The following is a 288,358-nucleotide window of genomic DNA, read 5'->3' as shown; positions in this document are numbered from 1 at the left end:
TTATAGTATGATTTTTCTTAATCTGAAATTTATAGCATGGTTAATTCATAAATCAATTAGTTTATCAGTATATGCGTAGACACATAATTAGTTATTATTTGAAATTGTAGAATATAAAATATAATTACAGAATATAATATGCATTATCCATGAAGTATTGAAGTTCAAAAAATAAAAAATTGATGTCTATAATTATATTTGGTAGGCCTCGATAAGACAATTCAAGCCCCCAACCTAACTTCAAAGGCTTAGCCAATGTGGCCCAAAACTTAACCATCCACGAACCCATACCAAGTTCCAAGAATTGGACTTCAGCCGGGTACACCTGTCCTTGGTTTTTCCTTTCTCGGACTAAAATCCCATTATATTTAGAAAATGATTTTTTTAAAAAAATATTTGTTTATATATCCATTTGAATTCAATAAATATTAAAAATTAAAAATATTGATCCCTAAAATATTAAAATATTTCAATTTTTACTCCCTTAAAATTTGAAAATTTAGCTTTAGTGAAATCATCTTTTTTTTTCTTTTTTGTAATGAGTTTAATTCTACGACTATAAGTGAAAATTCTAAATGAATATTTCAATGTCTTTTTTTGTTATTTTAAATTTAATTGTCAATCAAACAGATATATTTATCAAAACACTTTTGCTTTTAATTGTTACTTAGCTAAAAGCTAACAACAGCTACTAAAACAGTTAACAACTATTAATATTGAGGTAAGAAGACTTATATTACATTTGCGTAACCGTAATGAAAATGTAGCATAATGGTTAACTTATCAAAGAATTTAGAGGCAAAGAAAGACTTGCATAAGTCTTGGGATAGTGACCGAATTTGACACAACACTTAATCAAGTCGTTCTCAGGCTTAACTATTCACTTGTTGATTGACTTTTTAATTAGAGGGTTATAAGCGAAACGCAAATAAATTTCATCCTTTGCCCAAAGATAAAGATCGATACTCTAATAATATCTCTACATGGTATGTACTGCAGGGAAAAATTTACTTAGACCCTGTTCATGTTTTCGCCTATAAACTAAACTAATGAAATTTAGTATTCTTATTGAAATGAAAGTATAGTGTAATCTAATTTACACCTTAGTCTAATCTACACGTCACGTGTTAGACAAAGATTCTATCTATGAATTTCTCAATTAGTAGACCTTAACGATAGTTGAAGGAAATTTGGATCGTGAAAAATGAGGCAGGAAGACTTGTATAAGTTATTGGCTGGACTTTAAGATTAAAATTGCTTAATTGGAATGCAAACATAGCATAATGGATAACTTATCAAAGAATTGTGGAGCAAGTAAAGACTTGCATAAGTCTTCAAAGAGTGACTGATTTTGACATAATGTTTCAATTTAGTATTCTGATTTTGATTGTCTTTTTTTTTCCTTTATAGAGAAGAAGAGGAAACTTCATTAATGAATAGAATGAGAAATAAAAAGAGATTCAACATGAGAAGAGCATCGACATGAGAAGAAATCTCAAACCAAATATGGAAACCAACATAAAAACAAGATACTATTGCTAAAGCATGAGCAGCTTTATTCACTGATCTCCTAACCTAATCAATAGTAACATGCCCACTGTTGTTGCATAACTCAAACACAATCTCTACAACAAGATTTGATCGTCTTTTAATCAGAGAGTTACAGTGATTTGCAAAATAAACCTTTGCATGTAATAAGCATATGAAATCCTTATCAATATAATTCTCAATAAAGTACTAATACTAATAAATATAAATGGTTTAACAAATAACAAAAACTTAATAATTTAATAAATAATACTTTTGTCCATTGAATTATTTTCCTGATATATTCTTATATAATAATTATTGAGATAACTATAAGAGAATGATGACCAAATATATATATATATATATTTACTTATAATGTGTGCACTTAGTTTTTAATTTATGTTAGTTTTGTTCACGAAATTTAAGATTAAACTTAAACTCACATAATGTTTAAGATATATAATGTTAAAAGAAATTGAGGAAATATGATCCGTGAATATTGAGGTAGGAAGACTTATATTACATTTGCGTAACCATAACGAAAACGTAGCATAATGGTTAACTGATCAAAGAATTTAGAGGCAAAAAAAGACTTGCATAAGTCTTCGAATAGTGACTTAATTTGACACAACACTTTAATCTAGTCGTTCTCAGGCTTAACTATTCACTTGTTGATTGACTTTTTTAATTAGAGGGTTATAAGTGGTAAGCAAATAAATTTCATCCTTTGCCCAAAGGTAAGGATCGATGCTCTAATAATATCCCTATGTGGTATATGGTGCAGGGAAAAACTTACTTAGACACTGTTATGTTCCTACCTATAAACTAAACTAATGAAATTTAATATTTTTATTGAAATGAGAATATTTCTTATCATACATTTGGAAAAAAAAAAAAGTCAAAACACTTTTTAAAAAATCTCTAATTTCATTTAATTGGTCTACAAATGAGGTCATGCACCGAATCTAGACAAATTTTTTTCATATTGTGCATGCATGCAAGAATTGAAAAGTTCTTGCCTTCTTGGATGTACATTTATTTTATTTTGGTTTTAATTATGAGGTGTTCAAAAATACGAAAAATATCAGTCTAGCTTATTATTTTAAATTCCATTTTTTTTTTTGAAAACCTTGAGGATTCTTCAAAAAGAAAAATGAAAAACCTTGAGAAAAAGATTGATAGTGCAGAAACAGAAACCAATGTAATTTCTAAAAGATAAAATTTAAATTTCTTAATTATTCATCATGATTATAAAATTTAAATTTCTTAATTATTCATCATTAATCATGAGATTTCAACTCCACCTATCTATATAATCCACTTTTATTAAAAATAATTAGAGTAAATTATTCTAATTATTAAAAGAAATTATGAAACAAAGTATAGTGTAATTTATAATAACAAAAAAAAAAAGAATAAAATTATAGTGGCTCTTGACTAAGTGGTAGAAAGTAAAGAGCGAATGTTTTAAAATAATTAAAAAAAAAAAGGAGAGAGAACATTATCATGATTCAAACAAATAGGGAATCATGTGGTCTATAAATAGGGAGTGATATATGCTGAAATTGATCATAATTAAATTTGGCAAACACAAAAAATGGGTTTTGGTTGCTTACTGTGGCATTTTCAATTTCTCTGCCTCCTTCTATTTCACTTCCATTTTCAATCTCTTTCTTCAAACATTACAAATTCCCCTTTCCCAAATGTAGTTTGCCAGCTTGATCAAAGCAATGCCTTGCTCCAATTCAAAAACTCCTTCACCATTAGGAGGAGTTTTCCTTCTTTTATTAAATCTTATCCCAAGACAGATTCATGGAAAGAGGGCACAGATTGTTGCTTCTTTTGGGATGGTGTCAGATGTGACTTTAATATTGGCTATGTGATTGGGCTTAACCTTTCTTACAGTATGCTTTACGGTAACTTCCATTCTAATAATTCTCTTTCCGCTCTTCATCATCTTCAAAAACTAGATCTCTCTTACAATAATTTCAGAGGCTCCATAATTCCATCTCAAATCGGTCAGCTATCCAATTTGGTTTCTCTTGATCTTTCCTGGAACTTTTGTTTGACATTAGAAACAACTGCTAGTTTTGACAAGCTTATTCGAAACTTAACCAAGTTGCAAGAATTGGACCTGAGCGGTGCAGACTTGTCTTTGGTTTCTCTTGATTCCTTTATCAATTTATCTACTTCTTTGTCATCCCTCAGACTCTCATCTTCTGGATTGAGAGGGAAATTTCCAAACAGTATAATTCAGCTTCCGCATCTCAAAGTCTTAGACTTGGCGTACAATGAAGGCCTCAATGGCTCTTTTCCAACGTCAAATTGGAGTCTTTCACTCTACCATTTGTCTCTTTCTGGGATTGAAATTCCAGTATATTTAGAAAATGAATTTTTCAAAAATCTAAATTTGTTGGAATCACTGAAACTCGCAAGTTGCAATTTCGTTGGGTCTAATCTTGCATTGTTTGGTAATTTATCAAAACTCACTGAGTTGGACCTATCGTTTAATAATTTCGTTGGTCAAATTCCATTAGAAATCGGTCAACTATCTAATTTGATTTCTCTTGATCTTTTTAGGAACAGTCTTTTAATACAAACAACTACTAGCTTTAACAAGCTTGTTCGAAACTTTACCAAGTTGCAAGAGTTGAACTTGGGGGGTACAAACCTCTCTTTGGTTTCACCCAATTCATTTATCAATTTATCTTCTTCTTTGTCATCTCTCAAACTTTCATTTTCTGGATTAAGAGGAAAATTTCCAAATAATATAATTCAGCTTCCAAACCTTAAAATCCTTGATTTATCAGGGAATGAAGGTCTCACTAGCTTCACTATTATATCAAATTGGAGTATCTCACTCAGCCACTTGTCACTTTCTTTGACTAAAATTCTGATTTATTTAGAAAATGAATTCTTCAAGAATCTGAAGTTGTTGCAAATATTGAGACTCAATAGTTGCAATTTTATTGGGTCTAATCTTGAAGTGTTTGGTAATTTATCCAAACTTATTGTATTGGAACTTGGATATAATAATTTCACTGGTCAAATTCCATCCTCAATTGGAAACTGTAACCAACTCCAACAGTTGTCCCTTTCATACAATAATTTTAGTGGCCCAATTCCTCCCTCATTTGCAAACCTTAGCCAGCTCTTCTATTTATATATGGAAAGCAACAATATCAAGGGTCCAATTCCATCTTTCATTCGAAACTGTAACCAACTCCAAGATTTGGACCTTTCATACAATAATTTTAGTGGCCCAATTCCTCCCTCATTTGCAAACCTTAGCCAGCTCTCCTATTTACATATGGGAAGCAACAATATCAATGGTCCAATTCCATCTTTCATTGGAAACTGTAACCAACTCCAAGATTTGGACCTTTCACACAATAATTTTAGTGGCCCAATTCCTCCCTCATTTGCAAAGCTTAGCCAGCTCTCATATTTAGGTATGAAAAGCAACAATATCAATGGTCCAATTCCTTCAGATATTTTCAGGCTCTCTAGCCTAGAGCACTTGATTTTGTCTAACAACTTGCTCACTGGTCAAGTATGTCAATTCAAATATAATAATACATTAAAATATGTTGATCTGAGCCATAACAAGTTGTCTGGCACAGTTCCAAGCTCAATTTTCAATCAGGTGGAGTTGACGGTTCTCATTCTTTCATCAAATGAGAAATTGACAGGAGAAATTCCTTCTGCAGTTTGTGAGTTAAAATCACTCCAAATCCTTGACCTGTCGAGTAACAATTTCAGTGGTCCCATTCCACAATGTTTGGGAAACTTCAGCAGTAGCCTTTCAGTATTACATCTGGGTATGAACAACTTTAATGGAGTTCTCCCTCAAGTATTTTCAGAAGGCAGTAACGTGAGATATTTGAATTTCAATGGCAACCAACTGCAAGGGAAAATCCCAACGTCCATTTCCAATTGCAAAGATTTGGAAATTTTAGACATGGGCAATAATGAGATAGAGGACACATTCCCTTCTTTTCTACAAACTCTTCAAAAGTTGCAGATTCTACAGCTACGATCCAATAGACTTCATGGTTTAGTAAAAAGCCACTCCATTGCCAACTATCTATTTCCCAAGCTACAGATTTTGGACCTCTCCAACAACAATTTCAGCGGACCTTTGCCTTCATATTATTTCAATAATTTCGATGCGATGATCAATGTTGATCAGAATATGACATACATGGGAGCACCAAGCCTCTCCTATTATGATTATTCTGTGAGCTTGACATTGAAAGGATTGGAAATTGAGTTGGTGAAAATCCAAACTCTTTTAACAACCATCAATTTGTCAGGTAATAACTTCACAGGAAAAATTCCCAAGTCAGTTGGAAAGCTTAAAGTACTTAAGCAGCTCAACATGTCTCATAATCATCTCACAGGCAATATTGAACCATCAATAGGAAATTTGACCAATCTGGAAACTTTAGACCTCTCTTCAAATAATCTTACTAGAAGGATTCCGATCCAATTGGCAACTTTGACATCCCTCGAAGTATTTCGTGTTTCGCATAATCAACTTGAAGGACCCATACCTACAGGCCCTCAGTTCAACACATTTGATAATAGCTCGTATGAAGGAAACACAAGACTCTGTGGATTTCCACTGCAAAAGGCTTGTAATTTTGGTGAAAGGCAACAAGTCACGACCCCATCAGGCGACGAAGATTCAAACTCTGATGAAAATGGATTTGGATGGAAATCTGTTTTCACGGGATATGCATTTGGAGCAGTGTTTGGTCTCACAATGGGATACCTTGTGTTCAGAACAAGAAAACCTGCTTGGTTGGTGAAGCTGATTGAAGGTGAAGGACATCCAAGGCTGAAAAGAAGTGTCAACAACACCTGCATATCTTACCAAAGAAGAAGAAGAAGAAATTAGTGAATGGAATTTCTTTCTGAAGGTAAGTTTTAACATCTATCTTCAGATCTAATTAACAATATTTTTATTTCATGAAGAACTTTGGAATTTGTTAGGTAAATCAAATGATGAATAAGCAGATGGTGCATTTGCATGCGAAGTAGAAAGAAGAGATCTCTTCTGTTGCACCAGAATCAAATGCGCTACTTGGAACATCTACAACAAAGCTCTTTTCAATTTTTTAAGCTATAATTTCCTCTCTTTTCTTTTTCTTTTTTTTTTTTTTTGTTGTTTTTCTCTTCTTTTTTCTGTGTGTGTCTATATATGTAAAATAATTTTAAAGTCAGACTTGATTTGTCATTTGAAATAAAATTCAAATTAACTAACTGATACCTACGTATGTTTAGCTTTATATAATTGTAAAATTGTAACAAAAGTGAAAAACTAACATTTTCCTCTTTTTTTTTTTTTTTTTTTTTTTTTTTGAAATTCTAACAAAACAAATGTTGACTCAGTAACTTAACTAGTTGCTTCTATGATGCTACTAATTATGCTATTCAAAGAAATTGCAATGCACGAAATTAAATTGTTCCATTTATAGCAAAGACACAATTTAAGAATTAGATTTAACTATATATATAATTTATATTATATATAAACATGGGAATGAGGGGGGGAATAATGCGATTATCTATATCACCCTTAATAAAATTTAAAATGTTTTAAAATATTCTTAATGATGGCCAATTAAAAAATTACAGTTTATTAGTTGATTGGATATAATTTATTTTTTAATAAATATATATGATAAATAAGACATTTGAAATTTTTATATTTTATTTTTTGAATTTATTATTTATTTGATTTCATTTTGAATATAATTTAAAGTATTTTCTTTAGGAGAGAGATAAACATAGAAAAAATGTATTTTTTTTATTGATACTCTTTTTTCTTTATGTTTGTATGATTTGATTTGATATATTTTTTAAAAATAAATTTTCAAGTAGAATAAGTTTTTCAATATAAATTTTTGAAATTATATTAACATATAAATATTCTGTTATTTAATTTTTTTTAGTTCTTTCTATGGAAAAAATAATAAATGATAAAGTGGTGTATATGAGAATATTTAATTAATATTTTCCTTCACTTTCTTTTTCTTATAGATGATTATCTAAGATATAAAATAGTTACCTAATATTTTTTATTATATAAAAGAATATGTGATATTTTTCTTTTATAATACTCTTAGAAATAATTGGATTATGGCAATAAAGGTAAAAAAATCTTATACAATAATAAGAATAATAAATATTTAATTGATTTAATTGTTTATGTGAAATTTGATATTCCTTTTAATCGTCCCTTGAATATATTTGTGTGAAATATATATACACGTCTAAACCATTTATCTCATATCGGATAACTAAGAATAGAGAGAGAACGAGAATGGTAAGTAGAAAAGAATTCTACAATATACTTTGTCAATTTTGCACTTAGTTGGAGTTATTCAATATGTTCAAAAATATTATTATTACATTAATTAATTAAATATTATATTAATTAATGGTCTAAGATTTCTTCAACAAAAGAGAACTTATATCCCTTTGTAATTTTAGGGATTATTTCTAATTTTAAGGATATTAAAATATCCGGTAAAACTGATTTAGGTTGATTTTTAGTTTGCACAGATAAATAATTTTTTTTATTCAATTTTTATTTTTAGTGAAAGGTTTAAATTGACCAACCTAAAAGTGCATGTAAAACCAATTGAACTAATTAGATTTTGAGCTATATTTAATTTGAGGCTATTTTCACTTTGAAAATTCACTTTAATTTTGATTTAATTCGGTGTAGTTTTAAATTAAAGTGATCGTGTATTCTCACCTACCTAAAATTAGTTTCAAAAGTTATAACTTATTTTATTAAGTAAAGCCACTTGATTAAAGATTGTGAAGCAAAATTTCTTTATAATGATTTTCTTATTTGGCCAAACATGTAAAAAATTAAAATTTTTGTGATTATTCATAGGTCCTATGAAATATTAACGATTTTATATGAATCTTATTTGGTCTAAATGAATTCTATATAATTTAAATATAAATTTATATTTTTCTATATTTAGTATAAGCGAAAATTCTCTGGGGCGTCTAGATTTTTTTATTTATTAAATTGATTATATTTGAATTAATTTTTTTAAATTGATAAATTATTGGTTAAAAAATAAAGCTAATTTAATTATTAAGGATATATATTTTCTATTTAAATATAAATTCTATTGGATAAAATTATATATTATATAAGATATACATGGTAAGAACATAAAACTTTAAGAATTTTAATTTTATTGGTTAAAAAATAAAGATAACTTACTTTTGAATAAATAAATTCATTAGTTTGAAAAAAAATAAGAATAAACTCATTGACTTTTTGTGAATATAGTTTGTATTAGTTAATTGAAATTTGTATTCTCTTGACAATTAATACATGCAAAATGTTAGTTAATTTACTTTAGCAACGGATAAAAATTCTGTTGCTAATCTGTATAAAAATACGAATGGAAAACATTGAGTTCCTAAAATGCCCCTATGAACTTTTGATTTAATTGGTTAACTAAAAATATCATCAAGGATAATTTAGTCATATTCTAATGATGAAAATTTAATTTTGTTAGTTGAAAAATAAAAGTAGTTTAACTTTGATTAGTTATGTTAATTTTCTATTTGAATCTAAATTCTATTATGAAATTTAATCTAATTCTAAATAGAAAATTATCCAATTAATACTTTAATTTTATTGGCTGATTAGGAATTTAATATCATTAATGTTAAATTATCCAATTTAATATTATAAATTCAATTTTATTCTAATTAGAAATTTGTCCTTTAATATCATTCTAATTTGGATTTCGTTATATCATAACACTATTTATATATGTTTAGTTTTAATTATTTTTGACTATTAAGAATTTATTGCTTTTGACTATTAAGAATTATTATATAAAGCTTTTATCAATTTAAAATTATTGAGTTTGCAATCATATCTTCTTCTTGTGGTACGCACACTTACATATTTTTAATTTTAATAATTGATTAAAAATATTATTAAGGATAATTTAGTCTTATTTTAATTAGAAAATTGTTAATTTTATTGATATTTTATTGGTTGATTAAAAATATCATTACAAATAATTTAATCCTTTCTAATTAGAAAAATTTTAATTTTAATTCATGGGTTTCTACAAACAAGTTAGAAACAGAATACTTTTCCGTTTGTAAAGTTATAACCTGAATTGATTTTTATTAATTAACAGAATTTCCTTCTGCTTCCGTTGCTAAGAGTTAGGAAATGGATATACAAATAGTTTAGCAATGGAATTTTTACCTGTTGCTAAAGTTATAACCATAAATTGATTAACTGTTTTGTATCTTTTTCTCTTTTCTTCCTCCTTTTATTTTATATTTTATTAGGATTATAAGATTAATATTTGTTAAAATAATATCTTTTATTTTTTATTTTTTAATTTCAAGTATTTCGATAGAAGTAAGATAATCATAGAAATTCCAATATTTAAAATATAATATAATAGTAAATCATAATTTTTTATATGTATAAGAATTCTAAATTTTATTTGCGTTTTATTGATTGATTAACAATATCATTAATGTAATCTAGTCTAATCCTAATTAGAAAACTTTTAATTTCATTGGTTGATTAAAATTATATAATAATTTTTAATTAGATTGGTTACTAATATTCAATTAAACATATAAAATTAGGAAATATAAAAATAGAAAACCGAAAATTTTTTTTATAACCTGACCTTAAATAAAAATCAATTATCAAATAAAGTTGAAGATTTAGTTAAGAAGCACGAAGTATATGTCAAAATATTTTAACTCAATTGATAGAAAACTATATAAATTTATTTTATATTAATTTAAATTAGTCAAAAATTTAAAATAATTCAAATAAAACTATTAATAAAATAATTATTCTAAAAAATAATAAAAAATAATTTGATTAAAAGAATTAAAAATCAGTACTTATTACTTAAATTTATTATTGTACTTCAAATAGTTGAAGATAAGACATATGAGTAACATTTTAATTATGAATAATTTATGAACGATAATATAACTCAATTAGGAATCTTATTAAAATACCAATTTACTATAGACTACCAATATAAATGTTTAATACTTATAGAAAAAATCACCATAATAATTTTATTTTTCTTGGCTATAGAGTTTATTATTATATGTCAAAAATTTTTCTTTTATCATTTTACTTTTTAATTTTAAAGATATTACTTTACTTGAGTTATGATTATTTTTACTTTTCATATCGTTTCAATCGTAAAGTTTTATTTTGTCATTCAATTTTGATTTTTTTTTTCAATATTCATTCATTTTGTCTACATATATATTATAATATTTACAATAAAATATTGACTAAAAATACCTAATTAATATACTTATTTTTTATTCAATAATTTATTATCATTTTTATTATATTATAGAAAAATCAATAAACTATATTTAGAAAAAATAAAAAAACGAGTAGGAACAATGAGTTTTAACGTGCAAATTCTTAATACTGGTGTTACTAAAGTTACAAAATTGATAATTGTTTGACTCCCAATAATTTAACTTATGATCCACGTGGAAACTAAAATGTGGCTAGGGGTGTAAAAATAGGTTGCCGTGTCGGGTTGGACACGAACCCTCCTAATACGTGATACGATTAGAGTCAATATAAATACGACATGCTTAATAATCGTATCAAATATTTAAATATAAGTACGACACAAAAATTAAACGAGTAACATGAACACAATTCGTGTAACCCGTTTAATTAAATAGCTCATATATGAGTCAAAAAAGTCAATCAAATTTAATTAAATGGATCATATACGGATCAAAACACGACAATTATAATAAGTATAGCCCACATAACCCTCTCTCTCTCTCTCTGTCTATATATATATATAAATTACATTTTTATCTTAAAATAAATAGTTAGACGGATTAGATGAGTCAATTTGTAGCACGATCCGCTTAAAACTTGTGTCATATGTGGATCACTCGTTTATGACACGAACTTATTTAAATTCAACCTTAATCCATTTAATTTTGATATTAAATAAATTGTATTATCGTGTCATAGACCATGTCACACCCTGACGAGAGCATTTCACATCTGAGAAATGGAAAATTTTGAAGGCTTGAAATATCAATATTCGTTAATATTTATGATTGGAGAAAATATGAGCCGTCAAAAAAGCCTGTGATAGACTTGTGCAAGTCTTTTTGTTTGGACTCTAATGGCTAACTTTATCAAGGAGTTTAGGATTGGGGGCAAACAAAGACTTGAACAAGTCTTCAATCAAGCCATTCTCACCTGCAGGTTCTAAATACTTTTAAAAGTCTCAAAGGGTCTATGCAAATTGCACGTAATTTACAACTCTTTAGCAAAATTTTTGAAGACAAAAATGAAAAATTGATGTTAACTTCACTTCTTTGCTGGTCTTGCAATAGATTACAAACAAAAAGATATCCGATGTTGATTTCACTTCAATTAAATCATACTTGAAAAACAAAAAAAGTGATCTCAAAACTGTAACAAACAAAAGCGATGGACATAGTCAATGGCGGAGCCAGGATTGAAGACAAAGGGGGACAAAAAATTTTTTTTTTTTCAAAAGTTAGGAAGCGCTAAATTAAAAGGTATTATATTTTAAGGAATAAAATTGAAAATTTTTAGAAATTTAGAGTTGAATTATTAAAAAAAAAAAAATTACTGGGGGTCACCCTTGACATCCTATCCCTCCTACACTGAATATAATCAAACTTTAATCCAAATCAATTGAGTCTAAACCTGAGCAACCTGCGAAAATGAGGATTAAACACAAAAGATTGTTAGATATCTTTTCTTTTCTTTTTTTTTTTTTCAAAGACTTTCTTCTTTCTTTCTTCTCTTTGCTTCAATTAAGGATTGTTCTTCTTCCTCAACAAGTACTTTCATGGAACTAGGCCTTTGCTAAAGCAAGTGAAATCCAAAACAAATGAGGGCAACTGAACTGCAATTTTTTAACAACTTAATTGCAATAGTTCTTCCTTCTGATTTGCTAAATTCATTTTGGGTCATGCCCACCCTGCAAAGCCTCATATTTTTTTATTTGGTTTCACCAATTCCTCTGCATTTTATCATCTATTAAACTGCAAATAAAAGCATGTTTAATTCAAACAATATGATTTTCTGTGATTGTAATGTCATCTTGAATAACTTTCTGAATGTTCTATCTCGTGTGTTAACTGAAGTGTGTTAGACGATCAACGAATAGTGTTACACATTTGCTTGCAACTTAGGCTTAATCTATGAGAGTGGGGTTATGTCCCTCTCGAATTTTGATATACAAGGTTCCCTTCTTCCTAAACATTACAATATAATTTGTCAACAATATATATGATTGTATTTTGAACAAACCCTAAAAGTTTGTTTGAATGAGGGATAAACAATTTGAGTTTAGGGTTTTAACTCTAATCTCTGTTTACAAACGAGATGAAAGAAAATATTGAGAGAAGGAAAATAACAATGGATTATCAATTTTGTTTCAATGGTTATTTGTCATTCGGTGTTTTGTTTGAAAATGAGAAAGTTTTAGAGAAAAAAAATATTTATATTAAAAATCGCCAATTTTATTCTCATTTAATTAGTAGGTTATTTAAGAAGGTTAAAGTTAGTTAATTGATTTGAGGTATTTGGATAATTTAATAAAAATAAGTGAGGTTTTCACTTTTCTCTATTATTTTCTCTTCAAATTGGAGAAATTTAAAACATGTGGATCTGAGTGAAAAATATGTGAAATCAATATTTTCCTCCACTTTTCTAAATAAGGAAAAATACCTTTAACTAGATAATTTACATTGTTATTTTCCTACTTCAAAAAAGAACACACACATCCAAACAAAGGGCAAGTTAATAAGGTTGTATAATTCAAAAATTAGAATACTGTTTTAATATTAAGGAGTATTTAACTTAAAAACATTAAAAATTGAAATTTATTAATTATAATTATTGCATGAGCCTTTTTACAGATAGCCACTAATTAGTAGCTACCAAATGTTGACTATATAATCAAAGGCGGAGTTCAATAGGGACGGACCTAAGGTGCGCGGTATTTAAACAAAATTATATTTTGATCCTTAAAAATATAAAAAACTATATTTAATCCCTCTAAAAGTTTAAAAAATTTTATTTGAGTCCTTCAAAAGAAATTGTCCTAAGTATAATCATGGAACCAAATAGACACTAAATAACCTCATTATCATAGTTGATTTATCACATGATTAACTAATTTTAAAATTTTAGTTTTATGAATGGCAAAGAAAAATATAAACATGTGTGATGCTTATTCTAAATGTAAGATATATTTTGTATGATTGTTCATTATATACATATTTTCAGTTAGTATTTGAAATTAATGTATGTCCCTGAAAATGGGAGATAAGAAAAAGGTAAAAGTTGGAACATTTATTAGGGACAATGAGCATGACCCAACAATGGTACCAAGCCCCATTTCTCGGGCGGGTTGGGGTTGCTTCATCAATTAAGAACAAAATTTTTTGGACAAATGAAGGAAACGAGTCAGACTCGTTTGCAGCCGAGTTACGACCTGATTAAAAAGCTGAAGCTAATCTCTCTCCCCGATAAAACGTGCGAGATTTTAACTATTCTCGCGAAATTTTCCTCCTCTTCTGTCTAATATCCTCAATCTCTCTCGTCCTTTATACCGCCTTCTTCTCCCCAAAACCACTGGCGCTCCGTTTCCCCACTCCAAAACGGAACAAATCGGCGTGCCGCTGCTTTAGAGCGCGGGTTCCACCAGGTACGTGTGTAGGTTATTTGTACAGTTGGCTTCGTTTGGAGTTTTTCTTTTTTTACACGTGGCAGATAGGTTTGTAAAAGAGTTTGCCTCTCACCTGACCGTGTTTGACGGTTATGTTGGTCGTGGCGTGTAACGTTACACTATTTGGTAAAGACAAAAAATTTAGAAAATTAATAAATTTCCTTATTTAGGAAATTATAAAATTTAATATCATTGGATTCCTGAATAATTAAGAAAGATAAAAATTGACAGAATGTCGGGATTATATTTAATATTATTGGATTTTTAAAAAAATCATTTCTTTAAGTTAGTTTAAGACTTAATTAATTTTTGCAGGACTGCTCTTAATAAAGAAGTTCACTTAAAAAAATCTGCAGCACTTAAAAGCTATGCACTATGTATTTCAAGATGCAATAAAATTAATCAATGTGGTGAATTTTTTTTTTGTTGAAACTGTTTATGCAATTGTTTATTTTCCATCAAAAATAATCTTTATTTTAAATTTTGATGTTCATATAACTAACGCACTTCTATCTGTGTATTGATAAACTTATTATAATTTGAAAGTAATATCTTGTTCTATGATAAATATGAAACTATAAGGTGAATGTTAGATTTAGATCTTATTATTGTCAGTTTCTTAGCATTTATATATGTAATACTATAATTTCTGATGACTCTTAGTGAATAAAATAACTTAGAATCACTGTTCTCCTTCTTAAAGATTCAGATGAGTTGATGTCAGTACATGTAGAAATAGTTTTAAAATTCTTTGATCTGTCTTAGGCCGTAGTTAAAAATTAACCTGCCTTCTTTCAAATTTATGAAGCTCAGTGACATACAATTCTCTTCTTACAATTAAATGAAAATCAATATGAAATTAACTTGTAAGTACAATATAAATGTTGAAGAAAGAGAAATGCAAGTGGAGATGCACTTAATTAACAGTCTCTCTTTTTCCAGTCATCCTTGGAATAAGATACCCTATATTAGCTTATTTGTTTTTTAAAGGGAAGATAATGTACCTACACACATACATACATTTAACTTTTGTGACCATGTGTCTTGTCTTTTGCACCACAGGAAATATATAAGTTGGCCTCTATGTGGGTCCGGAAAATTTCTATTTCAATTTTTTATTAATTTACAACTAAATTTTGATAAATCTAAAGATAATTATGGGTTGGCTCGGCAAAATTAGTTGTTTTGATAGCTATTAGTTTTTTTTGTAACGCTTAACTATTAGCTGTTTAAATAGCTTTTCATATACAAAATGTTAAAAGCTAAACATTATACGGGTTATCTTTTTATAAAACGTTATCTTAATCTCTAAAAGTTAATTCGAATGCTATTGGCAAACACAACTTATATTTACAATTTTAATAACGATTTAAAAGAAAAGATTCTATAATCCACGGTAAAGGTTTGCAACTATTTATTTATTTTTTTTTTTTTTGTGAATAACAAAAACGGAGCGTGAAATACACATTGCATAAAATACAAACTATATAAACATATAATTTTTAATCTAATTAAGAAGTATATATGTTTTGAATTTAATTAATTTGTCTTGAGACAACTTGGAATATAGGATTCCTTTCTTCCAATTGCTTAAAATCCCAAAATTCCAAAACATATTTGTTTGTTTATTATAGCTTAATTAAGTCAAGATTGGTTATATTAATAATTGGAAAGACCTAATCAAATAATAGAAGCAACAGTGCATTATCAAAATCATTGACTAGACAAGACTATTCCTTCATTAAAAATACAAGTAGGGTTATCTTCATGCATTCATTGATTCTTGCTGCAATCAACTCGTGGAAGAAGCAATTTAAATAAATTAAACATTATGCCTTGATTGCAAACGAACAAAAAGATGGCTTAAATATATTTCTTTTTTAACAAAATTTTTTTTTTAAAAAAAAACATGACTATTATAAATCCATAATTGTGCCGACTGAGAGGAAGAAGGGGATTGAATAATATAATTTATTATTGAATTATTTGTATTTCTTTAAAAATTTGTAAAAATTTTCTGCTAATTATATATCTGATTAATTTATAGTATGATTTTTCGTAATCTGAAATTTATACTATGGTTAATTCATAAATCAATTAATTTATCAGTATATTAAAATAATAGATAGAAATATCATAAATAGAGCTATTGCAACACCCACCAAGGGAGTGGTTCCTCTAGAATTTTACTTTTTCAATTAAATGAAAAATAAATTTATTTTCTTTATTTCATTATATCCAAACATAATTATAGAAAAAAAAAAATTAACAATTTCTCATTATTTTAACTAGCAGGTAGCAGCTAAAGATGTTAATTTTTTTTTTAATTCCTTAGTATTTATTTGATTGATTTATTTTATGGACCTCTAAGTTTTTAATTATCTATTCATTTCATGGACAATAAAAAATGTAATTGTAATTGTCAATTGACAATAAGAAATGTACCTCTAAGTTATAGTAATTAAATCATCGTTTTTCTTAATGTAATTGTCAATTCGATCGTAATCATTGTCAAAACCAACATTTTTCTCTGCTTTTGTTTTTCTTTTTTTTAATCTACTTCGAAAGTCACATCCGGACATTGTCCAAACCAACGAATTTCTTAATTTATAGATTTTAAATATCATATTCATTAAAAAACTGTAGTTTGGAGGAAATATGATCTACGAATATTTAAGTAGGAAGGCTTATATTACATATGCATAACCGTAACCGTAACGAAAACGTAGCATAATCGTTAACTTATCAAAAAATTTAGAGGCAAAGAAAGACTTGCATAAGTCTTCGGATAGTGATTGAATTTGACACAACACTTTAATATCTAGTCGTTCTCAGGCTCACCTATTCACTTGTTGATTGACTTTTTTAATTAGAGGGTTATAAGTGAAATACTTTTTAAAAAATTCCTAATTTTATTTGTTTGGTCTATAAATGAGGTCATGCACCGGATCTAGATATGGTGCATGCATGCAAGCATCGAAAAGTTATTGCCTTCTTGGATGTACTTTCATTTTATTTTGGTTTTAATTATGAGGTGTAAAAAAATACGAAAAACATCAGTCTAGCTTATTATTCTAAATTCTTTTTTTTTTTTAAAAAACCTTGAGGATTCTTCAAAAAGAAAAATGAAAAACCTTGAGAAAAAGATCGATAGCGTAGAAATAGAAACCACCGTATAATTTCTAAAAGATAAAATTTAAATTTCTTAATTATTCATCATCAATCATGAGATTTCAACTCCACCGATCTATATAATCCACTTTTGTTAAAAATAATTAGAGTAAAGTATTCTAATTATTAAAAGAAATTATAAAACAAAGTATAGTGTAAATTATAATAACAATAAAAATAGAATAGAATTACAGTGGTAGAAATTAAAGAGCGAATGTTTTAAAATAATTAAAAAAAAGGAGAGAGAACATTATCATGATTCAAACAAATAGGGAATCATGTGGTTTATAAATAGGGAGTGATATATGCTGAAATTGATCATAATTAAATTTGGCAAACACAGAACATGGGTTTTGGTTGCTTACTGTGGCATTTTCAATTTCTCTGCCTCCTTCTATTTCACTTCCATTTTCAATCTCTTTCTTCAAATATTACAAATTCCCCTTTCTCAAATGTAGTTTGCCGGCTTGATCAAAGCAATGCCTTGCTCCAATTCAAAAACTCCTTCTCCATTAACGGGAGTTATCATCCTTTTATTAATTCTTATCCCAAGACAGATTCATGGAAAGAGGGCACGGATAGTTGCTTCTTTTGGGATGGTGTCAGCTGTGACTTTAATACTAGCTATGTGATTGGGCTTAACCTTTCTAGCAGTATGCTTTACGGTAACTTTCATTCTAATAATTCTCTTTTTGCTCTTCATCATCTTCAAAGACTAGATCTCTCTAGCAATAATTTCAGAGGCTCCATAATTCCGTCTCAAATTGGCCATTTGTTGAGCTTGACACACCTTAATCTAAATTATTCAAACTTTGATAGCCAAATTCCATTAGAAATCGGTCAGGTATCCAATTTGGTTTCTCTTGATCTTTCCCTTAACTTTGGTTTGACATTAGAAACAACTGCTACTTTTGACAAGCTTATTCGAAACTTAACCAAATTGCAAGAATTGGACCTAAGCTATACAGACCTGTCTTTCGTTTCTCCTAATTCCTTTAGCAATTTATCTACTTCTTTGTTATCCCTCAGACTCTCATCTTCTGGGTTGAGAGGGAAATTTCCAGACAGTTTAGTTCAGCTTTCACATCTCGAAGTCTTAGACTTAGCGTACAATGAAGGCCTCAATGGCTCTTTTCCAACATCAAATTGGAGTCTTTCACTCTACCATTTGTCTCTTTCTGGGACTAAAATTCCAGTATATTTAGAAAATGAATTTTTCAAAAATCTAAATTTTTTGGAATCACTGCAATTTGAAAATTGCAATTTCATAGGGTCTAATCTTGCATTGTTTGGTAATTTATCAAAACTCACTGAGTTAGACCTATCGTCTAATAATTTCGTTGGTCAAATTCCATTAGAAATCGGTAAACTGTCTAATTTGATTTCTCTTGATCTTTCCGAGAACAGTCTTTCAATACAAACAACTACTAGCTTTAATAAGCTTGTTGGAAACTCTACCAAGTTGCAAGATTTGGACTTGAGGAGTACAAACCTCTCTTTGGCTTCACCTAATTCATTTATCAATTTATCTTCTTCTTTGTCATCTCTCACACTTTCATATTCTGGATTAAGAGGAAAATTTCCAAATAATATAATTCAGCTTCCAAATCTTGAAGTCCTTGATTTATCATCGAATGAAGGTCTCACTAGCTCCACTTTTATATCAAATTGGAGTATCTCACTCAGCTACTTGTCACTTTCTTCGACTAAAATTCCGGTTTATTTAAAAAATGAATTCTTCAAGAATCTGAAGTTGTTGCAAGTACTGCAACTCAATAGTTGCAATTTTATAGGGTCTAATCTTGAATTGTTTGGTAATCTATCCAAACTCGTTGTATTGGAACTTAGAGGTAATAATTTCACTGGTCAAATTCCATCCTCAATTGGAAAACTTGAGAAACTCTATTCCTTGGACCTTTCATACAATAATTTTAGTGGCCCAATTCCTCCCTCATTTGGAAACCTTAGCCAGCTGTCCTATTTACTTATGGAAAGCAACAATATCAATGGTCCAATTCCATCCTTCATTGGAAAATGTAACCAACTCCGATTTTTGTACCTTTCATACAATAATTTTAGTGGTCCAATTCCTTCAGATATTTGCAGGCTCTCCAGCCTTGTGTACTTAAGTTTGTCTAATAACTTGCTCACTGGTCAAGTATGTCAATTCAAACATAATAATACATTAGAACTTGTTGATCTGAGTCATAACAAGTTGTCTGGCACAGTTCCAAGCTCAATTTTCAATCAGGTGGACTTGATGGTTCTCATTCTTTCATTAAATGAGAAATTAACAGGAGAAATTCCTTCTGCAGTTTGTGAGTTAAAATCACTCGGAATCCTCGACCTGTCGAGTAACAATTTCAGTGGTCCCATTCCACAATGTTTGGGAAACTTCAGCAGTAGCCTTTCAGTATTACATCTGGGTGTGAACAACTTTAATGGAGTTCTCCCTCAAGTATTTTCAGAAGGCAGTAACGTGAAATATTTGAATTTCAAGGGCAACCAACTGCAAGGGAAAATCCCAACGTCTATTTCCAATTGTAAAGAATTGGAAATTTTAGATTTGGGCAACAATGAGATAGAGGACACATTCCCTTATTTTCTACAAACTCTTCAAAAGTTGCAGATTCTACAGCTACGATCCAATAGACTCCATGGTTTGGTGAAAAGCCACTCCATTGCCAACTATCTGTTTCCCAAGCTACGGATTTTGGACCTCTCCAACAACAATTTCAGCGGACCTTTGCCTTCATATTATTTCAATAATTTCGATGCAATGATCAATGTTGATCAGAATATGACATACATGGGATCACAAAACTACTCCTCTTATGATTATTCTGTGAGCTTGATATTGAAAGGATTGGAAATTGAGTTGGTGAAAATCCAAACTCTTTTAACAACCATTAATTTGTCAGGTAATAACTTCACAGGAAAAATTCCCAAGTCAATTGGAAAGCTTAAAGCACTTAAGCAGCTCAACATGTCCCATAATCATCTCACAGGCAATATTGAACCATCAATAGGAAATTTGACCAATCTGGAAACTTTAGACCTCTCTTCAAATAATCTTACTGGAAGGATTCCGATCCAATTGGCAACTTTGACATCCCTCGAAGTATTTCGTGTTTCGCATAATCAACTTGAAGGATCCATACCTACAGGCCCTCAGTTCAACACATTTGATAATAGCTCGTATGAAGGAAACACAAGACTGTGTGGATTTCCACTGCAAAAGGCTTGTAATTCTGGTGAAAGGCAACGAGTCACGACCCCATCAGGCGAAGAAGATTCAAACTCTGATGAAAATGGATTTGGATGGAAATCTGTTTTCACGGGATATGCATTTGGAGCAGTGTTTGGTCTCGCAATGGGATACCTTGTGTTCAGAACAAGAAAACCTGCTTGGTTGGTGAAGCTGATTGAAGGTGAAGGACATCCAAGGCTGAAAAGAAGTATCAACAACACCTGCATATCTTACCAAAGAAGAAGAAGAAGAAATTAGTGAATGGAATTGCTTTCTGAAGGTAAGTTTTAATATCTATCTTCAGATCTAATTAACAAGATTTTTATTTCATGATGAACTTTGGAATTTGTTAGGTAAATAAAATGATGAATAAGCAGATGGTGCATTTGCATGCGAAGTGGAAAGAAGAGATCTCTTCTGTTGCGCCAGAATCAAATGCGCTACTTGGAACATCTACAACAAAGCTCTTTTCAATTTTTTAAGCTATAATTTCCTCTCTTTTCTTTTCTTTTTTTTTTTTTTTGCTGTTTTTCTCTTCTTTTTTCTGTGTGTCTATATATGTAATTTTAAAGTCAGACTTGATTTGTCACTTGAAATAAAATTCAAATTAACTAACTGATATAATTGTAAATTTGTAACAAAAAGTCAAAAACTAACATTTTTCTCTCTTTTTTTTTATTTTTTGAAATTCTAACAAAACAAATGTTGACTTATTAACTTAACTAGTTGCTTCTATGATGCTACTAATTATGCTATCCAAAGAAATTGCAATGGACGAAATTAAATTGTTCCATTTATAGCAAAGACACAATTTAATAATTAGATTTAACTATATATATAATTTATATTATATATAAAAGTGGGAATGAGGAGGAATAATGCGATTACTTATATCACCCTTAATAAAATTTAAAATGTTCTAAAATACTCTTAATGATGGCTAATTAAAAAATTACAGTTGATTGGATATAATTTATTTTTTAATAAATATATATGATAAATAAGACATTTGAAATTTTTATATTTTATTTTTTGAATTTATTATTTATTTGATTTCATTTTAAATATAATTTAAAGTATTTTATTTAGGAGAGAGATAAACATAGAAAAAATGTATTTTTTTATTGATACTCTTTTTTCTTTATGTTTGTATGATTTGATTTGATATATTTTTTAAAAATAAATTTTCAAGTAGAATAAGTTTTATAATATAAATTTTTGAAATTATATTACATATAAATATTCTGTTATTTAATTTTTTTAGTTCTTTCTATGGAAAAAATAATAAATGATAAAGTGGTGTATATGAGAATATTTAATTAATATTTTCCTTCACTTTCTTTTTCTTATAGACGATTCTCCAAGATATAAAATAGTTACCTAATATTTTTTTATTATAAAAAAGAATATGTGATATTTTTCCTTTATAATACTCTTAGAAATAATTGGATTATGGCAATAAAGGTAAAAAAATCTTATACAATAATAAGAATAATAAATATTTAATTGATTTAATAGTTTATGTGAAATTTGATATTGCTTTTAATCTTTCCTTGAATATATTTGTGTGAAATATATATACACGTTTAAACCATTTATCTCATATCAGATAACTAAGAATAGAGAGAGAAAGAGAATGGTAAGTAGAAAATAATTCTACAATATACTTTGTCAATTTTGCACTTAGTTGGAGTTATTCAATATGTTCAAAAATATTATTATTACATTAATTAATTAAATATTATATTAATTAATGGTCTAAGATTTCTTCAACAAAAGAGAATTTATAGCCCTTTGTAATTTTAGGGATTTTTTCTAATTTTAAGGATATTAAAATATCGGGTAAAACTGATTTCGGTTGATTTTTAGTTTGCACAGATAAATTGAATTTTTTTTTATTCAGTTTTTATTTTTAGTGAAAGGTTTAAATTGACCAACCTAAAAGTGCATGTAAAACCAATTGAACTAATTATATTTTGAGTTATATTTAATTGGAGGCTATTTTCACTTTGAAAATTCACTTTAATTTTGATTTAATTCGGTGTAATTTTAAATTAAAGTGATCGTGTATTCTCAACTACCTAAAATTAGTTTCAAAAGTTATAACTTATTTTATTAAGTAAAGCCACTTGATTAAAGATGTGAAGCAAAATTTCTTTATAATATCATATAATGATTTTCTTATTTGGCCAAACATGTAAAAATTAAAATTTTTGTGATTATTCATAGGTCCTATGAAATATTAACGATTTTATATGAATCTTATTTGGTCTAAATGAATTCTATATAATTTAAATATAAATTTATATTTTTCTATATTTAGTATAAGCGAAAATTCTCTGGAGTTTAGATTTTTTTTATTTATTAAATTGATTATATTTGAATTAATTTTTTTTAAATTGATAAATTATAGGTTAAAAAATAAAGCTAATTTAATTATTAAGGATATATATTTTCTATTTAAATATAAATTCTATTGGATAAAATTATATATTATATAAGATATATATGGTAAGAACATAAAACTTTAAGAATTTTAATTTATTGGTTGAAAAAATAAAGATAACTTACTTTTGAATAAATAAATTCATTAATTTGAAAAACATTAGAATAAACTCATTGACTTTTGTGAATATGGTTTGTATTAGTTAATTGAAATTTGTATTCTCTTGACAATTAATATATGCAAAATGTTAGTTAATTTACTTTAGCAATGGATAAAAATTCTGTTGCTAATCTGTATAAAAATACGAATGGATAACATTGAGTTCCTAAAATGCCCCTATGAACTTTTGATTTAATTGGTTAATTAAAAATATCATCAAGGATAATTTAGTCATATTCTAATGATGAAAATTTTATTTTGTTTGTTGAAAAATAAAAGTAGTTTAACTTTGATTAGTTATGTTAATTTTCTATTTGAATCTAAATTCTATTATGAAGTTTAATCTAATTCTAAATAGAAAATTATCCAATTAATACTTTAATTTTATTGGCTGATTAGGAATTTAATATCATTAATGTTAAATTATCCAATTTAATATTATAAATTCAATCTTATTCTAATTAGGAATTTGTCCATTAATATCATTCTAATTAAGATTTCGTTATATCATAATACTATATATATATGTTTAGTTTTAATTACTTTTGACTATCAAGAATTTATTACTTTTGTATTAAGAATTATTATATAAAGCTTTTATCAATTTAAAATTATTGAGTTTGCAATCATATCTTCTTTTTGTGGTACGTACACTTACATATTTTTAATTTTAATAATTGATTAAAAACATTATTAAGGATAATTTAGTCTTATTCTAATTAGAAAATTGTTAATTTTATTGATATTTTATTGGTTGATTAAAAATATCATTAAAAATAATTTAATCCTTTCTAATTAGAAAAAATTTAATTTTATTGATTGATTAAAATTATATAATAATTTTTAATTGGATTACTTATATTAGTTTCTGTAATACCCTGAATTTTTATTTTCAAAACTTTTAAATTTTTAATAAATTAAAAATCTGAATTTGGGAACGTATGGACTATAAGTACTGAGCAATTACAATCTGGGCCTAATCTGCAAGTTGGACTCAAGCCCAAAACACATTATCGGAATTATCGGGTTGAGAACCTGTAGAAATTTTCAAGAACGAATTTGGAGCCCTAACTATTAATGTATTTTAAATATATAAATATGAGTGTGGTTACCACGTGAATTAATTATCTTAAACATCTACTATTATGATTATTAATCTTAAAATTAAGTAAATTGAAGAAATGTTATAGGACCTAAATAAAACAATAAAAAATAAACTAAACTGGATGTGTAAACCCCGTAAATCAAGCAAAATCGGGCCAAATGATTGATTTGGACCAAACCGATTCGAATCGAACCGGAATGGCCCAAACTTCTCTAGAACCGTCTTTCTCTTTCTTTTTCTTTTCCTCTCTTCTTCTTCTTCTTCTTCGCGCACACAAGGAGCAGCGACGCCGCTCCTCCCTCTCCTCATTTCCGACCACCATCCGATGTAGAGGAGGCGGCGATCGACTCCCCTGGCGACGCTGATCCACTTTGTGGAGTTCCCACGCTTCGATCGGACCTCGACTGGCGTGAACGTTGTCTCCTTTCCCTCTTAGCGACGCAGCTACGATTCCGGCGAAGCCCACGCCGTTTACGACGGCTTCACGTGTAACTGATGGACTCAATTGACTCCGCCTTACTTGCTTGACGTTTTCCCTGCATCAATTCCGGCGATGAAACTTGGATGACAGAACTGCCATGAATGGCAGTGGCTTCGCCACTGCCGAAGCAACTTTCGGCCAAATAAGGCACATTCAGTTCAATTTGAACACAGATCCGGAGTCCCTATGAGATTTCGAACATTTTGGTGTATACGTTGCAAATTTCTGGGCTGTTTGGCATTTGCCGGCCACCGTGCACGGCGACGACGGCGGCGGTCCGGCGACCGGCGGCGAGACTCCGGCGAGGACTTCAAAGGCAGAATGTTCTCCTCTTCGCGCGGATGATGGAAATCAAATCCGATTTTCAATCGGTACACTCTAAAGCTTAATTCGCAATTTTTGAATAAATCCCGAATTAATTAATTAAAGAATTTAATTAAGTATTTAAATAGATTAAATTAGATATTGTTAGATATATTTCATGAATATTAATTATTAACTATAAGGTTGGTACTGAAAGATAAATTCCTAGCTAATAATAAATTTTAGGAATTTTATTAACAAATAAATAGTTGTAGAACAATTAATTATAATGGACTGTGTAAATTGAATTAACGGATGAATGATGGTTATGGCGGATGAGATCAGTTGTTATGAATCTGCCCGATGGATGGGCTGTGTGTGAATTTGTGAAATATATGATAATTTGGATAGTCCCGTTTATAGAGGAAATGCTGCCGAATTTTCAATAAAAGAGGAATTCAATGAGTTATATTCTTAATAAGTAGTAACGACTAAAACTTTAGGTATTATTATTATTATTAGTAGTAGGAATATTATTATTATTATCATTGTTATTATTACTATAAAAATATTACTTACTAAATAATTAGAATGCTTTATTATCAGTTATAAATTAGAATAATAAAATAAGTAAAAGAACGATACATATAAATATATATGTATAGAATTAAGTTATAGAGCCTCAAAAAGTAATAAATGAATGCAAAGTATATTTATGGAGTTAGGATTCTTACACAGAATTTTCTTTCTAGATGTTTATGAGTTCCAGGATGGTGAGACAAAAGCTGGAAGGATGCAGTACTAGAGATAGTCCTTTAGAGGACAATAAAGAACTGTGAGTAGTGTTAGATAATTCGCCTCATCCGCCTGCATTCATGCATTCACGGCTAAATATTATCATGCATTATTGCCATATTGTGATGCACTATGTGTTGACATTAAATATTGCTTGATTATTTGTGATGTGATATTGCTGTTCCTTGTTTGTGTGGAATTGGGATGAAGTGGGTCACCATGGGTTTGTGAGACTGTATCTGTTATACGGATCCTGATTCTGATTTCTGTTATATTCTGTTACTGCTATATGGATCTTGATTCTGATTTCTGTTAGCCGGGTAAATGGGAGATCGGCGCCCCCGTGTGCACCTACTGTTCTGTTCTGTTCTGTATGATATGGAAACCGCAGAGTAGCCTCTTTGGGCGCACCTGATGATCTAGATTTGATCGCTGCCCGCAGGGTGGCCTCCTGTTGTGTGTGCCTGATGATCTAGATTTGAGGGAGACGACCGGGATGCCGCCTATCGGTATAAAAAAGAGAGAGAGAGAGAGAAAAGAGAATGGAAAAATAATAAGAGGACCGGTCGTGTGAGGATTATACCGGTCAGCCAGAATGGAGGATTGGCTCCCTGGTGCACATGTGAGTGGATGGGCCATGTGTGAGGACGGCTCATCGGGTTTCGGTGACTCCACTGACTAATTTCCACGTGATGTGATTATATGAAGGTGATAATAACTGTGATTGCTGTTGTATTGCCATTTGTGTGCCAAACTGCATGATCATATAACTAAACGGGTGACCACATAAAAAAAAAAAAAAATATATATATATATATATATATATATATATATATATTTTAGCATTTGTATGAGTGTGTGGGGTGAGAGGGTTATCTAATCCTGCTCACTGAGTCTAGTACTCACCCCCCCCTCCAACCTCCCCAGGTAATAGATGGAAAGAAGAATCCTGGAGTTTAAACAAATGAACGGGATACGGATCGGTAGGAGTAATAATTATTGAATGTGTAAATGCAAAGGATAGCGAATTATGGAGTAGAGTTCCGCAATTGTATTCCAACTGGGTTGTAAATGAATAAATAGAGTATAGACATTTAATATATGAATTGTACTTGGATATGTTTGTAAGATAAATTATTGGGCCTGAATCCACAATTGTGAATAGAATGTGAGTTTAAGTAATACAGGCTTACTACGGGCTTCGGGGGCCTTAGGCCCACCCAGGTCCTAGTGCCGGTCCGGTCCATGAAAATGGGTCGTGACAAAGTTGGTATCAGAGCATAAGTTGGGCCGTAGGAATCAATTGCGGAACATAGGAAATTAAACATAGAGCTCCTATGTTGGGATCGGCCGTAACCAACAAAGGAGGTGTAATCTGGATTGAATTCCATTTTAGTGCCGGTGGACGCATCGTGCACAAGGATGGAAGGAAATCTATATGAAACTTAGTATGAGAATAAAAGGTGCATAAATAATAGTGAGTTGTAAAAGGGTCTGGGTAACTGATGTTTATACAATAAATATTTTGAGTTTTGCTAAATCCCCTCCATCCATTTTGAAGCAGAAGATCAGTTGGAAATTGGTGTAATGGCCTGATCACCCAGTACACCATGATTCGACAAGAGACACTGCTTCAAAAATTATTTAAATGGGTTTATTTGAACTTTGGTTTGAGAAAAAAGTTTTATTATTTGCTTATTGGAAATTGTTTTGAAATTGCAATTACTTGTTTGGTTTGATTGTTCTGTCGGCATGTCAAAAATTTATTTGATTTTAGAATTTTAAATTATTCACAATGATTGCATGATTGATTTATTTTATAATATTGTCTATCCCGAGGACTAAATTAGGCTTACAGAAATCAATAATGATCAATTAATAATGAATGGTATGGAATATGAATTTGAATGATAATGTCAATTAATATAGAAATCAAATTCTAAAATGTTACTGTTAGGAAAAAAAAAAGTGGAAATTATAATTAAAATTAAATTAAGTGTTAGAAAAGTAGGATCTAGGACAAATAATCATACTAGATAAGAAATCCTAAATTTACCAAGGTGAAACTCATGAATGTTAATGTAAAAAAGCGAACATTTGTAAATTGCTCAAGTATAATATTAAGGAGAATAGAGATTTATTGGAATAATAAAATACAGTAAGACGTAGAAATGATAAATTGTGTCGAAGTACAATAAAAGTATGGATTGAAATGAATCTCAACATATAGAATTTAAATAGCGTAATTAAAGTAAAATAAAAGACAAAGGTAAATTAATTATGTAATTAAATAAGAAGAAATCATTTTTAACTGGATAGGTCATATTGAGGTGAGGCAGAATAACTGAATATAATAAAGAAGTGGGTAAAAATTTCTTTGCACAATTAGTATGAAGGGTAAGATTTTGGGTGTTTTAATATAGAATCAAAAGTGGTTAGAGAATAATTGGGTAAAAGTTGTGAAGTTAAAATTTGATTAATCTGGAAAAGATTGACTAATAGTTAATAGAAGAAATGATAAACCATGAAATAATTATGAATCTATGATAATAAAATGAGCAATTAGATTGAATCGATAATAGACTTATGGAACTAATGTGTAATTAAGGGATAGTTGGTATAATCAAAAAAATTAATAAGGTGAAAGTCTAGTTTGTAATAAATTTATTAGACATTATATAATTAAGTTCCTAGCACATGTAAGATACTTAAAGGGCTAATACTGTTTATGAATCTAAGTAAATAAAAAAAAAAAATTGTATAAAATCTGCGTTAAAGAATTAAGTACAAAGTTAGATCGAGGTGCTAAATAGAATGAAATAAAGATTTAATAACACTTGAAAAAGGATAAAGGTCAAACACAATTTATAATAATTAAGTAGAGATTGAAAAATCAGAATAAGATAGAATGATGGTTTTACGTCATAAATTCATGTGCCCATCATTAAACTCTTTTACGGATAAGACTTAAATGAGATTGGGTACACTAAAAAGATATGGAAGATAAAAGAAAGAAAAAAAAAAAAACTAGGGGATGTTAAATAGTAAATATATATATATATATATATATATATATATATATATATATATATATATATATATATATAAAGGTTGATGATGATAATACGGTCAGTTAATTTATCTACTGTGAAATACTAGAATAAATAATCAGAAACAAATCGGGAAAGAAGTAAAGTTCAGCTGTAAGAAACATGTATACAAAACAATAATAATAATAATAATAATAATAATAAAATCATAATATAAATATAAATAATAAATAATAAATAATAAATCAATAAAAAAAATAAATAATAATAATAAAATAATAATAAAGGTAAATTTTGGAACAAATTTTAAAGTGTGGATCAATTTACTTGATAGACTAGTAACAGCAAAAGGAACAGTAATGATGGAGGTTAGAATGTTCTTGGGATGAAATATGAAATAGTAGACTTTGAACTAGATGACTTAGATTGTCCTCGTGGAGATAGTCAATTCATTTTTATTAAATAGCAAAAGGTTTTAGAAAGTACAATGAGTATTGATTTTCAAACTTCATGAAAATATTTTTATACCACGATTGAGATTGGGTTTGAAATGAAATAAAAGTAAATGCAAATTTCTATTAAAAGAAATTTCAAGGTTTTGTGTGAGTGACATGCCGATGTTTTTAAAAGTGGAAAGGAAAAACTATTTTGAAAGTTTTTAAATAGCCAGTTACCCATAAGATGGTCAATCTAAGCTATAGTTGTTAACTCATTAGTTAAATTTCTAAATAAACGATTAATCTAATAATTTATATCGGTGAAACAATGTATAGTGGATATATTAGTAAATGAGGACTTTTAAATTGCTCAAAAGTCCTTAGTTAGTAGACACATTCGATGAAATTCACATGTGATAGCTAGTATTGTAGACTATTAGTACAAATGAATCTAATGAGGTAGAAATTTTCTCAAGAATAAGAAACACAAATCAATAAAACTTAGAGATAGATACGGTAAGAACTGAAATTTTTAGTACTATGCCTTTTAAACTATAATGACTTGTGACAAATTAGAACTAGAGAGACGTGATATTTAAATTTAAACTTTTGGGTAGTTGCTAGATCATAAGAGAAACAGTCAACTCTAGGGGATGTTTTGAAGTTAAAGATATATTAATAAAATACAATTTAAACATGTGGCAATTAATTTTTCTGGGGTCTTCGATAAATATTAAAAATTAATAAAATGTAAATCCGTACAGAAAAGAGAACAAAAGAATTTAGTGAAGCGAATGGTTAGGTAATTGATAAAAATTTATGCCAGCGAAGGGATGAAAGATATGAACTAAGTCGACGTGTAGATAATAACACCAGGGGGCAATGTGCTAACCTGAGAAACTAGAAATGATAAGATGAAATGGATAAATTTAAGGAAGTCATAAATACCTTGCTAGACTAAAGAATAAAAGAGAAGATAGATAAATTGATACTATATTTTAAAACTTGAATGGAAAATTAAATAATTAGCTTATGTATTAAAAATATGAATTAGGGCCTTGCTATTATTTCACCATTAGGGTATAAATTAAAATTTCATAAGGAAACGAATAAATTATTTACACAGAGTTGGGCGAAAGAAAGTAAGTTATTGATGTCTACTTAAGTGGTGTGATGTCGAAATTGTAAGACAGTGTTAGGTTAGAACTTGAGAACTGTTACTGAACTAATAAATATTAGGTGAAACGATAGTGATCGGATGAGCCATGAAAAATCATGATTCGTAGTATAAAGAAACTGAGTGGAAGGAATATTTAATAAGTATGCTTCAATATCCTTCGGATGAATCAATAAGCAACCTAAGTGAAATTAGAGGTCATTATAAAAGTCAACTTCTAATGATAAATGTTAAGATAATTTAAGAAATAAGCATTAGACGGAGGGACGGTCGGTTAAATAGGAAGTGTGAAGATCCATATAGAGTAAGATAACTAATAGTGCAGGGATGTTCTTAGTAAATGAGCTAATTGAAATCATTGCACTAATGGACGATAGAAATATTATAAGAAAAATAGAACTTGTATAAACAGAACGACTAGGGTGAGCTCGAATCGTCTTGCGATACTAGAAAACAACGAAAATTACAAGAGAATTTCCTTAAAAATTTTGGATTAAAATAACAATTTTTCAACCTTGATTAGCAAATGATTCGATCATAACATATGAAAATTAAATGAATCAATTCTTCTTATAAATAAATTGAATTTCACAGTGTTTTGCTTTTGTAAATATGATATTTGGTTTTCATAAACGAATGTGTAATAAAAGTTAATTTTCAAATGAAATTATTAATACTATTACGCATTTATTGCTAGACTCGGTTAATTGAAAGATATTTAAAGAACGATTTTCTAAAGATTTCAGTAACTGCTCGATAATAGTATTGGAGATTTCGGTAATAAAGTTTCTTATAAGCTTCAGCTAGGTGGTACTATATAGATTGAATGAAATTTTATTCGAAATATGATAATTGGCGGTAGAAGTACAATCAGAATACCCCACTCGCTGCCTTTCCTCGATTTGTATTTTCGCTTTTGAGCTGTCTCCTTGGTATTGGAAGCAATTTCTTGTGACTTTAAATTTCCCCCTGCGTCCATTCTTATTCTTTCCCACTATATTCAATTCGAGGACGAACTTTTAAATTTTTAATAAATCAAAAATCTGAATTTGGGAACGTATGGGCTATAAATACTGAGCAATTACAATCTGGGCCTAATCTGCAAGTTGGGCTCAAGCCCAAAACACATTATCGGAATTATCGGGTTGAGAACCTGTAGAAATTTTCAAGAACGAATTTAGAGCCCTAACTATTAATGTATTTTAAATATATAAATATGAGTGTGGTTACCACGTGAATTAATTATCTTAAACATCTACTATTATGATTATTAATCTTCTTCGCGCACACAAGGAGCAGTGACGCCGCTCCTCCCTCTCCTCATTTCCGACCACCATCCGATGTAGAGGAGGCAGCGATCGACTCCCCTGGCGACGCTGATCCACTTTGTGGAGTTCCCACGCTTCGATCGGACCTCGACTAGCGTGAACGTTGTCTCCTTTCCCTCTTAGCGACGCAGCTACGATTCCGGCGAAGCCCACGCCGTTTACGACGGCTTCACGTGTAATTGAGGGACTCAATTGACTCCGCCTCACTTGCTTGACGTTTTCCCTGCATCAATTCCGGCGATGAAACTTGGATGACAGAACTGCCGAAGCCACTGCCGAAGCAACTTTCGGCCAAATAAGGCACATTCAGTTCAATTTGAACACAGATCCAGAGTCCCTATGAGATTTCGAACATTTTGGTGTATACGTTGCAAATTTCTAGGCTGTTTGGCATTTGCCGGGCACCGTGCACGGCGGCGACGGCGGCGGACCGGCCGGCGAGGACTTCAAAGGCAGAATGTTCTCCTCTTCGCGCGGATCACGGAAATCAAATCCGATTTTCAATCGGTACACTCTAAAGCTTAATTCGCAATTTTTGAATAAATCCCGAATTAATTAATTAAAGAATTTAATTAAGTATTTAAATAGATTAAATTAGATATTGTTAGATATATTTCATGAATATTAATTATTAACTATAAGGTTGGTACTGAAAGATAAATTCCTAGCTAATAATAAATTTTAGGAATTTTATTAACAAATAAATAGTTGTAGAACAATTAATTATAATGAACTGTGTAAATTGAATTAACGGATGAATGATGGTTATGGCGGATGGGATCAGTTGTTATGAATCTGCCCGATGGATGGGCTGTGTGTGAATTTGTGAAATATATGATAATTTGGATAGTCCCGTTTATAGAGGAAATGCTGCCGAATTTTCAATAAAAGAGGAATTCAATGAGTTATATTCTTAATAAGTAGTAACGACTAAAACTTTAGGTATTATTATTATTATTAGTAGTAGGAATATTATTATTATTATCATTGTTATTATTACTATAAAAATATTACTTACTAAATAATTAGAATGCTTTATTATCAATTATAAATTAGAATAATAAAATAAGTAAAAGAACGATACATATAAATATATATGTATAGAATTAAGTTATAGAGCCTCAAAAAGTAATAAATGAATGCAAAGTATATTTATGGAGTTAGGATTCTTACACAGAATTTTCTTTCTAGATGTTTATGAGTTCCAGGATGGTGAGACAAAAGCTGGAAGGATGCAGTACTAGAGATAGTCCTTTAGAGGACAATAAAGAACTGTGAGTAGTGTTAGATAATTCGCCTCATCCGCCTGCATTCATGCATTCACGGCTAAATATTATCATGCATTATTGCCATATTGTGATGCACTATGTGTTGACATTAAATATTGCTTGATTACTTGTGATGTGATATTGCTGTTCCTTGTTTGTGTGGAATTGGGATGAAGTGCGTCACCATGGGTTTGTGAGACTGTATCTGTTATACGGATCCTGATTCTGATTTCTGTTATATTCTGTTACTGCTATATGGATCTTGATTCTGATTTCTGTTAGCCGGGTAAATGGGAGATCGGCGCCCCCGTGTGCACCTACTGTTCTGTTCTGTTTTGTATGATATGGAAACCGCAGAGTAGCCTCTTTGGGCGCACCTGATGATCTAGATTTGATCTCTGCCCGCAGGGTGGCCTCCTGTTGTGTGCGCCTGATGATCTAGATTTGAGGGAGACGACCGGGATGCTGCCTGTCGGTATAAAAAAAAGAGAGAGAAAAGAGAATGGAAAAATAATGAGAGGACCGGTCGTGTGAGGATTATACCGGTCAGCCAGAATGGGGGATTGGCTCCCTGGTGCACATGTGAGTGGATGGGCCATGTGTGAGGACGGCTCATCGGGTTTCGGTGACTCCACTGACTAATTTCCACGTGATGTGATTAAATGAAGGTGATAATAACTGTGATTGCTGTTGTATTGCCATTTGTGTGCCAAACTGCATGATCATATAACTAAACGGGTGACCACATAAAAAAATATATATATATATATATATATATATATATATATATATATATATATATATTTTAGCATTTGTATGATTGTGTGGGGTGAGAGGATTATCTAATCCTGCTCACTGAGTCTAGTACTCACCCCCTCCCCCCCTCCAACCTCCCTAGGTAATAGATGGAAAGAAGAATCCTGGAGTCCAAACAAATGAACGAGATACGGATCGGTAAGAGTAATAATTATTGAATGTGTAAATGCAAAGGATAGCGAATTATGGAGTAGAGTTTCGCAATTGTATTCCAACTGGGTTGTAAATGAATAAATAAGAGTATAGACATTTAATATATGAATTGTACTTGGATATGTTTGTAAGATAAATTATTGGGCCTGAATCCACAATTGTGAATAGAATGCGAGTTTAAGTAATACAGGCTTACTACGGGCTTCGAGGGCCTTAGGCCCACCCAGGTCCTAGTGCCGGTCCGATCCATGAAAATGGGTCGTGACAGTTTCCTTAATCAAATTATTTTAATTAATTAACAAATCTTGTTTGTTTCATGGGTTTCTACAAACAAGTTAGAAACAGAATACTTTTCCGTTTGTGAAGTTATAACCTGAATTGATTTTTATTAATTAACAGAATTTCCTTCTTCTTCCGTTGCTAAGAGTTGGGAAATGGATACACAAATAGTTTAGCAATGGAATTTTTACCTGTCGCTAAAGTTATAACCATAAATTGATTATCTGTTTTGTATCTTTTTCCCTTTTCTTCCTCCTTTTATTTTATATTTTATTAGGATTATAAGATTAATATTTGTTAAAATAATATCTTTTATTTTTTATTTTTTTAATTTCAAGTATTTCGATAGAAGAAAGGTAATCATAGAAATTTCAATATTCAAAATATAATATAATAGTAAATCATAATTTTTTATATGTAAAGGAATTGTAAATTTTATTTGCGTTTTATTGATTGATTAACAATATCATTAATGTAATCTAGTCCAATTCTAATTAGAGAACTTTTAATTTCATTGGTTGATTAAAATTATATAATAATTTTTAATTAGATTGGTTACTAATATTCAATTAAACATATAAAACTAGGAAATATAAAATAGAAAACCGAAAATTTTTTTTATAACCTGACCTTAAATAAAAATCAATTATCAAATAAAGTTGAAGATTCAGTTAAGAAGCACGAAGTATATGTCAAAATATTTTAACTCAATTGATAGAAAACTATATAAATTTATTTTATATTAATTTAAATTACTCAATAATTTAAAATAGTTCAAATAAAACTATTAATAAAATAATTATTCTAAAAAATAATAAAAATAATTTGACTAAAACAATTAAAAATCAGTACTTATTATTTAAATTTATTATTGTACTTCAAATAGTTGAAGATAAGATGTATGAGTAATATCTTAATTATGAATAATTTATGAATGATAATATAACTCAATTAGGAATTTTATTAAAATACTAATTTACTATAGACTACCAATATAAATGTTTAATACTTATAGAAAAAATCACCATAATAATTGTATTTTTCTTGGCTATAGAGTTTATTATTATATGTCAAAAACTTTTCTTCTATCATTTTACTTTTTAATTTTAAAGATATTACTTTACTTGAGTTATGATTATTTTTACTTTCCATATCGTTTCAATCATAAAGTTTTATTTTGTCATTCAATTTTGATTTTTTTTTTCAATATTCATTCATTTTGTCTACATATATATTATAATATTTACAATAAAATATTGACTAAAAACACCTAATTAATATACTTATTTTTTTATTCAATAATTTATTATCATTTTTATTATATTATAGAAAAATCAATAAACTATGTTTAGAAAAAATAAAAAACGAGTAGGAACAATGAGTTTTAACGTGCAAATTCTTAATACTGGTATTACTAAAGTTACAAAATTGATAATTGTTTGACTCCCAATAATTTAGCTTATGATCCACGTGGAAACTAAAATGTGGCTAGGGGGTGTGAAAATAGGTTGGCATGTCGGGTTGGACACGAACCCTCCTAACACGTGATACGATTAGGGTCAATATAAATACGACCTGCTTAATAATCGTGTCAAATATTTAAACATAAGTACGACACAAAAATTAAACAAGTAACATGAACACAATACGTGTAACCCGTTTAATTAAATAGCTCATATATGAGTCAAAAAAGTCAATCAAATTTAATTAAATGGATCATATACGGATCAAAACACGACAATTATAATACGTATAGCCCACATAACCCTCTCTCTATATATAAATATAAATTACATTTTTATCTTAAAATAAATAGTTAGACAGATTAGATAAGTCAATTTGTAGCACGATCTGCTTAAAACTTGTGTCATATGTGGATCACTCGTTTATCACACGAACTTATTTAAACTCAACCTTAATCCGTTTAATTTTGATATTAAACAAACTATATTCTCGTGTCATAGACCATGTCACACCTTGACGAGAGCGTTTCACATTTCAGAAATGGAAAATTTTGAAGGCTTGAAATATCAACATTCATTAATATTTATGATTGGAGAAAATATGAGCCGTCAAAAAAGCCTGCCATAGACTTGTGCAAGTCTTTTTGTTGGGACTCTAATGGCTAACTTATCAAGGAGTTTAGGATTGGGGGCAAACAAAGACTTGAACAAGTCTTCAATCAAGCCATTCTCACCTGCAGAGTCTTAATACTTTTAAAAGTCTCTGAGGGTCTATGCAAATTGCACGTAATTTACAACTCTTTAGCAAAATTTTTGAAGATAAAAATGAAAAATTGATGTTAACTTCACTTCTTTGCTGGTTTTGCAATAGATTACAAACAAAAAGATATCCAATGTTGATTTCCCTTCAATTAAATCATACTTGAAGAACAAAAAAGCGATCTCAAAACTGTAACAAACAAAAGCGATGGATATAGTCAGTGGTGGAGCCAGGATTGAAGACAAAGGGGACAAAAATTTTTTTTTTTTCAAAAGTTAGGAAGCGCTAAATTAAAAAGTATTATATTTTAAGGAATAAAATTGAAAATTTTTAGAAATTTAGAGTTGAATTATTAAAAAAAAAATTACTGAGGAGTCACCCTTGATGTTCGGTCCTTCCGTCACTGAATATAATCATACTTTAATCCAAATCAATTGAGTCTAAACCTGAGCAACCAGCGAAAATGAGGATTAAACACAAAAGATTGTTAGATATCTTTTCTTTTTTTTTTTTTTCAAAGACTTTCTTCTTTTTTTCTTCTCTTTGCTTCAATTAAGGATTGTTCTTCTTCCTCAACAAGTACTTTCATGGAACTAGGCCTTTGCTAGAGCAAGTGAAATCCAAAACTAATATATATATATATATATATAATCTTGAAGCAAAAAATATTTTAAAAATGTTGACGTGGCGCTCTATTTTTTAAACATTCAATTTTTCCTGCTTTTAGAAAATTTTGGATTTTTTCATTATTGTCTTCATTTTTCTATATTTTAATTGAGATATATATCTTTTTAAAAATTATTTTCTCTAAACAGATAAATACAACTTTGAAATTTTTGAATATTTTCCTTCTACAAAATACTAATATCTATTTATATATATCTATACTGAACCTAAAACATATAAAGTATTGAACTCTCTGATTTCTATTTTTATTTTGCTTTCCAGTTGGATTGATTTATGGTTGCCTCCATTCTACATCATAGGAACCACCCACTCAATGGAATGAATTAAATTTTATTAATGAGAATCATCTCTAGGTGGCCTCACTATAAAGCTATTGTTGAAACGACCATGGTTTTGGATTAGATCACAAACCCAAAAGAACCCAAATCAAGCAAATTGTTCACTTAGATCGAATTTTCGTCCGAAACACACAAAGTTTATCAAAGATTCTCTCTTTTTAATAAGGAGCCACAATTTTTTCTAAGATCAAATTGGATCTTGATGGGTGAAAACCCAGGAAACGCAACACTATGTTATAGTTTATTATCTATACAAGCAACAAAACAATGAAAAATTGGAGAGGAAGTTTCTTGTTCTAGGGATATAAATAAGAAGAATAAGAACAAGAGTTATTATATACGCAAATTTATAAAGATATTTCCTTTTGACTTTAGGAACAAACACAGAAAGAGAAGTGAACTTGAGAGAATTTATAGAAATTAACCCTAAAATTGAAAGCAAATAAGAGTCAAAGAAGGTTGGATTGGAGAGAGAGAGGCTGAATTTTGCCTTATTAGCTAGTTCCATTTGAATCTTCACATCATTGTTAATATTATTATTAATATTATTATTATTTGTTGGACAGTTACGAAGTGAGAGAATTGCAGAGAGAGTGAAAGCTCTGCGAGAACTGGTTCCTAATGCCAACAAGGTAATATTAATTTCTTTATCTTTTTATTTTTATTTTTTAAAATTTCACTTCTTTATCGTCATCTCCGATTTGTAAGTGAAAAAGGAACCCGGTTTATAATTGAAATAGGACCGTTTTACATTGACAGTGGCAGACAAATAGTGCATGATATGTCGACATAGAGTAGCTTTCGAAAGTTTACGGAGTGTTTTAAAACGTTATCTTATTTAATGTTCATCTTCATCAATTTTAATTGAATTTAATATATCTTCATGTTGTTTGTCAGTGAGATAATAATCCCACCAGCCTTTAAGTTGTCCTGTAAAGCCAGCAATGAGAATTTCTGCTATAGCTTTATCAGAAATAATTGACTGTGTTTTATAAGCATTTGCAGCCATTGTCATTTGTTGCAAAAGACTTAATATATTATATTCACTTAGACCATCTATGTTCCATTCATAAATAGTGGAAGCATTATATTTAACTTTGTTTTAGATTTATCTTCTTATCTGTCTTTACTTTTGATTTTGATAACGGATGTAATGCTGTCTCCATCATTACTATCACTGGTAGAATAGTTGGAAGATGAGGAAGATGCAATGGAGGCCCAAGTCTTCTTTTAATGTTTTGATTTTATTTTGTATTTCTCCAGTTTCTAAAGATAGTTTAATTCTGTTTAAATGGGCATTATTTGTTTTATCTCTTACATCTTCTTCTTTAGATTTTATCAAAGAGTTAATTTCTAGTATTTTAATTGAATGAGCTTTTAGTAAATTTAATTATTTCTTTTTAGGTTTTTCTGTGAATTCTAAATAGATTTTATGATTTCTTATTTTAAATTTAATACAATCTTCTTTAACTGAGTATGGTGTTATTAGGTTTATAAAAGGAGTTCCTAATATTACCATATAATTTATTTGGGGTGATAGCAAGAAGACTGTGTTAATTTCCAAACCTTGATTTATTATTTGTGCATCTGTTTTGCCTATAATTTCAAGTTTAGATTTATTTGCAGCACTTAACTTTTCATTTGTTTTAGACCAATATCTTTTAGGTACAATGTCAGATTTTATACAATTTAAATCTGCACCGGTGTCAAACAGTGCAATTGCATCTATAACAAAATCATTTATTTGAAGATTTATTTTTACTAAATACTTCCTAGAAGTTATCTCTTGCAATAAATTGAGGAAATTACCATCAATGTCTTCATTTAATTGATTTATGTCTGCTTTTATAATAGGGTCTTGTTCTTCTTCAGAAGAACTAGACACTAATTGGGATTCTAATAATTTTAATAATTTATCATGCAATTGAAATCCCTTTTTTAATTCTTTAACTTCATTTTTTAATGTCTTAATTTCTTTGTATAAATCTTTATTGACATCTTCTACATCTATCTTTTTCTGTTTATTTTTATTTAGGATAGTTGTTAAATCATAAGTATTAGTTTGAATTTTAGGAGTGATGTCCTCTTTTATTGGTTTTTCTTCAAAACTTTTAATTAGTTGTCTAAGTATTTGAGCTTTTAATTCTTGATCTTCTAGCTTACTTACTGAGTCTAAAAGAGTATATTGTTCTTTAGTTAATACATTTAAAGATTTCTCAGATGAACTAGTTGTTGTTCCTAATTCATCAATTTGATTGTCACTTTCTATACTTTCCGATTCTGAAGTATCAGAATCAATATAGAGTTCATAAATTTTATTAATTACTTCTTCATCTAAATTTAATTCATTTAATTTTTTATTAAATTTGCAAAATTTAGATTATGTCCTTTTTTACCACAATTATAACAAGTTAAATCTTTATAAGAAGTTTTATTTGAAGATTTAAATGGTTGCTTCCTTTTAGATTGTTTATGAGGTTTAGATGTTCCTTTGTGATAAAATTTGTCTTTACTGGGTGTAGACCTATAGTTTCTTTTATAATGTTTATTATACTTATGTGTATAGTGTTTTTTAGGTTTATGTGTCCTGGAACACTGGCCATCACATCTTTGAGAAGATGTTATGCTATAATCAAACTGTTTACAAAAATATCCTAATTCTTTTTTGGTTTTAAGCATTTCATTTTTGATTGTTCTTTGCAGTTTTAAGTCATGACATATTTGTAATCCTTCTTTTTGAATTATACTAACTAATTGTCCATACGTTAATTTACTATAAGGAATTGGATTACCAAATTGTTGTTTTATAGAATTCCTAATTTTTTCACTCAAAAAATAAGGTAGTCCTGCCAAAAACTTTTCTTTCCAAAAAGCTTAGTTTGAATCTTCCCTTATCATTAATCTAGTGAGAAAAGTAGTTTTATAATTTTGGAAATCACTTAAATATTTACATTTTAGATTACTAAGTAATTCTGCAGTTTTATCTTTTATATGAGATGGATCTCCTATAAAATGTAATGAAATAGTGAGGATTAAAGATGACACTGCATCTTGGATGACATCACCATTTTCATCATATATAGGTTGTTCATCTTCATCAATTTTAATTGCATTTAATATATCTTCATGTTGTTTGTCAGTGAGATGATAATCCCACCAGCCTTTAAGTTGTCTTGTAAAGCCAGCAATGAGAATTTCTGCTATAGCTTTATCAGAAATAATTGACTGTGTTTTATAAGCATTTGCAGCCATTGTCATTTGTTGCAAAAGACTTAATATATTATATTCACTTAGACCATCTATGTTCCATTCATAAATAGTGGAAGCATTATATTTAAATTGGTTTATAGTATTGGGTTTATCAATTATACCTAAATCTGGTGCTCTATTTATTATTTCTCTATGATGATTTATAGGATTTAATTCAAATTGTTTTATATCTTCTGACTCAGGTTCACTAATGTCAGAATTAGAAGCTTCTTCTAAATTATTTATATTTCTTGATGCTTGAGAAGTATCCTGAGCTACTTGTGGAGTAGTTGCTGAATGGACCTCAAGTTTACTTAATTGGTCTTTTAATTTGTTTACAAATTCATTTTTACTAGACTAAGAAATTTGATAAGGTTTAAACATGTGACTTTTTACAGTTTCTTTACCGTTGATGTTTTCTGTAACCAAAGGTTTATCTTCTAGTAAATGTTCTATACGTTTTAATTTGGAATTTAAACAAATTAAACTTGCATTACTAAAGTTATTTTGTTCAATTATTTTACTATTCACATCATTTTCTCTAGCAACTTTATAAGGTGCACATATAATCTCATTATCTTGATGTTTTAATTTACTAATGGTTTTAGGTGGAAAATCACTTTTTATTGTTTGATTATTTACAATGAATTCTGGTCTTTTATCTCTAATTGTAATAGGATTTAAACTTTTATCAGATTGTTCTTTAATCAATGCATACCAATCAAAGAATTTAATATCAGTTTGTTCATTTAGTTTATATTCTAAATATTCATGTTTTAATTCTTCAAAAGTATAATTTTTTAATATCTTTTTCATTTTTATTAAATTTTTAATTTTAGATATTTTTTTTATTAAATCTTTTTCAATTTCTTCTTTATTAAGAACATTCAATTCTCTATTTATATCACTAATATTTTCAGTTATAGCCGAAGCTGTTGGTGATTCAGGTGATGAATTTACTAAATTAGATTGTTGATTAACATAGTTATCTACAGGGTTATAAACTGCCTGTGGAATGTGAGAACTATAATCAACACCTTTCATTTTACTAGGAATATCCGAGGTAGAATACCTAGGTTTTACTAAAGTCTGAATAATTGGTTTAGATTCAGGTTCCTTAAGAATACCAACAAAAGCACAAAGTTTTATGTTGTAAAAAAGGTTGTAAAAAATCGTATATAAATACTAATCGTATTTATATGGAGTGAACTCAGATTAAATACTAATCGTATTTAAGATATATATATATATATATATATATATATATATATATATATATATATATATATATATATATATATATATATATAATCTTGAAGCAAAAAATATTTTAAAAATGTTGACGTGGCGCTCTATTTTTTCAACATTCAATTTTTCCTGCTTTTAGAAAATTTTGGATTTTTTCATTATTGTCTTCATTTTTCTATATTTTAATTGAGATATATATCTTTTTAAAAATTATTTTCTCTAAACAGATAAATACAACTTTGAAATTCTTGAATATTTTCCTTCTACAAAATACTAATATCTATTTATATATATCTATACTGAACCTAAAACATATAAAGTATTGAACTCTCTGATTTCTATTTTTATTTTGCTTTCCAGTTGGATTGATTTATGGTTGCCTCCATTCTACATCATAGGAACCACCCACTCAATGGAATGAATTAAATTTTATTAACAACTTAATTGCAATTGTTCTTCCTTCTGATTTGCTAAATTCATTTTGGGTCATGCCCACCCTACAAAGCCTCATATTTTTTTATTTGGTTTCACCAATTCCTCTGCATTTTATCATCTCTTAAACTGCAAATAAAAGCATGTTTAATTTAAACAATGTGATTTTCTGTGATTGTAATGTCATCTTGAATAACTTTTTAAATGTTCTATCTCGTGTGTTAGCTGAAGTGTGTTAGATGATCAACGAATAGTGTTACGCATTTGCTTGCAACTCAGGCCTATATTCGATCTACGAGAGTGGGGTCATGTCCCTCTCGATTTTATTTTTAATGTTATAAGAGTTGATACAGTCTAATTTAAATTTCCATTTTATCTTTCAAAACAAAAAAAAAAAAAAAATTAAACAATGTGAAATATTATTATATTAAATCAGCAACTAATTTATTAACTTCAAAAACTTTGGAAGAATTTGATTTTATAATTAAAAGACATGGCCAATATATACGAGCTCAAAAATAAGTGAGTTTAATTATAAGTCGTAGGCATGGCCGGTTCGGTGAACTGCCGGTTCCGGTTCGCTGAACCGCCGGTTCGAGATGTTTAAAATTTTGAATCGGAACCAACCCTTGAACCTACGGTTCCGGCACTGTTCCAACGAACCGACGGTTCAAATTACGGTTCCGATTCGGTTCTGGCATTACGCAAATTTTTTAAAAAAATAATAAAATTTTGATTCTGAATTCATAAATAAATAATAATTTTAAAAGTTTAAATTTTATTAACTAAATAAAATATTATAAATTTTTTTTAAAAAAAAACTTCTATTAACTAACTTAGAACTGTTATTACATTAAATTTACAAATTTTGCTAATTCACTAATATAGAAAACTATAAATGGAATATAAAATTAATGAAATGAGTTGGAAATTATTATTTTCAAATACTAAGAAAATTATTAAAAAAATCAAATGAAGTAAATTTATGAATGGAAAAAAATGAATGGAAAAAATTGAGATGGAAAAAATTGAGATTAGAAAAAGAATTTGGAATTGGATGTAAGAAAATAAAAAATAAACAATAGATAATTCCAATATTAAGGAAAATAAAGCAATAGAAAAAATAATGAACTATGGAAATTTGAGAGAATATTGATTGAGAATAAGAGAAGAGTTATGATATAATTGGTTGCGAAATAAAAAATCATCAACTCATCATATTTATACATGTTTCTTATTTATTAGTTTATCAAATTATCCCTTATAACAAAAAAATAACAACTATATTTTTGGATAATTTAGTAAATTACAGTAAATAAATAAATAAATGATTAAAAAAAGAATAAAATTTATTTACCAAAAAAAAAAATAACACCTATCATATCAAAAACTATCCGTTACACTCTTTTTTTTTTTATACACTTGAAAGTATTTTTTTTTTAATATAAATCAACTATTAATGTACCATTTTTTGTATAAATTAAGTAAAAAAATGTGTATTTTTTTCACCACTTTTTATAACTTATGTACCATTGTACTTCTCTTCACCATAAATCAAATCAACCACAATTAAATCAAGTGATATAAATTTTTTTATAAAAATTTTAAGCTACAATTTTTTTGTGCATCCAGTTCGAACCGGACCGGAACCGCTGGTTAACTACCGATTCCGGTTCATACTTTAACATTCACATGAACCTTAACCGGCCCTTGAACCGTCGGTTCCGGTTCAAAATTATGAACCGCCGATTCCGGTCCGGTTCCGGTTCGTCTACAGTACGGTTCGGTTCCAGTTAGGTTCCGATTAGAACCGAACCGGTGGCCATGCCTAATAAGTCGTTTAATTTTTCAATATGAGATTCACTTCTTAACCATTGATTTGGTTTGTTTACCTTTTTTTCAATTTTAAGTATGATAAAAAATAACTTTATACAAATATTACTTTATAATATTTAAAATGTAAATTGAAGTAAAATTCAAATATTTTACAAATTCTTATAATATGTGAAAAGAAAACACACAGTAAATAAATAATTGTTGGCCTTTCGCTAAACTGGTTTCTGTCTCCCATCCCTATGAATTGTGAACTTCTTCTCTAAGGGTCCATGAGATGTAAGTTGTTGAGATTTCTTGTCTCATAGCAAAATTACAAAGGGACAGAGTTAGGTGCCCTAATTTATTTCCCAAGAACCAAATAGATTTGCCGACATGGACATAGTTTTGACCTTTGTCCATCAATCAGTGATCAGAAATCACCATAACCTTTCAAGATTTTTATATTCAACAACAAAGAATAGTACAAATTTTGGAAATTGATATTGCATTTTCTATAATTTTCCTGTCACTAGAAGGAATCGAAAATACTTTTTATCTTCATATTGTTTGTAATTTGCATGGTGATGGGGCCAAAATGATAGCATTATTTTGTCCATTACTAAAAAATTTTAGTTAAAAAAAGTTGGATAAAGATTATATTCATACAAAAATATATAAAAGTCTGGTTTTCCAAATCCAATCCTATAAGCTGGTTTGATTTTGGGTTTTATTTTATACTTTTAATTGATTATCTTTTAATTTGTTGTTGAGGTTTGATTTTAATATTAATTATTTATTATTTAAATATTCATAGAATTGGAATTAAATTAAAATAAAATAAATGATATCATAAATATGATTATTTTTATTCATATGGATCCATATGAGAATTTATAATACTTAATATTATTATTATTAATGAATTATATTTAAAAAAAAAATACAATAATAGTAGCAAATGGTTCTTTTTTATTCTCTAGAGTATAATTTAAATTATTAAACCAAATAATAGGTAATTAATCACTTCTAATTTCAATTTATCAATTCTTTAAATGCAATAAATTTCATTTTATGCCTTAATTATCTGAGTAATTTCATTACTTATAATTTTATCATAAATCTTTCTACATTGTTAATTAATTAAATCAATTAATTATTCAATCTTGTAAATACAAATTAAGCAACTGTCCAATAACTCTAAACACAAAAGATCAAAAAAATTATGACTTTTAAGATCATATCTGTTAAATTAATTGAATTAGTAGTTGAATCATCCACACCAAAGCTATGGTATATATTAGTGGAATTTTATTTTTTTATATAGAAAGATAATTAATATTGATAAATATTTCTTTAAACTTATGTTTTCCTTTTTTTTTTTTTTTTATTTCTCCAAATAATCTTGAAGCTTAGTTTGGTATTGAGTTGTTAATCATTCTTAAACTGTTTTTTATATTTTCTCTCAAAAAAATTGACTTTTCTTTTAACTTCTCGCATGGTAAGTTCTCTTCATCCTAACACTACAAAATAATTTGTCAACAATATATATAATTTTATTTTGAACAAACCCTATAATTATGTTTGAATGAGGGATAAACAATTTGAGTTTAGGGTTTTAACTCTAATCTCTGTTTACAAACGAAATGAAAGAAAATATTGAAAGAAAGAAAATAACGATGGATTATCAATTTTGTTTCGATGGTTATTTTTCGGTGTTTTGTTTGAAAATGAGAAAGATTTGCTGCACTCGTACGATATGGCTTTTGGCAGTGGAGGATTTGCGATCAGTTATCCACTGGCGGAGAAATTAGTCACATATTAGACGGTTGTCTTGATCGGTACTATTATTTCTACGGTTCTGATCAAAGGATCTGGGCGTGTATAAGTGAAATCGGCGTGCCGCTTACTTTAGAGCGCGGGTTCCACCAGGTACGTGTGTAGGTTATTATAGCTTAATTAAGTCAAGATTGGTTATATTAATAATTGGAAAGACCTATCCAAACTCCTATCCAAAGGGGGTAAAGAGGTACTAATAAAGGCTGTAGCACAAGCTATTCCCTCATTCTGTATGAGTTCTTTCCTTATTCCAGTATCTATTTTAACGGAGCTTCAGCGGCTCATGAATTCCTATTGGTGGGGAGGAAAGATGAGATGGTTGAGTTGGGAAAGGATGTGTGTAGCAAAGGAAGAAGGAGGTTTGGATTTTAGATATTTGCGAAGTTTCAATCTGGCCTTATTAGGAAAGCACTGCTGGAGGCTTTTACATAATACAAACTCTCTCTTTTATAGCTCTTTCAAATCTAAATATTTCCCTAGTGGGGATTTTCTTGGTGCAGGCGTTGGCCGTAATCCAAGTTTTGTATGGAGAGGGATTTGTGCAGCCAAGGATGCTATATGTTCAGGTTTTAGGTGGAGAATCGGAGATGGTCAATCGGTTAATGTCTGGACCGAACCGTGGCTATTGCGGGATAATCAGTTTCGGGTTCACTTGCCTATTCTTCCTGGTTTTGATCTTATTTTGGCAAATGGGGCGCGTGCTTGGAATTTGCCACTGATACATGGTCTTTTCAATCCTTCCATTGCTGAAATTATTACTTCTATCCCTTTAGCTACAATTGTTCAGGACGACATCCTTATATGGCATTGGACAGACTCTGGGATATACTCTGTGAAATCTGGATACAGATTAGTAGCATCTCAATATGTGGATCCTGAAGATGTTTGGCGATCGAGTTTTTGGAAAATTCTTTGGTCACTGAAAATTCCGCCGAAAGTGAGACATTTTCTCTGGAGGTGTTGTCGAGACATTTTGCCAGTTAAAGCAACTTTGGCAAGACGGGGACTGGAGCTTGATACAAGATGTGATTACTGTGGTAACACTGAAACGTTAGTCCATGCTCTTGTTGAGTGTCCACGAGTGAGATTTTGTTGGCAGTTTTTTGGTATTCAGCTTACTACTGGGAATTTTCCAACTTTCTTACAATTGTTGGAACATTTACACAAGGTGTGGGAGAATGAATTTTTTGACAGTTTTGTTATGGGACTATGGAGTGTTTGGTCAAGCCGTAATGAGTTGAAATGGAATCACGTGGACGAAGGACCTTATCATGTGGTTACTCGAGCAAGAAGTATGCTCGCATCTTGGAAGAAAGCCCAGCTGAAGCTGCCAAGTTCAGGTACAGGTACAGATGCTCCTGCAGGTAGTCAATGGTTTCCACCACCTGTTGGTACTTTTAAAATCAATTTTGATGCAACTCTTTTCCCCTCTGTTGGCCATGGAGCCGTTGGCGCTGTCATTTCAAATTGCAACAGCGGGTTTGTATCAGCAGCAACGTCTTCATTGCACGGTTGTTCTTCTCCAGCAGTCGCAGAAGCTCAGGCGCTAAGAACGGTGTTGTCTTGGTTGATATCGAGCTACTCCAACCTAAAGATTCAGATTGAGACCGATTGTCTGCAGGTTTACTGTGCTATGAGGAATTCTGTCCAAGATTGGTCTGAGTTTGGAGTAGTTATTTCTGAATGTAAGCTACTTTTAGTCCAATTGCCAAATGTCACCTTGGCTTGGATAAGAAGACAAACAAATGATATAGCTCATGTATTGGCTAAATCAGTTCCTCATGGGGCTTGTTTTCGAACTTGGGATATTGTTCCCACTTGTATTGCTCGTTTTTTCTCTTAATAATAAATGCCCAATATTAAATGTCAAAAAAAAAAAAAATTGGAAAGACCTAATCAAATAGTAGAAGCAACGGCGCATTATCAAAATCATTGACTAGACAAGACTATTCCTTCATTAAAAATACAAGTAGGGTTATCTTCATGCATTCATGGATTCTTGCTGCAATTAACTTGTGGAAGAAGCAATTTAAATAAATTAAACATTATGCCTTGATTGCAAACGAACAAAGAGATGGCTTAAATAGATTTCTTTTTTAACAAAAAATTAAAAAAAAAAAAACATGACTATTATAAATCCATAATTGTGCCGACTGAGAGGAAGAAGGGGATTGAATAATATAATTTATTATTGAATTATTTGTATTTTTTTAAAATTTGTAAAAATTTCTGCTAATTATATATCTGATTAATTTATAGTATGATTTTTCTTGATCTGAAATTTATAGCATGGTTAATTCATAAATCAATTAATTTATCAGTATATGCGTAGACACATAATTAGTTATTATTTGAAACTGTAGAATATAAAATATAATTACAGAATATGCATTAACCATGAAGTATTGAAGTTCAAAAATAAAAAGCAAATATAATTGTATTTGATAGGCCTCGATCAGACAATTCAAGCCCCCAGTCTAACTTCAAAGGCTTAGCCAATGTAGCCCAAAACTTAACCATCCACAAACCCATACCAAGTTGCAAGAATTGGACTTTAGCCGGATAGACTTGTCCTTCGTTTTTCCTAATTCCTCTATCAATTTATCTACTTCTTTCTCGGACTAAAATTCCATTATATTTAAAAAATGAATTTTTTAAAATTTTTTTTTTAATTTTTAAAAAATATTTGTTTATATATCCATTTGAATTAAAGAAATATTAAAAATTAAAAACATTCATCGCTAAAATATTAAAAATTTTAAATTTTATTTATAAAACAGTGAACTTTTCAATTTTATTGAACCTCTTCTCTCCAAATGGTCTTTGGTACTGATACTCAATAAAAAAAGAGAAATGAGAACAAATGGGTACAATTAATTAACAAAAATAAAGATAAACCCAGAAAGAGAAGTATAAAAATGCAGCAAGCCAGCACCAAATACCAATGCATGAGATATGAGAGAGAGGAAGTCTTAGTTTCTGAAACAACCAAAAGGTAAATGTGAATAAAATACTAAAAGAGGTGGTCAATCAAAAGATAGAAACATAGATATTATAGGTATATGGATACCAAAAGCGGTGTGAATAATGAGAAAACAACCTTGTTATCAATGACGGTCTTTACAAAGCGCGTCTCACTTTCTTCCCCCTTCTCTATTCTCTGTGTGAACTCTTCTTTTTACGGGAAAAAGAAAAGAGAAAATAAACGGTCTGTCTTTAGAGTCTTTGTGATCTGTCATAGTCTAAGAAAAAAGAGAACAAATAATTTTTTTTTCCTCTCAAATCAAAAAGAAGAAACGAATCTGACAAAAACCCATCAATGAGATTATACCAACAATCAAAATCAAACTTAAAATCAAAGAAAAACCAGAGAAAAATTAGTTCAATCCTTCCCTCCGGCTGCCCACTGCCCACTGCTCTTTTATATATTCATTTGAATTCAAGAACTATTAAAAATTAAAAACATTAATCTCTGAAATATTAAAAATTTTCAATTTTATTTATAAAACAGTGAACTTTTCAATTTTTACTTCCTTAAATTTTGAAAATTTAGGTTTAATGAAATCATCTTTTTTTTTGTTTTTCCTTTTTTGTAATGAGTTTAATTCTATGATTATAAATGAAAATTCTAAATGAATATTTCAACATCCTTTTTTATTATTTTAAATTTAATTGTCAATCATACAGTTAATTGTTTTCATCGAAATACTTTTGCTTATAATTGCTACTTAGTTAAAAGCTAACAAATAACATTTAACAACTACTAAACCAGTTAACAATCATTAAAATAGTGAATAGCTGCTGAAATAGCTAAATTTGCCGAACAAGATTCTTAATCTAATATACACGTCACGTGCTAAATAGAGATTCTATCTATGAATTTCTCAATCATTGGACCTTAACGATGGTTGAAAGAAATTTGATTTGTGAATAATGAGGTAGGAAGACTTGTATAAGTCATTCGCTGGACTTTAAGATTAGAATTGCTTAACCGGAATGAAAACATTGCATAATGGTTAACTTATCAAAGAATTTAGAGGCAAAGAAAGACTTGCATAAGTCTTCGGATAATGACTAAATTTGACACAACACTTCAGTCTAGTCGTTCTCAAGCTGAATTTGACACAACACTTCAGTCTAGTCGTTCTCAAGCTTAACAATTCACTTGTTAATTGACTTTTTTAATTAGAGGGTTATAAGTGAAAGGCAAATAAATTTCATCCTTTGCCCAAAGATAAGGATTGATACTCTAATGATTAATTATTCATCATTATTCATGATTTCTAAAAGATAAAATTTAAATTTCTTAATTATTCATCATTAATCATGAAATTTCAACTCCACCGATCTATCTAATCCACTTTTATTAAAAATAATTAGAGTAAATTATTCTAATTATTAAAAGAAATTATGAAACAAAGTATAGTGTAATTTATAATAACAATAAAAATAGAATAGAATTACAGTGGCTCTTGCTCTAAGTGGTAGAAATTAAAGGAGAGAGAACATTATCATGATTCAAACAAAAAGGGAATCATGTGGTCTATAAATAGGGAGTGATATATGCTGAAATTGATCATAATTAAATTTCGCAAACACAAAACATGGGTTTTGGTTGCTTACTGTGGCATTTTCAATTTCTCTGCCTCCTTCTATTTCACTTCCATTTTCAATCTCTTTCTTCAAATATTACAAATTCCCCTTTCTCAAATGTAGTTTGCCAGCTTGATCAAAGCAATGCCTTGCTCCAATTCAAAAACTCCTTCTCTATTAGCGGGAGTTATCATCCTTTTATTAATTCTTATCCCAAGACAGATTCATGGAAAGAGGGCACGAATTGTTGCTTCTTTTGGGATGGTGTCAGCTGTGACTTTAATACTGGCTATGTGATTGGGCTTAACCTTTCTAGCAGTATGCTTTACGGTAACTTCCATTCTAATAATTCTCTTTTCGCTCTTCATCATCTTCAAAAACTAGATCTCTCTTACAATAATTTTAGACGCTCCATAATTCCATCTCAAATTGGCCATTTGTTGAGCTTGACACACCTTAATCTAAGTCATTCATACTTTGATAGCCAAATTCCATTAGAAATTGGTCAGCTATCCAATTTGGTTTCTCTTGATCTTTCCTTTAACTCTTTGACATTAGAAACAACTGCTAGTTTTGACAAGCTTATTCGAAACTTAACCAAATTGCAAGAATTAGACATGAGCGGTGCAGACTTGTCTTTGATTTCTCCTAATTCCTTTATCAATTTATCTACTTCTTTGTCATCCCTCAGACTCTCATCTTCTGGGTTGAGAGGGAAATTTCCAGACAGTATAATTCAGCTTCCGCATCTCAAAGTCTTAGACTTAGCGTACAATGAAGGCCTCAATGGCTCTTTTCCAACATCAAATTGGAGTATTTCACTCTATCATTTGTCTCTTTCTTGGACTGAAATTCCAGTATATTTAGAAAATGAATTTTTCAAAAATCTAAATTTGTTGGAATCGCTGCAGCTTGAAAGTTGCAATTTCATAGGGTCTAATCTTGCATTGTTTGGTAATTTATCAAAACTCACTGAGTTGGATCTATCGTCTAATAATTTCGTTGGTCAAATTCCATTAGAAATCGGTGAACTATCTAATTTGATTTCTCTTCATCTTTCCGGGAACAATCTTTTAATACAAACAACTACTAGCATTAACAAGCTTGTTCGAAACTTGACCAAGTTGCAAGAGTTGGACTTGGGGAGTACAAACCTCTCTTTGGTTTCACCTAATTCATTTATCAATTTATCTTCTTCTTTGTCATCTCTCAAACTTTCATCTTCTGGATTAAGAGGAAAATTTCCAAATAATATAATTCAGCTTCCAAACCTTGAAGTCCTTGATTTATCAGAGAATGAAGGTCTCACTAGCTCCACTCTTATATCAAATTGGAGTATCTCACTCGGCCACTTGTCACTTTCTTGGACTAAAATTCCGATTTATTTAGAAAACGAATTCTTCAAGAATCTGAAGTTGTTACAAGTACTCAAACTCAATTGTTGCAATTTTATAGGGTGGTCTAATCTTGAATTGTTTGGTAATTTATCCAAACTCGCTGTATTGGAGCTTAGAGGTAATAATTTCACTGGTCAAATTCCATCCTCAATTGGAAAACTTGACAAACTCTTTTACTTGGACCTTGCATACAATAATTTTAGTGGCCCAATTCCTCCCTCATTTGCAAACCTTAGCCAGCTCTCCTATTTACTTATGGAAAGCAACAATATCAATGGTCCAATTCCATCTTTCATTGGAAAATGTAACCAACTCCGATTTTTGTACCTTTCATACAATAATTTTAGTGGTCCAATTCCTTCAGATATTTGCAGGCTCTCCAGCCTTGTGTACTTGATGTTGTCTAATAACTTGCTCACTGGTCAAGTATGTCAATTCAAATATAATAATACATTAAAATATGTTGATCTGAGACATAACAAGTTGTCTGGCACAGTTCCAAGCTCAATTTTCAATGAGGTGGACTTGGTGGTTCTCATTCTTTCATCAAATGAGAAATTGACAGGAGAAATTCCTTCTACAGTTTGTGAGTTAAAATCACTTCAAATCCTTGACCTGTCGAGTAACAATTTCAGTGGTCCCATTCCACAATGTTTGGGAAACTTCAGCAGTAGCCTTTCAGTATTACATCTGGGTATGAACAATTTTAATGGAGTTCTCCCTCAAGTATTTTCAGAAGGCAGTAACGTGAGATATTTGAATTTCAATGGCAACCAACTGCAAGGGAAAATCCCAACGTCTATTACCAATTGTAAAGATTTGGAAATTTTAGATGTGGGCAACAATGAGATAGAGGACACATTCCCTTCCTTTCTACAAACTCTTCCAAAGTTGCAGATTCTACAGCTACGATCCAATAGACTCCATGGTTTAGTGAAAAGCCACTCCATTGCCAACTATCTGTTTCCCAAGCTACGGATTTTGGACCTCTCCAACAACAATTTCAGCGGACCTTTGCCTTCATATTATTTCAATAATTTCGATGCAATGATCAATGTTGATCAGAATATGACATACATGGGATCACCAAACTACCCCTATTATGATTATTCTGTGAGCTTGACATTGAAAGGATTGGAAATTGAGTTGGTGGAAATCCAAACTCTTTTAACAACCATTAATTTGTCAGGTAATAACTTCACAGGGAAAATTCCCAAGTCAGTTGGAAAGCTTAAAGCACTTAAGCAACTCAACATGTCTCATAATCATCTCACAGGCAATATTGAACCATCAATAGGAAATTTGACCAATCTGGAAACTTTGGACCTCTCTTCAAATAATCTTACTGGAAGGATTCCGATCCAATTGGCAACTTTGACATCCCTCGAAGTATTTCGAGTTTCGCATAATCAACTTGAAGGACCCATACCTACAGGCCCTCAGTTCAACACATTTGATAATAGCTCGTATGAAGGAAACACAAGACTGTGTGGATTTCCACTGCAAAAGGCTTGTAATTCTGGTGAAAGGCAACAAGTCACGACACCATCAGGCGAAGAAGATTCAAACTCTGATGAAAATGGATTTGGATGGAAATCTGTTTTCACGGGATATGCATTTGGAGCAGTGTTTGGTCTCGCAATGGGATACCTTGTGTTCAGAACAAGAAAACCTGACTGGTTAGTGAAGCTGATTGAAGGTGAAGGACATCCAAGGCTGAAAAGAAGTATCAACAACACCTGCATATCTTATCAGAGAAGAAGAAGAAGAAATTAGTGAATGGAATTGCTTTCTGAAGGTAAGTTTTATTATCTGTCTTCATATCAAATTAACAAGATCTTTATTTCATGATGAACTTTGGACTTTGTTAGGTAAATCAAATGATGAATAAGCAGATGGTGCATTTGCATGCCAAGTGGAAAGAAGAGATCTCTTCTGTTGCTCCAGAATCAAATGCGCTACCTGGAACATCTACAACAAAGCTCTTTTAAATTTTTTTAAGCTATAATTTCCTCTCTTTTTTTTTTTTGTTGTTTTTCTCTTCTTTTTTTCTGTGTGTCTATATATGTAAAATAATTTTAAAGTCAGACTTGATTTGTCACTTGAAATAAAATTCAAATCATGTGAAAAAGAAAATCCACAATAAAGAAATAGTTATTTCTTGCCAGAGGAGACTAAAGCCACCTTGCTCTAAGGTTCCATGATTATGAAAGTTGTTGGGTTTGCTTGTCTCTTTCCAAAATTGCAGAAGGGACAGAGTTAGGTGTCCTAATTTAGTTCCCGAGAACCAAACAAATTTGCTAGCATAAACTTAGTATTTCCCTCTGTGCGATAAGAATCACTATATAACGACAAATGATATAGTACAAATTGGAAATTGATATTGCGTTTTTTCAAAAAATTTTCAGTCACTAGAAGATACTACGTGAAAACTAAAAAATATTTTAGTATTTTTTTCATTCATTTAATAAAATTCTCTAGTTATTTTGAACAAAGCGATTTTTTTTTTTTTGTTGACGGATGAACATAATTAACTATTTAATATTTTCTTTTTAAAAAAAAAAAGAGGAATGAACTCATTAATTAGAAAAAAATCTCAGGAATTAAATAATAATTTATCCTATTTAATTAAATAATCCTATTAACTCATTTTCATGTCTCTAAGTATAAAATTCATGATGATGAACTACATATTGACTGTAAATTTCCTTTTTACATAGACTAATACGAAAATGAGTCATAGCATATGATGTGTTTATGTTTATAATGCAATTGATTAATTAACTAAATAATACCTACGTATGTTTAGCTTGATATAATTGTAAATTTGCAACAAAAGTCAAAAACTCACATTTTTCTCTTTTTTTTTTTTATTTTTTGAAATTCTAATAAAACAAATGTTGACTCATTAACTTAATAGTTGCTTCTATGATGCTACTAATTATGCTATTCAAAGAAATTTAAAATGTTTTAAAATACTCTTAAAGATGACTAATAAAAAATTACAGTTTATTAATTGATTGGATATAATTTATTTTTTAATAAATATATATGATAAATAAGACATTTAAAATTTTTATATTTTATTTTTCAAAGTTATTATTTATTTGAAATTTTTGCATATTCATGGTGTAATTAATATATTATTACGGTGAGTGTCCGGTTGGTCCCAAAAGGCAGAATCATCTTCCCCTCGCGTGGATGGTGGAATTGTCATTCAATTTTCTATCAGTTCGCTTTAAGACCCGGTTCATAATTTTTGGTAATAAATTCCAAAGTTGAAAATTTTAGTTAAATAAGTTGATTTCGAATAAATAGTTAATTAAAAAGCAATCATAGGATCTTGGAATGCAAATATATAATTTCCTTAATTAATAGATATGATTGATCCATATATAAATTGAAATGGTATTGAGGAAGATGGGGATTGGCAGAATACTTCAAGAATAATTAAAATTACTTGCAACGGTGCTTAAAGAATATTATTTCAAAGAAAAATTATTGAACGATAATATAGTTAAACTATAAATCAAATGAAGTGGTGAATTAAATTCTCGGTGTAGTAAACATAGTATATAAGTTTAAGCAAGGGAGAACCTAGTATTTGATGGACAGTAGCTATTGCAGATAATTGATACCATTTTATATAGGGTAAATTATTATTTAGTCCCTCAGGTTTTACATAATTAACCAACTAATCACAGGTTTTGAGAAAATATCTAGCTAGTCCCTCAGGTTTAACTCCGTCTAATTAAAAGGTTCTTCCGTCTAAAAAGTTGGTTTTTTTCCGTTAATTATAGAGTAAAAGACTAAAATACCCCTCCCCAGCTGACGTGGACCATAAGGGAAAATTATTATCTAGTCCCTCAGGTTTTACATAATTATCTAACTAATCCCAAGTTTTGCTCAAATATCTAACTAGTCCCTCAGGTTTAACTCCGTCTAATTGAAAGGTCCTTCCGTCCGAAAAGTTAATTTTTTTCCGTTAATTGAAGACTAAAAGACTAAAACACCTCTCCCTAACTGACGTGGACCAGTATGAAGCGATAAGGGAGGGGATTGTATAAACTAAAAGACTAAATAATTTAATAAATCTATTTCATACTATAGCTAGAATCATGAATTGAGACTATTGGTATAATGTCATTTGCATCATATGAAAATCTTGAAGCATAAGAGATAAGCTACTCACATTTGAAAAAAAAAAAAAAGATTTTAAATTACTCTTAAATATTATAATTAAGTGATTGGATAAGAACTTAGCTATAAAATCCCAACAGGAAGCACATGTTCACGGGTTGGCATCAAATTTTTTATAACCCTACTTCCTTATAGCTAGACATGGAGGTGACATGATATATACACGAATTTTTTTTTTTTTTTTTTTTTTTTAGATCTTGATAGGCTTTTTTTATAGGGGGATGATTTTCAGATAAAGAATTATTTTAATAGTAGCTGCTTTAGGTATGAAAAATTTAACTCTGTGTAAATATATAATGAAAGGATATGTTTCATTTCTACAAATCCCAACTGCTCGAAAATTTTCTATTTCAAATTTTTACCAATTTACAACTAAATTTTGATAAATCTAAAGATAATCATGAATTTATTCAGCAAAATTAGCTATTTTATTATTTGTTAATTATTTTGGTAGCACTTAACTTTTAGCTGTTTAAATAACTTTTTATATACAAAAAGTTAAAACTAAATATTACACGGATTAAGTTTTTATAAAACGCTATCTTAAGATTTAAAAGTTAGTTCAAATGCTATTGGCAAATGCAACCTATATTTATAATTTTAATAACGATTTAAAAAAAAAAGATTCCACGGAAAAGGTTTGCAACTCTTTTTTTTTTTTTTTTTTTGAATAACAAAAAAGGCGCGTGAAATACACATAGCATAAAATACAAACTATATAAACATATAATTTTTAATCTAATCAAGAAGTATATATGTTTTGGATTTAATTAATTTGTCTTGGGACAACTTGGAATATGGGATTCCTTTCTTCCAATTGCTTAAAATCCCAAAATTCCAAAACATATTTGTTTGTTTATTATAGCTTAATTAAGTCAAGATTGGTTATATTAATAATTGGAAAGACCTAATCAAATAGTAGAAGCAACTGTGCATTATCAAAATCATTGACCAGTGTCACGACCCGTTTTCATGGGCCGAATCGACACTAGAGCCCAAATAAGTTTAAGGCCCCCTAAGCCCGTAGTAAGCCTAACCAAAAACAAATTCAATTATATCAATGTAAATTCTAAGTACTTAGCCCATATTGCCATGCGAAAATAAACCTCATATTAGTATTATAATTCAGCCCCAAATTATAACATCTTAAACATTTACAAATGGGGCTCAGCTTAAAATACACCACATTTATAATATGGGCTCACAGAATTATTTCATCTATATTAATACACAGCTAAAGGTATATAATTCCTACAACTGCGGAGTCACTAACTGTTATATACAGATAAGTTTTCGCACATTTATCTATTTCATGAATTAATACTAAAATTAGAGAATTCTTTTCTAACAGTGAAGGAAGCAGAGTTTTAGCTGGGATTTAGGAAAAGCTACTTCCTGAAAGATTAAACAAAAGAGATGTGAGTTTATTAATGAATAAGAATTATTGCACAACACATGCATTCACACGAATGTGTAAATAATTAAATCTAGTCATCCGACTAGTTATATGATCACGCGGGCAGTCACACACATGGCACAACAACAGCACTTGCAATTATTAACATCTTCAAATAATCACATCACGTGGAAATTAGTCAGTGGTGTCACCGAAACCCCAACGAGCCGCCCTCACACATGGCTCGCCCTTTCATACGTGTGCACCAGGGAGTCGATCCCCCATACATGGCCGACCGGTCTAATCCTCACTTGACCTGCCCTCTCATTATTTTTCCATTCTCTCTTTTCTTTTCCATACCAACAGGAGGCCACCCTGTGAATTATCCATATTATCCATATCATATCATCAGATACATACAGGGTGTCGATCTCCCATATGGCCAACGGTCTTGTGGACCGCCCTCACAAACCCATGGTGACCCACTTCATCCCAACTCCACACATACAAGACATAACATTATCACAACACAATTAATCAAGTATTGCAATTAAATGCAAGCACATTAATCAATTAAACATCATAATGCAATGCACAATTAGACATCTCCATTCAAATGCAAATAAACAAATAAATAGTATTAACAATAAACAACAATAATAAAATAAATAATAACAATAATAAACAATAATGATGAAAATATATAGATAATTAAATACATAAATGAATACTAATGATAATAATAATATAATTAGAGATAAGGAATTAATCTAATTAAACCTATTAATTATATTATTAATTAAGACTAGCCTAGGTTCTATCAAAATTTCGACAGAACCTCCTCTAAAATTTGACTTTCTACCGGTTTAGACAATATCAATAACACTAAATACTTTTCAATCAATACACACACAGCCCATCTATCTATCGCGCAATCAAACAAATTTATTTCCTTTCCTCCATCCAAAGCAATCACATTAATATTTAATCGTCAATGCCAAACTTTAACTTACTATATAATGTTAAGAAAATAAATAAAAAAGCAAATTAGTGAAAATAGCTATTTGCTTAACATCAATTCTACTAGTTAAAACTATCCAACTGTATACTATTAACAATCATATACATCTATAACTTATATATTCCTTGTCATAATTAACTGGGGTCTCATGATTCAGTTTATTGACCTGTAAATCATTATCCTCATCAAACAAAACCATATGTACTAACTCATTTAACGGTGTATCAATTATAATTAAAAATTTTTACACATCAAAATAGTAAGAAAATCTTAAAAGTACACTCGTTATATATATTTGTCCTTCTAAAACAACACAAGATCTCAAGGTAGTTGCTGCCGACATACAAAAATTCAGAGTTCTCCTATGCTGAAATCATAGATTACCCACCAATTAACCAATCCCTTGCAAAAATTAAACTTACGACCCCATATGTACTATATCCAGCAATACTTTATAGGAATAATTAAAAATAGTTGCTGCCATTTCAAGAAAATTTTCATTTTTGTTCTATCTCGATCATTAAACCTTTACATTAACAACAAGTTATGAAAGACATAGTTCTACCACCAAATATGGACTTAACTCAACAAAAACTATAATCTTCTTTAGCTAGAGGCTGCCACTTTAAATTCAATACTCAATTCTAATCTAAAGCTACATGAATCACTTCAAAACATTTACTAGAATGTGTTTTAATTATAGTTAGTAAATAAAATCAAACCTTTTCCTAAAATTTGCATAAATAGAATATATAGGGATTTAATCCTTACTCTAGCTTGACTAATACATGAAATTCCATATCCTAGCACAAAGAATTCACAAAATATGCAAAAAGGAAGTTAGAGATGAACTTACCTAGCTGTAAAACGAGTTGAAAATTGGAATTTTTCCGTTAAAATGACCGAAATTTGCTCTACTACCCAAGATCTGATTCTGCTGGCATTAGCTTGGCTAGAGCTGGAGAGGATCGTGGTCGGTGAGGTCGCTAGAGGGAATGGAAGAGCTCAACCGGCCAATCCTTGGCTGGTTTCGCTGGAGGAGCAGAGAAACGATGAGTCGACTGTCCCAAGCGCAGCAAATCGCGATCGTAGCTCATCGTTTTGCTGCGCCAACCGGAAACAGAAGAGAGAATGCGAGAAAGGAAGAGACCGAAGCTTCATCGTTGATCGCTGGTATTGTAGTCGCTAGAAAATCGAGTGAGCTGCGACGTGATTTTCCGATCGGACGAAATCGCAGGTTCCCTGCGATAGCTGCGCTCGCCAAAGACGAAAGGAGAGAGAGAGGAAGAGAGGCTGGAGCTGCGGTGAGGCGGCGGCGTCGCAAGGAGGTGTGGCGAGGAGGCGCTGGTTCTGGTGGTCGGAAAAACGAGACCAAGGGGAGGGGAAACTACTGGGGTCGGCGTTCCAGAAGGAAGGAGAAAGAAGAAAGAAAAAAAATGAGAAAGAAAATATGAGTTTCTACACTATTTCGGTTCGATTCAAATCGGTTTGGTCCAAATCAGTAATTTAGCTCCATTTTTGTTTGGTTTACGGATTTTCACCTGGTTTTCAAAAAATTCAAATTGATTTTCGGATTCGGTTTGATTTATTTTTAATTATTTTACTTAAGTTTCAGAACATTTCCTTATTTTACTCAATAATAATTAAAACAATAATAATAATGATATTTGATTTTAGGACAATTAATTTATATGGTAGTTACATCCACATATATTTATAACAGATCAGTAGCTGGAGTTCCGTATTATATCTCGAAAATTTTAAGTGTTCTCAAATCGAAATTTTCGATAATATATTTTTGGGTTTGGGCTCAATTGGTAAATTTGAACTCGAATCAAGACTGTATTATATTCGCATCCCACACAGTTAAAATTATTTATTTTTAATTTAATAAAAAATTTAAAAGTTTCAAAAATAAAAATTCGGGCATTTCAACTAGAGAACACTATTCCTTCATTAAAAATACAAGTAGGGTTGTCTTCATGCATTCATGGATTCTCGCTGCAATCAAATTGTGGAAGAAGCAATTTGAATAAATTAAACATTATGCCTTGATTGCAAACGAACAAAGAGATGGCTCAAATAGATTTCTTTTTTAACAAAAAATTAAAAAAAAAAAAAACATGACTATTATAAATCTATAATTGTGCCGACTGAGAGGAAGAAGGGGATTGAATAATATAATTTATTATTGAATTATTTGTATTTCTTTAAAATTTGTAATAATTTCTGCTAATTATATATCTGATTAATTTAGAGTATGATTTTTCTTACTCTGAAATTTATAGTATGGTTAATTCATAAATCAATTAATTTATCAGTATATTAAAATAATAGATGGACATATCATAAATAGAGCTATTGCAACACCCACCAAGGGAGTGGTTCCTCTAGAATTTTACTTTTTCAAATAAATTTATTTTCTTTATTTCATTATATCCAAACATAAGAGTGGAAAATAATTATGGAAAAAAATTAACAATTTCTCATTATTTTTCACTATTATTTTCGTTCCTTATTAGTTATGACTAGCAGGTTTATTTTTTTTTAATTCCTTAGTATTTATTATTGATTTATCTATTCATTAAAAGCACATTTTACACAATAAAAAATAAAACTAAAATTATACATTTCGTGTAATGAGTAGACACATAATTAGTTATTATTTGAAATTGTAGAATATAAAATATTATTGATTTATCCAATCTAACTTCAATCTAACTTCAAAGGCTTAGCCAATGTAGCCCAAAACTTAACCATCCACAAACCTATACCAAGTTCCAAGAATTGGACTTCGGCCAGGTAGACCTGTCTTTGGTTTTTCCTTTCTCGGACTAAAATTCCATTATATTTAGAAAATGAATTTTTTAACATTTTTTTAATTTTTTAAAAACATTTGTTTATATATCCATTTGAATTCAAGAAATATTAAAAATTCAAAATATTGATCCGTAAAATATCAAAAATTTTTAATTTTATTTATAAAACAATGAACTTTTCAATTTTTACTTCCTTAAATTTTGAAAATTTAGGTTTAGTGAAGTCATCTTTTTTTTTTTCTTTTTTGTAATGAGTTTAATACTATAACTATAAGTAAATATTTCAATGTCCTTTTTTATTATTTTAAATTTAATTGTCTATCAAACAATTATTTTTATCGAAGCACTTTGGTTTTCAATTGCTACTTAGCTAAAAAGCTAACAACTAACATTTAACAGCTACTAAAACAACTAACATTTAACAGCTACTTAAACACCTAACAACAATTAAAATAACTAATAACTGGTAAAATAGCTAAATTTACCGAGCAAATCCTTAGTCTAATCTACGCGTCACGCTATCTATGAATTTTTCGATTAATAGACCTTAATGATGGTTGAAGGAAATTTGATTCGTGAATAATGAGGCAGGAAGACTTGTATAAGTCATTGGCTGGACTTCAAGATTAAAATTGCTTATTAAAGAATTGTGGAGCAAATAAAGACTTGCATAAGTCTTCAATGAACGACTGATTTTGACACAATGCTTCAATTTCGTCCTTCTCAATTCTAACAATTCGCTTGTTGATTGTCTTCTTCTTCTTCTTCTTCTTCTTTTTTTTTTTTTTTTTTTTTTTTTTTTTTTTTTTTTTTTTTTTTTTTTTTTTTTAGAGAAAAAGAGGAATCTTCATTAATGAATACAACCAAAAATAAAAAGAGATTCATCATAAGAAATCTCAAATTACATATGAAAACCAGTATAGAAACGTGATAATATTGCTAAAGCATGAGAAGCTTTATTTATCGATCCCCTAACCTAATCAATAGTAACATGATCACTGTTGTTACACAACTCAAACACAATCTCTAGAACAAGATCTGATTGTATTTTAATCAGGAGATTATAGTGATTTGCAAAATAAACCTTTGCATGTAATAAGCATATGAAATCCTTATCAACGTAATTCTCAATAAAGTACTAATACTAATAAATATAAATAGCTTAAAAAATAACAAAAACTTAATAATTTAATAAATAATAAAAATTAATCAGAATACTTTTGTCCATTGAATTATTTTCCTGATATATCCTTATATAATAATTATTGAGACAACTATAAGAGAACGATGACCAAATATAATTTTTTTTCTTTACTTATAATGTGTGCACTTATTTTTTAATTTATATTTGTTTTGTTCATGAAATTTAAGATTAAACTTAAACTAACATAATATTTAAGATATATAATGTTAAAAGAAATTTGAACTCACCTTCAAAATCATCGTTTTACCTTATTATATATATACACGATGTAACAGTTTACCATTAAACTAAAAAAAGAATTATTATTTGGCAGTTATAGTAATTAAATCATCGTTTTTCTTAATGTAATTGTCAATTCGATCGTAACTATTGTCAAAACCAACATTTTTCTCTCCCTTTGTTTTTCTTTTTCCATCTACTTCACAAGTGACATCCAGACATAGTTTAGCTATGAATTTCTTAGTTTGTAGATTTTAAATATCATATTCGTTAAAAAATTATGGTTTGGAGGAAAACGTAGCATAATGGTTAACTTATGAAAGAATTTAGAGGCAAAGAAAGACTTGCATAAGTCTTCAGACAGTGATTGAAATTGACACAACACTTCAATCTAGTCGTTTTCAGGCTTAACTATTCACTTGTTGATTGACTTTTTTAATTAGAGGGTTATAAGTGAAAGGCAAATAAATTTCATCCTTTGCCCAAAGATAAGGATCGATACTCTAATAATATCCCTACGTGGTATATGGCGCAGGGAAAAACTTATTTAGACTCTGTTTATGTCCCATCTATAAATCAAATTAATAAAATTTAGTATTTTTATTGAAATAAGAGTATTTCTGATTATATATTTGGAAAAAAAAAAGTCGAAATAACTTTTAAAAACTCCATAATTTCATTTGCTTGGTCTATAAATAAGTTCATACTCGATTGTAGACAAGTTTTTTCCATATGGTGCATGCATGCAAGACTAGAAAAGTTCTTGCCTTCTTGGATGTACTTTTATTTTATTTTGGTTTTAATAATGAGGTGTTCAAAAATATGAAAAATATCAATCTAGCTTATTAATCTAATTTTTTTTTTTTTTGTTTGAAAACCTCGAGGATTCTTCTAAAAGAAAAAAGAAAAACCTTGAGAAAAAGATCGATAGTGTAGAAACAGAAACCAACGTAATTTCTAAAAGATAAAATTTAAATTTCTTAATTATTCTTCATTAATCATGAGATTTCAACTCCACCAATCTATATAATCCGCTTTTGTTAAAAATAATTAGAGTAAATTATTCTAATTATTAAAAGAAATTATGAAACAAAGTATAGTGTAATTTATAATAATAATAAAAATAGAATAGAATTACAGTGGCTCTTGCACTACGTGGTAGAAATTAAAGAGCGAATGTTTTAAAATAATAAAAAAAAAAAGGAGTTGAAATAGGGAATCATGTGGTCTATAAATAGGGAGTGATATATGCTGAAATTGATCATAATTAAATTTGGCAAACACAAAACATGGGTTTTGGTTGCTTACTGTGGCATTTTCAATTTCTCTGCCTCCTTCTATTTCACTTCCATTTTCAATCTCTTTCTTCAAATATTACAAATTCCCCTTTCTCAAATGTAGTTTGCCAGCTTGATCAAAGCAATGCCTTGCTCCAATTCAAAAACTCCTTCTCCATTAGGAGTTATTATCCTTTTATTAATTCTTATCCCAAGACAGATTCATGGAAAGAGGGCACGGATTGTTGCTTCTTTTGGGATGGTGTCAGCTGTGACTTTAATACTGGCTATGTGATTGGGCTTAACCTTTCTAGCAGTATGCTTTACGGTAACTTCCATTCTAATAATTCTCTTTTCGCTCTTCATCATATTCAAAAACTAGATCTCTCTTCCAATAATTTCAGAGGCTCCATAATTCCATCTCAAACTGGCCATTTGTTGAGCTTGACACACCTCAATCTAAATCATTCAAAGTTTCATAGCCAAATTCCATTAGAAATCGGTCAGCTATCCAATTTGGTTTCTCTTGATCTTTCCCTTAACTTTGGTTTGACATTAGAAACAACTGCTAGTTTTGACAAGCTTATTCGAAACTTAACCAAGTTGCAAGAATTGGACCTGAGCTTTACAGACCTATCTTTAGTTTCTCCTAATTCCTTTATCAATTTATCTACTTCTTTGTCATCCCTCAGACTCTCATCTTCTGGGTTGAGAGGGAAATTTCCAGACAGTATAATTCAGCTTCCACATCTCGAAGTCTTAGACTTAGCGTACAATGACGGCCTCAATGGCTCTTTTCCAACGTCAAACTGGAGTCTTTCACTCTACTATTTGTCTCTTTCTGGGACTGAAACTCCAGTATATTTAGAAAATGAATTTTTCAAGAATCTAAATTTGTTGGAATCACTGCAACTCGGAAGTTGCAATCTCATAGGGTCTAATCTTGCATTGTTTGGTAATTTATCAAAACTCACTCAGTTGGACCTATCGAATAATAATTTCGTTGGTCAAATTCCATTAGAAATCGGTCAATTATCTAATTTGATTTCTCTTGAGCTTTCCTGGAACAGTCTTTCGATACAAACAACTACTAGCTTTAACAAGCTTGTTCGAAACTTTACCAAGTTACAAGAGTTGGGCTTGGGGGGTACAAACCTCTCTTTGGTTTCACCTAATTCATTTATCAATTTATCTTCTTCTTTGTCATATCTCATACTTTCATCTTCTGGATTAAGAGGAAAATTTCCAAATAATATAATGCAGCTTCCAAACCTTGAAGTCCTTGATTTATCAGGGAATGAAGGTCTCACTAGCTCCACTTTTATATCAAATTGGAGTATCTCACTCAGCTTCTTGTCACTTTCTTCGACTAAAATTCCGATTTATTTAGAAAATGAATTCTTCAAGAATCTAAAGTTGTTGCAAGTACTGGAACTCAATAGTTGCAATTTTAGAGGGTCTAATCTTGAATTGTTCGGTAATTTATCCATGCTCACTGTATTGGAACTTAGAGATAATAATTTCACTGGTCAAATTCCAGCCTCAATTGGAAAACTTGACAAACTCTATAAGTTGGACCTTTCATACAATAATTTTAGTGGTCCAATTCCTTCAGATATTTGCAGGCTCTCCAGCCTTATGTACTTGAGTTTGTCTAATAACTTGCTCACTAGTCAAGTATGTCAATTCAAATATAATAATACATTAAAATATGTTGATCTGAGCCATAACAAGTTGTCTGGCACAGTTCCAAGCTCAATTTTCAATCAGGTGGACTTGAAGGTTCTCATTCTTTCATCAAATGAGAAATTGACTGGAGAAATTCCTTCTGCAGTTTGTGTGTTAAAATCACTCCGAATCCTTGACCTGTCAAGTAACAATTTCAGTGGTCCCATTCCACAATGTTCGAGAAACTTTAGCAGTAGCCTTTCAGTATTACATCTGGGTATGAACAACTTTAATGGAGTTCTCCCTCAAGTATTTTCAGAAGGCAGTAACGTGAGATATTTGAATTTCAATGGCAACCAACTGCAAGGGAAAATCCCAACGTCTATTTCCAATTGTAAAGATTTGGAAATTTTAGATATGGGCAACAATGAGATAGAGGACACATTCCCTTCTTTTCTACAAACTCTTCAAAAGTTGCAGATTCTACAGCTACGCTCCAATAGACTCCATGGTTTGGTGAAAAGCCACTCCATTGCCAACTATCCGTTTCCCAAGCTACGGATTGTGGACCTCTCCAACAACAATTTCAGCGGACCTTTGCCTTCATATTATTTCAATAATTTCGATGCAATGATCAATGTTGATCAGAATATAACATACATGGGAGCACTAAGCTACTATTTCTATCATTATGATTATTCTGTGAGCTTGACATTGAAAGGATTGGAAATTGAGTTGGTGAAAATCCAAACTCTTTTAACAACCATTAATCTGTCAGGTAATAACTTCACAGGAAAAATTCCCAAGTCAGTTGGAAAGCTTAAAGCACTTAAGCAGCTCAACTTGTCACATAATCATCTCACAGGCGATATTGAACCATCAATAGGAAATTTGACCAATCTGGAAACTTTAGACCTCTCTTCAAATAATCTTACTGGAAGGATTCCGATCCAATTGGCAACTGTGACATCCCTCGAAGTATTTCGTGTTTCGCATAATCAACTTGAAGGACCCATACCTACAGGCCCTCAGTTCAACACATTTGATAATAGCTCGTATGAAGGAAACACAAGACTGTGTGGATTTCCACTGCAAAAGGCTTGTAATTCTGGTGAAAGGCAACAAGTCACGACACCATCAGGCGAAGAAGATTCAAACTCTGATGAAAATGGATTTGGATGGAAATCTGTTTTCACGGGATATGCATTTGGAGCAATGTTTGGTCTCGCAATGGGATACCTTGTGTTCAGAACAAGAAAACCTGCTTGGTTGGTGAAGCTGATTGAAGGTGAAGGACATCCAAGGCTGAAAAGAAGTATCAACAACACCTGCATATCTTATCAGAGAAAAAGAAGAAGAAGAAGAAATTAGTGAATGGAATTGCTTTCTGAAGGTAAAGTTTTATTATCTGTCTTCATATCAAATTAACAAGATTTTTATTTCATGATGAACTTTGGACTTTGTTAGGTAAATCAAATGATGAATAAGCCGATGGTGCATTTGCATGCCAAGTAGAAAGAAGAGATCTCTTCTGTTGCTCCAGAATCAAATGCGCTACTTGGAACATCTACAACAAAGCTCTTTTAAATTTTTTTAAGCTATAATTTCCTCTCTTTTTTATGTTGTTTTTCTCTTCTTTTTTTCTGTGTGTCTATATATGTAAAATAATTTTAAAGTCAGACTTGATTTGTCACTTGAAATAAAATTCAAATCATGTGAAAAAGAAAATCCACAATAAAGAAATAGTTATTTCTTGCCAGAGGAGACTAAAGCCACCTTGCTCTAAGGTTCCATGATTATGAAAGTTGTTGGGTTTGCTTGTCTCTTTCCAAAATTGCAGAAGGGACAGAGTTGGGTGTCCTAATTTAGTTCCCGAGAACCAAACAAATTTGCCAGCATAAACTTAGTATTTCCCTCTGTGTGATAAGAATAACTATATAACCCTGTCATAAATTTTATATGCAACGACAAATGATATAGTACAAATTGGAAATTGATATTGCGTTTTTTCAAAAAATTTTCAGTCACTAGAAGATACTAAGTGAAAACTATAAAATATTTTAGTATTTTTTTCATTAATTTAATAAAATTCTCTAGTTATTTTGAACAAAGCGATTTTTTTTTTTTTTTTGTTGACGGATGAACATAATTAACTATTTAATTTTTTTTTTTTTTTAAAAAAAAAGAGGAATGAACTCCTTAATTAGAAAAAATCTCAGGAATTAAATAATAATTTATCCTATTTAATTAAATAATCGTATTAACTCATTTTCATGTCTTTGAGTATAAAATTCATGATGATGAACTACATATTGACTGTAACTTTCCTTTTTACATAGACTAATACGAAAATGACTCATAGCATATGATGTGTTTATGTTTATAATGCGATTGATTAATTAACTAACTAATACCTACGTATGTTTAGCTCGATATAATTGTAAATTTGTAACAAAAGTCAAAAACTCACATTTTTCTCTTTTTTTTTTTATTTTTTGAAATTCTAACAAAACAAATGTTGACTCATTAACTTAATAGTTGCTTCTATGATGCTACTAATTATGCTATTCAAAGAAATTTAAAATGTTTTAAAATACTCTTAAAGATGACCAGTAAAAAATTACAGTTTATTAATTGATCGGATATAATTTATTTTTTAATAAATATATATAATAAATAAGACATTTAAATTTTTTATATTTTATTTTTCAAAGTTATTATTTATTTGAAATTTTTGCATAATCATGGTGTAAATAATATATTATTAGGCATGACTGAAACGATCCGAAAAATTATTTTCAAAGATTTTTCATTTAAAAAATTAATTATAAACTCTAACCAGTGAAATTGAGCGGAAAATATTTAATTAGTCCTAAGACTAATCTATAAATCAGTCTGAATTTTTCAAAAACCAAGTGAAAAACCGTAAACCAAGCAAAACCCGAGTCAAATCAATGAGTTCCTAGATTTTTTTTCTTCTTTTCTTTCTTTCTTTCTTTCTTTCCTCTTCTTCCCCCTCCTTTTCTTCTGGCTGGGTGCAGCCACAGGCCCGTCGCCGACCACCTCATCTCCCCCTTTCTCTTGTTTTTTTTCTTTTCCGGTCCCCAGAGATGAATTCGACGGAGTTCGTTGCGCCGCCTTCTCCTTGCCGTCGCGCCTCAACTCCTCTCTCCCTCTGTTTTCTTTGGAGCGAACCGCAGCAGGGCCACCAGCCTCCAGCCGCTGCTTCATGTTGAGTTCTCTCTTCACTGCGACTCAGGCGAGCATGGCAACTCAAGCAATCATAGGATCTTGGAATGCAAATATATAATTTCCTTAATTAATAGATATGATTGATCCATATATAAATTGAAATGGTATTGAGGATGATGGGGATTGGCAGAATACTTCAAGAATAATTAAAATTACTTACAAAGGTGCTTAAAGAATATTATTTCAAAGAAAAATTATTGAACGATAATATAGTTAAACTATAAATCAAATGAAGTGGTGAATTAAATTCTCGGTGTAGTAAACATAGTATATAAGTTTAAGCAAGGGAGAACCTAGTATTTGATGGACAGTAGCTATTGCAGATAATTGATACCATTTTATATATAAACTAATGTAATAATGGACATACATATATTTTCAATGTTTTTATATGATTAGTGTCGGTTATATCTAGAAAGGGAATTTTTATGTCAAGACGGAGAAGAGTACATGAAGCTTTGATTGATACATAGTTAAAGTTGTAAATTGGGTTACGTAGAAGATGCTTTTCTTAAATTATAATTTAATTGAACCATCGATTCTTAATAGCTAGTCTAGAATTTAATAAATGTTTAAGGACGTTGTTGATATCCTAAGTAAAGAATGATTGAGAATATTATTGGAAGCGGTTGAAACTTACTTTAATTCGTAAATTTATAGTTGAGATAGTTGGGTGATAATGCTGATGTTTAAGGAGGATGGGTAGCCCGATAGATAGACTGTGTGAATTGAGTAAATGTTTCGATGAATAAAAATGGTTATGGCAGTTGGGATAGTTGTTGTCAATTGCCCAGTGGATGGGCTTTGAGAATTTATTACTAAATTATAGTTTTAAGCAGGTAGTTTAGTTCAATTTCTAAGCAAAGTTCCGCCAAAATTTCGATAAAATTTAGGCTAATCATATTTAATAATTATGTTAATAGGTTTAGTTAGATTAATTCTTTAACTTGATATATTTAAAATAAACTCTTTATTTATTATTATTATTATTATTATTATTATTATTATTATTTATTTTTCAAGAATCAATTATTATATTATATTGTTAATTAATACTCCTGTATTTATTTGAATTGATTTATGAATAGTTATTTACGCTCTTGCATGACAGTGTTTAATTACTTAATATGCTTGCATTTAATTGCATTGTTTGATTATTTGTATTGTGATATTGCTATACCTTGTTTGTGTGGAATTGGAATGAAGTGGGTCACCATAGATTTGTGAGAGTGGTTTTCGATATCGTTGGCCAGGTATGGAGAGATCAAAACCCCCATGTGCATATCTGATGATATGATATAGATGATATGGAAAACCACAAGGTGGCCTCCTGTTGGTATGGAAAAGAAAAGAGGGTATAAAAAAAGGAGAGGGCTGGTCAAGTAAGGATTAGACTGGTCGGCTAGATATGGGAGATCGGCTCCCTAGTACACACGTCATGAGAGAATGGGCCATATGGGAGGACAGCTCATCGGGGGTTTCGGTGAGGCCACTGACTAATTTTCATGTGCTGTAATTATGTGAAGGTGATAATATTTTTGATTGTTGTTGTTATGTCATTTGTGTGATCGCTTTCTTGATTATATAACTAGTCGGATGACTAGATGGATATATTTACACATTCATGTGAATGCATGTGTTGTGCAATAATTATTATTCTTTATAAAACTTACATGTCGTTGTTTAACTTTTTCAGGAAGTAGATTCTTCTTGTCCTGGTAAAGCTCTGTTTCCTTCATCGCAAAGCTAAAAAAGAATTTTCTAATTTCATTAATTAATTAAATAATTATATGTATGAGAACTTATTTATATTTATATTTATATTTATTTGTCAGTGAATTCTATAGTTGTAGAATTTATGCACCTCTAGTCATGTATTAAAATAGATATAATAATTTATGAAACCATAAATGTTTTAATTATTTTTCTAAGTGTATGTATTAATCAGTAGCCCATATGATGAATGATAAGTATTATTATTAGGCTCAAACTACGTTTTATTCGAGATATTGAAATTGGGCCAGGAATGTGTGAATATATATATATATATACACACACACGAATTTATATGGGCTTATTACTCTTAGGATTTTGCGTGGCGTGTATGAGTTTGGTAGTTTAGGGTTACTACAGGCCTCAAGAGCCTTAAATTTACTTGGGTCCTATTGCCATTCCGGCTCATGATATTGGGTTGTGACAGTAACAGGGATGCATTTAGTTATATTAGTATATTATTTACGTCTAACATAAACGTGTTTCATTAATTAGACACTTCTTGTATAAGTCTAATTAAATATATTTGGAATTATATATAAATAATCAACCTACTCGTATAATCATGTAAGATTTTCTCTTCACATTATTATAATATTCTAATAGAAACTTCCATGATGAATGATTTGGATTAGGGTTTCTTTAACTAATCAAACTATTGTCTACGCAAAAATGGGACCTTATTCTAAATTATGGGAATTAATGCACAATTGCTGGATGATTAGGGTTCTTGGAGTCAAATTGTGAGATCACATTAGCAACTATTAGTATATATATGACGGAATTTCAGCAATCTATCAATATCATAAACATTTTTTAACATAATTTTTGCTGAAAATTTGTTTGAATTGTGCTATTTAACGGGTTGAATAAATCTATTTCATACTATAGCTAGAATCATGAATTGAGACTATTGGTATAATGTCATTTGGCATCATATGAAAATCTTGAAGCATAAGAGATAAGATTTTAAGGTACTCACATTTGAAAAAAAAAAGATTTTAAATTACTCTTAAATATTATAATTAAGTGATTGGATAAGAACTTAGCTATAAAATCCCAACAGGAAGCACATGTTCACGGGTTGGCATCAAATTTTTTATAACCCTACTTCCTTATAGCTAGACATGGAGGTGACATGATATATACACGAATTTTTTTTTTTTTTTTTTTAGATCTTGATAGGCTTTTTTTATAGGGGGATGATTTTCAGATAAAGAATTATTTTAATAGTAGCTGCTTTAGGTATGAAAAATTTAACTGTGTGTAAATATATAATGAAAGGATATGTTTCATTTCTACAAATCCCAACTGCTCGAAAATTTTCTATTTCAAATTTTTACCAATTTACAACTAAATTTTGATAAATCTAAAGATAATTATGAATTTATTCGGCAAAATTAGCTATTTTATTATTTGTTAATTGTTTTGATAGCGCTTAACTTTTAGCTGTTTAAATAACTTTTTATATACAAAAAGCTAAAAGCTAAATATTACACGAATTAAGTTTTTATAAAAGCTATCTTAACCTTTAAAAGCTAGTTCAAATGTTATTGACAAACGCAACCTATATTTATAATATTAATAACGATTTAAAAAAAAGGATTCTATATTCCACGGTAAAGGTTTGCAACTGTTTTTGTTTTTTTTTTTTTTTTTTTTTTTTGGGTTTTGGAATAACAAAAAAGGCGCATGAAATACACATAGCATAAAATACAAACTATATAAACATATAATTTTTAATCTAATCAAGAAGTATATATGTTTTGGATTTAATTAATTTGTCTCGGGACAACTTGGAATATGGGATTCCTTTCTTCCAATAGCTTAAAATCCCAAAATTCCAAAACATATTTGTTTGTTTATTATAGCTTAATTAAGTCAAGATTGGTTATATTAATAATTGGAAAGACCTAATCAAATAGTAGAAGCAACTGTGCATTATCAAAATCATTGACTAGTGTCACGACCCGTTTTCATGGGCTGGATCGACACTAGGGCCCAAATAAGCTTAAGGCCTCTGAGGCCCGTAGTAAGCCTAACCAAAAACAAATTCAATTATATTAATGTAAATTCTAAGTACTTAGCCCATATTGCCATGTGAAAATAAACCTCATATTTGTATTATAATTCAGCCCCAAATTATAACATCTTAAACATTTACAAATGGGGCTCAGCTTAAAATACACCACATTTATAATATGGGCTCACAGAATTATTTCATCAATATTAATACACAGCTAAAGGTATATAATTCCTATAATTCCTACAACTGCGGAGTCACTAACTGTTAGATACAGATAAGTTTTCGCACATTTATCTATTTCATGAATTAATACTAAAATTAGAGAATTCTTTTCTAACAGTAAAGGAAGCAGAGTTTTAGCTGGGATTTAGGAAAAGCTACTTCCTGAAAGATTAAACAAAAGAGATGTGAGTTTATTAATGACTAAGAATTATTGCACAACACATGCATTCACACGAATGTGTAAATAATTAAATCTAGTCATCCGACTAGTTATATGATCACGCCGACAGTCACACAAATAGCACAACAACAGCACTTGCAATTATTAACATCTTCACATAATCACATCACATGGAAATTAGTCAGTGGTGTCACCGAAACCCAAACGAGCTGTCCTCATACATGGCTCGCCCTCTCATACGTATGCACCAGGGAGTCGATCCCCCATATATGGCCGACTGGTCTAATCCTCACTTGACCAATCCTCACTTGACCAAGCCTCTCATTGTTTTTCCATTCTCTCTTTTCTTTTTCATACCAACAGGAGGCCACCCTGTGGTTTATCGATATTATCCATATTATATCATCAGATGCATATAGGGTGTCGATCTCCCATATGGCCAACGGTCTCGTGGATCGCCCTCACAAACCCATAGTGACCCACTTCATCCCAACTCCACACATACAAGGCATAACATTATCACAACACAATTAATCAAGTATTGCAATTAAATGCAAGCATATTAATCAATTAAACATCGTAATGCAATGCACAATTAGACATCTCCATTCAAATGCAAATAAACAAATAAATAGTATTAACAATAAACAAAAATAATAAAATAAAAAATAACAATAATAAACAATAATGATGAAAATAGATAGATAATTAAATACATAAATGAATACTAATGATAATAATAATATAAGTAGAGATAAAGAATTAATCTAATTAAACCTATTAATTATATTATTAATTAAACCTCCCCTAAAATTTGACTTTCTACCTGTTTAGACAATATCAAATAACACTAAATACTTTTCAATCAATACACACACAGCCCATCTATCGCGCAATCAAACAAATTTATTTCCCTTCCTCCATCCAAAGCAATCACATTAATATTTAATTGTCAATGCCAAACTTTAACTTACTATATAATGTTAAGAAAATAAATAAAAAAGCAAATTAGTGAAAATAGCTATTTGCTTAACATCAATTCTACTAGTTAAAACTATCCAACTGTATACTATTAACAATCATATACATCTATAACTTATATAATCCTTGTCATAATTAACTGGGGTCTCATGATTCAGTTTATTGACCTGTAAATCATTATCCTCATCAAACAAAACCATATGTACTAACTCATTTAACGGTGTATCAATTATAATTAAAAATTTTTACACATCAAAATAGTAAGAAAATCTTAAAAGTACACTCGTTATATATATTTGTCCTTCTAAAACAACACAAGATCTCAAGGTAGTTGCTGCCGATATACAAAAATTCAGAGTTCTCCTATGCTGAAATCATAGATTACCCACCAATTAACCAATCCCTTGCAAAAATTAAACTTACAACCCCATATGTACTATATCCAGCAATACTTTATAGGAATAATTAAAAATAGTTGCTGCCATTTCAAGAAAATTCTCATTTTTGTTCTATCTCGATCATTAAACCTTTACATTAACAACAAATTATGAAAGACATAGTTCTACCACCAAATATGGACTTAACTCAACAAAAACTATAATCTTCTTTAGCTAGAGGCTGCCACTTTAAATTCAATACTCCATTCTAATCTAAAGCTACATTAATCACTTCAAAACACTCACTAGAATGTGTTTTAATTATAGTTAGTAAATAAAATCAAACCTTTTCCTAAAATTTGCATATATAGAATATATAGGGATTTAATCCTTACTCTAGCTTGACTAATACATGAAATTTCATATCCTAGCACAAAGAATTCACAAAATATGCAAAAAGGAAGTTAGAGATGAACTTACCTAGCTGTAAAACGCGCTGAAAATTGGAATTTTTCGGTTAAAATGACCGAAATTTGCTCTACTACCCAATATCTGATTCTGCCGGCATTAGCTTGGCCAGAGCTGGAGAGGATCGTGGCCGGTGAGGTAGTTAGAGGGAATGGAAGAGCTCAACCGGTCGATCCTTAGCTGGTTTCGCTGGAGGAGCAGAGAAACGATGAGTCGACTGTCCCAAACGCAGCAAATCGCGATCGTAGCTCCTCGTTTTGTTGCGCCGACAGGAAACAGAAGAGAGAATGCGAGAAAGGAAGAGACCAAAGCTTCATCGCTGATCGCTGGTATTGGAGTCGCTAGAAAATCGAGTGAGCTGCGACGCGATTTTCCGATCGAACGAAATCGCAGGTTCCCTTCGATAGCTGCGCTCGCCAAAGACGAAAGGAGAGAGAGAGGAAGAGAGGCTGGAGCTGCGTGAGGCGGCGGCGTGGCAAGGAGGCTGGTTCTGGTGGTCCGAAAAACGAGACCAAGGGGAGGGGGAGCTACTGAGGTCGGCGTTCCAGAGGGAAGGAAGAAGAAGAAAGAAAAAAAAATGAGAAAGAAAATATGAGTTTCTAGACTGATCCGGTTCAATTCGAACCGATTTGGTCCAAATCAGTAATTTGACTCGATTTTTATTTGGTTTACGGATTTTCACCTGGTTTTTAAAAAACTCATTGGTTTTTGGGTTCGGTTTGATTTATTTTTAATTATTTTACTTAAGTTTCAGAACATTTCCTTATTTTACTCAATAATAATAAAAACAATAATAATAATGATATTTGATTTTAGGATAATTAATTTATATGGTAGTTACACCCACATATATTTATAACAGATCAGTAGCTGGAGTTCCATATTATTTTTTGAAAATTTTAAGTGTTCTCAAATCGAAATTTTGGATAATATATTTTTGGATTTGGGCCCAATTGATAAATTTGGACTCGAATCAAGACTGTATTATATTCGCAGCTCACACAGTTAAAATTTTTTATTTTTAATTTAATAAAAATTCAAAAGTTTCAAAAATAAAAATTCACATTTCAACCAGACAACACTATTCCTTCGTTAAAAATACAAGTAGGGTTGTCTTCATGCATTCATGGATTCTCGCTGCAGTCAACTTGTGGAAGAAGCAATTTAAATAAATTAAACATTATGCCTTGATTGCAAACGAACAAAGAGATGGCTTAAATATATTTCTTTTTTAACAAAGAATTTAAAAAAAAAAACATGACTATTATAAATCTATAATTGAATTATTTGTATTTCTTTAAAATTTGTAAAATTATATATCTGATTAATTTATAGTATGATTTTTCTTACTTTGAAATTTATAGTATGGTTAATTCATAAATCAATTAATTTATCAGTATATTAAAATAATAGATGGACATATCATAAATAGAGCTATTGCAACACCCACCAAGGGAGTGGTTCCTCTAGAATTTTACCTTTTCAAATAAATTTATTTTCTTTATTTCATTATATCCAAACATAAGAGTGGAAAATAATTATGGAAAAAAATTAACAATTTCTCATTATTTTTCACTATTATTTTCGTTCCTTATTAGTTATGACTAGCAGGTTTATTTTTTTTAATTCCTTAGTATTTATTATTGATTTATCTATTCATTAAAAGCACATTTTACACAATAAAAAATAAAACTAAAATTATACATTTCTTGTAATGCGTAGACACATAATTAGTTATTATTTGAAATTGTAGAATATAAAATATTATTGATTTATCCAATCTAACTTCAATCTAACTTCAAAGGCTTAGCCAATGTAGCCCAAAACTTAACCATCCACAAACCTATACCAAGTTCCAAGAATTGGACTTCGGCCAGGTAGACCTGTCTTTGGTTTTTCCTTTCTCGGACTAAAATTCCATTATATTTAGAAAATGAATTTTTTAACATTTTTTTAATTTTTTAAAAATATTTGTTTATATATCCATTTGAATTCAAGAAATATTAAAAATTCAAAATATTGATCCGTAAAATATCAAAAATTTTTAATTTTATTTATAAAACAGTGAACTTTTCAATTTTTACTCTCTTAAATTTTAAAAATTTAGGTTTAGTGAAATCATCTTTTTTTTTTTTTTTTGTAATGAGTTTAATTCTGTAACTATAAGTAAATATTTCAATGCCCTTTTTTATTATTTTAAATTTAGTTGTCAATCAAACAGTTATATTTATCGAAACACTTTTGTTTTCAATTGCTACTTAGCTAAAAGCTAACAACTAATATCTAACAGCTATTAAAACAACTAACAACTATTAAAATAACTAATAGTTGCTAAAATAGTTAAATTTGCAAACAGATCTTTAGTCTAATCTACGCCTCATGCTATCTATGAATTTTTCGATTAATAGACTTTAATGATGGTTGAAGGAAATTTGGTTCGTGAATAATGAGGCCGGAAGACTTGCATGAGTCATTGGCTGGACTTTAAGATTAAAATTGCTTGGCTGGAATGAAAACATAGCATAATGGTTAACTTATTAAAGAATTGTGGAGCAAATAAAGACTTGCATAAGTCTTCAAAGAACGACCGATTGATTTTGACACAATATTTCAATTTCGTCCTTCTCAATTCTAACAATTCCTTTTTTTTTTTTTTTTTTTTTAAGAGAAGAAGAGGAAACTTCATTAATGAATAGAACCAGAAATAAAAAGACATTCAACATGAGAAGAGCGTCGACGTGAGAAGAAATCTCAAACTAAATATGAAAACTAGTACAGAAACAAGATAATATTGCTAAAGCATGAGAAGCTTTATTTACCGATCTCCTAACCTAATCAATAGTAACATGATCACTATTGTCACACAACTCAAACACAATCTCTAGAACAAGATTTGATTGTCTTTTAATCAGAGATTATAGTGATTTGCAAAATAAACCTTTGCATGTAATAAGCATATGAAATCCTTACGAACATAATTCTCAATAAAGTACAAATACTAATAAATATAAATAGTTTAACAAATAACAAAAACTTAATAATTTAATAAATAATAAAAATTAATCAGAATACTTTTGTCCATTGAATTATTTTCCTGATATATCCTTATATAATAATTATTGAGATAACTATAAGAGAATGATGACCAAGTATAATTTTTTTTCTTTACTTATAATGTGTGCACTTATTTTTTAATTTATATTTGTTTTGTTCATGAAATTTAAGATTAAACTTAAACTAACATAATATTTAAGATATATAATGTTAAAAGAAATTTGAACTCACCTTCAAAATCATCGTTTTACCTTATTATTAATTTATACACACACGATGTAACGCTTTACCATTAAGCTAAAAAAAGAATTATTATTAGGCAGTCATAGTAATTAAATCATCATTTTTCTTAATGTAACTGTCAATTCGATCGTAACTATTGTCAAAACCAACATTTTTCTCTCTTTTTGTTTTTCTTTTTCCATCTACTTCACAAGTGACATCTAGACATAGTTTAGCTACAAATTTCTTAGTTTGTAGATTTTAAATATCATATTCATTAAAAAATTATGGTTTGGAGGAAATATGATCGATGAATATTGAGGTAGGAAGGCTTATATTACATTTGCATAACAGTAACCGTAACGAAAACGTAGCATAATGGTTAACTTATCAAAGAATTTAGAGGCAAAGAAAGACTTGCATAAGTCTTCGGATAGTGACTGAATTTGACACAACACTTCAGTCTAGTCGCTCTCAGGCTTAACTATTCACTTGTTGATTGACTTTTTTAATTAGAGGGTTACAAGTGAAAGGCAAATAAATTTCATCCTTTGCCCAAAGATAAGGATCGATACTCTAATGATTAATTATTCATCATTATTCATGATTTCTAAAAGATAAAATTTAAATTTCTTAATTATTCATCATTAATCATGAGATTTCAACTCCACCGATCTATATAATCCACTTTTATTAAAAATAATTAGAGTAAATTATTCTAATTATTAAAGGAAATTATGAAACAAAGTATAGTGTAATTTATAATAACAATAAAAATAGAATAGAATTACAGTGGCTCTTGCACTAAGTGGTAGAAATTAAAGGAGAGAGAACATTATCATCATTCAAACAAAAAGGGAATCATGTGGTCTATAAATAGGGAGTGATATATGCTGAAATTGATCATAATTAAATTTGGCGAACACAAAACATGGGTTTTGGTTGCTTACTGTGGCATTTTCAATTTCTCTGCCTCCTTCTATTTCACTTCCATTTTCAATCTCTTTCTTCAAATATTACAAATTCCCCTTTCTCAAATGTAGTTTGCCCGCTTGATCAAAGCAATGCCTTGCTCCAATTCAAAAACTCCTTCTCCATTAGCGGGAGTTATCATCCTTTCTTTAATTCTTATCCCAAGACAGATTCATGGAAAGAGGGCACGGATTGTTGCTTCTTTTGGGATGGTGTCAGCTGTGACTTTAATACTGGCTATGTGATTGGGCTTAACCTTTCTAGCAGTATGCTTTACGGTAACTTCCATTCTAATAATTCTCTTTTCGCTCTTCATCATCTTCAAAAACTAGATCTCTCTTACAATAATTTCAGAGGCTCCATAATTCCATCTCAAATTGGCCATTTGTTGAGCTTGACACACCTCAATCTAAATCATTCAAACTTTCATAGCCAAATTCCATTAGAAATCGGTCAGCTATCCAATTTGGTTTCTCTTGATCTTTCCTGGAACTTTGGTTTGACATTGGAAACAACTGCTAGTTTTGACAAGCTTATTCGAAACTTAACTAAATTGCAAGAATTAGACCTGAGCGGTGCAGACTTGTCTTTGATTTCTCCTAATTCCTTTATCAATTTATCTACTTCTTTGTCATCCCTCAGACTCTCATCTTCTAGGTTGAGAGGCAAATTTCCAGACAGTATAATTCAGCTTCCACATCTCGAAGTCTTAGACTTAGCGTACAATGAAGGCCTCGGTGGCTCTTTTCCAACGTCAAATTGGAGTCTTTCACTCTACCATTTGTCTCTTTCTTGGACTGAAATTCCAGTATATTTAGAAAATGAATTTTTCAAAAATCTAAATTTGCTGGAATCACTGCGACTTAGCAGTTGCAATTTCATAGGGTCTAATCTTGAATTATTTGGTAATTTATCAAAACTTACTGAGTTGGACCTATCGTTTAATAATTTCATTGGTCAAATTCCATTAGAAATTGGTCAACTATCTAATTTGATTTCTCTTAATCTTTCCGGAAATAGTCTTTTAATACAAACAACTAATAGCATTAACAAGCTTGTTCGAAACTTTACCAAGTTGCAAGAGTTGGAATTGTGGGATACAAACCTCTCTTTGGTTTCACCTAATTCATTTATCAATTTATCTTCTTCTTTGTCATCTCTCAGACTTTCATCTTCTGGATTAAGAGGAAATTTTCCAAATAATATAATTCAGCTTCCAAACCTTGAAGTCCTTGATTTATCAGAGAATGAAGGTCTCACTAGCTCCACTTTTATATCAAATTGGAGTATCTCACTCAGCCGCTTGTCACTTTCTTGGACTAAAATTCCGATTTATTTAGAAAATGAATCCTTCAAGAATCTGAAGTTGTTGCAAATACTGGAACTCAGTAGATGCAATTTTATAGGGTCTAATCTTGAAGTGTTTGGTAATTTATCCAAACTCATTGTATTGGAACTTGGATATAATAATTTGACTGGTCAAATTCCATCCTCAATTGGAAACTGTAAACAACTCCAACTGTTGTCCCTTTCACACAATAATTTTAGTGGCGCAATTCCTCCCTCATTTGCAAACCTTAGCCAGCTCTCCTATTTATATATTGAAAGCAACAATATCAATGGTCCAATTCCATCTTTCATTAGAAAATATAACCAACTCCGATTTTTGTACCTTTCATACAATAATTTTAGTGGTCCAATTCCTTCAGATATTTGCAGGCTTTCCAGCCTTGTGTACTTGAGTTTGTCTAATAACTTGCTCACTGGTCAAGTATGTCAATTCAAATATAATAATACATTAAGGTATGTTGATCTGAGCCATAACAAGTTGTCTGGCACAGTTCCAAGCTCAATTTTCAATGAGGCGGACTTGACGCTTCTCATTCTTTCATCAAATGAGAAATTGAGAGGAGAAATTAGTTCTGCAGTTTGTGAGTCAAAATCACTCCAAATCCTTGACCTGTCGAGTAACAATTTCAGTGGTCCCATTCCACAATGTTTGGGAAACTTCAGCAGTAGCCTTTCAGTATTACATCTGGGTATGAACAACTTTAATGGAGTTCTCCCTCAAGTATTTTCAGAAGGCAGTAACGTGAGATATTTGAATTTCAATGGCAACCAACTGCAAGGGAAAATCCCAACGTCTATTTCCAATTGTAAAGATTTGGAAATTTTAGATATGGGCAACAATGAGATAGAGGACACATTCCCTTCTTTTCTACAAACTCTTCAAAAGTTGCAGATTCTACAGCTACGATCCAATAGACTCCATGGTTTGGTGAAAAGCCACTCCATTGCCAACTATCCGTTTCCCAAGCTACGGATTTTGGACCTCTCCAACAACAATTTCAGCGGACCTTTGCCTTCATATTATTTCATTAATTTCGATGCGATGATCAATGTTGATCAGTATATGACATACATGGGAGCACCAAACTTCTCCTCTTATGATTATTCTGTGAGCTTGACATTGAAAGGATTGGAAATTGAGTTGGTGAAAATCCAAACACTTTTTACAACCATTAATTTGTCAGGTAATAACTTCACAGGAAAAATTCCCAAGTCAGTTGGAGAGCTTAAAGGACTTAAGCAGCTCAACATGTCTCATAATCATCTCACAGGCACTATTGAACCATCAATAGGAAATTTGACCAATCTGGAAACTTTAGACCTCTCTTCAAATAATCTTACTGGAAGGATTCCGATCCAATTGGCAACTTTGACATCCCTCGAAGTATTTCGTGTTTCGCATAATCAACTTGAAGGACCCATACCTACAGGCTCTCAGTTCAACACATTTGATAATAGCTCGTATGAAGGAAACACAAGACTGTGTGGATTTCCACTACAAAAGGCTTGTAATTCTAGTGAAAGGCAACAAGTCACGACCCCATCAGGCGAAGAAGATTCAAACTCTGATGAAAATGGATTTGGATGGAAATATGTTTCCATAGGATATGCATTTGGAGCAGTGTTTGGTCTCGCAATGGGATACCTTGTGTTCAGAACAAGAAAACCTGCTTGGTTGGTGAAGCTGATTGAAGGTGAAGGACATCCAAGGCTGAAAAGAAGTATCAACAACACCTGCATATCTTACCAAAGAAGAAGAAGAAGAAATTAGTGAATGGAATTGCTTTCTAAAGGTAAGTTTTAATATCTATCTTCAGATCTAATTAACAAGATTTTTATTTCATGATGAACTTTGGAATTTGTTAGGTAAATCAAATGATGAATAAGCAGATGGTGCATTTGCATGCGAAGTGGAAAGAAGAGATCTCTTAATTACTTGGAACATCTACAACAAAGCTCCTTTCAATTTTTTAAGCTATAATTTCCTCTCTGTGTTTTGTTGTTTTTCTCTTCTTTTTTCTGTGTGTGTCTATATATGTAAAATAATTTTAAAGTCAGACTTGATTTGTCACTTGAAATAAAATTCAAATTAACTAACTGATACCTACGTATGTTTAGCCTGATATAATTGTAAATTTGTAACAAAAGTCAAAAACTAACATTTTTCTCTTTTTTATTTTTTTATTTTTTGAAATTCTAACAAATCAAATGTTGACTCGTTAACTTAACTAGTTGCTTCTATTACACAATTTAAGAATTAGATTTAACTATATCTATAATCTATACTATATAAAAGTGGGAATGAGGGGAAAAATGAGATTACCTATATCACCCTTAATGAAATTTAAAATGGTCTAAAATATATTTGTGTAAAGTATATATACACACGTTTAAATCATTTATTCCATATTGGATTACTAAGAATAGAGAGAAAGAGAATGGTAAGTAGAAAAGAATTCTACAATATACTTTGTCAATTTTACACTTAGTTGGAGTTATTCAATATTTTTAAAAATTTTATTATTAGATTAATTAATTAAATATTATATTAATTAATGGTCTAAGATTTCTTTAACAAAAGAGGACTTATATCCCTTTGTAATTTTAGGGATGTTTTCTAATTTTAAGGATATTAAAATATCGGATAAAACTGATTTAGGTTGATTTTTAGTTTGCACAGAAAAATTGAATTTTATATTCGATTTTTATTTTTAGTGAAAGGCTTACATTGATAAACCTAAAGTGCATGTAAAACCAATTGAACAAATTAGATTTTGAACTATATTTAATTTGAGACAGTTTTCACTTTGAAAATTCACTTTAATTTTGATTTAATTCGATGTAGTTTTAAATTAAAGTAATCATGTATTCTCACCTACCTAAAATTAGTTTCAAAAGTTATAACTTATTTTATTAAGTAAAACCACTTGATTAAAGACTGTGAAGCAAAATTTCTTTATAATATCATATAAAATGATTTTCTTATTTGGCCAAACATGTAAAAAATTAAAACTTCTGAGATTATTCATAGGTCCTATGAAATATTAATGATTTTATTTGAATCTTATTTGGTCTAAATGAATTCTATATAATTTATATTTATATTTATATTTTTCTATATTTAGTATAAGCGAAAATTCACTGGAGTTTAGATTTTTTTTTTTATTTATTAAATTGATTATATTTGAATTAATTTTTTAAAATTGATAAATTATGGTTAAAAAATAAAGCTAATTTAATTATTAAGGATATATATTTTCCATTTAAATATAAATTCTATTGGATAAAATTATATAAGATATACATGGTAAGAACATAAAACTTTAAGAATTTTAATTTTATTAGTTGAAAAAATAAAGATAACTCACTTTTGAATAAATAAATTCATTATTTTGAATGATGACTTTTGTGAATATAGTTTGTATTAGTTAATTGACATTTGTATTCTCTTAACAGTTAATGCATGCAAAATGTTAGTTAATTTAATTTAGCAATGGATAAAAATTCTGTTGCTAATCTGTATAAAAGTACAAATGGGGGACATTGAGTTCCTAAAACGCCCCTATGAACTTTTGATTTAATTGATTAATCAAAAATATCATCAAGGATAATTTAGTTATATTCTAATTATGAAAATTTAATTTTGTTAGTTGAAAAATAAAAGTAGTTTAACTTTGATTAGTTATGTTAATTTCCTATTTGAATCTAATTTTCTATTGTGAAGTTTAATCTAATTCTAAATAGAAATTATCCAATTAATACTTTAATTTTATTGGTTGATTAGGAATTTAATATCATTAATGTTAAATTATCTGATTTAATATTATAAATTCAATTTTATTCTAATTAGGAATTTGTCCTTTAATATCATTCTAATTAGGATTTCGTTATATCATAACACTATATATATATATATATATATATATATATATATATATATATATATATATATATATATATATAGTTTTAATTACGTTTAACTATCAAGAATTATTATATAAAGCTTTTATCAATTTAAAATTATTGAGTTTGCAATTATATCTTCTTCTTGTGGTAAGTACTCTTACATATTTTTAATTTTAATAATTGATTAAAAATATTATTAAGGATAATTTAGTCTTATTCTAATTAGAAAATTGTTAATTTTATTGATATTTTATTGGTTGATTAAAAATATCATTAAAAATAATTTAATCTCATTCTAATTAGAAAATTTTTAATTTTATTGATTGATTAAAATTATATAATAATTTTTAATTGGATTGCTTATATTAGTTTCCTTAATTAGATTATTTTAATTAATTAACAAATCTTGTTTGTATCATTGGTTTCTACAAACAAGTTAGAAACGGAATACTTTTCCGTTTGTAAAGTTATAACTTGAATTGATTTTTATTAATTAACAGAATTTCCTTCTTCTTCCGTTGCTAAGAGTTGGGAAATGGATACACAAATAGTTTAGCAATGGAATTTTTATCCGTTGCTAAAGTTATAACCATAACTTTATTATCTGTTTTGTATCTTTTTCTCTTTTCTTCCTCCTTTTATTTTATATTTTATTAGGACTGTAAGATTAATATTTATTAAGATAATATTTTTTATTTTTTATTTTTTAATTTAAAGTATTTCGATAGAAGTAAAGTAACCATAGAAATTTCAATATTCAAATTATAATATAATAGTAAATCATAATTTTTATGTGTATAGGAATTCTAAATTTTATTTGTGTTTTATTGGTTGATTAACAATATCATTAATGTAATTTAGTCTAATCCTAATTAGAAAACTTTTAATTTCATTGATTGATTAAAATTATATAATAATTTTTAATTAGATTGGTTACTACTATTCAATTAAACATATAAAACTAAGAAATATAATAATAGAAAACCGAATTTTTTTTTTATAACCTGACCTTAAAATAAAAATCAATTATCAAATAAAGTTGAAGATTCAGTTAATAAGCACGAAGTATATGTCAAAATAATTTAACTCAATTGATAGAAAATTATATAAATTTATTTTATGTTAATTTAAATTACTAAAAAATTAAAATATTTCAAATAAAATTATTAATAAAATAATTATTCTAAAAATATAATAACAATAATTCGATTAAAAGAATTAAAAAATGTTTAATACTTATAGAAAAAATTACCATAATAATTTTATTTTTCTTTGGCTATAGAGTTTATTATTATATGTCAAAAACTTTTCTTCTATCATTTTACTTTTTAATTTTAAAGATATTATTTTACTTGAGTTATGATTATTTTTACTTTCTATATCGTTTCAATCATAAAGTTTTATTTTGTCATTCAATTTTGATTTTTTTTTTAATATTTATTCATTTGTCTACATATATATTATAATATTTACAATAAAATATTGACTAAAAACACCTAATTAATATACTTATTTTTTTATTCAATAATTTATTATCATTTTTATTATATTATAGAAAAATCAATAAACTATATGTAGAAAAAATAAAAAAACGAGTAGGAACATTGAGTTTTAACGTGCAAAGCACGTTCTTAATACTGGTGTTACTAAAGTTACAAAATTGATAATTGTTTGACTCCCAATAATTTAACTTATGATCCACATGGAAACTAAAATGTGGCTAGGGGGTGTGAAGATAGGTTGGCGTGTCGAGCTGGACACGAACTCTCCTAATACGTGATACGACTAGGGTCAATATAAATACGACCTACTTAATAATCGTGTCAAATATTTAAACATAAGTAAGACACAAAAATTAAACGAGTAATATGAACACGATACGTGTAACCCGTTTAATTAAATAGCTCATATATGTAGGGGTGGCCACGGTTTCAGAACCGCCGCCAAATCGAAAATTAACGGTTTTGGTTACGATTTGAAATCGAACGGTTCCAGTTCCAGTTCCAGTTTCAGTTCCTCAATGGTTCTAAATTGACGGTTCTGGCCAGTTCTCTAGCCAATTTTCCCACGGTTCTGGTCGGTTTCGAACCGGTTCTGGCAGGTTTTGGACGGTTCTAGCCGGTTTTAGATGGAACTAGAACCGTCGGTTCCGACTCCGAAAACTGGATTTTGGCCACCCATACATATATGAGTCAAAAAAGTCAATCAAATTTAATTAATGGATCAAATACGGATCAAAATACGACAATTATAATACGTATAGCCCACATAACCCTCTCTCTCTCTCTCTCTCTCTCTCTCTCTCTCTCTCTCTCTCTATATATATATATATATATATATATATATATATATATTACATTTTTATCTTAAAATAAATAGTTAGACGGATTAGATGAGTCAATTCATAGCACGATCCACGATCCGCTTAAAATTTATGTCATATGTGGATCACTCGTTTATGACACGAACTTATTTAAACTCAACCTTAATCCGTTTAATTTTGATATTAAATAAATTGTATTCTGGTGTCATATACCATGTAACACCCTGACAGGAGCATTTCACATTTCAGAAATGGAAAATTTTGAAGGCTTGAAATATCAACATTCATTAATATTTATGATTGGAGAAAATATGAGCCGTCAACAAAGCCTGCCATAGACTTGTGCAAGTCTTTTTGGTGGGACTCTAATGGCTAACTTATCAAGGAGTTTAGGATTGGGGGCAAACAAAGACTTGAACAAGTCTTCAATCAAGCCATTCTCACCTGCAGGGTCTAAATACTTTTAAATACTTTTAAAAGTCTCTGAGGGTCTATACAAATTGCACGTAATTTACAACTCTTTAGCAAATTTTTTGAAGACAAAAATGAAAAATTGATGTTAACTTCACTTCTTTGCTGGTTTTGCAATAGATTACAAACAAAAAGATATCTAATGTTGATTTCACTTCAATTAAATCATATTTGAAGAACAAAAAACTGATCTCAAAACTGTAACAAACAAAAGCGATGGATATAGTCAGTGGCAGAGCCAGGATTGAAGACAAAGGAGGACAAAAATTATTATTTCTTTTCAAAAGTTAGGAAGCGCTAAATTAAAAAGTATTATATTTTAAGGAATAAAATTGAAAATTTTTAGAAATTTAGAGTTGAATTATTAAAAAAAAAAAAATTACTGAGGGGTCACCCTTGACATGCCGTCCCTCCGTCACTAAATATAATCATACTTTAATCCAAATCAATTGAGTCTAAACCTAAGCAACCGGCGAAAATGAGGATTAAACACAAAAGATTGTTAGATATCTTTTCTTTTTCTTTTTTTTTTTTCAAAGACTTTCTTCTTTCTTTCTTCTCTCTTTCTTCTCTTTGCTTCAATTAAGGATTGTTCTTCTTCCTCAACAAGTACTTTCATGGAACTAGGCCTTTGCTAAAGCATGTGAAATCCAAACAAATGAGGGCAACTGAATTGCAATTACACATTTACTTGCAACCCAAGCCTATACCTGATCTACGAGAGTGGGGTCATGTCCCTCTCGATTTTATTTCCAATATTGTAAGAGTTGATTCAGTTTAATTTAAATTTCAGTTTTATCTTTCAAAAAAAAATAATAATAATAAACAATGTGAAATATTATTATATTAAATCGGCAACTAATTTATTAACTTCAAAAACTTTGGAAGAATTTGATTTTATAAGTTAAAAGACATGACCAATATATACGAGCTCAAAAATAAGTGAGTTTAATTATAAGTCATTTAATTTCTATTATTATTTTTCAATCTGAGATTCACTTCTTAACCATTGATTTGGTTTGTTTACCCTTTTTTCAATTTTCAGTATGATCAAAAATAACTTTATACAAATATTACTTTGTAATATTTAAAATGTAAATTGAAGTAAAATTCAAATATTTTACAAATTCTTATAATATGTGAAAAGAAAACACAGTAGATAAATAACTGTTGGCCTTTCACTAAACTGGTTTCTGTCTCCCATCCCTATGAATTGTGAATTTCTTCTCTAAGGGTCCATGAGATGTAAGTTGTTGGGATTTCTTGTCTCATACCAAAATTACAAAGGGACAGAGTTAGGTGCCCTAATTTATTTCCCAAGAACCAAACATTATGCCTTGATTCCAAACGAACAAAGAGATGGCTTAAATAGATTTTTTTAACAAAAAATTAAAAAAAAAAACATGACTATTATAAATCTGTAATTGAATTATTTGTATTTCTTTAAAATTTGTAATAATTTCTGCTAATTATATATCTGATTAATTTATAGTATGATTTTTCTTAATCTGAAATTTCTAGCATGGTTAATTCATAAATCAATTAGTTTATCAGTATATGCGTAGACACATAATTATTTATTATTTGAAATTGTAGAATATAAAATATAATTACAGAATATGCATTAACCATGAAGTATTGAAGTTCAAAAAATAAAAAGCAAATATAATTGTATTTGATAGGCCTCGATAGGACAATTCAAGCCCCTAGTGGCCTGCTAACTTTAAAGGCTTAGCCAATCTAACCCAAAACTTAACCATCCACAAACTCATACCAAGTTGCAAGAATTGGACTTCAGTCGAGTAGACTTGTCCTTAGTTTTTCCTAATTCCATATCAATTTATCTACTTCTTTCTCGGACTAAAATCCCATTATATTTAAAAAATGAATTTTTTTTTATTTTTTTTTTAATTTTTTAAAAATATTTATTTATATATTCATTTGAATTCAAGAAATATTAAAAATTAAAAACATTCATCCCTAAAATGTTAAAAATTTTAAATTTTATTTATAAAATAGTTAACTTTTCAATTTTATTTAACCTCTTCTCTCCAAATGGTCTTTCGTACTGATACTCAATAAAAAAGAGAAATAAGAACAAATGGGTACAATTAATTAACAAAAATAAAGATAAACCCAGAAAGAGAAGTATAAAAATGCAGCAAGCCAGCACCAATGCAAGAGATATAAGAGAGAGGAAGTCTTAGTTTCTGAAACAACCAAAAGGTAAATGTGAATAAAATACTAAAAGAGGTGGTCAATCAAAAGATAGAAACATAGATATTATAGATATATGGATACCAAAAGGTAAATGTGAATAATGAGAAAACAACCTTGTTATCAATGACGGTCTTTACAAAGCACACCTCACGTTCTCCCCCTTCTCTATTCTCTGTGTGAACTCTTCTTTTCGCGGGAAAAAGAAAAGAGAGAATAAACGGTCTGTCTTTAGAGTCTTTGTGATCAGTCTTAGTCTAAGAAAAAAGAGAAAAAAGAATTTTTTTTTCCTCTCAAGTCAAAAACAAGAAACGAATCTGACAAAAACCCATGAATGAGATTATACCAACAATCAAATCAAACTTAAAATCAAAGAAAAACCAGAGAAAAATTAGTTCAATCCTTCCCTCCCGCTGCCCGCTGCCCACTGCTCTTTTATATATTCATTTGAATTCAAGAAATATTAAAAATTAAAAACATTCATCCCTAAAATTTTATTTATTTAATATTAAAAATATTAAAGAAAAACATTCATGAGATTTCAACTCCACTGATCTATATAATCCACTTTTATTAAAATTAATTAGAGTAAATTATTCTAATTATTAAAAGAAATTATGAAACAAAGTATAGTGTTATTTATAATAACAATAAAAATAGAATAGAATTACAGTCTCTCTTGCACTAAGTGGTAGAAATTAAAGGAGAGAGAACATTATCATGATTCAAACAAATAGGGAATCATGTGGCCTATAAATAGGGAGTGATATATGCTGAAATTGAACATAATTAAATTTCGCAAACACAAAACATGGGTTTTGGTTGCTTACTGTTGCATTTTCAATTTCTCTGTCTCCTATTTCACTTCCATTTTCAATCTCTTTCTTCAAACATTACAAATTCCCCTTTCTCAAATGTAGTTTGCCAGCTTGATCAAAGCAATGCCTTGCTCCAATTCAAAAACTCCTTCTCCATTAGGAGGAGTTTTCCTTCTTTTATTAATTCTTATCCCAAGACAGATTCATGGAAAGAGGGCATGGATTGTTGCTTCTTTTGGGATGGTGTCAGCTGTGACTTTAATACTGGCTATGTAATTGGGCTTAACCTTTCTTACAGTATGCTTTACGGTAACTTCCATTCAAATAATTCTATTTTCGCTCTTCATCATCTTCAAAAACTAGATCTCTCTTACAATAATTTCATACGCTCCATAATTCCATCTCAAATTGGCCATTTGTTGAGCTTGACACACCTTAATCTAAACTTTTCAAACTTTGATAGCCAAATTCCATTAGAAATCAGTCAGCTATCCAAATTGGTTTCTCTTGATCTTTCCTTTAACTCTTTGACATTAGAAACAACTGCTAGTTTTGACAAGCTTATTCGAAACTTAACCAAATTGCAAGAATTAGACCTGAGCTTTGCAGACCTGTCTTTGGTTTCTCCTAATTCCTTTATCAATTTATCTACTTCTTTGTCATCCCTCAGACTCTCATCTTCTAGGTTGAGAGGAAAATTTCCAGACAATATAATTCAGCTTCCACATCTCGAAGTCTTAGACTTAGCGTGTAATGAAGGCCTCAATGTCTCTTTTCCAACATCAAATTGGAGTCTTTCACTCTACCATTTGTCTCTTTCTTGGACTAAAATTCCAGTATATTTAGAAAATGAATTTTTCAAAAATCTAAATTTGTTAGAATCACTGCAACTTGAAAGTTGCAATTTCATAGGGTCTAATCTTGCATTGTTTGGTAATTTATCAAAACTCACTGAGTTGGATCTATCGTATAATAATTTCGTTGGTCAAATTCCATTAAAAATCGGTCAACTATCTAATTTGATTTCTCTTGATCTTTCCGGGAACAGTCTTTTAATACAAACAACTACTAGCTTTAACAAGCTTTTTCGAAACTTTACCAAGTTGCAAGAGTTGGACTTGGGGAGTACAAACCTCTCTTTGGTTTCACCTAATTCATTTATCAATTTATCTTCTTCTTTGTCATCTCTCCAACTTTCATCTTGTGGATTAAGAGGGAAATTTCCAAATAATATAATTCAACTTCCAAACCTTAAAGTCCTTGATTTATCATGGAATGAAGGTCTCACTAGCTTCACTTTTATATCAAATTGGAGTATCTCACTCAGTTACTTGTCACTTTCTTGGACTAAAATTCCGATTTATTTAGAAAATGAATTCTTCAAGAATATGAAGTTGTTGCAAGAACTGGAACTCAATAGTTGCAATTTTATAGAGTCTAATCTTGAATTGTTTGGTAATTTATCCAAACTCATCAAATTGGATCTTGCAGAGAATAATTTCAGTGGCCCAATTCCATCCTCAATTGGAAAACTTGAAAAACTCTATTGGTTGGACCTTTCTGGACAATAATTTTAGTGGCCCAATTCCTCCCTCATTTGCAAACCTTAGCCAGCTCTCCTATTTACTTATGGAAAGCGACAATATCAATGGTCCAATTCCATCTTTCATTGGAAACTGTAACCAACTCCAAGTGTTGGACCTTTCATACAATAATTTTATTGGCCCAATTCCTCCCTCATTTGCAAACCTTAGCCAGCTCATCGATTTATATATGGGAAGCAACAATATCAATGGTCCAATTCCATCTTTCATTGGAAACTGTAACCAACTCAAAGGTTTGGACCTTTCATACAATAATTTTAGTGGTCCAATTCCTTCAGATCAATTCAAATATAATAATACATTATACTATGTTGATCTGAGCCATAACAAGTTGTCTGGCATAGTTCCAAGCTCAATTTTCAATCAGGTGGACTTGAGGTTTTTCATTCTTTCATCAAATGAGAAATTGACAGGAGAAATTCCTTCTACAGTTTGTGAGTTAAAATACCTCGAAATCCTTGACCTGTCGAGTAACAATTTCAGTGGTCCCATTCCACAATGTTTGGGAAACTTCAGCAGTAGCCTTTCAGCATTACATCTGGGTATGAACAACTTTAATGGAGTTCTCCCTCAAGTATTTTCAAAATGCAGTAACGTGAGATATTTGAATTTCAATGGCAACCAACTGCAAGGGAAAATCCCAACGTCTATTTCCAATTGTAAAGATTTGGAAGTTTTAGATGTGGGCAACAATGAGATAGAGGACACATTCCCTTCTTTTCTACAAACTCTTCAAAAGTTGCAGATTCTACAGCTCCGATCCAATAGACTCCATAGTTTGGTGAAAAGCCACTCCATTGCCAACTATCCGTTTCCCAAGCTACGGATTTTGGACCTCTCCAACAACAATTTCAGTGGACCTTTGCCTTCATATTATTTCAATAATTTCGATGCGATGATCAATGTTGATCAGAATATGACATACATGGGATCACATAACTACACCTCTTATGATTATTCTGTGAGCTTGACATTGAAAGGATTGGAAATTGAGTTGGTGAAAATCCAAACTCTTTTAACAACCATTAATTTGTCAGGTAATAACTTCACAGGGAAAATTCCCAAGTCAGTTGGAAAGCTTAAAGCACTTAAGCAGCTCAACGTGTCTCATAATCATCTCACAGGCAATATTGAACCATCAATAGGAAATTTGACCAATCTGGAAACTTTGGACCTCTCTTCAAATAATCTTACTGGAAGGATTCCGATCCAATTGGCAACTTTGACATCCCTCGAAGTATTTCGAGTTTCGCATAATCAACTTGAAGGACCCATACCTACAGGCTCTCAATTCAACACATTTGATAATAGCTCGTATAAAGGAAACACAGGACTGTGTGGATTTCCACTGCAAAAGGCTTGTAATTCTGGTGAAAGGCAAAAAGTCACGACACCATCAGGCGAAGAAGATTCAAACTCTGATGAAAATGGATTTGGATGGAAATCTGTTTTCACGGGATATGCATTTGGAGCAGTGTTTGGTCTCGCAATGGGATACCTTGTGTTCAGAACAAGAAAACCTACTTGGTTGGTGAAGCTGATTGAAGGTGAAGGACATCCAAGGCTGAAAAGAAGTATCAACAACACCTGCATATCTTATCAGAGAAGAAGAAGAAGAAGAAATTAGTGAATGGAATTGCTTTCTGAAGGTAAGTTTTATTATCTGTCTTCATATCAAATTAACAAGATTTTTATTTCATGATGAACTTTGGACTTTGTTAGGTAAATCAAATGATGAATAAGCAGATGGTGCATTTGCATGCCAAGTGGAAAGAAGAGATCTCTTCTGTTGCTCCAGAATCAAATGCGCTACTTGGAACATCTACAACAAAGCTCTTTTAAATTTTTTTAAGCTATAATTTCCTCTCTTTTTTTTTTGTTGTTTTTCCCTTCTTTTTTTCTGTGTGTCTATATATGTAAAATAATTTTAAAGTCAGACTTGATTTGTCACTTGAAATAAAATTCAAATCATGTGAAAAAGAAAATCCACAATAAAGAAATAGTTATTTCTTGCCAGAGGAGACTAAAGCCACCTTGCTCTAAGGTTCCATGATTATGAAAGTTGTTGGGTTTGCTTGTCTCTTTCCAAAATTGCAGAAGGGACAGAGTTAGGTGTCCTAATTTAGTTCCCGAGAACCAAACAAATTTGCTAGCATAAACTTAGTATTTCCCTCTGTGCGATAAGAATCACTATATAACGACAAATGATATAGTACAAATTGGAAATTGATATTGCGTTTTTTCAAAAAATTTTCAGTCACTAGAAGATACTAAGTGAAAACTAAAAAATATTTTAGTATTTTTTTCATTAATTTAATAAAATTCTCTAGTAATTTTGAACAAAGCGATTTTTTTTTTTTTTGATGGATGAACATAATTAACTATTTAATATTTTTTTTAAAAAAAAAAAGAGGAATGAACTCATTAATTAGAAAAAATCTCAGGAATTAAATAATAATTTATCCTATTTAATTAAATAATCGTATTAACTCATTTTCATGTCTCTGAGTATAAAATTCATGATGATGAACTACATATTGACTGTAACTTTCCTTTTTACATAGACAAATACGAAAATGACTCATAGCATATGATGTGTTTATGTTTATAATGCGATTGATTAATTTACATATAATTGTAAATTTGTAACAAATGTCAAAAACTCACATTTTTCTCTTTTTTTTTTATTTTTTGAAATTCTAATAAAACAAATGTTGACTCATTAACTTAATAGTTGCTTCTATGATGCTACTAATTATGCTATTCAAAGAAATTTAAAATGTTTTAAAATACTCTTAAAGATGATCAATAAAAGATTACAGTTTATTAATTGATTGGATATAATTTATTTTTTAATAAATATATATGATAAATAAGAAATTTAAAATTTTTATATTTTATTTTTCAAAGTTATTATTTATTTGAAATTTTTGCATATTCATGGCGTAAATAATATATTATTATGCATGACTGAAACGATCCAAAAAATTATTTTCAAAGATTTTTCATTTAAAAAATTAATTATAAACTCTAACCAATGAAATTGAGCGGAAAATATTTAATTAGTCCTAAGACTGATCTATAAATCAGTCTGAATTTTTAAAAAACCAAGTGAAAAACCGTAAACCAAGCAAAACCCGAGTCAAATCACTGAGTTCCTAGATTTTTCCCTTTTCTTTCTTTATTTCTTTCTTTCCTCTTCTTCCTCCTTCTTTTCTTCTGGCTGGGTACAGCGACAGGCCCGTCGCCGACTACCTCTTCTCCCCCGTTCTCTTGTTTTTTTTCTTTTCCGGTCACCAGAGATGAATTCGACGGAGTTCGTTGCGCCGCCTTCTCCTTGCCGTCGCGCCTCAACTCCTCTCTCCCTCTGTTTTCTTTGGAGCGAACCGCAGCAGGGCCACCAGCCTCCAGCCGCTGCTTCATGTTGAATTCTCTCTTCACTGCGAATCAGGCGAGCACGGCAACTCAAGCAATCATAGGATCTTGGAATGCAAATATATAATTTCCTTAATTAATAGATATGATTGATCCATATATAAATTGAAATGGTATTGAGGAAGATGGGGATTGGCAGAATACTTCAAGAATAATTAAAATTACTTGCAACGGTGCTTAAAGAATATTATTTCAAAGAAAAATTATTGAACGATAATATAGTTAAACTATAAATCAAATGAAGTGGTGAATTAAATTCTCGGTGTAGTAAACATAGTATATAAGTTTAAGCAAGGGAGAACCTAGTATTTGATGGACAGTAGCTATTGCAGATAATTGATACCATTTTATATATAAACTAATGTAATAATGGACATACATATATTTTCAATGTTTTTATATGATTAGTGTCGGTTATATCTAGAAAGGGAATTTTTATGTCAAGACGGAGAAGAGTACGTGAAGCTTTGATTGATACATAGTTAAAGTTGTAAATTGGGTTACTTAGAAGATGCTTTTCTTAAATTATAATTTAATTGAACCATCGATTCTTAATAGCTAGTCTAGAATTTAATAAATGTTTAAGGACGATGTTGATATCCTAAGTAAAGAATGATTGAGAATATTATTGGAAGCGGTTGAAACTTACTTTAATTCGTAAATTTATAGTTGAGATAGTTGGGTGATAATGTTGATGTTTAAGGAGGATGGGTAGCCCGACAAATAGGCTGTGTGAATTGAGTAAATGTTTAGATGAATAAAAAATGGTTTCGGTGAGGCCACTGACTAATTTTCATGTGATGTAATTATGTGAAGGTGATAATATTTTTGATTGTTGTTGTTATGTCATTTGTGTGATCGCTTGCTTGATCATATAACTAGTCGAATGACTAGATGGATATATTTACACATTCGTGTGAATGCATGTGTTGTGCAATAATTATTATTCTTTATAAAACTTACATGTCCTTGTTTAACTTTTTCAGGAAGTAGATTCTTCTTGTCCTGGTAAAACTCTGTTTCCTTCATCGCAAAGCTAGAAAAGAATTTTCTAATTTCATTAATTAATTAAATAATTATATGTATGAGAACTTATTTATATTTATATTTATTTGTTAGTGAATCCTACAGTGTAGGATTTATGCACCTCTAGTCATGTATTAAAATAGATATAATAATTTTATGAAACCATAAATGTTTTAATTATTTTTCTAAGTGTATGTATTAATCAGTAGCCCATATTATGAATGATAAGTATTATTATTAAGCTCAAACTATGTTTTATTCGAGATATTGAAATTGGGCCAGGAATGTGTGATTATATATATATATACACGAATTTATATGGGCTTATTACTCCTAGGATTTTGCGTGGCGTGTATGAGTTTGATAGTTTAAACTTACTACGGGCCTTAAGAGCTTTAAACTTACTTGGGTTCTATTGCCATTCCGGCTCATGATATTGGGTTGTGACAGTAACATGGATGCATTTAGTTATGTTAGTATATTATTTACGGTCTAACATAAACGTGTTTCATTAATCAGACACTTCTTGTATAAGTCTAATTAAATATATTTGGAATTATATATAAATAATCAACCTACTCATATAATCATGTAAGATTTTCTCTTCACATTATTATAATATTCTAATAGAAATTTCCATGATGAATGATTTGGATTAGGGTTTCTTTAACAAATCAAACTATTGTCTATGCAAAAATGGGACCTTATTCTAAATTATGGGAATTAATGCACAATTGCTGGATGATTAGGGTTCTTGGAGTCAAATTGTGAGATCACATTAGCCACTATTAGTGTATATATGACGAAATTTCAGCAATCTATCAATATCATAAACATTTTTTAACATAATTTTTGTTGAAAATTTGTTTGAATTATGCTATTTAACATACTATAGCTAGAATCATAAATTGAGACTATTGGTATAATGTCATTTGGCATCATATGAAAATCTTGAAGCATAAGAGATAAGATTTTAAGGTACTCACATATCAAAAAAAGAAAAGAAAAAATTTAAATTACTCTTAAATATTATAATTAAATGATTGGATAAGAACTTAGCTATAAAATCCCAACAGGAAGCACATGTTCATGGGTTGGCATCAAATTTTTTATAACCCTACTTCCTTATCATAGCTAGACATGGAGGTGACATGATTTATGCTCGAATTTTTTTTTTTTCCTTTTAGATCTTGATAGGCCTTTTTTATAAAGCCGATGATATTCAGATGATGAATTATTTCAATAGAAGCTGCTCTAGGTTCGAGACATTTGACTCTCTGTAAATATATAATGAAAGGATATGTTTCATTTCTACAAATCGCAACTATTCGAAAATTTTCTATTTCAAATTTTTACTAATTCACAACTAAATTTTGATATATCTAAAGATAATTATAGATTTGTTCGGTAAAATTAGTTATTTTGATAGTGCTTTACTGTTAACTGTTTAAGTAGCTTTTCATATATAAAACGTTAAAAATTAAACATTACACCGGTTAATTTTTTATAAAACATTATCTTAATCTCTAAAAACTTGTTCAAATGTTATTGGTGAATGCAACCTATATTTATAATTTTAATAACGATTTAAAAAAAAAAAGATTCTGTATTCCACGGTAAAGATTTGCAACTATTTTTCTTTGTGAATAACAAAAACGGAGTGTGAAATACAAATTGCATAAAATACAAACTATATAAACATAATTTTTAATCTAATTAAGAAGTATATATGTTTTGAATTTAATTAATTTGTCTTGAGACAATTTGGAATATAGGATTCCTTTCTTCCAATAGCTTAAAATCCCAAAATTCCAAAACATATTTGTTTGTTTATTATAACTTAATTAAGTCAAGATTGGTTATATTAATAATTGGAAAGACCTAATCAAATAGTAGAACCAACAGCGCATTATCAAAATCATTGACTAGACAAGATTATTCCTTCATTAAAAATACAAGTAGGGTTGTCTTTATGCATTCATGGATTCTTGCTGCAATTAACTTGTGGAAGAAGCAATTTAAATAAATTAAACATTATGCCTTGATTGCAAACGAACAAAGAGATGGCTTAAATAGATTTTTTTTAACAAGAAATTAAAAAAAAAACATGACTATTATAAATCTATAATTGTGCCGACTGAGAGGAAGAAGGGGATTGAATAATATAATTTATTATTGAATTATTTGTATTTCTTTAAAAATTTGTAAAAATTTCTGCTAATTATATATCTGATTAATTTATAGTATGATATTTCTTAATCTCAAATTTATAGCATGGTTAGTTCATAAATCAATTAGTTTATCAGTATATGCGTAGACACATAATTAGTTATTATTTGAAATTGTAGAATATAAAATATAATTACAGAATATGCATTATCCATGAAGTATTGAAGTTCAAACAATAAAAAGCAAATATAATTATATTTGATAGGCCTCGATAAGACAATTCAAGCCCAAAACTTCAAAGGCTTAGCCAATCTAGCCCAAAACTTAACCATCCACAAACCCATACCAAGTTCCAAGAATTGGACGTCAGCCGGATACACCTGTCCTTCGTTTTCTTTTCTCGGACTAAAATCCCATTATATTTAGAAAACGAATTTTTAAAAAATATTTGTTTATATATTCATATGAATTCAATAAATATTAAAAATTAAAAATATTGATCCCTAAAATATTAAAAATTTTTAATTTTATTTATAAAATAGTGAACTTTTCAAATTTTACTCTCTTAAATTTTGAAAATTTAGCTTTACTGAAATCATCTTTTTTTTTTTCTTTTTGGTAATGAGTTTAATTCTATGACTATAAGTGAAAATTCTAAGTGAATATTTCAATATATTTTTTTGTTATTTTAAATTTAATTGTCAATTAAACAGTTATTTTTATCAAAACACTTTTGCTTTTAATTGTTACTTAGCTGAAAGCTAACAACTAACATTTGATAGCTATTAAAACAGCTAACAATTATTAAAATAATTAATAGCTACTAAAATAGCTAAATTTGCCAAACAAATCTTTAGTTTAATCTACACGTCACGTGCCAGACAGATTCTATCTATGAATTTTTCAATTAGCAGACCATAATGATAGTTGAAGGAAATTTGATTCGTGAATAATGAGGCAGGAAGACTTGTCTAGGTCATTGGCTGGACTTTAAGATTAAAATTGCTTAACATAGCATAATGGTTAACTTATTAAGGAATTGTGGAGCAAATAAAGACTTGCATAAGTCTTCAAAGAGCGACTGATTTTGACACAATGTTTCACTTTCGTCCTTCTCAATTCTAATTGTTGATTGTCTTTTTTTTTTTTTTTTTTTTTTTGAGAAGAAGAGGAAACTTCATTAATGAATAGAACCAGAAATAAAAAGAGATTCAATATGAGAAGAGCGTCGACGTGATAAAAAATCTCAAACTAAATATGAAAACCAGTATAGAAACAAGATAATATTGCTAAAGCATGAGAAGCTTTATTTACCGATCTCCTAACCTAATCAATAGTAACATGATCACAGTTGTTACACAACTCAAACACAATCTCTAGAACAAGATCTGATTGTCTTTTAATCAGAGGAGTATAGTGATTTGCAAAATAAACCTTTGCATGTAATAAGCATATGAAATCTTTATCAACATAATTCTCAATAGAGTACTAATACTAATAAATATAAATAGCTTAACAAATAACAAAAACTTAATAATTTAATAACGAATTTCTTAGTTTGTAGATTTTAAATATCATATTCATTAAAAAATTATGGTTTGGAGGAAAACGTAGCTAATTTAGAGGTAGATGGAAAATAAACATCCAGACAATAATGGTTAACTTATGAAAGAATTTAGAGGCAAAGAAAGACTTGCATAAGTCTTTCAAGTCTTCAGACAAAGACTGAAATTGACACAACACTTCAATCTAGTCGTTTTCAGGCTTGACTTTTTCAATTAGAGGGTTATAAGTGAAAGGCAAATAAATTTCATCCATTGCCCAAAGATAAGAATCAATACTCTAATAATATCCCTACGTTGTATATGGCGTAGGGAAAAACTTGTTTAGACTCTGTTTATGTTTTCATTTATAAATTAAACTAATAAAATTTAGCATTTTTATTGCAATGAGAGTATTTCGGATTATATATTTAGAAAAAAAAAGTCGAAATAATTTTTAAAAAATTCATAATTTCATTACTTAGTCTATAAATAAGTTCATGCACGTACGTGACAAGTTTTTTCCATATAGTGCATGCATGCAAGACTTGAAAAGTTCTTGCCTTGGATGTACTTTTATTTTATTTTTGTTTTAATAATGAGGTGTTCAAAAATATGAAAAATACTAGTCTAGCTTATTATGCTAAATTCTTTTTTTTTTTTTTTTTTTTTTTTTTTTTTGTTGAAAACCTTGAGGATTCTTCAAAAAGAAAAATGAAAACCTTGAGAAAAAGATCGATGGTGCAGAACCAGAAACCAACATAATTTCTAAAAGATAAAATTTAAATTTCTTAATTATTCTTCATTAATCATGAGATTTCAACTCCACCAATCTATATAATCCACTTTTGTTAAAAAATAATTAGAGTAAATTATTCTAATTATTAAAAGAAATTATGAAACAAAGTATAGTGTAATTTATAATAACAATAAAAATAGAATAGAATTACAGTGGCTCCTTCTATTTCACTAAGTGGTAGAAATTAAAGAGCGAATGTTTAAAATAATTTAAAAAAAAGGAGAGAGAACATTATCATGATTCAAACAAATAGGGAATCATGTGGTCTATAAATAGGGAGTGATATATGCTGAAATTGATCAGTATTAAATTTGGCGAACACAAAACATGGGTTTTGGTTGCTTACTGTGGCATTTTCAATTTCTCTGCCTCCTATTTCGCTTCCATTTTCAATCTCTTTCTTCAAATATTACAAATTCCCCTTTCTCACATGTAGTTTGCCCGCTTGATCAAAGCAATGCCTTGCTCCAATTCAAAAACTCCTTCTCCATTAGCGGGAGTTATCATCCTTTTATTAATTCTTATCCCAAGATAGATTCATGGAAAGAGGGCACGGATTGTTGCTTCTTTTGGGATGGTGTTAGCTGTGACTTTAATACTGGCTATGTGATTGGGCTTAACCTTTCTTACAGTATGCTTTACGGTAACTTCCATTCTAATAATTCTCTTTTCGCTCTTCATCATCTTCAAAAACTAGATCTCTCTTACAATAATTTTAGAGGCTCCAAAATCCCATCTCAAATTGGCCATTTGTTGAGCTTGACACACCTTAATCTAAATCATTCAAACTTTGATAGCCAAATTCCATCAGAAATCGGTCAGCTATCCAATTTGGTTTCTCTTTATCTTTCCCTTAACTTTGGTTTGACATTAGAAACAACCGGTAGTTTTGACAAGCTTATTCGAAACTTAACCAAGTTGCAAGAATTGGACCTGAGCGGTGTAGACCTCTCTTTCGTTTCTCCTAATTCCTTTATCAATTTATCTATTTCTTTGTCCTCCCTCAGACTGTCATCTTCTGGGTTGAGAGGGAAATTTCCAGACAGTATAATTCAGCTTCCGCATCTCAAAGTCTTAGACTTAGCGTACAATGAAGGCCTCAATAGCTCTTTTCCAATGTCAAATTGGAGTCTTTCACTCTATCATTTGTCTCTTTCTGGACTGAAATTCCAGTATATTTAGAAAATGAATTTTTCAAAAATCTAAATTTGTTGGAATCACTGCAACTTGAAAGTTGCAATTTCATAGGGTCTAATCTTGCATTGTTTGGTAATTTATCAAAACTCACTGAGTTGGACCTATCGGATAATAATTTCGTTGGTCAAATTCCATTAGAAATCGCTCAACTATCTAATTTGATTTCTCTTGATCTTTCCTGGAACGGTCTTTTAATACAAACAACTACTGGCTTTAACAAGCTTGTTCGAAACTTTACCAAGTTGCAAGAGTTGGACTTGGGGTTTACAAACCTCTCTTTGGTTTCACCTAATTCATTTATCAATTTATCTTCTTCTTTGTCATCTCTCAGACTTCCATTTTCTAGATTAAGAGGAAAATTTCCAATTAATATAATTCAGCTTCCAAAACTTGAAGTCCTTGATTTAACATATAATGAAGGACTCACTAGCTCCACTTTTATATCAAATTGGAGTATCTCACTCAGCCGCTTGTCACTTTCTTGGACTAAAATTCCGATTTATTTAGAAAATGAATTCTTCAAGAATTTGAAGTTGTTGCAAGTACTGCAACTCAATAGTTGCAATTTTATAGGGTCTAATCTTGAATTGTTTGGTAATTTATCCAAACTCATTGTATTGGAACTTGGAGATAATAATTTCACTGGTCAAATTCCATCCTCAATTGGAAAACTTGACAAACTCTATGAGTTGGACCTTTCATACAATAATTTTAGTGGCCCAATTCCTCCAGATATTTGCAGGCTCTCCAGCCTTGTGTACTTGATGTTGTCTAATAACTTGCTCACTGGTCAAGTATGTCAATTCAAATATAATAATACATTAGAATATGTTGATTTGAGCCATAACAGTTCCAAACTCAATTTTCAATCAGGTGGACTTGACGGGTCTCATTCTTTCATCAAATGAGAAATTGACAGGAGAAATTCCTTTTGCATTTTGTGAGTTAAAATCACTCCAAATCCTTGACCTGTCGAGTAACAATTTCAGTGGTCCCATTCCACAATGTTTGGGAAACTTCAGCAATAGCCTTTCAGTATTACATCTGGGTATGAACAACTTTAATGGAGTTCTCCCTCAAGTATTTTCAAAAGGCAGTAACGTGAGATATTTGAATTTCAATGGCAACCAACTGCAAGGGAAAATCCCAACATCCATTTCCAATTGTAAAGATTTGGAAATTTTAGATATGGGCAACAATGAGATAGAGGACACATTCCCTTCTTTTCTACAAACTCTTCAAAAGTTGCAGATTCTACAGCTACGATCCAATAGACTCCATGGTTTAGTGAAAAGCCACTCCATTGCCAACTATCCGTTTCCCAAGCTACGGATTTTGGACCTCTCCAACAACAATTTCAGCGGACCTTTGCCTTCATATTATTTTAATAATTTCGATGCAATGATTAATGTTGATCAGAATATGACATACATGGGAGCACCAAATGGCTCTTATGATTATTCTGTGAGCTTGACATTGAAAGGATTGGAAATTGAGTTGGTGAAAATCCAAACTCTTCTTACAAACATTAATTTGTCAGGTAATAACTTCACAGGAAAAATTCCCGAGTCAGTTGGAAAGCTTAAAGGACTTAAGCAGCTTAACATGTCTCATAATCATCTCACAGGCAATATTGAACCATCAATAGGAAATTTGACCAATCTGGAAACTTTAGACCTCTCTTCAAATAATCTTACTGGAAGGATTCCGATCCAATTGGCAACTTTGACATCCCTCGAAGTATTTCGTGTTTCGCATAATCAACTTGAAGGACCCATACCTACAGGCCCTCAGTTCAACACATTTGATAATAGCTCGTATGAAGGAAACACAAGACTGTGTGGATTTCCACTGCAAAAGGCTTGTAATTCTGGTGAAAGGCAACAAGTTACGAGCCCATCAGGCGAAGAAGATTCAAACTCTGATGAAAATGGATTTGGATGGAAATCTGTTTTCACGGGATATGCATTTGGAGTAGTGTTTGGTCTCGCAATGGGATATCTTGTGTTCAGAACAAGAAAACCTGCTTGGTTGGTGAAGCTGATTGAAGGTGAAGGACATCCAAGGCTCAAAAGAAGTATCAACAACACCTGCATATCTTACCAAAGAAAAAGAAGAAGAAATTAGTGAACGGAATTGCTTTCTGAAGGTAAGTTTTAATATCTATCTTCAGATCTAATTAACAAGATTTTTATTTTATGATGAACTTTGGAATTTGTTAGGTAAATCAAATGATTAATAAGCAGATGGTGCATTTGCATGCGAAGTGGAAAGAAGAGATCTCTTCTGTTGCACCAGAATCAAATGCGCTACTTGGAACATCTACAATAAAGCTGTTTTCAATTTTTGAAGCTATAATTTCCTCTCTTTCTTTTTTTTCTTTTTTTTTTATTGTTTTTCTCTTCTTTTTTCTGTGTGTCTGTAAAATAATTTTAAAGTCAGACTTGATTTGTCACTTGAAATAAAATTCAAATTAACTAACTGATACCTACGTATGTTTAGCTTGATATAATTGTAATTTTGTAACAAAAGTCAAAAACTAACATTTTTCTCTTTTTTTTTTTTTTTTTTTTAAATTCTAACAAAACAAATGTTGACTCCTTAACTTAACTAGTTGCTTCTATGATGCTACTAATTATGCAATCCAAAGAAATAGCAATGCACGAAATTAAATTGTTCCATTTATAGCAAAGACACAATTTAAGAATTAGATTTAACTATATATATAATTTATATTATATATAAAAGTGGGAATGAGGAGGAATAATGCGATTACCTATATCACCCTTAATGAAATTTAAAATGTTCTAAAATACTCTTAATGATGGCCAATTAAAAAATTACAGTTTATTAGTTGATTGGATATAATTTATTTTTTAATAAATATATATGATAAATAAGACATTTGAAATTTTTATATTTTATTTTTTGAATTTATTATTTATTTGATTTCATTTTGAATATAATTTAAAGTATTTTATTTAGGAGAGAGATAAACATAGAAAAAATGTATTTTTTATTGATACTCTTTTTTCTTTATGTTTGTATGATTTGATTTGATATATTTTTTAAAAATAAATTTTCAAGTAGAATAAGTTTTTCAATATAAATTTTTGAAATTATATTACATATAAATATTCTGTTATTTAATTTTTTTTTAGTTCTTTCTATGGAAAAAATAATAAATGATAAAGTGGTGTATATGAGAATATTTAATTAATATTTTCCTTCACTTTCTTTTTCTTATAGACGATTCTCTAAGATATAAAATAGTTACCTAATATTTTTTATTATAAAAAAGAATATGTAATATTTTTCTTTTATAATACTCTTAGAAATAATTGGATTATGGCAATAAAGGTAAAAAAATCTTATACAATAATAAGAATAATAAATATTTAATTGATTTAATAGTTTGTGTGAAATCTGATATTTCTTTTAATCTTGTCTTGAATATATTTGTGTGAAATATATATACACGTTTAAACTATTTATCTCATATCGGATAACTAAGAATAGAGAGAGAAAGAGAATGGTAAGTAGAAAAGAATTCTACAATACACTTTGTCAATTTTGCACTTAGTTGGAGTTATTCAATATGTTCAAAAATATTATTATTACATTAATTAAATAAATATTATATTAATTAATGGTCTAAGATTTCTTCAACAAAAGAGAACTTATATCCCTTTGTAATTTTAGGGATTTTTTTCTAATTTTAAGGATATTAAAATATCGGGTAAAACTGATTTAGGTTAATTTTTAGTTTGCACAGATAAATTGAATTTTTTTATTCAGTTTTTATTTTTAGTGAAAGGTTTAAATTGACCAACCTAAAAGTGCATGTAAAACCAATTGAACTAATTAGATTTTGAGCTATATTTAATTTGAGGCTATTTTCACTTTGAAAATTCACTTTAATTTTGATTTAATTCGATGTAATTTTAAATTAAAGTGATCATGTATTTTCACCTACCTAAAATTAGTTTCAAAAGTTATAGCTTATTTCATTAAGTAAAGCCACTTGATGAAAGATTGTGAAGCAAAATTTCTTTATAATATCATATATATAATGATTTTCTTATTTGGCCAAACATGTAAAAATTAAAATTTTTGTGATTATTCATAGGTCCTATGAAATATTAACGATTATATATGAATCTTATTTGGTCTAAATGAATTCTATATAATTTAAATATAAATTTATATTTTTCTATATTTAGTATAAGCGAAAATTCTCTGGAGTTTAAATTTTTTATTTATTAAATCGATTATATTTGAATTAATTTTTTTTAAATTGATAAATTATTGGTTAAAAATAAAGCTAATTTAATTATTAAGGATATATATTTTCTATTTAAATATAAATTCTATTGGATAAAATTATATATTATATAAGATATACATGGTAAGAACATAAAAAACTTTAAGAATTTTAATTTTATTAGTTGAAAAAATAAAGATAACTTACTTTTGAATAATAAATTCATTAGTTTGAAAAAAAATAAGAATAAACTCATTGACTTTTGTGAATATAGTTTATATTAGTTAATTGAAATTTGTATTCTCTTGACAATTAATACATGCAAAATGTTAATTAATTTACTTTAGCAACGGATCAAAATTCTGTTGCTAATCTGTATAAAAATACGAATGGAAAACATTGAATTCCTAAAATGGAAAACATAGTTCCTAAAATGCCCCTATGAACTTTTGATTTAATTGATTAATTAAAAATATCATCAACGATTAATTTAACTTTGATTAATTTTGTTCGTTGAAAAATAAAAGTAGTTTAACTTTGATTAGTTATATTAATTTTCTATTTGAATCTAAATTCTATTATGAAGTTTAATCTAATTATAAATAGAAAATTATCCAATTAATACTTTCATTTTATTGACTGATTAGGAATTTAATATCATTAATGTTAAATTATCCAATTGAATTTGTCCATTAATATCATTCTAATTAAGATTTCGTTATATCATAACACTATATATATATGTTTAGTTTTAATTACTTTAGACTATCAAGAATTTATTGCTTTTGACTATTAAGAATTATTATATAAAGCTTTTGTTAATTTAAAATTATTGAGTTTGCAATCATATCATAACACTTACATATTTTTAATTTTACTAATTGATTAAAAATATTATTAAGGATAATTTAGTCTTATTCTAATGAGAAAATTGATAATTTTATTGATATTTTATTGGTTGATTAAAAATATCATTAAAAATAATTTAATCCTATTCTAATTAGAAAATTTTTAATTTTATTGATTGATTAAAATTATATAATAATTTTTAATTGGATTACTTATATTAGTTTCCTTAATCAAATTATTTTAATTAATTAACAAATCTTGTTTGTTTCATGGGTTTCTACAAACAAGTTAGAAACAGAATACTTTTCCGTTTGTAAAGTTATAACCTGAATTGATTTTTATTAATTAACAGAATTTCCTTCTTCTTCCGTTGCTAAGAGTTAGGAAATGGATACACAAATAGTTTAGCAATGGAATTTTTACCTATTGCTAAAGTTATAACCATAAATTGATTTTCTGTTTTGTATCTTTTTCTCTTTTCTTCCTCCTTTTATTTTATATTTTATTAGGACTATAAGATTAATATTTGTTAAAATAATATCTTTTATTTTTATTTTTTAATTTCAAGTATTTCGATAGAAATAAGGTAACCATAGAAATTTCAATATTTAAAATATAATATAATAGTAAATCATAATTTTTTATATGTATAGGAATTCTAAATTTTATTTGTGTTTTATTGATTGATTAACAATATCATTAATGTAATCTAGTCTAATCCTAATTAGAAAATTTTTAATTTCATTGATTGATTAAAATTATATAATAATTTTTAATTAGATTGGTTACTAATATTCAATTAAACATATAAAACTAGCAAATATAAAAATAGAAAACCGAAAATTTTTTTTATAACCTGACCTTAAATAAAAATCAATTATCAAATAAAGTTGAAGATTCAGTTAAGAAGCACGAAGTATATGTCAAAATATTTTAATTCAATTGATAGAAAACTATATAAATTTATTTTATATTAATTTAAATTACTCAAAAATTTAAAATAGTTCAAATAAAACTATTAATAAAATAATTATTCTAAAAAATAATAAAAATAATTTGATTAAAAGAATTAAAAATCAGTACTTATTATTTAAATTTATTATTGTACTTCAAATAGTTGAAAATAAGACGTATGAGTAATATTTTAATTATGAATAATTTATGAATGATAATATAACTCAATTAGGATCTTATTAAAATACCAATTTACTATATACTACCAATATAAATGTTTAATACTTATAGAAAAAAATCACCATAATAATTTTATTTTTCTTGGCTATAGAGTTTATTATTATATGTCAAAAACTTTTATTTTATCATTTTACTTTTTAATTTTAAAGATATTACTTTACTTGAGTTATGATTGTTTTTACTTTTCATATCGTTTCAATCATAAAGTTTTATTTTGTCATTCAATTTTGATTTTTTTTTTCAATATTCATTCATTTTTGATTTTTTTTTTCAATATTCATTCATTTTGTCTACATATATATTATAATATTTACAATAAAATATTGACTAAAAACACCTAATTAATATACTTATTTTTTTATTCAATAATTTATTATCATTTTTATTATATTATAGAAAAATCAATAAACTATATTTAGAAAAAAATAAAAAAACGAGTAGGAACAATGAGTTTTAACTTGCAAATTCTTAATACTCCTCCTAACGTGATACGATTAGGGTCAATATAAATACAACCTGCTTAATAATCGTGTCAAATATTTAAACATAAGTACGACACAAAAATTAAACGAGTAACATGAACACAATAGGTGTAACCCGTTTAACTAAATAGCTCATATATGAGTCAAAAAAGTCAATCAAATTTAATTAAATGGATCATATACAGATCAAAACACGATAATTATAATACGTATAGCCCACATAATCCTCTCTCTCTCTCTCTTTCTCTCTCTCTCTATATATATATAAATTATATTTTTATCTTAAAATAAATAGTTAGACGGATTAGATGAGTCAATTTGTAGCACGATCCGCTTAAAACTTGTGTCATATGTGGATCACTCGTTTATGACACGAACTTATTTAAACTCAATCTTAATCCGTTTAATTTTGATATTAAACAAATTGTATTCTCGTGTCATAGACCATGTCACACCGTGACGAGAGCGTTTCACATTTCAGAAATGGAAAATTTTGAAGGCTTGAAATATCAACATTCATTAATATATACGATTGGAGAAAATATGAGCCGTCAAAAAAGCCTGCCATAGACTTGTGCAAGTCATTTTGGTGGGACTCTAATGGCTAACTTATCAAGGAGTTTAGGATTGGGGGCAAACAAAGACTTGAACAAGTCTTCAATCAAGCCATTCTCACCTGCAGGTTCTAAATACTTTTAAAAGTCTCTGAGGGTCTATACAAATTGCACGTAATTTACAACTCTTTAGCAAAATTTTTGAAGACAAAAATGAAAAAATGATGTTAACTTCACTTCTTTGCTGGTTTTGCAATAGATTACAAACAAAAAGATATCCAATGTTGATTTCCCTTCAATTAAATCATACTTGAAGAACAAAAAAGTGATCTCAAAACTGTAACAAACAAAAGCGATGGATATAGTCAGTGGCGGAGTCAGGATTGAAGATAAAGGGGACAAAAATTATTTTTTTTTTCAAAAGTTAGGAAGCGCTAAATTAAAAATTATTATATTTTAAGGAATAAAATTGAAAATTTTTAGAAATTTAGAGTTGAATTATTAAAAAAAAAATTACTTAGGAGTCACCCCTGACATCTTGTCCCTCCGTCACTGAATATAATCATATTTTAATCCAATCAATTGAGTCCAAACCTGAGCAACCTGCGAAAATGAGGATTAATTTGGTTTGTTTATCTTTTTTTTCAATAATAGTAGCAAATGGTTCTTTTTTATTCTCTAGAATATAATTTAAATTATTAAACCAAATAATAGGTAATTAATCACTTCCAATTTCAATTTATCAATTCTTTAATTGCAATAAATTTCATTTTATACCTTAATTATCTGAGTAATTTCATTCGTTACAATTTAAAGAACCATTTTTTATCCTAAATCTTTCTACGTTATTAATTAATTAAATCAATTAATTATTCAATCTTGTAAATACAAATTAAGTATCTCTCCAATAACTCTAAACACAAAAGGTCAAAATAATTATGACTTTTAACATCATATCTGTTAAATTAATTGAATTAATAGTTGAATCATCCACAACAAAGCTATGGTATATATTAGTTTGGTATTGAAAGATAATTAAGTTTGGTATTGAGTTGTTAACCATTCTTAAACTTTGTTTTATATTTTCTCTGAAAAAATTGAATTTTCTTTTAACTTCTCGCATGGTAAGTTCCCTTCATCCTAAACATTACAAAATAATTTGTCAACAATATATATAATTTTATTTTGAACAAACACTAAAAGCATGTTTGAATGAGGGATAAATGATTTGAGTTTAGGGTTTTAACTCTAATCCCTGATTACAAATGAGATGAAAGAAAATATTAAAAGAAGGAAAATAACAATGGATTATCAATTTTGTTTCGATGGTTATTTTTCATTCGGTGTTTTGTTTGGAAATGAGAAAGATTTGATGCACGCGTACGATATGGCTTTTGGCGGTGGAGGATTTGCGATCAGTTATCCATTGGCGGAGAAATTAGTCAACATATTAGACGGTTGTCTTGATCGGTACTATTATTTCTACGGTTCTGATCAAAGGATCTGGGCGTGTATAAGTGAAATCGGCGTGCCGCTTACTTTGGAGCGCGGATTCCACCAGGTACGTGTGTAGGTTATTTGTACAGTTGGCTTTGTTTGGAGTTTTCTTTTTTACACGTGGCAGATAGGTTAGTCAACAGAGTTTGCCTCTCACCTGACCGTGTTTGACGGTTATGCGAGTCGTGGCCACGTGTAACGTTACACTATTTGGTAAAGACAAAAAATTTAGAAAATTAATAAATTTCCTTATTTAGGAAATTATAAAATTTAATATCATTGGATTCTGAATAATTAAGAAAGATAAAAATTGACAGAATGTCAGGATTATATTTAATATTATTGGATTCTTAAAAAAATCATTTCTTTAAGTTAGTTTAAGACTTAATTAATTTTGCTGGACTGCTCTTAATAAAGAAGTTCACTTATAAAAATCTGCAGTACTTAAAAGCTGTGCACTATGTATTTCAAGATGCAATAGAATTAATCAATGTGGTGAATTTTTTTTGTTGAAACTGTTTATGCAATGGTTTATTTTCCATCAAAAATAATCTTTATTTTAAAATTTGGTGTTCATATAACTAAAGTATTTCTATCTCTGTATCGATAAACTTATTATAATGTAGAAGTAATGTCTTGTTCTATGATAAATATGAAACTATAAGGTGAATGTTAGATTTAGATTTTACTATTGTCGGTTTCTTAGCATTTATATATGTAATACTATAATTTTTTATGACTCTTAGTGAACAAAATAGCTTAGAATCACTGTTCTCCTTCTTAAAGATTCAGATGAGTCGATGTCAGTAGATGTAGAAATAGTTTTAAAATTCTTTGATCTGTCTTAGGCGGTAGTTAAAAAGTAATCTGCCTTCTTTCAAATTTATGAAAGTGACATACAATTCTCTTCTTACGATTAAATGAAAATCAATATGAAATTAACTTGTAAGTACAATATAAATGTTGAAGAAAGAGAAATGCAAGTGGAGATGCACTTAATTAACAGTCTCTCTTTTTCCAGTCATCCTTGGAATAAGATACCCTATATTAGCTTATTTGTTTTTTAAAGGCAAGATAATGTACCTACACACATACATTTAACTTTTGTTACCATGTGTCTTGTCTTTTGCACCACAGGAAATATATAAGTTGGCCTCTCTGTGGGTCCGGAAAATTTCTATTTCAAATTTTTATTAATTCACAACTAAATTTTGAAAAATCTAAAGATAATTATGGGTTCGCTCGGCAAAATTTGTTGTTTTGATAGCTATTAATTTTTTTGGTAACGCTTAACTATTAGCTGTTTAAATAGTTTTTCATATACAAAACGCTAAAAGTTAAACATTATACGGGTTAACTTTTTATAAAACGTTATCTTAATCTCTAAAAGTTAATTCAAATGCTATTGGTAAAAACAACTTATATTTATAATTTTAATAACCATTTAAAAAAAAAGATTCTATATTCCACGGTAAAGGTTTGCAACTTTTTTTTTTTTTTTTTTTGTGAATAACAAAAACGGAGCGTGAAATACACATTGCATAAAATACAAACTATATAAACATATAATTTTTAATCTAATTAAGAAGTATATATGTTTTGAATTTAATTAATTTGTCTTGAGACAACTTGGAATATAGGATTCCTTTCTTCCAATTGCTTAAAATCCCAAAATTCCAAAACATATTTGTTTGTTTATTATAGCTTAATTAAGTCAAGATTGGTTATATTAATAATTGGAAAGACCTAATCAAATAATAGAAGCAACAGTGCATTATCAAAATCATTGACTAGACAAGACTATTCCTTCATTAAAAATACAAGTAGGGTTATCTTCATGCATTCATTGATTCTTGCTGCAATCAACTTGTGGAAGAAGCAATTTAAATAAATTAAACATTATGCCTTGATTGCAAACGAACAAAGAGATGGCTTAAATATATTTCTTTTTTAACAAAAATTTAAAAAAAAAAAAAAAAACATGACTATTATAAATCCATAATTGTGCCGACTGAGAGGAAGAAGGGGATTGAATAATATAATTTATTATTGAATTATTTGTATTTCTTAAAAAATTTGTAAAAATTTCTGCTAATTATATATCTGATTAATTTATAGTATGATTTTTCGTAATCTGAAATTTATACTATGGTTAATTCATAAATCAGTTAATTTATCAGTATATTAAAATAATAGATAGAAATATCATAAATAGAGCTATTGCAACAACCACCAAGGGAGTGGTTCCTCTAGAATTTTACTTTATCAAATAAATGAAAAATAAATTTATTTTTTTATTTCATTATATCCAAACATAATTATAGAAAAAAAATTAACAATTTCTCATTATTTTAACTAGCAGGTAGCAGCTAAAGATGTTAATTTTTATTTTTTTTTAATTCTTTAGTATTTATTTGATTGATTTATTTTATGGACCTCTAAGTTTTTAATTATCTATTCATTTCATGGACAATAAAAAATGTAATTGTAATTGTCAATTGACAATAAGAAATGTACCTCTAAGTTATAGTAATTAAATCATCGTTTTTCTTAATGTAATTGTCAATTCGATCGTAATCATTGTCAAAACCAACATTTTTCTCTGCTTTTGTTTTTCTTTTTTTTAATCTACATCAAAAGTCACATCCGGACATTGTCAAAACCAACGAATTTCTTAATTTATAGATTAAAAAACTATAGTTTGGAGGAAATATAATCGACGAATATTTAAGTAGGAAGGCTTATATTACATATGCATAACCGTAGCCGTAACGAAAACGTAGCATAATCGTTAACTTATCAAAGAATTTAGAGGCAAAGAAAGACTTGCATAAGTCTTCGGATAGTGATTGAATTTGACACAACACTTTAATATCTAGTCGTTCTCAGGCTCACCTATTCACTTGTTGATTGACTTTTTTAATTAGAGGGTTATAAGTGAAATACTTTTTAAAAAATTCCTAATTTTATTTGTTTGGTCTATAAATGAGGTCATGCACCGGATCTAGATATGGTGCATGCATGCAAGCATCGAAAAGTTATTGTCTTCTTGGATGTACTTTCATTTTATTTTGGTTTTAATTATGAGGTGTAAAAAAATACGAAAAACATCAGTCTAGCTTATTATTCTAAATTCTTTTTTTTTTTTTTTTAAAACCTTGAGGATTCTTCAAAAAGAAAAATGAAAAACCTTGAGAAAAAGATCGATAGCGTAGAAATAGAAACCACCGTATAATTTCTAAAAGATAAAATTTAAATTTCTTAATTATTCATCATCAATCATGAGATTTCAACTCCACCGATCTATATAATCCAGTTTTGTTAAAAATAATTAGAGTAAAGTATTCTAATTATTAAAAGAAATTATAAAACAAAGTATAGTGTAAATTATAATAACAATAAAAATAGAATAGAATTACAGTGGTAGAAATTAAAGAGCGAATGTTTTAAAATAATTAAAAAAAAGGAGAGAGAACATTATCATGATTCAAACAAATAGGGAATCATGTGGTTTATAAATAGGGAGTGATATATGCTGAAATTGATCATAATTAAATTTGGCAAACACAGAACATGGGTTTTGGTTGCTTACTGTGGCATTTTCAATTTCTCTGCCTCCTTCTATTTCACTTCCATTTTCAATCTCTTTCTTCAAATATTACAAATTCCCCTTTCTCAAATGTAGTTTGCCGGCTTGATCAAAGCAATGCCTTGCTCCAATTCAAAAACTCCTTCTCCATTAGCGGGAGTTATCATCCTTTCTTTAATTCTTATCCCAAGACAGATTCATGGAAAGAGGGCACGGATTGTTGCTTCTTTTGGGATGGTGTCAGCTGTGACTTTAATACTGGCTATGTGATTGGGCTTAACCTTTCTAGCAGTATGCTTTACGGTAACTTCCATTCTAATAATTCTCTTTTCGCTCTTCATCATCTTCAAAAACTAGATCTCTCTTACAATAATTTCAGAGGCTCCATAATTCCATCTCAAATTGGCCATTTGTTGAGCTTGACACACCTCAATCTAAATCATTCAAACTTTGATAGCCAAATTCCATTAGAAATCGGTCAGCTATCCAATTTGGTTTCTCTTGATCTTTCCTGGAACTTTGGTTTGACATTGGAAACAACTGCTAGTTTTGACAAGCTTATTCGAAACTTAACTAAATTGCAAGAATTAGACCTGAGCGGTGCAGACTTGTCTTTGATTTCTCCTAATTCCTTTATCAATTTATCTACTTCTTTGTCATCCCTCAGACTCTCATCTTCTAGGTTGAGAGGCAAATTTCCAGACAGTATAATTCAGCTTCCATATCTCGAAGTCTTAGACTTAGCGTACAATGTAGGCCTCAATGGCTCTTTTCCAACGTCAAATTGGAGTCTTTCACTCTATCGTTTGTCTCTTTCTCAGACTAAAATTCCAATATATTTAGAAAATGAATTTTTCAAAAATCTAAATTTGTTGGAATCACTGCAACTCAAAAGTTGCAATTTCATAGGGTCTAATCTTGTATTGTTTGGTAATTTATCAAAACTCACTGAGTTGGACTTATCTTCTAATAATTTCGTTGGTCAAATTCCATTAGAAATCGGTCAACTATCTCATTTGATTTCGCTTGATCTTTCCTGGAACAATCTTTCAACACAAACAACTACTAGCTTTAACAAGCTTGTTCGAAACTTTACCAAGTTGCAAGAGTTGGACTTGAGGGGTACAAGCCTCTTTTTGGTTTCACCTAATTCATTTATGAATTTATCTTCTTCTTTGTCATCTCTCACACTTTCATCTTCTGGATTAAGAGGAAAATTTCCAAATAATATAAGTCAGCTTCCAAACCTTGAAGTCCTTGATTTATCAAAGAATGAAGGTCTCACTAGCTCCACTTTTATATCAAATTGGAGTATCTCACTCAGCTACTTGTCACTTTCTTGGACTAAAATTCCGATTTATTTAGAAAATGAATTCTTCAAGAATATGAAGTTGTTGCAAGTACTGGAACTCAATAGTTGCAATTTTATAGGGTGGTCTAATCTTGAATTGTTTGGTAATTTATCCAAACTCGCTGTATTGGAGCTTAGAGGTAATGATTTGGCTGGTCAAATTCCATCCTCAATTGGAAAACTTGACAAACTCTATCTGTTGGACCTTTCAGAGAATAATTTTAGTGGCCCAATTCCTCCCTCATTTGCAAACCTTAGCCAGCTCTGCTATTTAAATATGAAAAGCAACAATATCAATGGTCGAATTCCATCCTCAATTGGAAAACTTGACAAACTCAATGAGTTGGACCTTTTACACAATAATTTTAATGGCCCAATTCCTCCCTCATTTGCAAACCTTAGCCAGCTCTTCTATTTATATATGAAAAGCAACAATATCAATGGTCGAATTCCATCCTCAATTGGAAAACTTGACAAACTCAATGAGTTGGACCTTTCACACAATAATTTTAATGGCCCAATTCCTCCCTCATTTGCAAACCTTAGCCAGCTCTTCTATTTATATATGAAAAGCAACAATATCAATGGTCCAATTCCTTTAGATATTTGCAGGCTCTCTAGCCTACTGCACTTGAGTTTGTCTAATAACTCGCTCACTGGTCAAGTATGTCAATTCAAATATACATTAGAATATGTTGATCTGAGCCATAACAAGTTGTCTGGCACAGTTCCAAGCTCAATTTTCAATGAGGTGGACTTGACTGTTCTCATTCTTTCATCAAATGAGAAATTGACAGGAGAAATTCCTTCTGCAGTTTGTGAGTTAAAATCACTCCAAATCCTTGACCTGTCGAGTAACAATTTCAGTGGTCCCATTCCACAATGTTTGGGAAACTTCAGCAGTAGTCTTTCAGTATTACATCTGGGTATGAACAACTTTAATGGAGTTCTCCCTCAAGTATTTTCAGAAGGCAGTAATGTGAGATATTTGAATTTCAATGGCAACCAACTGCAAGGGAAAATCCCAACGTCTATTTCCAATTGTAAAGATTTGGAAATTTTAGATCTGGGCAACAATGAGATAGAGGACACATTCCCTTCTTTTCTACAAACTCTTCAAAAGTTGCAGATTCTACAGCTACGATCCAATAGACTCCATGGTTTGGTGAAAAGTCACTCCATTGCCAACTATCCGTTTCCCAAGCTACGGATTTTTGACCTCTCCAACAACAATTTCAGCGGACCTTTGCCTTCATATTATTTCAATAATTTCGATGCAATGATCAATGTTGATCAGGAAATGACGTACATGGGAGCAAGAAGCGACGGCTCCTCTTATGATTATTCTGTGCACTTGACATTGAAAGGATTGGAAATTGAGTTGGTGAGAATCCAAACTCTTTTAACAGCCATTAATTTGTCAGGTAATAACTTCACAGGAAAAATTCCCAAGTCAGTTGGAAAGCTTAAAGCACTTAAGCAGCTCGACATGTCACATAATCATCTCACAGGCAATATTGAACCATCAATAGGAAATTTGACCAATCTAGAAACTTTAGACCTCTCTTCAAATAATCTTACTGGAAGGATTCCGATCCAATTGGCAACTTTGACATTCCTCGAAGTATTTCGAGTTTCGCATAATCAACTTGAAGGACCCATACCTACAGGCCGTCAGTTCAACACATTTGATAATAGCTCGTATGAAGGAAACACAAGACTGTGTGGATTTCCACTGCAAAAGGCTTGTAATTCTGGTGAAAGGCAACAAGTCACGACCCTATCAGGCGAAGAAGATTCAAACTCTGATGAAAATGGATTTGGATGGAAATCTGTTTTCACGGGATATGCATTAGGAGCAGTGTTTGGTCTCGCAATGGGATACCTTGTGTTCAGAACAAGAAAACCTGCTTGGTTGTTGAAACTGATTGAAGGTGAAGGACATCCAAGGCTGAAAAGAAGAATCAACAACACCTGCATATCTTACCAAAGAAGAAGAAGAAATTAATGAATGGAATTGCTTTCTGAAGGTAAGTTTTAATATCTATCTTCAGATCTAATTAACAAGATTTTTATTTCATGATGAACTTTGGAATTTGTTAGGTAAATCAAATGATGAATAAGCAGATGGTGCATTTACATGCGAAGTGGAAAGAAGAGATCTCTTCTGTTGCACCAGAATCAAATGCGCTACTTGGAACATCTACAACAAAGCTCTTTTCAATTTTTTAAGCTATAATTTCCTCTCTCTCTTTTTTTTTTTTTTTTTGTTGTTTTTCTCTTCTTTTTTCTGTGTGTGTCTATATATGTAAAATAATTTTAAAGTCAAACTTGATTTGTCAGTTGAAATAAAATTCAAATTAACTAACTGATACCTACTTATGTTTAGTTTGATATAATTGTAAATTTGTAACAAAAGTCAAAAACTAACATTTTTCTCCTTTTTTTTTTTGTGAAATTCTGACAAAACAAATGTTGACTCATTAACTTAACTAGTTGCTTCTATGATGCTACTAATTATGCTATCCAAAGAAATTGCAATGCACGAAATTAAATTGTTCCATTTATAGCAAACACACAATTTAAGAATTAGATTTAACTATATATATAATTTATATTATATATAAAAGTGGGAATGACAGGAGTATAATGCGGTTACCTATATCACCCTTAATGAAATTTAAAATATTCTAAAAATACTCTTCATGATGGCCAATTAAAAAATTACAGTTTATTAGTTGATTGGATATAATTTATTTTTAAATTTATTTTTTAATAAATATATATGATAAATAAGACATTTGAAGTTTTTATATTTTATTTTTTGAATTTATTATTTATTTGATTTCATTTTGAATATAATTTAAAGTATTTTATTTAGGAGAGAGATAAATATAGAAAAAATGTATTTTTTATTAATACTCTTTTTTCTTTATGTTCGTATGATTTGATTTGATATATTTTTTAAAAATAAATTTTCAAGTAGAATAAGTTTTTCAATATAAATTTTTGAAATTATATTACATATAAATATTCTGTTATTTAATTTTTTTTTTAATTCCTTCTATGGAAAAAATAATAAATGATAAACTGGTATATATGAGAATATTTAATTAATTTTTTCCTTCACTTTCTTTTTCTTATAGAAGATTATCTAAGATATAAAATAGTTACCTAATATTTTTTATTATAAAAAAGAATATGTGATATTTTTCTTTTATAATAGTCTTAGAAATAATTGGAGGATGGCAATAAAGGTAAAAAAAATCTTATACAATAATAAGAATAATAAATATTTAATTGATTTAATAGTTTATGTGAAATTTGATATTTCTTTTAATCTTCTCTTGAATATATTTGTGTGAAATATATATACACGTTTAAACCATTTGTCTCATATCGGATAACTAAGAATAGAGAGAGAAAGTGAATGGTAAGTAGAAAAGAATTCTACAATATACTTTGTCAATTTTGCACTTAGTTGGATTTATTCAATATGTTCAAAAATATTATTATTACATTAATTAATTAAATATTGTATTAATTAATGGTCTAAGATTTCTTCAACAAAAGAGAACTCATATCCCTTTGTAATTTTAGGGATGTTTTCTAATTTTATGGATATCAAAATATCGGGTAAAACTGATTTAGGTTGATTTTTAGTTTGCACAGATAAATTGAATTTTTTTTATTCAGTTTTTATTTTTAGTGAAAAGCTTAAATTGACCAACCTAAAAGTGCATGTAAAACCAATTGAACTAATTAGATTTTGAACTGTATTTAATTTGAGGCTGTTTTCACTTTGAAAGTTCACTTTAATTTTGATTTAATTCGGTGTAGTTTAAAATTAAAGTGACCGTATATTTTCACCTACCTAAAATTAGTTTCAAAAGTTATAACTTATTTTATTAAGTAAAACCACTTTATTAAAGATTGTAAAACAAAATTTCTTTATAATATATGGATACGTGTAACATAAGTACAACACAAAAATTAAATGAGTAACATAAACACGATGCGTGTAACCCATTTAATTAAATAGCTCATATATGAGTAAAAAAAGTCAATCAAATTTAATTAAATGGATCATATACGGATCAAAACACGACAATTATAATACGTATAGCCCACATAACCCTCTCTATATATATATATAAATTACATTTTTATCTTAAAATAAATAGTTAGACGGATTAGATGAGTCAATTCGTAGCACGATCCGTTTAAAACTTGTGTCATATGTGGATCACTCGTTTATAACACGAATTTACTTAAACTCAACTTTAATCGGTTTAATTTTAATATTAAACAAATTGTATTCTTGTGTCATAGACCATGTCACACCCTCAAGAGAGCATTTCACACTTCAGAAATGGAAAATTTTGAAGGCTTGAAATATCAACATTCATTAATATTTATGATTGGAGAAAATATGAGCCGTCAAAAAAGCCTGCCATAGACTTGTGCAAGTCTTTTTGGTGGGACTCTAATGGCTAACTTATCAAGGAGTTTAGGATTGGGGGCAAACAAAGACTTGAACAAGTCTTCAATCAAGCCATTCTCACCTGCAGGGTCTAAATACTTTTAAAAGTCTCTGAGGGTCTATGCAAATTGCACGTAATTTACAACTTTTTAGAAAAATTTTTGAAGACAAAAATGAAAAAATGATGTTAACTTCACTTCTTTGCTGGTTTTGCAATAGATTACAAACAAAAAGATATCCAATGTTGATTTCACTTCAATTAAATCATACTTGAAGAACAAAAAAGTGATCTCAAAACTGTAACAAACAAAAGCGATGGATATAGTTAGTGGTGGAGCCAGGATTGAAGACAAAGGGGACAAAAATTATTTTTTTTTCAAAAGTTAGGAAGCGCTAAATTAAAAAGTATTATATTTTAAGGAATAAAATTGAAAATTTTTAGAAATTTAGAGTTGAATTATTAAAAAAAAAAATTACTGAGGGGTCACCCCTGATATTTCGTCCTTCCGTCACTGAATATAATCATACTTTAATCCAAATCAATTAAGTCTAAACCTGAGCAATCAGCGAAAATAAGGATTAAACACAAAAGATTGTTAGATATCTTTTCTTCTTTTTTTTTTTTTTTTCAAAGCCTTTCTTCTTTCTTTCTTCTCTTTGCTTCAATTAAGGATTGTTCTTCTTCCTCAACAAGTACTTTCATGGAACTAGGCCTTTAGCAAGTGAAATCCAAAACAAATGAGGGCAACTGAATTGCAATTTTTAACAACTTAATTGCAATTGTTCTTCCTTCTGATTTGCTAAATTCATTTTGGGTCATGCCCACCCTACAAAGCCTCATATTTTTATATTTGGTTTCACCAATTCCTCTGCATTTTATCATCTCTTAAACTGCTAATAAAAGCATGTTTAATTTAAACAATGTGATTTTCAGTGATTGTAATGTCATCTTGAATAACTTTTTGAATGTTCCATCTGATGTGTTAGCTGAAGTGTGTTAGACAATCATCGGATTGTGTTACACATTTGCTTGCAACTCAGGCATATATTTGATTTACGAGAGTGGGTCATGTCCCTCTCGATTTGATTTTTAAGTTATAAGAGTCTAATTTAAATTTCCATTTTATCTTTCAAAACAAAAAAAATTAAACAATGTGAAATATACGAGCTCAAAAATAAGTGAGTTTAATTATAAGTCCTTTAATTTTTCAATATGAGATTCACTTCTTAACCATTGATTTGGTTTGTTTACCTTTTCTTTTTCAATTTTCACTATGATAAAAATGACTTTATACAAATATTACTTTATAATATTTAAAATGTAAATTGAAGTAAAATTCAAATATTTTACAAATTCTTATAATATGTGGAAAGAAAACACACAGTAAATAAACAATTGTTGGCCTTTCACTAAACTGGTTTCTGTCTCCCATCCCTATGAATTGTGAATTTCTCTAAGGGTCCATGAGATGTAAGTTGTTGGGATTGCTTGTCTCATACCAAAATTACAAAGGGACAGAGTTAGGTGCCCTAATTTATTTTCCAAGAACCAAACAGATTTGTCGGCATGGACTTAGACCTTTGTCGATCAATCAGTGATCAGAAATCCATAACCTTTCAAGATTTCTATATTCAACAACAAAGAATAGTACAAATTTTGGAAATTGATATTGCATTTTCTATAATTTTCCTGCCACTAGAAGGAATCGAAAATACTTTTTATCTTCATATTGTTTGTAATTTGCATGGTGATGGGGCCAAAATGATAGCATTATTTTGTCCATTACTAAAAAATTTTAGTTAAAAAAAGTTGGATAAAGATTATATTCATACAAAAATATATAAAAGACAATAAATAATTTTCCAAATCCAATCCTATAACCTGGTTTGATTTTGGGTTTTATTTTATATTTTTAATTGATTAATCTTTTAATTTGTTGTTGAGGTTTGATTTTAATAGTAATTATTTATTATTTAAATATTCATAGAATTGGAATTAAATTAAAATAAAATTAATGATATCATAAATATGATTATTTTTATTCATATGGATCCATATGAGAATTTATAATACTTAATATTATTATTAATGAATTATATTTTTTTTAAAAAAAATACAATAGTAGTAGCAAATGATTCTTTTATTCTCTAGAATATAATTTAAATTATCAAACCAAATAATAGGTAATTAATCACTTCCAATTTCAATTTATCAATTCTTTAATTGCAATAAATTTCATTTTATACCTTAATTATCTTAGTAATTTCATTAGTTACAATTTAAAAAACCATTTTTTATCATAAATCTTTCTACATTGTTAATTAATTAAATCATTAATTATTCAATCATCTAAATACAAATTAAGCATCTCTACAATAACTCTAAACACAAAAGATCAAAAAAATTATGACTTTTAAGATCATATCTGTTAAATTAATTGAATTAATAGTTGAATCATCCACACCAAAGCTATGGTATATATTAGTGGAATTTTATTTATTTTTATATAGAAAGATAATTAATATTGATAAATATTTCTTTAAACATAGGTTTTCAACAATATAAAAGTATGTTTGAATGAGGGATAAACAATTAGAGTTTAGGGTTTTAACTCTAATCTTTGTTTACAAACGAGATGAAAGAAAATATTGAAAGAAGGAAAATAACGATAGATTATCAATTTTATTTCAATGGTTATTTTCTATTCCATGTTTGGATAGAATAAAGGAAAGACAATAAATTTATTTTCTTTTGCTTGGAAATGAGAAAGTTTTAGAAAAAAAATATTTATATTAAAAATTGCTAATTTTATTCTCATTTAAATAGTAGGGCATTTAAGAAGATTTAAAGTTAGTTAATTGATTTGAGGTTTTTCGATAATTTAATAAAAATAAGTGAGATTTTCATTTTTCTCTATTATTTTCTCTTCAAATTGAAAAAATTTAAAACATGTGGATCTGAGTGAAAAATAAGTGAAATTATATTTTCCTCCTCTTTTCTAAATAAGGGAAAATACCTTTAACTAAATAATTTACATAGTCATTTTCCTCCTTCAAAAAAACACTCTCATCCAAACAAAGGGTAAGTTAATAAGGTTGTATAATTCAAAAATTAGAGTTAACATTAAGGAGTATTTAACTTAAAAACATATTATAAAAAAAAAAAAAACTTAAAAACATTAAAAATTGAAATTTATAATTATAATTAATGCATGAGCCTTTTGACAGATAGCCACTAATTAGTAGCTACCAATGTTGACTATAATCGAAGGCGGAGTTCCATAAGGACGGACCTAAGGTGCGTGGTATTTAAACAAAATTATATTTTGATCCTTAAAAATATAAAAAACTATATTTAACCCCTCTAAAATTTTAAAAAATTTTATTTGACTCCTAAAAAAACGATCGTCTTAACTATAATCATGGAACTAAATAGACACTAAATAACCTCATTATCATAGTTGATTTATCACATGATTAAATAATTTTAAAATTTTAGTTTTATGAATGGCAAAAAAAAATATAAACATGTGCGATGCTTATTCTAAATGTAAGATATATTTTGTATGATTGTTCATTATATACATATTTTCAGTTATTATTTGAAATTAATGTATGTCCCTGGAAATGGGAGATAAGAAAAAGGCAAAAGCTGGAACATTTATTAGGGAAAATGAGAATGACCCAACAATGGTACCGAGTCCCATTTCATCCCCCACATCTCCAATTATATGGAAGTTCAGGCCACAATCCACATGGTTGAACCTCCACCTATAAATTCTTATTTCTCTTCATTTGTAACTCATCGTCATCATTAAGCTCTTTTCATTCTTTTACCATTGTTTTTTAGCTCACAAAAAATTCTCTCTCGAGTCTCTATCCGTCTCTCTCCTTGTTTCAACCGAAAAAGCTGAGAAACAACCCACAGAGTTAGAACAGCTTTTTTTCTTAATATACAGGAAACAGAATTTATCGCCGAGAGAGAAAATTACTATTTGGGTTTCAATTTGAATATTTCCTGGTAAGCTTCACCAATTCAAATTCTACAAATTTTTTATGGGTTGATCATCTTCGCCACCTTAGGCCTTCCTCTGAGTTTGGGCTCCGATGAGAAGATTTCCTGCAATAATGGGTACTTTAAAAAAAATAGAGCTTTTCAGGTGTTCTCTATTTTTTGAGCTCCTGAACTTAAATGAATGCTCTTTTTCCGGTGACCGCTCATAGTTTCAGAATTTTACATTTCAACCAGTCTGGGTGTAATTGAATTCGTAATTAAGAATTTTGCAGAGGTACTGAAATTTGTTTTTCTGCGTTGGGTTGCTTCATCAATTAAGAACAAAATTTTTGGACAAATGAAGGAAACGAGTCAGACTCGTTTGCACCCAAGTTACAACCTGATTAAAAAGCTGAAGCTAATCTCTCTCCCCGATAAAACGTGCGAGATTTTAACTGTTCTTGCGAAAATTTTCCTCCTCTTCTGTCTCATATCCTCAATCTCTCTCGTCCTCTATACTGCCTTCTTCTCCCCAAAACCTCTTGCGCTCCGTTTCCCCACTCCAAAACGGAACAACCCACAACCCGAAACCAGACTCGATACCGGACCCACTAACATCTCCCACATCCTTTTCGGAATAGGCGGATCAGCCGCCACATGGAACGATCGCGTCCGATACAGCTCTCTCTGGTGGGACACAAAGAAAACGCGAGGCTTCGTTTGGCTAGACAAAATGCCGAAAAACAAGAACAACAGAAAATCCGAAATATCGGAACCACCGTACAGGCTTTCGTCTCGAGACTGGATCCGGTTCAGATTCTCCAGCTCGAGATCAGCGGTCAGGATCGCTAGAATAATAAGCGATAGCTTTAAATTGAGGCTGCCAAATGTGAGGTGGTTCGTGATGGGAGATGATGATACAGTGTATTTCACTGATAACTTAGTTTCGGTGTTAGCGAAATATGATCATAATCAGATGTGGTATATCGGAGGGAATTCTGAGAGTGTAGAGCAAGATTTGATGCACGCGTACGATATGGCTTTTGGCGGTGGAGGATTTGCGATCAGTTATCCATTGGCGGAGAAATTGGTCAACATATTAGACGGTTGTCTTGATCGGTACTATTATTTCTACGGTTCTGATCAAAGGATCTGGGCGTGTATAAGTGAAATCGGCGTGCCGCTTACTTTAGAGCGCGGGTTCCACCAGGTATGTGTGTAGGTTATTTATACAGTTGGCTTTGTTCGGAGTTTTCTTTTTTACACGTGGCAGATAGATTTGTCAACAGAGTTTGCCTCTCACCTGACCGTGTTTGACGGTTATGTGGATCGTGGCCACGTGTAACGTTACACTATTTGGTAAGGACAAAAAATTTAGAAAATTAATAAATTTCCTTATTTAGGAAATTATAAAATTTAATATCATTGGATTCTGAATAATTAAGAAAGATAAAAATTGACAGAATGTCGGGATTATATTTAATATTATTGGATTCTTAAAAATCATTTCTTTAAGTTAGTTTAACACTTAATTAATTTTTGCAGGACTGCTCTTAATAAAGAAGTTCACTTAAAAAAATCTGCAGCACTTAAAAGCTGTGCACTATGTATTTCAAGATGCAATAAAATTAATCAAAGTGGTGAATTTTTTTGTTGAAACTGTTTATGCAATTTTTTATTTTCCATCAAAAATAATCTTTATTTTAAATTTTGATGTTCATATAACTAAAGCACTTCTATTTGTGTATTGATAAACCTATTATAATGTGGAAGTAATATCTTGTTCTATGATAAATATGAAATTATAAGGGGAATGTTAGATTTAGATCTTACTATTGTCAATTTCTTAGCATTTATATATGTAATACTATAATATCTGATGACTCTTAGTGAACAAAATAGCTTAAAATCACTGTTCTCATTCTTAAAGATTCAGATGAGTCGATGTCAGTAGATGTAGAAATAGTTTTAAAATTTTTTTATCCGTCTTAGGCCGTAGTTAAAAATTAAACTGCCTTCTTTCAAATTTATGAAGCTCAGTGACATAAAATTCTCTTCTTACAATTAAATGAAAATCAAAATGAAATTAACTTGTAAGTACAATATAAATGTTGAAGAAAGAGAAATGCAAGTGGAGATGCACTTAATTAACAGTCTCTCTTTTTCCAGTCATCCTTGGAATAAGATACCCTATATTAGCTTATTTGTTTTTTAAAGGGAAGATAATGTACCTACACACATACATACATTTAACTTTTGTGACCATGTGTCTTGTCTTTTGCACCACAGGAAATATATAAGTTGGCCTCTCTGTGGGTCTGGAAAATTAAAGTCTGCTATGTCCTTTTTTCCTTAGTACTGCTTTACTATACAAACTTTTAGTAAAAGATGGTTCCCATGCTCTTGACAACTAAAGTAAAGTTTCTTTGAGTGCTTCACCCAATAACATTATTCCTTGTTAAATCTATGGTAGCCACGTAGCATTTGGATCCATTGCTTCTTTTCATTCTATAATAGGGAAAGAGTAAAAAATAATTAGCAGCTCTCCATTAGAGTATGACAAAAAGTACTTCTTTTTAAGATTTCTTCACATGAGTGTGCCTTGATATGGACACATAGCCAATATGGTCTTTACATACAATTGTGGGTCCATTGATGAGTCTATGTTTTCTGTTAATGTTTGAAATTTGTGTAGTTTGATGTGTTAGTTGAAATGAATTATTTACAATTACTATTGATTCTCATCTTAGAAGTTTGTTTTATATTAAAACTTGGCAAAGTTTCATTTTTTTTTTTTTTTAACAAAAAGATTTGATTAGGTAGAATTCTTACTCAATAATTCACTTCATTTTCAATTAGGTCTTACTCTTGTTTATTTTGATTTGCTAGACACATTAAACTAATTATAGTTACAAAATCACATAAATAATTTAATGGTCTCTATCATGCCTTCATTTATATTTCCTGAAACTTTATGTGCTTTTCTTTTCTTCTTCTTTTTTCTTTTTGTACCTTCAACACTGGACTTTATAGCAATTGGCTATTAGGTTCATGATGACACTTCTTCTTGCAAAATGAATTTGAATTTTAAAGCTTGGGATCCATACTAGCGCAATGAGTGGAAGAAGTATTTTACTTATGACTATTGCTAAATTTTTATGGTGTTTTACTTTTGACAGTTTGATATTAGAGGGAATGCATATGGTCTCCTGGCAGCACACCCAGTAACCCCACTTGTATCCCTCCACCACCTTGATCAAGTGGATTCATTATTTCCATTCCAGAACCAGATGGACTCTCTTGAGTCCATTAACCGTGCATACCGGTTAGATCCACCCCGAATCCTTCAACAATCCTTTTGCCATGACTACAACCGAAAATGGTCAGTATCAATATCATGGGGCTACACCATTCAGATATACCCTACGCTATTGCCAGCCAAGGACTTGCAAACACCATTGCAGACATTCAAAACTTGGAGGAGTTCGAGTGATGGACCATTCACATTCAATACCCAACCCATGAGGTCCAACCCATGTGAACTTCCTGTCGTTTTTATGCTGGAACGAGCTGAGGAAGTGGGCCACAGTGGGTCCCTGACTAGTTATCTGAGGCTTGACAGCAGGCCAGAGAAGACATGTAATAGAACAGATTATGCAGAAGCAATGTCATTAAAGAGAATCCTTGTATCGGCTTTGAAATTAGACCCAGAATACTGGACGAAGGTCAGTCTCTATATGTTTCTCCATCTTAAGTCTTTAAAATTTATTTCTTCATTGTTTATATGTTTATCTGTGTGCCATTGTGGAAAATTTGCAACCAATGCATGGCATTTTAGTTCACAGGAATATATGCTTGAGAATCCTTATACAGTGATATGAAATCTACAGAATAAGGTTTCTGTGACATTGTTTTGTGAGTTGTTATTAAGAAATATATTATATTGGACATGTTGATTAGAGATCATTAATAATAAGTTCCAGGATAAAATTCGTATACTTTAGTTGTAAAAATTTCATGATAGCTAAACAGTGCTCTTAAATTGCTTTTCTAAAAGCATTCAAAATATTGCTTTTGTTCTAAAAAGAAGGAAAAGTTTTAAACTTAATGCCATAGTTTAAATTTTCATTACCATTTTTATATTCACATATGAATAGTGGGGCTAAAAATTTTGGTATGAATGTAGGATCATGCAAGGCGAAGACAATGTTGTGAGCTTAGTAATGGAGGAAGCATAAAGAAGAGCAGCATGCAGATTAGGATTAGAAAATGCAGGCCTTGGGAAACTGTTACTGCTAAGAGGTAGGTCAATCTTTCACATTTTAATTGTAAATAGCCATCTTATGATAATAAGGACATTGGATAAACATATGAAATCAAGAACAGGATTTGCTTTTTTACATTTTTATGCTGAGGAATTACCTCTTTTTTTTTTTTTGGGGGGGTGCGGGTTGGGTTTATATTTTTCATTTCCTACTATTTGCTTCCTCAGATTATTGCAGCCCTTTATTTTGTTCATTTTGTTTTGTGTTGCAAATCAAGAAAGAGTGGCAGGAAATAAAAGATAGAAATAACGGAAATTCTGTTTGAAATTCTGCAGATAATGTCTCTATTTAGTGGGCTGCTTAAAATAGGATAGAGCAACTCGACTGCACAAAATATAGTGGAAAAGTGTGAGCCCCACCCAACAAGAAAGTGCAGCATTTCTGCACCACCAGGGAGAAACTATGATATATAGAGCACCTAACAATAAAATTGGTGGTCAGCTGAAACCCCTTTTCTGGGATTTGACCATGCAAAATGCTTGATGCAGATTGGTATAGTAGAATCACTTGAGATGAAGCAGAAAAAAGGGTAAATACAAATTTTCCAGCACTTGAAGCCTAATTGGAATAATTTTGACTATTCTTGAATATATGAACCACCCAAAAGAAAGAAAAGTGATTGATCATATTGGTGATTAGGAAAATAGTATATATAAGAAAAAGGTGAAAAGAAAAGGCATGTATTACTTGCTTTGTAATGATAAATATAGTTGAATTAGTACAATTAACTTAGATTAATATATAAAATTAGCAGATTTTCGAGGCATTCTAAACTTTGTGGACCTTCTTACATGTTGAATCATTTGCTATGACTGTGTCTAGTGGTTCTGATGCCATATTTTATGCCATAAATATGGCAGAATCATTTACTTTTGACTATTCTTTGGCATGGTTAAATCTGATTCTCCTTTATCGAAAGGTGGAAATGGAACCTATGTATTGATTATATATTTCTTTCTTACAAGATATAGTAATTTAAAAACCTCAGCTCACATGATGAAAATTGCATCTGCTACAGATGTAGTAAAGCAGATGTATTTTCTTTATGGTTCAATACAAAGAATGCTAAAAACATAAAATTAGCTGCAAAGCAATGTATCACGTGTAGCATTTCCAGTTGTTGTATTCACCCTGACAAGAAATGGATATGTTTTTGTAATTATATTAAAAATAAAAGGACAACCTGTTAAAAATATGCAAATATATACAGATATTTACCCATCTGCAACTTTGCAAAGGTAGTCTCTTTGATCGTCTCGCAACGGCACATCTGTGAAATCTGATCAGATAAAAATGTCGATCAACTATGAAGTAACGTTATTAAGATTGGGTTTATTTGAACACCAACAAACAATGTTAAAAATGACTAATTTCTGAATACTTCTCACCTCTGCAACCAAAATGGGGGAAAAAAATCAAAGAATACAAGAACAAGTAATTGCATTACCACTCCAGCTGATAGAAATTCTTGGTGTTTAAAACCCTAAAGTAACTCGTATGCGTACCTGCTCCAGTTATCTTTGAACCCTTAAAAGATGTGTTTCCAGTAGCAAGTGCACCTTCCATATTAGCATTACTCAAATTTGCCTGCAGAAAGAGGTAAATTCATGCGTTAGGACACCATGGCAACTACCATTAGATACTAGATTTAGAAGTGGTTCAGACTACAAGATAACAATTGTCTAAGCTGCACTAAACCATATTTTAAGGCAACAATTACATTAATATTTGCAGATGTAATAAATAACATATGCATGCTAAAAATATAGTACACTCGTATCTGAGGTCACATGCAACAAGATGCTAAAAGCATTCAATCTCTAAGACGCCGGTCAAGTGAAATGATAACTGCGAATTAGCTCTTTTTCTTTAGTTTATTGTCCTACATTCAATCCTAATATTGGTAATCCGTGTTAGGGAGCAATATAAAAAGATCACCTTTGTCAAATTTGCCAATGAAAAATCTGCACCTCTAAGGTCAGCATCTGAAAGATCAGCCCCTGTATTACCCCAAAATAGCAGAAGGGGAAGAGAAGGAAAGGCATTAACCAACTGATATAACACGAAAACCATCAGCTAAAAGTTGTAATATCTCAGAAAGCAACAATTTTAACAAGAACTTACAAGAAGCATAACTGCTTCAAAGCAATCGCTATCACTCGTATCCCACTGACATTATATATATTAAGGTCAGGGGTAAAATCATGCTCAACTGCCTTAATTTGCTACCATTCTAACTAGAAAAAGTGTATGTCAACCTCTTGCCCCTCCATCACCTCTATGACTCTGTTGCTCTAACAGTTATTCCGGTAATGATTCTAACGTAAATGTAATGAAGAAGTTTTCTTAAATCTTAGCTCTTCATTTAAGAACACTGCATGTAAAAGAACCCAATTCAATTACTTCTATAAAAATAAAATAGTGGCATTCAGTAATGATACAGATTCACATTATAAATGATATGTATCATAAATGAACTCGGGTAGGAATTTGAGTTCCGGAAAACACATCAAGAATATTGGCCCAAGGAGCTGCATCAGAAGCACCATCCCACACCAGACAATAGCAACTTTTTTCGAGTAAATCAAATTAATTTGGCAGTTCGCTAACAAAAGATTCGGCCATTTGGCCTCACAACTCAAACCTTTTTCCCCCAAATGCAGCCTCCTGCCTAGCTTAAAGACACCAAAGTAAGGGATTAACAAGCCAAACCAGTTACATAGCTTGATTTTTGTCGCTTCAGAAGTGAAATAAATGTGCTTGAAAAGTGACCACTTCAAGCTTCTTTCTCTATTCCAAAAACCAGGGTATCGCTACAAGTAAACTCTTATGCTTTTTGTTTAGTAAGCTGTTTACATTTCATTACTTGCACATGCAACATCCAAAATCAAAGAACTAAACTTTATGTACACTGCTCTATATGGGTATAGCATAGGGATGGAAGTTTCAGTCAATGGATATCCATTACCCGTGGACACCCTATCTGATTATCCATAATAATAATAATAATATATTTATTATATAAATGTTGGTTTAGAAATTTGAACCTTTGATCTTTTTAAACAAGAGAATAATATTTACTACTAAACTATATTAGTATATTTATTAACTTAAACGATATAACCCTATACTTACATATTAATTAGCCAGAATGCGTGAATTTTTATTAATTATAATTTCTTATTTTATTTTTTTAGGATGGTATTTTTTTAAATTGATTTCTCAAAGAATATATTTTGCTTTTAATACTAAGTAATACAATTTATCAATATATTATAATAAATCAATTTTCTATTTTAACTTTTCAATAAAAATATATACCTAATAGTGATTGAATCCATTAAAAAACTAAATAATATTTGAGCTTTATATATCAATTACATAAATTCCCATGACTTAATATTTTTATTCCTAAATTTATTTATAATTTACCTATGTATCTTTATATTGCAAATACTATCCTTTAAAATATGAATTTAAATCTTTATTTTGGTTCTATCAAGCATTTATAGGAAAAGTAACATGAAAAGTCTTAATTTTGATGTTGTGATGTTAATGTATTTTAATTTATTTTTTTCATCCATAGTAATTTATATTTTTGGCCATTAATAAGTTGTAACTAATTTGATGCATAAATAAATACTTATTAATCTTTAAAATAATAACAAAAAATATTAATTTCAAAAATATTAATTTAAATGATGTTTAAACGGATTGGGGTTCGGATGATTAAAATTTTGCAAGTAACCCATCCGATTTAAACGGATATGAATAATAAAATAATTAAATATTTAAATAGATTTTTAACAAATATGATTAGTATAATTTTAAACAGATACAGACTCAGATAGTTTAAAATTTGCGGGTATCCGCACTGCTACCATCCTAGTATAGCAAAACCTCTCATTTCAATGTCATTAGAAATATATAAAAAAAACTACTCCCAACCATACATTCCTAAAATAGAAGGATAAGGGGAAGGTCCAAAAACCTGTTAAATCAGCATCAAAGAAACTAGCTCCCAACAACTTTGCCCCTTTGAAATTGGCTTGTCTTAGTATAGACTGAAATAAAAAATCAGACTCAATGACACCGTAACATAACGAAAAACAGATTCCAATTGACACATACCGTCTTAAAATCCTGTTTAATTAAAGTCTTGCCACTAAAATCCTTGCCAGTGAGATCTTGGCCCCTCGTCACTTCAGAGCCATACGGCCCTCCTCCCTTTCCAAAAAAAACCCACATTGCAAACTCAAACAGCTAATTAATTATGCAACGAAAGTAAAAGGCAGAAGTTCAAATTTTCTTTTTCAACAGTTCTCAGAAAAAAATACAGAGGAAAATCACACAAAAATAAACTAAAGATTCAAGAGAACTTCAATTCTCTACCTTAAATGCAAGAGCGGGATCAACTAAGAAAAGAGAAGCAGAGAGAGCAGCAAGCAAGCTTGTTTTAGCCAAACCTTCAACTAATTGCTTGCTTATAACCACCTGTTAGAAAGATGGAAATGACATGAGCGAATTTGGACAGAGATAGTGATAAATGAAAACAGACATTGGTGGGTAGCATTACTTGGGATTTGAGAGAAGAGCGAGGGAGAGGAAGGAAATGAGGAATTGGGAAGTGGGATTTGATAGGAGAAAAGCAAAGAGGGGTTTTCTGTGGAATTTCAGTGCAGAAAGAGACGTTGAGAAGAGCCATTGCAAGTGCTAGCTGTTCTGTTTTGTGAGTAATGGATAAAGAGAGTGATCTAACTTCTCATAGGATAATCATTTCTGTACTTGATGACAAATATTAGTCCACGTGGTGCTTTCATTGTTTCCAATTAAGAGCTCTGCAAAAATAATTTTAAAATATAATGAATTTATTTAATATAAAAAATAAAGCGTAAATAAGTTTCATATACTTTTAAACTAAAGAATTGGTCTCGCTGACTAAAACGCTGAAAGCCAGCGCTCTGTTTCTTTTCTCAGTAGTTTTTTAAACCATAATTTTATTTCTCTCTTTTTTTCTAAATTTTTATTTTAATTTTAGACTATCGCTGTTTATCAGCATCAACTCCTATCTCTTAATTTCTATTATTTTTTTCCGTTCACTTTAGATTTATTTTTCTATAATAGATTTATCTTTTTTATTTTGTTATTATTAATTGTTTCTGTATTTAGAGTTTTTTAGTCATTTTTTGTGAGGGTTTAGTACTAAACAAAACTATAATATTTGATTTTATTTAGTTGAAAACTTTAGATATTGATTTTGCAGTGTAATCTTCGATCAATGGAGCTTGATAATACGACATATTCCTCCATTGATGCTATTGACGCATAGCGACGAAAACTCATCCGTATTTGTCATATGTTGCAAATTATTAAAAAAATAATCTGATTATAGAAAATCAAGAGGAGTTATTATGTTGACATCTAAATCAATGAAAGGACTAGTTGTTTTTACGAAGATTTATATCTTTTGTCAAAATTAACTTCAAGTGAAAAAATATAATATTATATATTTTTTAATTTTAGTTTCACTCGAAATGATAGAAATTCATCTGTTTCGTTAAAAGATCAGCGAACTAATAATAAAGTTCTATGTAAGCTTATTTGTAATTCTTGATATTATTATTAATGAATTATATTTTGAAAAAATACTTTTAAATTAAAGAAATATTATATAGTTTTAAAAATAATTGAAATATGTCAGTATTCATCTCACATAAAAATTTTTTACAAATCAATGAAAAGTCAAAACCAATTAGACCACACAAGTTGAAATCCAAATTTTTATAAAATTAATATATTTTTTACTGAATTTAATTAATATATAAAATTAAAGAGAGAAAACCAATAGAGGATTAAGCCATCAAAATAAACTGAATTTCTTGAAAATTTTTATTTAGAATTGAAGGATTTAAAATATAGAGTCACAATTACTAGAAGATATTTATTTTCACCATTATTAAAATTAAGGAAAAAGAATATCGAGAAATAACAACTAGCTCTGATGGGCTGCCCTCCTTAGGCTGGGTCTTACAATTTTGGGCTCACTCTATTAACACAGTCTCGCGCTTGTGCTGTACCACAAGACCTGAAAGATAGTTACAAATTTATTGACAAAACTTTATTATTATTATTATTTTTATAATTAAGCTAGTAAAAATTATCTGATTGTGATTATAATAGAAATAATTACAAGATTAATGCATAAATTAAATTATATTTTAGAATTAATGTGTCAATTTATATTTTACCCACCGATTACTTAAGCCAATAGAAAGATAAATTGATGGTGAAGTTAAAGTGACAGGTTCCTCATCTTTTTAAGTGACAAGCAACAGAATACAGCTAATAGATTGAACGAACTTCCGTCACAGTCCAAAACTTTGAGTCAATAACGAGCCAACAAATTCTAAATAACAAAAAGGAATTGATATTCGATAAATTCTACTCAAAAAAGTTATTTATTTACCCTAAATCTCTAAATGTGTTTTTTATTTGTTTGTGCGTTAAATCTATAAATGTTTCGATCATATTATGCTTACTGGTTTTATTGCGGCTTAATATATAAATTCATTTTTTATAATTTTTAGAAAAGCCAATCATTTAGTTTTATTCGTTGAAGTAATCGAGTTATAAAATTAGATATACTAAATATTTTATTTGTCTATTAAACATCTCAATTCGTAAAATTAAAATAATTAAATTTATATCAAATAGTTAAAAAAATATTTCTTTCAAAAATTGAATGGACCGCGAAATTAATTTATCTTTTGATATAAAAATTAAAAATCTTAAGAAATATTATTTTTAGTGTGAGTAAACGTTGTAATAAAAAAATGAAATTTAAGGTGCTTTAATATCAATTTTAAAGTTTTTGTCTCAATTTCAATTTTAAAATTTAAAGTGTGGCAAAATTTCTTTTTATTAAATATTGGGCCATTTTATTAATTAGTGATAAAATTGCTTAGATTTTTTATAGAATAAATCTCAATCTAAGTCTTCAACTTGTAACCTTGGAAAAAAAAAAGGTCATAATTTTAACATTTTGAACCAAAAAACGCCTAAACTAATACCAAATGGATCAATTTAGCTTGATTTATAAGAAATCATATGCATGTAGTTAACACAGCCAACAGATTTAGAAAAAATAAAGAAAAAGACTAGTATTCTATTACAAAGGTAACTTAAATTGAAAAATTATACCTTTTAAAATCCTAATTAAAGTAATCTTTTTGAAACCTAAAACCCAAATACTGAAGTCATCCTTCCATAGCCTCCCTCTCGAGTTGATAGGTCTTATATGCACATAATCCTCAACGGAGTTTTAGTTTGCCGAAATATGATTACAATGATTCACTAAAATTTTATTTTTGTTGGCTCAAAACTCCAAGATGAGTGTCGTGAAGCCCTGAAAATTGAGGAACAAGATTCCACAGCTGTAGATATATTAAAGTAAATTCTAAATTGTTTATTAAAAATTGAAAAAAAAATTCTGTAAATATTTTTTTGGCAATACTGAATAAATATTGGTAAAAATTGCAGCTGAAGAGATGTGAGTATTTCCAATGGTATGATTCTAAGATGGAGCAAAAGATTGTTCATGTTATTAATGAGTTGCAAAATAAGTTAACTACAAAGGAACCAAGGAATAGAAGTAAAAAATTTGCAGATTGCTGTTTACGCTGCTTATGGATGAACAAAGGTAGAGTTAGAGTTGAAATATTTGGAGTTTGGGCTGAGGTCATAGGTTAGCATTTTTGTTTTCCATCCCCGGTATTAACCAAACCCAATAATTCTTATTTTCACAATCCAATCGCTCTTAACTTTTATTTAAGTTGACACGCTTTGATCTCCTCTAAACCAGGTTGAAATTGAATCATTTGATATAAGTTCGGGTGTTATTTGGCTCAAAAGGTCAAATATGACATTTATTTTCTAAGATCACAAGTTTATAAATTGAAATTTATTTTCGAATTTTTATTAATAAATTTAAATCAGTCTAATTTAGAGTCCAAAAATAATTGGAATAATGGGTGTGAATTGAGTTGGAGTATTATAAATTTGAAAACAAAAATTTAAATTGTTAAAATCCCAAGTGTAAAGTAAAGTAGTATTTGATTGAGGACGGCAAAGAGTCATCAGATTAAGGAGGAGGTGGCGTTTTACCGCTTTGACAACCCCAAAAAAATTGTCGTAAAAGTTTTGACAGAGACCGATACGATGATGTGTAAATGTGCATCCACCGCAAATGCTCAGCTAAGAAAGGGCGGCAAGCACAGATTGGCTTCCTCATACGGCGGCTACGGCCCAATTTTTTAAAATTTTTTATATATTTTTAATATCCATTTTACCATTAATTCGGTGTTGGAGCAGGTTAGAATTATTGATTGCATCGAGTTAAATTAATAAAAATTAGTAAAAAAAATGTTGATTAGGTTAAGTTGGTATTTATTTTTACCCTCTCTACGAATTTTTTTCCTGCTTTGTTCAAATCGGATTCGGTAGATACCAAATTCAGGGCATAATCTAGAGATGGTGAAATGCTCTGATGCATAGGATCAAATGAGTTGGGTGCTACATGATTGTAAACGAATCAAAACAAACTAAATTTTAGAAAATTTAGTTTTATTTATTTATTTTTTAAATAAATCATAACAAGTCGAATTTTCTTTAAGCTCAAATTTAAATGATTTAATACTAGTTAATTGTATAATTTTAAATATTATATAATAATTCATAGAAAATTTGTCAATAAAATTAGTGTAAATGAATTTGTAAACGAACAAGTTTATAAATTTTGTATCCTGTTGAATAAATGAACGTAAAATTAAGTTTAAAAATTTTAATTCGATTAGAAAACAAACTCAAACTGAACCGGTTGAAGTATAAATTATATATAATCACCTATTATATTGTATGAATTTGATTGGCGATATCATGAATATTCTACTAGGTACGCTTTATTAAACGTATTTAGTTGCAATTTTATTCATGTAATTTCGCATATACAATACTTTTTATTAATAAAAAATGTAAAGGAATAAAATAAAAGTAAATAATAAAATTTTAAACGAATTTGAAGGTAGATATTTAAATGAATTTATTACATATTAAAATAATAATCTGAAGAAATTCATCCCGATTAGTTCAAAATTCGCCATCTCTAAACGGGACTAGAGATTTCTGAGTGTGAAGAACGGGATGGACATAAACCACCGGCAACTTGCCCCATTGCCAGTCCAAGAGGCAACAAGGAAGATAATCCATGATAACGGAATATAAGAGTCAATACAGAGTCTGATTTTGATGTCACGTCGAGCGAAGGAGAAGATGGCGGACGAATTTCACATCAGACAGATAAGAAAATGGGTGTGAAGTTTATAAGCGTGGGAGCTTTTTACGTTCTGGTAGACTAATAATCTTTTGAAAAGAAGGAGATGTTAGGTAGGTGCTCGGTTTTCGGTGGCCTTTGTAATAGTGTAACTGTGTATTAGAGGCAAAGACGTTGGCTTTCGATCGGCTGTCGGGCCATGTAAACACTGACGTATTCCCACTCTCTATCTCTCTGCACTTTTAACCCCACACAGAATGGAAAGTCATCTTTGAAAGAAATTCTATGAGCACTATAAATGGAACCAAAACCAATTTGGCTTTTTTTTCTATGCTCTTCCTTATCATTACCATCGAAGACCTCCAACACTACCCAACAAAAATAATTCAACTTGCTAAAATTCATGGTTTATCAAAATAAAATTTTTAATCTCCATTTATTTTTAAAAAATTTTTCAGATCGTTTATGTTTATAGTGTTTAAGAAAATATTTTTTATAATCAAAGGAAAGATTATGTTTTTTAAAAGAAAACTACTTTTTCTTTTTAAAAGATAAAATATTTTTTAAATATTGACCAACTTAATTATATATCATAATTATATAAATACATATTTATTATATATTATTAATTATTAATAATATTTTATTACAAAAAAATTATTAGTAATAGTTACTACTCCCTTCGGTTTGGATACTTTAAAGCGTACTAAATGCTATTTTTTCAATATTGTCCTTATTTATATTAAATGCGATAAATATTTTTACGAGTAATTATTAATTTTAAGATAAAAGATAATTTAGTCAATTTATGATTTATTTTGTTATAAAGAGAATTAATTACTTATTTAATCGTTGTGCAAAAACTTTAAATAATTTGCCAATCAGATGATGGTCTGGTTGATATTTTCACTTATGTGAGGAGTACGAAGTCTTGAGTTCGAGTCCTCTCGACCACAGTTGAATAGTCTTTAGTGTTATTTCGGCCCTTAAAAGCGTATAATGAATTAAAAAACTTTAAACAATTTATATTTTGGCTCTATCATCATTACATTTTATCTCATATTTAATTCATTAAATTAAAAATATTAATATTTTTAATTATATTTATTTGAAAATATTTTAATAATAAATTATTTTTGAAAACTATTAAGATTTAATGTTGAAATGCATATATTAATGAAGATTGATTTACTTAGATATTATATTGGTTTATCAACAGACAAAATTAATAAAAAAAATAAAATTTTCCAAAATAAATATAATTTTTATCATTTTTTGAAAAAATAAGGTTAAATTAAAAAAATTATTTTAATTAATATAATTTATAAATGAACTTATAAACTCGGTTTAAACACGTATAATGCTAATATATGGTATGAAAATCACAATTAGCAATTTGTTGAAGAAAGTGGGTGAGATGCATCTATTATGGTATGTGTTTGATGAGTGGTGTGGGCATAGGTAATTGGTGAGATCTTTTATGGTATGTGTTTGTTGGGTACAGAGTAGAAAAGCTCATTCTACTAGAAGACCACAGAACCATTTAACAACTCAGTAGACAACCCAAAACCACTCTCTGCAAAACCGCACGAATCCTTATCGTACGCCCAGCTTCTTTTTTAACGTACGCCCACAACTTGCACAGCAGCTCTTTTTGAATGTCAAAATCCCATTTTGCCCCATGAATTATATAGACTTGGTCACTCTTATTTTAAATAAAATCAATTGACTCCCTTAATTTTAACTTTCTTATCAAATGGATCCAATTGAAAGTACCTGAGACCATCCGGTTCGTAGAAGATAATAAATTGTTTTTACTTTTTTTATTAATTTTATTTTATACACATGCCATTTGTCATCATATAATTGGTTGTATTGTTGGCAGATGAAGCCATATTACCTTTACTAATTTTTCACTGCAATGGTTTCGTCAGTTGCGGTTAAATTTTATCTTAATAGAACCAAAATAAGTAATAAAGTTGGATAAATTAATACTGCAAGTCTTCAATTGACCAAAGTTATATATTTCGTGGGGCAAAATGGGTTTTGCTTTCTTCTCGAGGACACCTACTTTCTAGCTAGAAAAACACAGAGGCTCCACTGCTCTTTGCCGACTTGCCTCACTAACCTGACTCTGTTCAGGAAAACATACGGAGAAAGTGGAAAAATAGTTTCTTTAGATTAACCAGAAGCTTTACACTATTACTGCTCACGTATTCATGTAGCAGGTGAGTTAGTTTCCATTGCCATAGGTGTGTTTTTGTTTTGAAAGAGCTTTATGTGGAGGAGGTGACCTTTTTTTTTTTTTGTGAAGTATTGTGGTTCGATTTAAAGCTGATTGAGGATTAGATCTCTTATGAGTTGTTGGGTTTTGAGAAATGGGTTTTGGCTTTTTTGGTTGTTGGATCTGATTCTTTTTTTTTTTTTTTTTTTTTTTTTTTTTTTTTTGAACTTGGAAGTTAATGGTTAGGGTTTTTGATATTCATGCAAAACAAAAGAAACCCATATGTTGTTATTATCTGGGTTTCGTTGATTCTTTGGGTGAGGAATAAAAGATAAGGTTTTGGAATTGTATGTTATATATATATCTATGTTCTTTGTTTTTGGAGATCTCAAGTAAGATAAAAATAAAAGGTGATGAGCTATATTTACACTATCTAGTCTAGTTTCCATTGATGTGTGCTTGTCGTTTTCTGATTCAAACAATGCATTGGTGATGGAGTGAGACAGAAAAAGATAAATAGTGACAATACAAGAAGCATCTTTTCTTTCTTTCTTTCCTTTTTTGGGTTCTTTAATTTTCTTTGCTTTTCTTTTTTGGTTCTAGTTTCAAGAATCAAACATGGCAAATCGCTGGTGGGCAGGAAATGTTGCCACGAGAGGTATTGATCCAATCTCTCCATCTCCATCTCTTCATCTAAGAAACCCAGAGGAAGATGCTGCTGGTTTCAGTCGGTTGGGTTCAAGAAGAGAACAAGATTATATTGACAATACCAAAACAAACACCACCAATAGTATTAATAGCCCTAAAACTGTCTCCATTACCACCACCCCTACCCAAAACCAAGAAGAACAGGAAGACAGCAGAGACAACAACCAAGAATCTGAAGATCTTAATACAGCTCTTGAAACCATTGAACCAGGTGGCGGCGGCAGCTCGTCTCGCAGACCTAGAGGCCGCCCACCTGGTTCAAAGAATAAACCAAAACCACCCGTTGTCATTACTAAAGAAAGCCCTAATTCTCTCCGCAGCCATGTCCTTGAAATCAGCTCAGGCAGTGATATTGCAGAGAGCATTTCTAATTTTGCTCAACGCCGCCACCGTGGAGTTTCAATTCTTAGTGGAAGTGGGATAGTAACTAATGTTACTCTTAGGCAACCTGCAGCGCCTGGTGGGGTTATTACTCTTCATGGAAGGTTTGAAATTTTATCCTTATCAGGTTCATTTCTGCCTGCTCCTTCGCCTCCAGGTGCAACAGGGCTGACTGTATATTTGGCTGGTGGGCAAGGTCAGGTGGTAGGAGGGACAGTGGTGGGTCAATTGGTGGCTGCAGGGCCAGTAATGGTGATAGCTGCAACATTTAGTAACGCTACTTTTGAAAGGTTGCCATTAGAAGAAGAACAGGACGGGCAGCAATTGCAGCAACAGCAGCAAGTGACTTCAGGGACTAATGCTGCTGCTGCTGGTGGCAGCAGTGGTAGCGGCGGTAGTGGTGGTGCTAATAATTCAGGGTCTCAATCCTCTCAGCCTATAGCCGAGGCTGGTTCAATGCCTGTATTCAATTTGCCTCCTAACTTGCTACCCAATGGGCAAATGCCACATGAGGTGTTTTGGGCTCCTCCTCCTAGACCACCTCCCTCTTTTTGAGAGAGAGCGGAGGTAGAGTTGTTAGTTTGGATTAGCTGACTTGATATAGTGATATGTGCAAAAAGTGTTCTTTCTGGACAGTTTCATGTAAGCATAGCAAGGAAAGGTAGGACTTTTTGGATTAGTTCTTGTGAAAAAAAAGAAAAAAATAGCTACCTTTGATCAAACAGGTTTCGCTGTGTGTTAAAACTTGTGGAAGAATCTGTTAATTTTCTCTCTAATCAAAGTTCCTTTTAATTATTTTTGGAAGAACATTCGTATTCATTTGTTTTTGTAGGAAAAGAAGCATATTCAAGAACTCAAGTTGGTGTAAAATGGAAATTTTTATGGCAGGAATCAGAGAAATCAAAAACTCGTTCTTTTTCTTTCTTATGGTAAGCATTTTACTTTACTTTTCTGCATGGAATTGAATGATTATACTGTGAAATTGAGAAAAGTCAAAAGAATTTCAAGTTAGGTGTCAATTTGATCGTAATTAATAATACTTCAGACACGGATAGTAGTGGGGTTGATTCTTGCCCCTTGCCTTAAAATGGATGGTTTGGCTAACTGTTAAATGGCATTGAATTCAAATATTTCTACTTCAGTTCAAATAGATGTAGTTCCCAAAATGAGCTGTACCACTGCAAGTTGATTTTAATAGTTACACCTTCTGATGTGGGTACTTTATTTGACAGAAGGGACCCTTTCCGTCCAAATATCGCCAGTTTGACACATGACCTCTTTTTGTATTACCATTTGAAAGCCATATAAGTACAATTCAGCTTTTAACTCTATTATGCTTGTATTAGTGTTTAGCTTTCCATTTTCTACCGCCCCTGTCTATATGTCCTAAGGTGTGGTGGGATATGTAAATATCTCAACGTAGCCATATGCTATCAGTTTATCATGCCAGGAAAACTTTTGCAGTTCTGCAAATGTGGTAGTTATTTTATCGTCCCTCATGGAGATTCCATTATAGTTTGGATCTTGGTTGGACTATTAAGAGGTTTCGAATTTGAATCCTCGTATGGACGGTTTGTATAGCTCATCCAGTGAAATAAAAAAAAATGTCCCCTTTAGGATCTAGGGTACGAGCTCTTATTTGTTAATATGAAGATGTTTACTCAATGATTTAACAATGGATGATGCAAAATAAATTAATATGAATGAATCTTTCAATATGTTTCTTTAAGTAATTGGGTTTGTTGTGATTAATTTCTTGTCATTAATTTTTGTCTAGTTAACATAAGATAATGTAATAATATCAAAATGCTGACTGTTTAAGTGTCTAACTATTATGTGAAAGTGAAATATTGAAAAGAGACCATGTCTTTACTGTAGTTTCTGCTTGACATAGATTAGAGGATATGGTGTAATAACAGTTACAACTTGGATTCTCAATCAATTATTGTAATTTTATGTGATTGTTTAGTCTTATGTATGATTATTAATTTCTCAAATGTGATTGAATAAGAAAGGGAGAGCGAGTAATCTTGAAATTTACCTCTTACAGTGGCTTTAAGCTGACTATAATAGTAATCATGAGATATACATGCATGGTGAGTTTATTCCATTTATTTAGTATTTGTGTTGGTTAAAGTAGTTCTGGGTTAGTCACCAGTTAGGACTTTTGAGCCACATTTTTACTTTTTTTGGTCAAAGGTAGTTGATGTAATCACAAAGACTTGGAAGTTTTTCAAGGTAGTAGATAGATATTGAAAGGAAGATCAACAAGTGTCTTCCATCTGTCTGTCTATGAGTGACATTAACTTTCTGCAAATTGTAGGAAAATGATTTAGAACTAAAAGGCAAATTGGATTGATGCTTGTGTCTGAATTGGGAAAAGATGGTTAGAAAATTTTCAATGTTAGATATCGAGGTAAAGTGACATCTTAAGTATTCTTTCTTTGCTTGCTTGATCGAAATGCTGCGTATTAAATGATAATATCGTGAATTATTCTGTAATTGACATGCTTATAGATACAAAGTATTGTTTTTCCAACTTACAATGTTATGAATATTTGTGTTCGGAGTAATTCGGTGTCCGATTTGCAGTTCATTCTTAGAATGCTTGCTACTTCAAAGTACCAAAAAAAAAAAAAAAAAAAAAAAAAAAAAAAAAAAAAAAAAAAAAAAAGAAAAAGGGAAGAAGAAGAAGAAGAAGAATGAAAGTGGTTTCGCTATGGACTTTAATGCTCATTTTTTTTTAATGTTATTTTGATATGGTTAAAGGGTTTCTACTTTATTTCAAATTTGATTTGTATGTTAACCAAGTATAGTTTGGTTGGTTTTTTGATTCATGTGAGACGTGAAAAGTTTTGAGTTCAAGTCTTTTTGACTGTAAGAATTTTCACTGATTTAGCGAGTTAAGATCTTTCTCTCAAATTAAAGCTTTGGGAGAGGAAACTTTTGTTAGTCTTGTATTCTTGAAACCTAAATCTTTTCTTCTTCCTTTTTTTTTTTTTTTTTTTTTTTCCTTTCAATTTGGAAATTCTTACAGGAGATGAGGATGATTGAAGCTGTAAAATTGAATTAAACCACAAATTGATAGTTTTATGTGATGTAATTTTTTAAATAGCTTGGTCAATTTAAACTTGGACAATTGTTTTTGGAAAAGTTTGGTGCAGTTTTTATTCAAAAAAACTATTTGAAATTGAATTAAACCATGGTTATATGAATATAAAAATTAAATGTTTACGAACAAAACAAGGTAAATTTACAGTTTTTTTTTTTTAAAAAGGTAAATTTTATTAGTTGACAAATTTGAAAATCTAAATTTTTAGTTTAAAAAAATATTGACAAAATTAAAAACTTAAATTTTAATGTTCTCCATCTAAACATTATCTATATTTGCTTTTGTATTCAGAATCACAAATTCATTCTCGTCTTTCATTTTATTTTTCAACTTACTAATTTTCATAATAAAAATTTTTAATTTTTAATTTGTTATTATTGAGTTTTTCATTAATATTTTTGTTTATATTTATGATTAACATAGTTTCATTAAAGTATTTTCAAATGGAGAAATGACAAATATATTTTTTATTATTCACCAAATGTGACATCCCATTCTTTATTCTAAACAAACAAGGCCTGCACATTTCCCACTTGATCTTTCTGTTGAAGCTTGTCGACAGCAATTTGACTTGGGTCATGAATTGTTTGCCACTTACGACAAAAGTTAGCATTTGCGAAAGTCTCACGTATTTTTCTCTCTTACGTTCCTCTTCTATGAATGACTTCAAAACATGTATGTATTTATTTATAAATGTACTTTTCACTTTTGAAATAAATTTAAAATTGAAAATCTATTTATTTTTATTTTTTAAAATATCATTGATATAATAATTTTAGAAAGCAAGAATGATTGTTAGTTTTGCCATAAAATTTTTAGTTATTTGAATTTGTGAAATTCATTTAAAAATTTTACTTTTTTTTTTTAATAGAAATTGATTTAGTTATATTCAAATCCATATAAGTGAAGTTTTCATTTTCTTTTTATATCAAATATTAAAATTCAAAATCTAAAAAAAATTATAAATTCATTGTCTTAAAATTCTAAGTTAAAATAATAGTGTTAAACTCATTTTTATTCCTTGGCCTTGATCGACAGCAGTGTTTAAAGTAGTATTTAGTATTTTGATAGGATTGAAACACTTTTGGTAATACAATTTTTACCTTAGTGTTTAGAGTTTGAGACAATATTTTATGAAACGTTGTGTTATCTTTATTAAGTTTTTTTATAATTTTTTCATGACACTTATACCCATCACTTGTCTTTACATTATTCCTCGCTTTTTAATCAAATAATTATTTATACCAAAACCTTTTATTCTAAACCGCTATATAATTATTAACCATTAACAGCTAACAATTGATAAAAGCTATTAAAAGAGCTAAATTTACCGAATAAACTCCTTCACATCTCTCATTAATTAAACTTTTTTTTTCTTTATGGGAAGAGAAGAAGGGCCTAGTGGACATGGTGACAAAAAAAAAAAAAAAAAAACACCTTTGCTTTTCATTTTCAAAAGTGGGAGTACTTTTTGAAATTTATATATCAATTAATTCAATGCTTATGGGCTCCATAATGAGGTCCTTAAGGCTTAATGTTTATTTTAATTTTATGTATCATTTTCTTGATATGAAACAATGATTTTCATCTAAATATATACATATATAGATAAAATCTTCATGAAGAAAACTTTTTGTACATAAACAGGGCCGTAAATAAGTCCAATTGAGCTAATTTTGAATTTGACTTCATAATAATATACTTGAATTTAAACTCAGTTTGAGCTTTATTCGAATTTAAAAAATTAAATTTGAGTTGAATTCATTTATAATTTATATTTATTTGTTTTACTATTTTACAGATTCAAACTCAAATTTATTTATCAAATGAGCTTAATTTTAATCCATTAAATTCATAGAATGAATTTTTCAAATCAAGTCTCTAAAAAGTCACAAGCGATATAATTTTGCTAATTTAGAGCTCTAATTATTGGATATCTATCTTTGTTAACTTATGCTTAAAATTATCATTGAAACAACAAGTAATGGGAAATAATTATTCCTTGAAAGTTGAAACCCCAAGATTTAAAGAAATTTTTTAACCCTGTTTTTTTTTTAAAAAAAAAAAAAAAATTGAAGTGTGTAGATTTTTATTTGCTGAACGCATTTGGTTGGGGATAAGTGAACTTGGAAACTTAGATTTTCTGGGAAGCGATGAATTTGATTATGTTTGGTGTTCAAAAATAAAGAATTTCCCGGTCCGTACCAGAAGTTACTTTCTCTCTTTAATCTAAGGAAGTGCACTTCCTGACCTCTAGAATTTAACCATCTCCATCTTGCCATTTTAATAAATTATTTCAATTGTTATATTTAAATTCATGGTATGAGTATATTGTTATTTTATATATAAAATTTCATTAACATAATTTTATTTTGTGGGAATTTAATATATCAACTAAATATATTCACACTGTACTTTTTAAAAAGGAACTTTCTTAGAACTTTATTTCGTGAGAAATGAACTGTTCGAAAAGTAGTTGAATTTTAACCAAATGAAGCCTGAGGATATTTTTCTTATTGGGTAACTAATTAACACATTTTTCATCCGAAATTGGAAGTTAAGTATGATGAATGTCAGTTACTAAAAACAATTGAAAGTTACCAACTTTTTTCATATTATAGTTGGAAAAAAAATTAATATAGCATGACAAAAAGCTTCTGAAAATGCTAGTAAAAATTTAATACGATGTTCCGTTTGTTTCCGAAAAGTAATTTGCACGAAAATAACTTGCTAAAAAATATTTTTATGAAAAATATTTTTCAAATACTTATTTTTCATTGTTTAGATGTAATATTGAAAATTAGTTAAAAATATTAAAATTTTTATTTCATAAGACCATAGAAAATATTAATAATAATAGAAATTTTATAATTTAAAAATTTTATTGTTAAATATACGAAGAATGAAAAAATATGTAAATTATGAACCGGTAGTAAATGGTGCAAAAAATATGTAAATTATATAAGCCGTCGGTAGCCGGTGGTGATGGTCGGTGGTAAATGATGATATATGTTAGTGACTATGATGATTAATAAATTAGAAAAATATGAATTTATAAGATTTGTCAATATCCGAAAAATATTTTACTTTCTAAAAAATGAAAAGTTAATTTTTTTAAAAAATAACTTAATTTTTTTTTAATCTGAAAAATTATTTTTTTATAAATTATTTTACGAAAACAAACCGTGAGTTTGAAAAAGATAAAAAAAAAAAAAGCCTTTTTTTTAAAGGAAAAAAAAAAATACGAACAATCCACGAAAATTGAGACGCAGATTCTCTCCACCAATAACTATAATAATAATACAAAAAAATCAGTCAGATTCTCAAGAAGAAAACTTTACTCAGGCCAAAAGTAGGGTTTTACCAATACACTGCAAAACCCTAGTACTATCTCTGTCTCTCCCCCCTCTTTCTAATACACAATTGCGATTCTAGTCGCAGACAACGAGGTACTTTCTGTTTTCCTGTGTTTTTGAAATTTTACTCCTCCAGTCGCCTCTTCTTTTTTCTGTTTGTAATCATTATTATCGTTGTTGAATTTTTGTTTCTGATTTCTAATTGGTTTACATAGGTTTTGTATAATGGTTGGTGCCCAAGAGATCACTGCTGCAACTCAATTGTTGCAAGTAAGTGCTTTATTTTAACGCTGCTTTCTTTTTGGTTAGTGAAAATTATGTTCTTCTGTTATTCTGTTTCGCTATCATTTGATTAGAACCTGCATTTTTTATGCTTCATTGTTGGTTTGAATTATAAGCTTAAGTTATAAATCGATTTTCATATGTGGGTTCTTATTTGGATTTTCATTGCAGGATGTCTCTAGGCAAACTCTGTTTATGCAGAAAGATTTGCCTATTAATCGGCGAAATCAGTTGCTATGGGGTACACTTCATAGTCATAAGACCCCTTTGGGTGCATTTAATAATAGAGGTGTTTCATTGAGGTGTCGCGCTCAATCAAAGCCCAGAGCAGTGGTTTCTGGTTTGACTAGCAGTGTTGATGAGCAATCTAGTTTGATTGAAAAGACTGCCCAAGAAATTCTCCATTTCTATCGGGTGCCATTGATTCAAGACAGTGCAACTCTTGAATTGCTTAAGTTGGCTCAAAGAAAAATCTCCCATGAGATTGTTGGGTTGCAGACTGAGCAATGTTTTAATATTGGGCTTCAATCTGAAATTTCGAGTGAGAAGAAGCTTGGGGTCCTTAAGTGGATTCTTCAGGAAACATATGAGCCGGAAAATTTTGGTACTGAGAGCTTTCTTGAAAAGAAGAAAAAAGCAGGATTGAATACTGTGATAGTTGAGGTCGGGCCTAGGTTGTCTTTTACAACTGCTTGGTCTTCAAATGCTGTGTCTATTTGTGGTGCTTGTGGGTTAACGGAAGTGACTCGAATGGAACGGTCGAGGAGGTACTTGCTGTATAGCAAGGGAGTATTGCAAGAAGATCAAATTAATGCGTTTGCTGAATTGGTCCATGATAGGATGACTGAATGTATTTATACCAAGAAGCTGACATCTTTTGGGACTAATGTTGTTCCTGAGGAAGTTCGGTTTGTGCCTGTTATGGAGAGGGGGAGGAAGGCTTTGGAAGAGATTAATCAGGAGATGGGTTTGGCTTTTGATGAACAAGATTTACAGTATTATGCTAGGTTGTTCATGGAGGATATCAAGCGGGATCCTACAACTGTAGAATTGTTTGACATTGCACAATCCAATAGTGAGCATAGTAGGCACTGGTTTTTTACTGGTAAGATTGTTATTGATGGAAAGCCCATGGATAGAACTCTTATGCAGATTGTGAAGAGCACTTTGCAGGCGAATCCAAATAATTCTGTTATTGGTTTCAAGGATAATTCTAGTGCAATTAAGGGCTTTCATGTAATTGTATTGCGGCCGGTACAGCCTGGTTTGCCATGTCCACTGATGGCAATCACTCGCGACCTCGATATTTTATTCACAGCTGAGACCCATAATTTTCCTTGTGCTGTGGCACCTTATCCTGGGGCAGAGACAGGTGCTGGGGGTAGAATCAGGGATACTCATGCAACAGGTATGGGTTCATTGATTATTGCAGGTGTAGCTGGTTACTGTGTTGGGAACCTGATGATTGAGGGGTCTTATGCTCCATGGGAAGATAATTCTTTTGTGTATCCATCAAACTTGGCATCACCTCTGCAGATTCTTATTGATTCTAGCAATGGGGCATCAGATTATGGAAACAAATTTGGCGAGCCATTGATTCAGGGTTATACTAGAACTTTTGGAATGAGAATGCCAAGTGGGGAGAGACGAGAGTGGGTGAAGCCAATTATGTTTAGTGCAGGTATTGGACAGATTGATCACACCCACATAACAAAAGGAGAGCCTGACATTGGTATGTTGGTTGTAAAGATTGGAGGCCCTGCATATCGTATTGGAATGGGAGGTGGGGCTGCATCGAGTATGGTGAGTGGCCAGAATGACGCAGAGCTTGATTTTAATGCTGTACAGCGTGGAGATGCTGAAATGGCACAAAAACTCTATCGTGTTGTTCGTGCCTGTGTTGAGTTGGGGGAGAACAATCCAATTATCAGCATCCATGATCAGGGAGCTGGTGGGAATTGTAATGTTGTCAAGGAAATTATATATCCAAAGGGTGCTGTTATTGACATCCGGAAAATTGTAGTTGGTGATCATACGATGTCTGTTTTGGAGATATGGGGCGCAGAATATCAGGAACAAGATGCAATCTTGGTGAAGCCTGAGTGCCATGATCTTTTACAATCAATTTGTGAAAGAGAAAGGTTGTCAATGGCTGTTATTGGGACAATCAATGGTGAGGGGCGAATTGTTTTGGTAGATAGCTTGGCGATTGAGAAATGCCATTCAAGTGGACTCCCTACTCCCCCTCCAGCTGTGGATCTTGAGCTGGAGAAAGTACTTGGGGATATGCCTCAGAAGACTTTTGAATTCCGTCGTGTGGTTCATGCCCGAGAAGCACTTGACATTGCTCCAGGGATCACAGTGATGGAAGTGTTGAAGAGGGTATTAAGACTTCCTTCTATATGTTCGAAGCGCTTCTTGACAACAAAAGTGGATAGATGTGTTACAGGTCTTGTAGCACAGCAGCAAACTGTTGGTCCTTTGCAGATTACACTTGCTGATGTTGCTGTTGTTGCTCAGACTTACACCGGCTTGACTGGAGGTGCATGCGCAATTGGAGAGCAGCCAATCAAAGGTCTGATTAATCCAAAGGCAATGGCAAGATTGGCTGTTGGAGAAGCACTCACAAATCTAGTTTGGGCTAAGGTTACTTCCCTGTCTGATGTCAAAGCAAGCGGAAATTGGATGTATGCTGCCAAGCTTGATGGAGAAGGGGCAGACATGTTTGATGCTGCCACAGCTCTTTCTGAAGCTATGATTGAACTTGGTATTGCTATTGATGGGGGAAAGGACAGTCTGTCAATGGCTGCCCATGCAGGTGGTGAGGTTGTTAAGGCCCCTGGTAATCTTGTTATCAGTGTGTACGTCACTTGTCCTGACATAACAAAAACGGTAACCCCAGATTTGAAGTTGGGAGACGATGGTGTGTTGCTTCACATTGATTTGGCAAAAGGAAAGCGGCGGCTAGGTGCATCTGCTCTTGCTCAAGCCTTCGACCAAATCGGGGATGATTGTCCTGATATTGATGATGTTCCTTATCTCAAAAGCGTATTTGAGGGTGTCCAGAATATTATTGAAGGTGAGCTTATCTCTTCTGGCCATGACATAAGTGATGGTGGACTACTAGTCTGTGCCATGGAGATGGCATTTGCTGGAAATTGTGGCATTGCTATGGACTTGACTTCACAAGGTTACAGTCTCCTCCAAACACTTTTCGCAGAAGAGCCTGGTCTAGTTCTTGAAGTTAGCAGAAAGAATTTAGATGTTGTAATGCAAAAGCTCAATAGCAGGGGGGTTTCTGCTAATATAATTGGACAAGTGACTACCTCACCCTTGATACAACTGAAAGTTGATGGGGTAACTCATCTGAATGAGGAAACTTCTCTCCTTAGAGATATGTGGGAAGAAACCAGTTTTCATCTGGAAAAGTTCCAAAGATTAGCTTCTTGTGTGGACTTGGAGAGAGAAGGTCTGAAATCTAGGAAAGAACCTTTCTGGAAATTGTCATTTACTACTTCTGTAACAGATGATAAATATATGACTGCAACTTCAAAACCAAAAGTGGCTGTGATTCGAGAGGAAGGCAGCAACGGGGATAGAGAGATGGCTGCAGCATTTTATGCTGCTGGTTTTGAACCCTGGGATATTGCAATGTCAGACCTTCTGAAGGGAGCTATATCTCTTCAAGAATTCCGTGGGGTTGTGTTTGTGGGAGGTTTTAGCTATGCTGATGTCCTCGATTCTGCGAAAGGCTGGTCTGCTTCCATTAGATTCAATCAGCCCCTTCTGGATCAATTTCAGGAGTTCTATAAGCGGCCTGATACTTTCAGTCTTGGTGTTTGCAATGGGTGTCAACTCATGGCTCTATTGGGTTGGGTCCCAGGTCCCCAAGTTGGGGGTGCACATGGTGCTGGTGGGGACCCGTCACAACCTAGGTTTATTCACAATGAGTCTGGTCGATTTGAATGCCGCTTTACAAGTGTGAGGATAAATGACTCACCTGCTATAATGTTCAAAGGTATGGAAGGTAGTACGCTTGGTGTGTGGGCTGCCCATGGTGAGGGAAGAGCATATTTCCCTGATGATGGTGTTTTTGATCGCATGATTCATTCAAACTTGGCCCCAGTTAGTTATTGTGATGACGATGGGAATCCTACAGAAGTTTACCCTTTCAATTTGAACGGGTCTCCCCTAGGAGTAGCAGCAGTCTGTTCTGCTGATGGGAGACATCTCGCCATGATGCCTCATCCAGAACGTTGCTTCTTGATGTGGCAGTTTCCATGGTACCCAAAGCACTGGAATTTGGACAAGAAAGGTCCTAGCCCATGGTTAAAGATGTTCCAAAATGCTAGAGAATGGTGCTCATGAGACGGGTTAGTCTCTTTTAATTTAGTTCCTGCTATAGTTTTCTGCATTAATTGATTTCTGATCTCTGATTTTCTTTTTCCAATTTGCAGCATGGATCATGGTTTAGTTCATCAAATGCTACTAAAAGTATACAAAGGTTTCCATTGTCACGGGTGTTGAAAATTTTGAGCTATTTTCATGTTGTTTTTTGCAATATGTTAATGGTTTTTCTTTCACTTGTAATGAGCTAAATGAATAATACTAAATTTTAATTATTATCAATAGATTCCTATGTCCTGTTGTACATATGATGGTTGATTATTATAAAGGACTCTCCATTTTCTTCAAGTTGTTTTTTCTTGTATGATGCATTTTTTTGAGAAGAGCACGGTACAGCTCTTTAGTCACTTAAAAATTGCCGTCTCTGTTTTTTTGTTGACTATCAAAGATAAATTGATGGTGAATATTTCTTTAAACTAATGAAGAGCTACTTTAAATTGCAAAAAAATTTATAAAGGCAATACTTACTGAAGAAACTAAACTTAAATTCTGCAATCCTTGTGATCCTAGTAAGAGATATTTGCCTTTGATCCAAATGCAGAGTTCTTGATGTGTGTACTTTGATTTAAGTGGGAAAAAAAAAATAAAACAAATGCACCATGTGATGGAATATATTTTAGATGATTGTTTTTTATGCTGAAACTGACATAAATCCCATCTCTCAACCTTTAATTCAACATAAGATGATACGAGTAGAAAGCGACTCTTTCAATCGAGAAATTTGTGCGTCTCTTGATGGAAAATAAATGGATATTGGATATGGATCCTAATTTCTTTGAAGTATTTTTATTGGTCGTGTGATGCCATGATATGACAATAGATTTGCAGCAGAAACACACCGAGTTCTATAAAGATGTTCTGTCAAAAAATTCTTGGAGGACTCTACTTTTCATCGCAATAAAACATAAATTTGACCTTGGTTGTATTGTTAAACTAATTTGTCTTGTCATCCATACATGTGATGTATTTCCATGGCTATAAATCCTAAGAAAAATTTCTGCCCCGGTGTGGATATTCTACATCGGTATATTTTAATTTATGAAGCTACCTCTTTGTATTAAATTCTGTGGGTAGATTCTGCTAAATATCTCTTTCTAGCCGCTAAAGTTGGCGGTGATTTTTCTATTTTTAGTAACCTTCCAGTATCAAATTTCTAAACGGGATTCAGATTGTTTATGAATTATGACTATCAACCCACCATCATGGCCATCCAGTTGAGAGTTTGCCTTTGCTAGGCTCAGTATCTATTTTTTTACTGCAGATGTGACAAAAGACATTTTTGTAGACAACAAAAGCTTAGTTCAAACTGGACTAAACCTACATCCTCTTCTTGAAAATTATGGTTATTTACATAATTTTTTCCAGAGCCAAAAGCATGAAGTTGCGCTAGTTGCTAAAAATACTTTTCTTGGTCCCAATTTTCAGCTTCAGTTTGCATTGTTCCCACTGTCCAACCACGCGCAATATGGGGAGAACTCTTGGTCCACTACTTCAAGGAGTCTTTCTAAAGAATTTGGGTGGGAATCACAGAAAAGGTTTTGGTCTTCCCATTCATAACCAGGCAGTTGTACATTCATTTGGCTGTCAAAAGCTTGGTTTCCAGTTGCATATCCTGCATTGTTCACCTGTGCAGCTGGTTGATTCTGGAAATATTGCATGTTGATGGCGTCTTGAAGCGAAGAACAGTTTGGGTTTGAAATTGTTTGTGAACTTCCACGACTGGCAATACCAACTGTGAGATTAGCCATTTGATGCCCAAGAATTTCTATCTCCTCTTGTAAGCTGGCAATCTGCAAGCAAGTCAAAGAATGCATGAATTTGCGTTTTTAGTTAACTGACTTAAATTTAAGGTAATTGTGCAGATGTTGAGGCTGTTGGAGAAATAACATAGAAGGAACCTGTTGTTGGAGTGCAAAAATATGAGCAACACAACCATATATAGGATCCCGCATCCGAGCCAGTGCTTCATATGATATGGTAATAGCAGCATCACTTCGATTCTGTAGAGGTAGGTGCAATAATAGTTTTGAAACATTACTTGCTCCGAACACCTTGTGCACTGCTGCAAAATGGGTTGCAGCCTGTTCATAACAGAAGTAAGGTGCAAAAACACACTCACTCGTGCACTTTCTTCTTAGGAACTTGCATGCTCCACAGGAAGAGCCCAGGCCTGTCATTGTCCTATGCTTTTTTCGCTTATCTGTGTCAAACTGATTTTGCTTGTACTTGGGCTGTGTTTCGTTTAGGAACTAGTGTTGAGATTTGCTCTTTATAATCATCACTTACAAGTGTCACAAAACCCTTTCTGTTGTGCCTTAGGGACATTCTTCACTTTTCTCAAAAGTGGATTTCTTTTGGGTCTCCTTTATGGCCTACAATTGTCATTCTCAAATTGGGTAAGCTTTCCTAATTCGTGCCCTTAAAAGTGCATTTATTCATTAATATAGACCTAATCATCATTATTATTAGTTGGGCTCTAAAAATGAGATGTAATTGCCTTTAATCGTATTTTCTGTTAACAATGTCATTATTAGGCTAATCCAACAGTTATTTGGCCCCCTTCTTTGTCAATTATGATAAAGCTTTCATGTCTAATGACAATGATGGTAAGAAACAACATGGACGCGTCAAATTGTATCGACTTTATAACCTGTACTTTCTGTGCAGTTCCTGCAGATGAAGACCATTTCATTCTGTGATGGTCTGCTGCTGTTTCTGAAAGCAACCCAACTCTCCCTAATAAGAAAAAGGTAACCAGAATATTTATTTGCCAATGTTCACGCTCGTAATTGCTCGCTCTGTAGAACAAAGGACAGTCGAACAATTAGAATTGCCAGTAGTTTAGTAAAGAAATTATGATATGTTATCTGAGAAATTTTTAATCCTTTCTGTCAAAATCAAGCTGTAGGTATTGGTGCATTGCGGCTTTTAAACATGCTCTTTTTATCTTAAGAGAACAAATTTATATTTTTATATGCAGAGTTCATAGCTTAGGCATTGGACATAGAGTCCATGACTCATGACAGCTTTTTGTCTGATTGTAGTAATTCCCTTAATTATGCGGCTTCTAATCCTGCATTATGTGTTAAAATCTCCATTATGATGCATTTTTTATTGCTACATATTATCAGGTTTGGCTGTTGGCCACTTATTAATAATGGGTCGGTGGCTGAAGTCTTAAACAGGAGTCATCTAATTCTTCCAGGGAAACTCACTCACATGCTTATCAGCAACAGTATCAACTTGTAAGTGCTTCAACTTTTTTTCTTTATCTCTTCTTATATGATTTGAGGCTCTAGAAAGCGAGAATGGGCAAATAAGAGAGAGAGATGGGAGACAAAATGCCATTTTTCAATGACATTTTTTCTTACTTTTTGTCTTTTCACAACTGTGTATTTTTTTTGTTTTGAATGAATTGTATGAATGACAAGGGAGAAAGTGTTCTGGGATGGTGGAGGGAGCTTTCTTTTCCCGCTTTCGAGTTTAACGATGAAAGTGTCTTTCTCTATCACGGAAAAATGATCAATTTTTATCCATTTACAGATGCTAGGTTTGCATGCTAGCTCTTATCTCATGCCTATATTTGCATGTCCACTGAACCTGTTTTTTGCAGCAAACTCCAAATGAATAAAGTTCAAGTCTCGTAGGTTATAGGCAAAATAGCAATTTACTTTCCAGTTAGTTTCTCAATAATTCAAGCTATCATCAATTCCAAGACCATACAAGAACAAGAGGGTCAACATCTTATTAACATGATCATCTTCTTTATAATTTCCATTACAGAAAAAGAATTTACATTAACCATTGATGAAGCATATCAGCTTCAATTTTCTCTACGGGATGGTGAGTTCTGTATTATGATTTTGCTCTATGAAACATATCAGCTTAATGTAAATTGGGAAATTTTGAAAAATAATACTGAAGTTCTATTTGGGAATATTTCAATTAGCTAGATTGTTAGGATAAACCATTGATGTAGTTTCAGTTTTCCTGCACATTTGTAGCAGAGAGTACTTCCTTTCTTTTTCTTTTTTTTTTTTTTTTTTTTTGACAAATTTGATACATTTTTCCTCCTTTATACTATATATGTGATTTTTTTTTTTTTGAGAGGTACTATATGTGTGATTTTGAATACTAATAATCAAAAGCTAGAAAGATTGAAGGAGGTATAGCCTAGGTCACTCTGTTTTTTGCATTGAGCACTGAGATCAAAACTGGTTACCACTTCAGATGAACCAATAGCCTTTAGGACTTTGTTTCCTTCACCTTGGAATTGGCCATATATATAAATATAAACATCTATCTCACCAAAAATTTTGTGACACTTCACTTTGTAGGAAATTTATTATGCATCTAAAGTTATGAATTTTGATAATATTGGATACTTGTCGGTAATAGCAACAACAATTTTTAGGATTTTTGAAACAATAATTTTCACATTTTTTTAATTATCTAATAAATATTTAATTAATTTAATTTTATAATTTTGAGTATTCAACAAATTGTTTTTGTAAATTGAATTGTTTAATTTGATATAATTTTATAATTGAAGCATTTAATGGATTAAAATAATAGTGTTAAAATGCACTGAATATATCTTTTAAATAGCTAAATAAAATTATTCATTAGATTAAGAATTATATTTAAAAATAGATAACAGTTAAATATAAATTAGAGTTATTTAAACGTAGAAACATGGTATATATATGTAGAACTAGGCCAATATATATATCTCTAATTCTACATACGTACCATATACATGTATTTATGTATGGAAAATTTTATTTTTCATTTCTTATTATTATTATTATTATTGTGGGTACAAGAGCCTAACAAGCATGGGCTGGTCCATTGGAGGTTCCATCTTGGGCCAAAACTGTTCCCCTGTTTCAAGATGCTCAAAAGTGTTAAGATTAATTAATTAATTAATTAATTAATTAATAATAGATAGATTTTTAAATGTCATACTGTGGGCCTCAAGCTTTCCTTATCTAATCATTCTGTGGTTGCATTTTATTCTGTTCTTTTTTTGAGTTTTGGAAAAACCTTATTGGGTGTCATATGAAGAAAATTTCATTGGCTGGGTGAGTTGCTTATTAGCCATTTGATATTTATTTTTATAAGAAAATAACTATGTATCCTTTGATTCACATAATTTATGAGTTTATTGTCAATTTTTTAAGATAAGATGACCATAAAATTTTTGAAAAATTTATTTAAAAATACGAAATATTATATGGGACCTAAGTAACCTATTGCCCATGCAAATCCACCTTCAATAATTCTTTAAAAACAGACAAAAGAAGAAAGCAATTGAAAATCACAACCTGTTCATATTCACCCTGTCTTTAATTCCATTTTCTATTTCACAAATTTTTAACCAAAAAAAGAAAAAAAAATTTATCACAATACACAAAATGCACAAAAGGGTATTGGTTTATAGTCTTGTGTGGTAATAAGATATCAAAAAGTTTGTGGTAAAGAGACAACCTTAAATACTAACCTCAGAACCAAATGCTAACCTTTCCAAGACTGTTGAGGGCTCAAGTTCTAAGCAACTAACTTTGCGCCACGTGGCATTCAGGGCAATCTTGATTGTGTGGCCGTTAAGAATTTGAAATCCAATTCCAGAAGAAAAAAATTTCTGTTCACCCAAAAAACTGCTATAAGTCTGCACTTCACTCCTCTCTTATCATCAAAGACCACTCTGCATCATTTCCTTGCAAGTGTCTCTCGCACTCTGCAACTTTCCTTACTCCTCTCTAGCTCATAATGGCTGCCACCATCTCCACCGTTGGAGCTGCCAACCGGGCACCGGTATTATAAATCTTTCCCGCCAATTTTAGTTATATGTAGTTTGGAATTCTTCTTCTTGAGCTACACAGCTTATGTTCTTAATTAGTGTTCTTTTAACTGTTTTATGATGTTGTTTGTCTCTTTTCAATTTTGGGTCGTACATAAGTGTTCCTTCCTACATATTTAATTATATATGTATCTTTCTGATTGTTCATGTGCACATAATAATTCAATGGTCAAACAGCAATTTGCAGTTACGGATTCCAACTTCAGTTAAAGCTAAATTAACTAGAAAGAAAAGGAAAATTCGATAATCGAGTTTCTGTTTTGTAATGCAAGATTGATGATCTCATTTCTTTTTAAGAATTTCTTAAGTAAAAAAAGGAAAATAACTCTATTTAGCCAAATTTAGCTAGATGGAAATCAAAGTTGAGATGGATCATATATGTGTTTTGTGCGTAAATTATTGTGAGGGAAACATTAGACTTGGATAAGAATGTGTAACCTTAATTAAGTTTGATTTATTGTCAATTAGTTTTGATTGATTTATATATATGTGATGTAGGTGGCCTTGAATGGGTCTGGTGCTGGACCCTCAGTCCCAACTTCAGCTTTCTTGGGTAGCAGCTTGAAGAAGGTGAACTCAAACAGGTTCACCAACTCCAAGATTTCATCAGGAAACTTCAAGATTGTTGCAGAAATTGATGAGGGGAAACAGACTGACCAGGACAGATGGAAGGGTCTTGCCTATGACATTTCTGATGACCAACAAGATATTACAAGAGGAAAGGGTATGGTTGACCCTCTCTTCCAAGCTCCCATGGACACTGGAACTCACTATGCTGTCTTGAGTTCTTATGAGTACCTCAGTACTGGTCTTCGTCAGTAAGTATTTGCTTACTCTATTGATATAATTCTAGCTGGTAGGATTTTACTTTGAATACAACTCTAATATATTTGAGTTTGTGTCTTTGCCTTTAATTATTACTATTAGGTACAACTTGGACAACAACATGGATGGTTTCTACATTGCTCCTGCTTTCATGGACAAACTTGTTGTTCACATCAGCAAGAACTTCATGAGCCTTCCTAACATTAAGGTATCTTTAGGTGGCTACACGATAGAGTAACTCTGCCGATTCAAAAATTATCAACATTGAAAGGAGAAACCCACTAAAATTAATTGATAGATAGACTCAAATCCAAGACATCTTGCTGCTTGAAGTAGTATTAAGAATAATAAAAATTGAAACAAGAAAAATATTTGATTTTGTCGCAGGTTCCTCTCATTTTGGGTATCTGGGGAGGCAAAGGTCAAGGAAAATCCTTCCAATGTGAGCTTGTCTTTGCGAAGATGGGAATTAAGTGAGTCCACATATCTTCTTACAAACTAAATATATAGCTGAAGCCTGGGATTAATAAAATACAAGAAAAAAAAAAAAAAGCTGTTTTCAACTGTTTCTGCTATACATTTCAGCCCAATCATGATGAGTGCTGGAGAACTGGAAAGTGGAAACGCTGGTGAACCCGCCAAGCTTATCAGGCAAAGGTATCGTGAGGCTGCTGATATAATCAAGAAGGGAAAAATGTGCGCCCTCTTCATCAACGATCTTGATGCAGGAGCTGGTAGAATGGGAGGAACTACCCAATACACCGTCAACAACCAAATGGTTAACGCTACCCTCATGAACATTGCTGATAACCCAACAAATGTGCAACTTCCTGGTATGTACAACAAGGAGGACAACCCTCGCGTCCCTATCATTGTCACTGGTAACGATTTCTCCACATTGTATGCTCCTCTTATCCGTGATGGTCGTATGGAGAAATTCTACTGGGCTCCTACAAGGGAAGATAGAATTGGTGTCTGCTCTGGAATTTTCAGGACTGATGGTGTCGCTAAGGACGACATTGTCAAGCTTGTTGACACCTTCCCTGGCCAATCCATTGGTAAGTAACAATGTCAAATACTTCACTCACATTATACAGAATACTGTGAGCTGATAATGGACGCTATATTTGTGTATATTTTGCAGATTTCTTTGGTGCTCTTAGGGCAAGAGTCTATGACGATGAAGTTAGGAAGTGGGTATCTGGAGTTGGAATTGAAGGCATTGGAAAGAAGCTTGTGAACTCAAAAGAAGGGCCACCTACATTTGAGGCACCAAAGATTACAATTGAAAAGCTTCTTGAGTATGGACAGATGCTTGTGCAAGAACAAGAGAATGTGAAGAGAGTTCAATTAGCTGACAAGTACATGAGTGAGGCTGCTCTTGGTGATGCCAACAAAGATCAAATGGAAAGTGGAACTTTCTATGGTTAGCTCCTTCATCCCCTTTAAAGGCCTTGATGGGAGGTTTGCATCTAGCTTTTTTACAACATTATAGTATTTTTGGATCAACCCTTGAGTTTTATTAACTTTTTATTTTTTTTGTTTTTTATAATTTGCAGGCCAAGCTGCCCAGCAAGTTAATTTACCTGTTCCTGAAGGTTGCACTGATCCAAATGCGAAGAATTTTGACCCAACTGCTAGAAGTGATGATGGAAGCTGCCGTTATCAATTCTAGGCCATTTTAATTAGGATAATATATGTTGTTCTTCGCAAGTGGATAATCATTTGGGATAATCAATTATCTTGTTTTTTTCCTTTCTTTTGAAAGTTGAATGGATTGTTATCCTCTGATTTTGTGTGATAATTTCATTTTCAATCTTAAGAGATTGCTTTCTTCCAATTAATCTCTTCTTCCACCTATTAGTTTTTCATCATTTTATTTTTTTTTTTAATATTGCAATAAATAATATCACAAACTAATTTTCTCATATTGTGTTAAATTTATTTTCTAAACTAGTCGCGATCTCGCGCTTTCGCACGCGGATATTTATATATGTATATCTTAATTTGTAAACTAAAAAAAATTAGATAAACATTTGTTTCAAAACAAAAATTAAAAATAAAAACATCAATACAATTTATCGACTACAAAATATAAAAGTTGAGCAATTAAATTTTTTTAATCCTACCTCAACTTATTTCTTCTAACTAAAAAAAATAACATAGAATAATATATAATCTAAAAGAATTATACACCCTGATTGTTTTTTGAAAAAATAAGAATGAAAAATGAAAAATAGATACATCAAACTATTATAAATAAATCTTAATTTTTAATTGTAAATAAAATATCTATTATATAATAAAATAGAATAAAAAAATCAAAAATTAAGACAGCTGTAGATAATACATGTATCAATAATTTTTCAAATAATATAGTAATTTTTAAAAGAAAAATATTAGATATAATTTTTTAATATATAGATAATAAAATTAAATTTTAAATGATAAGATCAACATTTTAAATATAAGTGATTAGGTATTTGAATTCTTTAAGATATTAAATTCTATTTCTTTTTATTTAAATTAGACTCTTAGAATTTTTTTTTTTCACAAAAATATTTATTTTTTTAATTAATTTTTTTTATATAATTTGAGGTTACCTTAACTAATCTTATCGTGCAGGCTAAAGCTGCTAGCTGCACAACATCCACAAGAACTTGGCGCTAGTTAATATCCACAATACATATATACATGTACTAATAAATATGTAAGCAGGCGCTATTAAGTCCTAATCATGGCCATTTACAGAAATAAAATACATAACCATGAAACATATGTACTGGTTGAGAACTATAAACATGCCAACAATTGGTTTAAATGGCTTAAAGTACTCTCAACCCTCACATTTACAAGCATAAATATTTTTCTCTATATTTTTATCGTTAAAAGATCAAACAATGTCAGCTAAATTACATGATCAATTGGTCTGAAGGGGAATTCTTTGCAGACTTTCCATTTGATTCCTCATCTAATTCGTGACACTACCTTTTGTATCAATAAAGAACTCAAATCTAGTTGTGTGAAATATTTAAAATCACTTACTATTACATACCATTGAATAATACACAGTAATAAAGTCCTAAATCATATGATAGAACAAATTAAAAAGCTCTCAATCCTGACATATATACCTATCAAAACTGAGACTGAAGTTGTTTTTATCAACAAAAGTCTGAAACTTAATTCCTATTCAAAATCTGAAACACATATAAACAAATGAAGAAAGAAATTTACAAAATTTATAGAATAAAAGTCTAAAACTCAATTCTTATTTTAGGGAAAGAAAAAGTATGATGATAAATAAAGAGATAGAAAAGGAGATAAATAAATTCTATTCATTTTAGTTATCAATTGGTTAGAATTTAAATTATTCATTAGTTAGAGATTAAACGTAATTTTTTAAAAAATAATAATTATTTAAATAAATAATCAAAAAGCTATTAAAAACAAGAAAATTTGTAAAAATAAAAAATAAAAGGAAATTTAGTTAACAACAAATTATTTTATTATTGATGCTTCCTTACTTGCATGGCTACCAACTATGCATCTTCTCCTCTTGCTGACATGAATAATTAGATTATCTCTTCAATGCGAGTCTTCATTGGCTAAGAAGCTCTTTTGCTGCCTCCGTCCTTGGCTCAAAGGAAATTATTATTTTTAAAATCCAGATTTTTTATAGTGCACAATACAATATTTATGAATTTTATTATTTTTATAGTGAAAATTCAACGGAAGACGAACTTAAATGATGTTTGACCTAAATCAAATTATAATTATTGTTTTCTAACAGGAAAATGTTTTTAACTTGGAGTCCGTATATAACAAGAATAAAGAATTCCAACTACGATTATAATTAGAAGTTTTCATTTATATGAAAGGCCTCAATTCTACAATCCAAATGTACAATTTGTCTTGCATATGTTGTGGGTCCCTCCGACATGTGGGACCCACATACATTTGAAAAAATAAAATACATGTTTTTTTAGAAGGAATCAAAGTTGGTAGCGAAAGTTATTCAAAGGTTGGCAACCAACCAAATGGAGAGCCGTATGTAACTCACACACGGCTCTCACATTACTTCTCTCATAACCTGCCTATAAATAGAGGCAGATGTGTGTCTAGTTTTAGGAAGGGTTTCCTAAAATCAGGGGAGAGAAAAATAATGAGGAAATTATTATAGGGTGTTTTTGGAAAACACCTTGAGTGCCACTATTTTTGTATTACTCTCTTTATATACCTACTATGTTTTAATAGTGGAAGAATTATTCGGAGTTTGTCCCGTGGACGTAGCCCTAAACAGTTGAGGATGAACCGTGTAAATTTCTGTGTGTCCTATTTCTATTTTTCCGCTACGTTAATTTTCTCTTAATTCTTTGTGAGGCCCAATGAGTGGTATCAGAGCTGATGTCCAAAAACTGATATCAGAGCTGATGCCTAACAAGTGGTATCAGAGCCTGATTTCGGCAGGTCCAGCAGGTCAGATAGTGGTACCGGATCCGTAGATATATTTTGAAAATAAATATACCAAGATGAAGAGAAAATTACAACGAGTCCATTGGTGTTGTCCGCTCGAAAAAACGTTGCAGAATCGACTTAGTGATGAATAGTAAAATAGTAACTCGCAGTTGATGGTGAATAGTTACTATTGGCGTTACTGCTGAGCCCGTCACTGTTAAGCCCAGCACTATTCACGTATAGTACTATTTACGCATACATGTATTATTCACGTATAGTACTATTTATGTGTACAGTTACTATTCATGCATATAGTTACTATTCGAGTAGACTGTTACTATTCATGGTCATTATTCACGTGTACTACTGTTCACGTATACGGTTTATGTTGGTGATGATATTCTGCACAAGTCAAAATGGGCAAGCAAAATAATTAGTCTAAATGGCGGGAATTACCATATATGGAGAAATGAGAGATCTCCTTATGGTAATTAAAATGCATTTGCCTGTGTTTAGTTGAACTAAACCAGAAGACAAGACTGATGAGAAATGGGCTTTCGAGCATGCGTCCAAATCTCGGTTGTAGATTTGATGATGAAGGTTTCTGTAGCACCTTCAGAAATGGTCAGTGAAAGCTCACAAAAGGTTCATTTGTGGTAGCTAAAGACCGAAAGATGTACGTGATGCATGCGAAACTCTCCCAAGACACTTTGAGTGTAGCGAAGAATGACAGTACAGTTGAATTGTGGCATAAACGACTACGGCACATGAGTAAGAAAACTTTGGCAAGAAAGAACGTACTACCTGGATTGGATGAAGTTCACCTAGACAAGTGTCCTAATTGTATGGCGAGAAAGCTAAACAGAGTAGCTTTCAAGATTACCCCTCCTTCTAGAATGAAGAATGTATTAAATCTGATTCATTCATATTTGTGTGGACCATTGACGATGTCATATGGTGGAAATCGATATTTGTGATATTTATCGATGACCATTCTAGGAAGACCTGGGTATACACATTGAAGTCTCCTAAACCTGATTGAGAGACAGACAGGCAAGAAGCTGAAGTGTATCAGGACAAATAATGGTGGAGAATACACTAGGCCATTTGATGCTTTCTGCAAAGAGCATGACATTCGACATCAAACGACACCTCTCAAGACGTCGCAACTGAACGGTTTGGCTGAGATGATGAACAGAACTTTGATGGAGAGAGTCAGATGTTTACTCTCACATGCGAAGTTGTCTAAAAGATTTTGGGATGAAGCTCTTCTTATTGTAGTTCACCTTATAAATCGTTCACCTTGTGTTCCTCTACAGCATGATACTCCAGAAAGAGTATGGTCAAGAAAGGATGTTTCCTATGATCATTTGCGGGTGTTTGGCTGCAAAGCCTTTGTGCATATTCCTAAGGATGAACGGTCTAAGCTTGACGTCAAGACTAGACAGTGTGAATTCATTGGCAATGGCCAAGACCAATGTGGCTATAGGTTTTATGACCCAATCCAGAAGACGATTATAAGAAATCGTGATGCTGTATTTGTTGAAGATCAGACTATTGAAGATATTGAAGCAGAGTGCCAATAGATCTGATGAAGACTCAACAGACATACAGAGAGTCCCTCCAATAGAATGAAGACAAATTGGAGATGAAGAAAATGTTCCACAAGAACAAGTGCCAGAGTTAGAAAATCCAGAAGTTCCTAATGAAAATGAACCAAATGAAGATTATGGTGTTCATGTTCAACCACCAGCACCGGAAGGTTCTCAAATATTAAGAAGATCTAGTAGAGTCTGACAACCATCTACTAGATATCCAGTCAATGAGTATGTACTAACGACTGACGGGAGAGAACCTGAAAGCTTTGAAGAAGCTATGGAAATGAACACAAGAGGAACTGGATTGAAGCCATGCAAGATGAAATGAAGTCCTTGCATGAGGATGAAACAGTTGAGCTGGTGAAGTTGCCTAAAGGCAAGAAAGCTTTAAAGAACAAGTGGGTGTTTAGGATCAAACAGGAAGAACACAGCTCCCAACCACGACTCAAAGTTAGACTGGCTGTGAAAGGATTCAATCAAAGAAAGGGTATTGATTTTGATCTTTTCGCCAGTTGTGAAATGACATCCATTCAGATAGTGCTCGGAATGGCCGCTAGTTTTGATTTGGAAATCGAGCAAATGGATGGAAAGACTACCTTCCTACATGGAGATTCGGAAGAAGAAATATACATGGAGCAATCAGAGGGTTTCGTAGAAAAAGAGGAAAAGAGGATTGTGTTTGCAAACTGAAGAAGAGCCTGTACGGCTTGAAGCAGACACTGAGACAGTGGTACAAGAAGTTTGAGTCTGTTATGGGGGAGCAAGGCTACAGAAAGACTACTTTAGATCACTATGTTTCTATGAAGAAATTCTCTGATGATGACTACATTGTTTTTGCTCTATGTGGTTGATATGGTGACTGTTGGTCAGAATTAATAGCTTGAAGAAACAGCTAAGTAAGTCTTTTGCTATGAAAAGACTTGGGACCAACAAAGCAGATTCTTGGCATGAAGATTACAAGGGATAGAAGAGCCAAGAAACTATGGTTATCACAGAAGAAGTACATTGAGAAAGTACTTCAAAGGTTTAGAATGGAAAACGCTAAAGCGGTTAGTTGTCCTCTTACTAATCACTTTAAATTGAGCTCCAAACAGTGTCCTTCTACGGATCGAGAGAAGGAAGAAAAGGAAAAGATTCCATATGCTTCAGCAGTTAGAAGATTGATGAATGCCATGGTTTGTACACGGCCAGATATTGCTCACTTAGTTGGAGTAGTGAGTCGGTTTCTTTCAAATCCTGGAAAGGAACATTGGACTGCAGTGAAATGGATTTTCATGATATCCGATCACATTTGCAGGGGGAGCCGTGTCGTGGCAGTCAAGATTACAGAAGTGTGTTGCTCTGTCAACAACTGAGGCAAAAGGAGAAGTCTGAGCTGTGTGTCAAAGTGCCAAGAATGGAGAATCCCACCATGTCGTCGAGAGGGGGAGAATTGTTGTGGGGTCCCTCGACATGTGGGACCCACATACATTTAAAAAAATAAAACACATGTTTTTTTTAGAAGGAATCAAAGTTGGCAGCGAAAGTTATTCAAAGGTTGGCAACCAACCATGATATAAATGGAAAGCCGTGTGTAACTCACACACGGCTCTCACATTACCTCTCTCATAACCTGCCTATAAATAGAGGTAGATGCACCTCAACAACACACACAGCAGAAACAAAAAAAAAAAATGTAGAGAGAGAGAGTTATCTAGTTTTAGGAAGGGTTTCCTAAAACTAGGGGAGAGAAAAATAGTGACGAAATTATTTTGGGGTGTTTTTGGGAAACACTTTGAGTGCCACTATTTTGTATTACTCTTTTGTGTGCCTACTATTTTTAATAGTGGAAAAATTATTCGGAGTTTGTCCCGTGGACGTAGCCCTAAACAGTGGAGGGTGAACCACGTAAATTTCTGTGTGTCTCATTTCTATTTTTATGCTGCGTTAATTTTCTCTTAATTCTTTGTGAGGGCCCAATAACTGGTATCAGAGCTGATGCCCAACAACTGGTATCAGAGCTGATTCCTAACAGCATACTGGGAGTAGAACTAAACTTAAATTGGTCAAAAACTCAAAATTTAAATTGAATTTAAATCTCGTTTTGATTTTCATTTTTGAACTAAACAAAATCCAAAATACACATCAAATAGCAAAACCAACCAGACACTCTCTTTCTTTATAGTCGAATCCTCCATTTCTCTACCTTCGACGACCTTGACTACGACTATCAAGTATTCAATGGAATTGAAAATCCAAATTCATTTATGTGGAGCACTCTCATTAGAGCCTGTGTGCGAAGCTCTGATAGTAAAGAAGCAGCTTTCTTGCCGTATAGATGTTGGAGCAAGAAACTGTGTTGCCTGACAAGCATACGTTCACTGTCGTTTAAAGGCTTGTGCTACTTGTTTGCTTTACATGAAGGGAAAACAAGCACATGCCCAGATGTTAAAACTTGGGTTTGAGTTTGATGTTTATGTAAATAATAGTTTGATCCATTTGTATGATTCTTGCTGTTGTTTGGAGTCAGCACAGAATGTGTTTGATAAAATGCCGAAGAGAAGTGTGGTTTCTTGGAATGCTAGTGATTGATGCGCTTGTTCAGTTTTGAGAGTTTAAAACAATGTAGTAAAACATTGGGAAAATAATTATTTTGTCTCTACGTTTGTCATAATCACTAAGTAGTACTCAGTTTTTATATAAATATTTAAAATATCCCCGAAATATGCCATTATCCCATTAAATAGTCCCTCTGTCTATTTTTTTGTATTTTTCTGTTAAAATAGGAAGTAAAAAGACTTAAATACCCTTAAACACCATCACTCCTTCCATTTAGAACTCAACTAAAGAGTTTATATGCAATAAAAGTGAATCTTCATCCCAAGTGAAGCACCATTTAGCAGTTGTATCCTTCTTAGCATGAACTAAACTTTCTGCCATTATAATTTTCTGACTCATAACAAATAGATGAACTAAATTTCTAGATCACCATCATTACAGTCATAACAAATATTCAATTTAAATCTCATTGGTTGTGTAAAGATTAAATACAAATATGTAATTTATTTTGGATAGTGTAGGTTTCTTTATATGAGAACAATTATGTAAATACTTAGTTTGAGAATAACAAGCTATTATGATATCTGTATATGTACTGACAGTTGTAATTAATGAATAGCTTTGAGCATTTGGATTTCTCTTTCTGAAAATATTTTTTCATCGACGTTTCTTGTTCCTCTCGATCGATTGCTTGTTTTCTGGTAAAATTTGTCTTGTTGCTAGAGTTTTAATCTTCAAATTCTTAGATTTCTTCTGGTTTTTTGGTTGTTTTTTGGTAATTTTTGTCTCAGAATCGCAATATTTCTGAGTTTGTCGTCAAAACTTGTCCTTCGTTTCTTAGTTTCTCTCATAGTTGTTGGTTTCATAGTGTATTTTGAAATCAATTTCAAAATATCTCTGTAATCTCATTTTTCCTAAGAATGTCTCTTCATCTTCTTCACCAGAGGACACCAAGTGCAACCATAAAAAGGAAGCCGGTGAATGGTAACAACATCATAGCAATTGCAGGAAATTTTTGATTTTCATCACTATAAATGTTGTCTTATTAACTTTTATTTTGTAATAAATTTGCAAAACTCTAAGAAAACTCGACGACAATTGCCAGAGTCAACTCTTCTTCTTCTTTGAAAAAAAACACAGAATACATCCCTCTATCTCTCTCCCTATTTATCTGCAAAGTCAAATATTTCTTCATTTCTTATACCCTTTACCCACTTAACTGGAAAACCATGGGGAATTTCCATTGCAGGTCTTGCAGCTTCACCTTCTATCTAGTTATTTCTGCTCTTTTTTACGTGGCAAAGAATTATTACTGCAAAACCCAAATGCTTTCTTCAATAAATTTACGTTCCTGCACTTGACCAATCCTCAAAATTTACCATAAAACACCACTCTTTTTTTTCCAACTAGAGCTACAAAATACCAACATAGTTAAGAAAGCCATCAAATCTGGTCAAATTAATGATAACAGGCTTGACATAGAAGCGGTTTTGCCGGCTGTTTCTAATGGGTTGGTGGTTTTCCAAGTATATATGGCAGTTTTGCGGGCTGTCTTATGATATTGGTGGCGCCGCATGTTGTTCTTGAGGCAGAGAGAAGAAGGCAAAAGAGATTGTTCACTTTTTGGTTGTCTTATTTAACTTTATTAAAGGCATATTGGTATTTCAACGTATCTCTCTCCCCCTAAATCCTAATTTCTATCCAATTTTAACAGCAAAAACACAAGAAAAATAGACATAATGATTATTTAACGAGACAGAGGCAAATTATAGAAATATTTTAAATATTTATATAAAAGTTGAAGATTATTTAAATAGTTATGACAAACGTTAAGATACGAAATAATTATTTTTCCTAAAATATTTTACCTAGCTTCTTTATTTTTTCCCCCGTAGAAAATAAATGAGGTTAAAATGGTAAATTTATCGTATTTGCAACATTGGACCGTTTACATGAATTAATTATTATACTATGTAATAGGCAAAAGTGGGCCCTGTTTCATTTTATTGTACAATTCGACTGTCAATTTTATCAGAAAACACCAATTTAAAAAAAAAATTATAAATCCAATATTTAGACACCAAAATAGATAGAAAAAAAAATGCAAATTCAGCATCAAAAATAACATTGTTTTGTTGTTAATCATTGGCTACGTTTTAGAGCTCTAGCTTATTTGAATATTAATTGATTTGAACTCCATTAACTTTAGAAAATAATTACTAATAAAATTTTCAAACTAATATGTTTTATGCTCATTTTAATTATAGTTATTTAAAATAATTAAATAAATTTAATTAATATTTTTATTTATATAATATATTAAAAAAAATAATATATTCACTTTAACAGTAAAAAATATATCTACATTATGCATCATAATATATAAATAATTGAATTTAATATAATTTGATTATCGAATATTAATGTCTACTCTATAACCTAAAGTCCATTTTTCAATATTCTATTCCTTTAAAATACTATTGAATATTATTCTTATACAAGAGAGAGAGAAAAAAAAAGGTAATAATTAACATTTAATACCTATAATAACAAGTTGTGAGTGTGAAAACTCGTATTCTCTAGATCTGTATTTCAGAAATAAATATAAAATTAACAGTATATGCAGGGGTGTCAATGAGTTGAGCCAGCTCGAAAAAAGTTTGAAAAGATTTACTCGAATTGAGCTCGAGCCTGCTCGTTTAACAATCAAGTCGAGTTCGAGTGCAATAATGTTCAGCTCGAAAACTCGTCTCTTATCGAGCTTTTATACATGCATATATATAATATTATTTTAGATTACTCAAGCCGAGATCGAGTTTAAAATTTTTCAAGTTGAACTTGAGCCTGAAATTGAGCTTGAACCGAGTTCGGCTCAAGTCAAAGTCGAGCCGAGCTCGAGACTAAATTTTTAGGCTCGTTGAATTTCGAGCCAAACTAAATTCTATCGAGCCGAGCTTCAAACCTGGTAAGTTCGAGATCGGCTGAGCTCATTTACATCGGTAAGTATATGTAATAACAAATCACTAGTTAAGATCTTTAAACACGTATTTACACTTTTAAGTGAAGCTTGAACAAGTGTAATATGTACTCAAATTAACTAATTTCGACAATAGAAAAAAAAAAGAAAAAAGAAAATAAATCCAAAATTAAAGCCTTGTTTGAATAGGAAATATTAATTAAAATCGCTGGTGGCTGGAAGTTTTAAAATAACACAATTTTAAAAATATAAAATTGATAATGCACTATAGAGTATAAATTAATAAAAGTGACTATTTTGAGTACCAAATATATACAAATGAAGAAAATAAAACATGCATGATATTAAATTTAAATAACCATTCATCTAAAATTTGCATTCATTTAACCAGACTTTTATGAAATTTTAATATTGATATTTTTACATTCTCAAAACGTTATTGTAGTTTTAATATTATTTTGACAAGCATTAATCTTATTTTATCATATAAAACAATTCTTTATAATTTCAAAATTACTCTGGTGAAGATACTCGTGATGCACAACTCATATTTGTAAAGAAAAAAGATTATTGTTGATATTTGATAATTAAATGTTTTACTAATTATATTCATGGCACATATAAAAATATATATTTTTCATTTAGTGATAAGGTGATATGATAATTATCATATTTTACTGCTCCATCTGTTTTTTTACTGTAGAGAAAATATAAAAAGCTTCGAGATTAAGAAAGTAGTTAAACAGAAATCTTTGTCTGTAACACCCTTAATCAGTTTTAAATATATAATTAATGGTGAGGAATTAGTCAAAATCTTTAGGGATTACAAGAGTCTCATCAATTTCAAATTCAGTAGATTTACATTGTTTTCAAAAATAGCGATAGTAAGTAGAAAGTTGTCATCGGACATGACGAACTCAGCATCTTCATATGCTAAGTCCAGAAAGAAAGACATTGAGTTTGTTCACTATAATAATACAAATCTGACACCGTATTATGAAAATTTTTCAAGAAAAATAGTTATATTCATGTCCACATTTGTAAAGTTGAGCATATTTCTATATAACGCATATACACATAGCCCTCGAAAGGATTTTAATTCAATTTGTTCGATAAATTTTAAATTTGTGCTCAGATTAATGAGGTGTAACATCAATATAAATTTTTTTTTTTTATAAGTAGGGTGCAACAATTAAAATGTGTAGTGATATTAGGGTATTGGTCGGTGCAATACTCTTGTTTGTACTGAAATTTGTAAAATTGAACACATTTCTATTGAATTGCTTATAAACGTAGCAATTATTCATATTTTGAAAATATAAGGCCGTTAATTGTCCAACCCACATTTTATTTGCAACTATTCTTGTTAATTGAATCGAAATAAAACAGTAACAAAGCTTATTAAAAGGCATTTTAGACTTTCTTTTTTTGTCATCTTTCTCAAAATTTTCATTTAAAGTAAAATTTTCTATATAAAATAAACACATAAAATGGAAATTTTCTCTAAAGTTAGAGAAACGAGGGAGTACATAACTTTAGTAAGTAGAATAAGTGGTCTATGTGAAATTAATTTTGTGCCATATAATTAATTATATATGTATATAGTAATATTAATAGTAATTAATTAATTATTATAAATAATAAAAATTTCTAATTGCCATGCCATACAATATAAATGTCATTTTTCAAAAAAAAAGTATAAACATAATTTTTAATCATCTAAAAAAAAAAGTAATTACATTATAAAACTATATTATATTAAACTCATATAGTATTAATGTATTATCATTCATACTCTTCAAAAAACATGTATTATCATTCATCTAAACAAATCTTAAACATCTCTGTAATCTTTGCTAAACCTTTTAGCAAAAAAGGTAAATAAAAAAAATGCTTTACAGTTATTAAAAAAAAAAAAAAAAAAAGAAGAAGAAAAAGAAAATTTATGCCATCGATTTGGCATTAAATCACAGGAACTAAAACCCTAAAGACCCTGATGTAAGAACAAATCCTAATAGAATCGATCCCTGCCGTCACTTCATAAATCCAACGGTTCAGATCTGCCTATCGCTCGTGCTTATCACTCGTCTCTTTCCTCACTCCAGACTCTCCTCTCCGTGTCTTTGTTTCTGTTTCGCTCTCTAAAAAACATGGCGGCTTGTATCGTTGATCATCTGCAACACTCTTCACTGTCAATCTGATCTCTGTATATATTACCAAATTTACACTCTTTTAGCACAATATTAGACCCGTAACATACAATCAACAACTTTTTGTTTTTTTGGATTCTTAATATTTTTGTGTTTGATGGGTTCTTCGTTTTGATCAACCGTAATAACTTTTGCGAACCTTAAACACAAACCCAGCTCAATTTTAGCTATTCTCAGCAAAAAATTAGCTCCAAGTTTCAATCTTTACGCTCACATCTAATGATCACAGACACTTATTCGCAGATTTTGCCTGATATATCAATGCGATCAATGCTTAAAAACGAGGATTTGGGCAAACTGATTAGAGAGCAAAGGCTACAACAAGAGGCAGCGAGTGACAGAGAGAAAGAACTTAATATTAACCGAAGTGGGTCTGCCCCACCCACTGTAGAAGGGTCTTTAAACTCGATTGGAGGTTTGTTTGATGCTACTGGCTTAGCTGGTATAAAAAAGAACAGCAAAGGTGGGTTCTTGAGCGAGGAGGAGATAAGGTCTGATCCAGCTTACGTTAATTATTATTACTCTAATGTTAACTTGAATCCAAGATTGCCGCCTCCTTTGTTGTCGAAGGAGGATTGGAGGTTTGCACAGAGATTACACGGTGGTGGAGTTAATTCTGTGGTTGGGGATAGAAGGAAGGGAAGTAGAGGTGGCAACAATGAAGGGAACAGGTCACTTTTCGCGGCGCCGCCAGGGTTTGGAGGAGGGAAGGAGGAGAATGGAAATGGTGGAGGAGTGGAGTGGGGAGGAGATGGGCTGATTGGATTGCCTGGGTTGGGCCTAGGAAGCAGGCAAAAGAGCATTGCAGAAATCATTCAGGTGAAACTTGAATTTTCAGTGTCTTGTGTTGTTTTACCGTGGTTTTGGAGAAACTAGTTCTTGCTCGTGAGATTTTTTAAGCAGCTCCTTTTGAGAACTTGATGATAATGTTGTTTATTTTGCATTGCATTTTGAAGCATAGAGTGCAATTTAATATGATGGTTTTTTCTCTGCATTATGTGAGGTACATGCTGTCTTGGCTTTGATTATAGCATATGAAACAATGATGATCATTTGTCAGCAGCTGTTCGAAATTTTTGGTGATGTTTAGATTCTTTGGCTTCATGATTTTCGTTCTCTCAAATTGTTGCCTAATATGTAAATTTTATGCTTGTTTTCTGGAGTAACCTGTTTAAGCAATCGCTGTGTCTGTCATATAGCTTGTTTACGGTGTTCAGGTTACTGATATATTGCTCTTTAAATTGGTCAGTTCTGATTATTTTTCTGTTACTTTTTTTTTTATTCTATTTCGAGAATTAATTCCCATACCATAGATCTTGATTCGATACTGTGGATAATTTTTCTACTTTTCTATTTATGAAAGATTATTAAATTGTGCCATGTTGGGCTGGTTAGTCTTGCATTATTTATTGCCAATTGTTATTGTTTTTACTGACACTACACTTATGCGTATTTTAGTGTTGAGCAAGCTTACATGGGAGTGGATGGAAGTCTGTTTGCTTGATTTTCGGTTTCCTTTTTTGTAAAATTTAGTGCAGTTGAGTTTGATAGTAATTTGAAAGCCAGTACCTGTTGTTTTGTTCTTCTTGCTATTTAAGTGTTCTTCTTAGTTGCTTTCTCTCTCACAGTTCTAGGCATACCTGGATCTTGTTGAGACACCATCAATGTTTTTTTTTTTTTTTTTTTTTTTATTTTTTTATCTTGCATTTTCTTCTTTCTTTATGTATACATTAAGTTTGTGACTTTGGACAAACAAATACATAAACTTATATTTACAAGTTTTTGTTGTTTCTTTTAGGTCTGACACTGCAATTGCTCGCCGTAAAATCGGATTTTTGACAATTCTTCTTTCAATTGCAGCTTGTCATTTATTGAATTTGAAGTTATTGATTACCCGTTCTTTAGACATTTCTTGAGTATCCTCGTCTTTCACTTTCTCCTGGCTTGTTTCCTTGCTTAATGATTTGGTTTTACAATGCAGGATGATATGGGCCATGCAAATCGCATCTCAAGGCATCCTTCTCGTCCAGCTAGTCGCAATGCTTTTGATGATAATATAGAAGCTACTGACACCCAGTTTTCTGACCTTCATGATTTAGCATCTGCTGATGCTTTGCGCTCTGTTGCGAATAAACAGGGTGTTCCTGTGGTCCCAAATGTTGGTGCAACAGGTTCTCATACCTATGCTTCTGCTTTAGGTGCTTCCTTGTCACGAAGCACTACACCTGACCTTCAACATGTAGCAAGAGCTCCTAGTCCTCGAATTCCACCTATTGGGGGTGGCAGATCCAATTCTGTAGACAAAAGAGAATCGAGCGGTTCAAACTCATTCAAAGGTGTCTCATCAAGCTTGAATGACTCTGCTGAGCTAGTAGCTGCTCTGTCTGGATTGAATCTGTCAACAGTTGATGAAGAGAGTCACTCAATATCGCGAAGCCAACATAACATTGATGATCACCATAATCTCTTCAATTTGCAAGGTGACCACAACCTGAATCACGTCAAGCAACAGCCATTTTTGAATAAGTCTACTTCATCTATTAATTCCTATCTTAATGGGCCCTCAACACCAACTCTTAATGGCAGAGGAGGCTCCCCTTCTGACCACCATAATGTTGATAACGTGAATTCTGCATTTGCAAACTTTGGCTTGAGTGGGTATCCTATGAACCCTTCATCTCCATCCATGATGGGAAGCCAGCTTGGGAGTGGTGGTTTACCACCGTTATTTGAAAATGTTGCTGCTGCATCTGCACTGGGAGGAACTGGGTTGGATTCTAGATCATTGAATGCATTGGGACCAAATTTAATGGCTGCTGCTCCAGAATTACAGAATCTCAGCAGAGTTGGAAATCACGCTTCAGGTAATGCTCTTCAGGTGCCCCTTATGGATCCCTTGTATCTTCAGTACCTGAGATCAAATGAATATGCTGCTGCGCAGCTTGCAACTCTCAATGACCCTTCTATGGATAGGGAGTATCTTGGTAATTCATACATGGATTTACTTCAAAAAGCTTACTTAGGAGCATTGGTTTCTCCTCAAAAATCACAGTATGGTGTTTCCTACCTTGGCAAATCTGGTAGCTTAAATCATAATTACTACGGTAGCCCAACATTTGGTCTTGGCATGTCCTATCCTGGGAGCCCAATAGGGGCTCCCCTTCTTGCGAGTTCTCCTATTGGATCGGGCAGTCCTGTCAGGCACAATGACCGAAACATACGTTTTACTGCTGGGATAAGTAATCTGTCTGGAGGTGTCATGGGATCTTGGCACTCAGAATCTGTTGGTAATCTGGATGAAAGTTTTCCTTCCTCTTTGCTTGATGAGTTCAAAAGCAATAAAACTAAATGTTTTGAACTGTTGGAAATAGCGGGTCATGTTGTTGAGTTCAGGTATATATCTCCTGGTCAAACTTTTGTGTTTTTACTTTGGCCCTCGAGAAATTTAATTTTGTTCTTGTACAATACCTTTGGATGAACAGTGCTGATCAGTATGGGAGTCGATTCATACAGCAGAAACTTGAAACTGCTACAACAGAAGAGAAAAACATGGTTTTCAATGAAATTATGCCCCAAGCCCTTTCCTTAATGACAGATGTTTTTGGTAATTATGTGATTCAAAAGGTATTTCTCATTACAAAACTTAATTTGCCTATGACTATGATTGTCATTGCTGCGCCTTTAATAATAATATGTTTTTGTATGCGTGATGAATGACTTAGGCATGGCATAACTGTTTTTTGTCTTCAGTTTTTTGAGCATGGATCTGCATCCCAAATAAGAGAACTTGCTGACCAGCTAACTGGGCATGTTTTGACTCTTAGCCTTCAAATGTATGGTTGTCGAGTGATACAAAAGGTTTGTATATTCAGACCCTCCTTGTGATACTTGCTTTATGATGATCTTTTCTTTTTTTTTTTTTTTTTTTTTTTAACCCCCCGTGTTGCAATTCTGATGTTTGCTTCTGTATTCTTTCTATTAGCTTAAGATAGAGTTGCTACAGAGTGATCTTGCCTTGTACCATTGGGGAGTAAACAGTTTGTTCTTTTTTTACCCGGCTGAGGTGAAAGAATCCACTGAAAGCTGGACTGCCCTTCTTTTCAGTGGTACTTTAACTGACTGAGGTAGCGGAGTCATCTAAAAGCTGGTCCCCAACCCCAAGAATTGTGATTGAGGCATCACTTGTAAAAGATTCTTAAAGAGTCTGCAGGATTCAGGAACCCATTGCCACCTACCCTGGACAGCTTCTTAATAATTGATTTTGCTTAAATTGCCTAGACAAGTTAAAATCATGCCTTTTTTCATATTGCATCCCTTCAGTTTTGGATATTTTCGTTCACCGTATTTGACATATGGTCTTTTGTTTACTTGAAATTCTTTAATTTCTGGAAAACTATGTGATGCTAAGTAACACTTCCTCATGGATTGGATTTTGGTTCTGAAGCATCATTATGTATTTTAGCTCGTTAGTAAGGATATGTTAAGTTTGCTCTTTCCTTTCAGTGAAAATGTCCTTAAAATTTTGATCTTCATAATAATAGAGTGATGTTTTGTTTCACATTAAAATCTTAGATTTCACTTTTTGATAATAATAGAATGATATGTTTGGATTTCACTCTTTGATCTTGATAACCAGGCGATAGAAGTGGTTGAACTGGACCAGCAAACAAAAATGGTGACAGAGCTTGATGGTCATATTATGCGTTGTGTACGTGATCAGAATGGGAATCATGTCATCCAGAAGTGTATTGAATGCGTACCTGAAGATGCTATACAGTTCATTGTTTCAACTTTTTATGATCAAGTTGTGACACTGTCCACTCATCCCTATGGTTGTCGGGTCATACAGGTTTATATACTCTATTTCTATACATATGTGTATATGTATCTATATATAGATTTTGAGTATGTGTTGTGTATATGCACATGTATTTTGCATGTCTATGTATCGTTGTTTGTCTATTTATAAATATATGTCCATCAGTTATGATTCTAATTTGGGTCAAATTGTATATGACAGAGAGTCCTTGAGCATTGCCATGATGCTAAAACCCAGCGTATAATGATGGATGAGATTTTGCAGTCTGTTATCATGTTGGCACAAGACCAGTATGGAAACTATGTTGTACAGGTTTGTTGTACTTATATGAATGATGCTTTTGAGATACATCTATATTATTTCTAGGAAGTATAAGTAAAACCAATCATGTCTTAAGGGGAGTATTTAAGCAGTTTAGCATTTGAGACTGAAATGTGAGAGATTGAGCCCCATCAGTGTTTGTAGGTTGAACTATCACTGCTTTATAGAATTTTTTGCTTGGTGAGATATTTATTCATTCTATCATTTCATTCTTTGATAGGAAAGTTCATTAATCGACCTATGCTTTTGTGGTTGACGTTGGAAAACTTCTTGTGTCCTTCCATGACACTGCATTATTTTGATCTCTCTAACCTCACGGAACCAAGTCGATTCAGTTGATAAAAAAAAACAGATATTCCTTATTAAATGGAAAGCACCTTGGTAGATCTATTAAATGAGCATAAAGAACAAACAACAGCATAGCAGTGAAGGATAGAACTTAAATGTTTCTCATTTTAGTCCTCAACCATTTTTCCCATAGATGAGTTGGTGAGAAAATTGATTATGCTACTTATTTTGCGAATGTGCTACTGAAATATACAATATGTAAATGAAATGAGCTAACCATTCTATCACTTTTTTAACAAGATATCTAATTAATTTACACCACTATAACTTATAATTGTGATGGACTGAAAACGCGAGCGCATAACAGTTTATTTTCAAAAAGACAAGGTAAAGTATTTTTTTTTTGGCAAAATATAGGGGTATGATTATAATTTTCCCTATCATTTATTTCTGGGGCTGGTGTGTACTTCCAGTTCCCGCCACTGACCTACATATTCATTTATTTGGTAAATTACTGACCATGATGTCACATGTAAAAGTTAACGCGAAATATTGTATCACCGTTCAAGTGCCTGAAATATTTGTCAGTATTTTCTTTTGACATCCATGTGATACTCCGATTCGGGATTTAGACTTGAGGTATTTCTTTCCACCTGTATGCAAATTAAAATAATAATAACTACCATCTTTCTCCCCTTCATTTACCCCTGGAGACTTACATCCTATGTCCTTATTTGTTTACCTGTTTTCAACTACGCTGTTCTGATTGATTGCTCCAACGTTACAGCATGTGCTGGAGCATGGGAAACCGCATGAACGTTCAGCAATAATAAAGAAATTAACAGGGCAAATAGTTCAAATGAGTCAGCAGAAGTTTGCCTCTAATGTTATAGAAAAGTGTTTAACATTCGGTACTCCTGTAGAGCGCCAGGCCCTGGTGGATGAGATGCTTGGTACCACTGATGAAAATGAGCCTCTTCAGGTACCCATTAACTTCCTATAACTAATAGACTTAGAATGCTTAAAAGGCTTTTTTGCTTGTAGTCTTTCTCGATTATCTTTGATTTGTTTTCACATGATGGTAGAATCTTAAAAATGCATTGCTGATATGGGAGGGGCCTTTTGTAACATTTTCTCTGCTGTCTCTATGTTCCTTTCAATTGGTATTGGCATTAGTCTAATTTTGCAAATACCAATCATGTATCAAATAAATACGCTAATCTGACACTACTAAGGGAAGGAGGTTGAGTACACTGCATGTAGAAGCAATGGAGTGGAATGTTGTGTTTTTCTTCAAAATAAAGAGTCATTTCTGTGTGCTATTGGAATATTTATGCATTTGCCATTTTAGTCATGGACCTACGATGATGAGGTTGACCTCTCCTCTATCTAGTCCATTTGATGAATCCACTCTTGTGAATGACAAAATTCTCGTTCCTAAAATCCAGTTATTTCAAGTGGTGCTTTCATTTTTGCTAAATATTTTGTTTGGCTCATTTAAGGTGTTCAATGCACCTTATTTGCTAATCTCTCTTGAGTTGATGGCTTCCAGAATTTAATTTTGTCTTAAACTAGTATTCATTTTGATTTTTGCTTCTTGTTCTTGCAGGCTATGATGAAAGATCAGTTTGCTAATTATGTTGTACAGAAAGTGCTGGAAACTTGTGATGACCAGCAACTTGAACTAGTCCTTAATCGAATAAAGGTTCACTTAAATGCTCTGAAGAAGTATACTTATGGGAAGCACATAGTTGCGCGTGTAGAGAAACTTGTTGCAGCAGGAGGTAACTCGTCAACTCATTTTGTCCTGCTTTATAATAATTTGATCTGATTTCAACATATTTGAATGAAAATTAGCTAGGAACTTCCGGTGCATTATCTTTTCGTTGCCAATTACCATGTTCTTTTAGTCCAGTCATTGTTTGACAATTGATTAATGATTTAACTGGGCCAGATGAGTATTATTTAGTGTTCAGTGAGTCGAGAGAACTTACATTAGAAAATATTTATGACGCAGTTGAGCATCATAAAGAAAGAGGAGCTAGAAAATTTTGACTTGTAAAATACTTATTCCTTATGCATGCCTGAAACTATTTTATCATCATTCATCAACTAAGTAAAATTAGGAAGCATAATTTCAGTGTTTTTCTTTTTCTGTTTTTTGTTATCTAAAGCACAAACAATCATGTATATAGCCTTATTAGTTGAAGATTTTTCAGTTCTTCCGCCATGTTTTTCCTTTCCTAATGCTAGTGCTTCTTAACTCTTGATGGGGCATAAGTTGCATATTCACTTCCTAACAAGTGCTTATATCTTTTGCAGAGAGGAGGATTAGCATCCTTACCCTGCACCCTGCTACGGCTTAGATGTCATAGGAGAAGTTGTACAGCTAACTGAGGATAGTACGAGTGCCTCTTCCTTCTCTTCTTTCTTTTGATATCTAGCAATGGCTCCATCTATTTATTTGGATAGATAGGAGCTTAATGAAAATAAAAATTGTCAGTTGTACTTAAAACTGTACATTGTTAGTTTGAGGATATACCTTAGATTCAGGCTAGCTGAGGGTCAGACGGCGAACATACTGATGCTCTTGCAGTTGCAGAGGAGATAAAATTTACTGTACAAGTTTTAAGGGTGTAAAAAAAGGAAGGAGGTAGTGGATTTGTGATCGCGACTGTACAAAATATTTACCTGGCAGAGATGGCCTTTGTGTTTAGGAGAGTCTGGAATTTTTGTCATGTTTGAGATTGTTTATTTCTCTTTTTTAAAGAACTCTTTACCCCCATTTTCATGGTTTTCATGGTTGAGAATGTATCATATGCAGATTGTTTTTCCTTACGAAACCATCTACTTGTTTGTGTTGTGACTGCAATTGCTTTTAGCATGTTGCATCTTTTAGACGTTTCAGTTGAATATTCTACATAATTTATTTTAATTTATTGCAGATTATCTGGACTACTTCCTAATATTTAACATTAAGCAAGATTTACAGTGTTAAATTCTCAACACTAACAATAACAATTTTAAAAGTTTTTGGCTCTTATATACAAAATATTGAGTTACTACAATTTAATTTTTATATTTTTCAATTACTCAATAAGTATTTAATTGATCTAATTTACAAGTTGAAACATTGAATAGAATGATTTTATAAATTGAAGTGTTTAATGTGCAATTATATAATTTGAAGTGGTTCTATAAATGGGATTTGTTTTCTATTTAGAAAATTACTGAAAATTTAAAAGGTTCTGAGGGAGGCTTTTCAGGCAAAAGAGTTAACGAAGAAGAATGCAGGGAATTTTTTTTATGAGGCAGAAGCACCGTAGCAGTTTGAAAAAAATCCTAAATGTGTACTATAGCTTTAATCTATTGCAATGTGCATTTCCTTTCCCCAGTGTTAATATAAAATTACGAAATTCTGACTGTGGACATAGACAAATTATTGAACCACCTAAACTTCTTGTGTTTTATTGTTTGAATTTTTTTTTTTTTTTTTTTTTTTTTTTTTGTCTTACTAACTTTTTCTCATTCATTAGAGTTTCAATGGGTCAAAATAATATTGCGAGTTACATAATAATGGTCAATTCTCTCTTTTAACTCATTAAAGTAGTGAAAAAACTTGTGGTGAAGATACTTCATGACTTGAATTTGTATTCAAATGTGAAATCTAGTATACACTTACTACTAGACCAAGTGTCTTAAGTTGCTTATAAATTTTTTTTTTCTTGTTATAGTTTCCATTAATCACATTAAAAAAAAAAAAAAAAAAAAACTTGTAATGCAAAAGAAGGGGAAAAAAAAAACGCAGAAAAGAAATTATTGAACTATTTCACTATAATTTATAAAATCACCTTTGATTTGATTAAGAAGTTTCTGAAAAACGGAAATTTAAGGGTACATGTCATTGTCAATGTATTATCTCTAACATAATAGTAGTAGTAAACTAGCAATAAATAATAATAAGTAATCTTTGTTTAGGACTTAGGAGTTGGGAGTAGTTGTTGACTCTATGTAAGATAATGTTTCTCCCATAAATAAAACAACCTTGAAAGGGAGAGACCATCTATTCTTATCCGGTGAATCAATGAGGAAAAGGAATTCTCTTCATTCTTTTAATTTTGGCATTTTTTTTTTTTTACCAACTTTATTATTATTATCAATCAAGCGTGTGAAAGGGTAGAGATGAATTGATACTTAAATTTGGTACTACCAATGCTAAAAAGTTAGTATAAATCAGTTAGCTAACAAGTTTTCCACCCTCATATACCCTTTATTAATATAGATAGGTGTGTAAATGAGTCGAGCTAGCTCGCAAACTGTTCAAGCTCGGTTTGAGAAAAGTTTGAAAAGGTTTGGCTTAAATTGAGCTTGAGCTCTTAATAATATTCAGGTTGAAACTTTGCTGAGCCTTATCGAGCTCTATTGAACTTATATATATATATATAATTGAACTTATTTGAACATCAAACTTCGAGCTGAGCTTAAACTTAATATTTTTTGAGTTGAACTCAAGTCTTGAGTTGAGTTTGAGCCTAGAATTTTTAGGCTCGTTGAGTTTCGAGCTAAATTAAATTCTATTGAGCCGAGCTTCGAGTTTAACAAGTTCGAGCTCCAGTCAACTTATTTACACTCCTAGATGTAGGAAAACTAACTAACTAACGAATTTTTAGACATTTAAAAAAAAAAAAAAAAAGAGATATAAGAAAATAAAACATTAAAAAATAATAAAAAAAGAAAAAATATATGGATTAAATGAATGTTTATATTTAACATGATTTATTAAACAAAATTATTTTTTTGGATTTTCTTTCAAAATAATCCAATATTATGTATTTAATTGAAATAATATCCGTATGAACAAATTAATTAATAAAAAACAAAATTTAAAAACTACAATAGTAAGATTGATATGAAAAAAAATTTTCATAAACCAATTATTTAATTGTAATTTTTACATATAAAAAGAGAATATTAAGATTTGAATTTAAGATCATTCTTCACATATCCATCATTCCAATCTCCTAAAATTTTTTTCAAACTAGTGTACTATAAATAAAACATGATATTATTGCATTTGACTTGTTGAACCATTTTATATTTGAACCTCTCTCTATGTCAACTAATTTATACTGTTTAGCCACACCCTTTTAAGACCATCCCACTCTTAAGACTTTTGTCTTTAGACAAAACAAACTTCTCCTCTTTTCAGTCTAAATTAAGAGCCAAAAAAGAAAATTCAAGAAAGTGCACATAAAAATTTATTGTTGTACTAATTTTTGTTATTTTAGTTATGAATATTGGAGAATCTATACATTATATATATAAAAAACTATTTTTAAATATTATTTGAGTTAAATAGGTTAGTTATGATATTAGGGGTAACATTCATCTTTTTTTTTTTTTTTTAAGCAAAACTTTACTTATAGTGCCTTTTTTCTCGTAGAAACAACTTGGATTTATTTAGATCGCCCACCGTGGGGCTCGAACCCACGACCACAAGGTTAAGAGCCTTGCGCTCTACCAACTGAGCTAGACGGGCTTGTTGTTGTTAATTTATTTTTAATTTAATAAATCACGTAAAACTAAGACACTGTGTTTTAGTTTTCTGGAAACCTCTTATTACTCGTGTTGACAAAAAAATGAAGTAGACCACACTTAATTAGTTACTAATTTCAACAAGTTGAATTTGCTCGGTTTATCTATACACATGCTATGCTTATTTATAATAAGACAAGTCTGCCCATGTGAGGAACAATAATATAATTACATTCTGAATTATATTCGTTGAGAATGAAATGTTAGGATATTGGTTTGGTTTAATATTTTATTAAGGGCAAATATGTTAATAGTACAGTTAGCTCCATCTTCTAAATTAATAAAAAAAATTTATGATATATTTTTTTAATCAGCAAATATAATTTTATTTTATTTATATATACTGTCTAAGGAAAAAATTATGATATATACTCCTCAAACATTTATAGAAATGCCTTTATAAAAAGTAAGAAAATCGACTAAATCATATTTAATTAATAAGTTAATTATAAAATTAAGGATTCTTTTTATCTACAATACAAGATTTAGCTGTGATTGCACATAATAAATTGCCTTAAATATAAAATCCCATACCTATTTTCATAAATTGGAAAATGGAAAAAAAAATTGGAAATTCACAAATTGCTTTAAAAAATTCACAATGTTTGGTTTTTTTTTCTTGAGTTTAATATTCTTTTCACGACAAAGAATATGTATTTAACTACACATTCTTATATCAGTTATGGATAAACATATGACTGACATAATTAATTTAAATAAATAATTAATCAACACCAAACAAATGACTAGGTTTTATTATTATTTTATTTCATATATATCACCAACCTTTTATTTATAAGGCCACTTGTGCTTTGAAATATAAAAACCCAGAAACGAATCAATCTTCAAGCTTTGGACATTGTCGTTTTGAGCATCAATTGCAGTTTCAGAGAAATTTTTGGTGCAAAACCCACTGCCATAGAACACAGTTTTATCAAATACTTAATTTTTGAAATTGGAGTAATGACCATGTTTAGTGCTTGACAAAATTTTGACTTGATTTTCTTTTCCCTTTCCAATTGGCTATTTTTCTTTATGCTAAGTCTATATAATCATAATATAAATCATTTTAATGTGATTATTTTATTCTAAAATATAAGACGTTTAAAGTATTTTTAATAATCAAATTATTCATATTTTGTTAATTCATTCTCAGAAAAATAAAAAATAAAAATGTATGACAAGAATTGAAGCGGTGATGAACTCCTTATCGCAAAGATACTAGATTGTTACTTTCTCCGTCTTAAAATTTAAGTCGTTTTAGAGTAATTATTTTGTCCAAAAAATATAAGACGTTTTAAGAATTTTAAAGAGTAATAAATTATCTTTTTTCAATTTTATCTTTATTTATACTAGATAAAATAACTATTTTCACAATTTTCCTTTAATTTTGAGATAAATGGGTTACCCTTATTTTATTATAATTTAGAAAAATTAATTATTTTTTTAATTTCTATATAAAAATTTGAGATGGAAGGAATAATATCTTTTTTAATTAAGAGTTTGACATAATTATCTCATTAAACAAGAGTAATGTTTTCTATTACAAAATCTCTTTTATTTATGTTACTATATCAAGTTTCTAACTAATAATTTAATACTTTCTACCAAAAATAATTAAGGATGTTTTTGGAAGCTTCCATGAAAACAAATTGGGGGTGGTTAAGTGAGGTGGAGACAATCTAATTCCAAACCACCCTTGTCTAAAGCATTAAATGTCTTTTAATCACTTTTAGAATTTGGCTCATTGCTTACGCATATCTCCCTCATGCAAGTAAACCCTAATTACTATAAAGTACAAATCAACATGATTTAAGCTCAAAACCAAACAATCTAATGTAAAATTTTTAAATTTTCAACCATGATTTAGAAATAGAATTCCGACTTTAACCCCTCAATTAAATTATACTCGTTGATATCTCTACTATAATTAATTAATCCGAGAAGAGCTAATATTGAAATTTAAAATTTCAGTCAAAACTTAATTTTAGACTTTAAATTAGTAATAATTTGTGATTTAATCGTTATTTGTATTTAAATTTTTTTTTTTCCACTCCAAGATATGTTAGGAAAAATATCACTTCAATTTTTGATAAATACAACAAAGAATTTGAAATTCATCACATTGTATTGTCTTTTGATGTGCACCGACTTTTTAAGAGCTCATTGGAAAACACAAAAAAACATTTCCTGTGAGCTGCCTTTGCATAGAGAGACCAATTTTCCAACACAAAATGAGGGGTTTTTGAAGAAAAAGAAATGGTGGAGGTGGTGGTGTTTTGAAGGGTGGAGCCCCCAACAGATAGAGCATAATCTAGACAGCCCCAAAACTCTCTTTTGTACTCTGAAAGGTCTTGTCTTAATGAGTGGTTGTCATCAAGACAGTATGAAAACAATCGATTAAAAAGATTCACTATGTGTATTTTTCTAATTGGACACAAAATTGAATGTGTTGGGAACTACCACAAATTTATTCTGTGCAATATGTGTTGCAAAAACTCAAATTTATGATGTTCATAGAGAAATTTAGAGTGAAGACACCTCATCCTAGTGTTTTTTAATGTAATGTCAAAGTTTATAAAGAAGGATTATGTCTTTATCAAAGTACTATTATATTATATTATTGTTAGGTTTGCTTAGGTTAAAATTATGAAATAATATCTACCTTAATATGAATTAGCATTGATGTCTTGTTGATAATGATACTTCCTATCTATAAATTTGATTAAACAAAATTTAAAATATGAATATATAATTACTGAGAACAACCAAAATAGGGTCTTTCTAAACGGTACAACTATATCTGATATAAATTCAACTCAATAAAAAAAATTATCAATTTAAATCTCCGCAATTTCATTATTTTTCATTTTCGTTAAATTATTTTCTTACAACTGATGAGGTGAGTATTATCCTTTTAAAATTTGCGTGGGATCCAAGTTGGCCAAAAATATTTTTCTATAATTATAAACAACTAAAGGAGAAGATGGTTTTTACTGTTCACATCTCCGTCCCTCCGGCCTGAAGAAATTATGTAGAAGTGATTTGCGTTTAATGCGAAAGTGTGTTGTGGATGAGTTGGTTAACTAAAATGAAATGGAGTCAACTAGACTAGACTTGTGCTAGGTAGTGATTAAGTTAACAAGGAAATGAGAAAATAGTAGACTTTGGTTGTGAAATTAACTCCAAGGACAATATTTAATATATGAGCTTAGCCAACTCAGACCGGCCAAGAATATATAGCAAATATAGCATTTACCTTCCATGTTTTCAAACTAGTGGGTGAAGCCAAAATGGACTCTAGTGCTCTGCTGCGTACAGTCACTGTCTGTGAAACCCCATGTGAGCAATATATCAGATCTCCCCTCCACCATCCAAGAAGCACCCACTAATCTTTTTCTCTTTTACTTCTTTTTCAAAGCCAACTTAAACACGTACAAAAATAAAATGTTACCATAGAACATCCTCTGTTCCAGAACTCTCTAATTCTGTCTATAATGTTCAAGAAACTCAAAGTTTTCTTGTTTTTTCTTCTTTTTCTTTTAAACCCAGTTTTTTCTCAGCTAAATGAGCTCTTCTTTAATGGCTTCAGTGATGCCAAGAACAACATGAGCTTATATGATGGAGCAGAAATTGAAGACAATGGCATACTTCATTTAACAAACAATACTCAACGCTTAAAAGGCCATGCCTTTTACTCCAATCAAATCCAGTTCAAGAATTCAAGTAATGGCAAAGCTTTCTCCTTTTCCACCGCCTTTGCTTTTGCTATAGTTCCTGGATACCCACGGCTTGGTGGCCATGGCTTTGCTTTCACTATCTCTCCTTCGAAGGACTTGTCAGGTAGTCTTCCAAGTCAGTACCTTGGCTTACTCAATGCAAGTGATATGGGTAATTTCTCCAATCACATTTTTGCAGTTGAATTTGATACGGTTAGGGATTTTGAATTTGGTGATATAAATGATAACCATGTGGGTATTGATATAAATAGCTTGGAATCAAATAAATCTGCTCCTGCTGCGTATTTTCTCGATAATTCTACAAAGATTAATTTAAATCTACAGATGGGAACGGTTATTCAATCTTGGGTTGATTATGATTCTTCCAAGAATCTTGTAGAGGTTAGGCTTTCACCTTTTTCAATAAAACCCAGATCTCCCATCTTGTCTTTTGAAGTAGATCTCTCCCCTTATCTCAAAGAGTATATGTTTGTTGGATTCTCTTCATCAACTGGTCTGCTAGCAAGCACACACTATATTCTTGGATGGAGTTTTACTATAAATGGAATTGCTCAGTCTTTATCTTTAGCTTCTCTTCCTTCTCTTCCTGGGCCTAAAAAGGATCATACAGTCCTGATTGTTGCTGTCACAGCTTCTGCTGTTGTGTTTATAATCTTAGTTATTGGTATATCTATTTACCTAATTAGGAAACTCAAGAACGCAGATTTTATAGAAGAATGGGAGTTTGATGTTGGTCCTCATAGATTTACTTATCAGGAACTCAAAAAAGCAACCAGGGGTTTTAGAGACAGAGAGCTTTTGGGGTTTGGTGGATTTGGGAAAGTTTATAAAGGAACTTTACCAAATTCTAATACTGAAGTTGCGGTTAAGAGAATTTCTCATGAATCTAAGCAAGGTGTGAAAGAATTTGTATCTGAGATTGCTAGTATTGGCCGTCTTAGACACAGAAACTTAGTCCAATTGATTGGTTGGTGTCGCCGACGAGGTGATTTGCTACTTGTCTATGATTTTATGCCTAATGGAAGCTTAGACAAGTACTTGTTTGATGAACCTAAAAGAATTCTCAATTGGAAACAAAGATTCAATATCATCAAAGGTGTTGCTTCTGGCCTTCTGTATTTGCATGAAGGATGGGAACAGACTGTGATTCATAGAGACATAAAAGCAGGCAATGTTTTGTTAGATGCTGAACTAAATGGAAGACTTAGTGATTTTGGACTTGCAAAATTATACGATCGGGGTAGTAATCCTAGCACCACAAGAGTGGTAGGCACATTGGGTTATTTAGCACCTGAACTAACAAGAACAGGCAAGCCTACTACTAGTTCAGATGTTTTTGCCTTTGGTGCACTATTGCTTGAAGCAGTTTGTGGAAGGAGGCCTATTGAGCCTAAAGCATTGCCAGAGGAGCTTATTTTGGTGGATTGGGTATGGGATAAGTGGAGAAGTGGTGCAATTCTTGATGTAGTTGATTCAAGATTAAATGGCGAGTTTGATGATCTCGAGGCTATTGTTGTGTTGAAATTAGGGTTAATATGTTCTAATAGTTCACCCGAAAAGAGGCCCACGATGAGGCAAGTCGTGAGCTATTTGGAAGGAGAAGCGTCATTGCCCCAGACAGTTGCGGCCCCAGATGAATATGATGGTAAAAAGGGTGATGGTGGTAGTGGTAGCATGGAATTTGAGGATTTTGTGCACTCGTATCCATTGTCATCAAATTTTGAGAAAGGTAGTACATGGTCTTCTGGAGGTGATTTTGGGGATATTGATGTTGAAGCTAGTTCGGCTTCACCTCTTTCACATTCTGGTAGAGAAGGTAGGTAGTTATGGTAAAGAGAGCTAATTACAATTTTTTTTTTTTTTTCCAGTATCAAGATTTTTCTGTACACATATGATGACTATATATCTCTTTCTTTTTTCTTAAATGTAAATTAATTGATTGATATTCCATTCTGGGTTGTAAATTTCCACGTAGATATTGCTATTTTTGAATCTGTCACAATATTTCAAGATATGGGTTTGGAATAGAGAAAGGAGTTTCACATTATTAATATGCTTTTTGCTTTGAAAAATTTGTGTGCCAACCACCAGGCTGCAGACTCTGAAAACCAACCAGTAGTTTTGTCTGAGTGTGACTGAACAAGACATATTCCAAATATACGAATTTCATAAACTTACAACTTGTTGATTAATATTTAAATGGATGAACATTTTTTAATAAATGTTAGTTGCAACCTTGCCAACTACCTCGGCTTCTTTATCTATACTATAGCCTCAGCTTGACCATGTATACTATTTTCTGTTCCCATCTATTTTCATCAAATGAAGCAAGGAAAGAAACAAAAAAAATAAGCATCTTAATTACTTTATCCAAGTAACAGGAAGTTTTAGCTTTTAGATTGAGTGGTTTCTTTCTGTAATATGATTTGCATGCTGATACTGCACTGCAGAAAACTGCGTTGTCCTTGGATTTGGCTTCAGTGTATCTATTCGAGTTTACTTTTTCGAGTTTTAGCCATTCTCTTGTATTGCGAAAAATAGAAAAAGAAAAAGAAATCCCTGACATCCCGAGCGATGAAGCAAAATAATCGATCATTACACTAATCACAAGAATTAACCTTTAGATGTTTCTCATTTAAGTTGAGAAATTGGAAGTCAATATCATTTTTCTGATGACACATGGGGGAGTACACTAGGTTTTTGGTGCCAAAGTTCAGGAAAATCTTGAAGAGAATACTAGATTTGGAAAATTTGTCAAATTAGAATGACCTGAAAGGAAAACCATGAGAAGAGAATTATTACCTCACAGTGGGCAATAATATTAGAGTTTTTATTACCCTGCAAAATCCAATTGGACCAATTCACATTTTCCTGAAGAAAATAGTCAAAAGTTGCTCCCACTAGTGAAAAGGTATTGTGAAGCCACCATTTGACCTTAAAATTGCTAAATGGAAGAGCAGCCAAAACATTGAAGGACATGCATAAAGTAATCCTTTAGGGGGATGGTAGTGGGAAAGGGATGCAATTGCCTCATCAAATAAAGTATTAATTGAAAGAAAGTAAAATCGATATCAAACTTTGCTTTAGACCAATCACGCCTCGAACTTTTCTAAGTATGAAGCAAAACAAGAAAAGAAAGAAATCACCAATCCCTCATGAATTAGTGGCTTACGTATTATCACTTGCTACTTTCTCTAAACATTGATGAATTCTCCACTACATAAAGGTCAATGCTCCAAATGGAGAACAAAAAGGAAAAAAAAAGGACCTAAGTACTTTTCATGATGAGCATGTTCTTCCTCCCTGTCAAATGCTATATAATACATTAAAATAACATGTTCTTAAGACAAAAATCATTAATCTCATTGCATATATAGGCTCAATGTTCTCTAGATTCGAAATGCTTAAAATAAATCTATTTGAATATTTATGAGATGAAGTGTACAATAGCATACTTAATATACAGCCTTTTCTATCTATCTATGGTCTACAATGCACTTTTCTCAAACATCAAACCTACCTACCTACTATTTTGACTCCTCATGGCTTCAATAAGATACTGAATCCACTGCAATCATCAAGCAATAGTTGTGGCATTATCAAATCTTTTTCACCATAATCTAGCCTAATCTTCATAGTGATAATCTCTACTGTTAAAGAAACCTAATCCATTTACATCTTATAATTGTCTCTAATGTTAATGTTTAATAAAGTCAGATAATTAAAAACGTCTCGTAGTGAATTATAGTGGGCAAGCAGTAATCCAATTGCATACTTCGAATAAAATGTTTACTTGAAAGTCGTTCTATTTATTGTCTTCAACATTTTCCTCTTTAGTGTCTTTGATTCTCTTAAAAATCTCATAATCATCAAACCCTGCATATAATAACTTTAATTAGCAAGAATGCATCTCTAAGCAGAATTAGCTTGCCAGAAAAATAATGTTTCCTTAGTAGTGTTTTCACATCAGGAAGAATTACAAGTACCTGAACCCAACTCTTCAACTTCATCATGGAGCCTTGTATTAGAAGAAGGTGGATCAAGTGCCATCCAATCCAAGTTTGCATAGTCTTCTGAGCTGGAATCTTTCTCCCTGATCCAGTTCTCCAAAGTACTAATACTGTCAACTGAAATGGGGTCAATAGAATCTTGTTCTTTGTTCTTAACACCAGTCCTGTAAAAGAATTGGTAGCCAGAAAAATTATACCTTGTTTCCCCCAATTTTCTAGCACCATCAATAAGCATATTCAGTAGCATCGATAAAAACTTACATTTGTTTCAATTGCAAATTATACTGAACAAACACAAGGTCACTGAGTCTTTGACGCTCCAAACAATTCCTTGTATCATGTATTTGTTCAACAGGAATCTGATTTTGCTTATACACAATTGAACTACAGGTTTGACTGAGAATTCGAATAGCTAACCGCACCAAATTTGGGCAACTTCCTCCATACGTTGACCACCATTCAGCTACAGCAAGAAAAAAAATCAAATAAATAGTAATCTAAGAGGTAACATATTATTTGCAACAGAATCCATTCTATTAAAACAAAATTTCTGCACCCGACATAGTGGCAAGACATGCAAAGAAGGTGTTTGATCCAATGTACAATGGACACCAGATTGGACTCATTATTACAAAGTCTGCAATCGGATATTCAACATTTTGGGATTTCGTTGAAGGCTTTATGAAGTACTGATCCTGCCTAGCTAAGCGCTAAAAGAAAAGTGTTCTTGTCATACCAAATATAAGAAGTCATGCACAGTATAAAAATCATCTCCGCTGTGTCATGATCAATTATGCAATAGAAAAAAATGGAAGGTTCCTATTCCCTCTAAACATCTTAGCTCCATGCATGTGCAAACAAAAATTTTAGTCACACTCATCAACCTCCCCTCCTAGGAACTTCTAATCCTTACAAATGTAAGCATATGAATTTTTAAGCAAGAAGGCAATTCAATTAACAAAAAGAACCCTCACCAGGAAGCAGTGTGTCTCTAGCTCTTACTGCCATCTTCCTTCCAAAATCTCCAGCTGCACTTTTGTAAGAATGTATCTCTTTGGTAATTTTATCTTGAATGTCAGCATCGGGAACCAGTCTTTCTATGCAATCAATCATCCCGGACAGAATGTCATTGTGGATATCTCCTTCAATGCTATAAAAGAACTTAGGATTAAGGAAGAAACCAGCAGCATGAAGAGGGAGGTTGCTTTGTTTTTCCCACCAACGATCTATAATATTCCAGTAGACCATATAATCCTCCCTCTTTATAAGTTTCTTCTTAATGGCTTCTTTTGCTCGATACATGCCCACATACACATACCCCATAGCAGGCCTCTTATGGCAACTAACTATTATCAAAAGTCTCAAGAAAGGATATGTTAAATGGGCTATCAGATCACAAGACGACCAAAATGATTGATTACTTACCAAATCTAACATCTCTAATCCCCCTGGTTTCTTCGAATATGGACAATCCACCCACTCCTGTGAAAAAACCATTACCTCCAAAGCATGCTTAAGTTCAACCATTCTTTTCAATGTTGCAAAGTTTGCAGCAGAACTGGTGAGTCCTGGTTCGACAATATCATTGCCACGAGTATACCTTCGCATCATATTCAATACCACACTGTGATTGTATACAAATCTTGTAATAGACCTAGCTTGTTCGATTACTGTATTTATCCATTCAAGTTTTGAAAAATCTTCAAGTATCAAATCTACACAATGAGCAGCACAAGGAGCCCAATATAGAGTAGGAAAAGTATTGGATAACCTTTTCCCTGAAACAATATATTGATCTTCCATTCTAGTTATCACCTGCAAAACATGTCTAAATCCAACTTCTTCCACAACTTGTTTAAGCAATTCATAAAGAGCATCAGATGAATTTATAATATCAGATGCATCAACAGATTTCAAGAATACCACTCCTTCAGGACAATAAACCAAAAAGCTCAATAGAGTTCTGCCAATTGATGTGGTCCACTGATCAACCAAAATTGAACAACCAGTCCTTGCCCAAGTTGCCATGTACTTGTCCATGTCTGTCTTCACTTCTTCAACCGAATTCTTCAATATCCAACCACGAAGATCATGATATGAAGGCATCCCGTCCTCAGATCCTCCTGAAGCAATTGCATTAACCATTGGTAGAAAATAAACTGAGTTCACAGCATCTAGAGGTGCCCCAATATCATATAAAAACCTCCCTATAGCCATATGGGCATGTTCTTTCGATCTTTTAGCACCTGATGCCAATCTATTATTCATAGTACCAGCAGCACTTTCATTTGCAACTGAACCTTTACTTCTTCCCCTCTTCTTCCTCTCCCCACCTTTACTAATCGTTCTTTCTTCTTGAACAACTAACAAACTTGAACTAGGCTCTATCACATTCGAAACTCCAATCAAATCCATCCCATTATTAGCTTCAATATGATTGTTACCAAAACCCTCTATCTCATTGACAACTACAGGGTTTAAATCCGTGATCTCTTCCACAATCTTTTGCTTCTTCCTCTTCTTAACAACAACTCCATCCAAACTTTGTTGCATCATAAGCCTAACATCAGGAGGAACTCGTAAACAAGTTGACGCATTGCCCTTTTGACCGGCTAAATGTTCTTTAATCCTATGAATTCCTCCTCCCTTAAAAATTTTGCTACAATAAATACACTTTAGTTGTACTCTCTCTCCATTCTTGAACATTTGACAATGCTTCCATGCTGGATCATGTTTTTGTGAAGTAATAGGTATAGGTTCTAAATTTGCATCCATCAAAACCAAACCCTAAGAATCAAATAATCATTTATACTTATAATTAAAGCTATAATCTTTTTTGTGTAACAAGGATTTAAGACAAGAACCTAATTTTCCCTGTTGTTTCCTTGATAAAACAAGCTTATTTCACATTACCTTTTAGCGTTGGCTAAGATTCTAACATATAAGAACTAAGAAATCAAAGCCATAAAACAGGACATGAAAAGACACAGAAAGAGCAACAGAACTTACTTGGATTTCAATGTTGTTTTCGAGACAATTGCTAACAAAACCGAGTTAAGGAGGTTGAAATGGGTTATAAACCGAAAGGGTCTGTGACCGGACCGACCGGTTAGGGCTTAACGTGTTAGCCGGTTTAGCTTTAACCATAATTAGTTCGGCTTTTACCGGGTCATCCGGTTAAGTGGGAAGCGGACCGGCTTTGGAAAAGGAAAAGTAAACGAAACCGGAAGTTCCGGTTATCTGGCGAAAAAACCGGAAACGGTTGGAACTTAAATAAGAAGAGACAGAGTGGAGCAGCCGATGACCGGCGATCCTAATTTGAACCGGCGCGAGTGATTCTGCTTCGTGACAGTTTTTTTGAAAGTTGATATTTTATCTTTGTTTTCCTCCATTTTCCCGACAACCAAACAGTTTCTTTTTCTCATGTTAAATATCTATCGTAGCCCATAAAATGTGACAGAGGCTTTAGCGGGATGTGGAGCAATATTTCCTCTGTAGTCACGAGATAAACTGTTTTAGATCATATATGTTCCAAACTATATAAAAAGACGTAAGTGATGATTTGTTTAAAAATATTAATAATTCTTTCTTTTTTTCCAATCAAACACTTAGATTCATTTAAAATGTTGTCTTAGCGTGATTTGTTTTTCATTTATATAATTTTTACCTACTTTTATTTGAAAATTTTATTATATATTTCTTAGGTTTACTAATTAAAAGATTCTAATTGAGATATTTAATCGACAAAATGTTAATTTTAACTCAAAAGAATCTCTTATAAAATTGTAATTTTACTATACATTACCTTTTCATTAGACTTATTTCTTAAGTTATAATTTTTACTTCATTTGTGTAATAAAAAAATATTAAAAGCATTTAAGTAAAAATATTTTACTTAAATGAAATATCTAACAAATATAATTAGTTGAAAGTCCGTGCCATGGACGGGTCAATTTGTAATTCATGTTATATTTAAGGTAAGCTTCTACAATTCTAAAAGTGTACTTGAAACTTTATTTTGTTATTTATATATATTTTACAATAGATTCAAGTAGCTTTAGTTTTGTAATATGATATTAGTGAAATACAATTAATAATAAAAACATAACATAATAGAATATATATTCAAATAAAATTTTAAATAAAAAAGTAGAACATAAAAATGACATGCTAGTCATGTGGTGCAATATGTAAAATATTAATACAGATTGTATATATGCCAATCAGGTAATGCTTAATTAATTTTTCAACGCATAAAGTTTCGAGTTGAAATTCCGTCATTTTGAAAATTAAATCGAGGCCTCTCCACCGTGTTCATAAACCCTGATATAGATCTAAAAATTGCATTTCCCAATGCAAAGAGAGGCTCTTTTTCATGATTTAGCAAAGTATTCCAATTGTTTACTATACTTTTAAGTCTTTCACACAAGCAAAACTGAAAAAATAAAAGTGAAACGTCACCAACTGAGCATTAACGGTTATTTTACACATCCTTTACAGCTTAGCGGACCGTTTTTTCCACAAGCTGTTGTTTTTAAAATCACAAAAAAAATGTCCTTTCTTGCTGCAAAAAATAAGGAGTAACCTCCTATTACCTATAAACAAGAAACCACCAAACTTCCTTTCTCCAAAAAATTTAAATCAAATGTCTATTGCAACTTCCTGTAATCTCTTCCTCCTCTTCTTCTTCTTCTCCATCATTTCCATCTCTTCTTTCACAGGTTCACTCAATAATCTCAATGGCTGCAAGTTTCTAACTACAAATATATTATATTCACTAAAGAACTCCCTTCCTTGCTCTTTTTTTTTTTTTTTTTTTTTTTTGATTTCTTAAATTCTTTTTATCTTGGTTCTTGATTCATTGTTTTCTTGCAGATGGGACTGAACTCGTTATAGTAAACAACTGCAAAGAAAGCATATGGCCAGGAATTCTTGGCACTGCAGGCCAAGAAACACCAAGAGATGGCGGTTTCCAACTCTCGGCCGGCGAACAGACAGTTATTGGACTCCCTGAGCAATGGTCAGGCAGAATCTGGCCAAGACAAGGCTGTTGCTTTGATGAAAACACAGGAAAAGGTTCATGTCTGACCGGAGACTGTGCAGGCCTTTTACAATGCAAAGGCAATGGTGGTGTTCCTCCAACATCTTTAGTAGAAATGACATTTGGGACTCCAAATTCCGACTTACATTTTTACGATGTTAGTTTAGTTGATGGGTTTAATGTGCCTGTTTCTATGGTGCCTATAGGTGGTAGTGGTGGCGGAGGATGTGGTGTCGCCGGCTGTGAGGTGGATTTGAATATCTGTTGCCCTGAAAGATTGGCTGTGAAGAGACAAGGAAAGGTGGTGGGTTGTAAAAGTGCATGTTTGGCTGCTAAAACTGATAGATATTGTTGTACAGGGGAATATGCAGATCCTAAAAGTTGTAAACCTAGTATTTTTGCTCATCTTTTTAAGGCAATATGTCCTAGGGCTTATAGTTTTGCATATGATGATGCTTCAGGGCTTAAGACTTGTAAGGCTCCTAGGTATGTTATTACCTTTTGTCCTCCTAATGATGGTGTCGTGATATAATTAAGCACAAGGAGAGAAGCTTTCAAAATGTAGTAGTATTTTTGGTCTTTCATATTTCTATTGTTTAGTAATTTTGAAGTTTGCTAATGAAAACTAATTGTCATCAAGTGTCATCATTTTTCCCTAATCTTTTCCGGATAGGGTTAAACTAATGATTTATTGCTATTGTTTTACCAAATAAAGTTCAATTTATCACTTGAACTTACATGATTTTTTTTTTTTTCATTCATTACTATACAATGATTATTATAAACTATGCACTGTTGACGGCAGTTATACAATGATTATTATAAACTATGCACTGACAGCAGTTATATAATGATTATTATAAATTATGCACTGTTGATAGCAGTTACAACAGTTTCAAAATCCATCATAAAACCCATTAAAGGCATCACAAACAAATTATATTTAAATGATTACGTAGATAAGAATCGAACGTGAAATCAAAAGTTTCAAAAAATGAACTTTTTATATAATTATCGCCTTTAACTTCGCACTAAATTAACAAACAAAAAGCCCTAAATCTTGACAAAAGAATAAAATATTAGTTTTAATAGTTTTAATTGATAAAATTATTATTATTATTACTACAATTATTATTATTAAAAATAAATAATTATTTGAAATTTATTCGTTTAGTGCAAAAACCAAAATGAGTAATTATACAACAAAACTGAATATTTATTGAAAAAAAAAAACTTAATTTTTGAATAAAGTGTATATCACGTTCAAGTTAAAGGAACAACATTGGACCTTATTCCTCATTTTTATTTATTCCTTTCCCATGTGAATGCTTATTTTCATTCATCATTTCCATCTCTTTCCTTCACAGTTTCACTCAACATTCAATAATCGTAATGACTGCAAGTTTGTAACTGCAAATATATTATATCCACTAAAGAACTCACTCATAATTTTTAATTTTTTTAATTGGTAAAATTATTATTATTATCGTTATTAAAGTAAAAATATTAAAAACAAAAATGAAGTGATAATTGTACAAAAACTTAATTATTGAACCTTATTGTGAAATAAAATAAAAACAATAAACAAAAACAAATAAACGTATTTTAATTCTAAAGAAAAATAAACGTGATGCTCAAATAAAATAAAATGCTAAAAGCAATGGGCAGCCACAACACAAACGAGTAGATGGAAAAACAATCTGCATATGATACATTCGCAACCATGAAAACCATGAAAATGGGGGTAAAGAGTTCTTTAAAAAAGAAAAATAAACAATCTCAAACATGACAAAAATTCCAGACTCTCCTAAACACAAAGGCCATCTCTGCCAGGTAAATATTTTGTACAGTCACGATCGCAAATCCACTACCTCCTCCATTTTTTTACACCCTTAAAACTTGTACAGTAAATTTTATCTCCTCTGCAACTGCAAGGGCATCAGTATGTTCGCCATCTGACCCTCAGCTAGCCTGAATCTAAGGTATATCCTCAAACTAACAATGTACAGTTTTAAGTACAACTGACAATTTTTATTTTCATTAAGCTCCTATCTATCCAAATAAATAGATGGAGCCATTGCTAGATATCAAAAGAAAGAAGAAAAGCAAGAGGCACTCGTACTATCCTCAGTTAGCTGTACAACTTCTCCTATGACATCTAAGCTGCAGCAGGGTGCAGGGTAAGGATGCTAATCCTCCTCTCTGCAAAAGATATAAGCACTTGTTAGGAAGTGAACATGCAACATATAATTCATCAAGAGTTAGCAAGTACTAGCATTAAGAAAGGAAAAACTCGGCCGAAGAACTGAAAAATCTTCAAGTAATAAGCTATATACATAAACATTGAAATTATGCTTCCTAATTTTACTTGGTTGATGAATGATGATAAAATAGTTTCAAATGCATAGGGAATAAAGGGCTTATAAGGAAAAAGTTCATTTTAGCAACTCTCGTAAGTATTTTGCAATTGCTAAAGTGCAAAACTTTTCTAGCTACTCTTTCTTTATGATGCTCAACTGCATCATACATTTTTTCTAATGTAAGTCCTTGCTCGACTCACTGAACACCATATAATACTCATCTGGTCCAGTTAAGCCATTAATCAACTGTCAAACAATGACTGCACTAAAAGAACACGGTAATTGGCAATGAAAACATAATGCACAAAAAATTTCTAGCCAACTTTCGTTCAAATATGTGGAAATCAGATCAAATTTTTTTAAATCAGGATAAAATGAGTAGATGAGTTACCTCCAGCTGCAACAAGTTTCTCTACACGCGCAACTATGTGCTTCCCATAAGTATACTTCTTCAGAGCATTTAAGTGAACCTTTATCCGGTTAAGGATTAGTTCAAGTTGCTGGTCATCACAAGTTTCCAGCACTTTCTGTACAACATAATTAGCAAACTGATCTTTCATCATAACCTGCAAGAACAAGAAACAAAAATCAAAATGAATACTAATGAATACTAGTTTAAGACAAAATTAAATTCGGAAGCCATCACCTGAAGAGAGATTAGCAAATAAGGTCATTGAACACCTTAAATGAGCTAAACAAAAAATTTTGCAAAAATGAGAGCACCACTTGAAATAACTGGATTTTAGGAATGAGAATTTTGTCATTCACAAGTGGATTCATCAAATGGACTAGAGGGAAGAGATGTCAACCCCATTGTCATAGGCCCATGAATAAAATGCCAAATGCATAAATATTCCACTCGGACACAGAAATGACCCTTTATTGTGAAGAAAAACACAACATTCCACTCAATTGCTTCTATATGTAGTGCACTCAACCTCTCAAGTCAGCATAACAGTAATCTAATTTTGCAATTACCAATTCTCTCAAAAAAAAAAAAAAAAAAAAAAAAAAAAAAAAAAAAAAAAAAAAAAAAGCTAATCTGATACAATTAGGGGAAGGACTTCCCTATTTGGGGTGATAGTGATTTAAGTAGCGAAGGGGTTGGACAAGCATCGATGAACGTCTGTTGGATTCCGAGATAATATAAAATTGAAAGGAATATAGAGAGGGCAGAGAACATGTCACAAAAGGCCCCTTCCAGACCAGCAATGTACTTCTAAGATTTTACTATCATGTGAAAATAAATCAAAGATACTCAAGAAAGAAAAGAAGTAAAAAGCTTTAAGCATTCTCAGTCTATTTAGTTATAGGAAGCTAATGGATACCTGAAGAGGCTCATTTTCATCAGTGGTACCAAGCATCTCATCCACCAGGGTCTGGCGCTCTACAGGAGTACCAAATGTTAAACACTTTTCTATAACATTAGAGGCAAACTTCTGCTGACTCATTTGAACAATTTGCCCTGTTAATTTCTTTATTATTGCTGAACGTTCATGTGGTTTCCCATGCTCCAGCACATGCTGTAATATTGGTGCAATCAATCAGAACAGAGTAGTTGAGAATAGGTAAACAAATAAGTACATAGAATGTGTAAGTCTCCACGGGTAAATGAAGGGGAGAAAGATGGCAGTTATTATTATTTTAATTTGCATCACAGGCGGAAAGAAATACATTCAGTCTAATTGGAATATCACATGAATGTCAAAAGCAAATACTGGCCAAAATATTTCAGGCACTTGAAGGGTGACAAATTATATTTTGCTTTAAACTTTACATGTGACACCATGGTCAGTAATTTACCAAATAAATGAATATGTAGGTCAGTGGTGGGAATTGTAAGCACACACCAGCACAAGAAATAAGTGATATTGCTATTAGCTTTATAAGTTATAGCGTGCAGATTAATTAGATATCTTATCAAACAAATTATAGAAAGGTTAGATCATTTCATTTGCATATTGTAGATTTCAGTTGCACAATTGCAAAATGAGTAAGTAGCATAATCAATTTTCTCACCAACTCCTCCATGGGAAAAATGGTTGAGGACTAAAATGAGAAACATTTAAGTTCCGTCCTTCATTGGTATGCTGTTGTTTGTTCTTTATGCTCATTTAATAGATCTACCAAGGTGCTTTTCCTCAAATTTAATGAGGAATATCTTTTTTTTTTTTTTTTATCAACTGAATCAACTTGGTTCCATGAGGCTAGAGAGATCATCAAAATAATGCACTGTCATGGAAGGCCACAAGAAGTTTGCTAACATCAACCACAAAAGCATAGGTAGATTTATGAACTTGCCTATCAAAGAATAAAATGGTAGAATGAATAAATATCTCACCAAGCAAAAAATTCTACAAAGCAGTGATAGTTCAACCTACAAACACTGATGGGGCTGAATCTCTCACATTTCAGTCTCAAATGCTAAACTGCTTGAATAATCCCGAACACTGATGGGTATTTCCTAGCCTTTCTTATATGCAGCAGATATTTACTAACATATCAAACTAAAAAATAATTATCTTCATTTTTAATCGTCAATATTCAGTATCCTCAATCTATATTTCCTAGAGATAACATAGATGTATCTCAAAAGCACCATTCATATAAGTACAACAAACCTGTACAACATAGTTTCCATACTGGTCTTGTGCCAACATGATAACAGATTGCAAAATCTCATCCATCATTATACGCTGGGTTTTAGCATCATGGCAGTGCTCAAGGACTCTCTGTCATATAGAATTTTGTCCCAAATTAGAATCATAACTCTTGGACATTCATTTATAAGTAGACAAACAAGGATATACACACATGCAAAATACACATGCATATACACAGACACATACACAAAAATCTATGTATATGTTGATACATAGATGTAAATGCATATAGTTATAAATACATGTATAGAGGTAAAGTATATAAACCTGTATGACCCGACAACCATATGGATGAGTAGACAGTGTCACAACTTGATCATAAAAAGTTGAAACAATGAACTGTATAGCATCTTCGGGTACGCATTCAATACACTTCTGGATCACATGATTCCCATTCTGATCACGTACACAGCGCATGATATGACCATCAAGCTCTGCCACCATTTTTGTTCGCTGGTCCAGTTCAACCACTTCTATAGCCTGGTTATCAAGATCAAAGAGTGAAATCCAAACATATCATTCTATTATCATGATCTTCTATTATTATCAAAAAGTGAAATTTAAGATTTTAATGTGAAACAAGAGATATCACTCGATTATTACGAAGATCAAAATTTTTAAAGACATTTTCCCTGAAAGAAAACAGCAAAATTAACACGTCCAGACTAACGAGCCAAAATACACAATGGTGCTTCAGAACCAAAATCCAATACATGTGGAAGTATTACTTACCGTCCCATAGTTTTTCAGAAATTAAAGAATTTCAAGTGAACAAAAGACCAGATATTCAAATGTGGTGAACAAAAATATCCAAAACTCAGGGGATGCAACATGAAAAAAGGCATGATTTTTACTGGTCTAGGCAATTTAACCAAAATCAATTATTAAGAAGCTGTCTGGGGAAGGTGGGGATGGATTCCTGAATCCTGCAGACACTTTTAGAATCTTTTACAAGTGATGCCTCATTCACAATTCTTGGGGTTGGGGACCAGCTTTTAGATGATTCCCCTACCTCAGTCAGTGAAGTATCACTGAAAACAAGGCAGACAAGCTTTCAGTGGATTCTTTCACCTCAGCCGGGTAGGAAAAAAAACTGTTTACTCCCAAAGGCACAAGGTAAAATCACTCTGTAGCAACTCTACCTTAAGCTAGCAGAAGTGCACAACTGGGGTTGAAAAAAAGCAAGAATCTCACAAAGCAAGTATCACAAGGAGGGAAAGAATACACATACCTTTTGTATCACTCGACAACCATACATTTGAAGACTAAGAGTCAGAACATGCCCAGTTAGCTGGTCAGCCAGTTCTCTTATTTGGGATGCAGATCCATGCTCAAAAAACTGAAGACAAAAAACAGTCATGCCATGCCTAAGTCATTGCTTTTATGTTGTGTGTATTAAGATTGCAAGACATGATTATGCATATAAAAACATATCATTATTAAAGGCCCAGCATGACCATCATAAGCATAGGCAAATTAGGTTTTGTAATGAGAAAATACCTTTTGAATCACATAATTACCAAAGACATCTGTCATTAAGGAAAGGGCTTGGGGCATAATTTCATTGAAAACCATGTTTTTCTCTTCGGTTGTAGCAGTTTCAAGTTTCTGCTGTATGAATCGACTCCCATACTGATCAGCACTGTTCATCAAAAGATATTGTACAAGAACAAAATTAAGTTTCTCAAGGGCCAAAGTAAAATGACATAAGTTTGACCAAGAGATATATACCTGAACTCAACAACATGACCCGCAATTTCCAACAGTTCAAAACATTTAGTTTTATTGCTTTTGAACTCATCAAGCAAAGAGGAAGGAAAACTTTCATCCAGATTACCACCAGATTCTGAGTGCCAAGATCCCATGACACCCCCAGGCAGATTACTCATCCCAGCAGTAAAACGCATGTTTCGTTCATTGTGCCTGACAGGACTGCCCCATCCAATAGGAGAACTCGCAAGAAGGGGCCCCCCTATTGGGCTCCCAGAATAGGACATGCCAAGACCAAATGTTGGGCTTCCGTAGTAATTATGATTCAAGCTTCCGGATTTGCCAAGGTAGGGAACACCGTACTGTGATTTCTGAGGAGAAAGCAATGATCCTAAGTAAGCTTTTTGAAGTAGATCCATGTATGAATTACCAAGGTACTCCCTTTCCATAGAAGGGTCATTGAGAGTTGCAAGCTGCGCAGCAGCATATTCGTTCGATCTCAGGTACTGAAGATACAAGGGATCCATAACAGGCACCTGAAGAGCATTACCTGCAGTCTGATTTCCAACTCTGCTGAGAGTATGTAATTCTGGAGCAGCAGCCATTAAATTTGGTCCTAATGCATTCAGTGATCTAGAATCCAATCCAGTTCCTCCCACTGCAGATGCAGCAGCAACATTTTCAAACAAAGGTGGTAAACCACCACTCCCAAGCTGGCTTCCCATCATGGATGGAGATGAAGGGTTCATAGGATACCCACCCAAACCAAAGTTTGCAAATGCAGAATTCATGTTATCAACATTATGGGGGTCAGAAGGGGAGCCTCCTCTGCCATTGAGAATTGGTGTTGAGGGCCCATTTAGATAGGAGTTAATAGACGAAGTAGACTTATTCAAAAATGGCTGTTGCTTGACGTGATTCAGATTGTGGTCACCTTGCAAATTGAAGAGATTATGGTGATCATCAATGTTACGTTGGCTCTGTGAAATCGAGCGATTCTCTTCATCAACTGTTGACAGATTCAATCCAGAAAGAGCAGCTACAAGCTCAGCAGATTCATTCAAGCTTGATGAGACACCTTTGAATGAGTTTGAACTGCTCGATTCTCTTTTATCTATAGAATTGGACCTGCCACCCCCAATAGGTGGAATCCGAGGACTAGGAGCTCTTGCTACATGTTGAAGATCAGGTGTAGTGCTCCGTGACAAGGAAGCACCCAAAGCGGAAGCATAGGTATGAGAACCTGTTGCACTAACATTTGAGACCACAGGGACGCCCTGTTTATTCGCAACAGAGCGCAAAGCATCAGCAGATGCTAAATCATGAAGATCAGAAAACTGGGTTTCAGAAGATTCTATGTTATCATCAAATGCATTGCGACTAGCTGGACGAGAAGGATGCTTTGAGATGGGATTTGCATGGCCCATATCATCCTGCATTGCAAAATCAAATCATTAAGCAAGCAAACAAGCCAAGAGAAATTGAAAGACGAAGAAAATCAAGAAACGTCTAGAGAATGGTTAATCAATAACTTTAAATTTATTGTCAAAATCACGCTTTCCAGCAAGCAATTGTTGTTTCAGCTTAAAACAAACAATAAAAACTTGTAAATATACATTTATGTATTTGTTTGCCCAAAGTCACAAAATAATAGTTGCATAAAGGGAGAAGAAAAAGGCAAGATAAAGAAAATAACATTGATGCTGTCTTAACAATATCCAGGTATGCTTAGAACTCTGAGAGAAAGCATCAAATAAAGAAAAACACTTCAATAGCAAGAAGAATAAAACAACAGGTACTGGCTTTCAAATTATTACTATCAAACTCCACTGCATCAAATTTTACAAAAACGAAGCCAAAAATCAAGCAAACAGGCTTCCATTCCCCTCCCATATAAGATTGCTGAAGACTAAAATACGCATCAGTGTAGTGTCAATAAAAACAATAACAATTTTGGCAATAAATAATGCAAGATTAACCAGTCCAACATGGCGCAATTTAATAAGCTTGCATAAATAGAAAAGCAGAAAAATTATCCACATTATCGAATCAAGATCCATGGTATTGGAATTAATTCTCGAAAAAGAACCAAAAAAGTAACAGAACAATAATCAGAACTTACCAATTTAAAGAGCAATACATCAGTAACCTGAACACCGTAAACAAGCTATATGACACATAGCAATTGCTTGAACAGGTTACTCCAGAAAACAAGCATAAAATTTACATATCAGGCAACAATATTGAGAGAACGAAAATCATGAAGCCATAGAATCTAAACATCACCAAAAATTTCGAACAGCTGCTGACAAATAATCATCATTGTTTCATATGCTATAATCAAAGCCAAGACAGCATCTACCTCACATAATCCAGAGAAAAAACCATCATATTAAATTGCACTTTATGCTTCAAAATACCATGCAAAATAAACATCATCATCAAGTTATCAAAAGGAACTGCTTAAAAAATCTCACGAGCAATTAGTTTCTCAAACACCACAGTAAAACAACACAAGACACTGAAAATTCAAGTTTCACCTGAAGGATTTCTGCAATGCTCTTTTGTCTGCTTCCTAGGCCCAATCCAGGCAATCCAATCAGCCCATCTCCTCCCCACTCCACTCCTGCACCATTCCCGTTCTCCTCCTTCCCCCCTCCAAACCCTGGCTGCACCGCAAAAAGTGACCTGTTCCCTTCATTATTGCCACCTCTACTTCCCTTCCTTCTATCCCCAACCACAGAATTAACTCCACCATCGTGTAATCTCTGTGCAAACCTCCAATCCTCCTTCGACAACAAAGGAGGCGGCAATCTTGGATTCAAGTTAACATTAGAGTAGTAATAATTAACGTAAGCTGGATCAGACCTTATCTCCTCCTCGCTCAAGAACCCACCTTTGCTGTTCTTTTTGATACCAGCTAACCCACTAGCATCAAAAAAACCTCCAATCGAGTTTAAAGACCCTTCTACAGTGGGTGGGGCAGACCCACTTCGATAAATATTGAGTTCTTTCTCTCTGTCACTCGCTGCCTCTTGTTGTAGCCTTTGCTCCCTAATCAGTTTGCCCAAATCCTCGTTTTTAAGCATTGATCGCATTGATATATCAGGCAAAATCTGCGAATAAGTGTTTGTGATCATTAGATGTGAGTGTAAAGATTGAAACTTGGTGCTAAATTTAAGCTAGCAATGACTAAAATTGAGCTGGGTTTGTGTTTTAGGTTCACAAAAGTTGTTATTGTTGATCAAAACGAAGAAGCCATCAAACTCAAAAATCTTAAGGAACCAACAAAAAAAAGTCGTCGATTTTATGTTAGGGGTCTAATATTGTGCTAAAAGAGTGTAAATTTGGTAATAAATACAGAGACTAGATTGACAGTGAAGAGTGTTGCAGATGATCAATGACAGAAGCAGCCATGTTTTTAGAGAGCGAAACAGAGACAGACACAGGGAGAGGAGAGACTGAAGTGCTGAAAGAGATGAGTGATAAGCACGAGCGATGGGCAGATCTGAACCGTTGGATTTATGAAGTTACGGCAGGGATCGATTCTATGAGGATTTGTTCTTACAGCAGGGTCTTTAGGGTTTTATTTCCTGTGATTTAATGCCAAATTGATAGCATAAATTTTCTTTTTCTTTTCTTTTTTAACTATAAAACCTTTTTTTTTTCCTTTTTTGCTAAAAGGTTTGGCAAGATTACAGAAATGTTTAAGATTTTTTTAGATGGATGATAATAATAATACATTAATAATACAGTAGTTTAATATAATAATAATAATAATAATAATAATAATCTTATGATGCTTTTTTGAGATAATTAAAAATTATATTTATACTATTATAGAATGACAAATAGACTTTTTGTTATTTATGATAATTATTATATATAGATGATTAATTATATGGCACAAAATTAATTTCACATAGATAATTTGTTCCTTTTTTTAATAAATAATTTGTTCTATTTTACTAAAATTACATAGTAAATATATTATAATTATCATATCAGCTTACATTAAAAAATTATATTTTCATGTATGTTATGAATATAATTAGTAAAACGTTTTATTATCTATGAGTTTTTTTTTTTAATTTACAACAAATAAGAGTATGTTTGAGTTATTACATGCATTATGAGTCTCTTCACCGAGTAATTTTGAAATTATAATGAATTGTTTTATATGATAAGAATATAACTTGTAAATAAGATTAATGCTTGTCAAAATAATATCAAAACAACAATAACTTTTCGAGAATGTTAAAATACGAATAATGAAAATGAAATTTCATAAGAGTTACTATATAAATAAAAATTTTGAATGAATGAACATTTAAATTTAATGACTAATGCCCCTTCTCGGATAAAAAAATTTTAATATTACATAAATTTTAGTTTTATTTTTATTTTTATTTTTTATAATTCATACTTAAAAATATATATCAAAATAGTCAACTTTGGTGTTTCTATTTTTGAGAAATATTTGTTGTTTTTATTAGTTTATATATTATAGCGTCTTTTTGTATTTTTAAAATTGTCATTTTAGAAGTTCAAGGCACGAGAGATTTTAATTAATATTGCATATTCAAACGCGGTCTTAAATCTTAATTAACTTGGCCTTGTGAGACAGGAGGGTTGTGGTAGGTTGACAGTTGGTTATTGTTGTAATAAACAGGGCCTTAATTTTGGATTTATCATCATTTTTTTCTTTTTTTTTTCCATTATGGAAATTAATCAATTTGTAAACCTGGACAACATAATTCACTGGTATTTATAGTTAATTAAATTAATTATATATTTATTTCAGAAAGACAAATTTGGAGAGTACAAATTCTCGCATTCAAAATTTCGACAAATATTTATTAATGTAGAAATTTTACGTGTCTTTAACATTTTCAAACAAGTTGTAAGTTACATTAATACAATAAATATTGAATATCTATAATTTATCAATTTATAATATATATTATAATATGTGAAAATAACGGAATAATAAGATTTTCTAAATTGACTTTAGTGAAAATTTGTGTAGCATATAATATCTTTAATTATGATCAAGTAAAAAATTAAATTTAAAAATATAAATAAATATTAAATAATTGTAATATTCGATATTTGATTTTTAAAAAATTAAATTAATATGACTAGCTATTTTAATTAATTTTAAAACAAATCAATATGATTATTTATTTTTATTAATCGATTTAATTAATATAAGTTCATATGGTTATCTATTTTTATTAATCGATTAATTAATATGATTTGCGTAAAATAATTAAATGAATATGATTATTCATTTTAATTTTTAATTTGATTAATATGATTTATCTAATACAACTAAAATAATAAGATTATTCACTTAAATAATAATTTCAATTAATATAATTTACTTTTAAAAATTAACAATTCTGACTGATAAAATAAAAAATATCCTATAGATATTTTAAATATTAATATTTAGGATATATATATATATATATATATATATATATATATATATGTGGCCATGTAGGCTTGAAGAATTCTATCAATATTATACTTCCATTCAAAAAATTAAATTAACAAATTTAATTTACCTATTTGTAATAATAAGATTTCTGAAAATATTTTAAAATATTTATTTTTAACACATAATTATAATTTAAAAGATTTTACTTAAAAAAATGAAGAAATAATATATATATATATATATTAAACATACATTTATTTTAGAATTTTTGAAAGAAGGTTTGTTTTACTATCGTTTTATCAATTGGCAGTTGTATTTATACCAATTTCATAATGAAATCGTGTTTTAATATTATAAAAATATGAACAATATAAAAGAAAATTTACAATCAATAATATTATATAAAAATAATTATAGGAGTATAAATAATAAGTAAAAGATTAACAGTGACAATGTGTAACAGACTTCATGTAGAAAATAATTATTTTAAAAACAGAATATTGAATAATAAAATCTAATTTATGAAACAGACATTTACATTCGATTATTAAAATATATCAAATTCAGTTATTTAATTTATATCAAATCAATGATAATAAATTTTATAACCAACATAAAAGTTTAAATTCATTAATATAATAACTTTCTATCATCAAAAACAATAAAATAAAATATGTTCTTCATAAAAAATACGGGGCTAAATCACAATTTGGATTTTTAAAATTTAAATTATATAAGATTTATTAAATACAATTATATAGTACAAAGCTTAAATATAAATTTTTTATATAACCTATAATATTAAAGAAGAATAAATTTATAAAATTGATCTCAAATAATCCACGAATAAAACTCAAATTGTCATATGACGTTTTACTTAAAAAATAAATACATTTTCTCTCTCTCTCTATATATATATATATTTCGTATTTTAAGTTCACATTTATTCAAATGAAATTTTAATTTATTTGTCTTGTATACAGTTTATAATCCTCCTTAGTCTTAAGTATTTGGAGCTGGGCCTAACATACAGCTCTGACTTTTGAAGCATGAAATTCTCACATCATGGGTATTACTTAGTTATTGTAAGCTGTGTTATGTGTTAATTAAATTTATGTTGAAAATCTTATTTATATTAATAATATTTTTTTTTGAAAAAAAAATATTATCAACACCTACAGTTATACCTAAAAGCATTAAATTGATTAAAAATTTTTATTTTTATTTTATTTTTTGAAAGGTTCAGTAATTTTATTTTAATTTCATATCATTCAGTTGTGAATCCATGGAACTAAAACATGATTATATTTCATGGTAGATTTATTTAAAGGATTAAAATCATAAGCAGAGTAGTTATTAGTGTTGTGGAAAAAAAAATAATAAGAGAGTTTAATGAAAAAATCTAAAATTTCGTTTAAAAAAACTAGTAACTTTTTTTTTTTATTATTTAAGTTGAAAAATTAAGTAGAAACATATGATTATAATTCGTAATTGGAGGTTATGATTCTAAAAAATAATAGAACATACTATTTTACTTTTAATTTGAAATTGAGAACCATTCATCGTAATTCAATTTCAATTTTGATTTTTAAATTTTGATCAATTCAATTTTGATTTTGTTCCTGTGTACAAGATAGAATAAATACAGACCTAGAGTTAAAAAAAAAAAAAGATCATTTTATTGTTAAATAACAATAATTATAATTCGATCTATGCCAAACCTCTGCTAAATAATATATAATTTGTATTATTCATCCTATCAAATTTCAATTTTAAAAAAAAATTACAGCATCGTGATACCTATTTGATATAAAAGTAAAAACATAAAAATAAAAATCTATAAAAAAATTGTGATTTTTTCTTTTTAGCATATTGGTTAGGCTTAATCTTTTTGTTTACATGGGGGTGATGGGGCCTAAACAAAAATACGTAGATGCGTATATACGCAGTAGAGACAATCAAGTCTGTTTTGAGCCACGTCACCCTCTAAGAAGCTGTAAAAGTCAAACACAAACGCTCCTCATTGGCGCGTGAGAAATGAATAAGCCACACCTAGCATTCACGTATTTACGGTGCTGGGTAATTGGGTCCCATAATTTTTCTGTTTCATCTCCACGCGCAGTGCTAGAAGCCTTTTGCTTTTGGGAACTGAAAATGACATCGAAATGCCCAATAAATTATATACTAATGGACAATTGGATATGCCCAGAAAATACTTACAAATCAGATAGATATTTCTTGGGTTTTTTTCAATTCTTTTTGTTTTAGTGCTACGAGATTGAGAATCTTTATCCGAACAAATTTTATATAAGATTTTTATCTAAAAATCACTGCTCTAGTAAAAAAAATATACTATCTACGGTTCTATTTTATTTACTTATTATTTATTTTTTAATTTTCTATAATATTCACAAAGGTTTATAAGTTATATATTTAAATAATTATTTTTTCTATTATAATATTTATAATTACTATTAAATGAATAAATTTTATTAATGAGTTATGGATAAAAAAGAGTAAAATGATTTTGTTGACTGAATTATTAATACGCGTGTTTTTATCAAAATTAAATCATATATACAAAATGGGCTTAATGATAAAAAAAAAACCTGAATTTTAACATTTTTATCAATTCTAGCATCTGTTTGAGTTCCGTCAATTTCATGCTAATGTGGCAGTTATATTTCACTAGTAGGCCCTACAACATCCAATATTAGTGTCAAGTCATATATTCACGTATATTAAAAAAACAAGCTTAAATTTTAAGATTTTTATTAAATCTAGTCAATTCTTTTAATTTTATCAATCAATACTGCGTATTGATTAATCTCTATTAAATGATTTTGTTATATTGATATTTATTCAATTGAATAGTTTATTAATTAACTACGCATATTAAATGTTTAACGTGATTAATAAATTAGAATTCAATTTTACTGCATAGTCTTTTTTAAAATGTTATTTTAAAATTACTTAAAAATGTTATCAATTAGTATATTTGAAAATAACATTTTTAAAAGACTCTTCAATAAAATTGAATTCTAATTGATTAATCACATTATACACTTAATATATATAGTTAATTAATAAATAATTTAATTGAATAAATATCAATATAACAAAATAATTTGTTAGAGAAAAATTAGTACGCTGTTTTCATTGATAAAATTAAAATAACTATCTAAATTTGATAAAAATCTGAAAGTTCAGGCTTTTTTTCAATATATATATATGACTTAACACGGACACTGGATGTTGTATAGCTCACTTGAAAGATATAACTGCCACATTAGCATGAAATTAATTGAACACAAATAGAGGCTAGAATTGATAAAAAAAACTACATACGTGGCATTACTTGATAAAATTAAAAAATTAACTAAAATTGATAAAAAAGTCAAAATTCAGGATTTTTTTTTTTCGTTAGGCCTACAAAATGGGATAGCATAAGTATATTTTATCGCTAAGGGAGGACCGACCAACAATTGGTTAAATTAGTTAAAATAAATTGTATATTTAAATGAGCTTACATGCAAAATTACGAATTTAAAACCTAAAATTATTATCAATAGAAAGATTGTATATGAATTCACTTTGACGGAGCTTTTCTCATATATTTAATTATACATTTTAAAATTGATATTTAGATAACTGAACTTCCATAAAGGTAGAAAAATCAATTTATCAATTTAATCATGTGATAGTCTTTCATAGAGAAATTTGTTAATTTTATTATTTGATACTGTTTGATATTGATTTTTGTATTTTTGTTTTTCCACCATAAATGAAACTTTCTTGCTAATTTATTAAAAAAAGGAAGAAAAACTACCATAGTCTCTCTCAATTTACTTCTTAATTTTTAGCATAATATGTAATTTATCCAATAACTAATTTTTTTACAATTGCCACATTAATTTTGCATCAAAAAGACAAAAACACCCAATTTTTTTTACTATTTTTAATTGATAAAATTACTACTATTAATAAAAAGTAAAAATCATGCTTTTTGGCAAAAACTCTAATAAAAAGAACGAAAGGACTAAAGAATTCAATGAGGACAAACCGTGGGATCAACCCCTTATCCAGCCGTGGGATTGTAATCCTTTTTTACTTTCTTCAAAGGCAAAGAGTGCAATTAATACAGGTTTTATCTTTCTGTTATTGCACCATAATATGAAAGTAATATCCCAAAATTGCTAATCCAATAACTATTTCAATATTTCCCATTCTGCTAATTATAAAATGAGTTTCTCTTCTCATTCTCATTTTATCGATGATTATTCGATTTTCAAGATTTTTCTCAAATATTGATAAATTTAATATGACGCATACGCATGAAAACCGACTTGTGATGTTATTTTTACTATTAAAGTTCCGTTTGTTTCCGTAAAATAATTTGTAAGAAAATATTTTTCACAATTTTCCGTTATTTAAGACATTCAAGAAAATAAGTTAATGGAATATATTTTCCCGATCAATGAAAAATCAAGTCATTTTTTAAGAAAAATAACTTTCTATTTTCGAGAGAGTAAAATATTTTTTGGCAAACCTTATAAATCCATATTCATGTTAATTTGTTTACATGAATACATCTACTGTTTCTTTAAAAGGAAGAAGATTTTGAAAATCTTATACATTATAATTAAGGAACTTAAGGGAAGTATAAATGGAATCAAAGGAGAATTACACATAAGATAACTTTGATTTATTTAATAACAGCTTTTAAAAGAAGCATATGCATAATTAAACTATAATATCTTGCTGTGCTTATCCAGCTTTTGCCTTATAATTATTTTTATTTTAATTAAAATGCATGCAATGGATTAAATTAAGATGATTTTGCAGACATGTGAGGCTGTTCAGTGATATATGTTATGCTTAGTTATGAGTGTCACGTGACTTGTCAGTGCTCACTTAACCCACTTCTCAGAATTGCCTATCCCGTTCTCAAGATACATCCTCTCATCTCAAACAACCCTAGCCATGCATGCATCCTCGCTTAGCATGTGAGTTTTTTTTTTTTTTTTTTAATAGAAGTGTAATCTTTCTCCGGATTGTAGAGCATAAAGATCTTTTTATCCTTCAAATGAATATATTTTTTGGAAACTGAAATTGAATTTTTTTTTTCTTATAAAAAATTGAAATCGATTACCATTTTAGTCGATATCTTATTATACAGTAATTAATTTTTTTTTATTTTGATTTATTATATATTAAAAATTGAAACAACTACGTACAACTGCAATTGCTGAATTACTTACTAATTAATTTGGAATGATATTATTAAAAATTTATGTGGAAAAAAAAGGGGAAGTTGATGACATGTCACCATAACCATTTTCATGAAGTATAGCTTGGGTTAGTAATTAGTCTCTGAGAATCTCACCTTTCTGCCAACAAATGGTAACAGAAACCGTGTGGGCAATTAGTTAAACAATTGACTGAAATTTAATTGATTGTCAGTCTGCAACTTTACAAACTCATACACCATCCATATTTGCTTACCTCTACGACAAGGGAAATGGTTTGCCCAATCCGTATTGTCCTTTCTTAGATATTTCAAGCGACCAATATACATGTGCAATTAGTGCAAAAGTCTTAGAAGTCTGCCAAAGCAGTAACTTTTTTTTTTTTTTTTTTTTTTCATTTTCACAAATAGTTAAACTTCTAAGCATATGACAATCAAAAGAAAAATTGTTCACAAACAATAGTTTTGATTTTACTCAAAAATATCAAGATCGATATTTTAAGGTATATCCGCTCTACTTTAATCCGTTTAATAAGTATAAAACGAGTATAGTAGTGATATTATTATCCGTAATAGATTCGGAAAGAGTACGAATATAGATTTTTGTGTACCTGTTACTTATTACTCGCTATATTAAACGAATTTGGTCATGTATACCACAGTTACCTTAATCATTTATTAGTAAAAGATAAATTTTAAATAAGTTCTAATTTATATAGTTTAAAATTTATGGATATCATACCGTTCAAAAAGTAATTTAAACGGATTTGAGACGCATATAAATAAAAAATTCTAAATGAATACGGATTTGAAACACATCTAAACAGTTAAATTCTAAATGAATACGGATATAATAATATTATCGTGGTAAGAAATAGAGCTCTCCCCTTCAAATTTATCACAAATGTTCGGTTAGGTTAAACCCAAACCTACAAGCTTTTGATTTGAGTTAGTGCCCTCAGCTTTACCCACTACAATAAAAATGTATTGTTTATAGTATGTTTCTGTTCCTACTTTTATGGGAGACCATGTGAGCTTGCAATAGCGAAAATATAAGATAAAGATTGATAAAAAAAAAAGAAAAAGAAAACATATGTCCCAAGTGGATAAGTTTCCACCTCGGTGAGTTCATTTGTAACGTTGGAAACAACATTATCGCCTACAATCATATCATCTTAGATTTTGTGTTGTTGAATTCATTGGAAAAAAAAAAAAAAACTGCCTAATGATGGGTTAATATCAGAAATTATGGTTAATTAGAAAACCCATTCTTAGCATTAATATTTAACCAATTTTAAAAAAAAACATTTATAAACAATTATTGCACATATTTATAATTATTGACTAAATCTAAAATATCTCCCAAAATAACAATTATTGTATAATCACTACGTCAAATAATAAAATCTAATTCTTTTTTATTATATCAGAAATTTGTGACAGGAAGTGTGTCAAAATCCAAAAAAAAAAAGAAAAAAGTTAATATAACATGACTTTAAAAAAAAAATTGGCTGACAAATTGACAACTCTTGAGTGGATAGCCTAAAATGGGTTTGGTTGGGCTTGATATTTCTCAGTAAAGGCCTTATCTTAAGTGGGTCCACAAAGAACTAACTGGGCTCAAGAAGTTATCATTGAAACGGTATTGTGTTTCTTTCTCTTTCTGTCGTGTCTGTCCACAGGGGGATGATTGAGTAGTCCACATAATGAGGTGGATTCCACCAACTGAGTTATTTGTGTGTATATGCATTTACTTGGTATTTTTAAATAGTTAAAAAAAAAAATCTAAAATAACTCGGTAGTTATTATTTTTTTTTTAAAAAAATTGCGTGGTAGAGAATAAATTAAACATACTAAATAATTTTCAGTGGCAATTTAAACTATATATTTCAAAGATGATAAATATATATTTCATTTATTTTCGAGATATTCACATGCCAAAATTTAAATGTCAAATCTAAAAATACAATACATGCCAGCGCGTATATATATATATATATATATATAAGTAGTTAATAATGGCGTCTACGTAACCTAAATGTATAAGATATTAATTCTTGCTCAAACATATGCCAAATTACAACTTAATTAGAAATTAATTAATTCTCTGAGCACTTTATATATATTGAAATTACAAAAGAATACAAAATTTTAATTTTTCCTTCAATTTTAGCCATTTGGTTGGATAAGCTCAATATGTAAGGTTATGCATATATGGACAATTATTCCCAACAAATATCCCTATTTCAAACCAACCTTACCTAACTTATAGAAGAAAATCTCCTGTTGTAAAAATTGTATCAAATAGAGTCTTAACCTAAGAAGTTGAGCAACCTTCTTCATTAAAAAACCCCCCAAAAAAGCAAAATTAAGAGAAAGTTTTTCTAACCTACTTTAATTTCTGCTTGCAAGCATACCTATTACAACCAAATTGCAGCTCAATTTTAGAATTCCAATTAAAAACACGACTTTATGTAGTATTATATTGGAAAAAATAGCATGGATTATTATTACATTTTAAAAGAGAAAATGAAATTAGGTGACTTGCAAGTTGTGATTTATTATTAAAATAATTATTTAATATATGTTCCGATTAGAATTGTCATTGCTGATCTAGCTGTAGACATGGGAACCTTAAACAAAAAAATTATTTTTACAATTGGTTTAGTAGTATTTTATGTATGAAAATTTGTGTTTTAAATCCGATATCGAATAAAATCCTGGTTTTATATATTGATGATTGTGACGATATCAATTTCACAGCAACAATTTGAAACATATAAACTAGCAAATACAGGATAAGTAAAGAAGGAAAGAGAGAGAGAGAGACGTTTACAAAAACAATGGTGGCAAAGAAGTCGGCTGCTATGTTAACATATTGATGGACGTGGAGGGAGAATTTCATCACATTTTTTATAAACCATATGTAGAAAAACAGTTGAATTAATAAAATTAATTATAATTATAAAAACACTTGCGGATAGCAGAATTTTAGGTCAGTAACCTAATTAATGCTGTCCTTTTTGATTGTACATGTACACATAGTTGGACATAAGAACAAATGGGATCATATATATGTTTGTATATATTACATAATAAAAAGAAAATGCAAAGTTTGTTGGGGTTAAGTTATCAATCTTTGTATGGTAACGTGGCGTACAATCCTGTTAAAAGCCTAAATTTAATAATTTGAACCAGTATATAACGAGGTAGTTGTAAACTGATAAACTGCCTACATCTTGTATTAGAGACTAGTCAATCCAAACTATAGTTCTGTAACCTTTTAACCCATAAAACCATCATTCTTTTCACCTTCAATTATCAGGAATAGAAACCAAGATTTTTGAACATTCACAAAAACAAAATAAAGAAACACTAATGGAGCATTCTATTGTTTCGGAACTTGAAGGAACTCTTCTAAAAGATCCTGACCCCTTTTCTTACTTCATGTTAGTTGCATTTGAGGCTTCGGGTTTGATTCGTTTTGCCTTGTTGTTGTTTCTATGGCCGGTTATTCGGTTTCTGGACTTGTTAGGGTTTGCAAACCCTGCACTAAAGTTGATGGTCTTTGTTGCTACTGCCGGAATTCGCAAATCGGAGATTGAAACGGTGGCTAGAGCGGTTTTGCCAAAGTTTTTTATGGATGATATTGATATGGATGCATGGGAAGTGTTTAGCTTATATGATAAAAGGGTTCTGGTTACTAGAATGCCAAGAATAATGGCTGAGAGATTTGCTAAGCAGCATTTAAGAGCTGATGAGGTTATTGGAAGTGAACTTATAGTAAACCGGTTTGGGTTTGTTACCGGTTTTATTAATTGTGGCAATATTGATTCTTTTATCTCCAGTCGAGTTTCTAAACAGTTTATGGATGAAAAACCTGCTTTAGGATTAGGAAGGTGTACTGCTAATTCAAGTTCTTCATTTTTATCTCTGTGCAAGGTGAGTGATACATATTTTCTTGGAGAAAGTAAAAATGATATCAATATAGTGATCTAATTAGTTAAACTTAATTTGGCGTTATTGGAAGATAATTTATTTTGTGTATAACATGTTAATTAACATAATTATATTTTATTAACAGGAACGAATGCACCCACCATTTATTACCAACCAAAAGCAACATGACAACCAGCTCATCCGCCCTCTGCCGGTGATTTTCCACGATGGCCGCCTTGTCAAACGTCCAACACCATCCACAAGCCTACTAATCATCCTATGGATTCCACTAGGCATTGTACTTGCATTACTTAGAATGGTGGTGGGATTAATGCTACCGATGTGGGCTAAACCCTACTTAGCCCGATTATTTGGCGGAAAAGTGATCGTGAAAGGCAAACCACCACCGCCTGCTTCTGACGGTAGTAATGGTTTTCTATTCGTGTGTACTCATCGAACCCTAATGGACCCTGTTGTATTATCCGCAGTACTTAGACGTAAAATACCTGCGGTCACGTATTCTATTTCCCGATTCTCTGAAATCTTATCACCAATTCCGACCGTCCGATTAACAAGAATTCGAGAAGTAGATGCAGAGAAAATCAAACGCGAGTTAGCAAAAGGTGATCTAGTGGTATGTCCAGAGGGAACAACATGCAGAGAACCATTTTTATTAAGATTTAGTGCTCTTTTCGCTGAACTAACAGACCGGATAGTGCCGGTGGCAATGAATTACAGGGTAGGGTTTTTCCATGCAACAACAGCAAGAGGTTGGAAAGCTTTAGATCCAATCTTCTTCTTCATGAATCCTAGACCAGTTTATGAAGTGACTTTCTTGAATCAACTGCCAATGGAGGCTACGTGCTCGTCTGGTAAGAGCCCACATGATGTTGCAAATTATGTGCAAAGAATCTTGGCTGCTACATTAGGGTTTGAGTGCACAAATTTTACTAGGAAAGACAAGTACAGGGTTCTTGCAGGGAATGATGGAACTGTGTCCTATACTTCATTTCTTGATCAGATGAAGAAGGTGGTCAGCACTTTCAAGCCTTTTCTTCATTAGTTATATATCACAGAGAGATGATATATACATATAATAATAAGATTAATTTAATTTGTTTTTGTGTTTCTTTTTTACATTTATTTTCTTTTGTAAATGGCTGGCTTTATAATTTTTTTTGGGGAACCATTTAATTATTTCTGGAATTGATTGTTAAATAAAGTCTCACAGTATAACTAATGTTAATTAGTTATTATGGTTAATGTTAGTTATCCCGTTTTGACTTGGAATGGCAAATAATTATTTTTTTCTCATTTTTTTATTTGTGGTATAATAGTTAATAATACTTGTATTCATGTGATATCACTATTTTCTCATAAATATCTGTTATATATTATATTGTTTTTTATCAGCAAATTAAGTAAAAAATAAAACAATTAGGAAATACTCTATGTATTTTCAATTTTAAATTAATTTAATAAGAGTCTAACTAATCCAAAAGAAAGGAAAAAGAAAAAAAAATCAGTTTCCACCTGCAACTTGTTATATTGTTTTGGAATATAATTAAAAAATGGCCTAAAAAGCATATGCAAACATAGTAATATTGTTGCTAAATAGCTAAATGCAGTTTACCTAAACAGGAAAATGCAACATTTGTCAATTTATTTTTATTTGCAAAAAAAATTATTAATTACGTATAATTTATCTCTCAAAGAATAAAAAATTAAGTATTATGTAGTTATTGAATATAAAAGACCTATTGGTGCAGATTAAATTTCTTAAATTTTTTTTTTTTTTGAACAACAAAGAAAAATAAGATTTTATTAGTGAAATTAAGAGAAAGGGTAGGAAAAACTCCACAACACCGGGAACTATACCAAAGCCATTAGGCTTTCCACCTTACACCCATTGAATCTAAACCTAGAGTGCAGAGAAAAAAAACCTCCACCTTACAAGAACCATACAGAAGCTGGACAGATAGTAAAAAGCCAAAAGCATGTTTCTAGTCTAATTAATATAATAAAATAATTTTATTTTGATGATAAAAAAAAGTTAAAAAAGATAGACTTTTAAATAAATGGAATTCAGTGTATATATAAAAAATATATCAAAATAAATTTTCCATAATTTGGTATTATAAAATATGGATAGTCCGTCTAAGTCTTATCCTATCAATAAAAACTCAGAGTATAAACAGTGAAATGGTTGCATTTAGGGAGCATCAGGCTGACGAGATGGTTGTGGTTCGTAAGTAGGGCTAGCAACCAGTCCAACTCAAACTCGAATTAATCTGAGAAATTTAGTTCAATAACGAGAATAATTAATGAGAACATAATTTCACTACAAAAAAAACGCCTTTTTGCGACCGACAAATCGGTCGCAAAATGGCTAATATCGGTCACTAATTTTACTTAGCGACCGATCTGCGACCGAAATAGTCGGTGGCAAAAACGCTGGTCGCAAAAAAAATTTTGCGACCGATAGATAATCGGTCGCAAATTAGAGACCGATATTATCGGTCGCAAAATTTAAAATCGGTCGCAAATATTTGGTCGTGGTTTAATTAGAAATTCAGTCGCAAATTTGGTCGCAGAAAATCGATCGCAATGTTTTTAAATCGGTCGCAAATTGTAAATTCAAAATTTTTACTTTTGGTATCAAATCGGTCGCAAATCGGTCGCAAAATTGGAAAAAAAAATAAAAAAAATTAATTAATTATTATGAAACCAAAATTTTTCCGCACCTGTGAAAATTGACATATATATATATATATATATATATATATATATATATATATATATATATATATATATCACACACGCAATTCAAGAATAATATAAAAATGTAATTTTTATTGTACTGAACAAATTAAAATATCAAATTACAAATGAAAAACTAAAAAGGTCCAAAATCAAATCTATGCTGCTGCTCATCTGCAGGATCCGATGTCGGATCTCCCGATGTCGGATCGCCGAGAGGAGTACCTGCTGGATGTGATGTAGCGCCAGGAGGGGTGACCAAGGTATCGTCTGCAGCATCGGGATCAGGAGCCGGTAGTGGCTGCTGCTGAGACGTCGAAACATGTCGGTCTGTAGCAGGCGCAGGATCAGAGGAAGAAGTACCAGCACGGGGCTCACCGGACAGCCGCATCACATGCGCTCTAAGCTCTGCAATCTGTCTCTGCTGATCAGCAAGCTGAGCCCGTATATCATCATCATAGTGCGAGTCAGTGTGCTCGGGCTGTGGTGCTGCGCTGGCTGTAGAAGCGTGAGCTGCTGAGTCGCAGTAAAACTGTGATGCCTGAGACCCGATGCCGTATACCTTCCTCTTCTTCTCGCCCCCTACAGCCTCGAGATAAAGCGCTATCTCGTCAATTCTTGACTCAGCTTCGGATTCATCGGTCTGAGAAGTAACAATACGCTCCCGAGTTGTAGTATAGTTCTCCTGAAAACAAAAAATTAATTAATCAATGCAATTGCAAGCTTTATTATATTGAACTTTGTACATCTTCGCAATTATTAGATGGTAAATGTAAATATTATTAATTATTACTTACATTGACGCTCAGTGCACGTCTATCGACAAATGTATTACGATCGTGGTCCTTCGTGTGAGTGTATGTAAACACCTCCATCGGTGTGGGCTCACGACCTAATTCTTTAGCCTGTAATGAATTTTTATGCATGATATATTAATATATATAGTGTCCTTTCATTAAACATCAGTTTCTTGTAAAGGGACTAGTTCACTTACTAATAATCGAGCTGTCTCTATAGCAGATATAGATCCGCCTGTGTGTCGCGAAGGTCCTGCTCCATCACTTCCAGTCTCACTGCGCCTGTTTTGTGCAAATATCTCCCGCTTTCTCTTGAATGCAGGATCCTCCCAAGCCTTTTGCCAGCTCTCCCATATCTCCTGAGAATTGTAGTTTCTTCTCATCTCCTGTGGAAAATCCAGGGGCATGTTTGGTTTATCTCACATAAGGAGTGGATGAAATAAATGTCTAAATCCAAAGAATCTGCTTGTTTTTAAGTAACTAAATAAGAATTTGTTGGTTATATTAAGTATTATGTCTGAACTCTACATATCATTGCAATATAAACTTAAATTATTCAAATATAAAATACATATAAAACAAAAATTGCAGATTATTTTTTAAACCAAACCAATGGGATCAATTCTAAGAACTGCATCACATTTCCAATTTCGGATTGAACCAAATGTGTCCTAAGAGTATATATAAGGATTCTCGTTCTTGTATTAGTGAAAATGGAATTAATTACCATAGAAGAACCATGCTACAATGGAGTGCCAGGAATCAAAATAAGTAATTGCAGAGATTACAGAATTCAACAATTAATTGAAAATCTAGATTCTTCTATGACAGGCCTTTTGTTCTCAGCAGACAGCAACCAAGAAATGCATGACCTAGCACTTAAATATCTCATACGATGTCCATATGAACTAATAGGTACAAAGATACATCTGATGCCATTTACGATTTGAAAATTATATAAAATGAGAACCCATATCACTGAATAGACACACATCCATTTTCTATTAAATATTATTCTTTGGCTGTACTTTTTCATTCTTCAAACATGCATCAGTTGAAATTAGCAGTAAAAAGTCAAGAATGGATTTTTTTTTTTAAAAGTAAAAATGGTGATTAGCTATTTTGCCTGAGCACTACTGAAAAATTTAGGGTCTATTATTTTCAACAGGATCATAATGAAGTTTTAAAACTGAGTAATTCATGTAGGCAACCCTAACTAGTTTGTGTTCTTCTTGTACTGAAGCTATGACGTTACAAAAATCGTTTACAGAATTCTAATGTAGCTTCTTATAAATATTCTATTTTTTCACCTAATTTTTCCTCAAACGATCATAAAATTTGTGTTTTATTTAAAATATATACAAATAAATTGCAAATAAAAAAATTTAAAGAAACAGAAATCGCAAAATACCTCAAATTATGTCGAAGAAGACGGGTGGAGTGAGGCGGGCTGGTGTGGCGTGAGGAGGTGCTGCAACGGCGTCAGGAGGACTGGTGTGGCGTGAGGAGGGGCTGGAGCGGCCTGCGAACAGAGGAGAGGAGAGGAGGAGAAGAAGAAAGAAAGAAGAAGAAAGAAGAAGGACGCGTTTAAAGCCCTAACAATTGCGACTGACAAGTCGGTCGCAAATCCATTATTATCGGTTGCAATTTTTTACACTGCGACGTCGTTTTAATTCACAGATAATTTGCGACCGATTCGATTTGCGACTAACACTTTCGGTCGCAAATATTCGGTCTCAAATCTGTCTCATATCGGTCGCAAAAATTATACCAAATTTTGAACAGCGCAATTTTGCGACGGAATAACCCGTAGTCTCAAATCGGTCGCAAAATCGGTCGCAAATCTGTCGCAGAGTAGTCGCAATATGAGAAATAAAATCGCGGGAAAATTTACCGCTAAAATTTGCGACTGAATGTTCTTGTGTATCAAATTGGTCGCAAATTTGAGACCGATATTTGTCGGTCGCAAATATCGGTCGCAAATTAGTGTTTTTTTTGTAGTGTTTTGTTTTTTATACATTAAGAGATTTAATAGGTCGAAATAATACTGCGAACTACGCGGATTTGAGATTATGTGAGAAAAACAACCGGTTCAATAACCTCGTGATTTCAAGAATCCAATAATTATAAATGAGGAAGCAAAATGAAAACCAATATTGTATCTTGACAATGTCCATTGACATGTATTACCAAAATAAGATTGAAATTAAGTTGATGAATGATTATACTCACTAATATTGTAAATTCCAAATCCTACCTTAGATTTAAATATATTATTTATTTATTTATTCTGAAAAGGTTAAATTGAAATAATATTATAAATTACATGATAGAAGTAGAAATTCCTTTTTTAAATAAATCTCATTAAATTTGTTAAAACTTTTTATAGAATGATAAAAACTATTAATTCAAAAGAAAGTTTATCACCTCTCATAAGAATAATAGTCCGTCGGTATGGATGAATTTGAAATGCAGAAGTCATCGTAAATGAATCGAGATGTATATTTTTTTTATTCTAAACACAAAATTTAAATATTCTTCTATGAAATTCCTTTGTTTCAAAGGGAGTAAACTAGCAAACAAAATTTAGCAAAAATAACATAAATTCAATAAAAATTAAGAACAATATGCTAAACTATTTAGGGTCCAAAATTGCGTCTTACATGTGATATCGTAAAAAAAAAACATTTTTAAAACAAACAAAACAAGGAATAGAATTTACTTCCACTACAACAAACCATACATAGTGACAACCCTCAACTGTAAAAACTAAAAACAGTTATGTAATCTTTTCCTTTCATAGTTGCAAAATATGATTCACTGTTATATGCCATCTTTTTGAAAGTCGTGCTCAATATAAAATATTGACCAAAAGTGTTTGATTCCTTATTATTTTTGTTAATGGGTTCATTTTGGTCCCAAATTGGACCATTTAGAGATGGGTATATAATATAATCTGATGCAATGAGACCATTTGCCATTAACATCTTTTGACGTACGCATAAGAATTTTGCTTTTCCATATACTCTTGTTTGGTGGATGGGTTGGAATTCAACTTTTGCTGTATATTTATTTTATGCTTGTTTTGCTTTTCCACTTTTCCTTTTTCCTTGTTTGGTGAGGTTAGCTTTTGACGATTTTCATTTCTCTACACCAATTTATAGAAGTTGTATACAATTTAATAATCTTTTTACCATTGAAATTTGATTTTTTTTTTTTCAAAAAATAAATTCAAATTTACCGGCAAATTTGAATAAGTTTTTTGAGGTATGGGTGGATGCTATATTCTCACCTCCTACTTTTGCCACGGACCGTTAAATTAGAATTTTCCTGAATATCATCTCCGGCTTAAATATAGAAACACGCGTGTAAGTCGAATAAAAAGTAGCAAAACTAACTCCTTATTAGACCTTTTAAATTTAGGTACAAGTTAAAAATAACAGATTTGAAGCTAGCCTAAGACTATGGGTCTATTTGATAAAATTAGCTGTTTTGGTAGTAGTTAGCTTTTTTAATAGCGTTTAGCTGTTAATTATTTAAGTAAGTTTTCATAAAACGCTAAAAATTAAATGTTATATGAGTTAACTTTTCACAAAATACTACTCTAACATCTAAAAGTTAATCCAAATACTATAATACCGCACAGTTTAAATAGCGTTTTAGCGTTTTAATTAAAGCTACTTGTTATTGCGGAACACAACTTATATTTTATTGATTGAACCAAGTCATAATGTCATACCTAAAATCATTAACCTGCGCCTTTCAGGACTTCTTTTTCTTTAATGTTGCTAAAGTGCAACCATATCCGAGCAAAAGATATACATACCTTTGTATGATTGATTGGACGAAAATTCTTTTTTTAATAGGCTAATTATTAGTCAAAACTCAAAATTAAATAAGGAGATTAATTAAATTAAACTATCAACTTTGATAATTTGAAATTAAAAGTTCTATGGAGTATTTATTATGTTTGTTCTTTTGAAGCCAACGGAGGACCTAAACTAATACCTAGCTATATATATTCTACCTACATGGTTAGCAAGTTGCAAGCAGCATGCACCTTGAGTGATATTTATAAACCAAAATTATATTAATTTAAAATAAAATTGCAAATTAAAAATTGGGCTAATTCTTATATTTTGAGCTAATATATATAATAAAGTGCATGTTGTCTAGTAGCTTATAGGTGAGCTAATTGTATATAAGAGAGAATATCTTAAACATAATCACAATTAATTTAATTAGAGAAAGTCTATTTTTCTCTTCTTTGAAAAAAAAATATTTTTGGGGAATTTATTCTGACTTTGAATACAGGAGACAATAAAAGAAGTTTCTAAAAAAATAATTATTATTTAAAAAAATTATTTTCTTGTTAAGTGATTTTGGATACGTCTCCAATGTTGTGAAGTTTGCAATTTGTACCTGAAAATTAAAAATAAATTAATAAAAAAATAATAACTATTTCAGTCTATATATATATATATATAACTATTAAGGATTTTGATGCAAAGAAACTTTAATGAAAGGTGATGTTTAGTTTATAAATAATATTCTCGTAGTGCATTGGTCAAAGCCATAATTTAAACTTTTGAAGACATATTTTGTTCTTTAATATTAAAAAGAGTTATGCTTAAAAGAATAGAATGAAGAATATATATGTATTTGCGTATGAATGTTTTCTTTTTAGATCTAGCATATGAGTATTGATTTATATATAATTTGTGGCCTTTTTAATTTTTATTTATTATTAAAAAAAATTTACTTTAATCCATAGACTATTTCAATTTATAAAATTGCATATATATTTTTAACTTGTAAAATTATTTTATTAAGAATAGCATTTGTAGTGTTTGGTCTTCAGCAAGTAGCTAAGTGCTTGTGGGTACCCTAATTAATAATTCATCAATGGAAGTTTCTTGGCGATTGCTTATGCATGTGGGTTTCACGTGCAGTCAAACTTTTGCCAAAGAAAAAAAAGACAAAGGGAGAAGAGAAAGAAAAGTAGATAAAAAGGAGGAGAGGAAGTCTTTGTTCTCAAAAAAGAGCACAAAATTGCAATATTCCAATACACTAAGGCTATATTTCATATCAAGACATTTTGGAGGAGATATTTTGAAATATTTTGTTAAATATTTTCCTTTGACATAATAAAAATAGAGTACATTATTTTGATTTGTAAAAACCATTTGCAAAAGAGAGAGTTATTAATTTTAAAACGAAATTAATTTTATATTTAAAAAATATGAGAAATTTCATACAGAAATAATAAATTTATGAGTTGTTCAAATCTTTTTTTCTAGTAGGGTCAAGACCGGACCCATGGAACAGCCCATTTTTTTGAGTAAGGAAAAGGGTCGCCCTCTTTTCAACCGTAAAGTTTAAAGGTTTTTTGTCCGTTTTCAATAGATACGATTAAATTGTTAATGTTCAAATTTGTGTTCTCATGGAGATCGAGACAGTTAATATATTGGTAAATTATTCATATTATATTGAATTTTGATATAAATTCTAGGTGAGGTAATATTTTGTCAAATATTTCATTTTAATAAAAGAAAATTTTTCTAAAGTTTTATTTTATTATTGAAATTCATATATTTAATATAGATTTACAAGATTTTGATAAATTTTATAAATTTTGAAATCTCAATTAAACATTCACCAATGACAAAGCAGCACAAACATACAGGGGAAAACCTTTCTTTTCAGCCTTTGGTTTTTAGTTGCTAATATAATGGTTTTCAAAGGGTGAGAATGAGATATTTTTAATTTCCATCCTAATTTTTCCTTAGTATCTTTCTAATTTCATTTCCCCTTCGTTTTGCTTGAATATGTTCGAAAGAAAAAAGGTAATAATGCTTTTAAAAAATATGTACAGATGAGTAATTATTATATTGAAATAATAAGTAAGAATTAATAAACATTATTAAAAATAAAATAAAATTTAATAAGGATATAATAGACCATTTAAAGATTAATTATAATAAAAAAGAAAATAGACTATATTTTGAGACTAGTCAAAAATAAAAGATGAACTATCTTTTTAAAACAAATGGAGTACTTTGTATTGATATTAATCAATGTTGGGCATTTGTTAATTTTCATTTCCATTCATTCATTACATTGTAATAACATATGAAGTATGACATTAAGGAAGTCGGTCTGAGTGAAAACATTTAAGTACATCACGCCGGGTGTTAGATTTTTGTGAGTGGATACAATTTTGCTAAAATAATGTTTCCATTGAGAGCTTGAAGTGGAGTCGAGTCGACTAGAGACTTTTATGGTCTAACATAAAAAAAGAAAATGAAGTATGATAGTATTACAAGTAAAAATTTAGGGTATCGGCAAAATTAACTGTTTTAGTACTATTTAGTTGTTTGAGTAACTTTTCATAAAACATTAAAAACTGAACGTTATAAAGATTGACCTTTTATAAACGTTATTAAAACTTCTAAAAGCTAATTCAAACGTTATATTATTGAACACAATAAAAAATAACGTTTAACATTTTAATCAGTCAATAAAACCTTAGGTGATTATAAAAAACTAATTTTGTCTAAATATAATTATTGATTTTTGGGTTCATATGAGGGTCAATATATGAACTACAGAGAAGGGTAGTCAACCGTTAAATAACATTCCCTCAATTGAGCCATTGTATTTGGTCATCCTTTGTAGGTAGTGTTGCTAGATGTCTTGTGATTATTGGCTGATATAATATTTAATTGCTAATTATATTAACACTACTATTAAAATTTAAATATTGTAATTAGCATTTAAATTCTACTTTCCTAATCAGAAGCCCAGCAACTTGATCACGTGGGAAAACTCTGACCTAAAATTTTATATATTGATTTTCTTAATCCAGGTGATATAGACATGTAGTTTATTGAAAACAAATTCCCATTGTTTTGCCTTGCAAGTTTTGGAGAAAAAAAAATATTAATATTAAATCATTACTTACCAAAGAAAATATTATTAAAACGCCATAATCCGACCCTAATTGTTCTGATTAGCATAATCGATGACATCATAAGATGTGATTATTTATACTAGACAGAAAGCCAGGTCACTAAACCACAAATTCATTACTTAGAATTTTGAAATTGAGAATCAAATCATTTAAATAACCTAAAGCAATTTTTAAATGAGGAAATAGTTGGTCTTCTTGTGAATTATTATTTAATAAAATTATATAAAATGTAACATGAAATAATACAAGTTGCATACATCCAATGATAAACTAAATAAAGGTTTTCCATATTGATAATTATTTTTTTTATTTTCTTATTCATTGTTTTTAAAAGCTAAATGGCCGGAAATAATAAAATTTTCTTACTTTCTATATTAATATAGAAATTAGAAGTAATTTTGACAAAAAAAGAAAAACAAACCAAACACAGCCTTAGTAGAGGTAGGGGGACAATGCGATATGGGCAGATTATGACGTGTCAGATGAAAGCGTGGTCCACCTCCACCGAATCATAATCCTGAGCTTTTAGCGCGTGCCACGTCTTAGTGTTCCCAAGGCACTTGTCCGCTCATAACTTTTTAGTAAATAAAACACTACACATTAGTACTATACTATTTGATAACTTGTTTGGAGAAAAACAATTATTTGACAATAAAAATAAATCTTAATTTGATTAAATTTCCTAAATAAAGAGAAGGTTAAATAATTGTTTAATGTTTAAAATTTAATTATAGTTATGCTTATCTCTTTATTTAGTAAATAAATTGATGTTTAAAACTTAATTTCATTAAATTGTTTATCATTCAATTTAATAAAGTTTAGTTTGTTAATATTTCTAGAAATGTCAATAATTTTGGAGATAGTTAGCAAAGAAAGTTATTGATTCTGTGTATCCTTTTGTAGCTTGGATTTAACGTCGATGCGGTATTGCCGTTAACATTTTCTTATTTTCAGTTTTTACCACTTTACCCTATTTTATATATATACACACCATTCGTATACTTTTTCTCTCGTCCTCTCATTTCCTCCTCAAAATTCTCTCTTTCAAGGAAGGTAGAGAAGAGAAGGGGACACACATAGAAAAGGAAAGAGAGGACTTTTTTGCGATTTCATGTCATCACCCACGGCGTCGTATTGGTGCTACAGGTGCAACGGTTTCGTTCGAGCATGGAGGCAACAAGACGCTGAGGAAATAACAACTTGTCTTGATTGCGGAACCGGATTTGTTGAAGAACTCGAGATCCGAGAAGACGCCGCTGCCGCCGCCTCCCCGTCAGCCTCTACGGCTGCTGCTGCCGCCACTGCTGCTATGTTAATGACAGGTATTCTTCCGAATACAGATCATAATAGTCCTCTTCGTAGAAATCGTAGGAACGCCGGCGACCGTTCTCCGATTAATCCTGTTATTGTTCTTCGTGGAGGAAGTATAGGCGGTGGAGGTTTCAGCATCGGAGGACAATCCGATGGCGGTGAAAGCGAAGTTAGTGGACGTGGATTCGAGTTATATTACGACGATGGAAGTGGTTCCGGTTTACGACCGTTGCCGTCGTCCATGTCGGAGTTTTTTTTGGGATCTGGATTTGAGAGATTATTAGATCAGATATCACAGATTGAAATTAATGGAATTAGTAGATTCGAACAACCGCCGGCGTCGAAATCGGCGATTGAATCTATGCCGACAGTAACAATAAATGAATTTCACACATCAACGGAATCTCATTGTGCGGTGTGTAAAGAGCCTTTCGAATTAGAATCAGAGGCGCGAGAAATGCCCTGTAAGCATATTTATCATTCCGATTGCATACTTCCATGGCTTTCATTTCGAAATTCATGTCCGCTCTGCCGCCACGAGTTACTTGGGGACGATGAAAACGAACGAGTCATGGCGGCAGGGAATAATAATATTAACAATGAAGAAGAGGCGGTGGGGTTGACTATTTGGAGATTACCGGGTGGTGGATATGCGGTTGGAAGATTTACAGGGGCAAGAAGTGGGGTGAGAGAATTGCCCGTGGTTTATACGGAAATGGACGGTGGTTTTAATAATGGAGGTTTGCCTAGGAGAATAACGTGGTCGACAAGAGGAGGGAGTAGCGGAAGAGGAAGAGAGAGCCGAGGTAGCGGTGGAGGTGGTGGTTGGTTTGGTCTGGGTAGGTCTATAAGGCATTGGTTTGCTTGTTTTGGTGGTGGCGGTGAAAGCTCAAATTCAGATTTGAGGAGTAGGGGTTTTTCGATTTTTAATAACAGTGCTTCTTCAAGAATAAGAAGATGGGATGGGGAGGTTAATGGTGGAAGAAGAAGAAGGTAAAATTTGGGGCAAAAATATTATAGTTTTCTTAATTTGTAAATATTACCATACTAGAAAGATTTTTTTTTTTTTTTAAATTGAAGTGGGAAGAAGTTAATTTAAATAAAGGGCAATCAGAAGAAAATGAATTGAGCATTTGGAGAGGAGCTAAGAGGTAACGAAACAAAGCTATCTATTTTAGTTTTTTTATGTATATTTTTTTGTAATTTTTAGTCAGAAGAGGCTTCTTTCCTTTTGCTGCAATTTTTTTCCTAGAAAATCTATGAAAAATTTCCAGTATTTAAAAGTTTGAAGCCTGGTGTTAGAGCTGTTGATTCTCTCACTGCCGCTGTTCTGCAGTCTGCTTTATCAATGAAAACGTGCAAATTTGGAAAAACTTCTGGGAATTATCATCAATTTTCAGTATAAAGTATATGATGTTATATAGAAGATTAATTTTTCTTCATCATAAACGATCTGCATGCGTACTTTATGATTATGAAGCCTCTCGAAATTTGATTGGAGGATAACTATGACTATAGCCTTTGGTAAATTTACTAAAGATGAAAATGTTGTGTTCTGATGATTTATGTTCTGATGTTATTCAAAGTTCACTGTATTTAATATGAACTATAATATGAGATGAGTGAAAAAATAAAGTGAAGCCATGGAGAGAATATCATACACCACCACCTCCGAGTATTAAAAAAGCTTGTGGAAGATATTAAAGCTAAAGTTTCATTTGTTTTCATAAAAATATTTTTGGCTGTTTGGGACGTTCAGAATCAAAGGAAAATTAAGTTTTTTTTTTCTTTTTTTTTTAGAAAAAGTTTTTTTTTTTTTTTAAGAAAAATAACTTTTCATTTTTTAGAAGCAAAATATTTTTCGATATTGATAAATATTATAAATTTATATTTTTTAATTTATTAATTATCATAATTATTACCAACAGTCACCATTTACCACCGATCACCATCATCATCGTCTACTACCGTCGGCTTTCATAATTTACATTTGTTTTTTTTGCAATTCTTTTGATATTTAAGAATAAAAATTTTAAATTATAAAATTTTTATTATTATTAATATTTTTTATGGTCTTATGAGATAAAGATTTTAATATTTTTAACTAATTTTCAATATTACAATTAAATAATAAAAAATAAGACATTTATAGAATATTTTTCAAGTAAAATGTTTTCCATGAAAATATTTTTCAGCAAGTTATTTTCCAGCAAGTTAATTTACAGAATGGAGACTAAATTAGAATTTGGTGAAAGAAAAAACGACAATTATAGAAATGGAAAATATCTGTATATTAAATTTTTTATATATCTAGTCAATAATTGAATCTATTATTATTATTATTATTATTTTATCTTTAAATATATATTTAGTTAATAGTTGAAATTGGAGATGGTATATACATTCATCTCGTTAGATATTCATTCAAATTCGATTTAAACAGAATAGAAAAAAAAGAAACTCATTCATTTAAATAAGGTATAGACGAACATCTTACATTTAAATATGAGACAACTATTTAAATTTATTATATAAATCTTACATAAAAAAAATCTTTTTTCTATCCGGAATTCGGATAAATATCTTTTTGTGAGGTTAACGTTGCATTGGATATGGCCCAATAAAAGACGGCCAGCAAACCAAACCATACTTTTGGGCAAGTTGGCAACTTCTACAACAAAGCCTAGCATAGGGTAGAGTTGTCAATTGCTCCAATATTCTCACCGACTGATTTATTACTTTGCAAATTGATTCTTTCTGATCGATTTCTTCTTCTTGTTCTTATTATTCTTCTCATTACTATCATTATTTTATTCATTCCAATATCCGATGAATTGAAATAATAATATATTTCATATCATAGGAGATAATTTTTTTTAAATTCATCAAATTAATAAAAAATTTTATGATAAAATAATTCAAATTTGAGATTTCTATTCTTAACATTTTATAAACGCTTTTCTAATTGTTTATAAATAAAGGCCATAATTGATATAAAAAAAAATTTCATTCAAAGTATCAATTTCCGAAACTAAACAAATTGGCCAAAATTAAAAAAAATGTATAGTTTTCATTTGTAATTAGGGCCTAAATGAATAATAATATATTTATAAGTGACCAAATGGATATAACATTATGAAGTTAACAAAGTATCAAAAAAATCTATTCATTTAAGTGAAAAGTATGATTTTTAGTTATCACTTGAAAAAATCTTTTAAAACAGCTGTATAAATAATTGATTATTCAATCGATATATCAATAATTTAATAAAGCAGGCATTAGATATTCAACTTTTCGAATATGAACATTGAAAGTCTATCTTATTTGATTTGCAAAATAGAATAAAAATAAATAATTATTCTATAAAATCGGATATTTATTCTTTATTCGTCAAATCTTAAAAAGAGTTTATTGCATATAATAATTATTACATACTTAGAAATTTATTAAAATTTAAGGTTAAAATTTTTCTGTTCTATAAAATAGTTCTTCTATTTTTAAATTTAAATTAAAAACTATAAATATCTATTCATGAAATAACTAATTCTATTCTCTAGCTATTAAATATTATTCCTTGAATCAAATAAGGCAAAACGTTTATTATCAAATTCACATTATTTCGGACTGCTCCCTCCATTCCCAAATGCTAGTCAGATTTAAAATTTCACATTTTTTAAGAAAATCATTAAATTTATTTAAATCACAGTAAATTATTGTGTGAATTAAATATACTACTCTTAGTCCGTCTAAGTTACAATAAATTTTTGAGAAATCGAGCAATCAATATTGGTCATATACAATGGATAAAAATGAAAAAATAATAATTTATTAGTTATAAAAATTATAAATATAATAAATATTTGGGAACATAATACTTTATCAAATGTCACAAAGTATTTAGGAACTGGGTGAGTATTAGTTAATCTGTTTTTATTTATGTATAAGATGCTGGTTGTGAATGTATCATCACTCTCTCTCTCTCTCTCTTTGTTGACACCGGCCCATTAAGAGTATAAAATGACTATATGTAGATATAGTCCAACTTTACTGGGCCAACTATTGCGAGAAACTTTTATCCAGCCCACTAAGAAGAAGCAATCCACCTAGGAATTGGGCTAAAACATTCTGCAGAAGCCCAAAACAATTTAGGAATATACGCACTCAAATCAATTATTATCTGAAACAAGAGCTACGTATGAACATGCATGCATTATTGAGCTAGGAATGGATAAAATAATTAAGAAAAAAAATATAAAATATTTGTTCTTCATATAGGTACATAATTTATTAGTTCCTGATATGGGGTAGTTAAAACAGTTGAAACCTTCATTTCTTTTTCTTTAAATTTGTAAATTTCTACTTTAGTGTAACCATGCATCAATCTCATCAAGTTTGATTATTGTACTATGTTGTCGGTGTTATCTTCCATCAATTTATGATATTGTTATAATTTGAATTCTTAATTAATGTTTTAGAAGATATAAATTGATTAGGGCACGGAGATTTTGTTAAATTTTGGCTCGAAATCATAATCAAATTGAAATTATAACAAGTTTGAAATGGAACTAAAATTAAGTATGATATGATTGATTTTCTCACTTATGTAAAGAGTGCGAGGTCTGAGTCCTCTTAACTAAATGAGAAGTTATCCAAATTCTGTAGCCCCCTGCATCATTTCGGCCATGGAAACTCCAATGGAAAAAATAAAAGACTAGGACTAAACGAGGATAATGTTTGCACGTATACTTTTGAAATCAATAATTATTTGAGATCGGTATCATCTTAATATTTATAATTTTCATTTACAGAACAGTTAAATACACGTTCATTCATGCATCTATCTAAATTAAATGAACCTTGACATAATTTGATTTTTCATTAGTTTATTTTGTTTTATTCAAACGTGTATTAGCATTATTTAATTGTAAATTGTAATTAACTATGATATATGAACAATATTTTTTAATATTCAAATAAAAATTGATGCCCTAATAAAAGGGGTACCAAGTTGGACCATCTGTCGTCAAGGTCAACAATAAACAGGTTGGTAGGGACTAAAGTTTGGACATATTTGGATGAGTGTTTGTAAGATTGAAAGCAATGATATGGAGCCAATGTTTGTATACATTTAGTTCTCAAAACCTAATTTTAATCATGCTGGAGTGTTTCAAATGGTATGATGTATTTGAATTCAGCGAAAAAAATATGTGAAAATACTCATAAAAAATTCAAAGAAAGTTTTTAAATGCATATGAAATATAAACAGTATTTTGAGTTGTAAAAATTAAATACTTCCAAATAACAAAAAATCTATTTTATATATATATATATATATATATATACATACCATTTATATTTTTCCAAAATTTTTATATTATGCATCTTTTTTGTTTTCTTTGTTTGTGGAAATTAAAAATTATATAAAAAGTTATCATTTTTATTTAAAGTTTAATGTGAAAATAATGATTATTTCAAAAAAGGAGTTTTTCTCATTGATTTGAAGATTATGAGTACAAATAGAAGCTAATATATAATTAAAATAACAATTAGTAAATATTACAAGATAATTTTTCAGTCCTAATAAAATAGTTTCATATTTGTTTTGATTATATATAAAAGGATAAAATTTATTTAGACTCGATTTTTAAGCCCATTTATGAACCAAACCGATCGCCATATAAATTTTTTAAAAATTATTCTCACTCAATTTTTTTCCCAGTGAATAATAAAAAATAATCGCATGTAAAAAATACATATATTTATACATTTTTTCTTCGTTTAGTCTACTAATGAGTCTACAGACCAGGTGCAGGAAAGTCATTTTCTGCATACAGTGGGGCCATGAAACTGTCGATATTACTAAAACCGCGTATGAGAATCAAATTCTGCATGCTTCTTCCATTATTAATGGGTGGTTTTTTGATGGAGAAAGCACACCAAATTCTTTTGTTTCTTTGTGTTTGACTTCTTCATCACATTTTCTAATTTGTTTTGATTACTAAAGACTTACATAATGTTCGATACCTACCAATTAATTTTCTCATAAATCTTTTTAATTTAACAATAGCATCAAGAGATTGATGCATAAAATTATCATAATAAGAATCTTAAATAATAATATTAAAAATAATTTTACAGTCAAGTTGCATTTGTTTTACAATCTTATAACTTGTAGCGTTTTAACCGGTTAATTAGGATTATAATTAACCATAACCAAGTTAATTTTCTTAGAAAGATTATTCATCTGGAAAGATTATCATAGGGTTAGAAATTGGATGGTCGCCCTCCAATTCAATATTTTCTTTGGCTAGAATAACCTTTTCAATAATAGCTGAGAAAAGCTGTTAGCTTCTTCAATATGGATATATGACTGAAAGTGATTTGGTGTGGGAGTTTTGGTAGCTAGATTGTCACACGCCTTCAATTTCATTTCTTGATGAGACAAAAGTAGTGTAAAGGCCAACAATAGCTGCAGCAATTTGAATGCCAATTCACAAAATCTAAGTTAAAGGAACAATCCTTTGTTGGAGAATGTCCAAGACTAGTCATTTGGAGAAGATATGGGATTGTACGTTGCGAGGGGACCAATAATAGAGCCATACGATACCTAATTTTGTGGAAGAACAAAATTAAAATAAGGCTTGCCTCTAAGGGTAAGCGGAGATTAATCAGTCGGTTTGTGAATCGTTAAAATAAATACGGGCCTATATACCTTATGTAAGTATTAAAAAAAATAAATTAATGCTAGTTGATTTTTAAATGTGGTTTAGAAAAATAATATGTTTCTGTTTCTTTTCCTTTTTCAATATTGGAAAATGAGAATTCAAATTTAGATATAAATGTAGTTGGATATTCATTGTTAGGTTAAACCGATATATATAGCGAGAGTGGGAGAGTAGAGCTTTTAATATGAGTTTAAGTAATAATATAGTCAAGACACAAGATTGTGAATAACTTCAGTAAAATTACTTTTAAATTATTTTTATTTTATGAAATTAAACCATGATAATTTAAATAAAAAAAATTATAAATATGAACCTAAATTAATTAACCTAATTCAATTAAATTTCAAATGAGGTATTAATTGTAAAATATATAACATGAGATACAATCCCACGTGAATTAAATACAATATATTTTAAGACAAAGTATAAACTTAAAATTTATAATTCAAGGATTGAAAATATATTTTTTTTAAAAAAATTATGTTTTTTTTAAAAAAATAGTTAGATTTTAAGTCCTAAATCACCTAAATCAAAAGACAAAGATTATTTAATCACTTTGCAACTAATTGAATAGCTTAATTAGTCTAATTTTTGGGTTATATGTATTGAAAAGAGATGGAAGTGTTTTCTTGGTTTCAAATATGTAGCTAGTCTCCATCTTTTGAGGTAATAGACGATCGAAGCAAGAAGTCAGTAACCAAATTGATGGATTGAGAGAAGACATGTGGGTGGAACAGGAAGCTTCAGCAGAAGATGAACAATTTTCAGCTAATGGACACAATTAAATTAATTGTGCATTTTGTAAGATTCTTCATTTTTCTACATAAATTTTATGTCTTTTGCCGTCAAATTTGATGTCTTTTTGTGCGTAGAGACGTGTTAAATAATTGTGAAAAAGACAACAGTCATAAATTCTTGGTGTGTCATTGACAAAGAAGGGTTATTTGGATGAGATGTTAGATAAGATTGAATAATACAAATAATATAATCGTCCATTAAATTTTTTCAAGCAAAAATATTTTTATTAATTTAATAAGTGAAGAAAAAGATTATCCGTATTATATAGTTTATAATATTATTTTTACCATTTAAAAACTATTTGGAAACTATAATGCTTGAATGTCTATCGATTATCCATCAAATCAAAACTTTAGAATTGCTTCATTGTGATAAAATTGACATGATTAGAGAGCATTAGAGCTGGCTTCTTCCAAAGGCCAAGTCAGAGTTATCCTCTCTAAACCTAAAGTTTCAAACTTTAATTTAATTATGTGTCACAGTCACCAATAGTTTGTCTTCCTTTTTTAATCTTGACATAACAATTTCCAATATAATACGCAATCAACTAGATTAATTAATTTTTAATTAGTCATAATTGCTAACAAGTCAAGGTTTAAATAAGAGTTTCCCATATCCAAGCAAATGGGTTTTTGGTGGCTGTTGTTGGGTTATTTATTGTTCTTCTCCTTGTTTTGATAGAATTGTCCACTCCACTTTTTGTCCCTACTTGTACCTTCCCTATGATATAGGCACTTCTTAGAGGGGCTCGTTGTAATTGTAAATGCTTTAACATGATTGGGATTTGTCCTAAAACGACGCACACATGAAAAGTTCATAGTTACTAAGTTGAACTAGAAATAGTTTCTTATTGATGTCATGTTTTGGTCATCCATAGAAGAAACTTATATCCTAAGAAATGAGACGAGATAATAGACGGTTATTTTCTATTAATAAAAAATTTTAAATTTAAATTTTAGATATAAAGTTCCTTTAAGCACTCGAGAGAGAGCAATTTATCATTTTTATAAGCTAAACCTAAAGTGAATCTAAATTAGTCGAGCAATGGACTTCAGATATCATACGGTTAAAATTAAAAAAAAAAAGAAAAAATTATTTGAAAGCTCCTTTTTTATATGTTCATATAGAACTAAGGAACAGTGAATGCCGACGGTTAAAAAAAAATTATTTGAAAGTAGTTTTCTTGTATAGGCACGTAAAACTATGGAAGCATATGTCATATTATATACACAAAACACTATGACTATGTTGTGGCATAAATCCAAGCAAAGGGAAGCATCAACTAAGGTCTAGAAGAAATTTTTATGGAAATTTCAATAAACTAAACTTGAAATTTTGACCTATTGTTGGGAAAAGTAGGATCGAGATAAATTTTCAAGATGCAATTGCTTTGTTATGTCATGCATGGAAAATCTTTGTAATAGGACATATATATTAGTTAATAATCCAACATGCTAATGGTATATTGGTTTTGGCAATAAGACTCAAGATCTATTATTATAATAAAATATTTTAAAAGAAATAAATTGATTTAAATTTAAATTTTTGACCTCATGCATTATAAAATAAATACTCGATTATATTACTATTATTACACTAAGATCATATTTTAATCTATCAATTCTTCATAATCTATTTCTGTTTTAAAAGAAGTGTGTAACTATACATATACATTTGTATGAAATAATCTTTTATAAAATGAATTAGTGGACTTGAAGTTGCTATTAGATTGTTTATTTAAATACTCATACATATGGAATAAGTTTCAATCATAGAAAATATAAAATTACATGTATAATCATAAATTTTAGCTAAAATATAATTTTTTTAAAACTTTCCTTTTAAGAATAATTATCCGTAAAATATACTTGTCTAACTACTCAACTACACAAATGCACTCATCCTCCTATATAAATAATTATATGGATTGGTCACATATAGGCTTATTATTAGTTATAACGAACATAATTATCTTAATTAATCTCTAAGTGCCGTGATTGAATTTTCATATATATATATATAGAGAGAGAGAGAGAGATTTGTCATTTTGTTAAAGAAAGTAGCCCTTCTCCAACCCTTAAATCTCCCTATAGCACTCAAGTTCTTGCTTCTAAATGTCCCAAAAATTTAAAAACTTGGTACAAATTTAATAAATCTTAAACCTCTTTCAATGCTTACTATTTAAGCAGGCCTAAATATATTACTTTGCAACCCCACAAAAATTAAATCCAAAGTCCTTTCTTCCCCACCTCTCTCTCTCTCTTTCTTCTTTTCCTCATATAGGGAGGAAACACCAAGAACAGCCCCAATGGCCTCTTCTTTCAATTTTCTTGCTAAACTAATTATATTTTCCTTCATTGTCTTGCAAACCCAAGAATCTCTTGCTTCAAATAATCAAACTTCATTAGTATTGCCACTCAAAACCCGTAAACATTCTCATTTTACCTCAAGACTCGTCACCACCGACTCCTCCCCCGCCAACAAGCTTTTATTCCACCATAATGTTACTTTAACGGTGTCTCTAACGGTGGGTACGCCGCCTCAGAACGTTACAATGGTTCTTGACACCGGCAGTGAGCTTTCTTGGCTTCAATGCAAAAAAGCTCCAGGCTTGAACTCCATTTTTAACCCTCTGGTCTCCAAAACTTACTCTAAGGTTCCATGTTCTTCTTCAACCTGTAGGACCCGAACCCATGACCTTACCTTACCTGTTTCCTGTGACTCCGCTAAGTTCTGTCACGTTATTGTCTCCTACGCCGATGCTTCCTCTCTTGAAGGAAACCTCGCGTTTGATACATTCCGAATCGGGTCATCCAGTAAACCCGGTACAATTTTCGGGTGCATGGACTCGGGTTTCAGTTCAAATCCAGAGGAAGACGCGAAAACGACTGGGTTAATGGGTATGAACCGTGGGTCATTATCATTTGTTAACCAAATGGGTTATCCGAAATTTTCTTATTGCATATCGGGTATTGATTCTTCCGGTGTTTTACTTCTCGGAGATGCTAGTTTGCCGTGGCTGAAACCTCTGAGTTACACTCCTTTAGTCCAAATATCAACCCCATTACCGTCTTTTGATCGGGTCGCTTACTCAGTTCAACTCGAAGGTATTAAAGTTAATAACAAAATTTTATCGCTGCCGAAATCGGTTTTTGTACCGGACCATACCGGAGCAGGACAAACCATGATGGACTCGGGTACCCAGTTCACATTCTTGTTAGGACCGGTTTATACAGCTTTAAAAAATGAGTTTTTGTTACAAACTAAAGGAGTTTTAAGAGTTCTAAATGATGATAATTTTGTATTCCAAGGTGCAATGGATTTGTGTTATTTAATTGATTCCTCCCGGCCGAGTTTGCCAAAATTACCGGTTGTGAGCTTGATGTTTCAAGGGGCCGAGATGAGTGTATCGGGAGACAGGTTGTTGTTTCGGGTACCGAGTGAAGTTAGAGGGAAAGATTCAGTGTGGTGCTTTACATTTGGGAACTCTGACTTATTGGGTGTAGAATCATTTTTGATTGGTCATCATCATCAACAAGATGTTTGGATGGAGTTTGATCTTGAAAAATCAAGGATTGGATTGACTCAGTTTAGGTGTGATGTTGCTAGTCAAAAGCTTGGCTTGTCCATGTAAAGACAGAGGAAAACTATTTTGTTGCAAGAGAGTGTTGGGGAACAATTGTACATATATACATGAGATTTTATGGACAATTTTCTGGTCAAAAGTATACCATGGATGATATATATATATATATATATATATATATTACTTTTTAGCTAAATTGCATTTTAAATTCACAATTTTCCTATTTTAATAATAATTATTATTTAGCTTATACTTAGATTAAAAGTGGTATTCAAATAAAATCATTTCAACAGTGACAATTCTAGATTTCGAACTATTGAAAATTATATTAATACATTATCTGATTTAATTTAAATTTGAGCTGTTGAAATTTTAATGCAATTATCGTTTTGTAGTTTAAGCATGGATAGATCTAGAGATGGATTTAGGTATCTATGTGATCCGGTTGATAAAAATAATCAACATGGACAATAGTTTTTTAGTCTAAGTTTGGTTCATGCTAAGCTTGTAAGTTGTAATGAACTCTATTTAATTTGGATTGGACATATCTATCAAAATTTGGACTATGTTTAAATAAAAATTTTTCAAGCAGCCTAGGTTTGGATCTAATCAAAAAGATTTGAGCCCATCCAAACCCCAGTTTAAATAAATCTAATCATGAACAATACTTTGTATAAAAAAAAGTTTTTATTTGATTTATTTTATGACCACGGTAAGTCAATTTTTCACGTGCTATTAATAATTAAATGCTTAATTTTTATGATGGGCCCCATTGTATAATTTAGGGCCAGAGTATGAATAGAATAGCAAATATATTGCTAACCAATCCAAATATAAAAAATTCAGATAAATTATTATTTTATCTTTTAAATCAATTAATAGACTATTTGTTTTTATAAAAATTTATATTTTTTATCAGGTAATTTTCAAGTGTAAAGATCTAACTTTAATTTTGGTTTTATTATTTAAAAGAATATAAATTCTTTTAGTTTATTCAAAAAATTAGGAAATCCTGTTAACTATTGATAGTACTATTATATGAATATTTATAACACTTGATATTATTTTTAATAAATAATATTGAAAAAAAATGAAGAGAAAATACAATTTTCATGGTATTCCTCGAATCTCTGTCGGGTTTGGTGAAGTTGAGGACAGAGAATAAAATATTGGTTAGTTGTTGGTATAATATTTTGGAGCAGGTAATTTGTGGTTATGGCTGCCAGCCCATTTTGTTTTGGTTTTTGAAGGGAACTATACAATACGGATAGGTGCTCTGTTTTCATGGTGCATTAGATTTAGATCACATCCATCTACGAATCTGTCAAAATGTCTATATATATATTATATATAATTGAGTAGTTAACAAATAAATTAACAAGAGCACATAAAAATCAAATAAAACATTTGATAAAATAAATTATTAATAAATATTCTTTTAGGAAGTTTTTGAATCTTAATTAGGAAGTTTGTTCAATCTTAATTAGAAAACAATCCTAATTGGAAAGTTTTGTCAAATATATATATTTCCATTAATTGATGAAATAAATTACTAATGAATATTATAATATTCGGCTAGGAAGTTTGTTCAATCTTAATTAGGAAGTTTGTTGAATCTTAATTAGAAAAATTATAATTGGAAAGTCTTGTCAAATATTAAAATAAGAATTAAACTTATTACAGAAATTTTCTCATATCAAACCATACATACATATATATTTTTATTGCAGAAATTATTAATATATATATATATATATATATATATATATATTTTCTTTGTGCAAAAAAAAAAATCAATCTAACAATTTGATCTTTGTATTAATTGCTAAAAAATAAATTGAATAATAATTATTTTTAAATAGTCTTAATTTGATTAGTTATATTGTTTTACTACTTAACTTAAAATCATATTACATAAAAAATAAAAAAGTTATTTAAATTATATTAATAAATAAGTGTTGTAAATAAAAAAAATTATAAATATATATCATAAAATTCACATGTTATTGACTATTATATATTCCATATAAATGATTAATTAACAAATAAATTAACAAGTAAAAGAACCTCAAGCAATTTTTCAAAAAAATTTATTTTTCAAAAAAATTAATTAACACTATATATATATGTGCGCGCGCAAAAAAAAATACCACTAACAAATTTGAACTATGTATTGGTTGCTAAAATATAAATTGAAGAATAATTATTTTTAATAATCTTTAATTTGATTAGTTATATTGGTTTACTACTTAACTCAAAATCATATTGCATAAAAAATAAAAAATTATTTCAGATTATATTCATAAATAAGTATTGAAAATCAAAACATTTTTTTTTATAATATATATCATAAAATTCAAATGTCGTTGACGATTATATATTATATACAAATAAATTAACTAGTAAGAGAACGTCAAGCAACTTTCTTTTTTTTTTTTTCTTTTTTAAAAAAAAACATCAACAAAACGTGAAAACTTATTAAATAAAATATTTGATAAAGTAAATTTCCAATAAATATTAATAATATTTGGTGAAAAAGTTTGTTGAATCTTAATTAGGAAATTCCTAATTGGAAAGTTTTCTCAAATATTAATTAGGAATTAAAATTTATTGTAGAAATTATCCCATCACACCACTATATATATCTACACTTTGTACAAAACAAATCACTACTAAATTTTATTCAGTTTGGCTATCAAAGAGTTTTGCTATCCGTAATTTTGTTTGTCTCGCTATCAATTGTTGGTTGGAGCTTCTCGCCGTATTATTGTTCGTCATTTATGTTTAATTTAAATTTTTATTATTTTATACCAGTGTAAAAGATTTTTTTTTTAATTTTGATATCAAAATTTTTTTATTTTTGCTATATAAGATTTGGTTTTGATTTCATAAAATCTTAGAACTTCAATTAATATTAATGTATATATTAATTTCTTTTATTTCTATTTGGATTGCAAATATTATTTCTACATATCACTTTTTAGATTAGCATTTTGTCATTGACCTATTAAGGTGAGAGAGTAAACCTAACTTCATTAATCAATTAATTAAGTATAATTGTAATAGAAATTATAAATAGCTAAGTGAATTATAAAATTTCATAAATTTTGATTTTATTTTTTATTTTTCTATCTAAAAGGCCTTACATCTTCTTTGGGTAAAAATATAACAAACAAATGATTAAGCATTTAATGTAAATATTAAGATTTGCAATTTATATAAAATTAGCTACTGATAATAAAATTAACTTTTTTTAAAAAAAAAAATTACATATTTAATAATATTAATTTTTAATAACTTATCCCTTGCAAAAATATTTTAAATATAGAAAATTACTCTGATTATTTCTTTTAGCAATAATTAATGAAAAATCTACAACCACTAACAATAAAAGACACGTTGTTGGTACAGGTGTGTGTGTTGCATCTTCGGAGAGACTATGCGACGTCGTTTCCCTGTAAAATTCAAGCATAATTAAATCGAAAAAACAACAATTCCCACAAGCTTTTACGTGAGCGTGTTGGATTTAGGCAAAGACCCAAACCCAACGCGTCTGAGTCAAATCGCTCCCCTCTGACTCGTCGTCATCTTCTTCAATTTTTATCAAAAAAACATAAAAATAAAGAAAACAAAAGAAAAGAAAAAGGAAAATACTGCTAGCAAATCACCAGGAATCGATCCATACAATCAGATCCGGCGTGGTTTTCTCCGGTTAAATGTAAGTCCTCTGCCTCCTTTACCATTTCTGCATTTGACAAAATCACAGATAATTTTGCTTCCAACTCGTTTTTACATTTGTTGTTTCGTGTAAATAATTTGATTTTTGAGTTGATCAGGTTGTTTTAATATCGCGATTTGTGAATTAGGGTTTGACATTTGATTTCTTGCTTTGAGAAAAAATAGATATTGGCAGAATTTCTTTTCCTTTTGTTCTGTTTTGTATTATTTAGCAATCGATTTCCATTTTAATCAAAGTCATTTTTTTTTCAGTGTATATTACCGGAAATGACAGACAATGATCACATTTCAATTTATGAAGAATAAGAATTTCAGCTGAAAAATATATGAACTTGTTTAAATCAATTCTGCTAATATCACCTTGAAATTTAAAGCCTTTGAACCTTTTTTTTTTTTTTTTTAAATGTAGGTGTATTTTTTCTCATATCAGATTGTTTAATGCATGGAATTTTTTTTTTTTAAATTTTGATATATTAATTTTAATTTATTTATTTCTTCAAGAAATTGCAGTGGACCTGAACATTGGTGGATTATACATTATTGGAGAAGCTGATATTGTAATTATAAATAAGCATGAGTTTTGTATTTCGAGGGACTAGAGCAGATTTAGAAAATGGTTTCCCAGGATTTATCCCTGAACGGAGAGCAGTGGTAATGTTATTATTTTTTCTCTGCTAATATTTTTGAATCTGTATGTCCTTTTTATTATTTGCATATAGTTTTTTTTTTTTTTTTTCAATCTTCTTGATAATTATGTTTTATGTTGAATCTGGTTTTTGTTATCAGCGTGTCCATGCAGCACGGCCTGTTAATTCCAACTCCCTTGTTTTTCTCGTTACAGGTACTTGTTAATCATATGAGCATCCTTTTTGCTGATTAATTATTTAATATCAAAATTTTTAACTTGTTTTTCTAATTTCTGTATCTTTTCTTGCTGTGGCAGTTCTTTTATTGTTCATGATTCTGAATTCACAACAGATGTCACCTAACTTTCTCGTAAGTTTTTCACTGAAAATGTAAATGTGCATCTTTTGAGTTTTCTGGTTAATAATATTGTAGTTTTTGTATGTAGCTTTGGTTAGTGCTTGGTGTATTTTTAATGGCTACCACTTTGAGGATGTATGCAACTTGTCAACAACTTCAAGCTCAGGCTCAAGCCCATGCTGCCATGGCCAGTGGCCTTCTTGGTCATACTGAGTTGCGTTTGCATATGCCACCGTCCATAGCACTTGCAACTAGAGGACGTTTACAAGGCCTCAGACTCCAACTTGCACTTCTGGACCGGGAATTTGATGATCTAGGTGGGTCATACATGGCTATAATGTGTTTCAAAACGCTAATCATGAGTTTCAAAGAGTGATCATGAAATACAAACTGTCAGTTACCAGAAACTGTTTAGTTTTCCCTTATGGCATGCTTTTATTAATTAATTAAAATGATTATTCATGTAATGGAAACTTTTAACTACCTGCAGATTATGAAACTTTGAGAGCATTGGATTCTGACAATGTTCCCACCACTGCGGCAATGAGCGAGGAAGAGATAAATGCCCTTCCAGTTCACAAGTATAAGGTCGCTGCTCAGCAAAGGTATTCATGCTCTGTACTTCAGCGCTACTTTTTTTATGCTAATGTTAGATGGCAACATTTGAGTACAATGTTGCACTCTTTTTGGGAATTGGTGTACTTTTGTGTAATTGGCTCCTTGTGTGCCTTTTCCTTTGTGTGTAAATATAGGCAAGTAACTCTTGAGGTTCTTTTTTTTGGTTCTTTTTTTTTTTTTTTAATATTTCCAAATGCATCATTATGGTTGCTAGATTCAGTGGCAGATGCACATTTAAAATGGGGGGTAAATTGATCCCTCTTTTTTAAAAGATTTCCTTTATGTACCTTTGATATTTTCAAATATACCCCTCTTGAAATTAATATAAATCCTTTTTATAATACTTTATTATATATTGACCTGGAATTTTTTTATTTTTTTTTTTACATCTGCCACTGGCTAAATTCAATTATCCGCCCTTTTTTAATTGTCGGACAAGTTCCATTGGGAAAAAAATATTGCTTTTCTTGCTTAATACAATGAGCTTTGTTTTTCTAGGCTTCGATCATGCAATGAATTATTCTTTATGATACAATTTTATTCTATTACTTTTCTTTTATGTACTAGTCTTGGTCTGTTGCTTTTTACTAGAGATGCTTGTCCGAGTGTTTGTGATAGTTCTGTTGATGGTTGCAAAAGCACATAGGGTAGCCAAACTTATAGAGACAAAGGGGTGTTTTGTATAAATATTCTGCCCATGTAGCTATGGTGTGGCGCCCATGTAGCTATGGTGTGGCCATGCCTAGGAGAACTATATTCTACCAAATATTATGCTTGTGTGACATTGAAAGTGGAAAAATCTTTAGGTCAGCAACCTGGACATTTGTAATCCGAGTAATAGGGGGATGTGACTGTGAGTAACAAATTTTTGAGTTTTCCATTGGTAATTCAATTTCTCTGCTTATTTATAAAACATTTACTTCACAAAAGCAGTTTGAAAATACAGTATGCTTGTTTCATGGTCCTTTTGCATAATTCTTTTTTCCAAGGTTAAAGGGCAGAATTCTTTTTTTCCCAATATTTTTGAAGTGGTGTATTTTAAGTTATCTTGGATTTGGGGTTATTGATAACTTACACTGGGCTGGTTTTCTTGACAGTGGTGGCTCTTCAATCCAACAAGCTTCATCTTCTGACTCATTTGAGGTATAAACTATACTCTCTCTCTCTTTTTATGGATAAGTTCAATCTTCACGTTGGAACAAAGTTTATGTCATGCACATTGAGATTGAGATTTAAGACTATTGATTTTTTGGATTATTCGTCTGCACTAATTTATTAGCTGTATCTTTGTGGCTAGACTTGATGAACTCACAGATCAGGCTGGGTTTGATCCTGGCCAAATTGTATTGGCTTGGACCTAATCTTGGCCTAGCAAGTTGGGTCCAACTAGGTATACAAGTCTGACCCAATTTATTTTATGGGAACCTGAGTCCAACTCAACTTGGCCTAGGGATTTCTCTGAATTGTACCTTCAATGTCAATCAATAGCTGCTTTAGAAGCCATTGGAACTTGGATTCTCAAAAGATGAAGAGCACCCAGAATAACCCTCACACCAGTTGAAACGAGTCAGAGATCAAAAGATTAATATGGAGTTTATGGAAAATAGTTCAATCAGAGAACCAGCGATGCAGACAAATCAAGAAAAAAAGAAGATTAACAAATTTCAAGAATAGTTTCTCATGGTTGCATAGTCTCTCTCTTTCTCAGAGGGAGAGAGAGAGCAATAGAATGTGATCTTTTTGGAGGTTGGCTTTTATTTTGGGTTGTTTCTGCCTATTGATTTTATGGTTTTTGTTTAAGCTTCTACGATAGAAGACTTAAGTTGGGTCATGTTTTAGATTGGCTCATTTTGATGAGAGGGAGAAAGGAAACAGTAGTGCTGTGGTGGTGGTGGGAAACCCAAGGTTTGAAGTTTTAATATTTCTTAGGTTAGTGGTAATCTTCTAAAACCTAGATCATAATATTTATTATATCCATGGGCCAAGTCTAGAACATAAACCCAAAGGCTGTCTGGAATAATGTGTGTTCAAGCTGGGTTGGGCTTGGCCTCACTAACAAGATAAACCTTTGATTGATCCTGGCTAATTTCTTGGGTAGAACAGAAGGGCCTTGGCCAATTCACATGCCAAAGCCTCTGTTCTTCAAAATTCCTCACCTTAATATAAAATATTAATAGGATAGATATGTCTAAGTAAATTTGAAACAAGAGGTACTGTTCTTGTCTAAGGATTTGCTTCCAATTTGCTTAACAGGCATCTTCAATTATATATAGCTGTTCTGTGAGAGTAGATCTGCAAGGTGAATGCATGGGTTTGACAGACTTGCAGATAGCCAGAATTTTGGAAAATTAAAAGGAAAAGGTCAAAGTAAAAAAATTTCATGAATGCCAATAAGTCTTTAGGCCTTCTGTTTGCTTTTCTGAATGAGATTGGGAGTGCTCCCTGACCTCCCAAAACGTTATATCTGCGGAATATGGAATATTAGGAAAGAATTCAATCTTGTTGGCTACTGATTGTATATTCAGTCACAAGTCATCTGGACATCATATAAAATATTGGTATTGGTTGATGTTCTATTCATGCAAGGCCACAGCACTCGTCACTTGTTGCCACTGTATATTATTCTAACATCAAATTGGATTTCATTACCTGATGGCAATTTAGCTTACTAGCATTCATCATTAGAGTTTGATTCAGCTGTTCCTTTTTTCCCCCATAGCAAAAGCAGCAAGATACTGCCACTGCAGTAGGAAGCATGAAGGCTTCAGATGATGATCTGACTTGCAGTGTGTGCCTGGAGCAAGTAAATGTGGGAGAACTGATCCGTACACTGCCATGCATACATGAGGTTCAGTTTTTTGCAATTACTTTTAGCTTTCTGTTACATTTTTACTTTATTAAATAACAAGAATGTCAATCATCATATCATATACCTTCATTCTTTTGCACATTAATTGAAAACATAAATCGGCTCATTCTCAAGTTTGGTTTGCAGTTTCATGCTAATTGCATTGACCCATGGCTGCGGCAACAAGGGACATGCCCTGTTTGCAAATTCAGGGCAGGATCAAGGTGGCATGAAAATGGACAAGGTGGAATGGATGCTTCTTACATGGTTTGACTACAGGCACCGGCCTATATACCAGTGAAGTCATTCTGATGAAAATACCTGCTTATATGTAAGCCTATTGATCATGATGGAAGTTGTAACCTATATAACATTTTTGATTTAGGCATTTGAAAAAAGGCAGGTCTCTGTATGATCAAATTCAAAGGTCATTTATACTTCTTTTCAGAAAAAGATGTAAAAGGAACAAAAAAAAAAAAATATAACATCAATACAAGTATTACTGTGCACCAGAGCTTTGTAATGGGGTTCTATATTTGTTCTCATTTTTTATGGCCGTGAGAAGCATCATGTATTGTCTTGGTACTTGACAATGAAACAACTACAATACCCAGAAAGCCGGAAATGAAAAATCCTTGCAATCATATGGAAAATATAGGAAAAATGACTCAGATGACTATTTTCTTGTGTCATTTTGGAACTCCTAACACGAGCAAGAGGAACTTTTTTTTTCAATCCTAGTTTAAGCAAGCTTTGTCAATCTCTATTTAATATTTAAAGATCTCTCAATTCATCTATTCAACTATGCTGCCTTGCAAAACAACCACAAGGATACATTTTCTATTACTGGCTCAATATATTGAGTAAGACCATTGCTGCTTACTTTAAAGGCTTTATAATCACATAACAGCTGAGCATCAGTCTCAAACCACTTTTCTCAACATCAAATCGCATTTGTCCAAAAATCAATTATAACTCTCCCAGCCAAATAGACTAGCAGTTATATAGTCATTCATTGGGTCATCTCAGTTATTTCAAATCACACGCATCCATGCATATAAAAAGCACTAGGCCTTCCAAGCCTTCACAAGGACTATTCAAAACAGTCGGAACTAATTGCATATTAGAAATGTTAAGGTCTTATAAGCCATTTCAATCTGAATTTGGAAGCTAACAGCACATTATACATGTCAATTTCACATGGCTACATATGAGTTTCATGTATATCTTTACTACTTCATCAAATTTAATATCTTCATAAATAAATTTGTGATATAGCCCTATTTCGACTTTCCTTTTCCCTTCCCTTTCTTCGATTCAAGCTTGGCTTGCACACGGGCAGCTGCAGCAGCTTTGGCTTCCTCTCTCCTCTTTTTCTCTCCCTCTTTTGCAGCAGCAGCAAGCTCCCTTTGCTTCTTCAGCTCCCTGATAACAATTTTTCAGCATCACACAAAATGATAACTATCTTGTGCTCAACATAAACAATCTTTACAAAAGAATTGAAAAAGAGAAAAATTAATATCACTATTTTACTTTACACCTCAAAAGAATGAAGAGAAGAGATGCATTAAGTGTTACTTACTCTAGCCTAGCCCTCTCCTCTGAAACACTAATTATACTGGAGCCTTTCCGTGGTTTGCAGGCCACTAACTCCACCTCAAAAATAAGCGTTGCACTGCATCAACAAAACATACTGATCAACAGAGAGATCCAGACTAACCATTTCTAATAACAGACCAAGGATTGACAGATGATGATAACATTTTGAAGCACTTAAACCATTTAGTCTCAATTGTAAAAAATAGGGGGACAATGTCATTTGTTTTGGTGCAAGAATATCATATTGGTTTGTTAACCTTCCCCAATTTCTCTGCTGAGAACTGAAAGCTTGCTGCAAGTAATCAATCAGATCAGTCATGCTGCACATCTCTCAATTGGACCAGGAACCATGCTTTCACTTAATTTAATTATCTTAATTTTATTACTTTTATTATCAGCTTTTTCAGAAAGTGTTTCACAAACAAAGAAATTGAAAGACAAAGTGCAAAATGACATTACTCGGGTGGGATATCTGGTGGGGACCCAGCACTGCCATAGGCATATTCTGGCTTGCAAGTGATTTTTGCAACCTCCCCAACCTGGTACAATAAAACCAACAAAGATTATAGATATTTAACAAAAAGTTCGCTCAAATTGCATCAAGTGCATATTTCACCTGCATTGTTCTCAGTGCAACGTCCCATGCCTGGATGACAGAGCCCTTTCCAATTTCAAACGAGAACACAGTATTATCTTCACGTGTAGTATCAAAAACTTCACCATTTTCAGCAAGTGTGCCCTCATAATGAACTGCTCAAAACAAGCATCAAATATTAATTACATGACTCGTGACGCGTGCTGATCTCTGGACTTTGACCATATAGGAACAAAAAGAAAAGGAAAAGAAAATGTCACAACTTCACCAAACAGAGGCTTCAGAGAATAGAACTTTTAGCACCAAGAATAGATTCTCATTAATAAAAAGAATAACAATGCAATGATTGTCCAATAACAGTAACAATATCAGAATAGATGACAACAGTAATTGGTGGTTAAATGGACCAGCTAGTAGTCATGTGGATATAAGTCAAATACTACCCTCTCGCTATTCTTAGAAGTCGACAGCTATTATCCCAATCCAGGAGAGTGCCATCTTAAGCAAAAATGACATTTAGAAAAGTGCTTCAAGCTCTTAAAACTGAAAACTGGTGATGTAAAACAATCATATAAAGAGTTCATAGAGTTGATTTCTCGAGGTATTTCATTTATTAGATCTTTATAGTAGACTAACATAAGAACCGCAATTTCAATTCCAAACATGTTAAACAAAAGAAAGTGTTTGTACATAATCAGTTAAAAGTTACAAAAGGCTGAGCTTTTAGCTATCAAAGCAACATTAATTTCAGTCATGCTGATCAAAAGGCAACATTTACGTAATTCATTTGCTACACTGATAATTTGAATGTTGACCATAAGAGCATACCATCAACAAGAGGAAGATCCTCTGAAGGACCAATTGCACCAGCTTTTGCTTGCCTTATGATTGTCTTGATGACACCTCCATCTCCAGTTAAATCAACTGCATCACCCATGGCTCATAAAATCTTAAAAGCCTGATAAGAGAAAAGGAAGATCATATTAGACTTCTTGCATATACAACCTAGACATAAAGCAGCCTCAGCATATCAGGCTGAAAAAAAGGACACAAATACTAGTGCTTGCAGCAGAACTAACCATATTCACTACTGATTAAGTAATGTGCAAAGCCACTAAAATGAGCAAAATGAACTTAGACAATCAAAACAAAAAGGATTAGAAATTACAAGCAAGGACTCCAAGAAAAGTAGTAATTAATAAAAAACAAAAATAGTCACTAATCAATATAATAGTGATTAAAATCAATGACCCATTTGATAATTCATTTCCTTGAAAAATCATTATGCTGCTGATTTGCAGCCAAGTAGTGTGTGAAAGGTGATTCCTTTCTTTTTTTCACAATCTGATTTTTCTTTAATTATTCCTACTACTTCATTGAAAAGAAATGATAATCAACAATTTTCCATTCTTGAATTTCTGATCATACTTTCAAAAATATTCTGAACATAAAAAATTTCAGTCTAATTCCTTTCTCTTAAAAAACAAAAGCAAAATTAAAATTAATGCAAATTACGCAGAATTCTATTAAATTGGACTAATTGACCATTAAATCAGAATCTAACTAAGCTCAATCAAATAGAACATAAAATGAATCACAACCCTAGGGTTCCATTCTTCCTATTCAAGCATAAAGTCATAACAATACACAACTTCGCATTTCCAAATCTACACATACAGAAGGCTAATAAAATTTGTAAACAACGCAATAAACACCTCAGTTCATATATTGAACAATAATTCAAAAAATTGCAAAAATAAAAAATCCATAGAAGTTAAAAATTATGAGATAGAAATTTAAGTTATAAAGATGACTTTGGAAGAACTGACCCGTCGCAATGAAGTAGCAAAGAAATGGGGACGAAACGGGGAAATCGGAGACGATAGATCGGATAAATTGCAGTTGATATCGGTGGCCATATGCGTCTTTGGGCGAGTTGTTTTGACTGGAAGGAATAAAGCCGGCATTTTGTATGAGTTAAAGCCGAAAGGTCGTGGGCCTTGGCATTTGTTCTTCATGCTTTAGCCCAAGTTTCAGCCCTTCACAGATACTTTGGAGCGTATAACAGCATAAGGATCATTTAGTAAGGGGCCTGAGAAGCTCAAAGAAAGGAAAGTCTTTTATTCAAAGGGAAAATAATTATTCCATCCTGATGATTTATAAAATTAATTAACTCATTTTCGTATTTTTAGATATTAGTTATATAGTTTCCGATACTAAGTTTCGTCACATTAAATAGTCCTTAAATCTAAAATCAAGCTCTTTTCTGTTAAATGAGTGTAAAAAGTAAAAAATGCATATCTTTCTTTTATTTTGTGATCGACTATCTTTCGAATAGTCATTGTATAGATAAGTACGAATTTTATTATATAAGACTATGAAAATAAATTTAAGAAAAATTGTACAATATATTTGGAAATTGAAAATTGAGTAGTGTTTTTCTTTTCTGTTCAGATTATCAATTATTCTTCTTACCAATATTTAAAACTTGTTATTTCTAAATTGAAGAATAAATAATAAAACTTATTGTATTGAAATTTAAGAAAAGAATTTGCCTACTGTAACGAAATTTTATGACCCCGCCCATGGACGCAATAGAAGTAATTCTCTCCTTAACTTTATTTAATCGGTAAAAACTCCTGCAATCGAGTATGAAACATTCTACTCTTCACATTAAGGAGAGATTATCTAAATCACACTTAATTGGATCAAGTTTTTATTTATTTAGTTGTCCTAATTGATTAATCATCTACGGGACTATATATCATTTCACCATAAACGATCGTAAAAAACAAAAGGCCAATAGTAAGTACAAAGCAGTTCAAAGCCAACCCATCAAAACTTGAAGTAAGGCAAAGCCCAGTGATACCAATTGGATCCAATGAAACGTTAATCAATCGCCTAATTCTAGGGTTTATGACCAAAATAATATGGTTTATAAAACTATTTACAAAGATAATGTGATTCTGAACTTATTTATCAAAATAATGTGGCTTTTGTTAAGAAATTTTAAAGAAACTTATGGAACATAAAAATATATAGCACATGTAGATTCTGTGTTATCAAAACGCGACTTGAGAAAAAAAAATTATTAAAACACGACATATATAAATGTAAGATACAATATATATATATATATATATATATATATATATATATATATATATATATATATATAGTACAATGTGCTTCACTGTAAGAGTTGATTATTAATTTGATTGAGACGTCAATTTAATGAGATATTATATAAAAATTCATTTTTGATATTAGTGTTTTGAAATTAAATAATATCTAAAGGACGAAATGTGATATTTCAACCTGACAAAGCAATCTTAATAGAGAGAGTAGACCAATGTTTCTGGCTAATTTCTAGTATGACATGCTAGCTGGGACAGTGAAATGTATGATGCATGAATGAATCGGATTATATATCGAAAAATGGGAAATTAATCATTAGATGTGTTTTTTGGTGGAGTAGCATGAGGAGTTGGAAGAATTCTAAAGTTAAGTATACTTTCTTAAAGGAAATTCTAGAATGGGTGACCTCATAGAAAGTTTTTTTTTTTTCACTACTGGATAAAACCGTGTGGGTTTTGCCAAGGTGTGACACTAGATGCATAAACACTTTATTTTATGAAATTATATCTATTAGAAGAGTTCAATAAAATGTTCAAACTTGTAAAATTAAATTGATTAAATATTTATTAAATAATTAAAAATATGAAAAATTATTATTTCAAAAATTATATTCATCAAACATTAATTCAATTTGTTGCATATAAAAAAAAAACAAAAATAAACAAACCTCAAAATCCATCCTTATTAATGTAAGGAAGTGTATAGTATTACTAGAGTTTGTAATTCTAGAAGCACAATAAATTTTAGAAAAGATTTTAAGTGGCACAAAATTTTTTACAGAAAAAGTTACAAAATGAATACTCATGTTGTTCAAAATATAAGTTATTTAAGGTTTTTGCATAAGAATTAAGGAAACAATTAATTCTTCGAGATTATAACAAACTCAAGAGTAATTTGATAAAATTATTTTTTATCTCAAAATTAATTTTTGCTTGTGAAGTATTTATTGCATTTAATGTAAACAATAGCAACATTGAAAAAATATCATTTATTACTTCTTGAAATATACAAAATGACTTATATTTTAAAATAAAATAACAAATAAAAACGACCTATATTTTGAAACAGAGGAATCTGTATTCAGCGAAGACAATAGTCAAACATGATGTACATGCTAATTTAAGTATGCATGCATTTAAAGATTGCAAAATGAATCAAAGTGCAATGTACATAAAAAAAAAAAAAAAAAAACTAACACTCGTAATTAATAATTGCGGCAGACTGCAGTGCATTAAAACTACATTAAGTAGATGCCAATGCCATGTCCTTGGAGCTCAACGTCTCCAACAAACAAATAGGGCCCTCCTCCTCTCTGTCACAATAGTTGCTCACCTTTCACTTTCTACACTTCTATGTATCCATCAAATATATATATATATATATATATATATATATATATATATATATATATATATATATATGTATAACAATTAAATTGCATACCCTAGTTATGAAATATTTGAAATTATTGGATTATGTTTTAGTTAGATTGCAATTGTAATTACATTATAACCTTTATAATTAATATTCGTTTTCATTTTGAAAAGTTTTACACCACACAAATTGAAAAGAAAAAATATGTTATCTATCAGTTAGAATTCAATTCGAAATAGTATTATATTAATTTATTATAATTTTAAAAATTTTCATTCAGCTGAAAATAAGAACGTATCTAATTACATTAAATGTTTATATAATTAAAAGGAAATAGTTCTCATCGTTGATTGAATATTTAGAATCAAAATCTCTATTGAGCCTAACAATCTCTTGTTACAGATTTGATAGAGAATACAGTGTAAAAAACACCTTCTTGCATCCACTTTTTGTTTTTTCAAAATTTGCAAGTTGGACATGATGAGTTTGGTGTTGATATTATTTAAGTGTAGAAATGAATAGAAGCATGATATTTATTTATCGCTTCTCAAAAGAAGTCCATTTCTTTAGTTTATACAGTAGTCTTCGTTTATCTCTTGTTCATCGTTATCATAAAATTTAAGGAAATTTCAAATTTTAAAAAGGATCTTTCAAGAGTTATTTTCTTTTATAATTTTTTTGTTGACTTATGGTGGAGAAAATGACAATTTGAACAGGGTTTTTCTAATTGGGTTCTTCAATATATTTGCAATAATTCAATTGTAGTATTGTTATTGGAAGAAAAATGAATAATTTTTTTGTTTTTTGGATGAGTAAGAGAGATGAAGACGAAGGAAAAGGGTACTTTTGTCATTGAAAAAAATTCCTCTGGTATTAATATTTTAGCTTTGAAAATATCATTACTCAGAAAATAAATTATATTAACTATTGCTCTTTTATTTATTTTATTGGTTTATGGAATTCCCCATTTAAATCACAACGATAATTTACTCATAATGTTCTTGAATACCGGAAAATTTTTTTTTTCTTAACGTAATTTTGGGGGGGGGGGGGGGGAAGGAATTTCCACATCATACAACTGGGACCCACATAATTTGACCCAACCGAATCCGAAGAGGCAAAGCTCTCGTGATAAGGTTAGGGGCCCCGCAATCCCATATGAAGAGGAATACAGAATGGCCCACAGAAGTACTATGACACTATGACCAAATTGAATAGATACTCCGAATTTTGTGATTTTTTATTTAATTGCATCCTATTTTCAATTTTTTAACACCAATATCCTAAAATCAAAGTTAAAGAGTTTTTTATTTTTACATATAAAAATTTAATTAGGGTTATGGTTTAAAATAAAAAAATAATTTTAGAGTTCATACAATTGATATTTAAAAATTATCAAAATTTCATATTTTTAAACATTTATTACTAAATATGAGAAAAGAAATAAAAAAATAAATTATGATAGTGCCGGTGATAGCCAATTGTGGCTAGTGATATATGGTAGTAATATATGATAAGTAAAGATTAACATTATTAATTATATTGAATATTGGTGATTAGCGAATTAATTAATGTATGTTTGTAACTCTATAATAAAGTCATTTTCTTCTAGAATAATTTAACTGTCTCTTTACTAGGAAATATTTTATATTAATTGATTTTTCTGAGTGCCTTGAATATCAGAAAGTATAAAAAATATTTTTGGAAAGCTATTCTTAAAAACAACTAGTCTAATTTTATATTAATTGATAACTTTGAATGCCTCAAATATTATAAAATAAAAAAATTATTATTCAGGCATAATATTCTTAAAAAACAAACGGAATCTAAGTTTTTTTTTTTTGGGCAAAGCAATCAAAATGAATCAATTTGATCATTTTTCACAAGAAGTTCCATTCTCAATTCAAATTGAAAAATTGAAATTTTTATGTCTCGGTTTGATAAGTTAAAAAAATAAAATTAAAATTGAGCTAACCCAAAAAAATACTTGTAAAATAGACTAAATCATTGAACTATATCAACTCGATTTGAATTGATTCTAATTTAGAAGATCGGTTTGACTTGATTTACTATGATTCAATTTAGTGTTGACTGATTGTGTACCCACTACCTTCGGCCATAATTATAACTTTATCCCTCTTGTTCCGTAAATATACTGATAAATCTCTAAAATTTAGCTACATTAAACTATTTAGTTATATCATTCAAAATTCAAATTATCAAGTGTTTTAAACATTAATAATTCAAAATATATTTCTAATGGTTAGTAGCAATTGATAAAACGGGTCGAGTAATCAATATAATGGTCCGAGCAATTAATTAAATAGACTAAACAATTAATAAAAAAGATAGAACGCTATTCAAATCAGTTCAAATAAGTAATGCTTGGTTAAAGAGTTATTAAAAGTCATTTAATCATGTAATTAATGTCTAATATTTTCGCTCGACATTTATGACCGGGATTCTTGTTAGGCATTTATATCTTTGGTTATAATAGGATGTACATTATAAATATTTGTATCACATCTCATTAGAAGAGACTACATCTTAATAGCAATTTTTTATTATTTCAGATTTTACTTCCATCAAATTGGTGAGGTGAGCGTGAAATACACCTCAGATATTCAATCTCTTTCTCCTAAAATCACCCCAGAAATGGCATCCAATGTGTCTCAGAATCTACTCAATAGTGCTCAAAACACAAGAATGGAGTCTACTACAAACCACTTTGAACATAGTAAAAAGGAATGATGAAAATTGCTCGGAAAGAGTACCTTAATAAATTCTAGAAATTGACTATGTCAATTGAGGACCTAAATGCAGAAGTGGTCATTGACGCTATGTTAAAAAATTGTAAGTATAGAAAACTATTTGATTCCATTAATATTGATCCTCGGTTTTTTTTTTTTTTTTTTTTGTTGCATAATTAATGTTCCGAGCAAATAACTATGCTCAACTAGATGAGAATTGGAAAACTCAGTAAACACATACCAAAGTTCCACATGAACAAAAGGAGGACTCAATAAGAAGACGATCACAGACAATATTCAGTAGACTGCACTTTGATTGGGCAAATTACACATCTAGAACACCATATTCTTGAGCAAGAAATGTTGAATAAAGAAGTTACTGATTATAATTGATTATCGCAATTATACTAACTTGCTCATCCAAATGATACTGTCATTTGAACAAAAAAGAAAATAAAAGTACAGAGCAAAATGGGAGAAGCTCTAAAATTAGTGCGCGTAACATTTAAAATCATGAGCCTAAGTAAACTCAAGATAAAAATGAATTAGAGAACTCAAAATCAAAGGTGTCGAGAAAAAGAAATATGAAATTTCGTTAGAGGAAAAATATATGCATATAAATAAAAATAACCCCCTTCAACTTGAGGAACATCAGAAATGGCTATGTTAGGGTCATTCTCTTGCCCAGCCTGATCTGGTCCATCCTGATTTGATGTGCTCAAAAATCAAACTTCAAGTTACTAATAGAGCCAACCACTTCTATTTGCGCAGGCTCCAAATGTCTCGTCAATTAAAGATGAGGCTTGAATCAACAACTAGAACTTGGTGCATCACTTTTCAAAATAGCAACTGACAATTAGGGCACACGTGGAAGAGTTACAAGTATTCAGCCAAAATAGATTAAGAAGAGTCAATTGAAGAGAATAAGAAAATGGATGAACAAGCATGTTAAAGATTTTCAACCAAATATAAATGGTTCTATATATTTTGGGGGGACTTTTGTTAAGATCAATTGATAAAATGGGTGAGCAATTAACTAAATAGACTAAGCAATTACAAAATAGATTGAGCATTACTCAAACTTGTTCAAATAGAAGTAACACTCGGTTAAAAAGTTATTCTACCATATAATTAACATCTAATATTCTCGCTCGACATTTATAACCGGAATTCTTATTAAGCATTTATATCTTCGGTTACAATATGAGGTACACTATAAATATTTGTATCACATCTCGTTAGAGGAGACCACATCTTAATAGCAATTCTTGATTATTAGAGATTTTACTTCTATCACTAATTAAACTATTTTTAAAAACAAATAGAGCTTAATTATTTTGTTTTTAAAATAAATAATTACTTAAGTCTCTCGTTTCCCGTCTCTCCAAACGGAATGTGAAGCTGTGGGATTCGATTTGATAATCACATTATGCACGCACTTCACAGTTGCGTTTCTGCGATGTGACCGTTGATCAATCGGAGACCTTTTCGTGCCGCTCTCTCTGGTTTGGGTTTGTTTGTGGTGGGGGGAAGGCCAAAAGCTTGCTAAAACTTTTGTCTTCTCTCCATACAAATTTTCAAATTTATTTTGTGGGCCATAAGATGGGCCCCTCAACCCTCCTTCCCAAAGGATTTAGCTAGCTACTTTGCTTAACCTATTTTTGCTTTTGAGACTTTCTTTTTCTTTTCTTCGGAAGTCTTGGGGGGCCAAGTAGAATAGTGTTAGGCCCACATGGAGAAATTTTTCTCGGTTCTTAGTTCCTACTAAAAAAAAGAGGATATTGGAAATGGGCCCCACTCTAATTAAACATCCACCCACAATTTTGCTAATTAATATATACAAGCATATTATACCACTAGGTTAGTCGGAATGAAAAAAATTTAGACCGATCATTTAATTTTTGTAGATGGAAAAAATTTTAATTTGCTTATATATTCGATGTGACACAAATAGAATTACACTTTTAACTCAATAGGTTAGAGATATCTGTAGTAAATTGAAATATATACATATATTATAAAAGAATTAACCACATCAATTTAGTTTTTCTCTCTCAATAAATAAATAAATAAATAATATTAACGTCGATTAGTTTGAGAAGGTGAAGATTTCAACTTTTTTTTTTTTTAAACCAAGGTTTCTTCCAAAACCAAAGGTAGCTTTATTTTTTTTAATATAAATTAAATTAATAAAATCAACTTCTCAAGCATTACAAAAAAATGCAGAAGAGATAGGATCTCACTTCAGTAGACCAGAAATAAAATTTATTGTCATGATCGTTAGTGTTTGCTAATCTTATAGTTAAAAAAAAAAAAAAAAAAGAAGCAAAAATTATTTAAATTCTTTTAAACGATAAATCTAACATATACAATATTGGTTCTTTTTACTTGAAATTGATATTCACAAAAAATACAAAACTTTTAATTAATCAAGAGTTATTATTTGTGAAATAGAAAACTTTTAATTAATCAAGAGTTATTATTTACTTTGGATGATAAAATAATTAGTCTAAATCTTCAATATCTAGACTGTTTTTCTAAAAATTTAGTATACACAATGTACGGTAACGAGTGATTTCTTAATAAAGGAATAAGTTGCGTACCAAACTACATTTACAAATCAAAATGTAAAATCTCATAACCAAAATCGATAATCATAATAAAATGAGAGACCAAAACCTCCTACAAAAGGCATACTATGGCATAGTCTAATGGTAAGTACATACACAGCCTAACAATAGGCTTAGGTTCAAATCTCCTTTCTCTCGATGCTCAAAGAAAAAAAAAACCCCTACAAAAGGAGGGACCAAAAAGATTTCAAATATAAAGCCAAAACAACTAAGGAATAAAAGAACAAATACTTATAGCTGCTCTAAAAATTAGATGATAGATATGAGAGTTATTGAATATTGAATGGTCTAATGCATAAACTTGACTTGCATTTTTGTTGATTTTCCTTATGGCCCTTTGCATTTAATGGAGATTTAATCATGACCATGTATTTTTCACATTTCAGCAATAATTATGTCTCCATCAAAATGAAATAACTTTGTTGGAGTTCTGTTATGATCCTATACTTTCATATTATCTTTTGGTAAGGTACATAATTTTTACTGAAATATGAAAATGAAGTGTTGTGAAAGGTCCCATGCAAATTTTAGAGGGCCATAAAAATAATCCTTGAAAGTACAAGGTCAATTGTATGCATTAGACAAACATTGTTTAGTGCATTAAATAATAAAATATTATGTGAAATGGAAGGTAAATTATTATAAAGAATAAAAATAAAATTTTAAGGCACCCATAAGTTATTAGAGCTTCAATTTTTACCTCAATATAAATAATCATTTTTATTATCTAGGTCAAGGTTCAAGAGGGTCCATCAAATTCCATTTAATTTGGTATAATTAAAATGATTATAATTATTATATATTTACCTTTTTTTTACAAGAAATATGAAAAACAGTAGATATATAATGTAAAGTAGTATATTTATTTAAAAAGGAAAAATCAAATTGAAAGATTAAGCTAATCCCAATAACTTTATTGCTAAAAAGAGAGTGTGATTTTGACAAAACAATGTTGAATTTAAAGATTAGTTTCTATATATGCTCATTAGAATTACGGTGTACATGGACCCATAAAAAAGAAGCATAGTCTTTGTAGATTCACTAATTGATAGTGGCGCTTAAAGTCTTCATATCAAGATTACAGAATCAATCTTCAATCATAATTATGATCTTGTGTGTCTCCTATCAATCTTTATGTGCTTAAGATCATGTTTTACTCAACAACTTGATAGACTATAACCATAAGAATCCACACTCAAAATCATAAAAAAAATAAAAAATAAAAATATTAATGGCTCAATTAATCCTTTATTTAAACAAAAAACAAAAGAAAGAACCTCCCGAGGCCTGGTAAATTGTGAGTAGCTGGTAGCTGTTTAAGTAACTTTTTAATAAAATACTAAAAGTTAATTTAAATGTTATGTCACCGAAAATTATAAAAATATAATTTTTAATATTTTGACCGGTTAAAATGATAAAAGCAAATTAAAACATTGTTACCGAACACCATAGTGATATTTTTGCTAACAAACGTAAAATATTTGAGTTGAGAGAGAAAATGGTCAACATCAATGTGGAAATATCAAGTAAGATTTTCAAAGATGTAATAAAAAGAGGTTTAGGATTTGTGGGGTGATTATTAATATTATATATGTTTTCCTCTATCTTCATTAACCAATTTGGGTATATATATATATATATAAAGGTCCCATCTCCACTCAAGTTTATAGAAAAGATAATGTTACTTTAGTTTTCTTTTTTGTTTTTAAGTGTATCCTTTAGCATGCCAATGCTAAATTCCAATGATTAATATTCAAATCTGCAATAGGAGTGATTATATTGTTTGATTGCCTAGAAAGTGCATCAAAAGAATAAAAATTGTTGAGGGAAGGAAAGTTTCTTGTTGACCCTAATCAAGAAGTAAGACCAAAGAAAAGAAGAGGAGAAAGCATGGAAATGAATAGGAAAATAAGGTATGACCTATACTAATAATTGTCTTAGCCCACAATAGAGCCCAAAAGTGGAGAATACTTAATTATAGCATTCAAGTGAGCCTAGCAAGAAAGATTAGTTAAAAATAAAAGGAAAAAAGAAAATTGCATGGACTATATAATTTTTTTTTTCTTTGAATTTATAAACATGAAACAAAAATATTTTTGGGTCTTAAATGTTTTCAAATTTTTGAATTTTGTTTAATACACTTTAAAGATTTATGTGTTAATTTGTTTTAATGAACCCATAAATTTTCTTACACAAAAATAATGAATATTTATTATTTTTGTGAAAATAAGATTTTATAGTTGTAATTTAGATTCTCAAATCAAAGAAGCCTATCATAGAATTTCAAAGTTAGGTCAATTATAACCTATTTTGAATTCAACCTAAAAAGACATTATTGAAATAGAATCCATACCCAAATTCAACAAAAAGGACAGTAAGAACATTAGAAATAGCAAATCAATAGTAATTTGCGATAAGCATTGGAAAATGAATAGAGAAATATATGATAATATATTCAAGGAATAAATATTACATTTGTGTCTTTAGTTGAGAAACCTCAAATCATATGAATAGATGTGAGGATTTAAATCTCACCATCATTGATAATTTTTATTTCCAATGCTTAAAAATAAAAATTAATATAAAAATTTTTATTAGGACTAATAATATTTTCTTTTTACACAGATTTGGAACCGAGTCTTTGATTGTCTTCGGAATTTTTTTCTTTGAGTGAATGAATAGTTTTTACTCTTTCAAAAAAATAAAATAAAAATTAATATAAAAATTTTATTGGGACTAATAATATTTTCTTTTTTTTTAACATATTTCAAGTTCTAGATGGTACTTTATAAAATTTATGATTATATATTTAAAATCACTAAATACATTATTTATCTATAATATAATGAAAATTATTATTTTAAAGGTAAAATTAAAAAAAATTTAACATTATAGGGAATAAATTTAAAAAATGGGTTAGGGTTTATATTGCATGAATTTAAATTATTTTTATTGCTATTGATTTTGATGTCACACTTTAAATAAATTGTTGAGAATATGATTTTAGATGGAGATATTTTAGGGTTACATATCTTTTCTTTGCTTTCACTTCACACTTCGATCATATAAGATTATCCAAACAAGAGCTTCTATCCTATTCTAGTGAAAGTAAGATGTTCTACCTATTGTAGTCAAAAGTAAAAAAAAAAAAAAAAAAAAAAAAAATGTTATTAACATAACAAGTTAATAACAGTTGTATTGATTAGTTGAAGCCTCAACTCAATTATTAATTTCCTAGTATTTAATAAATATAGACCAACATTATTTCACTAAATTTAAAGGGTTGGTAATTTAATATTATTATATAAGGCGAAATATAAAATTATTGTTTAACGGTTTAATCATTAAATGGTTATCTGAATTGATGGAATCTAAAATTTAAAATGTTAGAATTCATGCAATTTCATATTCCATAATTAAAAGAAAATAGAATATCGCGCGTGTTTCTCTCTGTTAACATGGTAGAATGAAATTCATAGTTGAATTAATTCAGGAAATATTTGAATATACCCATTTATCCCTCCATTTTATTTTTAATAGTTGTTTTGGATTAATTGGATTTGAAATTTATAAACTTTATAAAATTTATAGAATGTAGAATCCATGAATTGTATAATCAATGAAATTTCATATTTTATTATTTGGTTGGAAAACATAATCTATGTAATTAATAAAATCTCACCTCTTAAACATAATTTCTCTCTTTTTTTTACATATTAGATATTATTGAATTTTATAGATTATAACATTTTTTAACTAAAGCATTGTAAGAACAAAGTTAAAATTCTATTTCTATTCATTGTAGCGTTCGTTAACATAATTTTTATAATAGTTTTTATAAGTTAAACGAACTTTTTATGAAATGTGAAATATTTTAACTTTTGGCTCTTAATTAAAATTTTTTAAAGGTCATTCTCACTTGTCTTTTTTCTTCTAAATTCAGTTAATAAAACAATTAATATTTTTTTTATTATTTTAAATTAAACAGTTATTTTTATTAAACACTTTTAATTTAAATCGCTGTATAAATAGATATAAGCAAATAAAATAGTTAACATGTACTGCAATAGCTAAAGAACTGCTAAAACCATCACTTAAATTTTACTTATCAAAATCATCTTTTGCTGTCTTTTGACATAATTAAACTAGAATTAGAAAAATTTATTAAATAAGTTCCATCATAGAAAATGAAATTAGGGTGTGGGGTTGTGAATAGATTTGAGTGAAGCCATGTGGAGTTCTGGAGGTTGATTGTCGGTAATGGGTTGCCAAAGCAGTACTGTCCTATTTCTTATTCTTATTATGTTATTATCATATTCATATGCATCTAAAGAAAAATTATGTAAAAAAAAAAAAAAAAGTTTGTGATCTGTTTTATGTCACACACCAAAAACAAAAAAGTTTTTTGAACTCAGAAATTGTTTTTTAGTTATTTTAGAATTGAAGCTTTATGATTTCCAAAGGTTTCCATTTTTTATTGAATGGTCAGACCTTTCCATCATACCACACACATTACACAGTACATACCCGCAGTATAAACAACAGGAATCCCAGCTGTTCAATTTTTTTGGACTCATTTACCCTTCCTTTTTAACAAAATTTACATCACATGCATTTAGTAATAGATGAATTTCCATAACATGAATTGACCAAAATACCCCCAGGATGGATAGGTGGTCAAAAGTGGTCCAGCTCCATGGTCAATGGCTAAAGGGATGCGGACGTAATGGTCATTTAGGGGCTAGCCATCACAAGACCTTGTGATTTGTGCCACCAATAAGTTCTGTAGCTATTAGCCTAAAACTAGAAATGACAGCATACAAGCTGGGGGATTCTTTTACCCTAAATATTTTTATGTAGAATAAAAGAATCTAATAATAATAGTAAACTAAATATTTATCCATTAAAATACTATATTAACCACTAAATTATCTATTTAATTAATAACTTAAAACTTCAATATTAACCATCTAAATCATTAATTTACTGTGCAGTAAAAATAATGGAAGAAAAATGTTTGATGCATCGACTAAAATTTATTTTAAATTAATGATTGCATTAAATAATTAAACATAACAAATTTTAATGCAAGTCTAGCACACCAGATCCACCCTGCAAGTAGCTGCAATAGTTGAATGGAATCTCACTCTCTTTCCCAAATTCTAGAAAGGCATGTGAGATCACAAGAGAAAGGAAAAAAAAAAAATCTATATTAAATCAAGAAAGAAACGAAAACCCAGAAAATGAAAATATGTAAATATATATAAAATAGCTATATTAGTATTTGATTAATTCTCTCTATTAGAACTGATCTCTAGTGCTGAAAGTAGAAAGCAACTCATTAATAGCATTTCAAGAACCCAACTATAACCCTTTCAAAAAAAGATTCATCAGGACCCAAAAAAAATCTAATTAACCCAAGAAAAACAGCGAGTGCAATAAAAAAAGTCCAAAAAATAGCTATTTATATACATATATATAATAGATCTTCATCTTCTCCTTCTTCCTCTTTCCTTTTCCTCTTCTTCTTCCTCTTCCTCCTTGGATGCGAAGAAAATGCAAGAACCCAAATAACCCATCTCATAGAAAGAAAGAGAAATCGAGAAATGAAGAGGCCAAAACAAGAGAGAAACAAATTTTCATCTTTCTTTAACCATTTTTGAATTTTCTCTCTCCTTTTCTTGAAAATCCCTCAACTTTTGGTTTCTCTTCTCTAATTTTTCAAGAATCACTATAGTCTCTCCAGCAAATAAGCATAGTAACACATCTCCTCATTATATAAAACCTTGCTCTTTGTTCTTTAACTAATCTTGCACATTTCCTTGTAAAAGAACACCTCCTTTGAGAAGTAGTACTCTTCATGAGAGGAGAAGTTGATAATCTGCTTCTTGATGATCCTTCTTTCTTGGAAAGCTTCCACTTCTCATCAAAGTAAAACTGAGCTGGTGCACTTGTACTATGTCTAAGAGTAGCACTAGTTGCCATTTATAACAAAATATCAAGAAACAAGGAAGAAAATCAAGAAACAAGGAAGAAAATCAAGAAACAAGGAACAAAGGAATCAAGCAGGGAGATGAAGTTTATCAAAAAGAACTCTTTAATGGTTTTTTTTTTTTTTTTTTTTGATTCAAGAAAGCTGTAGAGAGAGAGAGAAGAGCAGAGTTGAAAAAGTGATTATTTTTCAAGAAATGAAGTTGAGTCAGTAAAATGAGAGAGCATTGGTGCTATTTATAATAAGTTAAGAGAAAAGAAAATGGTAGCAGAGAGGTGTGGCAGTGGGTATCACCTGGGCCTTCCTTGCCTCGAGAGGCCCACCAAATAATTTTTTTAATTCTAAAATTTAAAATGAAAAATATATTTAATTTATGGGAAAAATAATATTATATGTAGAGGTGGGTTCCCAATAAACACACGTCATGGGCTTGGAAAGGGAGGTGAATTGAATGCAGGAAATCTCAGTGAGTTAGTGATGTGAGGCTATGTAATAGTATATGTAAGGCTGTAACTGTAAAAAGTAAAAAGTAAAAAAAAAAAAAAAAAGAAATTCTAGAAAAGAGAATAGTAATAGTTGAGATAAAAGGGAAATAAAAGATGACAAAAGATCATAAGTAGAGATATTGCTTTTTCTAATCATAGCCAAACTTTGGTTTCACCATGCAAATTTTGCTGAGTTTTTGTAATCAACTGGTTTTTGCCTATCAAAGCATTTGCATGTGACTTTTGGTGCCTATATATGGTTTTCTAAATTTTCAATCTTTTTTTTTTTTAAATATCAAGAAGGTTAATCTTTTTGGACAGTAAAAATTTTTAGCTCTCCCTGTAAAATATACTTCCTGGAAATCAAACTTGTATTATTACTTTTATTGAAATTGAGATCAACTTTACCTTGCCCTTCCACTAATAATCCAACAGCAAAGTAATTCTATTTATTATGTAAATGGTAAGAGTTAATATCCAACATTCTTTTTTCTTAAAAAAAAAAAAATGACCAATATCAGTTAAAATTGATTTTGAGCCAATTAACAATTTACTTAGGCACAACATACATATATTAAGAAGTTTCAATATATTTATTCTGTTCTAATCAAATTAAATTTAGAACTTAAAAATATCCGGTTTATTGAATTAGTAATTTCAATTTAGTGAATGGTGATTTTAGACCGGTGAGACTCGAAATTGTTTTGACACTTATATTAATCTTTTTATAGATTTCAACTTGTTCAACCAAGCCCTTTTAGCAGAAGAAGGCTTGCCTTTTACTTCATAGTTTAGATGTAGATTGGATTAAAAAATAAACTATATCCAAAATTACATAATAATAATAATAATGTCATTTGGAAGAGTATTTATACGTGAGAGCAACAAGGATATTAAGCTGTCTACTCCAATAGTCAAATGCTTGACTCTTAAGGTTTTTTCGGTAAAATTAATTATTTTTATAGGTGTGAAATAGTTTTCATAAAACGCTAAAAGTTAAATTACATAAGTTAACTTTTTTATAAAATATCATCTTAACGTCTAAAAATTAGTTCAAACACTATATTATTAAATATTTACATTTAGCATAATTACTTAAAAAACTATTACTGAACGTTATGTTAATATAAAAACATAAGAAAACTCTTAGCTACAGTCATTTCCGCGAATCCACTTTTCTGTATAAAATGTTATTTTTTCATATAAAATTATATTTTAGATATTGTTTTCCCTATCTTTTCCATTTTCATGCAACATAGAACTAAATTGGTCTTTTAAACTTTGGCTACGGAAAGGATCAACTTTTAATTACGAATCCATCAACTCCTATTGGTTCTCAAAGGGAAAAGAAAAAAAAAACTATCAATTGAAGAATTGTCGCTAAGTAAATAACAAATGCGACAAATATTTAGGCTTATTGAATTATTACTCGATCTCTAGTATGCTTGTGAGTTATCATTTCGGCCTTGCTAATGATGGTATAAAAATCACGCTAATTGTGACTTTACAACTACCAAAAATGTGAATTTAGGGCCTTAATCGGAATTTCCAAAAGCAAAATCTTGGATTGGATTTTAAAACACTTAATTATTGTTCTTCGCTGTTCTTATCATAGTACACATTGACCATAGTTTTGTCCTCATAAAGCCTTCGAGTTTTTGGAAAATGACATATGAATATGATGCCTTCATCTTAATTTCAAATAATTATAATATTAAAATCGGTCTATCCATTGGGTCTGTGCGGATCAATTAATTTAACCATCGATCAATTAGTTTAATTCAATTCGCTTTCTTAAGCTCAATTTTAAAATTAATTCACCGATTATCCGAATTAATCTGCTGGATCTTGCAGAATTTTAACAAGTATGCTTGTATGTAATATATTCCTTTATATTTTGATAATTGCATATACTTAGAAAATAAATGTATCTAAGATCCATCATTAGGATCCAAGGTAATCAATTAATGTAGATAACTAAAATTTTTATATACTATTATGATTAAGAAATCAAGTGAATCACATAAAAATTAAGATTAGTTTATTTAATCCACTTGAAAATAATTTATGTAATATTTTACCCAAAAATATGGGATTTTCTTTTTTTTGAAAGAGTAACTTATTTTCTTTTTTTGGTTACAACAGTTGGAATTAAAAAATATGTTTATATTTGAATTATAGTAGAAAATAATAATTTTTCAATATTTAAAATTATGAAAATATTTTAAATATAAAATCAATAATTTTATTTGGATATGAGAGAAAATAATATATTTATAATTATGTCAAAAATAGGTGATAACCACCACTAACTACTTAATTGATAATGAGTGCACTGTCCATACTAAGAATATGTAATCAATTGTCTTGTACAATAAATTAATGGAAGAAAGTTGTTTTTTTGAAAGAAAAATTATTTATTAAAAATAAACTTTTTGTCTTCATAGAGAAATTTTTCATAAAAAACACTATTTTATTTTTTATCCTAAAAAATATTGTCAATTTTATAATTCCATATATTTTAAGATTTTTTTCTAATCATAATAATTTCTGTTTCCAGTTATTATTATAAAAAAATCATTCATACATATATGTGTAGACATGGCTAACATATAAATATAGATTTTATAACATCTCAAGTATTAGTAAAGCAGTCATACTTCTTTCACCTAAACGAGAACTTAATTTAGGCTCTTTCCAAAAGGCGTGAATGCAAATAAAAGACATCTCCCTAATAAACTTCAAAAAAAAAAAAAAAAAAATAGAGAGACTTAAAAACTAGCATGGTGGCATCCAGGGTGTCCTGCAACCTCTCAAGAGGCACAGGTTATAATTCTGGACAGTAGAACATGCCTATAACGCACAAACACAAAAGGGTTAAAAACAAAACCTACCATTCAAATTCAATGTTCAAATGGTTAAAAATATTTTACATGGAGGAAAAATACCAAAGTAACTTCCCTATTCCAAAAGGTAAAAAAATAATTAATAATTCTCTATCTACTTGATTTCTACCCCAGCAGAAAACAGGGACAAAAGATCTTCTCTAAAAAATGAACAAAATCAACAGGTGTCACTTCCTCAGTAAAAGACACCTTTTCTCTCCATAGATCAATAGGGTATGGTAACGGTTAATTTTCTGTACATTGACTGTGCTAATTTTACCTTTATCTTTTTACCACATCCAAGCCAAGCCAGCACTTGCTTTCCATCGTGTTTCCATGGATAAACACTAAAATGGATTTATTTCCAATATTCAATTAATTTGTTTGTCTTTATTATTAAATTTTTAATTTTAATTTATTGTAATTGGGATTTGGATATGTATGAAGGGTCATCTTGGCTGACCCTGAAAACGTAATTGACATTTTATATTTTTTATACGTAATTGACATTTTACTCATATTTTACTATTGAATGGCGTGCAACAAATAATTTATTTTATGAAAATAACATCTCCTCTGTTATATAACATATCTTTCACATATGTCATGTATCAATATGTTATAATTTCAGTAAGAAAATTCCAATAATAATAAATGTATCATACTGCCAAAATAATACTTACTTGAATGCAATAATGTAAGATATTTCATTATATTTTTCTTAAAATTTTGGATCGTATATAAGTAGAGTACTCTGAGTTTGAAATCAATCCAATAAAAATATATTGGCTCGAGCTAAACTCAAGCTTGAAAATTTAAACTTCATCTTAATTTTTTTGTTATTTATGTTTCTTTACAAGTTTTAATTTAAACTCGATTGAAATAATTTGTTGAACAAATTTAATAAATAAATTTAAATTTAACTCGTTAAGCTCGTTCAAAGAAATTTATTTCAATTGTTTAGCTCATTTACAATGCCATAAAAGAGCAAAAAATTGCAATTGATAGTACAAAATTAAATAATTTTTAGACGGAAAATGAAGGGGATAAATGGCAATTGATGTGAGTGTTGGATTTTAAAACCCACGAGGCAAATGATTTTTGTTTGATATTTATTTGTTGGTGAAATGATTATGTGGACATGACCTCACATAAGGAAAGAGCCGACATGCCCTCCAATTGGGATATGGATTAGATGAATCAAGAGTTAGGATCACCTACAGTGACATTACACAGGATAGGTATCGACCAATCACTGATCATCTTCTATTTTAAGCTTTAGGATTTGTCCATAAATGCTGGACACTTCTTTCTACGGCTTTGATCATAGATATGGAAATTTGATGGAAAGTATAAATTGCCGAGCCATTCATCACTACTCACTACTTACACAACATAATAACATAGCTCATTTTGTAATTCCACCAAAACACTCCACCTTCAATTTCATTTTCAGCCCATCATGTCCTAAATTTTACATTCCAACGATAAAATTCCAATCTGCTTGAATTTGTTTTTCTTTTCCTATCTATCATAATTTAATTTTTCATGATGTCCAGTTTCTGATAATCAAATTCAGAACCCATCAGAATTTCAACTTGTTCCTTAATTATTTGATTTTACATTATTAGAATTTCAAATTTAACTTAAATATAATATAATTGGTCTTTTCACTTATATGAAGAGAGATAAGAGAGATGTTTCAAGTTTGAATTCTTTCGATTATAAGTGTCTTCATCAATTGTGATTCCACATGGACTACCTCTTGTCGTATAACCCGTAGTTCAACCCATCGGACCACCCAATAAATAAAAAAAAATTAACATTGACTAAATATTAAATCTACAAAGCAAATACAAAAGTGACAAATTAAAGTAGCTAATTAATTAGTACTAACATTTTAGTATTTATTGGTCAAGTCCAAGTAAGCGTACATGGCACGTTCTCCCATCATAAGTTCTAACCTCTTATCAAGTTTACATAAATCAATTCAACTTTTAATATCCAACGATTTGAATGTATCTTAATATAAAGTATTTTCCTGTAAAAAATTGTTAATATATAAAAAGACACCATTTATATTTAATATTTGCTTGAAAGAAAGATATTATATTATTTTTTTGAAGAAATTTAAAATTATTATTAACTAGGCATACCAATAATTAAAATATATAAGAGCTAATTAAGAGGATATTATGGACAATTTTGGTGCATTGTTATAATTTCATATATTTAGTGTGGTTAAAGGTAAATAAACCGTACATAAATGTAAAAAAAAATTTCAAAAATTAAACTTTAATAGATTTTATGAGATGGAAAATAAAATTATTTATAACTCATACTTAGATTATTAAGATAAAATCTCACACATTTTTCAGATATTAATCATGGAAAATTAAACCCAAACAACAAACTCTTCACAACTTTAACCAAAAATATCTTTTTTTATTTATTTATTTATTTTTTTTTGAGCATGGGAATGAACATTGTTGTTGTTGTTGTTGATGAAGAGCGTGATATAAGTTGGTAATGACGAGATGGTGCACATGATCACAAGTTCCTGTGAGTGGGCCCAACTTTTGATGTCTTTTATAACACGTGTCGGTCGGCAAAATGGCAGCTTTGTGTTTCTTTCTAGCCGCAGAGACCGAAAGCTCTTTGCGAGCTCTTCATTAGGGTCAACGGTCAACTCTTTGCATGAGAGGGAATCTGCCGTTAACACGTGTATATTAGTCAATGGTCATTTCAATTTTATAACACGTCTTTTTTTTTTTTTTAATGTTTCCCTTACATGAGAAATGAGAATTAATAAATTAAACAAATTGGGTTGATAAATTCTTAAATTAAGCTTTTTTTTTTTAAAAAAAAAAAACTCAAATGAAAAATTCGTTTGGCATGAATTTTTAATAATGGGAAGTCATGTTTGGTTGGCCAAATTTGTATTTAAGTGTTTGTTATAATTATATTATGAAAATCAATAATGGAAATTTAATAAAAGACTATGAAAGTTATTTATAATATATATTATCAGTTTATTTCTCAATATAAATGAGTAATGAAACACAGAAAAGAAATCTGCTTCCGTTTTTCTATGTAGCTAAACTTATATGATAATAAAAAATATTATTATATTGTGCTTTTTATTTTACATCTATTTATAGAATAAAATATAGTATAATCCTTACAAATTGTAAATAATTATGAAACTTAAACATCCATATTAAATAATACCAATGATTCGTTATTAAGTCAATAATATTAAATATTACTAGTCAATAATTCATTTTTAAAAAAAATAAAAAAATTTTTAATGTACTTTAAATCACAACAATTAATTAATAAAAACAAGTTTAAATTAGAAAATTTATACGTTTCAAGACAACTCAATAAAATATCTTCTAATTGAAAATGAAGAGAAGAGAGAAATTTGGGCTTACTCAATTTTGGGCCAACTATTAGTAAAAGATTAGAACTAATTAATTAAGGCTCTCGTTTACTTACTTTTGTAAAATATTTTTCAAGAAAATTTATTTTCCGTTTCTGTTGCAATATTAAAAATTAATTAAAAATATTAAAATTTTTAACTTATAAGTTCATAATAATAATAATAATATAAAATTTTATATTTTAAAATTTTTATTTTAAATATGAGAATAATGTAAAAAAAATGATAAATTATAAAAGTCGCCTGTGATCGGTGGTGGTGACTGACTGTGGTGGCCGATGGTGAATGATGAATGGTGGTAGTAGCAAACGGTGATTAACAAATTAAAAAAATATGGATTTATAAGATTATAATGAGTTTGTCAAAATCTGAAAAATCTTTTAAACTCTTAAAAATGATTTAATTTTTCTTTAACTAGAAAAATATTTTTCGTTAACATATTTTTCTGAATGCACCAAACAACGGAAAATTGTGAAAAATATTTCCCTATAAATTATTTTACGGAAACAAACAGGGCTTAAATTATTAGTTTTCTACTATTATATATTCTCACACACACACACACATATATATATATATATATATATGAGAAGAAATATTCATTAATTCAAGGAATAAAGATCCAACGACGTATCAGGTACAGAAACCCAGATGTCGAGACGAGCATAGTAAATTGATGCTCTAGCAAGCTTATGAACACTAATATTGACTTGCCTCCTAACCCACTTGACTTTAATATCAAACCTACTCTGAAGTAAAATGTTTATATATTGGATGTTTTATTTAACATGGGATTCAATTATGGTTGACTTAGCAAAAAGAATAAGTTTTTATTTCATTTATAGGAAAAAAACCAATATTTTTTTGTAAAAAATTCCTATATCAAAGTCAAATAAAAGAAAAAAAATAAATGATTTGTTAGAGCTTGAAGCCATGACCCCTTTAGGCCATTATGGAATTCCACTAACACTATATAAATACTATTTAGTAACACTGTCAAAGTGCTATTAATATATATAACAATACCATCAACATACTTTTAAAATTTGTATAATTATTGATTTTGCAATAAATATCAAAATTGATATTTAATTAGTGCTACTAAATTCAAAAATTAGTGCTGCCATTGTCATTCTTGGAGCATGCTATGATCTATAATTTCATCTCATTATTTTTAATCTAAGTTATTGAGACAAATCATATATTTAAGTGCAAATTGATTGACATATATCATTAGTTACGCATTTTTTGGACACAGAGCATATATTAAGAAGTGATGTTAATGAGCATTTCAAGGATTGAATTAATGTACCTCTGTGCTTGTGCCTAAAGTTTCGATTTTACTAATGCATGGAATTGGTTTATTTGATGCTAATGTTGAATATTTATGGCTTTGATTAAGTGTATTTAGACTGGAGTTTAGTAATTTTCTACACAATTTGAAATTTTAATGCAAAATCCTAGACAAAGTTCGACAAGCCAAGAGAGCTTGTTGCCTTATTGCAACCTTGGACAATGTTTGACCAAGAAGCAGGAAAAATGTTTCTAAAATTTGATGCAGATCAATTAATGATTCTCATAATTTTACTTCATTACCTTGAAATAGGTTTGCAAAAATAATTCTGAAATAAGATTTCCAGCAAGTTACAAGGAATAATGAAGCTGAATTGAACATTAAAGAGCTTTAACAGCAGCTTCTCTTGAAAAATTCTTTGTTCATTATTAATCGTTAGGATCAAGTGTTTGCCTCGTAATATAAGATATTAATGAATAATTTAAACTCTAAATTGCATGTGTAAGGAGTAAAATTTACATTTTATGGTTATTCAATAGAAAATTTATGGATGAACTAATAATTTAACGGCGATAAAAATACACGTTTTTACTGGTATAGAAACACAAAATAATAATTCGCACCATGATCTTTGTGTTTATGATTACTACAAATGCATTTCCAATACACCAACTAGTATATTTAATTAGGAACGTATTGAAACAAGAAATTGCTAAGTTAGGAATTAAGAATTATCAGTTTCTGGGATCATGGGATTGTTAATTAGTTCATGTTAGTTTAGCTTAATCATATTAGAACAACTTATTTTAGCTTAAGATGCCCCTTGCCATTTATAAAACCTAAGTCTAAGAATAGTAATTATGCTTTAGCATGCATATAGATGTGTAGCTTTAGCTCATAATTTATTCTAATCTTTTGGAAGTGTTCCCTTTTGCCTAATAAAAATAAAAGAACTTTGAATTTCAATTCATTCACTTAACAAAAGCTCTCTCTATTGCTTCTTTAATCCAAGTGGAATGGGAATTTCACATGCCTCCATGTGAACAAAACCTCCATAACCAATTTGTTATATCAATTGCCTTAATTATATACACAACCCAGTCAAAACCTACTTCAAATATGCCTCTAAAGTGCAAAAAATCTCCAAATTCCTAACCATTTTGTTTAGTCTATCCTTTGAAAATGTCAAGTTACTATAAGAACATTAGACATTTAACCCGGTTTTATCCAGTTGAAGCATTATTTCTGGTACCTGACAGGCTTTTTGGCCTTGCAGATGACTAATGGCATTGGAAATAGCTTTTATTTTCAAGTTTTTTTGCATGGCTTATATATAATAATATTATATAGCAGTAGTTCTCTAATGCCCAATAATTAGGTCTTGAAAAAGACAACAGCAAACAGAAAGCAAGCAATCATTTTTTTGTCTTAACAAATTATTATTAATGCAAATGAAAACATAATGCTTGGCTTTGGGGAACAAAGATCAACATAAATGCATGATTCTCATGTTTTTGACCTAATTATTAAAGATACATATTCATTGATCAAAAGTTTAGGTTTTTGGATGAATGTTTTGAAATGCACTTAGACTAAAATGCCTTATATTTTGATCATTTGCTTCAATTACACTCACTTGTTTGTAATTAACACAACACAGACACAATAATATCTTGGTTACAACAAATTCTAGACAAAGAATTTGTTCACAGAGATGGAAAATCTTCTCATTTATGATAAATTGTGGGCTATATTCCATGAATTAAATCCAAAAGAAGGAAAAGAACGTAAAGAATAATTAATTTAGTTGCAGCAATTCTTGCAGAATAATAATATGTAATCATCTATTTCCCACACAGAACATAAGGCAAATCTCTAATTTTATAGTAATCATCTAATTAAAACTATATAAATTCCATAAGCTAGATGCTTAGCTAGTCATATGCATGGTAAAGAAGATATAAAAAGAAAAAGAATCATGCAGACATCTCTTTCCCTGCAGATTTTTTCTGATAATATATCCTATCCTAAAATGACTGTCATGAACTAAATTAAATAAAAAGAAACGGAATCAACAATCACCCACCCCACTTAAGAGAACATTACCTTTAATTTATTTTCTATATATATATATATATATATATATATATGAAAGAGAATTGATAAAGGAGGAGCAGCAGCTCCCTTGAAACATGCCATGTTCAAAGGACAGGATTCACTTGCTCTAAAAATATTTTTGTCTTCGATCCTTAAATCGATTTAAAATCTTTAATTTGCTTCACAAGTTGTGATTAAGTGGATGATTTGACTCAGTCAAAATTCTCCTTAAGATGTGATTATATGCAACAGAATCCACCACATGAGGTCCAAATAAAACAGCTTAATTAAGAAAATTAAGAGATGGAATCTGTGATCATGGAGCAGTTAATGATCAATCTTTGCTCTTAATTAACATTAGTTTAATTAAAATCTGAAGTTGATTACAAACTTTGTCCTACTTAGCCGCACCTTAACCTCTCTTAGGTCTTTGATGTTGATTAATTAAGTGTAGAAAATTTCTATAATCGAGCAAATAATATTTTGTACTGTTTTAGCATTAATAATTTGATTATAAGCAACATACAAGGTTTGCATAAACTTTAGATGCAGCGATTTTTTTTTTTCAAAATTATTATTTTTCAAGAAAAGGAGTTAAAAAAGAACAGAAGAGACTGACTTTATATCAATTTTTTTCCCTAATTAATTAATTATCTGCAGGGTATAGCATGCAGTGCAGAAAACATGTGTAGTTGAGGTTATTAATGTCAAATAGTCTGACTGCTAAAAATTACCCTTTTTAACCATCTAGATTCTTATTTTATCCACTGTTAATTTTGCTCTACCAAGAACTAAATAGTCAATCAACTTGAAAAAAAGAACTAAAGATTCTTATTTTATCCACTGTTAAAACTCGTCTTTTTCTCATCAAGCTAGTGGGATGAGAGGATCACATGCTTTCATGTGAACTATATATATGGTGATATTACTAGTCAAAATCATACTTGACCTAATAGGTACAATTTTGTTTTTCAATTTCTTATTATATTTTCCTAAGGAAAATAAAAACAGAAATATAATCCCAATTTCATTTTTCAATTATTCAACCAAGTTCAATGTTTGTCAGATTAGTCAATATTAATTAATGTCACATGAAAAATTATATATGATATATAGATTAATTGCATTTAGACAATAATACTGAAGAAAATAGCAATACATAATTTTTGCCCATTGAAAACTCCAAGTGTTTTGTTGCTTAATTACTTATTGGATGCTACAAAATCCAATCCTTCTGTAAAGAAGCAGATTTTTTGCTTTTGGTCAAAGTATCAAACGACATTTCATGAACAAAAGAGAAATTTTCTGGCTTGATGTTAATGAATAATTATCTTCCAGAAAACAATTTACATTTTTCTTTTTCATTCATAAAAACAAATATAGTGTGTTGTACTAAGCTTGATGATGTATTTCCAATTCTGGCATGTGGGTTTTAGCTGGACTAGCAAAGGCTTTGCTTAAGCGAGTTGGGCCAGTTTTCAGGCCCATGATCAATCAAGTCTATATAGGACACATTCTAATCAAAATTCTCTAATAGCGTCGAACCTTTTTTCTTTCTTTTTCGAGAGAATATATAGTGCTGAAACTTGGTAAAAAATGAGTTTATATCCTTATTAATTTTACTAATCTTGTTAAATTAAAAAAAAAATTTCTATTATCATTATTCTCTAGGTGATATAAATTTTTTGTTTTTGATAGAAGTTATATTTACCTTTAATATATATTTTTTTTGAAAACTTAATAATTCATTAATAATGAATATAAGTCGAATACATCATAATAATATTCCTATAGGAATAAAAAATACAAATATAAAAATTAAAATTTTCTATTTTGAGATGTTCTAGATATTGGCAGAAGAGATTAATTTTCCAGCTAAAAAAAACTGGTCCATTTTCAAGCATGACAACAAAAAAAACCTTTTGCAATATATTGCCCTGAACATTGTTTTTGTAGAAACTTATTACAATCGACACTGGCAGAAGAGTTTAATATAACAAATTTTAATGGAGGAACAGATTGTACTACTAGGTTCCATTCGTAAAAGAAACTTATCAGAGTGTATTAAAGTTTCCAACCACAAACAACCAACGGTCCATCTTGTATTTCGAATTGTCAGACAAATAAATCCAAATAAAACTCCTTAATAACAAGAAACAACTCAATAAGAGATACCAAAAACACTCGATCTAAGAGACTGAATTCAAATTTAGTTTCAAACGATTATAGGTTTAGAAATTATTAGAAAGAAAATTCAATAAAATAAAAAAAAACGATAGTGAGGGATGAAAATAAACTACTGCCGATCAAAGAAAACGGTTGCTGGTAGTTTAGAAACAAAATCTAGAAGTATGCAAGAAAAGAGAAAGCTAGAGAGAAACGGCTACCTTTAAAATAATTGTGTAAAACATCTTGTGCTTTAAAAATAATCTATGAAGAGCATCCCCAATTATGAGTTCATAACTGCCATTGGATAGCATTAAAATATGTATATATTAAGTTGCAAAAAAAGATGCAATTCCCTTAAAATATGCCATGTCCAGAGGATAGAAACCACAATTATTTTATCCATTAATTTTCTATCTTTTTTACCTTATTTTATTTGTAATAATTTTAAATGACTTAATTAAATTCTTTAAAAAAGAAAAGAAGACACCTGACTAAGTCAAATATATACATACAAATGCAAAATTTCTTGCATATTGTAAAGGAAAAAAAAAAAAGAAAAGAAATGATGGAATCTAATTACGATGATAGGGACTTATTTAATTCTTAATCAAAAGCTTGATTGGAGATTTTGTCCTTAATTGCTTCCTTGTTTCATATTCTCTTACCTACAATTAAAAATTTCCATGTACATATATAGATAGCCATAGGTCAATATCTTAATTCTACTCTAGATATTATTAAAGTCAACATGTGTGTAACTAGAAGGTCAGCCAAACAGGCATTTTTTTTTTTTTGAAAATTAAAAGTTTTTCTAAGAATTTAAAGTATGAGAAAATAAAAGAATTTTGAGTTTTGTTGCAATGGTGTTAGGTTAAATTATATTTTTTGATAACTACAATTAAGAGTTGATTTAGATTAGTTGTTTGTTAAATGGCAGCTGCTACTCGTTGTTAATAGCTTATGTTGTATGAAAGCTCTCTTTATATGTAGTTTTAGTGTCTTGGAAGCGTTTCCTTTATGAAAACGTTTCGAAACGCTTCGGATATGTTTCAAAACTATTTTCATAAATTGGGTAATTTAAAACACGGTTATATTCTCCCAAATATGTTTTTATAAACTGAAAATTCTTAGTAAATTATTTCTCTAATTAAATTACATACATAAATAAATATAAACTAGCAAAACATATAGTCTCTTTGTCCTATTTTATTTGCTTGTTATTCCTTTTTGGAATATCTCAAAATATTTGCAAGGTTTCTAAATTTGTACATTTAAAAATTTTTTTTTTCTGTAATAACATTTATAATTGTTCATTAAATGAATAATTTTTATTAATATCTTAATGAGTTAAGAGTAAAAAAGGGCAAAATAAATTTTGTTGACTAAATTCTTTAATATGCGTGCTTTGTCAAACTATGCAAACAAAATGGGACGGAATGAGTATTTTCTGTAAATATGAAACTTGTAAATGGTTTTTTTTTTTTTTTTTTTTTTTTTTTTTTTATCTTTTGGATATATATGATTTATTGTTCAATATATTTAATGGTTCATAATAATTTATTTTTTATATTTATAAAAATAACCTTGTATTTTTCATATTTATAAATACTGTTTTTTCATGTCCATTTCAGCCTTTTTGGCTTCCACACTTTCATTTCTATACAACAAAGCTAATAGTTGTTAATTGGTGATTGGTAACGTTATTTGATCAATTTTAGTGTTATGATAAAATTTTAATAGTGATTGCAGTTAAAATATAAAATGATTATAAAGATATAATTATTTTTATATATTAAGATTTATAATATATATATTAAATTTTTAAGGTGAATTTAATTTTAATATATTATATAAATTATTAATATTTAATAGAAACTAACTATTTTCAAATAATTATAAATAAAACGATACAAAACATTTATAATTACTTTTATAAGATTAATGAAGTTAAATATAATATAAATATAAATTAGTTAACAGTACATACGGAAGCAATTACACAACGTAATTGATGAAAGTAGCCATTGATTGATAAGTTATTAGCAACTGGTTGAAATGTTTATCAAACATCTACAATTTAGCTGATGGATATAAATCAACTATGAGATGCATGATTTGTTGAACCTACTGTGTTTTAAATTTCTATAGCAACTAATTAAAATCCTATCAAAGAGTAAAAAAAAAAAAAAAAAAACTATAACGAAACGTCTTCCAAATGATTTAATGAATGAATAATATATTTTCAGAATAAAACAAAAAGATTATTAGTTAAATAGTATATATATAGTTTTTAAATTGTTGAAGCTCAATAGAGTAAACAATGACATTGTTCCTCATCTGCAAATTATACACATTGTTGTATTTCTATCAATAGCTAGTAGGAAAACAAGACCACATGCCACCATGTGAGCTACATGTTCTAAACACTAAACTCTTTCCAATATATATATATATAACATAAATGGGCACATGGGACATCATTCCCCATATCTTTGTTCATAACAATTACTTTTCTTTTCTTTTTTTCTAAAAAAAAAAAAATATTGTCTCAGTTTATATGCTTTGATATATAAATACGGATAACAAGAAATCATCTAAAATTAATGATTTCAACCAAAATTCTGCTACAATTAACTTTATGGTCTTGTCTGATTTTATGACCTTATAATTGATTACAAATGTTGAATGAAGGGTTTTTTTTTGTGTCTCTTTGTCAGATAATCTTCAACAAAGATCATGAATTATATATATTCTATTTGTCTATATATAATATTTTTTTTTATTTATGTTTTGTTTATTGAATTCTGTCACCATCTTAACTATAATATCAGAACTCACAAGACATGGTTTATATATATATCTAAACTTAAATCTCAAATTTAAGCAAACCAAAAAATAAGATTACCTATTCTAATCATAATATATGTTGTTTGTTTGAAATGTAATTTAATAACACTAAGGGTCTGTTCGGCAAAATTAGCTATTTTGATAGCCGTTAGTTGTTTTAATAGTTTTTCATGAAACGCTAAAAGCTAAACGTTACATCAATTAACTTTTCACAAAACGCTACTTTAATCTCTAAAAATTAGTTCAAACGTTATGTCACCGAACACTATAAAAAGAACCATTTAACGTTTTGACCAATCAAAGCGCTACAAACTACTTAAAAAGTTATTGCCGAACATAACTGAAGTATTTATTCGATAAAATTAACTGTTTTAATATTTTTTAACTGTTAATTATTTGAACAGCGTTTGAAAGAACATTAAAAATTTAAAAGTTTAACATAAGTTGTTGAGTAGTGTTACATAAGTACTTGCTCTCAAAAAGTTTTACACGTTGTGTTACCAAAACCAAACACCGTAAAAGATTTAAAAGCTACATGCAAAAAAGAAAAATGAATATAGGCCATTTGATTTCTTATTGTGGGCCACCTTGTACAAGGTTGTCTTTGACAGTTGATTTAACTGACCAACCCATGTTGACGCTTTACAACTAATAAATAAAAATTAAAAAAAAATGTTTAAAAAAAAAGTTTGTATGGCTTATGACAGAGACATCTATTTGCTATGTGGTACAACCATTTTTTTATAAATAGTTATAAAGTATAAAAGTAACATGAGCATAGATATTGTTAGTGTTGACCAAACCTTCGATTCAATTTAAAATCAAACTGAATTTAGGTCATAAACAGACCAATTTAATCCATTTTTTATGAACAACAAAAGGTATATTTGTGATAATTTATAAATTATCATAGAAAGTTAATAATATTTCTCAAAAGATTTTAGTTTACCACTAATTATTACAATTACAACAAAGTATTGTATTTAATATCATTAATTTAACAGCTTTTTCTATTATTTGTTAAAAGAAAATATTTATAATAGATTATATTTACAAAAAGATGTTAATGTTGCAAACTATTATAAACAACATCTTAACGGCGTTATCAAATATTCATGATATATCATTCTCAAAAAAAAAAAAAAAAAAAAACATGATATATAATTCAATTCAAAAAATATGTTCATGATAATAAGTAAATATTGAGATTTATTCATCGGATAATATTATTGTTAATTATTATTAGTATTAAGTTTTTATCCTTTAACAGCATTTAGACCCTCTCAGTTAAAGAGATTGTTTCTTATAAGGCAGAGGTTATATGATAGAGAAATTGTAAAAATTCAATTTCGAGAACTCTCAGTTCTTACATTAATAAAAAAGACCAATTGAATCACACTTAGTTAATAATTTGTAACTATTCTTTTATTTAGTAAAATATTGTAACTTGGTATCCAAAATTCAATCCGACTTTCTAAAATATATAGCTTTCAAATACTATTCATAGGATTTAAGAGATTCAATTTCATGATGGTTAAGAGTAAATAGGAAAATAAGAGAATAATTAGAAATTTTTATTTAGGATTATATATGTGGCATTCAATTTTGTTACTTTGATTTCGAGTTCTTTTGGAAAGTTGATTTTATTTACTTTAATTTGTTTGGTTTTAAATTTCATTAATATTGGATATGGAAAAATGATGAAGAATATGAATAAAGATACAAGATTCAATATATCAATTCATATGGTTTTCCACTTTATATCAAATTAATAAAAGTGGGAGACAAACGTATATATTTTTGTCAGACGCGTTTTGTCTGACGTGTCACACTTTATATTCAAAATAACTATAATTTCTTGAAAATTTATGTTGATTATACTTTTTTTTTTCTATTTCAAGTTAATTGATGTACTTTTTGTTTTTAATATTTTGCTGCTTTAGGGTTTTATTTTTTTTTTTTTTAGTTTAAAATCAAGTCTACAATTAAATCATTTTACTATTCTTGATAAAATGATTTAGGGTTTTATTTGGTGAGTATTGCTCCCCATTATAATTTACCATAGAAATTAAAATTTTTTAATTTGCACTTCAGTAAATTATTTTGACTCCCTAACTTCTCCAATACAAAGTTGCACAAGAGTGATTTTCTATTCCATTACAGGAAAATCCTAAGAAAATCAAAGCAATTCCAATTCCAAATTGCAAAACTCTACCAATAAAATTAACTACAAATATTAAAACTTCAATATATTTATATATAGATCAACATTTGGAACCTTGGTTTAAAACTTGTGCAAAGAAATGTGATGCAACGAAGAACACAGCAGACCCAGAATAAATCCTATTGTACTCTGCTGATTCAAAGTTTTATAAAGGCATTCAAATAGAAAATTGAGTTGAAAAGAGAAAAGATTGGAACCTTAATTTTATTTATTTATTTATTTTTTTTGGATCAGCAAAATAATTAACTTACTTGACTTACAAGGTCAGTCAAATTTTTGATGAATAAAAAGTCAGCCACCAAATCATCAATGTCATTGCTTTGGCAGATGGAACACATTATTGTCCAATGTGGATAACAACACAGAGATAATCAAGATTCCTAATGTAAATATGTAATAAAATAATGGTAATTAACAATTAATTAAGTATAATAAACCAAAAATTGAACAGCTAATACTCACATTGAGCAATAAAATGGGAGAAAGATGAAGAATGCAAAATTTTCTGGAACTTTTTATAGTTGAAGAAGAAAGAAAATTTCAAAAAATACATATATATAAAAAAAGAAGTATTTCTTTTCTACATTACAGTCAATAATAAATAGAATCTCTGCCTTGAACTGCAAAATAAATAAAATATTAAAAACAACCAAAGCAAGAACTTCATGAAATCAGCAGTACACAACATCAAATCTTTCAATCTAAGGTTTCAACATATTCTCAGGGTTAAAATCTTCTTATTTACAATGATGTGTCCCTTTTTTTTTTTTATTACTATCAGAACAACATTTTACCTACTTTACTAACTAATACAAAATTATAGTAAAGAAGAGTGCAAATTTGTCAAAACCCTACTGGTAAAATCAGGGTGGTTAATCTGATAAGAAGCTGCTATAAAACATTATATTTTCTGTTCTATACAGAAATCAAGAAAAAAAAAATCCTTTTTTCTGTGATAAAAAACTATTAATTTTCAAGAAACCAGAAAATAAAATCATAGTTTCAAGAAGAGTTAAAAAAAAAAACATAAAATAATAGTAAGAAAATGCCAAATCTGAAAAATCCAGCATCAAAAGCTGTAGATTTTCATAATCAAGACAACTAACCCTCTATGATATTCTTCATGCACAGAAGAAGCAGTAGAAGCTGAAGAAACAGAAAAATGAAATGATTTTATTTGAGACTTTCTTATATATTCCAAACACATCATGTACCCTTCTGTCTGTCTCTCTATCCCCACCAATAAAAAAGAAGAAAGCTTTTGTGTCACTGATCTGATAATAGCAATAACAAAAATAACACTACTTATGAATTAATATTAATAATTAGGAGAGATCTAAAACACAAGAAGCAGATTTATAAATAGAAGAAGGCAAAGAACACAAAATATCCAAAAAATTAAAAGCAAGCCCATGATTTTTCTAATGGCACAGAGGTTAGCCAAACGACAGACATACCTACTGAGACCAGGTGATGGCAGTACAAAAACCCCCTGAGAAAAGCCAGTCAGAGAAAAAGCACTTAAAAAGCTACAATCACTTAGAATGAAAAATTATAAAAGAAAAAAAAAACTTTCACTTAACACCAAGATAATTAATTTGCACCATATTATTAACAAATATTTTACACAAAACCTAGTGCAAGCTATGGATAAGCACAAAACCCTAGCTATTTTAGTGCATAGTAATTAATATATTAATTAATAGAAAAAACACTATACCAACATAAATATATAGAGGTAGAGAAAGAGAAAGTAAGAGAGGGACATAAGCAGCAAAATCAAGATCATAAGCTGCTGTTCAGTATATTTTTAAATAATGACTTAACCTTCTCTTTCCTTTGGATATTTGCTGTAGCTGAAAAATGGAGAGAAAAATTAGCCATTTATTGCCGCTGCAGCATCATCAAGATTCCCATGATCAAAAGGACTAATGGATTGATTTTGAAGAAAAGGGGCCACAAAAGGAAAGAAAAAAAGATGTAAAGGCCACCATCAACTCCATCATCCACTAGCCCTAGTGATGAAGTTTTTGTGAATCTTGATGATGCTCCATCGGCAAACAGTGACTGGGTTCTTTAGATCTTGATAATAATCCTCATCTGCCCATGCAAAAACAAGATAATATATGGAGAAAGAAAAGAAAGCGAGAGAAGAGAGTTTGGCTAATTTTGCTGTTCTTTATTCCTTTTTACAATGGTAACCCTAACCCTAACCCTAAATCTAATTTAAGTAAAGGTAAAGCCAATGTGTTTTTTTTTTTCAAAAAAAAAAAGCTTCAAAAACTTTAAGCCCATGTCCAGATATGTGAAATAAGTAAAGACCCACTTGATAGAAAAAGCTATTATATACTGTTTATATATTCTCTATCCATAAACTGACAAAGTACCAAAGACTCAGAAAAACTTAAAAAGATTGAAGAGAATATAGAGAAACACTTATATCTAACCCAAGAAAACAAAAACAAAAGCTCTCCCTAAAGAAAAAAAAAAAGAGAGAGAAAGAGAGAGAGAGAGAAAGAAATGTTAAAGAAAGATGTGCAGTATAAGTATGTTTGAGTATTGAGGATTGGAAGGGTATATATAAATACCATAGAGGGGGTTCAAGAAAAAGATAGAGTTTAATGGGGTATTGGGTAATGAATAAAAGAGAAATATAAGGGGTTGGTTAGTACTAAAAGATTTGTCAGGAGAGAAAGAGAGAGATAGAGAGATAGACCCTCAACAGTTATACATCGTAATCCTAGGCACCAAATTTAACTAAAATCTTTAAATCCCACTGACCAAGTCATTCACTCTTTCATTTTTTTTTTTAAACAAATCTCCTCTCTACAAATATGCAGGGAAAATGAAGTAATTTTTTTTTATGGTTGCGTTCACTACAAGTATAGTTGTATATGTGTAGGTGTATAGTAGTGGGGGCTGGATTTGACAGGGCTCTGACCCATCCATATACCAAGAGGGTGTGGCTCTCTCCAATAAGGGCTATAGCTCATCCCAGGTTCCTTGTTTTGATCTCTCATTTACCATTTTTAGACCCTTCCAAACTTTTTATTCTCTGTTTCAGTCTTTACAAGTTTATAGCCTTTTATGGTTCTTTTTTAAGTTTTAGGTTCAGTCTA

General features: G+C 30.3%; 23 protein-coding genes, 5 long non-coding RNA genes, 1 other non-coding gene and 2 pseudogenes across 37 annotated transcripts; 22 read left to right on the top strand and 9 right to left on the bottom strand.

The window, feature by feature from the left end:
- Positions 1-2,954: 2,954 nt before the first annotated feature.
- Positions 2,955-6,789, top strand: LOC149495861 (uncharacterized). The gene is made up of 2 exons (XM_089722312.1): positions 2,955-6,455; positions 6,529-6,789. Exon 1 carries the CDS (start codon positions 3,128-3,130, stop codon positions 6,431-6,433), a length of 3,306 nt encoding a protein of 1,101 aa, XP_089578438.1. The 5' UTR covers positions 2,955-3,127; the 3' UTR covers positions 6,434-6,455; positions 6,529-6,789.
- Positions 6,790-17,839: 11,050 nt separating this feature from the next.
- On the top strand, positions 17,840-21,351 carry LOC119370490 (uncharacterized). Its single transcript, XM_089722425.1, has 2 exons — positions 17,840-21,025; positions 21,099-21,351. Exon 1 carries the CDS (start codon positions 17,842-17,844, stop codon positions 21,001-21,003), a length of 3,162 nt encoding a protein of 1,053 aa, XP_089578551.1. The 5' UTR covers positions 17,840-17,841; the 3' UTR covers positions 21,004-21,025; positions 21,099-21,351.
- A 3,353-nt stretch (positions 21,352-24,704) lies between these two features.
- LOC149495860 (uncharacterized) lies at positions 24,705-26,858 on the top strand. Its single transcript, XR_016321106.1, has 2 exons — positions 24,705-25,307; positions 25,992-26,858. It is a non-coding gene; the product is annotated as an uncharacterized LOC149495860 (long non-coding RNA).
- A 2,281-nt stretch (positions 26,859-29,139) lies between these two features.
- On the top strand, positions 29,140-34,400 carry LOC149495859 (uncharacterized). The gene is made up of 2 exons (XR_016321488.1): positions 29,140-32,533; positions 33,218-34,400. It is a non-coding gene; the product is annotated as an uncharacterized LOC149495859 (long non-coding RNA).
- A 16,546-nt stretch (positions 34,401-50,946) lies between these two features.
- LOC119370484 (uncharacterized) lies at positions 50,947-54,447 on the top strand. Its single transcript, XM_089722246.1, has 2 exons — positions 50,947-54,158; positions 54,232-54,447. The coding sequence occupies exon 1, from the start codon at positions 50,975-50,977 to the stop codon at positions 54,134-54,136; it is 3,162 nt and encodes a 1,053-aa protein (XP_089578372.1). The 5' UTR covers positions 50,947-50,974; the 3' UTR covers positions 54,137-54,158; positions 54,232-54,447.
- Positions 54,448-57,727: 3,280 nt separating this feature from the next.
- LOC149495858 (uncharacterized) lies at positions 57,728-60,512 on the bottom strand. Its single transcript, XR_016321141.1, has 2 exons — positions 59,834-60,512; positions 57,728-57,955 (listed from the first exon to the last, which is right to left on the bottom strand). It is a non-coding gene; the product is annotated as an uncharacterized LOC149495858 (long non-coding RNA).
- A 3,990-nt stretch (positions 60,513-64,502) lies between these two features.
- LOC149495857 (uncharacterized) lies at positions 64,503-67,784 on the top strand. Its single transcript, XM_089722413.1, has 2 exons — positions 64,503-67,557; positions 67,632-67,784. The coding sequence occupies exon 1, from the start codon at positions 64,509-64,511 to the stop codon at positions 67,533-67,535; it is 3,027 nt and encodes a 1,008-aa protein (XP_089578539.1). The 5' UTR covers positions 64,503-64,508; the 3' UTR covers positions 67,536-67,557; positions 67,632-67,784.
- Positions 67,785-73,234: 5,450 nt separating this feature from the next.
- LOC149495856 (uncharacterized) lies at positions 73,235-76,002 on the bottom strand. Its single transcript, XR_016321150.1, has 2 exons — positions 75,457-76,002; positions 73,235-73,599 (listed from the first exon to the last, which is right to left on the bottom strand). It is a non-coding gene; the product is annotated as an uncharacterized LOC149495856 (long non-coding RNA).
- A 3,554-nt stretch (positions 76,003-79,556) lies between these two features.
- Positions 79,557-83,145, top strand: LOC149495855 (uncharacterized). Its single transcript, XM_089722432.1, has 2 exons — positions 79,557-82,835; positions 82,909-83,145. The coding sequence occupies exon 1, from the start codon at positions 79,652-79,654 to the stop codon at positions 82,811-82,813; it is 3,162 nt and encodes a 1,053-aa protein (XP_089578558.1). The 5' UTR covers positions 79,557-79,651; the 3' UTR covers positions 82,814-82,835; positions 82,909-83,145.
- Positions 83,146-90,770: 7,625 nt separating this feature from the next.
- Positions 90,771-94,255, top strand: LOC149495854 (uncharacterized; annotated as a pseudogene). The gene is made up of 2 exons (XR_016321171.1): positions 90,771-94,030; positions 94,104-94,255. The product of XR_016321171.1 is annotated as an uncharacterized LOC149495854 (transcript).
- Positions 94,256-101,672: 7,417 nt separating this feature from the next.
- Positions 101,673-104,983, top strand: LOC119370462 (receptor-like protein 9DC3; annotated as a pseudogene). Its single transcript, XR_016321341.1, has 2 exons — positions 101,673-104,697; positions 104,771-104,983. The product of XR_016321341.1 is annotated as a receptor-like protein 9DC3 (transcript).
- A 9,972-nt stretch (positions 104,984-114,955) lies between these two features.
- Positions 114,956-118,727, top strand: LOC149495853 (uncharacterized). The gene is made up of 2 exons (XM_089722431.1): positions 114,956-118,358; positions 118,432-118,727. Exon 1 carries the CDS (start codon positions 114,962-114,964, stop codon positions 118,334-118,336), a length of 3,375 nt encoding a protein of 1,124 aa, XP_089578557.1. The 5' UTR covers positions 114,956-114,961; the 3' UTR covers positions 118,337-118,358; positions 118,432-118,727.
- A 5,735-nt stretch (positions 118,728-124,462) lies between these two features.
- On the top strand, positions 124,463-129,896 carry LOC105647273 (beta-1,3-N-acetylglucosaminyltransferase lunatic protein, putative (DUF604)). Of its 2 annotated transcripts, XM_037638740.2 has the most exons (4): positions 124,467-126,015; positions 127,985-128,530; positions 128,992-129,107; positions 129,406-129,896. In XM_037638740.2, the coding sequence occupies exons 1-4, from the start codon at positions 125,164-125,166 to the stop codon at positions 129,407-129,409; spliced, it is 1,518 nt and encodes a 505-aa protein (XP_037494668.2). In that variant the 5' UTR covers positions 124,467-125,163; the 3' UTR covers positions 129,410-129,896. The 2 variants fall into 2 exon arrangements, with proteins under 2 accessions (XP_089578858.1, XP_037494668.2); XM_089722732.1 differs by lacking the exon at positions 129,406-129,896 and having other exon boundaries at positions 124,463-126,015; positions 128,992-129,205.
- Positions 129,897-130,038: 142 nt separating this feature from the next.
- On the bottom strand, positions 130,039-133,884 carry LOC105647307 (Tetratricopeptide repeat (TPR)-like superfamily protein). The gene is made up of 8 exons (XM_012233335.4): positions 133,707-133,884; positions 133,523-133,624; positions 133,262-133,357; positions 133,122-133,194; positions 131,069-131,130; positions 130,636-130,717; positions 130,349-130,409; positions 130,039-130,261 (listed from the first exon to the last, which is right to left on the bottom strand). The coding sequence occupies exons 1-8, from the start codon at positions 133,833-133,835 to the stop codon at positions 130,210-130,212; spliced, it is 657 nt and encodes a 218-aa protein (XP_012088725.1). The 5' UTR covers positions 133,836-133,884; the 3' UTR covers positions 130,039-130,209.
- A 6,590-nt stretch (positions 133,885-140,474) lies between these two features.
- Positions 140,475-142,578, top strand: LOC105647315 (AT-hook motif nuclear-localized protein 15). The gene is made up of 2 exons (XM_012233348.4): positions 140,475-140,686; positions 141,286-142,578. The coding sequence occupies exon 2, from the start codon at positions 141,301-141,303 to the stop codon at positions 142,324-142,326; it is 1,026 nt and encodes a 341-aa protein (XP_012088738.1). The 5' UTR covers positions 140,475-140,686; positions 141,286-141,300; the 3' UTR covers positions 142,327-142,578.
- A 5,602-nt stretch (positions 142,579-148,180) lies between these two features.
- On the top strand, positions 148,181-153,216 carry PUR4 (purine biosynthesis 4). The gene is made up of 4 exons (XM_012233360.4): positions 148,181-148,332; positions 148,455-148,509; positions 148,693-152,894; positions 152,979-153,216. The coding sequence occupies exons 2-3, from the start codon at positions 148,465-148,467 to the stop codon at positions 152,887-152,889; spliced, it is 4,242 nt and encodes a 1,413-aa protein (XP_012088750.1). The 5' UTR covers positions 148,181-148,332; positions 148,455-148,464; the 3' UTR covers positions 152,890-152,894; positions 152,979-153,216.
- Positions 153,217-154,091: 875 nt separating this feature from the next.
- On the bottom strand, positions 154,092-155,130 carry LOC105649383 (LOB domain-containing protein 33). The gene is made up of 2 exons (XM_012236017.4): positions 154,827-155,130; positions 154,092-154,718 (listed from the first exon to the last, which is right to left on the bottom strand). Exons 1-2 carry the CDS (start codon positions 155,103-155,105, stop codon positions 154,356-154,358), a joined length of 642 nt encoding a protein of 213 aa, XP_012091407.1. The 5' UTR covers positions 155,106-155,130; the 3' UTR covers positions 154,092-154,355.
- A 320-nt stretch (positions 155,131-155,450) lies between these two features.
- On the top strand, positions 155,451-156,415 carry LOC119370464 (uncharacterized). Its single transcript, XR_005177989.2, has 2 exons — positions 155,451-155,678; positions 156,060-156,415. It is a non-coding gene; the product is annotated as an uncharacterized LOC119370464 (long non-coding RNA).
- Positions 156,416-158,586: 2,171 nt separating this feature from the next.
- Positions 158,587-161,456, top strand: LOC105647331 (ribulose bisphosphate carboxylase/oxygenase activase, chloroplastic). 2 transcript variants are annotated; one of them, XM_012233372.4, is made up of 7 exons: positions 158,587-158,745; positions 159,290-159,609; positions 159,719-159,824; positions 160,004-160,089; positions 160,202-160,674; positions 160,761-161,042; positions 161,176-161,456. In XM_012233372.4, the coding sequence occupies exons 1-7, from the start codon at positions 158,701-158,703 to the stop codon at positions 161,289-161,291; spliced, it is 1,428 nt and encodes a 475-aa protein (XP_012088762.1). In that variant the 5' UTR covers positions 158,587-158,700; the 3' UTR covers positions 161,292-161,456. The 2 variants fall into 2 exon arrangements, with proteins under 2 accessions (XP_012088762.1, XP_012088770.1); XM_012233380.4 differs by having other exon boundaries at positions 160,761-161,080.
- An 11,741-nt stretch (positions 161,457-173,197) lies between these two features.
- LOC105647346 (pumilio homolog 1) lies at positions 173,198-181,610 on the top strand. Of its 2 annotated transcripts, XM_089722619.1 has the most exons (9): positions 173,209-174,216; positions 175,379-176,790; positions 176,880-177,021; positions 177,148-177,255; positions 178,034-178,246; positions 178,418-178,528; positions 179,613-179,807; positions 180,435-180,609; positions 181,148-181,610. In XM_089722619.1, the coding sequence occupies exons 1-9, from the start codon at positions 173,617-173,619 to the stop codon at positions 181,189-181,191; spliced, it is 3,000 nt and encodes a 999-aa protein (XP_089578745.1). In that variant the 5' UTR covers positions 173,209-173,616; the 3' UTR covers positions 181,192-181,610. The 2 variants fall into 2 exon arrangements, with proteins under 2 accessions (XP_037494584.1, XP_089578745.1); XM_037638656.2 differs by lacking the exons at positions 178,034-178,246; positions 178,418-178,528; positions 179,613-179,807; positions 180,435-180,609; positions 181,148-181,610 and adding an exon at positions 177,380-177,899 and having other exon boundaries at positions 173,198-174,216.
- A 2,681-nt stretch (positions 181,611-184,291) lies between these two features.
- On the bottom strand, positions 184,292-184,364 carry TRNAK-CUU (transfer RNA lysine (anticodon CUU)). Its single transcript has one exon. It is a non-coding gene; the product is annotated as a tRNA-Lys (tRNA).
- A 3,312-nt stretch (positions 184,365-187,676) lies between these two features.
- On the top strand, positions 187,677-190,170 carry LOC105647354 (Concanavalin A-like lectin protein kinase family protein). The gene has a single exon (XM_012233405.4). The coding sequence runs from the start codon at positions 187,918-187,920 to the stop codon at positions 189,982-189,984; it is 2,067 nt and encodes a 688-aa protein (XP_012088795.1). The 5' UTR covers positions 187,677-187,917; the 3' UTR covers positions 189,985-190,170.
- A 1,391-nt stretch (positions 190,171-191,561) lies between these two features.
- On the bottom strand, positions 191,562-195,235 carry LOC105647362 (hypothetical protein). Its single transcript, XM_012233417.4, has 4 exons — positions 193,145-195,235; positions 192,432-192,633; positions 192,147-192,334; positions 191,562-192,036 (listed from the first exon to the last, which is right to left on the bottom strand). Exons 1-4 carry the CDS (start codon positions 194,943-194,945, stop codon positions 191,966-191,968), a joined length of 2,262 nt encoding a protein of 753 aa, XP_012088807.1. The 5' UTR covers positions 194,946-195,235; the 3' UTR covers positions 191,562-191,965.
- A 1,486-nt stretch (positions 195,236-196,721) lies between these two features.
- Positions 196,722-197,856, top strand: LOC105647369 (thaumatin-like protein). Its single transcript, XM_012233429.4, has 2 exons — positions 196,722-196,891; positions 197,046-197,856. Exons 1-2 carry the CDS (start codon positions 196,816-196,818, stop codon positions 197,741-197,743), a joined length of 774 nt encoding a protein of 257 aa, XP_012088819.1. The 5' UTR covers positions 196,722-196,815; the 3' UTR covers positions 197,744-197,856.
- Positions 197,857-198,895: 1,039 nt separating this feature from the next.
- Positions 198,896-207,497, bottom strand: LOC105647376 (pumilio homolog 1). Of its 2 annotated transcripts, XM_012233450.4 has the most exons (10): positions 207,306-207,497; positions 206,485-207,060; positions 203,966-205,377; positions 203,735-203,876; positions 203,466-203,573; positions 202,502-202,714; positions 202,193-202,303; positions 200,900-201,094; positions 199,963-200,137; positions 198,896-199,413 (listed from the first exon to the last, which is right to left on the bottom strand). In XM_012233450.4, exons 2-10 carry the CDS (start codon positions 207,040-207,042, stop codon positions 199,370-199,372), a joined length of 2,958 nt encoding a protein of 985 aa, XP_012088840.1. In that variant the 5' UTR covers positions 207,043-207,060; positions 207,306-207,497; the 3' UTR covers positions 198,896-199,369. The 2 variants fall into 2 exon arrangements, with proteins under 2 accessions (XP_012088840.1, XP_012088832.1); XM_012233442.4 differs by having other exon boundaries at positions 206,485-207,497.
- A 10,390-nt stretch (positions 207,498-217,887) lies between these two features.
- LOC105647393 (glycerol-3-phosphate acyltransferase 5) lies at positions 217,888-219,774 on the top strand. Its single transcript, XM_012233461.4, has 2 exons — positions 217,888-218,580; positions 218,723-219,774. Exons 1-2 carry the CDS (start codon positions 218,017-218,019, stop codon positions 219,638-219,640), a joined length of 1,482 nt encoding a protein of 493 aa, XP_012088851.1. The 5' UTR covers positions 217,888-218,016; the 3' UTR covers positions 219,641-219,774.
- Positions 219,775-230,108: 10,334 nt separating this feature from the next.
- LOC105647404 (E3 ubiquitin-protein ligase RDUF1) lies at positions 230,109-231,791 on the top strand. 2 transcript variants are annotated; one of them, XM_020685459.3, is made up of 2 exons: positions 230,109-230,429; positions 230,538-231,791. In XM_020685459.3, exons 1-2 carry the CDS (start codon positions 230,219-230,221, stop codon positions 231,413-231,415), a joined length of 1,089 nt encoding a protein of 362 aa, XP_020541118.1. In that variant the 5' UTR covers positions 230,109-230,218; the 3' UTR covers positions 231,416-231,791. The 2 variants fall into 2 exon arrangements, with proteins under 2 accessions (XP_020541118.1, XP_012088862.1); XM_012233472.3 differs by having other exon boundaries at positions 230,110-231,791.
- Positions 231,792-240,041: 8,250 nt separating this feature from the next.
- On the top strand, positions 240,042-241,717 carry LOC105647414 (Eukaryotic aspartyl protease family protein). The gene has a single exon (XM_012233484.4). The coding sequence runs from the start codon at positions 240,250-240,252 to the stop codon at positions 241,573-241,575; it is 1,326 nt and encodes a 441-aa protein (XP_012088874.1). The 5' UTR covers positions 240,042-240,249; the 3' UTR covers positions 241,576-241,717.
- Positions 241,718-245,023: 3,306 nt separating this feature from the next.
- On the top strand, positions 245,024-250,260 carry LOC105647423 (E3 ubiquitin-protein ligase SDIR1). 2 transcript variants are annotated; one of them, XM_012233496.4, is made up of 9 exons: positions 245,024-245,245; positions 245,776-245,916; positions 246,052-246,106; positions 246,209-246,261; positions 246,338-246,566; positions 246,740-246,854; positions 247,965-248,010; positions 249,587-249,715; positions 249,863-250,260. In XM_012233496.4, the coding sequence occupies exons 2-9, from the start codon at positions 245,839-245,841 to the stop codon at positions 249,986-249,988; spliced, it is 831 nt and encodes a 276-aa protein (XP_012088886.1). In that variant the 5' UTR covers positions 245,024-245,245; positions 245,776-245,838; the 3' UTR covers positions 249,989-250,260. The 2 variants fall into 2 exon arrangements, with proteins under 2 accessions (XP_012088886.1, XP_012088896.1); XM_012233506.4 differs by having other exon boundaries at positions 245,767-245,916.
- Positions 250,261-250,809: 549 nt separating this feature from the next.
- Positions 250,810-253,893, bottom strand: LOC105647431 (FKBP-like peptidyl-prolyl cis-trans isomerase family protein). The gene is made up of 6 exons (XM_012233519.4): positions 253,739-253,893; positions 252,738-252,867; positions 251,931-252,064; positions 251,774-251,853; positions 251,298-251,390; positions 250,810-251,140 (listed from the first exon to the last, which is right to left on the bottom strand). Exons 2-6 carry the CDS (start codon positions 252,844-252,846, stop codon positions 250,996-250,998), a joined length of 561 nt encoding a protein of 186 aa, XP_012088909.1. The 5' UTR covers positions 252,847-252,867; positions 253,739-253,893; the 3' UTR covers positions 250,810-250,995.
- Positions 253,894-267,045: 13,152 nt separating this feature from the next.
- Positions 267,046-268,013, bottom strand: LOC105647439 (small polypeptide DEVIL 11). Its single transcript, XM_012233531.4, has one exon. The coding sequence runs from the start codon at positions 267,784-267,786 to the stop codon at positions 267,523-267,525; it is 264 nt and encodes an 87-aa protein (XP_012088921.1). The 5' UTR covers positions 267,787-268,013; the 3' UTR covers positions 267,046-267,522.
- Positions 268,014-288,358: the final 20,345 nt, after the last annotated feature.

Source organism: Jatropha curcas, chromosome 6, assembly GCF_041381405.1.
Source record: "Jatropha curcas cultivar XTBG-Jc1 chromosome 6, XTBG_Jcur_1.0, whole genome shotgun sequence".
NCBI classification, from domain to species: Eukaryota; Viridiplantae; Streptophyta; class Magnoliopsida; order Malpighiales; family Euphorbiaceae; genus Jatropha; species Jatropha curcas.
This window is presented reverse-complemented; position numbering and strand designations above follow the sequence as displayed.

Bases quoted from the DNA above. Each gene is read 5' to 3' on its own strand.
- LOC149495861 (XM_089722312.1), top strand. From the start codon at position 3,128: ATGGGTTTTGGTTGCTTACTGTGGCATTTTCAATTTCTCTGCCTCCTT.
- LOC119370490 (XM_089722425.1), top strand. From the start codon at position 17,842: ATGGGTTTTGGTTGCTTACTGTGGCATTTTCAATTTCTCTGCCTCCTT.
- LOC119370484 (XM_089722246.1), top strand. From the start codon at position 50,975: ATGGGTTTTGGTTGCTTACTGTGGCATTTTCAATTTCTCTGCCTCCTT.
- LOC149495857 (XM_089722413.1), top strand. From the start codon at position 64,509: ATGGGTTTTGGTTGCTTACTGTGGCATTTTCAATTTCTCTGCCTCCTT.
- LOC149495855 (XM_089722432.1), top strand. From the start codon at position 79,652: ATGGGTTTTGGTTGCTTACTGTGGCATTTTCAATTTCTCTGCCTCCTT.
- LOC149495853 (XM_089722431.1), top strand. From the start codon at position 114,962: ATGGGTTTTGGTTGCTTACTGTGGCATTTTCAATTTCTCTGCCTCCTT.
- LOC105647273 (XM_037638740.2), top strand. From the start codon at position 125,164: ATGAAGGAAACGAGTCAGACTCGTTTGCACCCAAGTTACAACCTGATT. The intron at 126,016-127,984 runs GTATGTGTGTAG...TACTTTTGACAG, and splicing joins TAGAGCGCGGGTTCCACCAG to TTTGATATTAGAGGGAATGC. The intron at 128,531-128,991 runs GTCAGTCTCTAT...GTATGAATGTAG, and splicing joins ACCCAGAATACTGGACGAAG to GATCATGCAAGGCGAAGACA.
- LOC105647307 (XM_012233335.4), bottom strand. From the start codon at position 133,835: ATGGCTCTTCTCAACGTCTCTTTCTGCACTGAAATTCCACAGAAAACC. The intron at 133,195-133,261 runs GTATGTGTCAAT...TTTTTATTTCAG, and splicing joins TTAAACAGGATTTTAAGACG to TCTATACTAAGACAAGCCAA. The intron at 130,718-131,068 runs GTGATCTTTTTA...CTCTTTCTGCAG, and splicing joins CATTGGCAAATTTGACAAAG to GCAAATTTGAGTAATGCTAA.
- LOC105647315 (XM_012233348.4), top strand. From the start codon at position 141,301: ATGGCAAATCGCTGGTGGGCAGGAAATGTTGCCACGAGAGGTATTGAT.
- PUR4 (XM_012233360.4), top strand. From the start codon at position 148,465: ATGGTTGGTGCCCAAGAGATCACTGCTGCAACTCAATTGTTGCAA. The intron at 148,510-148,692 runs GTAAGTGCTTTA...TTTTCATTGCAG, and splicing joins CTGCAACTCAATTGTTGCAA to GATGTCTCTAGGCAAACTCT.
- LOC105649383 (XM_012236017.4), bottom strand. From the start codon at position 155,105: ATGACAGGCCTGGGCTCTTCCTGTGGAGCATGCAAGTTCCTAAGAAGA. The intron at 154,719-154,826 runs GTTCCTTCTATG...ACTTGCTTGCAG, and splicing joins TTTTTGCACTCCAACAACAG to ATTGCCAGCTTACAAGAGGA.
- LOC105647331 (XM_012233372.4), top strand. From the start codon at position 158,701: ATGGCTGCCACCATCTCCACCGTTGGAGCTGCCAACCGGGCACCG. The intron at 158,746-159,289 runs GTATTATAAATC...TATGTGATGTAG, and splicing joins GAGCTGCCAACCGGGCACCG to GTGGCCTTGAATGGGTCTGG. The intron at 160,090-160,201 runs GTGAGTCCACAT...TATACATTTCAG, and splicing joins TTTGCGAAGATGGGAATTAA to CCCAATCATGATGAGTGCTG.
- LOC105647346 (XM_089722619.1), top strand. From the start codon at position 173,617: ATGATCACAGACACTTATTCGCAGATTTTGCCTGATATATCAATGCGA. The intron at 176,791-176,879 runs GTATATATCTCC...TTGGATGAACAG, and splicing joins GGTCATGTTGTTGAGTTCAG to TGCTGATCAGTATGGGAGTC. The intron at 178,247-178,417 runs GTTTATATACTC...TGTATATGACAG, and splicing joins ATGGTTGTCGGGTCATACAG to AGAGTCCTTGAGCATTGCCA.
- LOC105647354 (XM_012233405.4), top strand. From the start codon at position 187,918: ATGTTCAAGAAACTCAAAGTTTTCTTGTTTTTTCTTCTTTTTCTTTTA.
- LOC105647362 (XM_012233417.4), bottom strand. From the start codon at position 194,945: ATGGATGCAAATTTAGAACCTATACCTATTACTTCACAAAAACATGAT. The intron at 192,335-192,431 runs GTAAGTTTTTAT...ATTCTTTTACAG, and splicing joins AATTTGCAATTGAAACAAAT to GACTGGTGTTAAGAACAAAG. The intron at 192,037-192,146 runs GTACTTGTAATT...TATTATATGCAG, and splicing joins AGTTGAAGAGTTGGGTTCAG to GGTTTGATGATTATGAGATT.
- LOC105647369 (XM_012233429.4), top strand. From the start codon at position 196,816: ATGTCTATTGCAACTTCCTGTAATCTCTTCCTCCTCTTCTTCTTCTTC. The intron at 196,892-197,045 runs GTTCACTCAATA...GTTTTCTTGCAG, and splicing joins TTCCATCTCTTCTTTCACAG to ATGGGACTGAACTCGTTATA.
- LOC105647376 (XM_012233442.4), bottom strand. From the start codon at position 207,084: ATGATCACAAACACTTATTCGCAGATTTTGCCTGATATATCAATGCGA. The intron at 202,715-203,465 runs GTATGTGTATTC...CTTGATAACCAG, and splicing joins GTTGTCGAGTGATACAAAAG to GCTATAGAAGTGGTTGAACT. The intron at 200,138-200,899 runs GTATCCATTAGC...TTGTTCTTGCAG, and splicing joins ATGAAAATGAGCCTCTTCAG to GTTATGATGAAAGATCAGTT.
- LOC105647393 (XM_012233461.4), top strand. From the start codon at position 218,017: ATGGAGCATTCTATTGTTTCGGAACTTGAAGGAACTCTTCTAAAAGAT. The intron at 218,581-218,722 runs GTGAGTGATACA...TTTTATTAACAG, and splicing joins CATTTTTATCTCTGTGCAAG to GAACGAATGCACCCACCATT.
- LOC105647404 (XM_012233472.3), top strand. From the start codon at position 230,219: ATGTCATCACCCACGGCGTCGTATTGGTGCTACAGGTGCAACGGTTTC.
- LOC105647414 (XM_012233484.4), top strand. From the start codon at position 240,250: ATGGCCTCTTCTTTCAATTTTCTTGCTAAACTAATTATATTTTCCTTC.
- LOC105647423 (XM_012233496.4), top strand. From the start codon at position 245,839: ATGAGTTTTGTATTTCGAGGGACTAGAGCAGATTTAGAAAATGGTTTC. The intron at 245,917-246,051 runs GTAATGTTATTA...TTTTGTTATCAG, and splicing joins TCCCTGAACGGAGAGCAGTG to CGTGTCCATGCAGCACGGCC. The intron at 246,107-246,208 runs GTACTTGTTAAT...TTGCTGTGGCAG, and splicing joins CCTTGTTTTTCTCGTTACAG to TTCTTTTATTGTTCATGATT.
- LOC105647431 (XM_012233519.4), bottom strand. From the start codon at position 252,846: ATGGGTGATGCAGTTGATTTAACTGGAGATGGAGGTGTCATCAAGACA. The intron at 252,065-252,737 runs GTATGCTCTTAT...TGTTTTGAGCAG, and splicing joins GGATCTTCCTCTTGTTGATG to TTCATTATGAGGGCACACTT. The intron at 251,391-251,773 runs GTAATGTCATTT...TTGTTGATGCAG, and splicing joins CCACCAGATATCCCACCCGA to TGCAACGCTTATTTTTGAGG.
- LOC105647439 (XM_012233531.4), bottom strand. From the start codon at position 267,786: ATGGCAACTAGTGCTACTCTTAGACATAGTACAAGTGCACCAGCTCAG.